The sequence below is a fragment of the Mauremys reevesii genome, linkage group 2 (genome assembly GCF_016161935.1).
Source record: "Mauremys reevesii isolate NIE-2019 linkage group 2, ASM1616193v1, whole genome shotgun sequence".
Lineage (NCBI taxonomy): Eukaryota > Metazoa > Chordata > Testudines > Geoemydidae > Mauremys > Mauremys reevesii.
The window spans coordinates 45986282-46230074 of NC_052624.1; the positions used below are offsets into that span (position 1 = coordinate 45986282).

Genomic DNA, 243793 nt, shown 5'->3' on the forward strand with positions numbered 1-243793 from the left:
CTCCAGCCCGTGTGCCCCCGGCCAGGCGCTTCCCCAGCGCAGCAGCAGACGGAGCTGGGGGGGCGGGAAGTTTCTTCGGGCCCCGTGGTTCAGGGAGCCAGGAAAGTAGGGGCCGGGGAGAAGGCAGCTGCATGCTCAGATGCCACCCACCACCGCTGTCCCCCGCAGATCGCCGGAGCCCAACGTTGGCTCCTGCCCTGGGAGCAGCAGCGGGAGGCGGTGCAGGACTAGGAGGGATGCTGCTGTGGACCGTGGCCACCAGGCAGAGTGGGGTTCCCAGGAAATGTTCCTGACCATCGCTGTCTGGCCGGCTTGGCAGGAAACCTTCGCGGCGCCGACCTGAACCTGTGAGTTGTAAATTGCAGCCCCTCGGGGTCCCCTTCCTCACATGTTGCATGGGCCAAGCCTCCACTGCTCAAAACCCCCCCTGGACTTTCTAGTTGTATTTCCCTATATGGATTAATCTGGGATTTCTATGAGAAAACAACCTATTTAAAAAGTTACAAGATTAAATACTTGATATTTGCATTAACCTAACTTTCAGAAATATGCCCCAACTTTTTTTATTTGCAGTGTTTAAATCAAGAAAACAATTCCAGTTGCAATGATGTATCCTGCTCTTTAAACTGTTCAGAAAACCACAGCATACAAAGAAATTAATGTACCTAACATTTTAAAAAGTAATTCAACTGATTATAAAACAGCCACAAAACTAGTAAAATCATGCCAAGACAGCTGGTTTCACACTTCCCAGATAAGGAAGTGATCAGTAAAGTAAGAAACACATATTATGCATAAGCGGAGTCAATGTCAAATAGAAAGAGAAGTTTCAGTAAATATTAGTTTAAACTTAAAGACAAACTACAATATGAAATCATATGGGAGGGGCCTATTTTATAAAGAACATTTCAAAAAAGCACTTTTCGTCAGTTGTTGGAAAGTTGTCAGGTCATTTTTAAGTAGAGATATCAAAGGTCTGCAAATCTGTTATTGAACTTATTACTATGAATGCTTGAAAAGGACCAGGGTGATGGGGTTTAGCTACAGGGACACATGATTTTTATACAATCCCTTGTGCTGTCACATTATTTAAAAGAGACAAAGTGGATGAGGTGATATCTTTTATTGGACCAACTTCTGTTAGTGAGAGGGGCAAGTTTTCGAGCTACACAGAGTTCTTCTTCAGGTCTGAAAAAGTACTAACAGTGTCACAGCTAAACACTAGATCTAACAGATAGTTTAGCACAAGTAGTTAACACACATTCAAGGGGACCATTCAAGGTAAAGTAGCTTAACTCCCTTGTAATCCCAGGACAAAAGGGGAGATTAGTGGGTTGCAAGTTGTTGTAATTAACCATAAATCCAGTATCTTTATGAAGATCATGATTTTTAATGTCTAGCAACGTTTTGAATTCAAGCTCCCAGGCTCATCTTTTGAAAAGTGTTTTGCAGGTTTCCTTTGAGGATGAGGACTGATAGGTCAGATATCGAGTGATTTTGTGGGGTCCCAACTCATGAGTTCTGAATGTTTGAGGTTGGCAATACTGAATATTACATCATGTCACCAAAGAAATTTAAGTCAAGGTTTCTCAAACTTTTTCACAGGCCGCACCTTAATACAGTTATTATTTCATAGGCCAAATCCTCCCTCTCTGTATTAATTCTAATGAACAATGCCACATTATGCAGTATTCACTTTTGAAAGTTTATAATAAGCGATGCCCCGGGGGGATAGGAGGGGGAGGGGGGCGCAAGGTGGAAGTTTCGCCTAGGGCGCAAAATATCCTTGCACCGGCCCTGCCTATGCAGGGGCGGCTCTAGGATTTGCGCCGCCCCAAGCAGGGCGGCACGCCGCGGGGGGCGCTATGGCAGTCGCGGGTCCGCGGCTCCCGTGGACCTCCTGCAGACGTGCCTGCGGCGGGTCCGCTGGTCCCGCGGCCCCGGGGGACCCCCCGCCGCCACGCCTGCGGATGCTCCACCGGAGCCGCGGGACCAGCGGACCCTCCGCAGGCACGTCTGCAGGAGGTCCAGCGGAGCCACGGGACCAGCGGACCCTCCGCAGGCATGCCTGCAGGAGGTCCACTGGAGCCGCCTGCTGCCCTCCCGCAGGACGCCGCCCCAAGTGCGCGCTTGGTGCGCTGGGGTCTGGAACTGGTCCTGTGCCTATGACACTCCTGTTAATACACCACAGAATATTAGCCTTTTCTGAAACTGCAGCACATTGTTGACTTGTATTCAATTTGTGATCCACTATAACCCACCCTGATCCTTTTCAGCAGTACCACTGCCTAGCCAGTTATGCACTAGTTTGTTAGTTGTGCATTTGATTTTGACAAGTGAAGCGCTTTCCACTTGTCTTTGTTTAATTTCATCATGCTGATTTCAGACTAGTTTGTCAAGATCCTTTTGAATTCTAATGCTGTTCTCCAAACTGCTTGCAACCCCTTACAATGCTGCAGCCTATTTAGCACCGTACAGGTGCTCACGGAACCCGCCCGGGGACCGGCCGGGAGAGGGGTATGTCTCTTGGATCCATAGTGGCCTCTTACTAATTTTCCCATCTTTCCTTTTCATTGGGATACTTTGCTGTTTTGCCTTTAATATTGTCTCCTTGAAAACTCCTGAACTCCTTTTCCCCTTAGATTTTCTTTCCCTGGACCTTACCTACCTGTACTGTGAGTTTGTTAAAAGTCTGCTGTGTCCTTATTCTGCTGTTCTTTCTCCTTCCTTTCCTTAGAATCATGAATCTATCATTTCAGGATCAGTTTAGCTCAAACTGCCTTCAAACATCAGATTTGTAACCAATTCCTCCCTGTTAGAATCAAGTCTGAAATAGCTGTCACACTGTTTATTTCCTTCACCTTCTGAAATAAAATGTTGCTCCCAATACATTTCAAGAAAGTAATTTGAATGTTATCACGTCACTAACCAGAATTCACCTTTGCAATACAAGTGCAGCTTATGCACACTTAAATATAATTATTTAAAAACTAATACTGTATGTTTTATTATTTGGAAAATACATAGTGAAAGAGATGTCTGAAGCTGGATGGTTTAAGTTTCGTTTTCCAGGCTTCCTGTAATGCTGCTCAGTTTCATTTTACTAACCAGCATTAGAGGAAATTGAGCTAAAAATAATGCTAGAGTGTGAGTAATTTCTTGTTGAAAGTAAAAATCTCCTGTTTTTGCAATAGCAAGTTTGCTACCTCATTACTGTAGCATAGTATCTTTCAGTTAGGAACTTCCACTGAATGATTTCATTATAATCACGTCTGCAGCTACTACTAATAGCTCTTTCAGCAGGAAAAAAGGTTTATTAGAATATCACCTTTTATCCCATTATAGATTCTGTCTAATATTTTGACAAAATAGTTTCACCAAAAAGGAGCAAATTCAAAATAAGCCATTAGCTGGTTTAGCGTTGCATAAAGTATATTTTAAGTTATATGCATGTTCTTTGCCCCTTAGAGCTAAAAACTGATAATGCACTTACCAAGATTGTCATTCAACTTCCTTCGTATAGTAGCTGGAGAAACGTGTTTATTCTGGTAGGAAAACTTGTGGAATAGCTAAATGATTGTTTCTTCTAATCAGCTACAAGATGAAATTATTTCAAATATAATATTTTCTTGTTGCAGTAAGGGTCTGGCACACAAGAAAGCTGGCAAGAAACTAAAACTTTATTTCCTGTTATCTACTTGCATCACCCAATCACATGACAGGAGCTTGCATTCACTCCTCTAGAGGCTATTGGTGCATGTTCCCTTAAAAAACAAAACAAAGCAAACAAGTAAATAACTACTGTCTCTGAACCTCAGTGACTTTCTGATCACAAAGCCAGATTTTGTCTCAAAATATTTCTTTCTGAGAGGGCATGAAACAGTCAGGACTCGTCTACAGAGTAGAGCCCTGGTGCTGCTAGACTGACACACCCCACAGTGCCTGCTGTCATGGGGGCAATTGGAGCTACATGCTTGCACTCCCTATGTAGTGCTGAAGGTCTGCTGAGACAGATTCACAAGAATTTGGGGAGAATGTGGACAATCACCCTAGTATAAGACAAAGTGATGATGCTTAAAAAACCCAAACACCTAAAAACACATATGATGTTCCCCTCTGGTGTAATCTGGACCAGTGACCTGCTAGGTTACTCCAATCCTGGACTCTGGGAGCCAGCCTTACCCTGCTCTGCTGTGAGAACCTCCACTCTTGGGCTGTTTACACACAGCCTCTGGCATGTAAGCTGCTCCCAGTTACTTGCAACTGAATGACACTAGCCAATATCTCTGGTCCCAGACACAACTCTAGGACCCTCTGTCTTGCAATGTCCAGTTATGCTTGCTGGACGCTGCAAGCTTATATGAGTTTGTTATCCTAAGGGGAGCCTCTGACACTCTTCAAACCAATCACACTGCTTCAGGTAGAATAAACAAACACAGTTATTAACTATTAAAAATAGATTTTAAGTGATTATAAGTCAAAGCATAACAAGTCAGCTTTGGTCAAATGGAATAAAACCAAAACACGTTCTAAGCTGCTTTTAACACTTTCAATGCCCTTACAAACTTAGATGCTTCTTATAACTGGCTGGCTGATTGCCCTTCAGCCAGGCTCTCCCCTTTGATCAGTGCTTCAGTCACTGGGTGGTGGTGTCTGTAGATGTAGGTGGAATAGAGAGGAAGAGCATGGCAAACATCTCTCTCTCTTATCATGTCCTTCTCTCTTGGCTTTGCTTCCCACCCTTCAAAGTCATAAGAACATAAGAATGGCCATACTGGGTCAGACCAAAAGTCCATCCAGTCCAGTATCCTGTCTGACAACAGTGGCCAATGCCAGGTGCCCCAGAGGGAGTGAACCTAACAGGTAATGATCAAGTGATCTCTCTCCTGCCATCCATCTCCACCCTCTGACAAACAGAGGCTAGGGACACCATTCCTTACCCATCCTGGCTAATAGCCATTAATGGACTTAACCTCCATGAATTTATCCAGTTCTCTTTTAAACCCTGTTATATTCCTAGCCTTCACAACCTACTCAGGTAAGGCGTTCCACAAGTTGACTGTGCGTTGTGTGAAGAAGACCTCCCTTTTATTTGTTTTAAACCTGCTGCCTATTAATTTCATTTGGTGACCCCTAGCTCTTGTATTATGGGAATAAGTAAATAACTTTTCCTTTTCTACTTTCTCCAAATCACTCGTGATTTTATATACCTCTATCATATCCCCCCTTGGTCTCCTCTTTTCCAAGCTGAAAAGTCCTAGCCTCTTTAATCTCTCCTCAAATGGGACCCGTTCCAAAGCCCTAATCATTTTAGTTCCTGTTCTCTGAAACTTTTCTAGTGCCAGTATATCTTTTTTGAGATGAGGAGACCACATCTGTATGCAGTATTCAAGATGTGAGCATACCATGGATTTATATAGGGGCAATAATATATTCTCAGTCTTATTCTCTATCCCCTTTTTAATGATTCCTAACATCCTCTTTGCTTTTTTGACCGCCTATGCACACTGCGTGGACATCTTCAGAGAACTATCCATGATGATGCCATGATCTTTTTCCTGATTAGTTGTAGCTAAATTAGCTCCCATCATATTGTATGTATAGTTGGGGTTATTTTTTCCAGTGTGCATTACTTTACATTTATCCACATTAAATTTCATTTGCCATTTTGTTGCCCAATCATTTAGTTTTGTGAGATCTTTTTGAAGTTCTTCACAGTCTGCTTTGGTCTTAACTATCTTGAGCAGTTTAGTATCATCTGCAAACTTTGCCACCTCACTCTTTACCCCTTTCTCCAGATCATTTATGAATAAGTTGAATAGGATTGGTCCTAGGTCTGACCCTTGGGGAACACCACTAGTTACCCCTCTCCATTCTGAAAATTTACCATTAATTCCTACCCTTTGTTCCCTGTCTTTTAACCAGTTCTCAGTCCATGAAAGGACCGTCCCTCTTATCTCATGACAACTTAATTTACATAAGAGCCTTTGGTGAGGGACCTTGTCAAAGGCTTTCTGGAAATCTAAGTACACTATGTCCACTGGATCCCCCTTGTCCACATGTTTGTTGACTCCTTCAAAGAACTCTAACTGATTAGTAAGTCACAATTTCCCTTTACAGAAACCATGTTGACTTTTGTCCAACAATTAATGTTCTTCTATGTGTCTGACAATTTTATTCTTTACTATTGTGTCAACTAATTTGCCCGGTACCGACATTAGACTTACCGGTCTGTAATTGCCGGGATCACCTCTAGAGCCCTTTTAAAATATTGGCATTACATTAGCTATCTTCCAGTCGTTGGGTACAGAGTCTGATTTTAAAGGACAGGTTACAAACCCAGTTAATAGTTCAGCAACTTCACATTTGAGTTCTTTCAGAACTCTTGGGTGAATGCCATCCGGTCCTGGTGACTTGTTAATGTTGAGTTTATCAATTAATTCCAAAACCTCCTCTAGTGACACTTCAATCTGTGACAGTTCCTCAGATTTGTCACCTACAAAAGCCAGCTCAGGTTTGGGAATCTCCCTAACATCCTCAGCTGTGAAGACTGAAGCAAAGAATCCATTTAGTTTCTCTACAATGGCTTTATTGTCTTTAAGCGCTCCATTTGTATTGCAATCATCAAGGGACCCCACTGGTTGTTTAGCAGGCTTCCTGCTTCTGATGTACTTAAAAAACATTTTGTTATTACCTTTTGAGTTTTTGGCTAGCCATTCTTCAAACTCCTCTTTGGCTTTTCTTATTACATTTTTACACTTAATTTGGCAGTGTTTATGCTCCTTTCTATTTATCTCACTAGGATTTGACTTCCACTTTTTAAAGGAAGTCTTTTTATCTCTCACTGCTTCTTTTACTTGCTTATTAAGCCATGGTGGCTCTTTTTTAGTTCTTTTACTGTGTTTCTTAATTTGGGGTATACATTTAAGTTGGGCCTCTATTATGGTGTCTTTAAAAAGTGCGAGCATTACCTCATCGTAGTCCCAAACTCAGGGGCGGCTCTATGTATTTTTCCACGCCCAAGCACGGCAGTCAGGTGGCTTTTGGCGGCGCACCTGCGGGAGGTCAGCTGGTAACGCGGATTCGGTGGCATTCCTGCAGGAGGTCCCGCGCCTTCGGTGTACCCACCGCCGAATTGCTGCCGAATTGCTGCCGAAACAGCAGGACCGGCGAACCTCCCACAGGCATGCCGCTGAAGGGAGCCTGACTGCTGCCCTCATGGCGACCGGCAGGCTGCCATCTCCCCCCCCCCCCACTTGCCGCCCCATGCGTGCGCTGGTGCCTGCGGCCATCCCTGCCCAAACTGACCAAAGGAAGGGGGGTGACTCACTCGAAAGTCCAACAGATTTTTGTTGTTGCCTAGGCCAGTGTCCTTTGTTCCTGTGAGGCTGGGCTGGGTTTGTCCCATACCTGCCCTGATGAGGTGTAAACTGCCTCTCTGATTTTGGAGTGTTTTTCCCTGGGCTTGCTTTAAGCCACAAGGATACATGTTCAGCCTCATAACTATACACATGAAATTATAACCTATATCATTACTATAACATTACTGTAACAACAGTTACTATAACATCACTATAACAACAATGCTCAGTGCATCATGAGCCTTCTGAAGACATCCAACATGATGAACTTTGCATTGGATACCACACAATCATTTTATAAGGATGAACATGGGGGTGCTGGGGGTGCCCCCGAGGTACAGAATGTCACAACACACCACTAAGGGAGGAGACAACTTCAAAAAAACATGGATCTGGATATATTATTAAAATGAGCTACAGAGAACCAGCAGCAGGCCACCCAAGAGCAGCAATAGCTGCTGCAACATTTATCTACCCAACAACAGCAGCAGATGGCACAACAGCTGTTACCAGAAGATTTGTATTCAATTTTACTATTCCAATGATGTTGCCTAAAACACTTATTTTAATTTAAAACCTTTCTTTTATAACCATCTAAACTGGTAACCAAGGTTGTGGCCCGCCCCAAAGGAATTGCCAGGGAAAGCCACAGTTAGCTTGCTTTCCCTTGGAAGGACATGGATACAGCCCTCTGATCTAGAATAGACAAGTAAGCAGCAAATCTTTGAAAACAAAATAATATTTATTTAGAAATGAGTGGTTACAGTAAAAAGAATATATATATTCATATATATATATGAATAAGCGACACAACAACATATATAGTAGAATAATAATAATGAAAGCAATACAGTAAAAGAATGAAGTGGTGCAGCAAATACTATATAACAATATACTTAACATAAGACAATTAAACATATAACATTTAATACTTAACTATTCACACTAACATCCAATAAGTGCAGATCAGGCAGTTATTGAATGGGTAGGGGAAGATCTCATTCAGACCACAAAAAGAGACGGAAGCCTGCTTGGCTGCTGCAGGACCCCCTTCTGGCTGGGTGGCAGAAGCAGCCGTTGCCGGGGGCCACCCTGGAATCCTTTGGCTGCTGCTGCTGCTCAAGCAGCTCTTTTTCAGGCAGCTCTTCTTTGCAGGGTTCTGCTAATGCTGCCGCCATTGCTTCTTAAGCATCTTCTTCTCAGGTGTCTTGTAGCTTCTTCTCTCTTCCCACCACAGGGTTTAGCCTACTGACTGTCACCCTAATATACTCAGCTGCCTGCCTTTTGCTGGCTTTGTGCCAAGCCACACCCAGTCATGTGTACCAACGAGTGACTAGTAGCTCCTCCTCCTCACTGGAAGTCCTATGTATTCCTATAGGTGACAATGTATTCCTATGGGGGTGGGGTTTCAGCTGACCTGTGGATGACCCTTAGCTACTTCCTGTTTGGAAGCCCCATGTATTCCTATGTATCATCCCTATGGGATTTTGCTGAGTCAGTCCCCACAGGACGTGGAATTTACCATTGCATCACAGGAAGTGAAATTATTACATTATTATTACATTATGTTCCTTAGAAATGGAATCTTCCACAGGAAATGGAACCTTCCATTATCTTACCTTATATCTGCCATTACTGGATTTCCTAATTTAAACTGCCATTAATATTTGTTTAATTAAAGCCTTATTCTTAAAACTAATTACTGTTCTAGGCATTCCAAAGGGTCCTGACACAACCACCACTCTTTAATTGTCCAGTTAAGAGAATTATAATTTTTCTGATTTTTAAACTCTTTCTCAAGATTTTTCTGCAAACCTCCAATTTAAGGTAATTCGAGCAACTGAGGCAAAATCTCCCGCTACAGTGAAGACAAGCCCATAGACTTGTGTTGTCTGGAAAAGACTATGCACTTGTCCTAGACTATTATTCTCACTTCTCTGAGATATCCTTACTAGAAGATACTACAGCTAAATAGGTGGTTGCTAGACACGGTATACCTGACATAGTGATGACTGGCATTGGGCCACAATTTAGTGGGCATGAGTTTAAGCAGTTTGCAGTGAAGTACAGCTTTAGACATGTAACCGCTAGTTCCCATCCCCGATCCAACGGGTTGGAGGAAAATGGTGTGAAAACAATAAAGCACCTGCTGAAAAATGCCATGGAGACAGGCTCCGATCCATATTAGCACTGTTAAATTACAGAATGGCACCAATAAAGCCTGGCTTGTCACCTGCTGACATTTTATTTAACAGAAAACTGAGAACAAGAATGCCTGCACTGTTTACAAAATGATGTCAAAGTCACTGGGGACTTGCCGATGTATAAGGAGACAGTTAAGACAAATGAAAAGATTCGGGGTCCTGAGAGCTGTCACCACTTCTTGAAAACGATGCCATGTATCTTTTTGACAGGAAACAATGGTCACAAACAACAGGAGTGTCGCAAGGGCTTGTGGTCATATGATATTATTACTGCAGATGGACACATGCTATAGAGGAATAGGTGACACATTCTCCAAATCCCAAAGGGAGAGAAATAAGGGGCACTGAGTTGTCCGAGAAGGTCTCAGACAGGCAATAATCACAGCAGGGTGAGATGGTTGAGTCCCTGGATATGGAACGACCAGAACAAGTGGACCTGCCACTTCCTGATGGCAGGAACCCTGCAGGTCTGAGCAACAGTGCAGGATACCTCAGATACTTAAATTAAATTTGGAAAAGACACAATTACCTATACGCTAGAGAGGCATGGGACCTTTAATAACCTCAGGTGATCAGGATCTATGTTTTACAATTCTGGGAGGCCAGGAAGGCTTTAAGTGGTCAATTTAAATTCCTTGGGAGAAGGGGTTTGCTATGCTGGGGTTGGCCAACAACTGCCTGAGTCAGATTACTGCAAGCAAGAAGGTATGGACCAGTGTGAGTGGGTTTGCATGAATTTGTGTGTGTGTTTTTTTCCCTCTTTTTATTGCTAGAAACTTTTTCATATTGGAATCTCTGAAGACAGAACTGCCTTTGGTATGTCTCATTTTGACTATCTTGGATTACTCGGTGTGGAGTAGAGTGGCACAATTACCTCCCTTGTCTTACATACAACACTCCTGAGAATATTCATCTTTTTTGCAACTGCATCACATTGTTGACTCATACGCAGTTTGTGATCCACTATAACACACGCAGTCTTTTCAGCAGTACTACCGCCTAATCAGTTATTCTCCACTTTGTAAATGTGCATTTGATTTTTCCTTCCTAAGTGAAGTACTTTGCATTTATATAAAAACCTGGAAACTTTGATTGTAAGCGGCTTTTTAAAAGTTGTTTTAAAATCCTTAAATATGTTAAGCATGTTTGTGTTAGGCAAGCTGTAGCTCTCTTATTTAAAAAATTAGACGGTTTAATGATTTTGTTTTATAGCCATTAATGTTTTTAAAACTTTTCACAAATGCTTTGTTTTCTTTTTCTTATTCTTTTGTTTACTTTGAAATTTGTAGTTTCTGTGATTGGCAATAAATTTGATGGTTTAGTGTAAAGGTTACGTTTTCATAGCAGACTTTAACTAAAATAACATCATGGGCTATCCCCTTGTTAACAAAATACCTGCTTAATTCTGGGCTGCTTCTCCATTAACTGTAAATCAAGTATCAAATCACCTGAACTAATTGTTGCAAAAAAGCTTTGTGGCTGTTTGATTGTGATTATTTTGTTTTTGCAATGTGTTTTTTGTTGTTTTGATAATGGGAAGTTGTTGCTGTTTTGTGCATGGGAGACGACACAGTGCGGGTATTGCAAGTTAGATCCCCTTGATGGGCTAAATTGCCACAGTGGCCATGTTGTGCTCACAAAATCTGGTGGTGAAGATGGTGGGCAAGTTCTGCCATGAACTAACAATGTCTGCCTTTTTTTTCTTTTACTGCCTTTGGGTGTTGCAAATGGCTTGTAAATGCAAGTATTCCAAAAATCACTGGTCTTTTTAAAAGAAAAGCAGTATGCTTGGTTAAAAAGGTTGCAAAGACTAATCATTTTCCAAGTAAGGAAGATGAATCACTTGTCCATAGAATTTTCATGGTTTGTGTAAATGCACAGATTTAAATGTGCAAGTGGCACAAAGAAGGGGAAGGGTTTTTTGTTTGTTTTTTGTCTCAACCTATTCTAGGCATGCAGCCAAAGTAAGTAATAAGGGCTGGTATGTTTCTAAACATCTTAAAAATGTAATGTTGACAACAAAGAGGGCTGGGCTTGACACCAGCTTGAGCTCCCACACAGAAACTAGGGAAACTATATACACCACCCTGGGCACCCCAGTGAGCAATTCTTCCTCACTCACCAGCACTGAGTGCAGGCATTACAATAAAGAGAACTTTTTTGAGGTGGGTGGGAGGGGGAAGACAATAAAATGAAAGTGGGAAAATCAGCACTTAATAAGTCAACCACTTCTCTGATGTAAGACTCCCGCCACCCAGAGTGCTTTAACAGTGGTTCCAACCTCAGTTCTCCTTTGGCTGTGGTAGGTGACAAATGTGCTCTGGCTGTTTTTCTCCTCCCCAGTTCCCCACTCACAGTTAGGTGTCCTGGGCTGGAGAAGTCCAAGGATTCTAGCAGGTCAGAGCTGCCTTTGCTGCCGTGGGGGTCTACTACCTAACCCAGCTGGAGTGCTTTCAGCTTTAGTTGCGGGGTAGGGAGACCTACACCAGAGGCCCTTGAGTAAACTTCTGCTCTCTCTGGTTTCCGCCCAAAGTACCTAGCTCTGTGCAACAACCCTCAAAGGTGCTACCACCACCCAAAATCATTTATCACCTCAGAGAAGCCACTGCTATGACCACTCACCATCGCCTTGGAGCTGCTGCCACTGCTGCTCTGCACCATCCATTGCCATCAAGCTGCTGTTACTGTTTTGAAACTTCTAGTACTCTGCACTGTCCACCATTCAGCAGTCTCTGGTGAATCCTTAGGGAGAGAGCAATGGTATCGAGGGCCCTCGCCAGAGTCCTCACCACCTATGAGGCACCCCCAGCAGCAGGCAGGAGACTTTTCCTTAACTCTTTCTCTCATCATCCTTCTGTTCTGTCCAGGCTCCCTTCTCTGACTGAGCCCAGGTACATCTGTTGTTGATGTCTTGGCCTTATAGTTCTCAACAAGGTCAACTGCATTTTATCGCTCCCAAATGCAACACTTAACTAAATTTTAACCAAAATGCTTCGAACTATCACATAAAACAAATGCAGATGAGGCCTGGCCCGTTCGGTCAACTCCTTGCTCCTCAATAGATGCTGGCAGACAGCTCCCTGACCAGTGGAGCCTCTGACCATCTGCATTTCTTAAGCAGCTCTGGGCCACTCTTCTTCCATTTCACCAGCAGGTGACAAAACTGAGCTCCCCTCTCTCTTGGGCTTTGATCACAGGGCTGACAAAGCCCTATAAACAGCAACACATGAAGTAAATTGTAAATTCTTACTAACATTTGTAACATCTAATTAAATGAAGTTTGAGAGGCCGGGGTAGCTAATGATCCAACCAGTGGACCAAATTCACTGATGAATCCTAGTCACATGCCATCGAAGGCACGTTGCGCATACGCTAAGAAGATTAATAATTAAATAAAACATTAGCATCTACAAATATCTGAGACAGTTAGGGCCCAGGGAGTCTCTTTACCCCCAGGCCACTAATACGCAAGCCAGGCAGGATATTTCCTGGCCCTCCTTTTGTTGCTATGCTGCTAAGGTGGAAAGTGGCTAACATGATGCCCAGTGGTCTATGGCCCTAAGGGGGCATGGTCTGCAAACCCAGTAATGTAAACAGGTACTGGACCATAGGCAGCAGATCCCAGGAGAAGCAGTAGGAAGCAGTAGGAAGGCGTGTTACAGATCATGTCCTCTCAGCCCCTCCTGAGTCATCCTGTCCTTCAAGCATTCAACTTTAGACCAAGCCCAATCCTATTTAGTCTGTGTGATCTGATGAGATTGCATCTTGAGGGAATATTTCAGGCACAAATTTATCATTACACAGCATTTGTGCTCATTTAAATAAATGAAAAGAAAATAAATAATGAAATATTATTATTGCAGACACGCCTCTGTTGGATTTAACTGTAATTGTGTGGGTGTTAGTTTTGTTTTCTCGAATTGCTATCTATTACCTGCTACAATATATGTTGAGTTTCTGTTCTCTGAAAAGTTAAGTGAAGGCTTTGCATTTTTAATTTGAGTTAATTATTCAAAACTACTGTGTGTCTGTTTGCACATTCAACAAATAGCATGTAGGTGCAACAGAACATCTCCAGGCTCCTGTGACCTCCACACACCACATATATTGAAATTAACATTCTAATTTCTTGTTGGCCTGCCTACTGAGCCTGCCAACTGGGGTTCCAGGTATGATGCTAACACTGTATATTAGGAACTGGACTGGGATTACGGATTTATTTCATATGGGTCTCTGAACAATTATTAGATAGCAACAATAATCCCTTTAAAAAAATCATCAACTTCTAAAGATTGTGCATTATTGTAACATATGGACACCTGACATCTTCCTAACATTGTAATGAGCTGCCTGGTATATACATAGCTGAAAAAACTAATCTGGAAATGGCTTTGATGGATCCTGGGTTCTTCTTCTTCGTCTTCTTCTTCTTCATCATCTTCTTCCATTTAGAGAATAGGGGAGGGACAGCTCAGTGGTTTGAGCATTGGCCTGCTAAACCAGGGTCATGAATTCAATCCTTGAGGGGGCCATTTAGGGATTTGGAGAAAAAAAATCAATGAAAAGGCTGATTTTATGGAGCTCCTTTTTCTAGCTTTCTACTAAGTAGGTGCAGTTGAAAATGACAATTGGAAGTCACTTCCTATTCAGCCAAACTATGTGTGCCTTCTTATACAAACCTGTGCTGTTATTGCTCTTACTATCATGGGGGGGATAATGATGATATTCAACAAATACATTGTGCATTTAAGTTTTTTGCTTTTTCCTGTTTCAGCATGGTACACGTTGCCCAGAGCACCATCAATGAGGTATTTTTCTGTCTTTCTAAAACCAAAACATAACAATGTAAGTTTTGCATAAATTAAGCTCAGAATTTAACCATCTGAACCTGTCTACTTTATTCAAATTTTTGTTTGATGGTTTAGGATATGCCAATACATATTGTTTAGATTTGGACAAAATATAGAACAAAAGTAGAAAACGTTGTCTGGTTGTCATACTGGTATGTGGTAATTACAGCTCTCTTTGGGTTATGTCTCAGGAAGAGATGTGCTAGAGATGGACCTTTTGTAGAATACCAGATCTGAATCACTGACCTTTGGGGATGCAAAGATTCATGGGAATTAAGGCTGGGGCCATGGGGCTTTGGGTGGGCAGTGCTTCTATGCCAGGCTGTCATAGCACATCCACACTCAATGCAGCATACATCCTGAGAGACCAGTCACTGCGAGAAGTGCCACCTATGGTAGAGGTGACTGACAACCCCTCTCATGATCTCCAGGGATTACCAGGGAGTTATCTGTACAACAAAGTACATACCTGACCTGCTGACATAGACTGTGCCTTGTTCCTGGTTTCTGCTACCTTGTTGCATTCTCAGGTCCTGCCTCCTCACCCTGCCCTCTGGTTTCTGGCTGCTGACTCTGGACCAGCCCTTAACTCTGGCCCCGGCTATTGACTCCAACTTGACCTTAGGCTCTGGTTCATGGCTGTTGACTTTGCTGTGACCCTAGGGTCTGGTCCATGGCTATTGACCTTGGTATGATTCTGGCTACTGACCCTGGCTTAACCCCTCAGGCCCAATCACCTATCACTCTAACCACTGGGCCTGACCGCTCATACCCTGGTTCCTGACAAAAGAATTTTGAATCTAGATCAAATTTAGCTCAGGCCCATCTGAAGTCTAGATTATAGTTAAAGCAAAATGAAAAAGCCAAGGAGGAAAATATGTGCCCATTTTCCCCCTTTTCCTCCAGAACAAATAAATCAGCCATGTGCAAAAGTTCTTACTTTTATATGAGGCAGAGTAGCTATACTGTATATCCCAGGGGTCGGCAACCTTTCAGAAGCGATGCGCCGGGTCTTCTTTTATTCACTCTAATTTAAGGTTTCGCGTGCCAGTAATACATATTACTGGTTTTAGATTGTCTCTTTCTATAAGTCTATAATATATGACTAAACTATTGTTGTATGTAAAGTAAATAAGGTTTTTAAAATGTTTAAGAAGCTTCATTTAAAATTAAATTGAAATGCAGAGACCCCCGGACCGGTGGCCAGGACCCAGGCAGTGTGAGTGCCACTGAAAATCAGCTCACGTGCATAGGTTGCCTACCCCTGGTGTATCCTAATACTTTGAGATCTACTGTTGAAATGCTCTATGTAAGTGATAGAAGTTGTTAATTGCATGCTTATTAAACTATGTAAAAGGTTAAGGAAATAAAAAACAAAATATATTTTATTTTAAATCTACCCTTTGGGTGGATGGATTTTCAGAAGCAAAATTAAAACTCAGTTTAGCCAAAATACCTGATATTGTTTAATCCCAATAGTTGTGCAAGTGTCCCAACCGCCATCATTATGGAATAGCCAGTTAAAAGAACTCTCCTATATATGAACATTTATTGGATATGCTCAGTTGAACTGGACAAGTACATCTGCCGGATATATCTGGTACATCTATGAAGCAATTAAATGCAGAGATGTAACTCGTAGTCATAGGTGCTGGAACTAGGGGTGCAGAGGGGGCTGCAGCACCTCCTGGTTTGAAGTGGTTTCCATCATATACAGGGTTTACAGTTTGGTTTAATGGCTCTCAGCACCCACGCTATACAAATTGTTCCAGCACCCCTGCTGGTAGTAATTAGGCTTTTTAGGTAACATCCTATTAACATGAATAGGAGATATCAGTACTTTTCTTGGTGTCATATTGCTTCAGTCTGCCTTATTTCAGTCTCAAAAGCACAATAGTGCACATATACATTTACATGTGAGATTTACTTAAGGGCCCTGTCCTGTACTCTTTACCGAGATAAAAGTCATACTCATGTCAACTGAAGTTTTCGCCTGAGGAAGAAGAGCAGGATCAGCTTATAAAGCTTCAGTCTAGAGTAGGAAAAAGTGTTTTTTTTTAAATGTGTTAGTAAACAAGTTTTAATTAAGTGGTGTTTAAAAACCTAGGTGAAATCCGGGCCCCATGGAAGCCAATGGCAAACTCCAATGGGGTAAATTTTTCAAAGAGCACCTAAGTGATTTAGGCTCCCAAATCCCATTTTCAAAAACAATTTAGGGCTTCTGTACATGGAATTTAAAGCTAAAGTGTGAATTTAAAGCACAATAGCTATTCTGTAATAAGAATGCCCGCAGGAGGACTTATTCCATAATAGCTATTCCGGTCAATTTCCCTATATAGACAAGCCCCAAGCCACTTAGGAGCCTAAATTCAGTTGGCCTTCTAAGTGGTGAAGTAAGTCACTTTTGAAAATGAGACTTAGGCTCCTAATCACTTAGGTGCTTGCAAATGTTTTACCCATTGCCTTTAAAGGGGCCATAATCCCTTGCCTTCTCCGCTGCCCCATGTAGAAAGGTTTTAACATGTTAAAAACCTGTTAGCTGGTCACATTCAGCCCTTGACTGCCCCTAGCGTTGTTTGAGACCTGCTGACACACTTAGTGGTGTTCCTATGTTTTTAAACAGCACTTAATTAAAAGATTGGCTGGCATGTTATAGAAATACTTTTTTCCTCCTAAAGGTAAGGCTTCATTCTTTGAAAATGAGAGTTTAAATTCTGGAGAACAGAGGAAAATGTAGAGGAAGACTCAAAATCCACAAACAAGTGAAGATATTCACAATATTAGTTGATCAAAGAAACAATCTGTTTAATTAACATCTAGTTTACGTCCCTATGTCCTTCTCAATACGGGGTCTGTGCTGATGGAACATTTGCATGTTGTTCTAGAATATTAATATTGCCTGGGCTGTGCTCTGTATCTGTAGCTGGTAATATGTGAATGTCTGAGAGTGAGAGAGAGTCATTTAAGGGCTTCCCTCTCTCTTTAGCCCAGTGGAGGAACGTGTTTTGTATATAGGAAAGCATGTAAAATCATACACAACAATGCCAATATATTTTCTCTCTTAGGTCAAGATCTATTATATTTTGACTCAGGACAAAAGAGAAGCATTAAAGATTCATTTATAAATGGTAATAAGGTCATCATAATACAGTGGCTATTTATTTAGAAGTGCAGATGTCACTAAAGGTTTATCTTGACAAATACAATTCTCAAATTTAGCACTAGGTGGCACTCTTGTAAATAATGTCACATTTATACTATTAGATTATGGCAAGCTGTAATTCTTAGTTGCTCTATTTATCTGTTTCTTTTCCTCGAATACTGCCCCATTAACTAGTTTAGATTACATTTGGGCCTTAATTGATCTGACTCACTGTGTTTTACTCTGGGAAATTTGAGCAAAGAGCCTGAAGAAAGTGGAGTGTATATTATCTTTTAAGGTGGGATAGGACTTCCCTGAGCGTTTTGGTGTTTACATTGTATGATGAAATGAATCCTTGTTTAACTTTGTATTTGTATTAAAGCCCATGGTATTTAACTCCTTACTTGCTCTCTGGACATTTGCTGCACACGTGGGATTTCTTTATATCTAAGTTCTTCCTATAGTTTTAAGTGAGGAAGTTATTCTTAACTTTCTTTCTAAAAAAGCTCTTACCGCTGGCACAGTTGCCTTTTTAGTAGTATAAGAAGTGATCCCTTCATAGACTGTTTATAAAGAGCTTTGAAATCCTTTTGCTGAATCTTTACTGCTGTCTGGACATGCACAACAAGCCCCACAGAAAGGAAAGCACAGTTGAAGCTGGGCTCCTCTTTCAGAGAAGCTGGACTCCTTTTACATGCTTTCTACTGAGGTACCGCACACAGTATTTTTATCAGGAATTGCATCCTGAACTGGGCAAAACCTTTTGTTGGAAGCATTTTTTGGCAAAAAATGCAGATTCAGCAATACAAAAACATTTAATGAATTCACATTGGATTTGCCAAATTGTTTCATTCAATTAAAAAACAAACAAAACCAGCAACAACCCTTAAACCCCCTGTGATGGGTTTGATCACAGAAACCCTCCTGGGATCTGCCACCTGAGGTGCCAAGACTACTTCTGCCCCTGCTTTCCTGCCCTGTCAGTTTAGAACTTCAGTGCCCTGCCTGGTTTGAGCCAGACCCACTAGCCTGCTGCAAACCCAGACCCAGGTCGGAATCACGTCCCCTCACAGCTGTAGGCTTGACTGAAAGCAGCTTACAGAAGTGTTCTTATCTTTAACACTCAGATGCCCAACTCGCAATGGGGTCTAAACCCAAATAAATCTGTTTTACCCTGTATAATGCTTATACAAGGTAAACTCATAAATTGTTCACCCTCTATAACACTGATAGAGATATATATATACACAGCTGTTCCCTCCCCAGGTATTAATACATACTCTGGGTTAATTAATAAGTAAAAAGTGATTTTATTAAGTACAGAAAATAGTATTTAAGTGATTCTAAGTAGTAACAGACAGAACAAAGTGCATTGCCAAGTAAAATAAAATAAAACATGAAAATCTAAGTCTAATACAGTAATACAACTGAGTACAGACAAAAACCTCAGCAGTAAACTTCCTTTTACAGACTAGTCTCCTTCTAGTCTGGGTCCAGCAATCACTCACACCCCCTGTGGTTATTGTCCTTTGTTCCAGTTCCTTTCAGATATCCTTGGGGTGGAGAGGCTCTCTCTTTAGCCAGCTGAAGACAAAATGGAGGGGTCTCCCATGGGCTTAAATAGACTTTCTCTTGTGGGTGGAGACCCCCTCCTCTCTCCTATGCAAAGTCTGGCTCCAAGATGGAGTTCTGGAGTCACCTGGGCAAGTCACATGTCCATGCGTGACTCAGTTTTTACAGGCACAAGCCATTGCCCACATGGCATCTTGTATGTCTCCAGGAAGACTTCTTATGTGGATTGGAGCATTCCAAGAAGCGTTGTTCCTTAAGTGCTTCTTGACTGGGCACTTAACTTTGCGAACCCCTTTCTAAAGAAGCTGATCAAATGCCTTACAAAGCTTACTTAGAAATCAAGCAAGTATACAGCCAATATTAATAACTTTGAATACAAAAATGATATATGTGTACAAAGAGGATGACTGGATTCAGTAGACCATAACCTTTACAGAGATATGTTACATGGCACATGTAGCATAAAACATATTCCAGTTATGTCATATTCCCATAAAGCATTATGGGATACATCGTCAACCTCCCCCACACCCCAAAATGTTTTGTTTCAACATTTTGGAGATGAAACATTTCAGTTTTTCGGTTTGATAGAACTTTTCTTTTCAAAGTGTCATTTGTTTTTAATAAAATTAATCAACATTTTAAAAAAATGCTTGAAATCAAACTGAAATATTTCATTTTGGATAGGACTGCAGACAACTGTTTTTTTTCAACTGTTCAATTTGCTGAAAATTTAAAAAACAAATTACTCCCCCTCATTTTTTGGTTAGACCTCAAACTTTTTTTTTCTTCCTTTCCAGAATTACAGAACAGAAAAATCCATTATTCACACATTGCTAATATTGCAAACATTTCTGTCCAGATTGTAATTTGGGGTTAAATTTTTAGGCAATGGCAAGGATTTGACATGCAACTTCCATTGATGTCATTAGGATCTGCACAGTTTAAAGTCCATGCACCATACTAACAATTTACCTCATTGTTAATAATATGTATCACTGTTCAACAAGACTGCACAATTTACCATTCAAAAACTATTCAAATACAACACTGCATAAAAACAATCTCCTTTGTATTACTGGAAAAATACTGCCAGAGACATTTTACTTCCCTGCAAAGCCACAGCAACAGCTCAGTAAACTCATGATAGGAGATAGTCAGGCCCATTATTTCCAGTTGCACAGCATATCACTCCAAATGTAAAACAGTTAGATGTTCTTTATTTGAGGCCTGATCAATCTCCATTGCTGTCAATGGGAGTTTGACTGTGCTCACAGCCACTGACTTTTGGTTTTGCCGGTGGATGCTCCTCTCCTCCCTCACACCACCATGTGAGCAGCAGGCGAGGCCTCGGTGGGGAGAGGCTGAGTGGCAGCGGGGCCTTGAGGCAGAGCATGGGAGGAGTGGGGGGTGAGGCCTGATCCAGGTGCCAGGGCCCACAAAAGATTCATTCATCCCTTTGGGTGTTGAGCACCCCCTATTTATTTTTGGTGGGTGCTTGAGCCCTGGAGCACCCAGATAATCCCCACAAGTGACCCGGGTGCAATGCTGTAGAGGAAAGCAAACTCCCTCCACCCCAATCTGACCTGGGGAAGATTTTCTTCCTGGCCCCGTATACAGCGATCAGTTAGACCCTGAGCATGTGAGCAATTTAATACAAATTAATCTCCATCCTATTGCAGCTTTGTGGTGTCGCTCAAATATAACTATAAATACATACAAGGAAACAGAAAAGCAAATGTTTTAAATTGTCTCATTTGAGAGGTAGTAAAAGGGAACCAAAAGGAGAACTTGGCTACTAAAAGAAGCTTTTTTTTTTTTTTTAGAGATTACAGAACAATAGCTTTCCTCTTCAAATTAACTATCAGATACCCTTGCAACACATACATAATTACAGAAGCACAATGCTGTGGTTACTTTTAACATTTGTTTGTTTGTTTGTTTGTTTGCAAGGAGTAGCCATGGTAGCTGGCCATATGTGTTCTGATTTTTCACAGGAGACAGAGTCAGTTTATTTTGAGCGGGAGTATTTATTCCTTTTACATAATTTCTAAGATACTAATTTTAATGGCTTAACCCTGACTGGTCAAGGCCTAACGTACATCATTCTACAGGTTTGGCAGACAAGCGTGGGTCAAAATTGTACAAAAGATAACAGGCTGCCTTGTATACCGCTACCCTCCCATCCGTGAGTCACGCCCAGCCCAGAAATCCAGAAGGGTGGGTCTAGGATCAAAATGCCCACCCACTTGGCTACAGGTTTGGTATTTTGGTCATTAGTACAAATTAAAACTGTAACAAGAGATTTAAGGGGAAGAGGAAAGTATTTTGCATGCTACCATTACACACTGCTAGGCACCCAAGAAACTATTCACTTCCTCACCCTCGTATTCTGCCCTGACACCAAGTGGTGGGACCTACTGCCACCTGAAAAGGCTGAGGAATGCTGGTGGGTCAGTCTGCACTTCACTCTGGTCCCAACACCTACTGGGGATATCAGCTGGTGGCTCCTTCACAGAGCCATAAGCATTGGCATCACAAATTCCACCAACACCTCTTCTTTCTGCAGTGAGAGGGAGACCCTGGCGCACATCTAGGTGAAGTGTGTCAGTTTGCAGCCCCTCTGGCTGCTCCACCAGAACCTCTTTCTGAGGTTCTGGCTGCACTTTTCCCTGCACCTCCTGCTCTATGCACACCCCATCCACAGCCCCACAAAATCATGGGACCTCCTCGTCAACCTCCTCCTGGTGCTGGCCAAGACAACCATCCATCATACCAGGAGGAGCAAGCTGGATGGCGGAGGGGAGGGGGGGCGTGATCTGCAAGTGTGGGGCCTACTTATGTTCCCTTGTACAGTCACGCCTCTGAGCAGAGTTCCTCTGGGCTGTGTCCACTGACTCTCTAGATGCCTTTGAGGAGCAGTGGACACTGTTAGGGGCTCTCTGCTTGGTGTTCCCTTTTGGTTGCTTGATTCTTGCCCTCTGACTTTCACTCCCATCTCTGTTTTCTCATTTGTTGTCCTCGTTAATTGCATATGGCCCAGCTTCACTGGGCCCCTCCCCGCAACTAAGTGGGAGGACCTTTATATATGGGGGAGCTTAGGCTCGCCATCTCCCAGACCTACAATAGGTACGCACTGCTAGGTGTGCAAAGGTAGCCAAGCTGGGTGGCCTGGAGACAAGAGAGAAAGAGTCAGGGGAACCCAAGTAGAAGGTAAGCAGTGTTTTCTGAGTAGCTGTTGAGCCAGGAAGTGCTGAGAAACATTGCAGCTCAGTATCTGAGAGAAAAGAGAAGGAGAAAGGAAGAGGAAGTTGGAGTCTTTGTTCGTGCCTCTTTGCCAGCCGCTGCTTCCTGTCGTGGAGAAGTCTGGAGGAAGGTGGAGACTCTGCTTCCTGTTCGAGGGGCCATTTGTTTGTTGAAGGAAGATAAGATGGAGATGAGGGGATAAGAGGTGGGATGGAATCAGAACTGCTCAGCTGTGTCATGTGCCTTCTATTCCTAACAACTAACAGAGATTATCCTTTTAAATCAGGATATTATGATAAATAGCTGCCCAGTGGGGGATTGTGATGGGGTGTGCTCCCCACACTAGCCCTGCAAGAGCTGAATAGGGCCACCTGGGCTCAATCAGCTAATTATGCTGCAAACAGGGCAGCTTTAGGCTGGAGGCAGCTAATTACAGAGAGGCTCCCCTGTGCAGGAACAGGCAGGGCCTATAAATCCAGGTAGCAGCCTAGAGACTAGGCTGCCGGGAAAGGCTGCAGGAAGGTAGGCAGCTGTTACTCCCTGCAAAGAGGTTTCTTGGAGCTGATACACCCAGCGAGTGAAGGGGAACTAAAATGGTTGGAAGTAGTTTAGGAAAGGAGCTGTGAGGACAGACAGAGAAAGCCCAGGGCTGCTAAGCTGAAGGTCCCTGGACTGGTACCCAGAAAAGAGAGTAGGCCTGGGTTTTCCTACAGCCACCAAGAGTGTGGCATGGAAATGAGGCAGTGAGTGGGAAGACTGCCTGTGATTGTTGATGGACTGGACCCTGGAAGGGAAATGCTGAGTGACCTAGACAGAGGGCTACATCACAAAGGAAACACTGAGAGTCCTGGAGTGAGAGGAGCTGCACACCAGAGTCAGAGTGAAGGTGTGTAAACCATGGACAGGGGCGTCAGCCTTGAGAGCTAATGCCCAGAGGAGGAGGCGCCAGCCCAGCGGTGTGTGGTGCACCCTGTGACAGGGATGCTGTAGTACGATATGTGTAGGAATTTTGGGAACTCTACTTTCAGGAAGCGCTTGATACGATAGAGTGGTATACGTGGAGGAAGGAATAAAGACTGAATGTTGCACTGTCTTGGCTCCCTCTGTTTTTATGCTCAGACACTGAACACAAGAGGGAGTGGCCCATGGATAGTTCTGAATGAAGCAGGTAATCTGTCAATTTTATACTAGAACACTAAAATCTGTTTTATATACTTATTTCTCTTGGACCAGATATTTATGCAGCCTTTGCATTCCTTTTTATTTTGCAGCTTCTGGAGCTCCAGGGCCTCCTAAATCATCTCTCACTATAAGCCAGCATGGAGCCCTTCTCGTGTCCTGCTTTCCCTTGCAGATTTTTGACGGGTCGCTTCTTGTTCCCCCTCCTCCTCCACAGCAAAGCACTGCTGAGTGGTGAGGATGCACCAATATTTTCTTCATTATGGTAGTGCAGATTCCACTGAACTGATAGGAGAAAGAAGGCGCTAGACTGCTTGGGATTCATGTTTAAGCATATCTGAGCAAACACAACATGAGACATATATGAGCTGTGAGGTATTTAAGCTGCATAACTGCTCCTTGGACTTCCTATTTTTCTACAGCACTCTTCAACTACTTTTGTGGCCGCATATTCCATTATTGCTAAGCTTTTATATGAATTGTAGGGGCACCACCTAATGGTAAATATTAAATGGTACAACTCAAAATTGTGCTAAATATTAAATGGTACAATTCCGAATTGTGCTAACTTATGTCCTAACACACGCTGTGCTGCAAACTAACCTTTGGGACCATCCCATCACAAATGAACACCCAGCTCTGGTTGACACTTCACTTGTGAATATTAATATTTGTACAGGGCATAGGTGAGCAAGGCACTTTGCATACAAGTACCAAATTACAGGGTCTTCCACTAGAAGTTTCCCTTGCAATGACATTGCTGATCAAGTCCCAGCCTCTCCAGATAAATGTGGACTTGAACTGTTAAAATGGATTATCTCTGGTGGCACTGTCACCCAGTAGAAAAGATCAAGTCATTTTTATGGGACAAATGGGGTAAAATATTCTTCCATTTAATGCCAGAGAAAAGCAGGTGGTTGAGACAATGAGGGGAAAGTGAAAAATGTGATTATTTTCAATCATGCCTGCCAGCAGGGATGGCTTCAGTTCAGTGATTCATTTTGTTATTGCCTGGGCTACTGTGGCCATATGTAAAATTTAGCAGAATATATTTATTTTGGTACTTATATGGCCCTTGCCATAGTTGTATCAAAAGCCTTGTAATCATTTAATGGATCTTATCCACACAGTATCTCTGTAGTATTATCCCCATTTTACAAGTGGGGAACTGAGGCACAGGGTGGATTATTGACTTGACTTATGCAAGGTAATTTGAAGTCTGTGGCTGGGCCAGGATGTGAGCTCAGATTTCTTGAAGCCAAGTCCAGGATTTTATCCACTAAACCATCTTTCTTCCCTTGAAAATTTTGGGTTGATGATCCTTATTAACGCTTATTTATATCCTATGAACTTTTCAGCCCAATCAGGAGATTTCCCTTCTCAGTGACCATCACCTTTGCCCTTCGCACAACAATGGTGGTGCCCATCTCTGAGGTCCCAGCAATAGTCTTAATTTGATTGCCGAAACAGCCGTGTGTGTGTCTATGGGTGGGGTTAATGTGTAATACCCATGAGGTTTAAGGGGTGGTGTAGCAGGATGGTTACCCCGCTCCAGTTAGAAAGGGGTTAAAAGCAGCCAAGGGAGACTGCTTGGGTAGTCAGCCACAGGTGTGGCTCACCTAATTAGGGCACAGCTGGCCCTGATAAAAGGGTAATAAAAGGTAATAATTGGAGATATACCAATCTCCTAGAACTGGAAGGGACCTCAAAAGGTCATCAAGTCCAGCCCCCTGCCTTCACTAGCAGGACCAATTTTTTGCCCCAGATCCCTAAGTGGCCCCCTCAAGAATTGAACTCACAATGCTGGGTTTAGCAAGCCACTGCTCAAACCACTGAGCTATCCCTCCCCCCAGGAGGGCAGATTGAGAGAGAGAGACTTTTGCTCTAGCTGAGGAGCAGAGAGGATTAGGCTGCCTGGGAGAGCAAGCAGGGTATCTGAGGCAGAGCAGGGCTGGGGAAGGGCAGGCAGAGTTGAGGAACTCTGGCCTGGTGAGTCCCCAGGCTGAGGCCTTGCTAAAGGCCAGGGGAGGTCCTAGGGCTGCAGGGAGGTAGCTGGGTCAAGAAAGGCAGCCCCCTTGCCAGTGATGAGTGGCCATTACAGACTGCAGTTTGCCCCTGAGAGAAGGGGCTAGATGATGACTGGCAGTAGTCACGGAGGCAAGGTGGATATAGGGGGTTGGGGTTCCCCTGGGAGGGGAGACCCAGAGTCTGGGGGCACTGTTGTTGGGCAGCACCCCAAGATAAGGGGCACCGGGGTCTGGGAGGGACACAGGGCCTAAAGTGCTACAAGTGGAGATCAGGAGAAAGCAGGTACTGGTAGGAAGACAGCAGCCAGCAGGAGGCATTCTGAGGCTGGAATCGAGCTAATTCCTGGATGACCAGCAGGATGCATTGCGCCTGTGAGTCAATGAACCGCTACAGATGGGAACATTCTCATAAGGTGCTCAAGGCCTGAGTTAAGCATTCCTGAACACACCACTTCATGCCTCACAGTGGTATACAATAACTCTTCTAAGAACAGACATAACACTTCACAATATCTTATTACAGAGACTTTGTTTCTGGGTTGCTCTGGTCAGTGATCATCATCATTATCTTTTGCCTTCAGCTGGAGTCCGTGGTGGCTCAACCTCTCTATCTGATCTTGAGGACACAATTATTTATTTCCCCACAGAAAATGGAATTGTTCACAGTGGACGGGAACATTTAAATGGCAAAGCTTAGATCTCTATATCTATCTCTTTATGAGAGAGAGAGAGAAACACTCTTTCTAATTTGGTTGTCTTTGCATATCAAAGGTTTGGATCAGGTATTACTTTCTCAGTAACCTCCTCCTCTCCTCACATCCTAAGAGCCTGGTCCAAAGCCCATTGAAGTCAGTGGAGTGACGGACTCTGCTAGGCCCTAAGAGCAACTAACACATGTACGTTCAGGAGTATCTGTTGCAGATGATAACACCTGCTGCAGAAAGGTTCAGAGCTTCCTTTATACGAAAAGAGCATTTTCTTCTCATCCATTAACAAGTCTTTATAATACTGCAGTGTGTCAGAGCTTGTTTCACACGTATAGCTGATTTTTTGCAGCAAAAGTAACTAAATCATTGTTTAAATTATCACAGAAGGGCAAAGAATAAACAGAGTTTGAATGGGATTTTAGATCAGTGTTGTGTGTTTTTTGTTTAATAGCCAGCAATAAACTGATACAGCAAAAGATAAATGAACAGAACAATATAATATAAGCAGAAGGTGGATTGCATATACAGTATTTGCTTGCTAATCCCATGGAAAAAACACACACTTTTGTTTGTATAGGTGATGTTATCTGCCATTTTGCTGGACATTTTCTTCTGCAGGGCAATGTCCAATTCCAAGCAGACATTTTTCCTCTTCCCACAGGAAAATTCAGTTTATTCTATTTCATTTTTTTTTGCATTTTGTTTAGTATGTGTAAATTGTGCTTATAAATGGGAAATGTGAACTTCTCAGTAATGTATTACAGATAATACCATGTGCCAGATTATGGATGGTAGTGTGCATAGGCACATGACAGAGAACCTACAGTGGAATAATGGGATGGAAGTTGGACAGTTCTGTTCTGTCCCTCCTGGAAAAAAGTCTTCTGCCAGTCCTGTGTAGCAGGAGCTGGAAAAGGATTGAGGCATAGGGGCTTCAGAGAGTAATCTAGGAGTCAGCAAATGGCTTACATATTTGTGTATACCATACACTACTTAACTGACAGTGGTCTCTAGGCACAGCCATTCATACAGACTATTCCTAATTGTAGGGCCACTGGGCCACAACAAGGATGATATCAGTGGTGCTTTAGCTGTGTGTGTATAATGTCACTATTTTGGGTTCTTTTATGCCTTTACTATGTGGCAGCCAGAATTTTGCTCCTTCTTTGGAAATGTAACATACTTTCTTTTGCATTACATCTAGATTTTTAGTTGACATTTATTAGCAAATAGTAATCTACATATTAAACACAGAAGCAAACCCTTTCTCTCTACAGCTAGCTGGAAGATCTGGCTAGGTAGCAAAATGAGTGTGGTTTTTCTGTGCAGGAGAGAGGCAGTAGAATAGGATGAACCTTTACATGGGAACATGCAACACTTGTGCTCACTAGAGCTGTGCTCCATTGTGCTCTATTATGGAAGAGTAATTTGGTTGGTGTGGAGGGCCAGGCATACAGCCAGTAAGACTGGGACTGCTGACCAAAGTGTCCCATAATGGACAGTGCAGCTGCTGAAGCCGGTAAGGATGCCCATAGGTTGTAGTAGAAGCAGCGGAGCAGCTACCACAGCTACACTGCAGCCTAGCTGGTGGTGGTGGTAATAATGGAGTCCCAACCCTAGATTCCTGAGAACTTCCCTGTGCACAGTCTATTCCCTCAGAATTCACTCCACAGTAAGTCATGTAAACTTTTTCCAAACTTCTTTCCAATAATGGTTCAAACTACATTATCAAAGGACATAAATACATACAGATATTTAGTGCCAGGTTTTCAAAAGAGCTCAGCACATGCAAATGGGGCAGATTTTCAAAAGACTTCAGCTCCCATTTAAGCACCAAGACAAAGGTCCGATTTTCAAATGTGCTGAGCTCACTTGAAAACACTAGCCCTGAATGAATAACTGATAATAACAAAAAAAGAAGATAGGACAATACTGCTGAGGAGGAAGCTACTATCATCGATGATATTGCCTGCCTTTAAAGTAGGGCCGGCCAACTTTTTCTGTCTAAACTGTGTGATTTATTTTTTTTTTTTTACAGAAAATTGGGTTTTTGATTGAACAAAAAACATTTACTTTCTGTGAAAAAATTTGACTTTTTGTCAAATGAACACATGAAAACCCAAACAATTTTGGTGCTTGGCTGAAAAATGTTTCATAAATGCCATCGTGGTGCCTCTCGGGATTTGTTGTTTGGATGCCTTGTGTCTCCATCTCCTCTTTACTGGGTTCTCCAGGCAGGGGCGGCTCTAGACATTTCGCCGCCAGGGGCGGCAGGGCGGGGGCTGGGGGGTCAGGAGCCGGGGCAGCAGGCCTCGTGGACTCACCGAGGCGTGCCTGCGGAGGGTCCGCTGGTCCCGCGGCTTTGGTGGACTTTCCGCAGGCACGCCTGTGGGAGGTCCACCGGAGCCACGGGACCAGCGGACCCTCCGCAGGCACGCCTGCGAGAGGTCCACCAGAACCGCCTGCCGCCCTCCCGGCGACTGGCAGAGCGCCCCCCGCCGCATGCCGCTCCAAGCATGCGCTTGGCGTGCTGGGGCCTGGAGCCGCCCCTGTCTCCAGCCAGACCTCAGCTCTCACAATGTGTGCAACTTTGTCTCCAGAGAGTTGAGTATGAGTTTTTGTATATTACAGATCAGACTACTGATAGATTCAAGAAATGATAGACAACAGTCTTGTCTTTTCAATCAAAGACACAGTGGCACAGCAATGGCTGGGAGAAGTAAGACAGGAACAAGAATTAGTGTATCATCCCCTTTATTTTCAGCATGATTACATTTTTTTCTTACCGCTAAAGGAAGAGAAGACATAGCTGGTATGAAATCAGAAAATGCACAGTTCTGCTCCTCCAAGACTCATGCTTTCACAATAGGAACAAATTATACACATGTGCTTATACTCCAAGTGTCCTACACATATTCATACCAGTAACAGGCATTTCCACAAAATGGTTGGCTACTGATTTTCTTTTAAATGGTTACGTGATCATGCGCCTATGCACATGCACGCGTGCACACACAGAGCTATTAAACATCACAGAATGCATAGTATATTTTAAATTATTTTATTAAAATATTTATACAGGTATATTACAAAGGCCTAAAATAGATCTAATTTAGACTTATTCACTTAAGACAGCAATATATGGCATAAGTTTACACAAGGTTATTTTATATGGAGAGAGAAAATCAAGAAAGCAAACACTGTGGGAACAGTTGTATCTTACCAGGCAAAAGTGTGCTTTAAATTGACTTAAAAGGTTGTTAATGATATTAAATGAATCTATGACTTTTAATTGAAGTTAGACAGCATGGCTAGGACAGAGGGGTGGGGGTCAGGAGACCTGGGTGCTTATTTGCAGCTCTGCTACTGACTTGCTGGCTTCAGTTAAGGTATTGCAGATTTACACTGCTGTAACTGAGAGCAGGGTTTGGCTCTAAGGGTTAAATCATATCCCTGAGCTTGTGACCATGGGGAGTTTCTTGGCAGTGGAGCCAGGGCTGGTCTGCTGCACGATGTGGGGCAGGATTCTGTGGGGCTGAGCAGCAGGAAACATAGAGATGAATATCCATTGTTACATGGATCCACCTCTTTCCCTGGCCCTCCCCACAGAACAGGGGCGGGCAAACTTTTTGGCCTGAGGGCCGTGTCGGGTTTTGTAAATTGTATGGAGGGCTGGTTAGGGGAGGGGATCATGGCCCAGACCCCACCTCCTATCTGCCCTCCCCCGGGACTCCTGCCCTATCCAACCCCCTGTCCCCTGACAGCCCCTCTGGGACCCCTGCCCCATCCACACACCCCTGCTGCCTGTCCCCTGACCACCCCTTTCCCCCCGCCGCCCCATCCAACCTCCTCTTATTCCTGACGGCCCCCCGGGACCCCTGCCCCATCCAACCAGCCCTTCTCCCTGTCCCCTCACTTCCCCCATCACCTCATCCAACGCCCCCTCTTCTGCCCCCATTCAATCCCTGCCCCCTGACCACCACCCTGAACTCCCCTGCCCTTTATCCAACTCCCCCTGCTCCCTGCCCCCTTATCGCACTGCCTGGAGCACCGGTGGCTGGTGGCACTACAGCTGCGCCACCCGGATGGAGCCAGGCCATGCTGCTGCTGCCACTGCCACCATGCAGCACAGAGCACCGGGTCAGGCCGGGCTCTGCAGCTGCGCTGCCCCAGGAGCTCACAGTCCCGCCGCCCAGAGCATTGTGCTGCCGGCTGAGCGAGCTGAGGCTGCGGGGGAGGGGAGACAGCGGGGGAGGGGCCGGGGGCTAGCCTCCCTGGCCAGGAGCTCAGGGGCCGGGCAGAACTGTCCCACAGGGTGGATGTGGCCCATGGGCTGTAGTTTGCCCACCTCTGCCATAGAAACTGCCCAGCACTAAGGCTTTCTCTTTCAATGGGAATTTGCCCTTGTTCTGCATTTGAGAAGAGTCAATTAAGAGGCAACAGCTAGAATTTAAGCTACAAATAGTCACTTGGGCGAAAGACAAAATAGCAGTATTTTAAAATCAGGGTGCTGCAGTGGTACTATAAACCAGTTTTTGTGTCACTGTACAAACACCTCCACTTTTGTCCTGGGATCAGGAAGAAGTCCTGGTGCCCCTGCAGCAATATTAAAGGGTGGCTAGATGCTGCGCTGATAAGTACTCTAGGAATCTCCACAACAGAGCGTTTTACAAGAAATTCAAATATCCTGCCCGCTCCAAAGGGGCAACTCAAAGACTTTGCTCATTTCAAAACCTCCCCAGCTTTTAAGACTGCCTAAGTGGATCTATATTTTGGATAAGGACAAAGTTCTAGGGGATTGGACCACATAGTTTCCCAGTGACTTCAGCACTCTTAAGAGTTCTGGATAGATATGGGAACTTTCAGCCTGACCTGACCCATCTTCACCAATTGGCTGGATCGAAAGGGACAAAAGGGTGATCTGTGGAATCAACAGTATCTTTGAGATCACCCCTCTACTTCCTTCAAAGCTGTGGAGCAGCAGCAATGAAATGCTAAATTCTCATTGCCTATAGTGCAGAAGATGGCACCCTGATTCCTTTTGCTCTTACCATGGTAGGTGGAAATATTTACAGGGAGGGGAGATCATTCTCCTTTAGAGAAGGAAACCGAGAGAAAGTTTAATAAGCTCCATATAGGAAATGTGTTTTTTATTGTTTCAAAAGCCTGCAACATTCCCACACTGCTCTTAGTAAAGTACATAAGTGCTGTGTATACTCCAATTACTGGTAATGGAAATAATAGCAACCAACCCTAAACCTCTGCCTAATCATCTCCCCCATACCAGGCTGTTACTAGGGTGGTTAGTTTGTTTTCCTTACAGAGACTCTATCCCAGAGTATAGTTCCATCTTCTACTTACGCTCAAATGCCTTTTATATCCTGGTTGGTTCTAACTGAATCCACCTGTTCAGGTGACTCAGTGGTACACCCGCATTTCCATGCAGTATGGCAACACCTGATAGCAGGATGCCTCAACAGAGAATATCTGCATTCCTATGTGTCTGCTACCATGATGGTTCTCGGTCCCATTAGAGCCTCCTGATGTTTAAATGTTGATCTATTCTAGCCACCCCTTCAGATCACAATAATTACTCATAGATTAACTGATATCTAATGAGTGGAAAACAGGCTCTCAAGGTGGGATCCACAAAGGTACTGAGGCACCTAACTCCCATTTTTGGGTGCTACTGTGATCCACAAAACTCCTGCTCCGCTGCTGCATAACCCAATCAGCTCCCAAACTGTCTCGGTGCCCAAGCTTTTGCAATAAAATTTCCCTAGGTGCTTATGTTTCACGTCTTCCTCACTCTGGGTGCCTGGACACCTATCTCCTGCCTAAGCCCCAGTGTGATTCACAAGCCAGAGGAAAAGCCACTAAATTGTGTGCAGGGCCCAATTCAGTAGGCGTGCTGAGAGGCTGCCTAACTTCATGCAGTAGCAACCATCCCTCATAGAACCATTATCCCAGTTGTTAGGGTACTCACCAGGGTGCAGGAGACCCCCAGTTCAAATCCCCCAGATTTGATGAGGAGAAGGGATTTGAACAGGAATCTGCCACCTCCCATGTGAATGCCCTCACCACTGGGCTATAGAGTCATTATAACTGTTTTGGGGACCAATTAATATTTAATTATTCAATTACTTAGGTAAAGGGGAACAGCTTCAATAGGAGAGATTGAGGAATCCCCACATCAGAATATCCCATAGCTTAGCGGGTAGAGCAGTCTCCTAAGAAGTAGATGACACCTATTCAAATCCCTTCTCCTCATCAGAAAGGTGGGGACATGATGCAGGAGTCACATCCCCAGCTTTTGGGTGAGTGCTGTAACCACTGGACTAAGGGTTATAAGGTATGTCCTCCTTTTCCTTCCTCCCCACCCCCAGCTGTTGAGTTAGACGGCTTCTGAGCATGCCTACTGGATCAGGCCCTGCATGTGACTAAGGCAGAGGAATGCCTATTTCCCCCTAGTTTGTGGATCACTAGCAGAGAAGGGTGCCTCCCTGCAGCCTATCTCTTTGAGAGGGGTGGGGCTTAGCACACACATCTCTCATCACCATCTCCCATTGGCTAGCTTAAGCAGAGAGCTGCCTAGTATCCTGGCCTGTGTGGATCACACTTTAAGGTGCTTAGTTCTCCTCATTCATTGTATAGGGAGCCTAGGTACTTAACTCAGGCTTTGTGGATTGCAGTGTTGTTCCTGGAATTGTCTAGGCACCTAAACGTTAGGTGTTGCAACTCTCCTGGATCACAAAGCCTAAGAACCTTTTGTGGATCTGGGCCGTAAGAGGATAAAAATGGGAAGACAGCTTACATGCAAAGGAAACACAAATTAATACAAACAAAACATTCTGAATAATATACATATATACATTTTTAACTATGACAAATTAATTTTTATAAATTGGTAAGTTACAGGTTAAAGTTACAAGAAAAATTTAGATACTGTCTCAAAAAAAAAAGGATTTATTTTTCAATCTGACACATTGTATTGTTTATTATTGCCAATGTGCCACAGCTTCTCTTTTAAAAGTCCACGTCAATGGAAAGTTTAATAAGTTCCTTTCCATGTTACAATATATCTAGCAAGGAAAGTCCTCTGGTCTGACTCCTAGGCAGCAATCCCAGACTTAATGATATAGAATTTATTATCTATATTTTCTTTTGGCTCTGTTTTCTTTTTGCAGTTCATAATGCAAAAAATTGTCAGCAATTAAAAAATCCCAGCTGCTTCAAGAAACCATTAGTTAAACAAAATCAATAACCAAATCCAGTATGTTAGGAGCAAGAAAGAAAAAAGAATGGCTAGATTAAGAAAGTATTATCATTTCAGAAGTGCTAGTTTAGTCCTTTTGTCATTTTGAGAGCTGCAGACATTTGCTTTCCATTTCCAGTAAAGACACAGAAGTTAACATTTGCATTAGGATGTCTTGATTTGCTGTGCTTGCATCTTCATGTACCTCTAAAAAAGAACAGAACATTGATATTTATGCAACTTACAAGTGTAAATTTTCAATATGATGAACTGAGGTTTAGCAGAATGATGCTCATTAATATTGGTGATGGTTGTATGACTAAGACACTGTGCACTCTGCTGAAGATTTACCCTGAGGAGTCAAAGTAGTTGTGGCTCAATGAAAATGGTACAGTACTTTCCAGAATGGTATTGTAGTAGCTGACGATACTGATAAGTTGACACCGATATTGTTCTCACAAATTCAGGAACTGACATTGCTTATACCTTTAGAATGTCTGTGGGTAAACTGTGGCATTAATTTAGAAGAGTAAAAGTTGTGATGGTATTGCGATCAACATTCCTTTGTGTGACAAAACATAACACTAATGCAGCTCGGCTTCTTAGTGATTGTCTTGGTGATGAAAGTGTAGTTTTGGTGCTATATTAAAATAGCCTTTCATTGTAAGAGACAGAAGAGTTCTTTCAGACATACAAATGTGCAGTTTATATGCTACATTCATATCATCACTATAAGCCACACAGACCCTGAGTACCCATGGGTTACTAGCATCTCAGCAAGGGGCACTGGCTACCAGCTCAAGGAAAGAGGCTACGGACAGAAAAAATACTCTTGGAGAGGGAGAACTTCTAGAGACATTTTTACTGGGTCCCCAGTCCATGATCATTTTCACAGAGACTCCGACACATTTACACTTTTTCAAGACAACTTTCTATCCTTGTATACTCGATACAGTTTTCACTGTGGTAGGATGCCAATGGTGTGGTGTAAATTATGAGGTTAGCTGTTTGCATTGTGTTTTCACAGAGAGGGACTGACTGAGGTACTGAACATGAGTAACAGAACAGTCAACCATTCCTGAGTCTCAGAGGTCTCGTTTCAACAGGGTATGTGCAGTGGTGAGACAGCCCTGGGCTGGGCAAAAATTATGCCACCCCAGTTAATATAACACATAATCATGGTGGTTCTCTGGTGAGATCTCTCTTTTAGATGCTGCGAATGTTTCAGCATGTTCATTCATTATCAGTAATAATGTACTCTACCAACTGTTAATGACTAGCAGGGACATGCTGAGTCAGTGCAGGCTCTCACAAGCCTAGTGTTGAAATGATTGGGAAATATACAGATCTCCACTGCTCTTTGGCAGTCAGCGCAGCAGAAATTTGTGGCATAATAATGCCTGATGTGTGTGTGAGAGAAAGTGTATATGAGAAACTGAGTTGGAATGAATGTGTGTTTTTGCTTCATTTCAGATGAAGATTGTATCAAAGTTATAACAGCTTTCTCCTCTTAGATGAGATACAAAGTGTGAACTTTGACCAGTTGAAAGCTTTGTAAACTTGAGCCTGTTATTGCCAGTTTCCCAGTTTCGTGTGCAGCAGAATGATGTAACAGTTTTTCATAGATATTCAAATTCAGTTGAAGAGATACTGAAGGTGCATGAGAAGTTTGGATGAAAGGTTGTGTTTTATTAGACAATTCTTTTTATGGACCCATTCAGGCCCTCCACTAGCCACGGATGTCAGATTGTGTTCTGTGGTTGTTTACCCAAGGGGGGTGGGTGAAAGCAACTTCCTCAAAATGGTTCTCATGTTTTTATTTTGATTCTTTTTGGGGTTCTGCAAAGTATGTGATATGCAATGCCTAATATCTTGAGGAAATGGCCACTTTTAGCTGGAATTTTCCAGACTATTGTTAACTTAAAGATTGCATCTTTTCAATTTGATTGGCCCAAATGGTTGGAGCCCCATTCGTTCTTCACACCTGGCTTTGCTTGAAGACATCATACGGAGGTGTAAGGTGAAGCAAATGATGACCACAACTATAAGAATGAAGGTCATGGCAGAAGGTGGTCAGTGTTCAAGCATGAAAAGAGAGAAAGCCAGGAATGCAACATTCAGGCTTTATTCCTTTCTTCATATATACTGTCCTCTCTCATCAAGCAGTTTTTGCAAGTCAAAGCCTTGTAGGGTATGTTTACGCTTGGAGCTGGGGGTGTGATTCCTGGCTTGAGGAGAAAATACTTGCACTAAGTCTCATGCACTAAAAGTAGAATGTAGTCATGGCAGCACAAGCTGCAGGACAGGCTAGTCACCCTGAGTGCCCACCTGAGATCCTCAATACGTACTTGAGTGGCTAGGTCATCCTGCTGTTCACCCTGCCATGGCTATCTTCTATTTTTAGTGCACTGGCTTGATGAGAGTTAGCACAGGTATGTCAGCTGAGAATCACACGCCCAGCTCCAAGTGTAGATGTATTCCAAGTTCCTAGACATTACCCTATACGTAAGTGTACTATCCTACCATAATGCCCCCTATTGGGAAGCTCTCTATCAGAATAAAAGGCCTTGTGTTTTTTCGGACCAGCAAAGACACCTGAAGAAGCTAACCCGCCTGCCTTCCCAGGCTGGTCACCTATAGAAGGAAGAGGGGAAGACTACTGCTATGGGCTACACCAGCCTGAAGTCTCACCATTTGTGAAACTTTGCTAGCATAAGAATGGCCATACTGGGTCAGAGAAATGGTCCATCTAGCCCAGTATCCTGTCTTCTGACAGTGGCCAATGCCAGATGCTTCAGAGGGAATGAACAGAACAGGGCAATTTCTAGTGATTCATCCCCTGTTGTCCAGTCCCAGTGCTGATCCATCTATCAGCCTTGTCCTGCAACTGCAAAAGCTTTGATGACAACGTGAGTCCAAAGACTGAGAGCTAATGAATCAGAATCCTTTAAAAAAAGTATTTTACCTGTTTCTTTTGCCTAAGAAGCTGGGAGAAATCCTAGACTTCTACTGTTTTAGAGCGTGGCTGTGTGCATGCATGTGTGAGCACCTGTAACGCCCCAAGGGAAAATGCTAGAAATAAACATTCCCCAGGTTAAAATCACACTAATTGCTATCTCTTGAATGCTACTTATAAAAAAGTGCTATGTTGGAATCCTGAGAAATTGTAAAACTCCTATATGCAAATTATTATTATTATTATTGTTAAACTTTTGCGGATCAGACAGTTTTGTCATAAGAACATAAGCACAGCCATGCTGTGTCAGACCAAAGGTCCATCTAACCCAGTATCCTGTCTTCTGACAGTGGTCAATGCCAGGTGCCCCAGAGGGAATGAACAGAACACGTAATCATCAAGTGATCCATCCGCTGTCACCCATTCCCAGCTTCTGGCAAACAGAGGCTAGGGACACCATCCTAGCTCATCCTGGCTCATAGCCATTGATGGACCTATCCTCCATGAACTTACCTAGTTCTTTTTTTAATATAATTTTCACTGAGATTTCTGCTGGGAGGGGTGAGATGAACAGCTTTAGTCACCACTGTATTATTATTATATATTAATATTATTATTTTATTATTAATTTGTATTGTCATAGTGCCAAGGAGCCCCAGTCATGGACCAGGATCCCTTTGTGCTAGGTGCTGTACAGACACACAACAAAAAGACAGTCCCTGCCCCAAAGAGCTCACAGTCTAAGTATAAAACCACAAACTACAGACTGATACAGACAGACCTACAGGAGAGTACAAGGAAACAATGAGACTATATTGGTCAGCATGATAGGCAGTGGTCTCAGCAGAACAGCAGCCTAAACACTGTTAAGTTTTTGTGTGCTTCATGGCAGAGGAGAGTTTTAGGGGACATTGAAAGAAGCTAATGATGTAGCTTGCAGATGTAGATGCAGATGTGTGTGAGGGGCAGCATGGGAGAAAGATGAAAGTGCCTGTTTGAAAATTTAACAAGTGGGAGATGGAGGCCGGGATAATGATATGATGAGAGGTAGGAGCTGACCTTCAGTGCTGCATGAGAGATGGGGATAGGCCATGAAGGGCCTTTGAAATGAAGACAAGTAGATTATGTTTGATGCGATAAAGAAGATGAAGCCCGTAGAGGGATGAAAAAAGAGGGGTGGCATGATCAAAGCAACGGGCTAGGAAAATCCCAGGAGGAAGCTTTGATTGGCTTTGAGATTGTAAATCAAACATAACCAAGTATTTGGGTCTCAGAATTATGTTAGTTAAAGATGTAAACCTGATTATACTACCAGGATTAAAAGTTCTTTAGTTGGGATATGCACAAATGGGCAGCCACCTTCTTGGATTCCTGTTTAGGATTTGAAATAATTGATTATGTGCTGTACTAATTGCAAGATCTAACTAATTTGATTTTTATATTAATTTAATACCTTTTTTGATTAATTGATTTGTTGATTTGATTTTAATTTGATTTCAGTTTGATAATTGCATTAATTAGTCCTTAGTTTAGTAAAGTTTGTAGTAGCTTAGTCCTAGTGATATGTTTTCTCAACTTTTTTGCTTGTTTATTAATTTTAATACATGTATATAAAGAATATTGAATCCCTTTTCTTTCAGTAAGCATCCTGGGCCAGAACCATTCAGAATCTGAGACTTTGTCTACACTACAGGTTACTTCAATATAACTTAGTTGAATAATCTTAGTTGAATAATCTCTCCACAACAAACACTACAGCAGTGCACCTGTAAGCATTGCAGTGAAGGTTTAGTCTGAGTAAAACAGCTTTTTTACTTAAGAGCCCATTTGGGTCTGTTTAATTTAACCTCTTTGGCTATTACATTGAAATTGGTTATTCCTGCACTAATTGGAATGGTTGGCACAGTTTCATGCCCACTACAAGCAAGTTCAGTGCCATTCCATCTGTCACTCCACAAGAACACAACTGACTGCAAAGGGCTGATCATCAGTACAGCGGAATTCAGTTTTGGCGATCACTGCTTATATTGATCATTTGAGCTATAGGAATCAGAAATTACTTTCCCAAAGCCCTTTTCTGTTCTGATGGTTTAGCCCCTTGCTTATACTGATCACTGAAGCATTTGGTTGTAAGGACAAGCATGGGACTCATTCCCCTGATTTATGCACTACTTTAAGGATCACTTGGCTGCAGATTAGGAATTTGAAAGCTTGCAACAGTGTAATTTCTAACACTAACCTGCCTGGACATGAGTTCTGCTAGGCATATTAATTCTGGCTTTGCAAAATGGAAATTTTCCATCTGTGCTGCTCTTATTTGAGAAGTTTTGTTTTCTAAATCTTGTAGTGATAAGATAGCGCAATCAAAATGTGGCTGTCCATATTTATCTTCATAACTAAAAGAAGGGTTTTAGCTGTGATGCTTGGATTCAAATCCAAACTTCCATGAAGTTCAGGCCATGTCTTCTTATAACAGATTCTCTTGCGCTCCCTCAGACTCTCACTAATTTATCAACATGTAATTTACATAATCTTACCCATCACTTCTGGATTTGTCTCTATATCTTTGGGTTACCATATTAGTGCATATAGGACTTACTCTTGATGGTCTTCCTGTTGTTCTGGAATATGCTGAATAACTTCATAAATTGTACTGTGTAAATCCTGCCCTTGGACAAAGTCAGAGCCAGAAACAGGTTGACTTGGAACCTAAAAGTAACAGGCAATATTTTTGCTATGAGTACAGATGGGAAAAGCGGGAGCAGGAACTAAATGTATAGAATAACCTTCCCTCCCCTCCCCGTCCTCCCTTTTTATTTTAGGACAGATGTTCTCCACTGATTTTGTTCACATTGCATAGCTCAATTTAATTTGTTTCAATTTGATTTTGAGGAAGGGAATTTTATCATACTTACGATATGGCATTTCACAGACTTAAATACAGTTAGAAACCCAGAAATTTTAGGATGCCCCTACTGCATGTAGGATAAAAAGTGCTTTACATTACTGTACCACAAATAATAAAGGGAGAAATAAGCTGGTGAATAAAAGCTGGGGACAAAGGACAAAAGTAGTCAGGGAAATGGTTCAGGATACATTTAAAAAAAAAGTCTAAGAAAATCAGGGAAGTGTGCAGTCTACATAAGTCCAAGGAGAGCTGCAGTGAGCTAGCATGAAGAATGTACTAAAATATTAAATTTGTTAATGTGTTACATATAACAATTTGTCCTTACCTCTTACATCTACATTCAACCCTCATCAATACAGAGTTCACTCAATCTGCATACTCCCAAACTCCAATTCTGAACTATTCATCTTCCACCTCTGTGTCCCTTTCCTACTGACCAATGTGACTGCAGTGGGTTAAATACTGATCTCAGCCACACTGGTGTAAAGCCAGAGTGACTGCACTGAAGGTAGTGGAGTTGCGCCAGTTCGGGAATCCATCCCACCGCCTCTAATTCTAAGTCTCCTTCTTTACTCTGTAAGGCCCTGACTCTGTAAGGTATTTAAACATGTGTCTGACTATGAGACATGACTAGTCCAAGTGAAATCAGTGGGTCTACTCGTGTGTTAAGAACCTTGCTCAAGTGGGTCTTAAACCCCTGACTCCCACCCTAGTCCTAATGTCCCTCCTACCTTCGTGAATACTCACAGATGCTCTTCCTCCTTCTTTAATGCTTTCACTTTTGGAATGGCTTATTGTTATCTAGACGCTTGATGTTAAAAATTGTTTTCCTTGTCTACACTACAGGTTACTTTTCGTATAATTTTCGTCACTCAGGGATGTGAATAATCCACATCCTGAGCGATATAAGTTTCATTGACCTAAGCACTGGTGTAGACAACACTATGCCTGCTGACAACTTCTGCCTCCGCAAGAGATGAGAGCTATATTAAGCTGATGGGAGAGCTCTCTCCCATTGGCTTAGTGCATCGCCACCACAAGCACTACAGCAGTGCAGTTGCATCAGTGCAGCTGTGCTGCTGTAGTGTAGATGTAGCCTAAATGTAGGATTGCTTAACAGAACTAACTTCTTTGCACCCCTTTGAAGCTGGGTATGTCCCTGCTGCTTAACACTGATGTAAATAAGCACAGTGAGTAACAGTACTGATGAATAAGCCATTGAAAGATCTCCAAAGAGGTATCCCCTGTGGCCCTTTTGAGCAAGCTGCATAGAGATTCTAGTGAAAATACTACATACATTTAGTGAATGAAATAGAGCCTTAATTGGTTGGCTACTGGTTTATTGGTAAAACGCATACCGTAGGAACACCAGTGGGGTCTGGAAAAGCAACAAATTCATATATTCCAAAGTCATCCATAGCATTTTCATGCCCTAAAATTAAAAAAAAAAATTAATAGGTAACATAAATGCAAACAAGAACACTTCATTAGGGATGGGCAAACTCATTCGGCCTACTTTTGAACCCCTTACTTTTGAGTTCGGAGACTGTGAAAGTTCTGCTGTCTTCTACTGTTCCACCCCTACTAGGGCAGGCTCATTTCTCAGAACGTAGAGCAGCCACACTGATGTTTAAACTATGCTTGGCTGCATCCAAGGGGCCATTTCAACATTGAAAATAACCGGAGAGCAGTAATACTCTGGCCATCCCCCTTCACTAAGCCACCTTTCACATTGTCCCTATGCTGGTCTATGAGGAGCAATTCCTTACGCTGGGGAATACCCATGTAGCTAGTGAAGCATCTTTGTTGCTGCTCCATGGTCTGTGGAAAGAAGATTCAATCTAATTTAGCTAATCTATTTTAGCATTTATATCATGCCCATCCCCAACGTATCTGACTACTGAAATGATCTAATACTCTTCCCCCATGGCACTATGAAGAGGCCCAGCCCTGTTCCTCTGGAACTGGAGTGTTTGAATTTGGCTTTATCCTCCCATTTCGTTCTTTAGAATTACCTGAGAATGTTTGTGCCTTTCTGTAATCTGCCCCAGGCCTAGAAAACATAAACATGATTTTCAGTTTGATCTCACAGGTGAAGAAAAGAAATATAGCCCGGAACGAAAAAAACTCTTTTGGGGAAAGACACAAAGCCATACAAATGATTTATTTTACTACCTGCTCTGCAGCTTCCGTTGTATAACTGAAAAGAAGAGAGAAAGGAAAATCAACCTTTTTGTTATAATGTCCAGAAAATACATCTGGAGTGTGTTTAAGTTTCACTTACCTTTATGTGGCCGATATCTTTTCCATAAGAATAGAAGGGACATAGATAGGATAAAAAATAATGAAATTCCTGTTATTACTGCTAGAGATGACAAAGATTTTCCTTTCTGGGCAAGCCTCTCCAGTCCTGTGCCAAAGAAGAACAGATTCATAGCCTTCATAGCTAGTCCTTCACTATATACAACATGTTATTTCATCTTAGCTGAAGAAGAGTCTCCAGACATGATTTGTGGCCAGCAAACCTTGCACACAATTACTGTAAACTATATAATACACACTTTCCAAAAACATACCTGAAAATGGTAACTTGGTACAATAATTATGTGCATTTCAGAAACCACTCCAAAACATGTATGGTACCAGGAACTAGGTGGAAGCCACTATGAACATAATGGCAAACAGCACCAAATGCAAAAAAAAGTGCATCTCAGAAGTATTTTTGAATTTAGCTCCACAAGGAAGTATGTAAATAGTCCTATCCTATGCACTGGGAGATGGAGCCCCAGAGGGAATAGATCATTTGATCAAGGTTACACAGGAAATCAATAGTGGAGTTGGGGCTAGAAACCAGATTTTCTTAGTTCAAATCCTGTGCATTAACTGCAAAACCCTTCTTCCTATGTAAATTGTTATTATAAAATATACACTTTTTATGTGCCCATCACCATAGTATCTAAGCACCATGTACAAGACTCAGATACATCAGCTCTGGAAGACAGCCAAATTCTCTTTCCCTCCCTGAGTTAGTACCACTTTCTAAACAGAGATACTTTAATTAAAATGAATTGTTTAGTTTTATCATTACCTTTATGGTAGTATACAGTAAACAAAATTATTAGACAATAACATACTATTGGACTATCGTGTCTGCAAATCAAGACCGGAATTTGACATCTACTAAAAAGTTCTCTCCTAAACATACAGGGGGATATCCTGTCCCCATTGAAGTCAATGGGAGTCTTTTCATTCCCATTCTGCAGGGTTTCTCTTTTTCTAAGATTTGTCCTTTATCAGCCATTTATTCAATAGTGATCGCAGAATCATTTCTTGAAGCAGGAAGTACAACTCTGAAATGCAGAGCCAGATTCTGGCTAAGGCCTGCATAGGTAAGAGGCCTTGCAAAGATCTCATCAGGAAGCATGGTCCCTGAACCTTACTAGCATTCCATTTGGCACTAGCTGTCTCCTACTCTTCTGCCCTGGCTAGCAGATTAGATGGGCATGGAGCAGTGAGCCCACTGCAATCTCTTAAAGGGTACCAGAGCTACCCTCTGGTGTGTGCTACCAGGGAAGCTCAGGAGGAACTTTGGCTGACTCAGGCGGTATGCACCTTGCAAGTTGGAGCCACAATGCTGTCTGTACAATACCCAGCAGTGCCCAGGGCAGAAGTTTGCCTTAGTCTGGGTAACATATGTAATAGGGAGTTTGACAAGCACTTTATAATCTACAATTCAGAAAAAATCAGTAGTTCAAGTGTTTTATATGCACCATGAAATAGGGAGAAAGTTATTTATAGTTGTCTCAGGTCAAGAGACTGAACGTCTGGTTTTATTATTTAACAGGTAAGTGGGGGTAAAGCTGATGGTAAAGACTTATTGTAGCTATCTGATCTAATTTCAAGAGGATAAAATGGTGTTTCTCCATGCAGTTTCATTCTCCCATGCGTAGCTGGAGGGTGGCCACATTCATTAGCTCTTGTTATAGACACTGTCTTCCGTTTTGTTTTGCAGCTATTTTATGTTTATGTATAGCATGAAATGTTGCCCGGAAAGACCTGGAGTTGAACTTTGCCATTCAGTCTCCAAACTGGAGAACTATGGACTTCCTCATTTCAGTCACAGCACTGAAATCAAAACCATCAGGGGAATTTTTGTTGGTAATTTAGTTTTTTGGCCTTGTGTGTGCCAGTGCACAGGCCCTGCCCCTTCCTCACCCACTTTGGGGCACTGATTTCCCCCATGGGGAAGAAAAAGGAGAGCAGTCTCTTTGCTCCCCGGAGCTCCAGGGCTGCAATTCTGCCTGGTCATGACTCATAGGATACTTTCTCATGTAACAATGTTCTCACCGGACATGTGATATGATTGTTTTTACAATGGAAACATTTCATTTTGTACTCCAGTTAAAGAATCAACAATACTATATTAACAGACCATTCTGACTGTCAGTAAGTGCTGTGTTAAAGCCATCTCAGCACTATGTTGGGCCTACGTGCTGGAGCCGCATACTGCATATACAGAGTGGCACATATACTGCAGTGCCTAGATATAGTGGGAGTCATAACTTAATTTCCTTGTCTTGGTTTCCATGACTGTGTTTCAAAAGGTTTGCGTGTTAAGGATATGTTTACACAGCAATTAAACACCCACGACTGGCCTGTGTCAGCTGACTTGAGCTTGTGGGCCTTGGGGTATGAGGTTGTTTAATTGAGGTGTAGATGTTCGGGTTCAGGGGAGGGTTCCAGAGCTGAGGCTCTAGCCCAAGCCCAAATGTCTACACTGGAATTAAACAGCCCTGTAGCCTGAGCCCCGCAAACCCCAGTCAGTTGACATAGGCCAGCCACAGGTGTTTAATTAAAGGTTAGATGTACCCAAAGACTCATCATCTTGGATTTAACTTTGAGGAAGCCAATACATGCTCCTGTTTGCAGCAAACTGCATGTAAACAAAATCTGTTGTGTTCTCAGAGATGGAATATTCCACTCCCATTATATTTAAATAGAAAAGATTTGCATCCAGTTTTTAGATAATCCTTGTTCTTCCCCTCCCTGTAGCTCATTAGGTCTCCTTTTTGGAGCAGACCTCTGAAAAGAACTGCAACTCCCTGGCAGTACTTGTGCTGGGTATATTTTCCAGTTCACGCATGAAAGCTAACTTGCCAGGTACCAGTGCAAATGTTATTTGTCTCTCAAAGTCTGTTCTTAGTTAAATAAATAAAATGAAATATCTCACCAAGTGCAAATATAAAAGAGATATGAGGTATCCATGGCATCACACAGCGGCAAACGTGTTTGATTATGCACAGTAACATTATAACCATATGCCATAGCTTGTAAAGTGCAGTGGTTCCATTTTGGCATTGCTAATAGGGTCAAGAATTATAATGACAGTAATTAGCAGACTGTTTCCAGTCTGAAGGGTGCCAGTCAGAAATAAAGAATGACTGTGGGAGAAGTGAAACCAATGTGGATTAGGAACAGATGCAGCATTGCTCCCAGTAGTCATGCCAAATATTAAAAAAAGTGATTAATGGATATATATTTTGGGGTCATATTATATATGATTGTAATAATGCAGCATATCAGTCATCATTAGGGACTGAACCAAGATCTCCAGAGCTGAGGGTATATGTTGCTACAGATTGAGATAAAGTACTAAGTTTCCTAGCTGGCCACTATGACACACTCAACACTGAACAATGGTTACATATCCAAAAGTATTCTGTTGACTGATGGTTTATTAGTGGAAATGTTCACAAAACTCTAGTTTTATAAACTGTAGCACTATCCGATGTGATATTTGCTATTCTTCAGTGTTAAAAAAGCTCCAAGCTTGCAGTCAGGAATTTGAAACAACATTATATGATTTAAGTGACTAATCACATATGACAAATAACAAATATCAAACAGTTGAAGTCAATAGTTTGCAAATGAGACAAGGAAAAAATTGTTAGCATGAACCATTCTGAGTCCATGTTAATCATGAATATATGTGTAATTTTAGGATGGGTCTGCAAACTATTCAGGAACAGAAATATATATATTCAAATTTGTTGAATAATATAGTCACAATTCATAATTTGATCAATTCTAGCTTTCAGGGCTTTGTACATGTATCAGGGCTGCCGTCTCCTTTCTGCTAGTACAGATGTGGGAATTCTTTAGCTTATTATATGCTGAAGGTACAGCAGATTGGTCCTTGGGCTGGAAGTGAAGAGATATGTTTAATTCCCAACTCTGCCACTATGTAGCCATATGTATGTCACTTTATCTCTCTGTGCTTCATTTTTGGGATTTATAGATCATTGATAGGTTTGTTAATCAGATTCTCACACAAACTGCTAAATTATAGAGCTCCCTAGCAGTAGTACTGCTGATCTTTGCTTCCTTTGCTCATATCTTTTTCTGAGTCACACTAAAGCAAACTTTTTCCAGTGAGGCTTATCTGCACATCATGACCAGATAGAGTGTGTGTGTGTGTGTGTGTGTGTGTGTGTGTGTGTGTGTGTGTGTGTGTGTGTGAAACAAAAATTATGTTAAAAGAACCAAATTTAGGTTTCAAAGTTAAGCACTTGAAAGTTGGGAACTGCCTGATTTATGGTTGTGCTACCACCTTGTTTCTTTCCCCGTGTGCCCTACATGTGGCACGGGTCATGTAGAAAAAGTAGCATGTGCTCATGTAATTAAAGACAATACCATAATGCATAAACACAAAGTGGCACTACAAGCTGGTCACTACCAGTTTCCCCTATAATGGAAACTTTAAATTTTTAATATTTATTTGCATGTGTTTCTACATGAACTTTTCATACTGCTTAGGGGTGAAATTCATCCATTTCTATGTAGATGGGCAACACAGGATCTATGGACCATGTAAATCCACTTCAAGTGTTACATTGGCCTGGGGCTGGTCTTCTGTACAGGACAGCATGTCACCCTTGGTCAGTTACAACGTTAAATATATGAGCATTAATCCAAATGTGCAACAAACCTTCACAATTCCAGCCAGAAAAAGTTCCACCCCATCAATTCCCTCTTTCCCAATCAAAGGTCTCCCTTACCCGGAAGCCTGGGGAAACAGATGAATCTTTAAAGGATCCTTTAAAAGAGTAACTTCATTTTTATAGCCAAATAAAATTCATTCCTACAAGGCATCACTAAAATCTATATAAAAAACAACTGTGTGGTTAACATAAATTTAACATTATTCCTTCTTGTTTCAGTCCTACAAAATAGTCTTGCAATTAGTGCTTAGCACCTTGCAGAATCATGTCCATAATTAGATAGATGCCTTTATTTTAAAATCCAACTCTCTAACACTTCTTGGCTAAAGCAGAACACTTTAGTTGACTGGATGAACTGTTTATAACTGTTCTCTTTGTAGTTTTAGTTGGACATATGTGTACAAAACTCTATAGGTGAATTTCAGCCCTAAGTGCAGAGAATCTGCTGAAGATCTTCTGAAACATCTAAATTCTTTATAAATGCCTTAACTACTGAGGTTTAAGTGTTGTGTAAAACTTTGTGGTCTGTCAGCAGGCAGGATCAAAAGAGGGACTTCTGGAGCTTAGTGCATGAGACTCTACCACATGAGCTAAAAGCCACTGACTGTTAGCTAAAACTATAGAGCAGATTCATTTTATCTCTCTTTAAGTGGTCTCAGTGCCACTAGATGTGACAGAACACCACACCTAGTAGGTGTGCAGGTTACATTTGCACCGGCTCTCTATCTTGGGTAGTGGGGGAGTGGAGACACAGAAAATCTTCCTTGCAGAGTAATCATTAATCAGGTAAAATTACCATTAAAGACTTCAGAGTTTGGTCCCCAGGGAGAAATTCACTGGGTGTGCATATCTTTGAGGCCACACTCAGGCAGAATTCCCACTGAAGTTAAAGGGAATTTTACCTGAATTAAGGAGTGCAGCCTGGGATCCAGGGTTTAGTATTACTGGAATAAATCTTCAGAAACAGGAAGAATGGTATAAAATGGAAAAAGCTGATTATCTCCAAACTGGTTTAAAATCCCATGAGATAATTTAACAAAGGAGATCTGCATTTTTTTAAGTACAACTAAATAAAGAATATGCACCATGTGGACTTTGCTTTTTATCAGGCTTCAAAAACAAATCTCAAAATTGTTGCTCATGATTGTGAGTGTTTATTTATACACACAGATACTGCAGAAGTCCTGGTTACGTTCACTTTCAGGAAAATGCCATTTGTATTCCTAATGGAACACCACAGCTCTGTTTGCATTTCCCCCCTTCTAGTCACCACATTGTTTTATTTTAAACTGTATTATTTCCACTGAAAAATTGTAACCTGTTTTTTGCCAGGGTGTTTGAAAGCATGGAGCTTTCATTTGTGAAGATTACATTAAATCCATCTGAACACTAGACACCTGCTGTCCTTGTTTATCTTAATAATAAATGTATGAGCTCTTTGTCTGGTACCAGCAAAACAGGTTTGTGAAACTTTCTAAAAGGCAACAGTCTGACATCTTGCTGTACATTAGTAATATGGCCACATTATCTGAAAAAAAAATCTATTGTTCCTTAGTAATTAAATTATTAACCACCCAGAAAATATGTTTTCTAATTAGTAATGAAAGGCAGTAGATAAGGAGATTTCAGACTTCAGCAGCATCGTACCATTTACAGTTACCGGTACTTTTCATTGGGATTCTCTGACAACAAATTGCTTTGCAGTCATTTAATTTTGGCATAGTGTTATATAGGACCTAAATCTATCACATATTGAAAGTAAAGGAGAAACTCCATACGTCAGTACTTAGCAATAAATCTACATAAGAACACACGGGGCTAAAAATAACTTCCATATGTATCTTGTAATGAAACCTTTGATTCACCAACACCTTTGTGTTTCTGCAAAGATAGCTTGTATTAGCATCACACACTAGACTAAGATGTCTGTTCTACCAAGTCCCAGAGACCCTTTTGATGCCCATGTTTGTTGGTCCCTAATTGGCCATTCCAGCCATTGTTGAATGACTAGAGGCATCACTTCTCCATACCATGTGCTGGTCATACTGCCTGCAGAGCACTCACAGCCCTTGCTAAGAGAGGGAGTGGGAAAGTGGGCTTTGGAATAGAATCCAGGTACCCTACGTGGCAGTGCAAAGCTAGCAGTCCAGCCTTAGAGCTCACTGTATTTTTGTGCCACTTTCTCCCAGTATAGCTTCCTTTCTTATACTGAACACACTCAAGCAGATATGGTAAAAAATGTGTATTAATTCTGCTTCATGAATTGGTTATTATGGTAGAGAGCAGTGGCATTTCTACTCAAAGGACCAAGTCCATTACAAGACGCAGCTGTGGTGAAATCCTGGCCTTATTGAAGTGAGTGGCAAAACTCCCTTTGACTTTACTATTACTATTGCTAAGATTTCATCCCTGGTCTCTACCCTTTTGCTGAGGACAGGGAAGTTCAGAATATCAAGACAGTGTACTGGTTCATCACCTGGCTTGCACTCCAGTTGCTTGGTTCTCCTTAGATTGGTACAGTGTTTATGTGTTATACTAGATCAGCATGTTGTTATGTTATACATTTTATGTTCTTACCTACAGAAGTAATGATCACTGTGAAATGAGTTTCGTCCCGTTTTCCAGTCACATTGTTGTACGCACAGCACATATAATCTACTGTTGTCTGGGCCACTTTTTCAGATAGAACTTCCAGATGGGGTCCATATTTGATAACGTGTGTAGTATTGTCAGCCCTTCGGATCCAGGAGTAAGTATTTGGTGGATTTGAGTCTGCTGAGCAATCAAATAGGATAGCTTCTCCTATGTCAACAGTAAACACCTCCCCTACTTTCAGCCCTTTATCTGAATTAACTGTAAGTCCATAAGGTCCATCTGCATTAATATGAACAACAAAAATGATCATAATGGAGAAAATTAAAATAAAAAAAAAACTCTTAAAAATTCCAAGGATAAGTATAGACTTAACCTTTCAAATGGCTGCCGTTACGTTCAATTATTCTGATTAAAAGGCTTCCAATTAATTTAATCTGTCCTTATGTAGATAGATTTGTAACAGTCTTATCACAGAAAACACCCACGTAATATTGATCTGTTTGGGTGAAATTCACCCAGATACTTAGCACAAGGCCTATGCAATGTTTAAAGCCTTCAAAAAAATTTTAGTGGGACTGAAGCAGCATAGGTAACGTAGTGTAATGAAGCAGTAGGCCCTCTTCTGGTTGTCTGTACAAGGGTGAATTGGACCCTTTATACTTAAATGCCAAGGTTACTGGCATAACTTATCTCTGTTTACACATAATGATCAGTAAAATTGCACTGAAATATACCTATGTAAACATGTATATTGGTACTTACCACACAATACTTGCTTACGGAACTATCCCCCCCTTAGTAAGACATAGCATGGTGTGTCTTACATAACTTCAGACAATTGTTTTTCATAAATGATCCTTAAAGCACACGTTAACTTTCCTCTCATCCCCCTGACTTTTGCTGTGTTCACTTTTTAGTTCCTGGGTTTCCATTCTTAGTGAGCTTTCCCCTGGGCAAGGGGAGTTTTCCAGGAAACCAGCATAGGCACCTTTTCAGGGATCAGAAAACCATGGAGGTTTTTTTGTTATTGGGTCAGGCTCAAAGACAACTTCTTTTTTAAATGCAAAGCAAAACATTCAAAATCTACTAATTTTAAGAATTAACCTGCTTTTTTGCTTTTTTGAAACCATTCAGTAGTTCTCACCCAACCCATTACTTTCACTGTCTTGTGCTTTAAATTCTCCCAAACATAGTTTCCATGTAAAGGCCCTTGTCCCCCTTGCTCCATTTGGAGATTGTCAGAAGCAGAGGAATCAGAAACTTCTGGCTAGGTCTAAATTTGTTCTATTAGTTCCTCACAAGACCAGAAGAAGGAAATCTCAATGTATAGAGGCCTGCGCAAATACAAAATTTGTATCCACATCCGATCCGCAGACATGGTCTGTGGAGATTTTTGGACATAAAGCGAATATCTGAAAATTTGCAGGACTCTACCAATTTATCTCCTGAACTCAGATCTCCCACATAGTACAGCAGCTTCTGCTGCAGCAGCCACACCATCAGACCAATAAATTCTCTCCCAGTCTTGTATTGATTTATTTCTGAATGAAGCTATTTAACTGCAAAGTGCTTTGTGATATATTATTATTACAATTAATAGACAAATCAAATAATGCTAATGAATAGGGATGAACAAAATAAAGAACCTTTTTGATTCTGAGTGCAACAGCAGAATAATTCCTTCCTGGGATCGTATATTCTCCACTTCTCTTTTCCAGTATCGTTCTCAGCAGAAATGAGTCTCATGTTTCAGCGAAGCCTGTTTACTACATGACTTGTAAAATAATAAATCACCTGTTCTTAGTAACAATTTACTACTCTGTGGGAACACTTCCAATTGCTCATATCACCATGAGACTGTTATCCATCTAGTTTCTGAGCAGATGGCAGGTATTTACTGTGAGTGACCTTTTTTATCACACAGTAACTCCCCCGCAGCAATGGCATATGGTACATATAGACCAGAGATCGGCAACCTTTGGCACACAGCCTGTCAGGGAAATCTGCTGGTGGGCCGGGATGGTTTGTTTACCTGCAGCGTCCACAGGTTCAGCTGATCGCAGCTCCCACTGGCCATGGTTCGCCGTTCCAGGCCAATGGGGGCTGTGGGAAGCGGCGGCCAGCACATCCCTCGGCCCGTGCCACTTCCCACAGCCCTCATTGACCGGGAACGGCAAACCATGCCCAGTGGAAGCTGCGATTGTCTGAACCTGCAGACGCTGCAGGTAAACAAACCATCCCAGCCCACCAGCAGATTTCCCAGATGGGCAATGTGGCAAAGGTTGCCAATCCTATGCCTTTAAAGTCAGTGGAGTTACATCAGTGTAAAAATAATGTAAGTTAAATCAGAATCAAGTCTGTTGATTTTTTTACGTATGCTTGTGAAGCACCATGCACACCAATAATGCTATAGGCGTAGTAAAAGGTAATGATAACTGTTAGAGATGGTCTTGAACCAAAACCTGAGATCCAAACACTCATGAACTTTGCGGGAGCTAGAAATCTGAACTTGGATCTATGTCTAAATGTCTGATTATAATGGGCTGAACAAAAACCATAAATTTGAAGAACTCTATACTTTGAAATCCCGACCTAAATTCTGCAGTTCAAGCTGATCTTTAACAACTACATAAAGTTTAGCAAGTTCTACATTATATTATCATGGAGAAGGTATAGATGGACTGTTAAAGACCAATCTACCATGAATGAAAGCCAAAATATAAACTTGAATCAACTGCTTTGTGCCCATTCCATTGTCAGAGGTTCTCTCTCTGGGAAGCTCATTTAGACAAAAGTATGCATGAATATTTTATATACTTACAAAATATAGTTGGTGCAATTATCTCACTTTCCATGGCACTCACAGGATTGGTTGCCAAACAGCTGTAATTCCCCATGTCTTCTTTCATGACGGGGACAATTAAAAGTGTGTCATTGTTTGAGGAAAAGGTGTAACTAGAACTGGCGTGAATAGGTTTCCCATTTTTCATCCACTGGTAACCTATCCTTGTACCTTTTCCAACAGTACAGGTTAATGTCATGTTCCCCACATACTCCACTACTCCCGAAGAAGGTTCAATTTGTACTGCTGGCTTTGTGACAGGAACTGTAAGTTAAATGGATATAAACAAGATTTGCCATTTATATTAGGAGCATGTCATTTACTGCCCAGATGATATAAATGGCATTCATCACCCTTTTAAGAAAGTACTTAGATTTCAAATTTTATGCTGCTAAAAATGAAAAACAAAGGGTCTTATCCTTAGCTGGTCCAAAATGGGCATACTTCCAGTAACTTCACTAGAGCTAGGATGACTTACACTAGCTGAGGTTATGACACAATGGCTAGAAACAAATATTCCATTTTAATTAGGTAGAAGAATTAATCAAGTTCATGCTGCATGCATTTTTCCATTCCCTGCTCTTCTTTCTCTGTGCATGTATAACTCCCACTCACATGAATGAAGATACATATGTAGGAGAAGAACAGATCCATATTCACACCTACCTATTGATCTAGAGAAAATGAACCACTTGATGAAAGTGAACCATGTGAGCCTCTATTTAGGGTCAAACTTTCCCCCCAAACCTTATTATCTTCTCTGTTGGGTCTGGGGCCACCTGCCTACCACCCTCCAGCATCTAGATAGCATGAAATCCTGAGCAGGCAGCTGCCTCCAGAATTTCCTCAAAGTCAGATTTCCAGGTACAGAAAAAAGCTCATGCAAAAGTGAATGCAGCCTCAAGGTGAGTAAGGGTGGCAGAACTGGGCGTTATGAAAACAGATTATTTCCTGAGATCACTATAGTCCATTTAATTTCATAGTAGTTCTATGATGCCTACAAACCCAGTTTAATATACTCCCAGGATTAATAAGGCACCAATCAATAAACAAATTTTGTTGAATAATTAACCATTGCAGTTTTGAAAATAAGCATAAAATTACTTCAGTGAGTTGATTTATTCATACACAGCCAGACTGAATCACACAGAACTGTAGCTGGATTCCAGGTGATTAGAAACTTCACAAAAGTTGTAATTTTATTTGCAGCACTAAAATACAGTATTTTATTGACTTACCATCAACAGTGACTTGAATCTTTTGATTGGCTGATATTGTCCCATTTCCATGGACATTGACTTTTACAATGTAATTGCCTTCATCAGTAACATGTAATGGATTGATCATCAAAGATGCATTAGGTGGTATGAGGGTAAACTTGTGTTTATATTCCAGGTCGGGTACTACTGACTGATTCACAGAGCCGAGTAAATATTTGGGGATACTCTGAGGTTTCTCAAATAGCCATATTATCTGAATTTCAGAAGCTGTAGTGTTGAAATTGTAGTCAACTGTAAGATGGAGTGGTTGTCCTTCAATGCCATGTATAGTATGTGATGGTACCGTCAGCCTTAGCGCAGAACAAATACCTGCATAAAAACGGAATGAAAAAAAAACTAGGAATACTGGAAATTCTAAATGGAAACTCTTATGGAGCTGTGGTCGTCGTGTTCTCAAAATGGTCCTGATCCAACTCCCACTGATGCAAATAGAAAGATTGGTATTGACTTCATCTGGAGTTGGATCAGATTTTATAGCTTGATTTTCAAACCATTTCTCCTATCTTACACAAAATAAAACTGATTTGCTTTAAATTAGATGTCACTTCTCATCTAACAGGCTAGAATTTTTTTTAAAATTTGACAACACTTAGAAATGGAATTCTAAGGTTATGGTGTTTGTAATAATTTCCTTTGTTGAAAACATTCCAAATATTTGTGAAACAAAGTGGGTGAGACAATATCTTTTATTGGACCAAGTTCTTTTGGTGAGAGAGACAAGCTTTTGAGTTTACGCAGTGCTCTTCTTTGTCTGGGAAACTAAGGGCAGGTCTACACTTAAAACACTGCGTCGGTGCTTAAGTGAAGATGCTCTTACGCAGAAGGGAGAGAGCTCTCCTGGGTGTAGTTAATTCACCTCTGCGAGAGGTGGTAGCTATGTTGACGGGAGAAGCTCTGCTGTCGACGTAGCATTGTCTACATGGGGGGTTAAGGTTGGTATAATTATATCGCTCAGGGGTGTGGATTTTTCACATCCCTGAGTGACATAATTATACCAATATAGGTCTGTAGTGTAGACCTGGCCCAACTCAAAGTGTCACTGCTAAATACAAGATTTGAACAGATTGTTTCGTATGAGTAGTTAACATATATTTCAAGGGATGATTCAAGGTCAAGTGGTTTCCTCCAGTCATAGGGAGGAAAGGAAATGGGGTGGGGAGGGAGCAGCTGGGAGGAGCTGTTAGCAGGTTTAGATTGTTGTAATAAACCATAAATCCAGTGTCTCGATTCAGTCCATGACTTTTAGTCTCTAGCAAAGTTAAGGATATAAGTTCCCAAGCTCGTCTTTTCAAAGTGTTTTGCAGGTTTCCTTTGACGATGAGGATGATAGGTCAGATAGAGAGTGATTGTTTTTTGAACAATGATGTGGTATTTTTGTCTTTTATCATTTTCCTGTTTGAGTTCATTTGAGAGTTTAGTGATTGTCTGGCTTCACCCAGATAGTTGCTATTGGGGCATTTAGTGCACTGGATGAGGGACATCACATGTTGTGATAGGCATGTGTAGGACCCATGGATCTTGAAAGATGTGTTGGGAGAGGGTGTTGATCATTGTAGCAGTGAAGATATGTCTGCAGGTTTTGCATCTGTTGTTCTGACAGCATCTGGTGCCACTTTGAGTTGGTGTGCCCTGATCTATAGGGAGTGTGCCTCTGATGATGGGCTTGGAGAGGTTGGTTGAAGGCCAGAAGCAGGGGTTCAGGAAAGATTTCATTTAGGATGAGATCCCCATCAAGTATGGGTTGTAGTTGTTTGGTGATAACCCATATGGGTTCCATGGTGGGGTGTTAGGTGACAACTAGGGGTGTGTGGTCAGAGGGGATTTTATATCTGTATTGAAGCAGGTTCTCTCAGGGTATTTGGGTGGCCTTCACCAAACAAGGACACTCCATGGGACACTCATGTAGTAATCAGCAGGGTTGGAACGTTTAGATCCACCATAGAGCTATGCATCCACCTCTGCCACTTGAACTAAAGGAGTAACTGATAGCAGTAGTAGGTTGTTATCCTCTCTGTGGATCAGCACTAGAGGTGATGAGACGCTTTGCCAGTGAGTTTCACAGAAATTGGCTAACTGCAGAGGAATGGTGGAACTCAGGAATCTTGGGTTCCATTCCTCGTTCTGGAGGGGAGTGTGCTCTAGGGGAAACAGACTCTACTGCCCATTTCCCTCAAGCGTGATCCCTTCTGCCCCTTTCCTTCCAACTGGTTGCTGCCCCAGTCCTGTTTCTTTCTCACCCTGGCTCCTTGTCCCCATTCCATTTCCCTCACCTAGCCAATCTCCATCTCCACTCCTCAGACTCCTCATCCCCACAACTGGGTGGGAGGTGTGTGTTTACCCTGAGAAGTGGAAGATTACGCCAAAGGCCATCCCCACAACTGGATTACAAAGACTTTTTATGTAGAACAAAGGAAAATAAGAGACTTCTGACTGAAAAATCCTATTAGTATTGGAGTACAACAAGAAGCAGGAACAGAGATAACAGGTGATCTTTAACTTGTCCACAGTTAATTCATGGAGAAAAGTGGTTCCTTACATCAGCTTGTCAGAACACTGAGCCACAGTTGAGGAATACCAGTTAGCAAAGCAGAGAGGAGATTCAGGGCTTGGCTACATTTGCGAGTTACAGTCCAATAAAGGAGCCCCTGGCGCACTAGCTCATTACCCGTCCACACTGGCAAGGCACGTAGAGCGCTCTGACTTTGCAGCTACAGCGCTGCTAGTTCTCCACCTCGGTAAGTGGAATAACATTTGCTGCGCCTTGGCTACAACGCACGGGCATTAGTGTGAACGAGGTGTTGGGTTACTGCGCTCTGATTGGCCTCCGGAAACGTCCCATAATCCCCTTAAGTCAAGTGGCCACTCTTGTCATAGTTTTGAACTCCTGTAGGAATGCGGAAATGCCCTTTCAAAGCTCCGTTTCTGACAGCCGGCATGCAAGCCATTAGCGTGGAATGCTGTGTGTGAGAGAGAGAGGCGGTGGGGAGGGGGGTCTGCTGCTGTCTGAACTTATAAGACAGCATGCTGACATGCTCTCAGCCCCCCAAAACCCCACACTCTCTCCCCCACACATATACACAACACACTCCCTGTCACACTCCACCCCACTCCCTCCCATTTTGAAAGCACGTTGCAGTCACTTGTATGCCGGGATAGCTGCCCATAATGCACCACTCCCAATGCTGCTGCAAGTGCCACAAATGTGGCCACGCCAGTACTCTTGAAGCTGTCAGTGTGGACAGATTGCAGCACTTTCCCTACTGCGCTCTATAAAGGCTGGTTTAACTCAAAGCGCTCTGCATCTGCAAATGTAGACATGCCTTAAGGAAATAACATTTGTTTTCACTTTCAAGACAATGAGCTGCAGGGAGATAGTCTGCTAGGGTGGGGCTCTCACAGGCTAACTGCAAACTTTACTGTTTTCTCAAAATATGCTCTGATGATTTGATCAGGTGTTATCAGTGTGTGGGAACTTGTGTATAATCATAGGGAAGTGAGGACTGAAGAAGTTATCAGGCAAGTTGTTTTGCAAAGATTAATGTTTTATGGGAGCAATGCTGGGTGACTCTTGGCTCTGGAAAAATACACTTCATCAGAGTACAGTCTGAAATATTAGAGCCATTTCAAACATTTATACTTCTAATTAAATTAAAACAACAGAATCTTATTATGGTCAAACTTTACATTGATGTTACCCTGTCATATTCAAAGAGCTACTAAATATTATGTTGAATTGAAGTCAATGGACCAAATCTTTATTCATTTTTATTGATGTTCCCATCAGGCAAAAGTTCCATTAAGTCTGCAGTTAACATGTTCCCAAGGGTTCAAGTGACATTTTGTTTGACCTTTTGTTGAAGATAGGCAAAACTTCCAAAAATGCCTAAGTAATTTAGGAACCTAAATTCCATTAAAAGCCAAGGGGAATTCAGTTCCTAAGTCACTTTGATGCTTACTCATCACTTATATTAGGTGAATCCCAGGAATAATATACTATTGTTCACAATAATGATGGTATGTTTGATCGGTGAAATACCTCCAGTGTAGAAAAGTGGTTCTCCAGGGACTTGGAGTTACAATACTAAATATGGAAGTTGGCCAAGATTTAAAAAAATTGCTTAAGTTCAGGCGTCTAAATCCCTTAAGTTAATAAGTGGTGCCTAAATAGATGGCCTGAGTTTCAAAAGTGTTGAAGCTCTGAATAGCTCCTATTAAAGTCAATTGGATTGCTGGATACTTGGCATTTTAAAAAATCAGTCAACTTATTTTATAGGATACATCTATACAGCAGCTGGGTGGTGTAATTCCCAGCATGGGTACACACACACGCTATCTTTGCTCGAGTGAGCACTTATAAACAACAGTATGACCATGGCAGCACAGATGATGGCTCAGGCTAACCACCCATGTACATACCTTGAGGGGGTCAGACAGGATTGTATTTAGGTGGCTAGCCCAAATCACTGCTTGTGCTGCCATGACAATACAGCTATTTTTAGGTGCTAGCTTGAGCAGAGCTAGCCCATGTATGTCTACCTTAGCTGGGAATTACATGTCCCAGTTACTGCATAGATATACCTATGTAGATATACTGACTTAAAAGCCTGATTTTAAGTAATCATTTTTGAAAATCTTGGTTGTCTGTTTAATCAGTCACTAGCATGCACAAGTTTTAATTTTGCTCCTGCCCATGATATGGAAGATATCTTTATGAAACTCCTTGACTGCATCATAAAATTTAGGCATAAAAGGCAATATTTTTAAAATGTCCGTGTTCTACAGAGCCACAAAATTTTACCTCATGCAGTAATCAAGAATATTCCAAGCTTAAACATGTTGCTATGTATAGCTTGCCAAATAATGCATGCATTTTTCCAGCAACACAGACCTCTTAAAACCAGTTTTTCTGTATTGACTATAAACACGTTCGGTTTTACCAAAGTGACCTCCAGCTGGAACTCAAAGCAATCTATGTTTTGCTTCCATATCACTCTTCAAAGTATTAGCAAGCACAACAGAATCATTGTTGACAGAAAACAAAGTATGCAGCTTTAGTTTAAATAAAAACCACGACTTCATATTCTGAGTTGACTGCATAAACTGAAACCTACCTAGTGAGGTTTCATTGTTCTCTGGATTCTAAAGCACTCATCACTTTATCATCATAAAAAAAGCTAGGTCTGTTTCTCAACTGCTTTCCATTCTGTGTAGTCATTTATCCCTGTGCAAAGTGTGAGTAAAAGGCTACCAATTCTCAATTGATCATTTTTACACCCATTCTGCAAAGATGTAAATGCATTTACATGGTGCAAAGCAGTGGAGTGTCAGACCCCTAGTATTTATGGTGCCAGGAGTTCACATACTTTCATAAATCCATAGATTCTGAGACCAGAAGAGACCATTATGATCATCTAGTACAGGGATCGGTAACCTTTGGCGCATGCTTGTCAGGTAAATCTGCTGGCGGGCCGGGATGGTTTGTTTACCTGCAGCATCTGCAGGTTCAGCTGATCACAGCTCCCACTGGCCGCAGTTCGCTGAACCTGCAGACGCTTCAGGTAAACAAACCATCCCAGCCAGCGGATTTCCCTAATGGGCCATGTGCCAAAGGTTGCCGATCCCTAATCTAGTATGACCTTGTGTACAGCAGAAGCCATAGAACTTCCCCAAAATAATTTTGGGCACATATATTTTAGAAAAACATCCAAACGCTTGGTCATTTGGGTCAGAGAGCGAGAGCACATTGTTTACACATTCTGTGTATAGGGCCAAATTCTGCAGTCCTTAACTGAGCAAAATGTCTGTTGACTTCCATGGGAGTTTGGCTTGACTAGTATTTAAGCCGAAGCCTACTAAAGTAATTGGAAGGCTGACATGGTATTCAGTGGGCTTCAGATCATGGCCTCCAGGACAGGAAAATTTGACCCTTGTACTGATAAAAAAGGCAATTAACAAATGAGGAAGCTTATAAAGGTCTGTATCTGAGAATGTATGGTATGCCTTCTTGATGTATGTGTCTACTGCAAAGTATTATATTTAAATGCTAATATAAAAGTAAAGTTTGATCTTCTGTAGGGTTTAGTCAAGTGGTCTAACAAAGATTAATACAGATAGAACAGCAAATAAGAAATATCAGCTTTTTCTATTCACTTAAAATATGGGTGTTATTTAAAAAAACTCAAACCAATAATCTTAATTTTGGTGGCGCCATGGTACTGGGAGAGCACAACATTGTGGGTACAAACCTACAGACCAACACAAATTCTCCTTCACTCCAAATGCTGACTGATGAAATCTAGCAAAATAGTCTACAATATATTGAGTTCACAAAGATATAGGAAAGCAATGTAAAGCAAATATCCCTTACATTTAGATTACATGAAGACACAATACTCTTGTAATGTTACACATTCCTTCTGTTGGAATTACATAAACATCTAAATAAAGCAGAAGTTAATTCTAAAAAGCTGTAGAAGAATTGTTGGAGAGATTAAAGTAGAATTTTATCTAATATCTAATCACAACAGACTCTTATGGAAGTACATTGGACATCCAATTTTATCCAAAATGCATAGTTAACAAATATCTGCTTATAAAAGTAACACCCAAGATACTGAACAGAAAGTATTATTAACGGTAATTCATTCTCCAGTTCACCAAGTGACAAAGTTAGAGCTTTTGGTAGTGGTTGTTACAAACCTCTTCAGCTTTAATAGCAAAAATATTTTATTTTCCTTTTATGCCAAAACTAAAATCATACTTATGCCAAATGGTGAATTAGAAAAAAAATCCTATTCTTTAGGGTGTAAAAACTAAGAGTGCAAAAAAAAGTCAAACTACAATTACAATTTTCTGTGAAATCTTTCCCTCAGATTACCAGGGGAGGAATTTGGGTTTTTTTTGGTCAGGAACTTCCCATATCAAAATATCATGCCAAAATATGTTTAAATCATGCAGTCTCAATTTAAAATATTTACAATCAAGTATTACATGGATGGATTTAAAAAATAATGCCTTCACTGTCAAGCAAAATCAAGCTACTTTCCAAACATATTTTTGAACGGATAATAGCAACAACTTCCATGCTAAACCTTGACCTCACCCTGCTAACCTTTACTCATGGTAAGTCCTTACTCAAATTAGTAAAGGTTTGCAAGATTGGTCCTGGTGAGAATTAATTATTTTCATCTTTGTGGTGCAGACATGAAAAAGAAAGTATAATGTACTGTAAAGTACTTAGTAAACATTAGAAAATGTCTCACACAGTCAATGTCCATGTTTTACTTACAAATTATGTACAATATTAGTGTATGATAGTTTACAGACTTTCTGCTTTTCTTACTAAAACAAGATCTACTATTGGGTTACAAACTTGTAGGCTGATTTTTAAAAAATCTGACAATTTAACATAGAAAATCCATTAATTTTTTTAAGTATAAAAATGAACCATATATCCAGAGTGAAAAACAACAACCATAATAATACATACTGTATCTTACCTAAAAGCAGAAAATATATATTGCACTGTAAGTCACAAAATGTGTTGCTAAAGGGCTCCATGAAAGCATCCTGTCCCATGCAAATATCACCTTCTTCTCAGTGCTAAGTCAGTGCTTGGTCCAGCAGCTGCTGGTTTATTTGCCAGGGAAATCAGCAATGAGTTAACAGACCCTATCCTGTCTACTGCCTTGTGTGATTTGAATATGTGTATACAAAGGACACAGGGAGTGGAACACCTGTTAGCTTAGTACGCAACATCTTCATTGCCTGTGACTCTATCATAATATTGCCCTGGTATATTCACAGCAAATATGGAGTGTGATAAATGGGGTATAGAGTATGACTCGCTCTGCTGTCATAAAAATTAATGTGAGTAAAATGTATATAGGTATTTATGCCATATATAGTTACAGTAAAAAAACACTGACCTGCTAGATACATATGCTAACTTCAGATAAGAATCTAGTAGTCAGATATGCAAAGACCTGTTAGATCGTCCCACCGAGCCCTTTGCAATGGTAGGATCTCTGCTGTCCACTGTCATATGAGATATTAAACATCTTTTACAATGGATCTTAGCCAAAAAGGCAAACAAAAAATTCATACAAAAGAGTTAAGATTGTAGTTAGATCTATTGTAAAATGCGCGCTTCTGAACAATAGTTGCTCTGCAGTTATCTTTGTATTTCCCTTAAAATATTACAGAATAATGCTTATTTTGGGATGGCCTGATTCCCTGAGATTTTTTTTTTATCCTTTTCTGAGCCACGGGTGTGTGAAGTCTTGGTAGGGTGTCTACGAGTATTCTAACAAAGAATCTACTGTCCAACGTGTGAATCTTACTCAGACTGCCAAGCTAGCTGACAGTCAATATGTGTTCTGCATTAATTTACTACATCTTAAATTAATGCTCATATACAATCTGGATTTTATCCAAGGCTCACTGTGCAAGCCTAATCAGCCGCAAACCAAGGCAACCCCACTTCTGCCCTCCTTCCATGTGCAATAATTTCCGACAGCAAATATTTGCACCTATACAAGTGGTTATAAAAATATTAAGTTTTCATTAGATAGCACTTAGGCAGACACAAATAAATCTCTCAAATATTGGGCTAGGTGCCTTGCCTTGTGTGGGAGGGAATGGTTGCAAGGAGCCCTTCTGCACCTCACTTAAGGCCCTGTGCTGAGGTGAGGGACAATCCCTGTCTTTGTGTTCAGAGGGCTCAGTTGTGCAAGGTGCTGAGCTACTCATGGTGCTAAGCATTCTCAACTCTCCCTGAAGTTAATGGGAGCTGAAGGCACTCAGCACCTTCGGGGTGGTTCAGCACCTTGTAGGATCAGGCTCCGGGAGGACAAGGACTGCTCCAGGATAATGTCAGTGTCCCCAGAGGGGATGGAAGGAGGTACGCCTGGGCCATGGTGCCATCACCCACTGGCCAGCAGAGGAAGAGCATATGATGCCCCCTCACAAAGCATGTAATAATGCCTGTACTACTCTATTGTGGGCTGTGATTTGTAGCCTCAGATTAATCCTCTTAATAGGCTAGGTGTCCTTAATTTGAGAACTTTTTAGAATCTGGTTCAGAAATGAAGAAATGTTGGTCAGAAGGGCCTGATTCATTTCTGACTGAAGTGAATGGGAGTTTTGACACTGAAATAATAACAAATGGATGTGGGATAAACTCCATTTTGGTGTTTTAAAACAACATGTTGAGAGCAAAGGAAGTTCGGAGGAGTAGAAAAGATTGGAATAGTCATTTTACATTGTACAAACAAGAGCAAGCCTGTAAAAGACCAAGGTGTAAGCAGTCTGGCTTAGTGGTTACTGCTGGGCTCATGTCGCAGAGTCCAGAGGTGGCTATGAGGTGGTAGTAGGTGAGCAGGGATCAGAGTAGTTGTGAGGGCCAAAATCAGCAGGCAAGAATAAGGGTTAGAGTCAGGCTGGGGTCGGAGACTGAAGGTCAGAGAGCAAAGCAGCGCTGAGAGAGTCCAGGTCTGGAGCCACAGCGAGCCAGAAGTCTGTATGGTTGCCCAGCCAACTTCCTGGGTGATGCTCCTGGGTTAAATAGTAAATATGGGCCAAACACAGCCAGAGGCTGCAGTCGCTTTTGCTCCTTTGGGTGGTACTTTCTGAGGTGCCTAATCTCCATGGTGCTCCTTGGATGTGGCTCTACCTGGCCTCCTGCTGGTGATATGAGACCATCAGTTACCCCAGGCTCTGCAGAACTAGTTCTAGTCCCAAAGATCTTTACATTACCTCCATCTTTCAGGGGTGCCCTTTCTTCAGGTTGGGGCTAGGTCCTAATGAAACCTTTTTACCAAGTCATGGGCATGGACATGGGCAGCAGATTCCCAGGTGTGCTCTTCAGGACCATAGCCCTCCCAATCTAAGGGGCAGTACAATCTCCCCCTCTGTATTCTAGAGTCAAAGACAGCATGGAGTATATATTCCTCATGCCCTTGGACCTGGATGGGGGCAGCTGTTGGGACCAGTTGGGAAAGGGATCCTTCATGTCAGGCTTCAAGAGGGATACATGGAAAACAAGGTGTATCTTGAGAGACTGGGTGAGCTGCAATTTAAAGGTGATGGGGTTGATTTGTTGACAAATCTGGAATGGTCCAAGGAACTGGTGGTCTAGTTTGTGGGTTGGCATGTTCATATTTTGCCATGCTCCAGACTCTTCGGCCCCCTGCAAGAGCTAGGCCTTCCTGGTGTGAATCGTCTGCACACCGCTGGTAGTCCTTTTCTGCATTTTCAAGGTAATCCTTAAGCTCATCCTGGATATAATGAATCCCACTGGATTAAGTCAGTAGATGCTGGGTTCAGGGAGGTCCAGAAGCAGTGGTGGAACCCGTAATTTGTAAATAAGGGACTCTACCCTCCAGAGGTATGGTCGGCCCTGTTGAATGAGAACTCAGTGTAAGGCAGGAGGGAGGACCAGTTGTTAAGAGAATCACAAATTCTAAAGCCAGAAGGAACCACTGTGATAATCTAATCTGACCTCCTATATAGCACAGGCCATAAAACCTCCCCCAAATAATTCATAGGGCATATATTTTAGAAGGATATCCAGTCTTGATTTAAAAATTGTCAGTGATGGAGAATTGACCATGACCCTCAGTAAATTGTTCCAATGATTAATTACTCTCACGGTTAAAAATGTATGCCTTAATAAATAAAAGGAGTTCTTCTTCACACAGCGCACAGTCAACTTGTGGAACTCCTTACCTGAGGAGGTTGTGAAGGCTAGGACTATAATAGCGTTTAAAAGAGAACTGGATAAATTCATGGGTTAAGTCCATTAATGGCTATTAGTCAGGATGCGTAAGGAATGGTGTCCCTAGACTCTGTTTGTCAGAGGGTGGAGGTGGATGGCAGGAGAGAGATCACTGATCATTACCTGTTAGGTTCATTCCCTCTGGGGCAGGATACTGGGCTAGATGGACCTTTGGTCTGACCCAGTACGGTCATTCTTATGTTCTTATAAAGTCCTCCTTAGTTCTTCTTGGACGCTAATTCTTCGCAATTGTTCTGCCGCCAATAAGGGAGGCTGGCCTCCCAAAGTCACCTCTGTGAAGTTTAAATGCAACATTTTACAGAAGCAGTATTGTTTGCAACACAGACAACACTGTCTCAGTGCTTTAAAACACAGCCAGTACTCACACACCCGATGCTAACTGGCTGACCCCAGGCAACCACACACAAGCCACAAGACCCCCAAAATGGTGAGTAGCTGCAGGTGCAGGGTAAATCACTGTTCCCAGACCCTGCTGGACACTGGGCACGTGGCTCTTGGGCACTTGGGGAGAGCCAGCACTGTAGCGGGGGCCTGATAATTATTCCTGTCCCCAGAATTTCCACAGGAGGTGATCATTATGGAAGATATCTTGCAAGTGATGATGAGCAGGGAATCAAGGGAGGGTCTTCTCCAAGCATGCAGGTTCTGCCTGGCCTCTATGCAGCTAGCCTGTGTGCAGCTATGGTCCCCCCATGACGGCACAATGGTGTGGGAAAGTTACCATTAATAGGACAAAAAACAAAGCAGCTCTACCGAAGAACCTGTGGGAGTGGATTGCCCAGTATCTCCACGAGAGTTTCCTGGAGATCTCTGAAGAAGATTCACGTGAAGTGAGGGAGTGTATCAACAGCCTGTTCCACCACTCAAACTAGGCAGGAGGTGGGAGACAAGACTGCTTTCTGCAACCCTCCTCCCCCCAGCAACTTGCTTAAGCAATTCTCAAAATCAGATCCACTTACCAGGGGCCTCCTCTCCTGTTTGTGCTTCACCGAGATACAACTGCTATGACTGGTTAGGATCCTCCGGGGTAGAAAAGAGCTCCTGACGGCATGCATCTCTGGCCTCTGAGTCATCCTCTGTCTCTGGTTCCCCCTCCCCTTCTTCATCCAAGATTGCCTCCTCCTGGCTCCGTCCACTCTTGACTGGCAATGAAGCCAACGAAGTATCCACAGGGGACTTTGCAGTGGAGGTGGGGGTCACCACCAAGTATCACATTCAGTTCTTTGTAGACCCAGCAGCTTGTGGGCGCAGCATCGGAGCGGTGGTTTGCCTCCCGTGCCTTGTGGTAGGCGTTCCGCAGCTCCTTCACTTTGACCCTGCGCTGCAGTATGTCCCGGTCATGGCCCTTTTCTATCATGCATCTATCATGCTCCAAGCAGCGGATTGCCTGGTGCATGAAGCAGGCATGGCCACCTGGAAAGATGTGCTGAGACCACTGCACACATCACAGAGCAAACAGGAAGGGGACTTTCAAATCTGCAAAGGAATGTATGGGGGTGGGGCTGACGGTTGGTCACCTGAGGGCAGGGCAGTAGAGTTCAAACCAAGGGCCAGAGAGGTGAGACCAGGCATTGTGGGACACCTCCCGGAGGCCAATTGCAGTGCTGTAATCACCATGGTGTCTACACTGACACCGCAGTGCTGTAGCCATGGTGCAGGAAGCTCTATGCCTCTCGTCGAAGTGTTTTTTTTAGAGTGCTGTTTCTGCGCACTAAGTGGCATGGCAGCGTGTACACCTCGGGAGTTACAGCGCTCAAAGCTGCTTTACTGAGCACAAACGTGCCAGTGTAGACGGGGCCTTAGACTAGTTTGGCTGTAAAGAAGAATTCTATGTACACTGGGGACAACGCTGATACCTATCAGGCTGCAGAATCAGGCTGACATCAGAATCCAACCATCCTCTAGTCAGTCCAAGCAAAAGCATTCCTTTAACGATTTGGATGTGATGCAGTATGAATGTCATGGATAATTCAGACCAATGGGGAGAAACAGAATCAAAAACAGTGTTTGAACATCTTCTGTCCTGTCATCGTCCTTGCCCCACGGCTCCCCTCTTGAGGACTCCTGATTAATTTAACAGCACAATACATATGCTAACGCTTTAAGTTTGTTAGCATATGCATTGAGCTGTTAAATCCATATAAAAAATGAATGCCCTCCCTAGTCCTGTTCTGCTCCTTAAAGGAGTAGAGCACAGCCCCTGCACCCCCAGTGGTGGGGGGCTAGCCCCAAGTCTTTCAGGTACGCCGTACCCGCTAAAAATCTCTTGCCGGTACTGGACAGTACCACCCTATTTGCATTACTCTTTGTACCTCCCTCTCCCAAAAAAGAAAGAGGGAGAAAAAAGGCTTAGTTCTTGTACTTCTCTACTGATCCAGTGCAGCCTTTGGGCACCATCCGCATTCACAGAGCCTCTTCCCTCCAAAACAAAAAGACTGGACAGATTCGACTGCATGTTCCTCCTTCCCCAGCCCCACCGTGCGTCTCTAAGGCTCAGGAAAACTGACCCCTGCAGACTCCCCGAGCGGGCAGGCGCGTGCTAGGGCCCGTTGGTTGGGGGGCGGGGGGACCCAGTGTTCACACCAAGGGGAGCCTCCCGCAGGGCACATCCCCCCTTGCAAACCAGGGGCCGCCTCTGATGCCATCGGCAGCGGCTGCCCTCTATGGGCCCTGATGTGTCCCTGTCCCTGGACTGACAGTGAGCAATGACCCCATTGGCTTGGCCTGGGAACACGTTGGCCTGCCCTGGGCCAGCCATGCCCACAGCGCAACTGGCTGAGTGAATGCCTCAGCTCGGCCAGCAGGGGGCAGTGAGTCCTCCCAGTAAGGGGCTCTCTATTCAACGAGTCCCTTCCTCTCTATGATTACTGTGTTATACCGAGGCTACAGCCGCGGCCGTGTGGGGCGGGCAGGACGGGCGGGTCTGAGTGAGCCGACGGGGATTGTAGTTTCCTGAGGCTGCACCTCCCCGGCACTGTGAAAGGTGATGGCGCCTACGGAGGACTACAAATCCCAGAATGCACCAGGCAGCAGGAAGGCATGTCACGTGATGAGCAAAATGGCTTCCTAGTGTCTGATGGGGCTTAAGCCTGTGGGTGGCAGGGGCTTGTGAGCGCAGCCGGCCTGCGGGCCTGAGCTGCGCGAAGCGGCGCGGAGATGCAGAAAATCAAGTCACTGATGACTCGCCAGGTATGGGGTCACGGGGGGGGGGCGTGAGGGGCACAGGGGCGGGGGATGGAGGGAGGTGTGTGAGACCCAGCTCCGGTGTGTGTGTGTGTGTGTGTGTGTGTGTGTGTGTGTGTGTGGCGGGGGGGATGAAGGAAGGGCACAGTTGGGGGCTGTGAGTCTGTGGAGGGGGCTGCTGAGCTGGGGGTGGGGCGTGGTCAGAGGTCGCTCCCCAGGGGACTGTATGGGAGTGTTGCAAACAGGGATTGCGGCCCTTCTACGGGGTAGCGGAGTTGGATGGTGAGATGAGGCTTTAGGGTGACTGTGTGTGTGTGTGGCTGAGGAAGTTGTGGCCTCCGTCTCTGCATGGGGATTGCAACACGTGTGTATCCGAGGGTATAGAGGCCCAGGGTGTCTGAACAAGGAATGCCAATGTGTGTTATATTGGGGCTAAAGTGGGGTGCTGGAAAAACCATGCGTTTCAGTGGCACTTGGGAAGAGAGAAGGTTTAATGTGCCTCAGAGGTAGGCATATGTACCCAATTTTTGCTTTTATTAGCACTTTGAACTCCAAATAAATTTCAAAATATGAGAGGTTCATTAAATGGTTTATTCTGTCTTGTTATTGTTCCTTTTGTATGGTAAAGATCACAAGTTTCCTTCGAGTTCCCTTGCTCTAGGGCAGTTTTACCTTAAAACTTTTTCTTCTTCTAATGTGGTTTTGTTTCCTAGTGAACGTAAGTGTTTAAAAAAAAAAAAGGATGGGGGGTGGGAAGCGGGTTATGGCAGGATTTTGAAGTAGCATTGGAAGCATTTATATTGGAGCACATTTAAACAACTGTTGATAAGCACTTGAAAACCTTGTTCCAATATTTTGAGCCTTTGTTACCCCTCTTTACTTTCTATTGATTATCTTTATAGTTCAGACAGTCTAGTGCACATTATAGTCTGTTTGTTCAAAGGTCTGTTTTTTTAAATAGATATTTAAGTCAGGTATCCTCCCATAGATCTCTGGAAATTAGGCCACTTTTACCTGTGTGCCAAACTTTAGCTCTTTGCCTAATACATTTGAAAAATATATGGTCTGTCACAAGAATCAAAGGGTTCTAGATAACTGTCAAAAAATCCATGAACTGTAGAAGATTATATGGGGGAAGGGCAGTATTATATTCAGGCTTGTAGTTCAGGTTTCTCAAAGCTGTACTGGAGACAGCTTTCAATAAGAATCTGGGACATTTTTCAAGCCCCAGAAGTAATGATCTCGTGAGAAACCCAGCTCCCCTCACACACCTAGACATTGGGAATGGGGTGGATGCTGGTTCTACTGGAGTCATTATTGCTTCTTGAGGACTCCATATTAGATCACTCTGCTAGTAAGCATCTGATCAATTTCAAGTCTCATTCCTGCTGAGAGTTTCCTGTCCATAATCCCACATGCAATCCAGGTCACTGCTGCAAATGAGGTGGTGGAGACCTCTCTTATTCTGTTCCAGTGCCAGGCTTTAGGGGAGGCTCTCCCTTCTGCATTCCTTCTCCCAGCTCCATTTTCCCCCAGTCCTTTTCTATGACTAGCTCCTTTGCCTTTAATCTAGTCCTAGATTTTGGTAGTAGCAGAGTGAAACTGACATACATGACATCAATGAATTAACTTTCAGAGCATGAATCATCTTCTAAATATATAAGCAAGGAACTCCCCATAAAGTTTAAATTCTCTAGAAATTAATGGCTTGGGCTCCTCCTATGCCACTCATGTGGAAAGTTTTTTTTCTTTCCCTGGTGAGTGGATTTTTCAAACTGGATCCAGAGTTGTTCAGTAACTAAATTAAAGCAAGAAGACATGTAGAAAATGGTTTGATGTCAAAAGCGATGCAAGGGAACCTTCTTAAAACATGCACATTAAGAATGGTGAGAATATGAAGTAATTCTACAAAAAATATTCAGTGCATTGGAGTGGGTGGAATCTTAGTTCAGTGTGGGAAAGTTTAGTTTCAGAATTACTTTAAAATTCTTAGTCCTGGGGCCAGGAATGATGTGATCCAGTGGCGCCCAATCTTATTACACATGAGGGCCATATAAACCTAAGCACAACCTTGTGTGGGCCAACCAGCTGTTACATATTTTAATAAGATTTTAAAGTCACCTGTATTGATTTTATAAGGTTGTTTCCATGTACAGTATTGTCTGTTTACAATGTGTAAACTGAAATGATGTAAACATGACAAAATGCTAATGAATCGGCCGTTGGTATATTGTGTTGAAGTAGGCTGTGGGCCTTATGAAATGCTCTGTGTATGGCCTGCAGGCCATAGGTTGGGCACCTCGCATGTAATCAATACCACTTTTCAATCTTTGGGAAAGTTCGGGGTTCATTTAACATTCAATAAGAACTTCCTCATGGTGTCATACGCCAGGGATTCTCAACCTTTTTCTTTTTGAGCCCCCCCAACATGCTATAAAAACTCCATGGCCCACCTGTGCCACAACAACTGTTTTTCTGCATATAAAAGCCATGGCTGGCGTTAGGCGATAGCAATCGGGGCAGTTGCTGGGGGTCCCATGGCACAGGGGGCCCTGCAAAGTGTAGTTGCTCAGGCTTTGGTATCAGCCCCGGATAGCAGGGCTTGGGGCCAAGGCTTCAGTCCCATACGGTCAGGCTTCATCTTTCTGCCCTGGACCCCAGCAAGTCTAATGCCGGCCCTGCTTGGTGGACCCCTGAAACCAGCTCCCCCCTCCCCCTGACCCCTGGTTGAGAACCACTGTTATACACTGTAAGTGCTGCTAAAAATAATGATGGGGTAAAGTGAATATCTGAATTTCTTATTTTTCAGCTACCATTTTGGGTTGAGGGCAATTGAGGTGGAGGATGTGTTTGGATTTCCAAAGTTCATAATAAAATCAGACAAGTAAACCTGTAAAAAGTGATGGTTTTTTTAACCTGGAAGGTGAAACATTTTAAAAATATAGTGAGTAGAAAAATAATGCCCTTAGCAAAAATCATCTGTTTACTCCCTGCCAGAGACTTCATCAGTGTCAAATTTATCTTCTTTAAATGAAAATGAGATTTTTCTCATTGTAAACTCATACTTCAGCATTATTAGAAATTACATAATATTAACTAGCATTTATACAATGCTTTTCATTTGAGAGTCTCAAAGAACTTCACAAAGACCTGTTTAACAGATGGAAAAACTGAAGCACAGACATTAAATGCCTGACTTTCAGAGAGTTTCAGGACTCATATCTCTAGTACAAGTCAATGGGAGTTTTAGGAGATAAGTATGTCTGAAACTCAGCTCTACGTGACTTGGCTGAGGCCTCAGAGGCTGCTGGTGTCAGAGCCATGTTTAAAACTTGGGAGTTCCTTGCTCTCAGTCTTGTACATACACCGTTAGAATTTATTCATGCAGAATGCTATTTGCTTCTCTGCCTCCATGTTGTCTCTGTGTTTCTGATAGTAGCAAAAGATATTTTTTTGTCAGAAAGTTAACCAGGCCTGATTCAGAAGACACGTTGGGAGCTGATACGTGCCATCAGTGTGCCTTTTAGATTGTCACATTTTAAAATTAACATGCATAACATTCAATAAACTTTTATGTATTAGTTGGCTGGATGATACAGCCTGTATCCTATATCAAATCTCGGCATCATAAAAACATCTCTTTCCATGATTAAAATTATTTGAAAGAAACAATTACATAATTGCTAAAATTTGGAGTGTACGGTTTTTCCCTGCTAATAAATATAAGGGGAAAAGTAACTGTTTTATGTGGTAAATAGTTAAGTGTACCATTATACAGAAATGACAATTATGCAGAGGAGGTAGCATCAAAAAGCTTTAATTCAAATTAAGTGCCATTAACTCATCAAACTCGCAGGATAGGGTACATTATGTTTTGAGTTGCATTTGCCTTTTAAACACTGAATAACAGATGTGGGAGTTGACAGGATGGTACAATAGAAAGTAAGTATTAATTGTAAAGAAATGCTAATCTCTTTCCTGTTCATGAATTTGACTGATGTGGTGCAGGCTCTGGTCCCAAACCTGCAAATACTTTGAATAAATTACCCATGTTATTAGTCCCACTGAAATATTTGACATGATGCAGGTTATGGCTCCAATCCTGTAATCATGTTTGTTAAAGCTATTGTATTTACATTTTTTCCTACAAATAAGGTCTTAACATGGTTTAATTGCAAGATATACAGAATTGACTAGCTTAACTAACTGTTATATTTCTTTTTTTTAAGGGTCTCAAAAGTCCACAGGAGAATGTTCATGACCTCAGTCCTGTTGAGAATTTTCGGATTCCTAGCAAGGTGTGACCCACAGATATTCTTTTGGTTCTTGTTTGTTTTAATGTTTCTGGGTTTTTTTACATAGTAGGCAACTCTTTTCTTTTTCCCATCTGTTTGGGAAATGTTTGTGTTGGAGAAGTTTTTTCTTTTCCACAAGCTGAATGAGTGAGTTCTGCAAAAGGTCTAGTATCCAGGAGTGAGAATGTGCACTCAGTCAAAATTTAGATGAGCCTTCATGAAACTCAACAATTTTCATATTGTTTATTGCTCTTAATCTCGGTCTTCCTATGAGACTAAAATTTACTAAAGCCATACTCTCTCCCTCATTGGAAGGTACAGCATGCACCTCTGCCCTCTGTGTTCAGCCTCTTTATCGTTTATTACCATAAGTATATTCCTCAGAGTTGGACATTTTTAATCATAATAGTTTGCAGTTATGTTAACAGATAAGTGACTTTCTACCTTATGCTTCACAATTATTAGAGGTATATAATGATCCCAGAAAAGCAAATTGCTCTGTCTCACTGCTCAGGTAATGTCAATTGCTGATAAATATAGAAAACATGCTGCTGTCTTGACAATCATGCGAAAAGGTGGGCTTAATTATCAGTACATCTTCCAGGTGTTGGTTCCAAGATTTGCTGTGTCCATTGTCTCATTGATTTTACTAACATGCTTGAACCTGGCATGATCTGTGGTAAATGATGTCATAGCTCAGTCATTTTGGCATTAACCTATGAGTTATAAAAATTACTGTCTACAGCTTCTGAACATACGCAAAAGTATCTTTTATAATGCACTGCTTGTGTTGAGAGAAATGAGAAAATCTATCATAAAATAAAATATTCCCAAAGGTAATAAAATGTAATTACCCCCATATCTTTAGTGTCTTTCATGACATCTGAACTGATGCATAACATATGTTCTAGTGGTATGCATGCATTAATTCCACAGAGTATGTACATTAAATGACCTTAAGAATACTGTGTCACCTCCATGGTCCAATTTTTAATTATACAAATTCCTTCTACCCACTAAGTTACAGTTTTGAGGTGTCAATTTTAAAATAGTCTTTTTTGCCAAGTCAGTATTTTCAGCTAAGGATTACCCCAGGGCTACTTTTATCTTGTGGTTTTTGTTACACACAATATCAAGCTATTATACTTCAGTACGATAGTTATGTCTTGAAACATTCACAATGGCAAAACAAGCTATTTTTAATTATCTAGTGTTTTAGCTCAGGCATTTATAATGAAATAAGAAACGAGACAATCATTCACTATCATACCTGTTGGGGCCTGATTCTGCAATTCTTCCATGAGCAGAATCCCATCAAAGTGAACAGGAATTCTGCACTGAAATTTACTAACAGACTTTATTTGCATTATTGTTAAAATGTGAGACTTGATTTTTTTCAGAGATGCTAAGTATCTGCAACTTTCCTAGAAAGCATAGTGCTCAGCATCTCTGAAAATAAAGCTGTTGGTCTTTCCTGTGTTACTAGTGTAATGCAGAGGATGTCGAGAACATGAACGAGCTGGATGAGGACAAATCCCTGGGGCCGGATGCGCTGCATCTGAGGGTGCTGAAGGAGTTGGCGGATGTGATTGCAGAGCCATTGGCCATTATCTTTGAAAACTCATGGTTATTGGGGGAAATCCCGGATGACTGGAAAAAAGCTAATGTAGTGCCCATCTTTAAAAAAGGGAAGGAAGAGGATCTGGGGAACTACAGGCCAGTCAGCCTCCCCTCAAACCCTAGAAAAATCATGGAGCAGGTCCTCAAGGAATCAATTCTGAAGCACTTAGAGGAGAGGAAAGTGATCGGGAACAGTCAGCATGGATTCATCAAGGGCAAGTCATGCCTGACTAACCTAATTGTCTTCTATGACGAGAACTGGCTCTGTGGATGAGGGGAAAGCAGTGGATGTGTTATTCCTTGACTTTAGCAAAGCTTTTGATATGGTCTCCCACAGTATTCTTGCCAGCAAGTTAAAGAAGTATGGGCTGGATGAATGGACTATAAGGTGGATAGAAAGCTGGCTAGATCGTTGGTCTCAACGGGTAGGGATCAATGGCTCCATGTCTAGTTGGCAGCTGGTATCAAGCGGACTGCCCCCAGGGTCGGTCCTGGGGCTGGTTTTGTTCAATATCTTCATTAATGATCTGGAGGATGGTGTGGACTGCACCCTCAGCAAGTTTGCAGACAACACTACATCGGGAGGAGTGGTAGATATGCTGGAGGATAGGGATAAGCTACAGAGGGACCTAGACAAATTAGAGGACTGGGCCAAAATAAATCTGTTGGGGTTCAACAAGATCAAGTGCAGAGTCCTGCACCTAGGATGGAAGAATTCCATGCACTGCTACAGACTAGGGACCGAATGGCTAGGCAGCAGTTCTGCAGAAAAAGACCTAGGGGTTACAGTGGATGAGATGCTGGATATGAGTCAACAGCATGCCTTTGTTGCCAAGAAGGCTAACAGCATTTTGGGCTGTATATGTAGGGGCATTGCCGGCAGATTGAGGGACGTGATCATTCCCCTCTATTTGACATTGGTGAGGCCTCATCTGGAGTACTGTGTCCAGTTTTGGGCCCCACACTACAAGAAGGATGTATAAAAATTGAAGAGAGTCCAGCGGAGGACAACAAAAATGATTACGGGGCTGGAACGCATGAGTTCTGAGGAGAGGCTGAGGGAACTGGGATTGTTTAGTTTGCAGAAGAGAAGAATGAAGGGGGGATTTGATAGCTGCTTTCAACTACCTGAAAGGGGGTTCCAAAGAGGATGGATCTAGACTGTTCTCAGTGGTACCAGATGACAGAACAAGGAGTAATGGCCTCAAGTTGCAGAGGGGGAGGTTTAGGTTGGATATTAGGAGAAACTTTTTCACTAGTAGGGTGGTGAAGCACTGGAATGGGTTACCTAGGGAGGTGGTGGAATCTCCTTCCTTAGAGGTTTTTAAGGTCAGGCTTGACCAAGCCCTGGCTGGGATGATTTAGTTGGGGATTGGTCCTGTTTTGAGCAGGGGGTTGGACTAGATGACCTCCTGAGGTCCCTTCCAACCCTGATATCCTATGAAGAGGAGGAATACGTTGAACTTAGATTGTGCCTTGCAGAAAAGTTCTTTGGTCTTGGTTTTTGGAAACTGTTGGTCTGCGGACCGCTTTGGTTTCCAGTTACTCAAATAACTCCTCCCATGCCAATCCTTTTTTTTTTTTTTTTTAAACAGACAAACAAAAACAAACAGAAGATAATGTTCTGTTAAAGGTATCTTATGAAACACACACAACTGTTATATTTCAATCAGCATTATATTATATTAATCATACTAACAGACTCTGCAACTCAGAAAATTTCCATCCATTTCCAGCATACAAAGACACACAATACACATGCTAACCTCCTCTAACTCATGCTGTAATGCTGAACAATAATGCCATCTTCAGTCAAATATAGAAGCATGGGCACAGGTTAGGTATGTGGTTTGGTACATAAGAATGGCCATATTGGGTCAGACCAAAGATTCATCTAGCTCAGTGTCTTGTCTTCCAACAGTGGCCAATGCCAGGTGCCCCAGAGGAAATTAACAGAACAGCAATCCCTATCTCTAGCTTGCTTCTTGCTTGCATATATATACCTGCCCCTGGAAATTTCCACTACTTGCATCCGACAAAGTGAGTATTCACCCACGAAAGCTCATGCTGCAAAACGTCTGTTAGTCTATAAGGTGCCACAGGATTCTTTGCCCCTTTTTCTAGATCATTTATGAATATGTTGAATAGGACTGGTCCCAATACAGACCCCTGTGGGACACCACTATTTACCTCTCTCCATTCTGAAAATTGACCATTTATTCCTACCCTTTGTTTCTTATCTTTTAATCAGTTACTGATCCCTGAGAGGACCTTCCCTTTTATCCCATAAAGCTTACTTTGCTTAAGAGCCTTTGGCGAGGGACTTTGTCAAAGAGTTTCTGAAAATCTAAGTACACTATATCCACTGGATCCCCCTTGTCCACATTCTTGTTGACCCCCCTCAAAGAATTTTAGTAGATTGGTGAGGCATGATTTCCCGTTACAAAAGCCATGTTGACTCTTCAACAAATTATGTTAATCTATGTGTTTTACAATTCTGTTCTTTACTATAGTTTCAACTAATTTGCCTGGTACTGAACTCAGGCTTACTGGTCTGTAATTGCCAGGATCGCCTCTGGAGCCCTTTTTAAAAATTAGCGTCACATTAGCTATCCTCCAGTCATTTGATACAGAAGCTGATTTAAACGATAGGTTACAAACCACAGTTAGTAGTTCTGCAATTTCACATTTGATTTCCTTCAGAACTCTTGGGTGAATACTGTCTGGTCCTGATGACTTATTACTGTTTAATTTATCAATTTGTTCCAAAACCTCCTCTAATGACACCTCAATCTGGGACAGTTCCTCAGATTTGTCACCTAAAAAGAATGGCTCAGGTTTGGGAATCTCCTTCACATCCTCAGCCGAGAAGACTAATTCTTTGCATTAATTTAGTTTCTCCACAATGGTCTTATTATCCTTGGGTGCTCCTTTAGCATCTCAGTCATCCAGTGGCGCCCCCACTGGTTGTTTGGCAGGTTTCCTGCTTCTTTTGATGTACTTAAAAATATTTTTGCTATTACTTTTTGAGTCTTTGGCTAGCTGTTCTTCAAATTCTATTTTTTTTCCTTCCTAATGGTCTACATCACAGCCAGATCAACTACATCATGGTGCAAAACTGATTTTGTGCTGGGATTAACAGAGCTAAAACAAGGAGCTTCCCCAGTGCTGATATTGGAAGTGATCATGATCTTGTGATGCTAAATTTTTGGCTGTGGCTAAGGAAAATTATCAGGCCAAAATTCACCAGAACCAAGTTTGACTTAGAAAGACTCGGAGACCCAAAACATTGCGGAGTCATCCCAAGCAATGATCGGTGGAAAATTTTGCCCGCTGCTTGTTCTAGAGGAAGAGGTAGAAACAATGACCGACAATTTCAATCTTGTAATGAATGAGGCAGCAGTGGGCATCCTTGGGAAACATTGTAAGAAGATAAAACTATGGGTCACAAATGAAATACTACAAATGTGTGACATTAGAAGAAAACTTGAGACAAGAACAGCACTGAGGGAGTTGATCAATACAGAGAAATTGGCAGAAAGATCAAGAAAGGAATGAAGGTGGCCAAGGAAATATGGATTGAAAAAAATGCTCTAAAATTGAAGAGTGTATCAATAATAAAAATAGCAAATGAGCCTTCCAGGCTGTAAAAGATTTGACAAAGGAAAGATGGACCAAAGGTAATGCAATTCAAGACAAACATGGGAACAGTCTTAGGGCAAGCGGGCCAGCCATCCTTTGACTATGCACTGTGCCGAACTCCGGGAAATCATTTCAAACCCGCCTAATGAAAATCCACAAGGCCTGGCCAGGTCGGGGACCTCCGCGCCTGCACTGTGCACGTTCGATGACGCGAGCCCGCACCTGCTAGCGGGTTACAGCGCTCCGCGCGGCGCACCACTCGCACATGGAGCTCGCTCGCTGCGCTCCACTTATGCGTTGTCAACCACTCGCGACGTTATCGCTCACCAGTCAGATGGTGAGATGGAACCGAACCGCGCAGGCACGCCTGAGCCGGGAGCGAGAGTGGGGCAGAGGGCCTCAGGGCAGCAGACCGGCAGGGAGAGGTGGGGCACTCAGTGGGGGTCTGTCAAACGGTGAGAGTGCCCGGGCACTTCTGGGAAAGGTGGCTGGAAACTGGTGGGTAGGGTGTGGATGACACAGGCTGCCTGTGGCCCATAGAACTGCAGCGGGCAGGCCGTGACAGCACACAGGCAAAGGAAGGATGCCCCTGCCCCTGCCCGTGGAGCCAGAGGAGCTGAGACACTGGGGAACCAAGCAGGAACTGTGCAGGTCTCTGGAAACTTGCCACTTTGGCACACCAGCCCAGCCAAGGTCATTGCTTTAGTAGGCCGCCTTCTACCAATGGCACCAGTCTGCGCTGTGCCCACTGTAAGTGCAGAGCTGCGGCTGCAGTTGCTGGTCTGCACGCCGACAAACGATCTGTCCAGGTCATCGCGTCAGGATGGATGGCATGTGTGAATGATTCCCAAGGGCTCCTTACCAGGCCAGTCGGCAGCATGGTCCTAAAAGCACACCTTTTCAATTGGTGCTGCAAGCTGTGGTCCAGGTCATACTAAAGCTGTGGTGTGCTCAAGGGACGCGGCCGGGCAAGGTTTTACCAACGGCGCGTCCTCCTGGGGCGGCTGGGGTTCATGACAGGGGTGCACAACAACCGTTAGACGCTACAGGACAAGGTCGGGTTTAGACGCGGTGCAACCACCTTGGGGATGCAGATGCCTACAGTGATCCTCGGGACCCTGGCTCACCGCAAAGGCCTGGCTCATGAAGGCTCCTGAACAGGCGCCTTTTCGCCTTGAAAGGTGAAAGTGCAGGTGGGTGGTGGAGCCTTCAGGAGATTGTGAGGACAGGGTGTTCCTTCCGCTCTCGAGGCGGATCATGGACGAACTGACTGGGTCGACAAAAGAATATCCCCCGCCCTGTGAGGAACAATTGAGCTGCTGAGGTGGCTGCTTGTCAGAGTGGACCAAGGGCTGAGGAGATTGGCCGCCTGGGAGTGCTGAGAGAATATGCTGGCTGCTGCTTATGAGTAGCAGAGCGGCTGTGTGCAAGCGAGACCCAGCCATCCAGAGCATATAACCTGGCCTTGAGTGTTTGGAAGTAGTCGCTGGCAAGAGTTCCTGTCCAAGTCACTTTAAGAGAGCCTGATCAGATCCAACTAATTCGCAGAAAGTTTTCCCCTTTTAATTTTATTTAAAATTTCTTGTTATTATTAACTGTCCTCTTTTCATTTGCATTTCAGCCTGATCATTGAAACAGGGAAGCATTCTGTGCTGCTAGGTTTAAAAACTAAGGGTTTGCAGGGGTAATGGGAGGTTGGGGGGGTGTGGGGTGCCAGGAGGTGAGGTTGGGATGGGCTGTGGTCTGGGGTGGGGGGCGGGGGTGGGGTGGTATCTGCCCCTGGAAGTGCCTTGGGGCTCGGGCTTGCATCGGAAGGTACGGTTTAGGTCCATGTCGGGGGAGGGAAGGCACCAGGGTACAGGGCAGGGGGAACCAGCACCAGATTTGGGCACCAAGACCCGGACCACTGCACACTACACCACAGATGTGGTCCCTGCAGGGTCACTGTGCCTGCAGTCTGTGTGCCCAGCACCTGTGTCTGCCCACAAGTCTGTACCTGGGTGGGCCCTGTACACTGTAATTAAAAATCCCCTGTAAGAGTGAACGCAGACGGGAAAACCCAAAAGACACCCTGCCGGAAACAAAAGATATACAATAATGGGGTTGGGGGTTGTATTTGGGACTGGGTGATCCTGTAAGGAAAGAAAGGAAGACAAATTTACAAAGCGAGAGGAGGTGTCTACAATAGCGTGCTGGGGTTGCAGACATCAGTTCTCACGGTCCCACCGCTCCTAACTTCTCTACTTGGGAGGGGGGGTGAGGGGAGTCTCTTTGTTGCGCTTGTTGCAGCTGCGCAGGTGCTCTTCACTCCTGCCTGTGCCCTTCCTGTCTCAGAACATCTACAGGCGAGACGGAGCGTGTCCGCTCCCTTCATTAGAGGCAGCAGCACGCCTGCTGGTTGCCCCTGCCGCTCCTCCCCTCCCTGCCAAGGCTCCTGGCGTGCTGATGCTGCGATGCCTGCGACACTCTCTGCTCTCGACTCTCTCGCTGCGCTGCTGCCGCTCTGCCGTCCTCCATGGCCTGCCTGTGTCTTTTTTTTGCTGCTTTTCACCTGAGCCAGCCTCTCGTTCGGGGGCTCTGGGGGCCGCCGGGCAGAGTGAAGAAGTGTTGTGTGTTTGCGAAAAGCAAGGTAGAAAGAAGCCGAACATGTTTGCCAACAGTAAACACAGACAGGTCATTTTCAGTTAAGAAGACCAAACAGTGACCCAATAGTTCAGGAGATCTCGAACTAGTCAAATTCTTTCGAATACCTCATTTATAGCGCGATTGCACTGGAGAGCTCAGCGCAGCTGAGAGACAGCTGCATCCTCTCTTGCCAGGGGCGGCTCAGGGGCCAGCAGCGGCCTCCAGGCCGGGCGGCATCCTGGGAGGGCGGGGGGGCTGCAGGTGAGCTCCGGGGCATCATGCCTGCGGGTAGGTCTGTCTCCGCGGTCGGGGCGCGCGGAGCTGCCCGGTCATGCCTCGGCGGCGCCCCCCGCGGCCCCCTGCTGAGCTCCCGAGCGGCAGCGGCTGCCAGGTCCCGGTGTCCCGGCCCCGTGCCCGACCTGCGCGGCGCATGCCGGACGGAGCCCAACTGAGCACGCCCGCACCGCAGGCATGCGGGGCCAGCGGGGGGCCGGCCGGGGACCGGGGCGGGCGCGCCGCGGCGCGCGGCGCCGCGCGGGCAGGGCAGCAGCCTTTTTTAGAGCCGCCTGCCTCTGAGCACCCAAAGCCTAAGCCTTACAGTACAGACTGCTGCTCATCTGTGCTAGCCTGCTGCTCTGCTGGCAATGGCAAAAGCAAAAAGAGAAAAGATTATGCGGCGGCATCTCCGCCAGTGACCAGAAGAAGACCCCCTGTTTTTTTTCCCTCTGAGGCTGCAACACGTGGCTGTTAAGGGCAAGGTCATTTTATGCAAAAGTAAAACTCTGTAGCGAGAGGTCATTCTATGCAAAGTAAAAAGTCTACCATGCACAAGTAACACAGTACACTATAATCAAGTTAAGATGCAGCACTTCCACAACGACATCACTGAGGAGGCTGTCAGGCGCACACAGAGAGAGCGATGTTACTAGAAGCCCCAGCACAGACCACACCCCACGCTGCCATGCTTGTGGAGGCCGGATGGTCCTCTCTACCTGGGATGGCATGGAAGAGAAAGAGTGTGCTTCAAAAGCACAACCTCCCAAGCCTCCCTCTCTCTCAACCTCTGAGGCTGGCCTCTTTCCAGCTTTTCTCTGAGAGCTTTTTGAAATATGGCTCTATTTGCTGTTTTGCTTTGCCTGTTTGTGTAGTTTTGCTGTTTGTTTTTTTTGTTATTTAAAATGTTTATATAGTATTTCTATTTTTAAATAAAAAAAAATAAATAAAAAAAAAAATTTGTCTTCTTTGTAGCACCTTCGCCTCGATCCTTCCTGGATCTGAGTCTCGGTTAACGGGCGGGACGTGGGGTGGTAGGGTGATGAGGAGATGTCAGAGTCCTGGCTGGGTCGGGGGGAAAGAGGTGCGCGCGCGTCGCCTGCGCCCCCCTTCCTCCTCTTCATCTCCCTCTCCCAGGGGGGAACTGAGGGAACTGTCCCGCACTGCCTCGAGAGTCCATCCACACTGGGCCACTGTGGCGGGGCCACCCAGGAATGGCGCACCTAGAATGGCATGCAGGCATGTCGAAGGTTGTCTGGGGTTCCGTTGCCGCGCCGGCTTGACTTTTGATACCTTGTTTTTTGTCTTACTTTTCACCTTTCACGCATCGCATCCCGCTGTATCCTTATCGGCTTCTTTTTTGTCTTTAGACTTCTGCTGTCTTTTCTCGTCGCTTTTCGCTTTTCGAGAGCGAGCCCGAGCAGAGAGCCCAGCCCCCACACAGATCGGATCCTTCACACTTCCCTCCCTGGGACTGGGCTGGGACCTGATTGTCTCGGATGGCCTGTTCCTCTCTGGGAGAGCTGCTGTGCTGCGAGGTGCCGCGGAAACCAGCGATGTGCAACCAGAAAACCGAACGCAGGAAAATGAACAGAAAAATCAAATGGGTCATTTCCTTTTTTGTGTGCCCTGTGTTCCAGAGAAGGAATGCTGTGAATGCTGTCCAGAGCGCCAAGTGAGTGGTGAGGGTGAACTAGCCCCGGAGCTGCGCCACTGCTAAGCATCCACAGCATCCACACAAAGCAAGTGCGACTACTTAGCGTTACTCCACCTGGGGGTGGATCAACCAAGAAAACCAAATCAACCTAGTCAAATAAAAATGCTTCCTAAATGGGACGGTTGAGTGTTAGTTCAATTAAACGCTGATAAATTCGAATTAAAGTCCTAGTGTAGACCAGGCCTTACAGAAGAACGAGACATCACCAATAGGTGAACAAACTACTATACAACCAGCAGACAAATGCAGATTCTAGTGTGTTAGACATCCCAGATTCAACAGAGGAGGATGACTTTCCATCCTGTGTGAAGAAGTGGACACTGCTGTGAAATCACTCAAGAATGGAAAGGCTACAGGTATTGATAACATCCCAGCCGAATTGATGAAATTCGGAGGAGAAATAGTAATAGATGTACTCACCAAGATCTGGCAGAATGGCCCTCCATGTGGACCCAGTCACTAATCATCATTCTTCCAAAGAGAGGCAGCCTGCAATTGCGTCAAAATTACCGTACTATAAGCTTAATTAGCCATCCCAGCAAAGTGATGTTGAAAGTCGTATTGAACAGATTGAAGCCACAAGCGGACAACATCATAGCTGAAGCACAGGCTGGCTTTCGTGTTGGAAGAAGTACCACAGAACAGATTTTCATCCTTTGTATTCTATGTGAGAAGTACTAACACCACCAACAGGACATCTACCAAGTCTTAGTTGATTTCAAGAAGGCGTTTGGCAGAGTATGGCATGAAGCTCTCTGGGGAACCATGAAGCAGTACAATGTTGGTCGTAAGCTTATTCTTACAATTAAACAACTGTATGCCAAGGCCAGCAGTGCTGTTCTCGTCAATGGCACAATAGGAGAGTAGTTTCTCACCACTGTTGGAGTCCAGCAAGGCTGCCTTCTTTCGCCCACACTGTTCTAGATATACTTGGAGCGCATAATAAGTGATGTCCTGGAAGATCACACATGCACAGTCAGCACTGGGGGGTGAACAGTCTCAATCTTCGGTTCACTGATGATATTGATGGCCTGGCAGGCAGCGAAGATGAACTTGCCAACCGTGTGAAACGATTGGATGAAACCTCCACAAAATATGGCAGGGAAATCAGTGTGGAGAAAACCAAGCTGATAGACAATTGTGATGAGATCAGCTCACATATCACTGTCAGTGGACAAGAGCTGGAGACAGTGAAACAATTGAAGTATTTGGGGGCAATCATCACTAATGAAGGCTACAAGGCAGAAATTCAGGCAAGAACTGCGCAAACAGCAGCAGTGGCAAAGCTAAAGCCAATTTGGAGGAATAAGAACATCTCCCTGGAATGCAAACTGAAACTGCTGCACACATTGGTCATCTCCATTTTTCTGTATGCGTACGAGACATGGACCCTTACAGCAGAACTTGAATGGAAAATACAGGTAATAGAGATGAGATGCTTCCATAAAATCCTGGGCATATCCTACTTCGACCACGTCACTAATGAAGAGTCCGCAACATCATCATCCAATGCGCGGGGTCATATGAAGACCTCCTGACGACCGTGAAAAAGCACAAGGTGAAGTGGTATGCCCATGTAACAAGATCATCTGGCCTATCCAAGATCATCCTCCAAGGGACAGTACAGGGGAAGAAAAGAGATAGACAGAAGAAGTGGTGGATTGACAACGTAAGAGTGGACAGGAATGGACTTTGTGGAGACTCAAGCACTGACACAATCGTCGGGGTGGAGACAATTGGTTGATTGCTCATCAATGATGGCGCCCCAACGACCAATGCAGTTATGGGAGTGATGATGATGAATTATATTTTTACACTTCACTTGCCAGAGTTTATTCTCCCTTCTATTTTCCTCCCTAGGATTTAACTTCCACTTGAAAAGGATGCCTTTTTGCCTCTCACTGCTGCTTTTACTTTGTCGTTTAGCCCCGGTGGCACTTTTTTGGTTCTCTTACTATGAAGAGTGGAGCTGTTAACCATGGTTCTCAACCTGGTTAACAGCTTTAGGTGATTTTTTTTTTGGTAACCTCCATTTCTGATAAAATTAGTCTGGCTGGAAGATTATACATGGATTCCTTCTGTCACCATTGCTGTTACATACAGTGTTCTCAGGATTCAGCCCTTACATCTTTGTTGTCAGCAGAGAGAAATATCAAGTACCTGCAACTCCCTAGTATTCTGAATTTGGCTACTGTTACAATGGAAGGCAAATGGACTGTTGCTGATTTTGGACCAAACTTAACTGGGAACTCTGTTTTCCTTCCTGAAGAAATAATAATAATAAAAAATAATAATAATAATAAAAGGCTATTCTGATCAGTGACTTGTACAAATATCTTCAGGTTGGAAGCTTTCTGCTGGCCCAGATAGATGTTCAGGAGGAACCACCTGTTCCAATTTCTCTATACAGGCACTCCTCAAATACATCTTCATCATTTCTATTCTAGGGAATCATGCATGATCAAGGCAGAACAGGCTGAAAGATGGTGGGAGTGAGAACGGCAGCAGATTCATATGGCTATGATGTAACTGTAGTGGCACATAGAATGGACTTCCATCTTGAATGGTCCCTTGCAAGTCTTTGTCTTTGGGCAAGAGTCAATGTGGGAAGGTTTAGGCTTCTGAAATCCCTCCAAATTAATTTCTTCCAACCTTATTTGTGGCCAGCCTTATGCTCTGCTTCCTTTGATCTCAGCTCAATAAACCTTCTGTAAAAGTGTACCATCTCCTGCACGTTGGACATGACCTCACCATTGCAGTCATCTTGTTTTCAACTGGTGCAAGACTGCAACTTGCCAGGGTAGTCTAAGTATCTCCTCATTTGTGACATTTCAAACCAACAGATATTAAGAATGTGGTTAACTTTTGACGCTGAAACTGTTTGTTTCTTCTCCTGACTTTTAGCAGCCATGTTTTTGCTCCATATAATGGAGTTGTCATCACTACTGTGATCACTGTGTCACTCGTATCTTAGGGAATGTCTTCACTACTGGGGTAAGTCGACCTAAGTTATGCTACTCAAGATACATGAATAATGTAGCTGGAGTCAATGTAACTTAGGTTGATTTACCCAGGTGTCTTCACTGCGCTGCATCGACGGGAGATGCTCTCTGGTTGACTTACCTTACTCTTCTTGGGGAGCTGGAGTACCGGGGAGTGCTCTGCCTTTATTTAGCGGGTTTTCACTAGACCGTTAAATTGACACCCGCTGCATTGATTGCAGCAGCGTCGATCTCCCCGGTAGTGAAGACAAGCCCATCCTGCTGCCCAAACAGAGGTCTTTGAAGATGCTGAAATGATATTGATGCAAGGCAGATGCGATTTCTTCAGATATAGAACCTCCTGCTGTCAACTGACTACCCAGATAGATAAAGCTGTTCATCCCTTCACTGTTCTTGCAATTTACATGCAGTATCTACTGGTCATTCATTTATGCTTTATAGGAGGCATGCTTAAGTTTGGTTTTATCACCATTGATCTTAAGTCCCATAGATTCTGCACTTCTTCACATCTCTTCTAGCATTAGCTATAGTTGGCCAGTAGTCTCTCCAAGTAAGACAAAATTATCTGCTTATTTGAGATCCTCTAAAGATTAATCTTTAAATTTCACATCTACTTTGGCATTAGACAGCTCTGTTGTCAGGTAATCTATTAGAATATTAAATAACATTAGTGAGAGAACACATTCTCCGTGAACTCCTGATTGTACAAAAAATGTGTAATACAACTATTTACCTTCACACTGCTAATTGTATCATGATACATTTTCTCCACAATGCACGCTAACTCCTCAGGCAGTCCATGCTGGCATAGCAGTATCGACTGTGCTGATTGCAGCTGTTTTTTTTCAGGGTTCATTTTTTGGAGTAAGTTGTAGTCTGTTTTGGTGGGATCTGCTCATTAATTCACAAAAATGCTCATTCTAGTGCTTAAGTTAATATCCTGGCAGTATTCTCCATTTCTGTTCTTAAACTGGTGAAAACACCAATAATGGACGTACAGTTAGGAGCTTCAGTGTCTCAAATACACATTTATGGTCATGTCTTCAGATCAGTACACTGCTTCATATCATTCCACCATTGATTATGATAATTCTGACAAGCTCTCTTAACTGCTCGTTCATGACACTTCTTTTCCTTGTCCATTTCCTCCTCCTCTTCACTGACTTGATCTGACCTTCCAGTGCATCCATTCTGCACTGCACCTCTTTTTCTCTCTCCCATAATTTGATGCTATGATCTGTGATCCAGTGTTGCTTTTTTCATTCTCCTTAGTCCCAGTTGTTCTCCCACAGTCTCTGATAGAATCCCAAAATACAGTCCACTCTTCCTCATGGTAGACATCTGGTCATCCAATATAAAATATTTATTAGAAATCGCATATCTGTTAGTGATCACTTCATCTTGCTGCTTATCAACATTAAAGTGTTTCAGTGCAATAGATATCCTTCTCAGGAACTTTGTTAAACAGAACATCTTTGTTAGGATTCAATGATTGCTGATCTTGCTCCAGAATACATTCTTAAATACACGTACATTCTATATGGATTGGATATTGAGATTTATACTTCTGGCAATTTGTGTGCTGAAACCATATAGCCATTAAAAATAGTCCATTTGTGGAAGCATATTCTAGTAGATGTGAATCATCTGATCTCCCTTCCTGTAAGCTGTGTGATTCCAGTACCAGTTCAAATCCACCTCTTTCCTGGCCAATGAAGAACATAAGAATGGATCATCGATCTGACCCATTATGACCATCTAGCCTAGTATGCTGTCTTCTGGCAGTAGCCAGTGCCAGTTGCTGTAAGGGAATGAGCAGAGCAGGGCAATTATTAAGCGATCCATACCCTGTCATCCAGTCCCAGCTGCTGGTAGTCATAGGTTTAGGGACACCTAGAGCACGGTATTGCATCCATGATAATCTTGGCTAATAGCCATTGATGGATCTGTCCTCTGTCAGTTTCTGTGTTTTGTACCCAGTTATACTTTTTGGCCTTCACAACATCCATTGGCATTGAGTTCCACAGGATGACTGTGTTGTGTGAAGAAGTACTTCTTTTTACTTGTTTTAAACCTGCTGCCTATTAATTTAATTGTGACACCCTGGTTTTTTGTGTTCTGTTAGGGAGTAAATACCACTTCTCTCTCTTCACTTTCTCCACACCACTTATGTGTGGCGTTATGATATTTATCCCTTTTCTAATGGTTCCTAACATTGTTAGCTTCCTTTGACTGCAGCTGTACATTTGAGTAAATGTTTTCAGAGAACTATCCGTGGTGACTCCCAAGATCTTTCTTGAGTAATGACAGCTAATTTAGACCCCATCATTTTGTGTATATATAGTTGGGATTATATTTTCCAGTGTGCTTTACACATATCAATGTTACTTTGCACTTATCAACTTAGAATTTCATTGTGTTGCTCAATAATCCAGTTTTGTGAGATCCCTTTGTAACTCTTCACAGTCAGTTTTGGACTTAACTATCTTGAGTAATTTAGTATTGCCTGCAAACTTTGCCACTTCACTGTTTCCCCTTTTTACATTTATGAATAAGTTGAACAGCACAGGTGCCAATACAGATCCTTGGGGGATATAGCCTCATGTTTATATCTCCTAAGATGATGATGATGATATGGAGTTGGAGTGATGTACTAGATACAATGTCTTCTAACATGGCATAACAAGCATCTTTGTTAGCATCAGGTCTTGCATCGTGTGGTGTATATGCACTAACAACTACTGCACGTCCTACCTTCAAATTGAAAATGGCAAATATCGGGCATGGAGAATAAACTTGCAAAGTCAGTAGTGCAGATTGCACCTTCAGGGACAATACCAGAGCAACACCAGTGTGCTCGTTAGGTGTAACAGGCATGCAACTATCTAAAGGTCTTGCTTTTTCATCCCTGCCCATCCTGACTAATAGCTATACATGGACCTGTCTTCCATGAACTTATCTAGTTCTTTTTTTAATAGTTTGGCCTTCACAACATCCTCTGGCAAGGAGTTACGCAGGGAGGGACAGCTCAGTGGTGTGAGCATTGGCCTGCTAAACCCAGGGTTGAGAGTTCAGTCCTTGAAGGGGCCATTTAGGGATCTGGGGTAAAAATCTGTCTGGGGATTGGTCCTGCTTTGAGCAGGGGGTTGGACTAGATGATCTCCTGAGGTCCCTCCCAACCCTGATATTCTTTGATTCTGTGATTGTGCATTGTATGAAGTAGTTCCTTTTGTTTGTTTAAACCTGCTGCATATTAATTTCATTTGACAACCCCTCATAAACACAAAAACTAGAAGTAGTAAATAAGACTTCCTTCTTTACTTTCTCCACACCAGTCATGATTTTATAGACCTCCATCATATCCCCCCTTAGTCATCTCTTTTCCAAGCTGAAGAGTCCCAGTCTTATTAATCTCTCCTCATATGGAAGCTTTTCCATAGTACTAATAATTTTTATTGCCCTTTTCTGTAATAAGGTCCAACCATTTTTGAGTGAGGCACTCTAGTAAATAGCTGGGTGAGCCACCTGAAACCACCCCTTATCCCTGCAGAATCTTCTGAAATGCAGTTGAACTGGTGATTCCACATTTATAGCCTGCTATTTCCATAAGTCAAAACAAAACACATGACTCAGAAGGGCAAGGGATACAGGAAGTGTGTGTCTATTTAAAAATACACATCTTCAGGACCAGTAATAGTTCACCAAAGTATTTTCCACTGGCCTCTCTCTCTCTCCATTGCTGGGTGTGTTTTGGTGACCTTATACAGTAAAGGGACCCCTCTGATCAGCAGTGTTATCCTGCAAGGATGCATGCAGTATTAAAACTGGCAGGATAAAGTGTCCCTACCATGAACATGTGATCAGTTTTGCACACCATTTGGTAAGAGAAATGGTATATTGGCAGCATAAGTAATGTGAGCCTATTTTATAGGAGATGGGCTGTCCTGGTGCGAAAACTTCCAAAAATATACCAGTCCATAAACAGACATCTTAATAACATCACACACTGCCTGCTGAATTCCTCACGGTAAAGAATGCATAGGTGACTCACTTCATCCTGGGAGAAATGGATGCATTTGGACACATACACTTTAATAACATGCTAATTTATTTTTTCTGTTCCTTGGTGTATCTATTATTCTCTGTGTGACTGCAATATGACTCACTCTGTCCCCAATTTCCTTATGGCAGTCTGTTCTGAATAAATGTTGGGATTGATGAATTTACATGAGATCTTATATTAAAAGACTTGCATTATTGATTTTTCTTTTAAAAATGTCTGCGCTGGAGGAGAAGAAAGTTTTATAATGTAAAAATGCCTGAATGCTAGTCCCTCCGCCAGTGTGTGTTAACCATAGAAATATTAGGGGTACACCTCTACCCCCATTTAACACAACCTGATATAACACGAATTCAGATATAAAGCGGTAAAGCAGTGCTCCGGGAAGGGGGCTGCGCACTCCGGTGGATCAAAGCAAGTTCGATATAACGTGGTTTGACCTATAACACAGTAAGATTTTTTTTGGCTCCCGAGGGCAGTGTTATATCGAGGTAGAGGTGTATTAAGTTGGGTAGGGCTGGCGCACTAGTTGGATGTCTCAGAGAGAGACTGAGCTTTTTTCAGATCTTAACTGAAGGGATGGGGGATATTGAACCTTTAAGAAACAAATTGTAAAGTTTTGTGCACAGGGTGGGTTGGAACATCCTCTCCTCCCAGTGAGGGGTTGGGTTAGCCTTTGGTGGCTTTAGTTACCTAAGAACCAGTCCAGTTGAGAATGGGCAGGCTAGGAGCTGTAGTTTATGATAGCGTGTTTGTAGTCCCAGTGTATGGTGAGGTCTATTTGTACATTTTTGTGTGTGTGTGTGTGTGTGTGTATGAACAGCATTTTTGGCACAGACCATGGAAAGAGAACGAAGCCATCTAGCTTTTCTTCAAGAAAAGAATGTGTAGGACAGCCCAAGATTTTTTCTTAATGTTGGGTGGAACAACCTCTGAGACTGTCGTCCTTCTGGGGAAGGTTCATATAGAATTGCTTTCCTTTTCTGAGTCACTTTGTTAGCTGTGTCATCACAACTTTACCACTTTTTAGTTTTGTTCAGAATCATCTTCTCCCAGATAGTGCATAACTGCTAATTCTATAAAGAAGTCTAGATCCAGGATATTAAATATCCGTGCTGATTTCTGTATAAATGTTCAGAGAGGTCCAGAATTTTAACACTTCTTCCATAGCACAGTTTGCTGTGTCAGTAGTTTGGGAAAATGTTAGAAATTCAAGTGTTTTAAAATACTCGTCTTCCCCCCCCCCCCCCACCATGTGATTGCAAAGCTCAGGGGAAAAAAAGAAACCAACAAAACTTGGAGTCAAACATTCAGATGACAAGTTAGGTCATTTCACTTGCAGTGACCCAGAGTACAGATTAATCTGTCCCAGTTCCCAGCCTTTGAATATTTTTTTTTTGTTTTTTAAATCAGCCACCTGTTCCTTATGGCTGATATTTTACAGTACATTGAGTTTTAAACTAGCTTGTAACAGGAGTCTCTGTGTACTGACACAAAGCTATGATTTATCAAGGAGACTGCTAGGAAATGATTTTCTAAAGGACATTAAAGCATCAGGTTAGAGTAGACTCCTTTAAAATAAAATACAGTGTGTTGTGAGGGCAACAAACCATGTGCCTCTAAATGTGTTCGGTTCCTCGCTACACCTGACTAGGGCACGTGTGTCTTCGGGCGATGAAAACCTCCTTGGTGAGCTCAGAATTTGGGACTGATCAAAATGGTTTATTTTTGAATAACCTTTTAAATCCAGAGCATCCCCCTCCTCCTCTCTTTTGTGTATAGCAGCTACATGCAGATAATCTCCCCTTAACATGCAAATCCATTCCACAACCAGTCAATAAGATCAGTACAAGCGACCCCAATCAGCTTTCTTCTCTAAAGTTGGGGAACTTCATGTTTTGTATTTTTGTGTGTGTTAGTTTAGTGCTGTCCTTCAATTATCCCCAGGACCAGTACTGTATGTCCATATCAAAGTGCCTTAAACCTGACCTGGGGGGACCATTTTCTATGGGTGAGAGAGTACCTAATTGTTGTGCTCATTCAGTTCTTGCCACTTTGCTGAGAGAGCAAAAAAAGATGCCAAATTTGGTGGTGGTAGTGTGATTTTTATGCATACACGTTCACTGGGAACAGGATTGAGACCAAAAGTCATTTCATATAAGCCATTAAAAAGCTGTAAAATGTTGTACAGCGCTCTTCAGACATAAATTTTATATCTTGTTTTTTATGGGCTGGATTCAAGCTAATGACCTAGACGTAATAGGCTTGATATCCAATTACCAATCCATATACCATCTAGTCGGTTAAACATTTTTCTTACTGCTCAACTGCCCAGTGTATGTATATACATGCATATTAAGATTGCTATCCACTGATGACCATGGCTTATATCTGACCACCAAAATGTTTGTTCTTTAGTCGCTGTGATCTTGGGTAGATTCCTCAGCCTCCTCATGCATCCATAACACCCACTAGAAATCTGGGTGAAGAGTAGGGCTTTGTGAAAATTGCCCCTGCACTAAGCTTTCTTAGGTAAACATATATTTTGAACTACAGTTTCACGGGTTTTCCACCAGATGGCACCTAAACATAGTCAATCACGACAGCTGGGGTTGAAAGAAGTAACAGAACATTTTTAAAGAGACTCTCCATTTACTTCTGGAAATAAGATGATGAAAAAATTACTGCATGCAGTGATATAACCTATTTCATGTAATCGTGTCCTTCTATTTTATTACTTTAACTCTTGAGCAGCACATCTCACCAGAAGCACTATTAAGTCTCTTTAATCAAGAAGCTTGAAATTCCATTTCTTTTCAAAATATCAGAGCAATTAATTACTGTTAGTTTATTTTTCTTCCATTGTGAAAAATGTTAGTACAGATGGGTCACTGACTTCATGCTGTTATGCTACCCCCTTTGCTCTTTCTACTCTTCCAGAAAAGCAGTTGGCCACTGTTGGAAGACAGGATACTGGGCTAGATGGACCATTGGTCTGACCCAGTGTGGCCATTCTTGTGTTCAGTGCGTTGCTTTTTTGGGTCTCTTGTTTTGATGTAAAGTACACATTCATATTATTTTGAATAATGTGGGGAGCTAAGGACTATTTAGGCAGCCTATTAAAGTCAAAACTGATTGCATATAAAGACTTTTTTTCTTCCCATGCTCTCTGTTATATTTATTTATCATTAGGATTCTCTTTGTAGAGGTTTTGTTTGTATTTTGCAGTGACTTTTAAGGGTTTATGGGGATTTAAATATTTGAAATCATGGCCACTGGTAGATTTAAAAATCCTGGGTCAGATTTACTGCCTAAAATCTCACGTCTCTGCCCAAATGAGACAAATGAGGTTTTTCATCTGCAGAGTAGAAATATTGCAGGTGGAAGTATTTGGTAGATTTGGGCTGCCATACTGTCATCCATCTGAGGCAAAACAAGAGTATTGTTCCCTTAAGTCTTTTCTAACTTTTAAAGGAAGGATGGACTGGATTGAGGCTCTGGAGGGAACCAGTGCCAGGTTGTCTAAAATATAATTTTAGTCCTATTCACTTGCTGAGGCACTACATGCAGTTTGGTGTTCCATCCAGCACAACTGCATAGCATACGTGTGTGTCTGTGCACTCTTTTTTTAAGCAAGGAGCAGTGGTATTGAAGATTTACACTTCCTTAAGGGATGGCAAAATACCATTTTACCTCAAAAATGTTCATTTGGACTTTGCTTACTATATCATCACTTGAGGCTGATCTTTCTATCCCTCTCCCTGCCTAACCTACCTTGTTTGGGTACAGTTGTTGAAGGTGGCAGCACAATTAAAAATTTCTGGAGTCCTCTGATTTTTCTTGTCTGTCAGTTAGGTGTCTGATGTAGTAGCTGTCTAATTGCCTGAGGGTTATGGGCAATTCGTCTTTGCGATAGAAGTTGGATGTCTCTCTCTCTCTCTCTCTCTCTCTCTCTCTCTCTTTTTTAAAAAAGATCTGTCAGAATCTTAGTTGTCATTAAGATATTGCCTGACATTAGCAGGGGCCAGTGGGATTGGTGTTGTGTGGCATGATTCTTTGCTATCTAATAGATATGTTGCTGATTTGGCTGACTGTACTGGAGTTAGGTCACCAATTTGTCCTCATCTTTCTGGTTTTAATCTGTGTTCGTGTTCTACCTTGATTGAAGCTCACTAACATAGGTCTGGGCATTTTTCCCTCCTAAGAAATTAATACACTAACTTCTAAGAAATGGTCAACATGAATATTTTATGCAAATATTCCCTCAGCTTACTTAAACTAGAAAAACTAAGGATATGTTTACTCTACAAGAGTAGTTCGATTCAACTTAAGTCGAATTTGTGGAATCGACCGTACAAAGTTGAATTTGTGTCCACACTAAGGACACTAATTCGACTTAGTGTGGACTCACAAACGGGGCAAGCGTCAACTTTGGAAGCGGTGCACTGTGGGCAGCTATCCCACAGTTCCCGCAGTCCCCGCTGCCCATTGGAATGCTGGGTAGAGCCCCCCCAATGCCTGCTGGGGGAAAAAATGTGTCGGGTGCTTTTGGGTAACTGTCATCATTGAACCGTCACTCCCGCCGGCGGGAAATCAGTTCGCGCACTTTTCCTGTTAGTGACAGCGCGGACGCCACAGCACTCCACTGCGATCATGGAGCCCGCTGCTATCATCGCTGCACTTATGGCCGTTGTCAACTCCTCGCACCTTATTGTACACCTCTTCAACAGTCAGATGCTGAGAAATCGGTCGTGGAGGCTCCGGCAGTGCGGTGAGGACATGAAGTCACAGAGTGGCACAGAGTGGCACAGACCTCTCAGGAAGCACGGTACGCCGCGCCGTGGAGATCATGGTGGCAATGGGTCATGTTCATGCTATGGAACGGCAATTCTGGGCCCGGGAAACCACGGACTGGTGGGACCAAATAGTGCTGCAGGTCTGGGATGAATCACAGTGGCTGCGAAACTTTAGGATGCGTAAGGGAACTTTTCTTGAACTGTGTGACTTGCTGTCCCCTGCCCTGAAGCGCAAGGACACCTGGATGTGAGCAGCCCTGAGTGTGCAGAAGCGAGTGGCCATAGCCCTCTGGAAACTTGCCACGCCAGACAGCTACCGGTCAGTAGCAAACCACTTTGGCGTGGGCAAATCTACCGTGGGGGTTGCTGTGATGCAAGTAACCCACGCAATCGTTGAGCTCCTGCTCTCAAAGGTAGTGGCCCTGGGAAACGTCCAGGTCGTCATAGATGGCTTCGCCGCGATGGGATTCCCAAACTGCGGTGGGGCTATAGATGGGACTCACATCCCTATCCTGGGACCGGCCCACCAGGCCAGCCAGTATATTAACAGAAAGGGCTACTTTTCAATGGTGCTGCAAGCACTGATGGACCATAGGGGACGCTTTACCAACATCAACGTCGGGTGGCCGGGCAAGGTTCATGACGCGTGTGTGTTCAGGAACTCTGGTCTGTTTAGACGCCTGCAGGAAGGTAGTTTCTTCCCGGACCACAAAATAACTGTTGGGGATGTGCAGATGCCTACAGTGATCCTCGGGGACCCAGCCTACCCGCTAATGCCCTGGCTCATGAAGCCCTATACAGGCGCCTTGGACAGTGACAAGGAGCTCTTCAACTACCGGCTGAGCAAGTGCAGAATGGTGGTGGAGTGTGCTTTCGGACGTCTCAAGGGGAGATGGAGGAGCTTACTGACTCGCTCGGATCTCAGCGAAACCAATATCCCCATTGTTATTGCAGCTTGCTGTGTGCTCCACAATCTCTGTGAGAGCAAGGGGGAGACCTTTATGGCGGGATGGGAGGTTGAGGCAAATCGCCTGGCTGCTGATTACGCTCAGCCAGACACCCGTGCAATTAGAAGAGCCCAGCGGGAAGCGCTGCGCATCTAAGAGGCTTTGAAAGATAGATTCCTCAGGTTGCAGGGTAACCTGTGACTGTTCAGTTTCTTTACAGAGAAGCTGAACATGCCCCTGTTTCAGTTACTGTTGACTTTCTTTTGCGGTTACATACCCCGTTCACCACGTATCCCACCTTCCAACACACATTTAAAAATAAAGCTAATGGAATATTGTTAATTAACAACGTTTTCTTTACTAATGAATTCGCGCTAAAGGGTTGAAACAGGGACGCAGACTGTGGTGGGTCGGGTGTGCAGTGATGTACAGACTGCTTCTACACTCGAGGAATGACAGGCTCCTGCTCCTAGAGCGGTCTGCAGTGCCAGACTGGTTGTTTCAACGGATCCTGCCATCCCTCCTTTTCAGGACTCTGTGTGCAGGGGCTCTGTGGCCTTGTGGCGGGGGAGGACTGGGGGGAGGACGGTTACAGGTGGGTGTGCAGGAAGGGGTGAGGGGTGCAGGCTCTGGGCTGGGGGTGGGGGCGTAGGAAGGGGTGAGGGGTGTGTGGGAAGGGGGAGGAGGTGTAGGGGGATGAGGGCTCTTGCTGGGGCTGAGGGTTTGGGGCATTGGAGAGGCTCAGGGCTATGGTGGAAGGGCAGGGTAAGGGCAGCCTGCCTTGCCATTTGTGGATGGCAGGCGCTAGGACCCTGGGGCAGCAGACAGCATTTCTGCGGGGAGCCGCTCTACTGTCAGGCAGGGACGCAGCGCGGCGGGGCGGGGGGAGACCCGTGGGGGCCAGGGCCCGATCCAGGCAGGGCCGCGGGAGAGACCCAGCTCCAAATATAGCTGGAGCAGGGCACCTGCCGCCTATGCACAGAACATGAAAAACATTTCCCAGACTGACCAGGGTGCCTAGTGACTGCACTGCGTGTGTGACCTGCTGTAGATCCTGCCCCCGTGTCTGTACCCTGGTAATGGTGACTGTCCTATGCAATTACCAAACCCCTCCCCCCCCTTCACACACAGTCTTCTGTAAAGAAAAATGACGGAAACAGTAATGAACAGCAAACTATTTTTAATAATCAACTACACAGTTAGTGGATGAAACTGGGATTTGGCCTTGGGTGACCCAGAAAGGGAAGGACTTCTCAAAATTTAGCGAATGAGAGCTTTCTGGTACTTGAGCACTCTGCTGGGGTGGAATGACAGTGTTCACGGCCCTTGGAGCACCTCCTTCTTGTTATTTTGGGTGAGGGGGGTATTGGACTTTGTGGCGGGGGAGGGCGGTTGCAGATACAGTGCAGGGGGGCTCTGTCCTCCTGCCTGCGGTCCTGCAGAACATCCACAAGGCGCCTGAGCGTGTCCGTTTGCTCCCTCATTAGCCCAAGCAGCGTTTGAGTCGCCTGCTGGTCCTCCAGACGCCATCTGTCCTCCCGTTCGCTGTGTGAGCGCTGCTGCTGAGAGAGGTTCTCCCTCCACTGGCTCTGCTGGGCCACCTCGGCTCAGGAGCAGCCCATAAGTTCTGCAAACATCTCGTCCCATGTCTTTTTCTTGCGCTGCCTAATCTGCGCCAGCCTCTGTGAGGGGCATGCTGGAGCAGGTCGGGATACAGTTGCAGCTGTGTGATTGGGGAAAAGGGAGTGAATTCCTTTACAAAGATACATTTTTGCAAAGAAGAAACAGTCTAGTCAGTCTCTGTGAACAAAACCATGCACAGCACCTATCTCATGCGCAGTCACTCTGGGAAAGTTTGAATTTTCGGTATTCGCTTTCATTGCCTGGGGGATTGCACCGCAGATCAGACAAGCGGGGCAGGACAGCAGAATCCGTGGAGCAGCCAGGCATGGTAAGCCAAAGACTTTTGGCTGCTTAAAAGTGAATGTATACCACTGTCCTCTTGCTGCAGGCAATCCTGAAAGCATAAACTCTGCCCCTGTTCCACCCCCTCGCGTCTGTTCCCTGGGAAAGATCCCTGTATGCTGCCACTCTGCAGCCTCCACCACATGGCTGTAAAGTGACGCTTCTTGTTATGCAAAGGAACAGTGAAGCACTCCCAATACTAATAGTAAACAAATTACTCTAATTAAATGCAGGAGTCTCCGAGCAAGATCACCCTGAGGAGGGTCACAGAAAGAGATAGAGCGCGCATGCTGCGTGAAAGCGAGCACAAACCAGGGGCCTTTGCTGCCATGCTCGTTGAGGCAATGGGCCCGGAGTACCAGATGAAAGCCTGGCGCGGAAAAGTGTGCTACTTCGGAGCACCCAGTAAGGCAGCTCTCTCCAGGAACCTCATGCAGAGGCTTTTCGATTACCTCCAGGAGAGCTTCTCGGAGATCTCCCAAGAGGATTTCAGTTCTATCCCCATATATATTGACCTTCTTTTCAACTAGTAACTATTCCTGCTCCATTAAAAATAAATGTTAACATGTTTAAAGCACTTACAGACTGATCCTTCCCCTGATTCAGGGTCCGGGGTAACGGCTGGGGAGGGTTGGTAGGGGATCTCAGTGAGGGTGATGAGATCCTGGCTGTCTGGAAAATCAGCGTTGTAAGCGCTGTCGACTGCCCCCCCCCATCTCCTTCCTCATTTTCCCCGTCTGCGAACGTCACCGAGGAACTGGCCGTCGACACTATCCCATCCTCAGAGTCCACGGACACTGGTGGGGCAGTGGTGGCAGACCCACCGAGAATGGCATGCAGTGCCTCGTAGAAGCGGCATGTCTGGGGCTGGGCTCCGGAGCGTCCGTTTGCCGCTTTGATTTTTTGGTAGCCTTGTCTCAGCTCCTTGACTTTTACGCGGCACTGCGTTGTATCCCGGCTGTATCCTCTGAGTGCCATGGCTTTGGAGACCTTCTCGTAGGGTCTTGGCATTCTGTTTGTTGGAGCGCATCTCCGAAAGCACAGACTCATCGCCCCACACAGCAATGAGATCCAAGACTTCCTGGTCAGTCCATGCTGGGGCCCTCTTCTACTCTGAGATTCCCTGGACTCCTCTGCTGGAGAGCTCTGCATCGTTGCCAGTGCTGCTGAGCTCGCCACGACGTCCACACAGGAAATGAGATTCGAACTGGCCAGACAGGAAAAGGAATTCAAATTTTCCCGGGTCATTTCCTGTGTGGCTGGTCAGAGCATCCAAGCTTGGACTGCTGTCCAGAGCGTCAACAGAGTGGTGCACTGTGGGATAGCTCCTGGAGCTACTAAGGTCGATTTGCATCCACACCTAGCCTAATTCGACATAGCCATGTCGAATTTAGCGCTACTCCCCTCGTCGGGGAGGAGTACAGAAGTCGAACTAAAGAGCCCTCTATGTCGAATTAAATAGCTTCGTGGTGTGGACGGGTGCACGGTTAATTCGAATTAACGCTGCTAAATTCGAATTAAAGTCCTAGTGTAGACCAGGCCTAACTTTGAGGGCAATGCTCTCTATTTAGTTTTCAAATATATTTAATTCACTTTAAAATATTCTGAAACAATTTAGCTAATGGAAATAGACTGCTTGTACTGTACCTTGTCTGATTCTTTCAGGAACATAACAAATCACAATATTTTAACAGAGAATGTCTATCATTTATTTAGGAAAGACTCTGCTTGTTAACTTTGCCTTTAAACCCAACCCCTTTGACGTGATGTAAGTACTCGGCACTACTTCAAATGGTTCCTTGTGACTTCAGTTGAAGTGGTGAGTGCTTCAGCACTTCTGAAAGATAGCCCCGATCTATTTTGCTTTTATTTTGAGCGTTCCTTAAGTGTTGTGAACACCCAGGGTAAGACATGACTCCCATAGACATTTGTACCATATTTCATGAACAAAATGTATATTGGTACAGCGATAACTAGGCAATTCACAGCAGTATAGCATGAGTTCTGCTATTTGTATAGTCTCCTACTTCCAATATTTGGAACAGACTGAACAATACAGCTGTTTCTGTTTTGTACCCAGGGCTCTCTCACTTGTATAATGGCTTTGGAAAGCAGGTTGTCTTGAGAGTGCAATGGTCCTTCTATGTAGTAACATTTACTAAAATCAAGATTTTTGTTAAGGAGGAGCTGAGAGAACTCCGGGAACAACCAACCGATCCGCAAGCCCAGCAAGAAATAATTAACAGCATTGAAGAAGTGTATTTTTCCAATGATTCCTTTGATATTGTGAATTATGAGTTGGAGGTAAGAAGTCTTTCTCTCCCCACCCCTCCAAAAAAAGTCAGTTTTCTAAAAAACATTAATCAATGACATTTGCTGACTTCTCTTTTGCCTTAACCCAGAATTAAGATTTTTCTGTGGTTGTGTAGGGACTGATCCAAAGCCCATTGATATCAATGGGAATCTTCCCATTGGATTCAGTGTGTTTAGGATCAAGGCCCATTGTGCTTCCAAACAATTCAGAGATCAAATTGCTTATGAAATGGCCAAAATAATCAAAACTGGGAAATTTATTTGATTTGGCAGAAAAACTTTATTTTTGGCTTTATTTTGTTAGCATACTGTAGTTTTGGTTACTATGTGTTGATTCTGTGGTCGGGGTGGGTGTCCACATAATCTGTTGAATGCAAAAAAAAAAAGCTCTCTGAGATTTTGATTATCCATTACTGGATACTCACCATAATGTAACTCTGACTTTTCATTGTTTATCATTGCCTTACTTTAAATGCAGATTAGATTGTGAAAGCATAACATTGTTTCCTAAATGCATTTAATTATTATATGTACACTTCCTCTACATTCATTTTTCGTTGGTTTTAATTTTGTCTTCTACATACAGAAGCTTCCTCCAGTTCTTAGTCTTCAAGAAATGGAAGAATACAGAGACAAATTAAAGCAACAACAAGCTGCTGTAAGTAAAACTGTTTTCTCCTGTGTTGTGTGTGTAGAACTTGATGCCACTGAAGTGTTGTGAGCTCCAGTAGTTCTTACTATATTTATTAAGATGATTGTGGTGTGCGGCTGAAAATAATCTTGAATCCCTAAAGGTATGAACCCAGTTAAGTTAGCACATAAAGAACCTCTTCATCTCCATTTCTCCTCAGCCAACAAGATGGATGAGCTGGTTGACTGCTTCAGCCAGTTTCTCCTCTGATTCCCATCTCTGGGAGGGTTAGAGAGAAGTGCTTAAGAACAACATAAATCATTCCCTCATTTCAGGTGCTGGAAGAAAACTGTTTTGAACATGATTTTCTATATAAATTACTGATGGCTTATTTGGTATTTTTTCCTTGTTCAACCTTTATGTGTATGTACACTGAAAAGATGCTTATTTTTTAAATTCAGTACAGGGTGTAATTCTCAGAATAGAATAGCCCTTCATTTACGATTTAATTCAGAGCAGTGCAAAACATAATTTAAAATGCTTATGTCTTGCACACCAAAGGAAAACTTAAGTTGATTTTGCCATGCACAGGATGATTATAAACTAGCATAAATTATATATAATATGGTATCTGTATGAAAGGAAAGTTTCCTTTGTAGTTTGTTTAATCTCCAGTCTAGGTGGTTAATTTGTAATTGCATACTAATAACATGGAAAACAGAATATATCAGGCTCCAGTGCTCCATATCTTTTCTATATTTACTCAAGTGTGCTCTTTAGCTGGTAAAGGGCTAAAAGGTTAATTTGAAAACATCTACTAATTCCCAAATGGAGCTGTAAACATACATCTGTTTTTACTTGTGGGAGAAGTGTGGTCATTGTCTTAGAATGTTTACTTCTTTCTTGGCATATGTATTAATCAATGTATGATTAAGAATTACAGGAAATCTTCAGAGTTCTTAATGCAGATCTTTCAGCATAGAGACTGGATACTTTCAAGATACATCACATGTAATATTTTCCCCTTCAAGGTATCTAAAAAGGTTGCAGACTTGATTCTTGAAAAGCAGCCTGCATATGTTAAGGTAAGATAATGAACTGATATATATTATTGTAAATGCCTTCTGTGAATTATTAAATCACACCAGCTAATGTTTCTGTAATTCAACTTGATCTGTTTTTCAGGCACAATTGGGGATCATTCATGTAATCAGTGGGAGAGTAGTCTTAAATTCTTATATTCTGTGGCTATTTTACTTAAGTCATGTTGGTACCCACCATCAGTGCACCTAGATGCTTAAATCAATATAGTAATCCATTCCAAATCAACCCTATTTTAAAAAAAGGCAAAATCAGTTAAAAGCCCTGCCAAAGAATACTGCTACTACTAATTACCAGAGGAATGAATGAACGTAATGAAAGGGCATTCCATTAACTCAAACAAGCCTCTGAAGATGAGGCAAACTACTTGTTTAGTGGTTTTAAGAGCTTTCTATAGATTCCCACAAATCTAGCATTGACTCTCCAGCTGACAATCCAAAAGTAGTTGTGTGGTGTTTCCATTGCCAGTAGGAACTAAATTCTTACACTAAACTCATGTCTAAAACCAGACTGATAGGAATCGAGAACATGAGATTGAGATGTCATGGGAGCTGTTCAAACATCATCATCATAAGAGGCCCCAGAAATGGGAGGCTATAGATGAAGTAGCAGCCAGAAGGGGGCTTGAGCAGGAGCCTCACTGCTGTTTATGTTGAAGGATGGCTTGCACCTTGCTTCTGTGAAGAAGGCATTAACAATCCTCATCAGTAACAAATTCCAAACTTCCCACTGGTCTCTATACCAAGTCATGAGAAGTGTGTCCAACAGACAAGTAAGTTGGATGTGGCATTTCCAAGAGACTTCAATGATAGCTTTAATACCCTCTTATTCTGGTAGTGCTCTCATGAGATTGGTCAGGTCAGCCAGGATCTGGTTCATCTTTTACACAAATCAAAGTGAGGATTCCTCAAAGAAACAAATTAGAGTCAAGGAAACTTGGATTCATCATTTTGCCAATCTAATGTAGATTCTAATGAGGCCTCCATCACAGTAGAATTGAAATGGCCACAGTTCTGAAGAGTTGCACTGGATGAGGTTTTGCTGAAGCTGAGGGAGAGGACAACCAACCTTCTGTTCCCCAGTGTAAGAATAACCCAGTCTCTGTGGCAGCAGTCTTTGAGTTAGTATAATGCCTTTGCCACTGACACTTCAGCTTTCTTCCCTGTTGCTTCATCATTTGCAAAGCATCTGTAAACTGTGGTGATTCATTCGTAAGGCATAAAGTGAGTGGGTGTCGAGATTCTAGCCTGTCAATACTTCTTGATAAGACATTGTCATAGTATTCCACTGAAGCATTGGTAGAATGTTCAAAGGCTGAGAGCCATAGTCTGTTGGAAGTGTCAGATGAGGTAGGTCCATTAGTATCCTAGAGTGAAACATTAAAACAGTTTCTCCATCCCCACAGGAGTATGTTCCTAGCCTGATTTTTCTCTGGAAGAGGAGGAGATCTGACAGTGACAAGTATTGTCTTTTCATCCCAAAGTTAAAATCCAGAGAGTGAAACTATAATTACACCTGTGAAGGAAAACTACTATTAATTTATCCCCATCTGACATCCTATAGGAAACAGAAGCATTTTCATTTAATAAAAAAATGATATTTTTTTAAGAGGCTGTTTATGGACAATTGAGGCAGACTCTGACAGAGTTTCTGTTTTGGATCTTGTTTTTTTTCTGTATACAACAGCTTCACTATTACAAACCCTTCCCCACTCAGCATTCCATAATCTTCTTCTGATATCTTACTGGTTAATTTTAAGATGCCTGCATTACCAAATGGACTATTGTGCACATACAGATCATTACAAGTAGGCATTAATTTCATATTAAAGAGCCTTTTAGTGTGGCTTGAAACAGTACTATGTATGGATTTATACAAGAGCGCGTGCTGCTTCAGTGGTTCCAAAGGGATGGTTAAAAATCTGTCAGGCCAATAAGAGGCACTTTAAAAGCCTCTTAGTTGTGTGTTTGAGTCAATAATCCTGTTTAAAAAATCTGAGCATGTTAACTGCATAGCTAAGGCTCCTCAGGAGCTATTTGTGTCTCTGGATTCAATATCATGACTTTTCAAACTTTAAAATAGGGTGTCCTATCCTGCAAGTGTCTAAGAGAATCCTATCTGAGGGGCTGAGTGCATGCGTTCTGACTGACTCACTGGGATGTATTTAATAATGTGTTCCGTGCTTTATGATGATAGCTTATATTTAGCAGCAAATCCTATCCTTGCTTCCTCACCCTGCACAGGATCCCCTGGAAGTGAGTGCATTTCCACTGCATGGTTGAAGGAGGTCACAGAGGTGATATGCATCCCCGGTATAAAGTAGGGTCCTCTCCTGTGAGGACTTCCTGGGAGGACTAATGGGGAATAGACTGGGCCAGTGGATTTTTCCATTCTGCAGATTCTCTGGTGTCTTCTCCCTGGAAGAGGAGCATTTTTTTTTTTTTTGGAGGACTGTTGCAGCTGCTGGGTTGATGTGGCACTGAAGAGCCACTCTGTATCTGGCTGAGGGAAAGGAGTATGTCTGCCCAGCTTCTCAGTCTGGGTATTGGACTGAGGGTTTTGTCCCTAGGAACCTAATAGCTGCACTCCATCCCAGTCTCTAATCTGTGCAATCTGAGCGTGTCCAAAGGACAAGTTTTACTGAATTCATACAGCCAGAAATATTTCAGTTGGATGCCATCTATTAGATTAGATTTATTATTAAATGCACTTCATGAAAAAGGAAGTCATGACCCCTGCAAAAGCCTTAGCTATTCAAAGCTTTTTTAAAGCAGAGATTGCTTTATACTGTACCTAACAATCTTTGAATAGAATTTAAGCCATTGCTCAAACCAGGATCTAGTTTCTGACTTTTCTAAACCAAAGACCTTAGTAAGGAAAGGGAAAACTGTTCTTGTGAATGCAATGATATCTTACTTCCATAGTATATCTTTGATTATTTCTAACAGAAGATGGTGTTAGAATGACCTAGGATTTAATGACGTAGTTAGATCAGATCAGATTTTTAAATGTAAATCAAATTTTGTATTGTAGAATTTTAAAGTAGAGGCCATGCCCTTCTCTGTGTTTAGAAAGCACCTGTCACATTTTGAAATAGAGTGCTGTCATGGTGTGTGCACACCCTGTTTCCTTTTGGGGTAAATCATGGGTGTGGTGTCACCGTGGTTACAGTCTACCAGACTGTCCTTGGATTTAAGACTGTGTGGCTCAATGGCCGCAGTCAGTAGGGCTGCCCTTGGATTCAGGGCTCTGCAGCCTAATGGCCACAGTCAGGGGCTGCCACCGGGGATGGGGAAGGGGATGATGATGGCCAAGGTAGGGGGACCTGGGCCTTCCCTGCTCCACTGCATCAGGATTTGCAATCTGGCTCGTAGGGATTGCCAGCCCCGTGGCGCGGTGGGGCTAAGGCAGGCTCCCTGCCTGCCCGGACCCCACACCGCTCCCAGAAGCAGCTAGCATCATGTCCCTGCGGCCCCTCAGGGAGGAGGAGCAGAGGGCTCCGTGCGCTGCCCTTGCCTGCAGGCGCTGCCCCCCGCAGCTCCTATTGGCCGGGAATGGAGAACCGTGGCCAATGGGAGCTTTGGGGGTGGTACCTGCAGGCGAGGGCAGCACGTGGCAGAGCCGCCTGTCCCACCCCTCCCCCAGGAGCCACTGCTGGACATGCTGGCCACTTCTGGGAGCAGCGCGGGGAGCCTGCCTTAGCCCTGCTGTGTGCTGCTGCCACCCTGGAGCCATTCCAGGTAAACGGGGCTGGGCTGGAGCCCATACCCCGAACCCCTCCTGCACCCCGCACTCCAACCCCCTGCCCTGAGCCCCCTTCCATATTTCGCATCCCCTGCCCTGAGTCCCTAATCCCCTGCCCTGAGTCCCCACCTGAACACCGCACCACAACCCCCTGCCCCAGCCCTACATTCATGGCCCTGCGTACAATTTCCCCACCCAGATGCCCCTGGCCTAGACTGAGCTAGTCTGCTCCCTTTTATACTGGAACAGCAGTTGGAGCATGCCCAGCATGGTCTGGTTGGGGTGGGACTTCCTCTGCCCATAATGTGGAGTTAATCCTTTCTTGTCTAGTGAAGGGTATGCACACCCTGTCACAAGTGCAATATACATTTTTTTTTAAAAATGTTCAGTTTTTCTTTTACATAGGGGGTGTGTAAACCTTTCTATAATGTATTGCCAAATAAAGATAAACTAATAGCTGTTTAAAATTCCTGGTGATTATTTTTAATAGCCCCAAAATATAGTAAGAGTTTCACAAAAAAACTTAAAGCTGCGTTCCTTGCCTTGAAGTGGTCACAGCCTAAATTCAACAGGTCACAGTTAAGGGTCATTGCAAAGTGATATGTACTGAATTGCTGATGAATATCTAAATATTGTGAAACAAAATGTTGTGTATAGCATATTTGCCTGCTTTGCCAATATTTGGTTTATTAATGCAAATTAAACTTTGTGCATGTGCCTGAAGCTTTGATCATTCCATTAGACTGAACTTCATTAATGGCAATAATAATATTCTTGTGAAAATGTTGCAATATATAAATACAGCAAAAGTATTTTATGTTTTCAACTTCAGTAAAAATGGATTCCAAATAATTCTCTTTTGTAGATGCTTGTTTTTTTTGTGGGCGACTGTGAAAATGTTTTTGCAGAACTTCTAAATTGTCTTATTTCCCTTTATGGAAACTCTAACATCACATTATGCTATCAGTGCTTTGGCCTTTACTGATTAGGCAATTGAAATATATTTTAGGTTGAGAAATGTGGGACTAGATTATAGGCTTATGTAAATTACTTGGAGATTGGTGAGAGCATCTGATTTTGTTTTACACAAAAATGCATAATTCTTGGAAGAGTAAATTGAAATATTGCTTCTCTGTAGGAACTTGAACGAGTTACATCTTTACAAACTGGTCTTCAGTTAGCTGCAGTCATTTGCACAAATGGAAGGAGGTATGGTACATACTTAGTGACACACTTGTCTGCTGTTCAGAGATTGAAAGGGAATAAAATGGTTTAAAAACAAACTTACTCTCCCTCCCAGAAAGAAACCCCTTCATTTACTTTAATATGAACTAATGATTACTTTTATTAGAACTATTTCCTATTTTTGATGTAGGTACTAACACAAAATTACTAGTAAATTCCTGTACTTAAGTCCAAAGTATGAACTGAAAGTTCTGCCTCCTATTGGAATGGACCATTGACCCAAAAACAAACTCCAAATAAAGGATAAATGCATCTTTCTAATTTCCCTCTGGTGTCACTGTAATTGCTGAATTTCACTAGCAGTGATGGTCATTCAGAGTTTCTAATGTGCATTGAGACCTACTTGTTAGACTATTTGATATAAAATTCTTTATTTTGCATATTAGCTAAGACTGTTCTGTGTATTGTTAACTTCTACAGGCACCTGAATATTGCAAAGGAAGGCTTTACTCAAGCTAGTTTGGGACTTCTTGCAAATCAAAGAAAACGACAGTTGCTGATTGGACTGCTAAAGTCTCTGAGAACAATAAAGACACTGGTATGTGCAGATTTTTTTTAATGGTAAAATATATTTTTCTTAATTATGTAGTTTTCTTATGGCTCTTTTTTTTTTTTTATAGCAAAGAACTGATGTACGTTTAAGTGAAATGTTGGAGGTAAGTTTACTTCAAACTATTTTATGGTTATTGTAGATGGGTATACGTTTGTTTCCATCCTTTTTATTTCTTTCACTCTTATTTCCTAACACAGGGGATACTTAAAAAAAAGAAAAGAAAATGATTTACCAGAAATTTTGCCTTTTAATGTCAGAAATATTGTGTGTATGGCACCAACTGCTAATCTACTGGAAGATGCCTGCGATTCTGGTCAAGGCTCCATTTCTGCCACTGGATGTGTGTGGGCAGAGCCTTGTAGACATGTAGATCTGAGGGTCTAGGCTCTAATTAGTACAATAAGGGTTCTGTTAGGTCTTCCTTATTTATGTGTGTCTGTCCTTTCTGATTACCAGTGTTTTAAAGCAGGATGTGCTTTTACTGGGAGGACAAAAAGAGGGTGAGGTTTATCTGGTTGCATGTTAGCAGATATTTCTAGTACAGGTGAAGGAAAACACTCATATCACCATGTAACTGCCAAAGATTATGTACTGTACAGGCTCGCTACAGAACCATCTGTCAGCACACAGTGGATAGGAATAGACTGACTGTGTGACATTCAGCTGTGTTTTTTACTCTCTCCTCCGCCCCTTCTTCCCCCCCCCCCCCAGTGGGTGGGGCAGACAGCAGAGAGTGAGGAAGCTCAAGCGGTTTCAAGGTTCCAGGATGTATGCACGTTTTGAGAATTCCGTTAAATTTTTTTTTTATATTTAACTTGCTACTTGTAGGCAACATGGAGAAATTGGGCTTTCAGGAGGGATTTGAATGAGGAGAGGTTCTGGCTTGGTGAACAGAGATGGTGAGGGCCTTCCATTAAGAGCATGGAGGAGTGAGCAGATGAGTGGAAAATGAAGAGGGTGTCATTGGTAGAATGGAGTGGGTAAGAGGATTGCAATAGGAGACAGTTGCAGAGAGGCAAATACTGCAGTGCAGGGCCAACGGCACCTTTGTCCCATCAGGTTTTTCTGAGTACACCTGGTAAGGTGACAGGCCCTGCACCTTCACCTGATGAAGTGGGCTGTGGCCCACAAAAGCTTATGCTCAAATAAATTTGTTAGTCTCTAAGGTGTCACAAGTACTCCTGTTCTGTCTCAGAGTGGAATTCTACAGTTCTCTGACTCTCATGAGTAGAGCACTCTGTGTAACAACTGTGATTGCTCAGCATCTCTGGCTGGATTTGGCACCTGCAAGTCCTTGCTTTTGGAGATGTGACTGGTGGTGAATACAGTGACCCAACAGAGCCTTCCTAAATCAAAATATCATTTAATCTCAATAGTGTGAATAAAGCAGATGCACCAGCCTCTGGGGACTGGGGTTTAGTTTGCCTTCAGTCTTTGCCTTCACTCCCTTCTCCTTCAGGGTCCATTTGTTTTATCCACCCCAAAGTTTTTTAAATTTTTCCCACCTGGATTCTTCCTCCAGTTTTTACAAGCTGTTTAACTCAATATGGGTGGAGGTAAAACTTCAGAGCTAATTACCAATACTTAAAGGTAAATTGTCAACTGGGGTATCTGAAGTCATTGTCCGCTTTTCCATGTACCTACATTGGCTCCTGCTTGAATTAACCCCTTATTTTCATTCAGTAAACCTTCACAGTAGGCGTGGAATGTAAAGAATCAACCATCTGATGCATGGGCCTGCTGAAAAGTCACTGAGCACTTTTTAAATCCTCTTATTCCAAGAAAGGAATTTCTGTCCCCAACAAATGTCAGTAAATATTAGTACAGACACTGAAGCCTTGAAAGGAATTCATTCATCAAAATACGAAGTCTTGCACTCATTACCCTGGCATACCGTGAGAACGAATTACTTTACTCTGGATGAAAGGATATGTGCCCAGCAAGTCTTAACTGTGATGGAATCAGGTTACCATCTCTGGTGCTCAAGGAGAGTGTTCTGAGCAGAAGATATTTCATAAGCATTACTAAAAGAGGTCAGCCTTGTGAAAGACTTATGCTATATTGCTCCCAAACTTGGAGATTGTTGCCTTGTGGCATTGCAAAAACTGATTATATAACTTAGATTTGTCTAACATACGGTATGATCTAACGTGCACATATGACTTGGCAGAATTATTTTATTTGTGAGTTGGAACGTTTAATTGCTTTTGACAATTCTGTTCTTTTCCCCAGGGGTTGTCCCCTTTTCATCGTATCATTGTCTTTGAACTGTATATTTTGTGGTTTTTCTTGTTTTGCACCTCCTGATGCATGTTTTCATGTACGGTGTTTAATGTATAACTTTTGAAAAAACAAATAAGTAAAGTGGGTGTCTACTGAATTTTCATGTTTATATTTTGAAAAAAGAGTTTGCAGCTTCTGAATTTTGTGGGTTTAAAAAAAATCTGAGGGCACTGTGAAGGAAACATGAAAATACTTTACTCAGACACGTTATATTCAGACAGGTTATAAGCTTTGGAATTGTGCCTACATGGCGAGTTCTGAATCTGACCCATAAGTCCAAATTCATGAGTAAAATGGCATAACTTAAACACAAGTGGGCCATATTCACACCTGGTCAATGGTCCATTTAAGTCAATGAATTTACAACATTTAAGTATCTGGCTCAAGTAAGTGGGAGTAAGGGAGTCTAAATTGTTGTAAAAGTAAATACTCCTCACATCTATTACTTGTTTGTGACCTACTTTTACTTGCTTTTGTTGCTGCATCCTTCTATTCTGGCAATTTTGCATCTGAATTGCATGATTTTAGGGTTCCATCAGGCTTAGTGGGCCAAATTTAGCGGTGACATATAGAGCACTGTAAATTGGTCTAAGGTGATCAAGGACTAGAAAGAGTAATAGATTGAATAAACTTCTTCTAGACTCACCTCTGAATTTATTCCATAGTGTTTTAAGGGTTCCAGTCAAAGTAGTGCTTATATATATTTTTACTCTATGGCACTGAATAGCTTACTTCATCTGAGTATAGCAGTTTTTAAAAGATGATTGAGATACTGATCTTAAGTGTCCTGTTCTTCTGTTATAATGGTTATGAATAGTCAAATGTACATTTTTGTAGCTAAATTTGAGCCTGCAGAAGAATGTAGCTACGAATCGGTATTCTGAAATGATGTTTCTGTTATAGTAGCTGATAACAAATGGTTTAAAACTTGTCCTTTTGCATTTTTCATTTGTAATCAATGGCTTTACATTTAGCTTCTGTGAAGCTCGTGATATAGAATGGGTGTAATCGTTAGAGGGGAAAAAAGCAGACTCTGGTGTAATATATTAAGAAAACGTTCCTCTCCTCACAGGTAGCATGCTTACCCCAGATCTCTTTAGCATTGTTTTTTCCCATACATTTAATTTTAGTCTAAAAATGTATGTTGCAATATTTGCTTCAAAAGTTACATTAGCTATCTATTGCATTTTTTTCCTAAGGAGGAGGACTATCCAGGAGCTATTCAGTTGTGCTTGGAATGCCAGAAAGCAGCCAGTACTTTCAAACACTACAGTTGTATAAGGTAAAGTTACACTTTGTTCCTAAGGAGGTTCTAGCTTTTAGGTTGTATGCAGTGTTTTGGGGAATATAAAATGTCATCAAAATGATGCGGCCATGAAAAAGCAAAGGTGATCCTAGGATATAGCAGGTGAGAATTTCCAGTAGAAATAGGGATGTATTAATGCCATTGTACAAGGCACTGTCAAGACCTCATCTGGAATACTAAGTGCAATTTTGGTCATCCATGTTCAAAAAAGATGAATTCAAATTAGAACAGGTATGGAGAAGGGCTACAAGGATAATCAGGAGAATGGAAGGCCTGTCTTACAAGAAGAGACTAAAAGAGCTGGGCTAGTTTAGCCTAGCAAAATGAAAGCTGATGTGGGAATATGATTACGCTCTCTAAATACATCAAGGGGGTGAACACCAGGGAGGGAGAAGAGCTATTTCTGTTGTAAGAGTGTGTTGGTACAAGAACAAATGGGGATAAACTGGCCATTAATATATTTAGGCTGGATATTAGTAGAAGAATGAGGTCTGAAACAGCCTGCCAATAGGCGTATTGGGAGCAAACAACCGAACTAGATTTACCACAGAATGAGCACAGCGTCACACTTTCATTGGGAAAGTTGATATTCGTGAACAGTTGCCAGGACTGCTTCAGTATTCAAACATCTTGAAAAATGTGTTCAGCACCTATCCTGCAAAAAATGTAGCACCTCAACCATGTAATACTTTGCTTGATATTGATCTTCCATTAGTTGAGAGGCCTACTTTCTCCCTGTACCCCGTGTCCTGCATGGTAGTGATTGTTATTCACCAAACTGTCTATATCTTTTGTTGTTTCAAAAGGGAGTGTGGCAAATAATATAGAAAACAAACAGTAATCTGATTTGTTTTGCAAACCACTTAATCTTTCTTTAAGTGGGGGAAAAATATTTACAAAGACAGTTTGATTTATTAAACTGTTAAAATATTTGTTCATTTGACATGCTTCCTTTGTTAATATTGTGAGATTAAGGTTAATTAGACAGTATTTTCTTGTTTAAAATTCACTTGGCATATACATGATTTGAAAGTTGCTGGTGAGGAACCATTTAGCACTGAATCACTTTTTTCCCTTTCTTTTCTATTTTCTAGAAGCTTTTGTCATAAACTTTGCAGCTATCTTAAGTATGTAAAGCAAAAGTGCTGTAATTTAAATTGATATTAACTGTCACTTTATAGATAATAGGTGACAAAGTTCAACTGCAGAAGTCATATTATAAATCTAATACCATACTGAGAAGATTATGCTGTTATCACTCTTAAAAGGGTCTCCTTATATGTTCTAAGGATAAAGTTTCTTTAGAGAGAATTTTTGTGTTGGATTAGCTTGGTAACAAAGGTTTAATTGTGGAAAAGATTAATGTACAGTTCGTATCTGGTAAAACTATGCTTTTGAATTTTGGCCTGCACAGATTGAATAATCTTCCTTCTATTTTTAGAACATATTTACTTCTAAACTGTGTTGTTGTTTTTTTAAGAAATTTCACTTTGTGTGTGTGTGTACACATTTGAATCTTTTTGGTTTTTAAAATACTTCATTGTCTCTGTTAGTACAGTGTGCCTTTTTTGCAACACACATAAAATTATACTAAATGTTAAAAAGTGTGCATGGAGGGCTCTGGGCATCTTTGCCTACTAACCTTCCCTAAAGCAAGGAGAAGTCAAAAAACATTCCAGCCACTGATCCCAAGCCCTAGTGCACAAATCTCAATACTCAGCACACCCCTCAAGCTCCAAAAATCTGGGAATATATGCATATTATATTGCAGCCCCACCCTTACTGTCAGTTGAGCTAAGTGAACTAATGGGACTCTGGGATTTTTCTATTGCTTTGGATCCTCATGAAGTTATGCAACACCCTGGGTGGGTGGTCAGCAGTGGGGATTGAATTTGGGATCTCTGAATCTTAATGAATGAGCATGTGCTGCCTGAGTTAAAAGATCCAGGTCTCTTAGCTAAAGCCGTAGCAGGCTCATCAATCTCTAGTTGGCCTAGTCACCACTAGAGGGGGACACAGTGCCACACCAATAGGTATAGCTTACTGTTCTCTCAGGGCTCACATTTAAAGAAAAAACAACTCAAAGATCCCCATGCGGTTTTCCATGTCACAATCCATGTTATTAGGAGCCCAGTACTTCTGTGTTTTTACTGTGAAGCCTTTGTAACCTGGACAGTGATGAACTCATGTTCAGGAAAAAGCCCACACGAGATACATTGTGTCTTCGCACTTAGGAGATTTTCCCCAGAATTTTCATGTTGGATGTCTGTGGGGATCAGGGGTGGCTCCCATTGAAGTGGCGGGGGAATTCGACCCTGCTCCTTAAATTTTTGGATCTTCCTAGTTCTATGGAAGTCTAATCTTGAAAGAGGTGTTCTTCAGCTTCCCTGTGAAATGAATCCTCCAGGGTTCAGAATAGATTGGTCCATGCCCTGCAAGATAACAGACTTGATCACCATTATTTTGCACTGGGATGTCTTGCTCGTATGGCGGTAGAGAAGGGGAACAATGCTGAAGAGAGCAGCTGGCCCTGGGCCTACTTTCCTCTTTCTCCCAGGGGTTTCTTGTATTTCCCATTGTTTAATCGATCTGTGCAGTGAAGACCTAGACCTGAAGCTTGTATGAATTGTGAGGAAGTTGAGCAGCAGTTTTAAATAAAAATGAATTTAAGTATTACCACATGAAGAAAATAATGAACACAGAACTAAAGCAGCACTTTGTTTCTAAACAATAGAAAGTCTATACCATATAAGACTTCTCAAGTGTAGGATTTCAAACAACCCTTAGTACTATATTACTACGGAAGAAATCTACAGGAATAGACTCCCTTAAAAAGCTCTTGTGAAACTTTAATGTCACACATTAAAACGGCTTCAGCTATTGCAGTTGGGCCCAAATGTTACCTCTGTCCTATTATAGTGGATGCACCTTGTAAAATACATTCTGTAATGGGGTCAGCACTCACCTCTTGCAAGTGGCCCCTTCTGGTTGGGTGTGTCTGCGTTCTTTCAGTTTTGGTGACCCCTTTCGTTGGTTGTCAGGTGGTTTTTTTTTTTTTCTTTTTTTCAGTGACTCAGCCCTCCAGCCAAGTCTCACACACTGTCTGCATGTGAATTAGAACATGGGTATACCGTTCACCAGGGCTTATCTCAGTACCCCTCTGGTAGTGTCTCTCTAGCCCTCCCTTGGCTCAGTCTTTAAGAAGTCCCAGCCTTGGTATGGGGCCATATCCCCAGGGCTTCCTCCCTAGAGACACTGGCTTCCTGCAGCCCTCTGGCTGGGCTCAGTCCTTACTCAGTCCCAGCAGCCAGCCAGGAGCTCCTTCATTGCTCCCCCAGTCCCTGCTAGCAAACTGTCTTTGGTTCAGTCCTATCAGCCAGCCAACCAGGAGCCTCTTGCTCCTCCAGTCTCTGCCTTTCTTCTCCAGCTCCAAGTAGCAACTAACTGGTGCTCTGTTCTGCACCTCCTTTTAGATGGTTCTCCTGACCCCGACTGAACATTCCAGCAGCGCCTCTGCTTCCTCACAATCACTCTAGGCCTCTTGGAGGACCTCTTCACTGCTCCTTTCCTGGGATGGGTGTGGCAGAACCCTGAGGCCTCCAGCAGGGGGCCTTTGGGTCTAGTCCACCCTATCACACACACATTAAGATTTAGATAGCTGTTGATTGAAGAACCCCTTATTATTTATTATTTATATGGATGTTGATTAAAACTCCTTATAACATGTTTTGAGTAATTGCCTGAATAAAATGAATGTCATGAATTAATGTTTCTAAATTATGGTTAATAGCTCTTATAAAATTCATCCAGTGTCATAGACTCATAAACTTGAAGGTCAGAAGGGGCCATTATGATCATCTAGCCTGACCTCCTGCACATTGCGGGCCACAGAATCTCACCCACTCACTCCTGTAATAAACTCCTAACCTCTGGCTGAGTTACTGAAATACTCAAATAGTGTTTTAAAGACTTCAAGTTACAGAGAATCCACCATTTACACTAGTTTAAACCTACATTCTGACTAGTAGAATTATAAAATTATTTCCAACGTTTGGTTTAGAAAGTACATTGAGTTTTAAATGTATGCTATGTTTCTACAAATTCTCTAAAATTTTTGATCAAAGCACCTTTTGCAATAACTCTTATTTTCTTGGTCTGTCATGTAGTGTACCAAAAGAAACATTACAGTACTTGCCTATTAATAGCTACCAAATGGAACAAACATGTTCTATTAATCTCAGATTTTTGGATACATTTATATGAAAAATGGATTAAACAATATTCAGATGTAATTCTACTGGTATATGTGGAAAGAGATGAAGGAAAGAAGTAGAAAGAGAAACCCGGAGGTTGTTAGATGTGTGTTTTCTAATGTTGTAGCAAAACTTTCAGTTGTAACTCTCCCTTACTCTAAATCTGCCATGTTTGTATGTGTGGAATTTGTTGTTGTTCTTGTTTAACTTCAGGATGGAAAACTTAAAAAAACAAAACAAACAACAAAACTCCAGTTTATATTATTTTTTATTTGGTTTAGTTTAATCCCGTATACATAAAACTTCTTGTTCTATTCTAAGAGCTATAACACAGAAAAGAAGTATCTGTTGAATGTAAAACAACAACAAAATAATCTGGGTCCTGATCCTGCCAGCATTTACATTAATTATTTTATTCCAGTGAATAAAATTCATACATGCCTGTTTTCAGGATCAAGGCACAAGCTTCTGTTGCATCTTAAAACAGTGGTGGTAAAAGAAGGGCCATGGAATGAATACTAGGGCTGGCCAGAAAATAATTTCATTTTGTGAAAAATGTGCAGATTTAAAGACTTGTTTTTGTTCTGATGCAGAATGAAAATGAGACCTTTTTAAACTTAATTTCCAGAAAGCCTGGGAGGTAGGAGACCATGTTTGAGTCCCTGCTCTTCCTGATTCAGTGCAGGGATTTGAACATGGTTCTCCCACATTGCCAGTGAGTGCCCTAACAGCATGGGTTTCTTTCTCACATTCATTTTGATGAGAAATTCCATCCTGGACCTGAGAGAACCTTCCAGACTAAATTTTCATGGTAACTGATACATTTCCGTTCAGTACTTTGGTTTAGACAAAAATGATGTTTTTGGTCAGAAAAAAATGTGTTGAAATATTTTCGGCCAGCACTGCTGAATACATCCCACTGAAATCAACCGTACAGCATCTCACTCTTATGTTAAAAGTATTGCCTCTGAGGGGTTGAGACCCCTCCCTTCCCATGTCAGAGTCCAACTTTAATTTCAGATCTGTACTTTCTGCTGGCCACACACTGTATTAATAATATGAAAGGCTGTAGTCTGTTGTTTTTAAGCAAATTAGTTGTATTCTATGGACAAGCTGACAGTTTAACTTTCAGTTGTGAAAAGTTTCAACAATCCCTGCCTTAACTTTCCTGTTCCACCCTATATTGCTATCAAGGTAAACATTTAAGCTAATTTTCCCCAAAGTTGTCTCATGCATTTCTGGCAAAATAAATAATAATAAATGGTTGAGTCAGAAATGGCATTGTAAAATATGCATACAATATTTTTTAATAAATGGATGTAATTCATAAATCTAATGTCAAGTTGATAATGGTTTGCTTTCTTCAGGGAAAACAAATGATTTTTTCAATGGAGTTTTCAGTATTGTGGTTTCATGCTTTTTATATAATATACACATTTTGTTTTCCATTTGTGATGTTGCTGCGAAAGAGAGGAAAAAAAAATTGTCAGATCCCCTTAATACTTAAACTAATACAGAGCTACTTCCTTTTTGCTGACGCATCATAAATGTAAATAGTTTTTTCCTCTTTTCACTTGACTCATTTTTTATATAATGTATGGAAATAAGAGACTAGATCCCTATTGAAAATTCATTTCCGTGGTTTTCTCCTCAGTCAGTTAAGAGATCTTAACCGTATCTGTACACACATACGAGCATTGTTAAGAAATGAAGTGCATGAAAGTCAGGAAATGCAATTGAGACATAGCAACTATAATTCTGTCCTATTGGAGCTTTGTTTCAAAAGAGCAGCCTTTAATATCAGGAGCAAAATTTTCAAAGATGGGTGGAATGGGGTTGCTGACAACAGGGCACTTATGATAGAATTTCCTGTAATAACTGTACATGTTTAAGGAAGGGCGTGTGTGTGTGTGCGCTCGTGCACAGCAGAGGTGTGTGCAGGCTTTCTGGTGGCTCAGCTCTCTTGAGACTTCTTGGAAACTGCGTTTCAGATGTTAATGGTGGAAAACAATGTTTATCTAATTTAAAAACAAAAGCAACAAAACCCCAGATTTGTCAGATACATCTTAACAGTGCATTAATTTAATCTGAAAGCTGTCGTGAAGTCATAGAATCTGCCTACTGTGTGGTGTTCTGTTAATGTGTAAATAACTGATATTAACACAATTACTTACCTTGTTGTGATTGCTCCATGTGTGCACAGACTGCATATGAATCGGAGTCCTTTTTTTGTTTTTTGAATGTTAATAGCTTTGCTGTTTTTAAGCCAAATTTCTTCCAACATGTGAAAACTCTTTATATGCTATTGGTAAGTGCTATTCTATGCCTCTAAGAGCTTTAAGCCACTTTGTGCCCTCCTCATGCTGGTCTTATTTTGGATCTGGAGAGGCCCCCAAAGGAAATTATACTGCTTTAGGGCTGCCTGTCTAAGTTAAGGCCGTTTCCCTAACATGGCCCTCTGGCTTGCAAGGGGGTCCTTGGATGGCATCTTTATTTTCTCTGATTTGTCTGCACTGGGGGAATCCTTCCTCAGTAGTATGCGGGTTTAGGAGTGCCTCTTTACTTGCTCTGTCCTTTTTGTTGGGCATAAAGATGCCAGAGTGGAATGAGATTATCACCCTAAGTATGTAAACGTTCCCTCTCCCTTCCCCCCCACCCCCTCAGAATGAACAAATCATTCTCTTATGTGAAGTGTTGTCACTTATGTCACACCTGGACAAACAGAGTAGAATAGCAGAGTAGAAGGCTGCTAAGCCTTCCCTCTTTGGGGGTGTGTTATGTTTAGAGGGAGGATTGGTAACGGATGAGAAATTGGAATTAGCCAAAAAAAGAGAGACTTGATGTATAAGACAGTTCAGTAGATGCTCCTTCTGTGGTAAGACAGTCCAGTCCAAACTTTCCTTTTCTGGCTAGAATGCCATGCTTTTCAGCTGTCATTTTGATGTGGTCTCTGAAGTTGTAAACCCCAGCCTGTCCACATTCCTGGATTCAGGTAGTGAGGAATGTGTTGCTGCACTCCAGGTGACCCAAGCAGGCCACAGCAACCTGCTTGCATTCTTTCCTTTTATCCCTCTGCTCTGTGCCCTGTTTGTTCAGATGGTTACCTCCCTTGTGTCCTTTTCCCATGCTATCTTCAGGCAGTTCTCAATTGCTAAATCCCTTTCCTGATATTAACCTCCATGCCTTCTGCCTTTTCTAAGCCTCTTTTCTAAATCAGTACTTTAAATTAACTACATCCTCTTAAACATTTAAAATAAAATATAAGGAAAAATAATTTGATACTCTTAAGACTTCAGTCTCTCAAGTAACCATATTATCTTATTGTGCTTTCCCTCATCTTTCTCCATCTCTTGTTTTTTGTCTTAACCTAGGTTGTGAGCTCTTTGGAGAAGGTACTTCATCTGTAGTGCCAAGAACAATACATAGCTATTGTACAGGAGAAGTGCTAAACATTAAATATGTTCTCTTATCGCTGGCCAGTGCCTTAAGTCCAAAAGACCGGCTGTTCTGAAATAAAAAAGGCTGTTAAAGGCTTAGTTTGGTCAAATCAGTTAGGCATGAAACCTCCATCATGTCCCTAAATTTTGAAAGAAAACAAGCAGGCTTATTCTGCATGTCTTTATTCGGAAAACAAACAAAACACCTGTGCGGCCATTTTTTCTGATTTACCCTCAGTCCATGTTTCACAATATTACTTACTTCCCGTGGACAAGAAACAGCTATGTATAGCTGTACCCAAGGAAGATTCACCTGGATGGATGGAGAGCTGTTCTTGTTAATCTCCCCTCCCTACTGAGGCTTCTCCCATGCATATCATAGAGAAGGAAACTTGACAGATTCTTAAGAGGTCTTTTGAGGTTTTTTACTCCTTTTTGGCTTTCTGTACATTTACTGTACTATGCTAGATCATTTATTAAATATCATTTACAACTGCTTTCTGCATCTGGCTGCTGAAAGTGCCTTGGCAAATTATCACTTGGTAGGTTCAAAGCATTTACACTTCTGATCACATTTCTCTAGAAGTTGTAGGATCAGCATTTGAGGATTTTGCCCTCAGAGGTTTTTGAGTTCTGGATAAAAGTAACTATACCAGTTTACAAAGACCATGCAACCTTAGTACTTTGGTCTTATGCAGATACATTATGAAATGCTGAAAGATTTTCTACCCTGTTTCTCTTGTACTTACAAGACAGTCAAAGTACCCGATGCTGCTAAGATGTCCCTCTGTTCGATTGGCTATACTGATTGCAGCTTGCTGAGCTTTCTGGATGGAATATTGCATTGGAGGTGACTTGCCTAAAGAAATAAAATTTTCTGATAGTTACCTTTAGGGGAAACCCCATTAAGCAAGCTTTTACCAACTTGGCTGAAATATAGCTATTATACATTGGCCACTCATGAGATGAGAATAGATGTTTGTTCATTGTCCACAGTCAGGAGGAGATTGCTCACCAGCTCAACTAAAACTGTTTCCAGGGCACACTGTATTCAAATGAAACACTTCTTATTGCTGTACAAATCCCCTCAAGTTAGAGAACAGCATTGTTCATGTGGAGAACAATTTTTTTTCTTGTAAAAAGATATTCCTCTGCATATGTCACTTTCTAAGATGCCGTATCCTTAATTGAGTCTTTCAACATTATCTTGTTTTCTATTGGAACTATTTTACCTCTGTAGTATTTTTAAATCAGAAATAATTTGTACTCTGTTAGCTTTAAATTTTTCATGCTTAGTCTTTGCCAAAGATGAATTTTGTTAAATATTGTTAGTGCTTTTAAATAGTTAGCAATTTGCATGTTATAAATGTTAGGTGTAGGGAATAGATAGGAATAGTTGACTTATACTTTCTCAACCTACAATAGAAGTTCTATGCGTATCGAAAGTGTGCATGTCCAAATGCATCTGTCTTCCCACTAACCTTTATATATCAGCATCTTCAGGCCCTGATCCTGTGCAATTTGATCTGTGCTCGGGAATTTCTATGCCCGTTAATTTCATTGGGACTCTGTGTAGGTGCAGGGGTTCACTTTTGCAGATCAGATTGCAGGATTCAGCACTGTTAGCTCATAAGCTCCTGAAAGCAGAGGTGGTGGTGTGGGTGTCCTCTGTATCTGGCACAATGGAGTCCTGATCCTGATTGGATTCTGTATACTATTGCAATATAAATTAGCTACAATAGCACTATTTTTTTTTTTCATTGCAAGTGCAAATACTAACGGATGCCAACTGGATAAGCCAGTGGAGTGTCTCTTCCATCATAACTCTGGTGTTACTAGTGTAACTGCACTAAACTTTGCACTCTAATGGCAGTTGAATGGTTTTAGAAGGATAGCATGGATTATAATAGTGGCATGATGTTACACAGACATACACTTTTTAGAACAGCGATCTTGCTGTGAAACGTTGTGTTTAAAACCAAACTAATAACTCTCTCAGCAATGTAATACCAGGATTTTATTTTCTTGCTAGTGAATTGAATTCAAAACTGCAAGACACTTTGGAACAAATAGAGGTAAGAATTAGTGTTTGGATTTTTATAATATGTGAATATTTTTACATTTTAATGTTTATTGTGACTTCCTAATTCAAATATTTTGGCGTTAGCAGTTATTGTACATAAGAATTACTTTAAAATGTTGTCTCTCTGTAATGCTTTAGACACTGCAATTCATATGGAATTGTGTGCACAGAGTTAAACTCACAGTGGTATGATAGCTATACTTATGGGCTCTATATTGAATTAAAGTTTATGCCTGCATTTAATTTTAAAGCAGTCAGAAAGGAATTAAGTTTATCTGGGATATAGCATTCTGTAGAAAGTCAGGTTAGTGTGTAGATTAGAAGTATATGTAGTGTATTTTTAAAAAGTTTTTCCTCATGGTCCCTTTTATTTTTCATTTCTATCTAATTAAAACCTCTAAACAACTTTCCTTTTATTTTCTTCTAGTGATAGGTTTCTTCTGCATGGTCTCATTCTGTGTGGGAATGATTAAAAAAACTATTTGGATTAGAGTTGCTTTTATTTTTCCTTTTTAACACAGGCTAGGCATATTTTGTTGGTTTTTACTCAGATTTCACATTCCCACTTCTCATTCACTGTTTGATTCCTACCTGACAAGATTCTTATTAGCAATTAACTTTTCATTTTGTGTTAATCCGACTGAACAAATTTTGAATTAATTTGCTGAAAGGGCTGCATTCACCTCTACATCCTCCCTCACTGCTTTGTAAAGTACATCCTGTCTTGTATTAAATTTTGCTGAAGCAGCAGCGATTCACAGGTAGTTCATGATTGATCAGGATACACAGGTGAATGAAAGACAGACACTGGAATGGATTTTGACTGGTGGACTGCAACTTTATTAGCTTAACAGTGGGTAGGGATGGTATGTGCTCACCCATCTCTCATTCCAGGCATTTAACTGAGTCCGGTTTGGGTTTACTAAGCTCTTATCAAATCACCAGTAACTTGAGGTGGACCTCTTTGCTTACCCCCGTCCCCCCTCCCCCCCCCAGGACTCAGGTGGATAGAGACGAGTACCGAGAGGGGCCTTTGTCTGCAAAGATTTCAGGCTTCTCTTCCTCCTTACCGGTGCAGGGTCTACCAGTGAAATCTCAGGTCTCATTTATCTGTGGGAGCTGGCCATTTTAGCCTTTATCCACATTGGACAGTGGCCACAAGTTGCAACAAACTGCAAATTTCTATATTCTCTTAATATTAGATTTCCAAATCCTAGCTGTCTTTACCCCACCAGTGCTTCCACAGTGCTGGGAGGAAGGTGAAAAACCCAATATTTTGTATGTGCTCTGGTTCTTTCTGCTTTGAGGTCAGACTAGATGATTGAATAGTACTCCCTTCTGGTCTTCTTTAAAAAAAAAAAAAAAAAAAAAAAATCTGCGAATCATGTCCCCCATGCTCTGTTATTGTCCCAATCTATTTGCCTAGTCCAGGGGTCGGCAACCTTTCAGAAGTGGTGTGCCGAATCTTCATTTATTCACTCTCATTTAAGGTTTTATGTGCCAGTAATACATTTTAATGTTTTTAGAAGGTCTCTTTCTATAAGTCTATAATAAAACTAAACTATTATTGTATGTAAAGTAAATAAGGCTTTTTAAATGTTTAAGAAGCTTCATTTAAAATTAAATTAAAATGCAGTCTCCCCCAGGCTGGTGGCCAGGACCCAGGCAGTGTGAGTGCCACTGAAAATCAGCTCGCGTGCCGCCTTCGGCACCTTTGCCATAGGTTGCCTACCCCTGGCCTAGTCCATTCCACTCTCCCCTTCTGCTCCCTGTCTCAGTATTCCTCCATCCCATCACTCAGTCCCAGTTTCCTTCCCCCTTCACCAGCCTGAAAATCTCCATTCCAAGTTGTATATTCCTAGGCCTTTTGTTCCAGTTTACTCCCATCCGAACCTGGCATCCAGCTCTTGTTCCTTGCACATTTGAATCAGGCAACTTCCTTCAGAAGGCTCTCTGGGAATCAGCAGTGGGGAGTACTGAGACCACAGGAAAGACACACTTTAATTTCTGGTTCCTGGCTGCAATTGCAGAGGAAGTCCTGCTTGGTCCCAAGTTAGAGCATGCTCAGTGTGGATGGAACCTTTGGAGTTTTCTTCTGCGAAGCTGTAACAAGTCTCTATGGAGCATGTGCAAATTGTGATTTATTTATTTATTTATTTGCTTATTTTTAAGGCTTATAACTTGGCCAAATTTGGGTAGATTTTCATGGGTATGGCAAAAGGCACATGCCTGACATGAAGATCTCTGCCTGCCCCTGCCAAATTACAAGTCTCTGCTCCACAATATTGGACAATAGAGCTTTTCAAAGAAGTCTCCAGAATCTTTTTAACATGAGCAAAACATATTTTTCACTAGCCTCAATCTTAGACATGGCTAAGTCATTTTGGCTGAAATACTGCCAAATAATTCAGCCTGAGGCAGTCATTTGGCCTGGAAGATTTGTGTCTAGCTTATTAAAGTTTATCAGAGTTAAAAGAATTGAAAACCTGGACTTACAATGGGAAGTGTCGGGCTACCTTAATAGATGATGCTACCAGCCCCTGTAATACAATATGGATTAGAACCTCATATTGTAATAAAATAACTCCTTGAATTCCTTTTATTGACTGTTTAACATTTACTTCTTTAATTACATTAGGAACAGTTAGATGTAGCCCTCTCCAAAATATGCAAGAACTTTGATATCAATCATTATACCAAGGTGCAGCAGGCTTACAGACTACTTGGAAAGACACAGGTTAGTACTTTATTTTCTTAATAAAATATGAAGAGTAATGCTGCCACAATATAAAGTTGGCAAGGACTTCCTTAGAAACTTATTTATTGACAACCCTCTGTCTTGTTGCATGTGTGCTTATAAAGACTTTAGCAATGCTCATATTTGTTGTGATAGGTTGCATGGTAATGCAAAATGTCGCTTATGGTCAATATGGAGCTGTTGTAGACATTCCATACTAGAGGTTGCAGCTGCGTTTAAACCCCATTTATGTAACTGTCTTGCTGATCTAAGACCTTGGATAGGATTGCAGTACTCTTTTGGTTAAGTCAAGTTTAATTAAGATATATGGTAGTTACTGGAGAATCATGATAATGGGGATCCAGTTAACTCCAACCTGGATAGTAGAGGTTGGAGTGATTTTTATTTGATTTTTTTTATTATTAATTTTATTTTATTTTATTTATTTGTTAGAGCTTGAGGAAAGTAGGAGCTAGGACTGAGGATGTTCTGGAGAGAAATCTTAGTAATAGACAAGCTTGAGGAGGAAAGTTAGGTTGAGGTTTGTATTGTGGTCTTGGTGTCTCTGGGTTATCAATAAAACAGACCTCCACGGAAGGGATAGTTTGGACACTAACTCAGGATCTTTGTGTTCTGTTGAGGATGAGGTAAGGACTTAGCCCATTTCTTCCTGGTCATAAATTTGTTGATTTATCTGGCAATGTGTAAGGCCTGGTTGACCTTAGAATGCTAATTTTTTAAACAGTGCCTTCATCCGTGTGGATTAGCTCATTTCAGTGTTTTGTTATGGCAGCAACATAATTTTTCTAGTGTATGTAAATTGTTTTTTAGTGCTTTGGTTTTGGTCCTATTTCGTTTGTTACTTTTGAAAAATGCTTTAAGTTATTAAAATACTCCAACATAAGCAGTTGTGTCAGGAAAAAGATTAATTTAGCTTTCCTGTGCTGGTGGTGGTCTATAAATTTTTTAAACGTATTTGGAAGAATTAACTCATTTATTAAATGTGAGGCTCAAAAGTAAATATAACCCATCTGTGGTTCCAAAGTGTAATGTCTGATATGTTGGGAAATGTCAATAAGCAAATTAATCAAACATACCTAAATAATTAAACATGTTTTAATGAATGTGGGTAACTTGTGAGAGTTTTCTGATCAACTGAATGAAACAGCAAATGGTATTTTAGAACTTACATATATTATAAAGCAGGAACTTTTTTTTCTTAACTGACATTACTGATACTGCAGTATTGGCTATATTTTTATTTTAAAGATGTCTGTTCTCGACTTGTCCTGAAAAACACTTCAGTATATGCAGAGCACAAAATGAAGTCTCCCTATTTTAATTGCTGTTTATTTTGGATAACGTTAATACCAAACCTTTTTAAGGTCTTCATTTTTCATTCTATTTAGATTATCTGATTCAAGCTAGATTTAGCGAAAATGATCCAATTATTTGCTTTTCTGTTCTGTATCTGGAAAGAAGCAGAATGACGTTCATATCTTACTCTCTTCCATCAGTAACTGGGGAGGAAGATACAAGACAACTATTAAAGTTAAACACTTTTAACTTTGCAGGACCAGATAACTTTCACTCAAGAGTATTAAAAGAATGGCTAAGGAGCTCTATGAACCATTAATATTTTGTGGTGTGTGTGTGTTTTAACAAATCTTAGAAAACTTTGGAAGTTCCTGAGGGCTGGAAAAACTGTTTTATCAATATTTAAAAAGGGTAATGGGAAGACCCAGGAAACTATAGGGAAGTTAGCCTGATCTAGATCCCAGGCAAAATCATGGAAAATCTGATAGGGGATGAAATTAGTAAAATATTAAAGGTGTTAACATATTTAATGCCACTCAGCATGATTGCATGGAAAATAGATTAAAAATAGGTTAGCTGATAAATCTTAAAAAAATTGTAAATGGGAAATAGTAATCAAATTGGTTTCCCTCCCCCGCCCTCCCAAGAGATCTGTACTCACTCCAGTGCTATTCACTATCTTTAGTAATGATCTGAAAGAAAATACAAAATTGTTGGTTAAAAACTAGATGACACAAATTGAAATGGTAAATAATTGTAGGGACTGATGGAAATTATAAGACCCGCCGAGACTGCATGGTAATTTGAACAAAACATGTTTTAACAAAGTCAAATGTTAGGTTATACATCTAGGAACAAAGAATGTAGGTCACATTTACAAGGTAGGTGAAAGTGTCCTGTAAAGCAGTGACTCTGAAAAGGACATAAAGGTCTAGTAGATAACCAGATGAAGTCAACCAATCAATGTAATGCTCTTCTGCTTTTCCTTCCTTTTCAGACAGCGATGGACCAACTACATATGCACTTCACTCAAGCCATTCACAACACAGTGTTTCAAGTAGTTCTTGGGTATGTAGAGCTGTGCGCAGGAAACTCGGACACCAAATTTCAGAAGCTACAGTACAAGGACCTCTGCACAGTACGTGGTAACATAGTTGTCTTACATAGTATTTGCATATAACTTTTTTTCATTGCATATAACCTTTAACATGTCTCATTTTAAGATTGTGTGTGGATATTATGGTTATTAAAATGATCTTAATTTTGGCTGTTATTACAATCACTTAATAAAATTTGCATGGAGTTACTGAGAGACTAGTCTATCAAAATCCTGTGTGGGTTTGGATTAAGACGATACTTGGTACTTTGAGATTCAAAAGTGTGATCATACACTCAAACTTAAGTTTTAAAAAAGAGACAGAAATTGCAGACTACAAATAGGAGATAAGCACTTCATACTGCTGCATTCAGGGCTTGATGTTGTACCCATTGAAATTAATAGTGATATTGCCATTGACTTCAGGATCAGTCTCTCAGTTGGAATAATGCTGTAACATAGTGCATTTCACTGACGGCTTGATCCAAAGCTGATAGAAGTAAATGGGAATCTTTTCTCCTAATTTTGAGTCAGGTCTATAATTCCAACAAATTAAAGACAGATCCATCTATGGCTGTAATATTGAGATTCAAAAAGCCTGATTAAAGGAGGTTTAACACAATGTGGTTACAGTACGTTTTCCTTTAATCAGCATGCTTCTTACATGTGCACATGCAGTGTATTTGTGCTATGTATCTGTGCATATCTCGCTTTGGAAAAAATTAATGTCTTGAACATATGATGTAGAATTTTATTCTATTTAAAAAACAGAAAACCAATTACAAGATTTTTCTTTCCTCAGAATATTAAATGACTATATAAATAGCATCTATTACTGGGTATTTTCTCAAATATTTTATTAGAAAAAATGATTGTTTTAAATACTACTTTCAATACACTTTTTAGCTTGCTTCATTTGTGATCATACTATTAAACTGAGGGATTTCATTACAGACACTCCCCAACTTACGCAAGCGTTCTGTTCCGGAATGCCTTGTGTAACTCGAATTTTGTATAAGTCGGAAACGTATACCCTACAATTAGGCCATTCCCCCCCCCCACACACACACACAAAAATAATAACACAAACCCCGCTTATTTCTAGCTTTTGGAACTTTTTCCGTAAGTGTGGATTTGTGTAAGTTGGGTTTGCTTAACCTGGGGGCTATCTGTACTCTTTGAAAAAATAGTGGAAAATTAGTGAGCTCAGAGGTGCTTCAGTACAGCCGGATGTTGCCATGAAATTGTGTTTCTAGATTGAAGGTTCTGAAATAAATTTGTGTATCACAGATTGAGCCCTCAAATATTCTTACACTTGACCAAACCTTGACTAACTCAAACTTCTGACCAACTCCTTCAATCATTCTATTAAATCAAAGTATAGTAGCAAAAAGATTAAAATTCCTTTGCTGATTATTATGCTGCTCTTTCATTTCTTAGAAATGTTCTGGAGTTGCTTAGCTTCAACCAGTAAACACTTGCGCATTTAAGACTTTTTTTTTTTTTTTAGTTTAATAGGATAATCATTGATTTCAGGCCAAAAATATATTTTGTAAAGAGGTGTACTGACCCTAAGATCTGTGGTGCTGGGAAGCTGCTTTTCAAAGCAACTTCAGAGGAGAGAGAGGGCTTATCCAATAAAGCTCACTGCCTCCACCATCATCCAGAAGGATGGAGTAGAGAAGTGGAAGGGACCAACGGTGGATGGCATTTCCATTATACAGATAAACTGAGGCACAATATGGTAAAAAGAATGAAGATACCACATCCCTTGCTCTGTTCACTAGACCAGCGGTTCCATGGGTCGGGACCCCAAAGTGGGTCAGGACCCCGTTTTTAATTGGGTCGCCAAGGCTGGCATTAGACTTGCTGGGCCCCAGGGCCAAAGCCTAAGCCCCACTGCCTGGGATGCTGGGGCTCAAGCCAAAAGCCCAAGGGCTTCAGCCTGGGATGCTGGGGCTCAAGTTACAGGCCCCCTGCCTGGGGCTGAAGGTCTTGGACTTCTGCTTTGTTTCCCCTGCTCAGGGCAATGGGACTCAGGCTTTGCGCTCCCCCCAATCCTCCCACCCAGGGCAGTGGAGCTTAGGGGGCGCTCAGGCTTCGGTCCTCCATCCTGGGGTCGTGTAGTAATTTTTGTTGTCAGAGGGGGTTGTGGTGCAATGAAGTTTGAGACCCCCTGCAGTAGACTACACTCTTTCAAGTCCACTGCTTTTTCATGTTTCATTCTCTTAAACTTCTGATTTAAAAAAAAAAAAGAACTTTTTGAAAGCTCGTTAGCATTGCTTTTGAATTCTTCTGTTTCCTCTCCCTTCTAAGACTTTCTAAGGCCCTCTGTAGTGATTCCCTTTCGTCACTAATATTTGCAACACTGCCTAATTTAATTGTTTGCAGGCTGCAGTAATGTGCTGGTCCAATTTCTTTCAGACTCTCAGTTAACTGTGAATTGTTGGTAGCCTCCACTCATGTTTACTATGTAGAAAGATTTGCATGTTACTGGAAATTCTCAATTCCATGTTTTCTTAAAACAGCTTACCTTCTCTGAGTTACGACATGGTTTCATGTGTCATTAGCTTAAATTAATTTATTTTCTTTCTTTGTGAACAAAACAAATAGCTGATATTTTCAAGTTATGTGGCACTTCAGAGGTTAGTGTCTGATCTCTCCTATAAAGAGATTTGATGCACTGCAAAAGATGTCCCTATATTTAAGGCACAATGAATATGGCAATAGTTCTCTTAAAATGTGGTGTGATGTTGATTTAAAATTCTTGAAACACAATCTTTCTTGGTAAATTCTGTGTATCTCAAGGACCTAGTGCAAAGTGACAATTAAGGCTAGTATTAGTATGTATCTCAAATGATTCTGTAAAATGTTGTCTGCACAATTAGTTGGTTCATTTTTTGATATTCTAATGAAAAATTGAAATTTATTTTTCAATGAGACTCATTCTCAGGTTGAGAGCCAAAAGGAAACCCTTCCCCCCCACCTCCATTTCCACATCTGAACATGGACTTTTGCACAAATCGTGAAAAGAATGACTTTGTGCGGCAATGATTGCAGAAACTTACTGAGACCAAAATGCTTAGTGCAAAATTGCTTTAATTCATGCCAAAAGTCAACAAGATGATACAAATCCAACAAACAGATGTCTCTCAAAATTGGGCTTCCCTTGTTCCTCCACAGGACTGACAATTCCTGAGTTACTTTCTGGATTTCAAATCTGCCCCTCTTGAGTCTGCTTCAATTGCTTCTTTCCCAGGTACTTCAATTACTTCTCTCCCTGGACTCAAGGTTTGGAGCTCCCAACTGAGAGTTAACTTTTTCTTTTAAGATTAAAAAAACCAAACCCTCTTGCTGTTGAACCCCCCTACCCCCAGTAGGCTTTTATGGTGTCTTTCTATTGCAGGATGGGGTCAGTGTCTGTCTGCCCATTGGTGGAACCAGTTCTTTGACTAGGCCCAGTTAGGTTTAAATGTATACCTCCGCCTCGATATAATGCCACCCAATATAACGTGGTAAAGCAGTGCTCCGGGGGGTGGGGCTGCGCATTCTGGTGGATCAAAGCAAGTTCAATATAACACTGTTTCACCTATAACGTGGTAAGATTATATCGAGGTAGAGGTGTAATTGCCTGTTGCAATACCTTCCTAGGAGAAGTAAGACTGAATAAAACTTTCAGGCTGGAACATTACAGCAATTCTATTTCATTTTCACTTCCTCATAAAAAGGAACCCACCACATTCAGCACTTGTATCAAGGTTGCCAGGTAGCAAGTAGGCTGAGACTAAAAAAAATCAGCTTTATTTGTCTGTATCTAATAGAGCTAGGACCCTGTACATTCATCACAATGTAAAAACAAGAAACTTTTCACATAAAAGTAACTAATCAGCCACAGGCTGCTTAGTCATATTAAACATTTTCAGTCATATTAAATTTTAAATCTTCCTTTTGAGTAGATTTACTGTTGTGATTTTCTGGAAATCTTTGTGATGAACCCATTTGACTCTATTTGTGTGTTCTGGAATGAAATTCAGAACGTCTCCAGAGACATTTGCTTGTGTAACAAAAATTTATGCCGAATCGATAGTTTTAGGATGCTGTGATGGCACTTGCAGATTCCTTAAAAGTATTCTTTTGTCATTCTTGAATAGTGACGGTTGGAGTCCCAGATGTGAATATCCATACTTGAGAAACTTTGTTTTCAAAATTTCCTGAATTCATGTTCTATGATGTAATGGTTTTTTTACCACTAAAAAATCCTGCCTATAAAACTTCAGTGAAGCCCGTATATGGAATGCTAAAGTGTTTGTCTGTATTTTGCACTGAATCTACTATAATGTATACTGTCTATTTATTTTATATGTATACTTGACTGTGTTTTGTTCAGAAGTCAGGTTTTGATTGCATGCTAATGTAAAAAAGCATTATTTTCTTTTCTCTGGTTCTTGGCCATGTATAGCATATTGCAAGCCAGTGTCCTTTTAACTGTCATTCAATTAACTTCCTTGCTGAGCTTGTTTGTTCTGCGGGCAAGTTCTGTCCGAACTGCTACCCATCCTTCTTTCCTGTTGATTAGCTCTGCAGCAGAGAGGCTTTGAGAGACGTTCTCTATATATTTATTTTTGTTTCCCTGAGCCTAGTTCAAAGAAATTCAGCTGTTCATTTTACTTATCTGCCTTGTGAAAATGGATTTATTTTGGGACCTAATCAGTACTGTTGTCTTCTGTCTAAGCTTGCTGGCTATCTTGAAGTTGAAACATCTCCATGTAGAGATCTGAAAGATTTAAGTTTTTGTTCTTAGTTCACCGTCTCTCAGTATGTTTTTATATTGGTTCTTGCCAACTATGCTAGAAGCACTATGGTTACTGGTCAGTGAATGGACCAGCATGGGTCCCCACATGCTAAGTGCTATTTATATGGATTTATTCAATCAAAGTGGATTATGTTTCTTATAATGCATGACCACCTTGAGAATTCATTATGTCAGGAGCACATTAAACTGTCTAAAGCACTAATATATTAATACTGTTTGAAATAACATTATAGTTTTGAAAGATTATTTACATTCATATGACACAAATCAATCCAAATTATTCTGTATCCCCTCACAAATGAAATGCAGCCAGTTTTGATGTGAAATATAGCTATTTTTAGCAGTGCAGACCAACTTACATAATGATTTAGGGGAGGTAATGGAGACTGACACAGCCAATTGAAATGGCAGGGTAGCTTGCTGAGTTAGACAAATCGTAAAATGACAGAATTGTAGGGCTGGAAGGTCAGCTAGTCCACCCCATGTGCTGAGGCAGGATCAAGTATACCTAGACCATCCCTGACAGGTGTTTGTGTAACCTGTTCTTAAAAAAATTTCCAATGAGGGGGATTCCACAACATCCCTTGAAAGCCTGTTTTAGAACTTAACAATCCCTTGTAGTTACAGTTTTTCCTGCTATCTAACCTAAATTTCCCTTGCTGCATTGTAAGCTAATTACTTCTTACTCTACCGTCAGCGCACCTGGAGAACAATTTATTGCAGTCCTCTTTATAAGAGCCATATTTGAAGACTTTAATCATGTCCCCTACCCCAGTTGTTTTGCCCAGTTTTTTAACCTTTAATAGGTCAGGTTTTCTAAACCTTTTATCATTTTTGTAGCTCTCTTCTGGACTCTCTCCAGTTTGTCCACATCTTTCTTAAAGTGTGGTGCCCAGAACTGAACACAGTTCTCCAGCTGGGGCCTCACCAGTGCCAAGTAGATGGGACCATTACCTCCTGTCTTATATATGACACTCCTGTTAATACACCCCACAATATTAGCCTTTTTTTGCAACTGAATCACATTGTGATCCACTATAATCCCCAGATCCTTTTCAACCATACTACCACTAGCCAGTTTTTCCCCATTTTGTAGCTGTGCATTTGATTTTTTTCTTAAGTGTAGTATATTGAACTTGTCTTTATTTAATTTCATCTTGTTGAATTCAGACCAATTCTCCAATTTGTCAAGATCATTTTGAATTTTAATCCTGTCACCTAAAGTGTCAGTAACCCCTCCCAGCTGGTGTCACCTGCAGATTTCATAAGCATACTCCCAACTCTGTTATCCAGGTCATTAATGAAAATATTGATAGTACCGGACTCAGGACAAACCTCTACGTGACCCTGCTTGATAAGTCTCACCAGTTTAACAATGAATCCTTGATAACTGCTCTTTGAGTATGTCCTTATAGTAATTTCACCTAGAGCACTTTTTTTTTAGTTTGCTTATGAGAGTGTAATGTGAAACTATGTGAAAAGCCTTACTGAAATCAGGATATATCGCATCTACAGCTTCCCCTTATCCAGTAGGCTAGTAACTCCTGTTAAAGAAGGAAACTAGGTTGGTTTAGCATTATTCTTGCCAAATTCATGTTGGATATTACTTAACACATATCCTATAGGTGGTTACATATTGATGATAATTTGTTTCAATATCTCTCCAAGTATCAAAGTCAGACCTTCTGATCTACAGAGCCCTGGGTCGTCTTTGTTCCCGTTTTCAAAGATATAGGTACTATGTTTCTTCTTCTCCAGTCTTCCAGGACATCAACTGTCCTCCAGGAGTTCTCAAAGATAATCACTAACGGTTCCAAGATGGCTTCAGCTAGTCCCTTATGTACCCTGGGATGAATTTGATCAGAGCCTGCCAACTTGATTACGGCTAACTCATTTAAATATTTTTAACCTGTTCTTTCTGTGTATTCCTTCCCCATCATTGTTAATATTGTGTTAAGCATCTGGTAGCAATTTAATATAAATAAAATATAATACTACAAAATTTTGCTCGTAGTTTTGGCAATGTATATAGTGTCTATGATGTGTTAGTGAGTAATATCAGCAGGAGTCTTTTTCTGCTATCTTAAATACAGTGGCATCTTTTCTTCATGTTTTAAAGAGGACTGGTGCTAAAAGTTAGTATTTTATGGCAGTATGGTTGTTGAAGATTGTAATCACAGATGCCCAACTTATTTACACTGTGCAATTCTGTTGACTTGATATGAAATCTTCCCAGAATTAAAATTAGTAATAAAAAAGCTGAAAAAGACTTAATGATTAATGTGAGGTCTCAAGATACTTTCACCAGGGACATATATTAACTCTAAAGAATGAGCCTCATGAGTATTTAATCACTGGCAGAGTGTAAGTGAATATGAATGGCCTGAGCAGTGTTACAACCGGGAATATTACTCAAGTGAGAGAGACAAGTGAACATGACTGAACAGAAAATAAGTGTGCTTCCATTTCAGATTATAATTTTTTTCTGATAAAGTTGAGAAAAGGAAAAGGCTTAAGTAACCTCCACATATTTGTATAGCCCTCCAGTTCAGTATTTGCTATCAAACCACACTTAATTTTCAAACGATTACCCACTTTTTCTTCAAACTTCTTTTGACCACTAAGGATTCTCAGTGTTAAGAAACCACAAATAATCAGTAGATAATCAAAAGATGCGAATCCCTTGGAGTGAAACTGGTGTTAAGTTTTAGCCCTATGTATGTAGTATTTGGTCGTTTGGATAGGATTCCATTATTTTGTGTGTTTTAAAACAGAATGGCCAAGGCCTTGACATATTGATTTTTACATGAGTGGGTACCTCATATGTTCGAAGCCTTGTACAGGCATTGAACAAATTTAACTGAGAATTAAAAGTTAATTCGTAGGTCTTGTGGGAGGCTAATAAAGGAATATAGTGGCAACATAGGCTTTGCAAAGTAATTCTAGTGTTAGACTTCTGCAAGGTCAACTTTGGGTAAAGAAATAGCAGAAATGTATGAACTACTCACCACAACTCGATTCACCTAATTTAAGTGTTAATTTCAGGCCTAGCTGGGAACATTAAAACATGAACGTCATAAAGCAACAGTACTCTAAAATGCAGACTCAATCGGACACATTCTTTAAGATTTTCATTAGCTCTAAGGCTTTGGCTCTTGACAGCAAATGAATCAGTAAATGATGAGTTTAGCATATATATATTGCACGATCTCTGTGCTCTCGTTACTTGCCCTTACCAAATAGGTGCTGAATTTGAGGAGACGAATGTATTTGGTTTCTTGCTGCATTACCCCAGTTTAGAAATAGGTATTGTGTTCAATTAAAGCCTTTTTATGAGGTTGATAGTCTGCTCTCTAATGAAATCTTAAAACACAAATGGCAGTCTTCAAGGGGGTTTTGCTTAGCCTTCAATCTGGACAGTTTGGGCCCAAATCAAGTTGGCCTCTAGGTGCTACTGCACATATTTGAAATAATTTAATTACTGAGGTGTCCAGAGCCTTTAACTGAGATAGGGGCCCCATTGTGCATTGTTGCACTGTGCAAACGCAGAGAGACACAACCTGCTTTGAGGAGCTTACACTTTAAATAGACAAGGCAGGAAAAAGGTGAGAGAGGAAACAGGCACAGAGAGAAAGTAATCTGTCCAGTAAAGTCACCCAGTGGACCAATGGCAGAGCCAGGGGTAGAGTCTAGATCTCCAAACTTTGTCCTGTACCCTGTCCAATAGACCACACTGCCTCCCTTTTTATTCTGACTGTGCTAGAGATACAATTAGGATAAATACATGTGAAATAAATGTTTGACCTTGGTCCAGTTTCTAGTGAACAGTGGTCCAAATATCAAAACGAGCATCTCAACAAATTAGTCCTTGTAGAGAGCCAATCATTGAGTGGACATTCACAGATTGATGTATTCCCCTCCAAAACGGGGATGACTGTGTAAACTTTTAATGATGCAGTTTGTATTGTATCTGTTCCGCAACCAATATAAGACCTAAAGCAACTCTGTCAAACACTTTTATTTGAAACTAAAACTCGTAAATATTAAGCACTTCACAATCCCATGCTGGGTAACAAATGGAAGAACAGTTTCTTATTTTGTTTGTTCGGAAAACTGAGCCAAACTGTTAGTTTTCTCACAGGCCTAACTTTTCTTTTCTGTAGCATATTACATCAGACAGCTACATTCCATGTCTTGCTGACCTCTGCAAAGCACTCTGGGAAGTCATGCTTAGTTATTATCGAACGATGGAATGGCATGAGAAACATGACCGAGATGAGGGAACGGTTTCATCTTCTGGTAAGAGAGGACTTTTGAACTAATTCTCTTTTTGTATTTCGTTGTTTGAAAACAAACTTTAAATGTTGAAGTTATTAGTTTCTACCCAGGTACTTCTGTGGCCCTGACCTGCTAGTATCTTAAATGTTGTTTGTTTTGCTTATCTCAGGTATGTGGTTACTATTGTTTACATATGTGTAACGAGACAGACAGACACACACACGAAGAGAAACAGTAAATTGGAGAGTATAAGTAATCAGATTCTTTATTAAACTATTCTTTCAAAATATCCAGACTTCAACTAGAGTGGATCACTTCTTAACTTCAGTCTTTTCCTTTAACATTGTCTACTTGCATTTGGAATCATTATTAATCCATACTTCCTTGAGTATAGAAGGAAGTATAGAAAAAACAAATACTGCTGAATACTTGAGTGTTAAGCCATTTAAAGTTTTTATTGGAAAATTATTCGAAGCAGCAATAAGGGCAGCAACTGTACCTTAGGTGAGAAACAGGCAAGGTATCAATTTCATGTTTCAGATTTCTTGGAACTATGTCAAAATGTGTACAACAAATTTTAAGTTTAGTGAATTGGGCTACTGAGATGTTTATTGGGGGGAGTAGCTTTAAAATTGAGGAATATGATTCTCTGTTAATTAAATTATTTTTTTGGAATGTTTTGGAAGTGGTTCTCTTTACTACAGCCTTTGTCATCTTTGCTTAGTCTGATCTTTGCACTTCTATGCCAACTTACACACCTGGAACTGCTACCCTAAGGCCTGCAATACTCCTTCACTTTACTTCCAGGAAATCCAAAACCTCTGCCTTAAAACCCACCTGTTCCATGGCACATTATGACTACAGTATCATCTAGTCTTGAGTAGTTTGTGTTTGTGTGTGTTTGTCCTAGTACATTCCTTTAGCATTCCAAGCACTTGAACCTGTGTTTGTCTGGCACAGCCCTCTTATACACACATTTGGCAGTACATAACTTGAATTGATGAGACTATCTAAAGACAAACATTCCTCTAAGCCAAGATACTTGGATATGGCAGTAGACATAAAGTGAAATCCTGGCGCTATTGAAGTCAATGGCAAAAGTTCCATTGACTTTAACTGGAGAGGATTTCACCCCTAGTCATTATATCTGCAGACCAGTGAAACAACAGTTTCTCTCTCTGACGGGCATTTCTGGCAATGCTATTGCAGATATTTCTCCTTCTCTGATATAAAAAGCATGATTTGTGTAAAACAGGTAAAATATATTGTCATCCTTTAGATTGAACTGTGAAGAAATAATAAAAATGGAGGAATGAGAAACAGGAGAAAATGGACTAATCTTACCACTCTCTCTCTCTCATTTGAAATCCACTCCTGCTTATAAACATATAGTTTAAAGTCAGACTTACCCAGGGGATTAGGTATTAAAATTAATTACATTTGCAATCGTTGAGGTTGCCTCCCTACTTCAAAGTTTTAAAGCATAATACAAGTATTTTTTCGTCTAAGGGCCTTTAATATATTGCATAGAGTATTTTTAAAATTAACGTGGGCTAATTTATTAAAAGTATTATTGCAAATTAGTGTGTTCTCAGTATGACTAAATTAAAATTCAGATGTTTCTTTTGATGTGCACCTTAGGGGGAAAGAGTCTTTATTAATCCCCTTTTCTGTTCCATTTTACATTATCAGTAATACTTTTAAATATTTAAAACTTCTTCAACATATTCAGCTTTTAAGTTAGGTTTTGGAGGTGGATCCTATTGTGAACATTTTGCTGTCTTTTCTGCATATATAATAATTCAGATATCATAAAATAAGTGTATGCCACAGCACTGTTGTAATAGACCGTTTCTTTATAATCCTTATATCATTTGTATAGTACACCATTCCCATTAGTATGGGTATTTTTGGTGCTGCTTAAAACTTTGAATTAAGCAGTGTCAAAACCCATTTTAAAAGAACCGTTAGGGGTTCTCAGGACAATTTTTTTTGGTGGCCTCACAGTTCGGCCACCAACTCTTGTTGGTGGCCGCTCTCAGACTGTTTCCTAAAATACTTAATTAGCTTTAGGAAAAACAAATAAATATACACATCCAAATAATTGTAATTTATTTATTGCTAGCTAGTATGTCTGTTGTGAAAAGTGATATTTACAAACATACAAACACCACATTTTACAGCAGACTTACTCAGCCTGGGGATAAATTAAGCCCAGGATGGAGGGTCGGGGGAGGCAGTGGGGAGCTGGAACCTGAAGCCCCATTGCCTGAGCCCGAAGCCCTGCAGTTAGGGCCCAAGAACAGAGTATTTGTGCAGTGGCAGGCCCCAGCAATCCCTGGAGCCCACACCAGGAGCCCAAAGCCCCATGGTCGGAGCCTGCTGCCCTGCCACCCTAGGGCTGAAGCCCAAAGCCTGAGCCCCACCACCCCTGGGAAAGTGGGGAACTCATTGGCTGCTTGCTCCTCCAGCGTTGTGCCCCAGGTGTCTCCAGAGGATGGAAGGGCCCAACCCCTGCTGGCCACCCCAGCAACCAACAGCAAGCCTCTGGTGGCCGCATTTGAGAAACACTGCGTCAGACTACATAAAGAGTTATTCTATTCGGTCACATGTCATTTTAAATTTACTGTTTGAGTGTTTCTATATTTATGGCACTAGTACTACTCTAGTTCTTATGTTGCACAAATAGTAAGTTGCTGGTGACCTTGGCACTTAGTCTAGCTATTCTGTACAGTGTGGCATAAGAATTAAAAGTGAACCATGTTTAAATAAGAATAGTGAATCAAGTTTAAAAAAAAATTCACGTAGCAAGAGAATTTATAAGTCTAGCATTATTTGAAAGAAAATAAATTTCATGGTAATGGAACAGTGGGTATTAATTCTGCATCAGACAGCCTGGTTCCCTAGTTTTATTTAATGGCTATATTTAATGGCTATGATACATTCTTTACCTAAAGTATAAAGGTCAAGAACTAGGATTCTCAGACTGGGGGTCAGGACCCCTCAGGGGGTCACGAGGTTATTACATGGGGAGTCACGAGCTGTCAGCCTCCACCCCAGACCCTGCTTTGTATTCAGCATTTATAATGGTGTTAGATATATTAAAAAGTGTTTTTAATTTATAAGGCGGGTCGCACTCAGAGGCTAGGTAGCTATGTGAAAGAGGTCACCAGTACAAAAGTTTGAGAATCACTGGTCAAGAACATACAGTGTGTAGAGCAGGAGGACACAGCAGAGGGAGCTGTAGGATAGTTTACTATAGTATGTAAATTATAGTATTCCAAATAGTGAAACCCAATAGACTGAAGCTGTTGAATGAGCATTATAACTTTGTGTAGCTGGATCTCATCAGTTTGAGGCATGAACCTAAGGCTGTCTCTAGATTCTTTCCTTATTGTGCTTTTTTTACTTACAGTAGTGTTCACAAAGTACTTCCAATAGATCCAGTGTCTCTTGCTCATGGTACACAACTCCAAGAGTACGAGTGAGAAGCAGTGGATTCAGAAGACATTAATTGCATAGTTCTTTCCATTTCAGTAGACTGCAGCTTGTCCAAAGGATTCTTACATGGATAGTAGACATAATGTACTTCATCATGGCTCATGTATACTTAGGCTTGTAATTATTTTAATGCCTGTAATGGGCATTACAAATGAATTGTGCTTACATAACCTTTTAAAATATAAATGTGAATAATCATTTTTTCTATTTGTGAAGAATTAAAGGTATCTGAATAATCAGTCAATTTCCTATGTGTTTTCACTGTGTAAATTAGTCCATTTTTGAGGTACTGTAGTAAGAGTTAACAAATATTTTTACTCCAGGGCATGTGTGTTTGGTTTTTTTTTTTTCACCTTTATATAAACTGGGTCTTTTGAAAGTTTAATGCTTTTTTTTTTAAAAAGGCTACTATTTATTCTTATTGCCTATTTTCCCTTAATACTTTACCTGGGGATCTTGTTGTAAGGTGGTAGTTGCTGGGAATAACATTTTTAGAAACACTGTGGACATCTCAGTTATTAGTAAAAACAATGGGGAGTCCTTGTGGCACCTTAGAGATTAACAAATTTACTCCTCGTTGTTTTTGCTGATACAGACTAACGCGGCTACCACTCTGAAATCAGTTACTAGTGTTTGTACAACTATAAAAAATGTATTAGCTAAAGTCATTAATATCAAGGCAGCAGTGATTCTGTTTAGCTTCCTCTGTCCCCCACAAGAACTCACTCTTGGAAGCAAGTGAAACCCCCACTTGCTTTTGTGATTAATATGTGGAATTCTACTGTGATCATGTAGCTGGAAGGAGAGAAGTCCTTATCCAGGTAACCCCATTGAGCTCAGTGGAATTGCAAGTAAAAATAACTGAGTGTAGGTTGCAAGATCAGCTCCTAAGGCAAGAAAATAATTTTTTTCTGGTTCACAGTGTTAGTTTGCCTTTAGAGATTTTTTTTTAGGACCAGTTTAAAAAAAAAAACCCTTAAAAATAGGATTAAATAATGAAGATAGACAGATGGCTAACGCTAGATACAAACACATACATCCTAAAACATATTTTTATGGTATGTTAATATTTTAGTATTTCACATAAAATGGGAAATAAAGCAATCAGATTTCATTGTTGAATACTGTCATATAACCGAGCAGTAAATATAATGAAAATTTTCTATTTTATTACAATAGAACTATTATTCCTGAGTGATCACATCTGATAAATTGGCGAAATGTAATATTTGAAAGCTCATACATGATTAACATTATATATATAGTTTGTTAAATCTAAGTCAAAATAAATTTAGTGAATTAAATTTATAACCACTGCAGCCTACAATGGCATTCTGAGGCACTCTGATCATTGCTACTTTTTCTATAATTTCACTTTTGCTTATAAATTCATGTTAAATCATAAATTTGACAAACTTAGGTATTTTTATCCCAGAAAAGTGACGCTTGATCATCATGTAAAAATATGCTTTTACACTGCTGTGCACTCCACATTTAATTGGCCTGATCGATTTTGTCTGATATTTAATAGTCCATACTATTTTCAAAAACACATTTAAAGTCGACTCACAAATATGCAAGGGAGGGGGAATAGGATTGTGTGCTTTTTTAGCTTCTTCATGATTTACAAAGATAACCTGAAAGTAATCCTGTGTGATTACTTTTCTAAGGTTTTGTTGGAGGATTCTTTAGAGGTCTTGGATGTTTACTGTGAATTTTCCCAGCATGTAATTGAAAGAGTAGGGATTGTGGAATCTTAACTAAGAAATTTTTTCTTTCTATTGTTTATAGGTCACTTCAGTTAAATAGGTGTTAACAAAACCCAGGTTTTAGATGGCATGTTTTAGATTGCAGTCCCTCCAGGGCAGAGATTCTCTGTTTGTACAGTGTCCAACACAATTTATTGCTATTATTTCTATCATGGTAGTACATAAAGGTCTCAGTCAGGGATCTGGGCCCCATTTGTGCTAGCCGTTATACAAATATATAAAGTCCCAATCCTGGATTGGCTTTTCAGCATTATCATCAGATAAATACGTACATTATACAATAATTTTAAAATGACACAAAACTCTTTAACCCAAAACAATCAGAACTTTTTGTATGGTATGTGAGGCTGGCTATACAAGACAGAGCTTGCAATGCCAAATGCCTAGTAAACATTTGGTGAACTGCTATAAAGTTGCTTTCAAATTTAGGAGCTGAATTAGATGTTGACTACAAATAGTTTCGTTCCTTCTGAGGTAATCTCTTAAAACTTCCACAGACACAAAAGCGATTAAGAAAGGAAGGCTCCAATCCTGAAAATGTTTGCACATCCGTTTCACGTTATGTACTGTTATGAGACGTTAATCACATTAATAGGCCTTTACAGCATCTGGACCTATGCATCACATCTGTAAAGAGAAAAGAACTAACAAAATTACAGGAGAGGAAAGAGTTTAAAAGACAACTTCCAAAATTCATTCTCGAACTTTGGTTATTAGAAAAAAGCTTTTGTTATCTAGCAAAGGTGGAGGAAGTTTCAGAGAATGAATCTAGGTGAAAATGGTTTGAGGCATGCCTGTCTAGCAAGGAAGCAACAAAAAAAAACCCTTTTTTATTCCCATGATTGAAGCAAAACTTTACTAAGTTACTAAGTTTACCAAGTAGAAATTTTTGTGGGAAACTGGAGATCTTGTATACCTAAATCAGATATCTAGAAGAATAGATCTCCAGGTGCCTGTGATTTTTACCTTCACCTGAAATCATGCACAATTACATATTTTGCCATCTATTCCAAATTCCATAAAAACAAAATGCCTTTGTATTCCTTTTAGAAGTTTTTTATTTAACACTTAGCACAAAAGGAAGTGATTTCAAATTCATATAGCTGCATGTGAGAAATAGCTCCCCATAATATTGGGTAAAAGACCAAAACCCATCCAGCCTGATGGGGCTCAAAATAAGAGCCTCAGAAACTTATTAATAAAAGTGTATAGCTGTGGCCCTCTGTGTGTACTAGACATCTGTTCGCTATCAGTCCACCCACCCATCCGTTCCCCTCATGTTTGGCAACAGAGATGACCAACATTTTAGCCTAAGCCAGGCATTGTTGGCCTAGTGTTGTAAGTCAAAGACAAGTTGACCTGTAACTCAGGCTTGATTTGTCTCTTCAGAATTATGCCACAGCAGAGTAAGTCACAGTAACTTCTAAAGAACATGTAGTGACTGCAATATTTATTTACATTACACTGATGATCCAGAGAAAAAGATACATCTGTTTGGTGTGTAGTTAGCCGGGTGGTTCATTCTTCATATTTATACCTTGGCTGAATCTTGCATGGTAAATCACTTAGTTCAAGCAGGTACATTTGTCACTCAGAATTGCTGCCTTCATGAGAACAATATGAATCTTTTGGACATGGGTATTAAACTTTAGTTTAGATATCTACAGAGTAAGGAGATTGTTTTATCATGACATTTCATAGGACATTTCTTTCCATTAAGAGAAAATTGCAGAATGGTTATTGGGGGGGGGGGGAGGGGAAGGGTAAAATTAATGTATTTTGGCGTAAATGTCTTTCTTATTTTAATACAAATAACTAGGGGCCATATCCTGAGTGCCTTCCTTGCACAAATAATGCCATTAATTTAAGCAGACAAATTTGAATGTTGGTGCTAAGATATAGTAGCATTTTCAACTGATGTGATCTATCCTTGTTGGCTGGCCAGTAAACTGTGTTCCCTCCTGGCAGATTAGATCTAGCCTCAGAGATACTTCTCCCGCCCCCTCCCCCTTCGCCCTCCCCACTTCTGGCTGGACTACAGTAGTTTGTATCTACCTGCTCACGAAACAGTGAACTTTCAGCAAAGTCCAAGTAGTATGAAATGCATCAGCCCATCTCCTGAGGAAAACAGGCTCGCTTGAATACATTAGACCTGTCCTATTGGCTCTCCATAGATACCATATCCAAGGCCCTAGGCCTTATCTTCAAATCACTCAATGGCTTGGGCCCATGATACCCAAAAGATTGCCTTAAAGTTCCTGGAGAAGGATTGTGGTAAAATGGGTCTGGTAATGAGTGCTGTACAAGAATCTGAATTAAATAGATGGGATTTGAATGAGAAAAATGTCTTGGTCTTGATGCACTGGGATTACAAGATTGTTTCATGTGTAGATGTACTGTGGAAAAATGCATGGAGAGAAGAATGGGAGAAAGAAGCCAAGCATACAGTACTGCTGGCATTGCTCAGTGGAGCAAGGATTGCACGGTCTTTCTCCAGACATTCAGCCAGTGTATACTGCTGGACACACATTGGAAACTTTATTTCTACAATTTTTCAACTAATGGTGGTTCTTTACAAAGCTAGACTACATTAGGGAATATTTCCTAGTAGAGAGTGGCTGATATTTAGATTAGACAATCTATATCCCCCCTCCATTTGAAACATGAATGTCAGTTACCTTTTTATCTTAGTTGGTTTTATGGAATGGGATATTGTGTTTTCTTAGCCAGACATAACTTTATCTGTCTTTTTTTTTAAAGGTTTTATTGCTGTCCCTTTAAAAGTTCAGATTTTTCAACTACAGAGAAACAAAGTTAGCCATTATCTATTCTCAACCCTGTAGGCAACTTAGAGGCCGTAGGTTCATTAAGTCTAAAAGTTAGGTTTCAAGATAGTATGGGTATTTCCAATAATCTTCCAATTTCAGTTTCAGATGGCAACAATGTGATTGGAGCTGAGGAGACCAATTTTGACCGTAGCTATGTACAAAAGAAATTAGAACATGGACTTTCACGAATATGGCAGGTTTGTTTTGGATTGTCTAAACATACTCTTTTCCAAATACAAAGTATAAATCTTATATGGTGATCTTTGTTAGAAATCAAACTACTGTAGATAAGTAGAAATTAAAATAATGTAAGAAATTATAAGGTGAAAAGGATGGCTTGGTCTCTGGACACAGCCAGTTCTTGGGTTAGAATGCTAACAGGAGCACCAATAGTGGTGCTAATTTTTGTGGTAGGGAGACTATTATGAAATAGCCAAGACCAACTCATTTTTTGTCTGCAGTCTCGCATCCATAGCTCTGGCCAGATGAAAGGAAGGAAATATGCGCACACATGAACAACTCACATAACATAAATGAGTTTTGATAGTTTGTTTTAAAGTAACAACAGACAGGACATCCAAACTGGACTAAAAGACCACGTTGGGCATCAGCAGAACAAGTTCAAGTATTTCAGCAAATATTGCCAAGTCTCATGAGGGTTTAAATCAGGGGATTGTTTTCTACCGGCTGTGCTGAAGTCTGGTGGTATGAATTCAGGATAATATATATATGTTTTAACTCTGAAGTTTTGCATTTAATTTAAACCAAGACTTTTGACATTTAAGCACATACTGTGTGTGTGTGTGCGTGTGTGTGTGTGGCGCTATATACAGTTTTGGAAGCATGTATTTGAACAGATTAATAGAACTTTTTCACGAGTCCCCATCATTACATTGAAAACACGTATCATAAAATGGTATGACTTGTGTTAAGAGTAATAATCTTTAGAGCATCAATAACAAGGTGAGAGATACTTTTTTTTAAGGTACTTAAAGCTGTTCATATACAGCTGAGTGTAGTACATTTGCAGCTCTTCCCTTCCTGGTATCAGCTGGAAGAGGAACTACTGAAATACAGGGCTGTGTCATTCTGTCAGTAAGGTTTAGGGAAAACCAGAAATCTTGTGAGCCTGTCTGTTTTCATGATAGTTATAACCTGATTACTAGCCCAAAGATTTTTAATAAACACCCAAAATTTTGTATGCCAAAGCTCTGAACCTTGTGTGATTTGCACAGAGTGGCAATAATCCAAAGCATTCTTTAAACCACTATCAACAACAATCTTGGCATCTCATGTTTTGGATTAACAGTGCATTACTGAAAGTTGCAAGAAACTATTTTTGACTAGTGAACTAATGATATGATGGGAAAGCCAAAGAAAGATCACATATGTACTAATGCAAATGGTCAGTTCAACAAACCTTGTTTCTCTAGAGGACTGCCCTAAGCTGCTGTTCAGAGTGGTCAGACATCTGAACAAATCAACAAAACGTGCTAGTGAACCATGCATTCAACTCACTGCCATTCATTTTGAACTTCAGAGTAGTCATTGCTACTATATAAAAACTCGTAATATGCACACAAATTTAGTAAGGATTCAATACTAACTTTGAAATGTTTGTGTTTTATAGGATGTGCAGCTGAAAGTGAAAACGTATCTGTTGGGGACAGACATGTCTAACTTCAAATATGATGACTTTATCTTCGTACTAGATATCATTAGCAGGTATATTGATGGGGCAAATAATGCCATTTGCTCCATCTGCATGATGGGCCTGAATTAGCATAAGATAACATGATAAATTAACATAATAGGGACTACATCCTGGCCCCAATTTCCATCCACTTCACACTGTTCTGGTGATGCAAAGAGTAGGAGTGATTCCTTAATATGGCACTAAGGGACTCCCTGCATGCAAGGTAATTCATGACAAGGGTCAAGTTGTTCTAAGCCAGCTGCTCTTCCGGGCCACCCTGCAGACATAGTGGGTGTTGGAAAGGGAGCTGTAGTACTCTGATGATCCTTGGCCAAAAGAGTCCTTGAGATCCATTTCGGTACTTGGCCAGCTTTGAGATTGGGGTGGGGTGTAAAAAAATGGCTGATTCATCTTTCTGTCCCTACGCCCCCTTAGGTTCTGTGGGAGTGCTGCTGGGCTGGGCCTAGGAATCTGCCTGGCTGTTCATAGCAATTTTCTGTCGCCCTAACATTACAGTTGTAATGGCTACTTAGTGGCTAAAAGGCTACTTAGTGGCTCCCCAAACCTGGAGCCAAAAGTGTCGGAAGCTGGGCATAGCTCCCTTTTATTCTTGCTTCTATATTTGGGGTTGTGGTGCTGGTGGTCAAGGTGCTTCCGCCCCCCCCCCTTTTTTTTTTTCTCCCTGTATGGAGAAATGGGTTCAGGTAATGGGCTATAGAGCTTGCATTGGACCATAGGATCCCAAGCAGACACTTGAATTGCTTGTGGCTGTCTGGCCCTGAGTGTTTATAAAATACCATAATATGCAATAGAAGAAACTAGACCATATGTAGGCCTGGTGTTGTGTGGTGGTGATCTTTGTTTGTTAGATGTTCAAATACTATGGTGATGGATGAGCATGCTATGTGTGCTTATAGGTGAGATAGGGAATTCCAGCTGAAACAATAGCATTCAAGTAATAGTTGTTTCCTCCAGTATTGTTAAAACTAATTGAATGGATAATCACTTCTAAAATGTCTTTTGTTACAATAGGCTGATGCAAGTTGGGGAAGAATTTTGTGGCAGTAAGTCAGAAGTTTTGCAAGAATCCATTAGAAAACAAAGTGTTAACTATTTCAAGAATTATCACAGGTAAGGCTACTAAATGTGCGGCGGATTGGTCAGATTACTTTTATTTGCCATTTTTTCATTTTAAACTGGGTTTCCAGTGGCCTGGTTGCACTGAGGTGGACAGCTTGGGCATATTTCTGTCTAGTGTGTGGGGGTGAGGGGCCTGAACACTCGGCTATTGCTGCAGGTATAATCTCTCACTCATGCTAAAGTCACTGAGGAGATTTCTGCAACGAGCAGGTTGGGGAATGGTAGGGAACCTGTGGTACGTAGACTTTCTTAGTAGCCCCTCTGTCTTCCTCTAAAAGCTACTCCTTAAAACTCCTCCTTTTGACCCTTTCTGTAGTGGAGCTGCAGGCCCTTTATTCCTGGTTTCCCTGGCAAAAGTATTTATTTAATTTTTTTTATTTCTATATCATTCCATAAATAGAGAGCCCATCCACCCATGTCTCTGGACATCTCTGGCAATTTCTTTAAAATGTATAATTATGCAATTTATTTCTGTCAGGAATTTCATAATTTTATGGATTTGTACTTCTGGATCCCATTCTCAGCCTTCCCTTTGTTGACCATCTGTAACTACATTTCATTCCAGTCTCCCTTGGCTCCATTACATGCAGACCTGACCTAATTTTATGGCAGCATATGTGTCAGCTTCAACACTTGCTGGCTTTTCATTTCAAAGTTAAACTGCCATAATTTTGCTTTGATTTCCCCAGTGTTCAGGTTTGGAAGGTAGATGCTTCTTTCATTCCAGTGGTCTGGCACTTGTCTTTCATTGCTTAGGTAGCCAGGAAGATATGGGGGTGGGAAATGCCACAATGATTCTTGCCAGAAGCCCTGGGTTCCCAAGACTTCTTCACATGGCATCAAGCCCCTGTTGTTCGGGGCATTTTTTTACACATGCCCCACCCCACCCAGTAATTCTGAAGCTTTCTGTCTGGAGGCTGAATAGATGACTCTATCTTCATATGGATGGTCTGAGAATTAATTGATATTTTACTAAAATCCATAAAACCTTAACATTTCTACAGGAATGCATGGGAAAGTGTCTTAATTCTGGTGCCAAGAATGTGGTTTGGATCCTCTTCAGGCTCCTGAAAGTCAGCTCTAGAATATCTTCTCAGCAATTTTAATAAAGATACCACTTCCAGTTGTCTGATAGGGTGAAGTCTCAGCCTTGAGTGCATTCGATCTTTCCAGGATACCAGGTTCTATAACTATGTAGTCACCATAGCTCCCATTTCTCCAAAGTAATACCCAGCCTTAAGTCTCAACCTGAATCTCCTCTTCTGCCTTGGAACCTCACTTTGGAGCTTCAAATCCTCATGAAACCTCCATTTGAAGCTCTGCTGAAATGTCCTTCTCCACTTGGCCATTTTAAGATGCCTTTCTGAAGGCTCTGTCTACCCAAAAAGTCCAACCAATCTAATTAAATCTGTTTGTTTAGTTAAATATTCCTCCTCCCCCTTATGGGGGGTGATTCCTCACTGATTTAAGTTAAATAGACATAAAACACTCCTAAATGAAGTTTGGCCATAGAATATATTGCATCTCTGCAAGGGACAGGTTTAACAGTGGTTTGTGAAATCACAAATTTTGAACCCTCTCAACTCTGTTTGAATAAAATATGGGCGGGGTGGGGGAAGAGCAAGAGTATATGCTGAGAACTTGTCCTTTGCTTATTCTGTTGCTTTAGCAAATCATGAACTATTTTCTACTGATTTGGAAAGTAGGGATATGTGAGATTCTTGTTCAAGGCTATGTGATAATTATGTATTCCTAGCACTGATTTTTTTTTGTTTTGTTTTTTTAAATCTCACTGAGGAAAGGATGATCTTAAATAATGGTTACCTACCTGTTTTGTTTTGTTAAGAATAATTAGACAATGTTTCTAAAGCTCTTTGAAGGTGAATACCACTGTATCAGGCTAAATTATGTGCTCAGAATTTATTTATTTAAAGCTTTAAGTGTTTTGGATGTTCAAACCAAGCAAGAACGGCTTTTGCTTCCCTTGTGTATTTAATTGAAAAAAGCTAGACCTTTTAAAGATGCATTAGTATGTAAAACTTCACTGACTGGAACTGCTCAAGGAGCATGATTCATCAGCCCATTAATTGTGCAGTTTGACGTATGTAGCGTATTGGTATGTTAGATATAGGTAGGTTTGGAAGAATTAGTTTTTTATTGGTAAATGTCGATAAACATTGATTTCACCATACACACCAACTGATGAAAAAATATTTCCATTGATAATGATCTAAATCTACATGTAGGCAAAGTCAGAAAAACGCTGCTTGTGAAATTATTAGTTTGATTTAAGGCTATTTCCTTGGTAGTTTTTTTGATATATAGATGGTTTAGAGAACTGGAAAGTCAGCGGAATTGACCATGTAACTCAAGATCATATTGAGTATGCAAAGCATTTTGTTGGGAAACGTTTTCTTCTTTATAAAAAGCAAGAATGGGCTTTTAATGGTGAAAGACACCAAACAAGGGAACTGCTTAAGATTCATTCATTTTTTGAAGGTGTTTTTGGAAAGGCTCATTTGGGCAGGAATGGCAGAAATTTTCAAAGAACAAAGATAGATTTGATTGAAACCCTCTTTTTGAGCCAGATTCTGAACTTGTGCATGGTGGTGAAAGTCGAGAGTAACTACTGAAGTTCATTAAGTCATTGAGAGCCAGGGAGAGGACCCCCTTCCTCGGGCCGGCCCAGGCCTGCTGGAGCTACCAGGGAGAGGAGCTCTTCCCTCGGCCCAGGCCCTCCGGGGAGAGGAGTCCCTCCCTTGGCCCCGAGCTGTTGCGGCAAGAGAGGGCTGGGGTGAGTCCTCTCCCCACCACAGTCCCGGGGCAGCACCACCCCAAACCTGTCATCCCCAGCCCTGAGCCCCTCCTGCACCCTGAGCCCCTCATTCCTGGCCCCACCCCAGAGTCTTCACCCCTAGCTTGAGCCCTCACCCCCTGCACCCAGCCCTCTACCCCAGCCCTGAGCACCCTCTTACATTCCAACCCCCTCGGCCCTACCTCCACCACACATCACCTCCATATTGGTGCAGATAACAAAATTCATTCCGCACATGGACCTAAAATATTAGAGGGAACACTGAGTGAGAGCTGTGGGTACTCACTGCCTTGGAAAATTCGGCCCCAAATCTATTTCTGGTTGAACAGAATGTGTGTAAGAAGACACAGCTAACTGCAATAATAGTTAAGCACATGTTGGTCATCTTACTGAGCCAAAATCATTCATTATATCAGTAATTAGTTTGTTAATGAATGATGTGATGAATGTTTTACAGCCTAATTTGGAACCCAGCGCATAATTTACCAAGTGCTACATTCTGAACAAGACAGCATAATGTATCTTTTAAAGAAAAAAATATTGATGTGCCCTCAATGATTAAAAAAAATTAAAATGGCAGCAGTGAAGTAAAGTTCCCGGCTATCTAGCCGAGAGAGAATGCTAAAGGTGCTTCTGCTTGTAGCTAAATGAAAGACTGTAGTGCTGATGAAAACTTAACAAAGGAAGTACAGTGAACTAATGTTTTTGATTACATTGTCATAATAGCGCCCTTCATTAATGAACTTGCCTCCCTACTCAAAACAAAATTTAAACACGTGAAAAAATGGAACTTTGGTGATTAATGGCCTTTTTAATATTTTGTCTGAAATACATATAATTCTGTAGAGTGCTGCTTTTCAGTTTTTCCACATTGTCTGTTTTTTTCCCCGGTGCTGCTTACATGGAATTCTTGACAAGTTCAGATGTAGGTTCATATTACCCTTTATTGGATAAATGTTGCTACACTTTGTATTGACATTGTTAAAGGTATCTGATCATGTCATCTGCAGAGAGTAAAATCCATTATGCTACTGTAAAAGCATGTATGTTTTTATATATTAATTGTAGAGGCTTTTAAAAATTGTTTCACAAATTTTGTGATAGTGCATTCTTAATGTACTTTTCTCCAGGATGTCATAAAATGTATAATTTCGTGGTTATTTATAAGCTGAGAGAATGAGTGCAATATCTCGCAAAATAAATCCTCACACTTGCAAAATGTGTTAAATACATCACACTTTCCTTCTGCACCAACCATGAAGATCTCTGTGACTCACTGAACTATATCAGAAGAACACCTGTGGCACAAACTGGATCAACCTCATGCATCTGTAGCGTTTTTTTTTAAAGATTGAATGTAGTAATTTAGTATAAACTACGATGGGTTCAGCAGACTGAATGGACACAGTGAAAGTCACCTCTGGTGCTTTTCTCAAATTTGGAGACTCCAGGAACAAATGAACTCTGAGGATAGTGATCACAGACACAATCACAAGTACAAAGTCTTAACTATACTACAAGTTTTATTAAAGCAATAAGTAAAGTTACAATTATCCATGCATATATATAAATCCTACAAAAACCCATGCAATTACTAAGACTGTAGTCATACTCACATCCTCAAAGATATTCTAAGATCAGATGGATATTTCATTAGGTGATAATAGGAAAAAAAATGGTTCCTGCTGGGATTTCCCATGGGGTCTTATGACTTTTACACAACTAGGAAACCTCTTTTGTGTTGTTTTTCTGACCACATCAAACACCTTATGCAGATGCAGGAGGGTTTCAACCCTCTTTTCCTTTTCTGTACTGCCATACCCATGAATATTGGGGTGCCCCATTTTTCATAAGTTTCTTAATTCTTCTTAGCATGTATGCACAATATGTATCCTGCGGTCAGGACAGGACATTCCATGATGTTGCAGTAAGGTGTCTTGTGATCTTGGATAATGCAATGTGGTTTATTGCAGTCTAGTTTTCTGTAACATTACCTATTGCCACATCTTTTACAGTAATTTTGTGACCTTACCGGCCTAGGGTTATTCCGAGGTCACCCACTCATGTCAAGCATTCTTAAGCTTATGGCCTAGTCCGGCTAAGCTAAAATCTTACAGGCCTCAGCCTGTAGGCCTTGCATTGCAGCCATGCTTTACTTGTATACCTAATATATACTAATCATTCCTAAATATTTGTTAGTCTTATACCTCTGTAATCCTACATTGATTTTATATGAAATAGCATATGAATTGACCATAACACAACATAACACAATGATAAATGGATGATAAAAATGAACTAATTGGCTACACATCAGTGTAAAATTTCTGCAGAACTCCTCTGCCACAGTAATTTCTATTTTGCTACCATCACAGTTGCTAAATCACAACAGGCAGAGCTATTCTTCGTAGTGAACCAGCTCATCCTGGCCAGAGCACTGATTGCTGGAAGGAAGCCTTCTACCTACTTATCAGAAAAGATAACCCAAATATTGCAGGAATTCACCAAGCCAGAAAAATCTATGCCGAAAATGTTATTAGTCACCCTGATTGAATTGTACCTCATATTTGATGAAGTTCAGAGAGGTCTTTGGAAATATTTGAACCAACACTTGCAAAACTGGTCTGCCCCTGCCTGGCTGGTGGTAAACCAGCAAAGAACAGTTGTGTACACTGCTAACTGATCTCAACAATGGCTCCTTCAAAGACATGGACCAGCCAGCCAGCCTTCCGGTGAAAAATGCAACAGCCCATTCTTTTCACAGAAAACCTCACCAACAAAATAGTGGATAAAGGGACATGATATAATTAGTTGGACTTTCCTAAAGCCTACAATAAAGTCCCTCACAGGCGACCAATCAAGGAGATAGTGTGAGAACTAAAAGTTCTGTCATGGACTAGAAATGATATTTTTTTCTTAGACTCCAAATCTTGGCCTCTTGCTATTAGTTCCTTTTCTATTAGTTAACCTGAGATAATGTGAACTTGCAGGGGAAATTTCCCTGGGGCTCATTTTGGAGGGAACCACAGGTTTTTGGGGAGGTAGTGATCTGAACTTCTCTACTAAGGAAATTAATAGCAAAGCCTAAATAAGGATGACTTTGTATTTTAAAGTATAACTTAAAGATTTTTTTGTTCAATTGAAGGCACTTTTTCATTCTAATGTTAAAACAGTTCAGCTGTGACTTTTTTTTTCTGACAATCTAGAGTTGTATTTCAGAACTCGTCTTGAAGAATTAAGAATGTTCTTGGAAAATGAGACCTGGGAGCTTTGTCCTGTTAAGTCAAGCTTTAGTATTTTACAGCTTCATGTAAGTACTGTCACTCAATATTCAAAAGTTCTTTCTGAAATAAGTTTGTTTTATATATGTAGACCATCTAGCTGCGATGTGATAGGACATGCAAACTGCTGTTGGTTTGGGGGTTATTTTAACGGTACAGTAAAATTAGAGTGATTCTTATGCAGGGATTTTTGTATGCTATTCTAAACCTCAGATTTAAATGCATCTAAAATGGTAACATGCCTGATTCAAGAAAACATTCAGGAAAGTACTAAAGCATGCAGTAAAATTCCACTGAAAGCAAGTGAAGCGTGTGCTTTAGTGCTGTCTTGAATCAGGACCTCTGGCTAAGCTGAGGTTGGTAAATAGTAACATTTCTGTTTTATTTGCTTTTTTAATATCTACCTATTTGGGACTGCCTGATGGTCACATGACTAGAGTTGTTGCTACAAATAACATCTAGTTTGCTAAGGATGAACATGGTTGTGGGGGATGGAAGACTATTTTCTAGTTTGACTGTACAAGGAAGCTGACTATATACATTCATGCCGCAAGCGAGAAAAAGAGAGATCTTTCATAGAACACAAAGGGAAAGAAAAGCTTTTTTAATAGAAAAATGTGATTGTTAAACCACATGCATTGGCAGGGAAACTCAAAAGAGCAGCTGCAGATCCCAGAAACCTTTCATCTAAATTTTGTAGAAATTACTAAATTTCAAGTCCCATTAGCCCAGTACATTTTGATCTATATCTTTAAATTTTGATTGTGTACATTTACTATTCAAAGATTAACAACTAAAAATAAATTATGATGTTTTCAACAAAAAAAATTAGGCCAAGATTTTCAGAAATTAACATCTAGAAATAGGACTTTAAGTGGTCTGATTTTTCAAAAGTGCTGAGCGTCCTCCCAGTCTCTTGCAATCCCATATTATTGTGCAGTGTAATAGTCCAAAATTTTTGAAATGTACTTGATTTAAGGATATTTTTAAAATTTGTTTCATATTAATAAGCTAAAATGTTTGTAACAATTTTTTTTAAAGAGAATTATCTTTAAAATATTTTTTGAGTCTGATAGTGTCACTTGAATTTTGGAAATATGTTCTTTACATTTTGATGCTGTATTTGTGTAGTTTGAGATTTAGGTGCTGTTCTATCTCTTGTGAAAATGCTCTTTTAATCTCTGGTAAAAGCTTTTCTATTTATTTCTAGAAAATGAACACTTACATAATACAAGAGGTATATTGCATGGTGCAGCAAGACTCACTTGCTAAAATTAGAAAGACAAACCATGTGAGACTGATTGAAGTTAACCTTAAAGTTTGCAGTCTAAAAGCTGTATTTAAATAAGAAGTAGACTCTTGTTGCAGAGCGGTAATTGACAGTAAGCTATGAATCAATATTTAAACTACATTACTAGGCATAAAAATTATTCTGTATTTTTATTAATAGGAGTTTAAATTCATGGAGCAGTCGCGTTCCCCGTCTGTGTCGCCTAGTAAGCAGCCTGCTTCAGCAATCTCAACAACCATAACTTTGTTTGAGCAATATTGTAATGAAGGAAATCCATTTGAAATTCAGGTCAACAGCAAAGATGATGAGACAGAAGATGTACTTGCTTCTAATGGGGTATGGAGCATTTCATAAATACAAGAACCATTCTAGCTCTCATTATCATTAAATGAACATGGCATACAGTATATTGGAAGGCTCAATTATCTTGTGAATCAGTGATTGACAACTACATTTGTCTTTAATATTTTGCATTCTATATTGCACCAAAAGAAGCCATTTTATTACTTAAAATAGGTCACTCTGCTTTCTGGCATTGGCAGTTAAAAGCAGGGCTTCCTGTGGAAAGCCAGATATGTTTGTTTTGCAGTGGATCAATATTTTTCCATCCAAGTCAATTGTTCCTGGAGACTAGCAAGCCATGTTCTACTTAGAACAGAAACAGAAAAGTGCTAATTTATCACAGGACAATTAGATGCAATTTACTTATCTTTCCTGGTTGTGTTAAATTTGGCCTTGTTTTAATATTAGAAGGATTAGCTCCCTCTGGCTTGTTAGAGAATAATCTCCACAGATAATTCATAGATTGTTCTTTCTATATTGTTTACATAAATTCACCATGGTTTCCAAAGGAGAATGTAATTCGTTGAATAGTTTATTTTCTGAATGTTATGGGGATGCTAGTTTGAGATCTACTGGTATAATAGTCAACATTAACTTAAAAGTATTGATCTTTTTGTTGATTTGTATCATAATCATACAATCAAATGTTTATTTAAAAGAAAACATTTTATATAGTGTTATGCATGCCGAAACTTTATACCTACATTTCTCATTAAAACCTTTGTCCTGACTTCCTCTTCGGTAAAATATTATTTTCCCCTCTTTTATTATGTCATGAGCCAGGCCATCTGGCAGTCTTACTGCACTCACTCTCAGTGCCGTAACAAACCTGGCACATGCTGTAAGATTTAACCAAGTTATCAGGTCGCCAGTCTTCAAGTGGAACTTTGTTCATATTCTCTCTTGAATCATATGTTGGTGGCCATCTGTTCTGTCCATGATTTGTTGAGCTTCTTACCTCTTCCTTCTATGGGAATTAGAATATAACAAGGGGTTCAAATCCCCCAGTGCCCCTCTCCTTACTGAGCTACATGGGCAAGAAGGAGGGAAAGGAGGAATTCCCAGTGGTAGAGCTAGCCCTCAGGATGAAAGACACCCTGCAGGAGCTGGGAATAGGAGCATCAGAACAAGGAGAGGCCCAATGTGGCCCTAGTTCTCTCTCTCCCTTTTCTCCCCCCCCGGGTAAATTCACAGCTCCTGAACACCAGTGAAGTCAGCTGAGTCTGTTCCAAAACGTGGACTCTGGACATTCTTTCCTGACTTCTAACTGGTTGTAGCTCCCACACCATTCTATAATTGTTTTAAAGCAAGTCACATAGTAGACCTAGATTATTTTTAATTTTCTTGTAGTTTATAAAATAGATTTATATTTTGTTTTCAGTCTTGAAAGACTATTAATTGTCTGTTTACCTAAAAGACCAGAGTGGCTGCTGCATAATAATTCTGTTTTATCCAGAATGTAAAACAATCTTTTTAAGGTGTTTGAGACCAAATTTTTTGCTTTATCTGTTGGTTAAATAAGTGTTTATTTTAAAATGGCATATTTTTCCAAATGCACTGTATAAACACATTAGTAAATACGTCCGCTTTGCAGTGAGGGTGCAGGCAAAAATTCCTCAAGTGCTGAAAGTTCTCCAATGCCTGTCCCACTATTTCCCTGAAAGCAGGCGAGTTATCTGCAATTGACACAATTGACTGGGAAAGAATCCTAGAGCATCTTCATGGACAAAACCATAGGATATGCCCCAGACACACATGGGCAGGTGCAGAAACAGTGAGGACATATTAACATGGGCTAGCTTTGCTGTGGCAGCACTTGCATCCGGGCCAAGCTAATGTGGGTGCTCAGATCTGGGTGCTAGTGACCATGGCCCTACCCAATTCATGGTCCATTTTCATAAATTTCACAGTCATAGCATTTTAAAAATTTTGAGTTTCATGGTTTCAGATATTTAAATCTTAAATTTCACAATATCGTAACAAAGCATGAATATGTATTTTAAAACAGTAAAATATAAACATATAAAGCCCTTCAGTTAGCGTTTCTCAAACTGGGGGCCCTGACCCAAAAGGGGGTCGCAAGGCTTGTGTGTGTGTGTGGGGGGGGGGGGATTCGTGGTATTGTCACCCTTACTTTTGTGCTGACTTCAGAGCTGGGCAGTTGGAAATTGGCAGCTGCTGGCCAGGTGCCCAGTTCTTAAGGCAGCACAGAAGTAAGGGTGGGAATACCATGCTCCCCCCCCCACACACACAATAGTATTGAAATCCCCTTTTGGGTTGGGACCCCCTGTTTGAGAAACACTGCCTACAGTATAGGGTAAAGGTACACAAACTACCACATTTTATGGGGCAGACCAGATTTCATGCTCTGTGACACGTTTTTTTTCATGGCTGTGAATTTGGTAGGATCCTCCTACCAATGACCCAGGTTAACTGTGCATTGAAGACATACCCCAAAAGGGTTAGAAGTAGAATTGTTTAAAAAAGCAGGCTGGAGAATCATTTACATTTTCTGAGTGAATAATTCCTACTATAAGAATGAGCTAATTTGACTAAATAAAAAAAAAAGTAATCATACAACATGCTTCTGTGTTCAGTAAAATACAGAAATTGATCTTCCTACAACATTTCTTCTCAGATCTCTGGCAAGCTGTCTAGGAATTGCCATAATAAATCAGACCCCTGGTCCATCCTGTCTCTCTGACAGTAGCCGACACCACATGCTTTATAGAAAAGTTCAGGAAACCTCAAAGTAGGTGTGAGATACTCTTTCTGCCCCCTCCCCCGCCCCCCAAATCTCTTCATACCTTTTTATATAGTTAGAGATTGGCTTAAGCCGTGAAGCATGAGGTTTTCATATCCCTCCAAAACATTTTAATTATTTTAGCATTAGCTATAACTCTGAAATATATTGTTAAACATATAATCATCTATTCCCTCTGAATTTTGCTAATTGGCCTCAGTGACATGACGCGGCAATGAGTTCGACAGACGAATTGCTGTGTAGAAGTATTTTTGTTTTATCATTTTTTAATTTGCCACTTGTCAATTAGGTTTTTAGAGGTCGCTGCATTCCATCCTATTAAAATTACCTATTTTTGCTTCTAGCATGCAGTATTATGATATGATATTCAGTTCCATCCAAAGCTGATGCTGAATGAAGAATAAACATGTCCTCACCATTAAATAAATACCTCACCCTTTAGATGTGTGACATACCTTAGCCAGAATTAGTTACAGACTCCATGGTCTTCACTGGGGATTGATCTCCAGGAATTTAAGCATCAAAAAGCACATGCCTCTACCTGTTGAGCTAAAGGAGTTCTTCATCCGTTCAGCTGTAGTTGGCTGTATTTTTTCTGGAATCAGTCACTGGAGGGCGTCTTGATCATATGTATTAGCAGCAGGCTAATATGTTACATATGCAGCAAAGACAGCCTTTCTGTAGCCCATGTTGTGGTTTCCATATTCTACTTTTGAATTATGTTCTGTTTTGTAGAGTGACACACTACTGTGAGCTTACAAGGCTGGCTGTGTTGTCCTATTTTTAATATTTGTGTGCCAGCATAAAGTGTTTTGCATTACAGTGAAACCTAAATATGTCATGAAATGATAAAACTGAATCTGTGTCTGCTGAAGAGCTGTAATTGATTTTGGCTTTCTTTGACACTAGCAGGACAGAATGTTCAGTGGGGGAAGAATGGAATACATTGGACATGATTTATGTGTTTTTGTTCTTGTGATAAACATAGGCCATTCTTATTGTAAACAGTTGCATTAACCTTAAATGTGTATTAATTATTATGGAAACTTCAGATTAGTTTGGAGAATTAGTGTTTTTCAAATTAATATAATTTATCCTTGGTGTCTATGCAAACCAAAGTTTACAGTCACTTATGCAGAGAGATTTTATTTTCTTAGCTTTGCAGAAGGATCTTTGGTAGTGGCTTCCTATATTTGTACCCAACACAGAATACTGTTACATTTCCATAGAATGTACTGCTTATTGCATACAGCACTGAAACTTAGCACCTTGGAAATTAGATAGCTGTTTGCTTCTGTGTTGAAAGGAAATTCTGTGAGGAACTGTGCTGAACAAGTAGATCAATATGTTCAATTACTCTGTGTATTACACCTATTTATCTGTCTGGGCACTTATATGGCCTTTATCACTGTAGTATCTAAGTGCCTCATAATTGTTAATGGAGTTTATCTTTGAAACACCCCTGTGAGGTAGGGAAGTCCTGTCCCCATTTTTTACAGGTGGGAACCTGGGGCACAGGGTAGATCAAGTGATTTTCCCAGAGTAATATAGGAAATCTGTAACAAAGTTAGAAATGGAACCCAGCTTCTTCAAGTGATTGCATGTGTGCATTCCACTGCAGGGGTGTGTGCACTCAGCATCCAGAGTTGGAGATTTTTCCCTTAGCGATATCCATCGGTGTGGTGTGCGCCCTCAGCCACCTTGTGCTTCTGAATGATAGTATAAAGGGTGGAGCTGCCTCCCCCCACTTTCATACCACCCATAATCGGTAGTCGAGTGCATTGGCTTGCTACTGCAGGTTTCTCCCTTTGCAGGGAAGTTATCTTCCTTTCTATAAATAATTAAATTAGTGGTATTTGTTAGTGGTGATAGATTATTGTAGTGAAGTGTTGTTTCTTGCAGAGTTGGTGCCCTCTTATTCACAGGATGCTGACACCCAGTACCAGGGTATGCCTTGGTCTCTGAGTTTTAAGTGTTGTACTGGCTGCAAGAAATTTGTGCTGGTAAGTGACTGTCTTGTCGGGAATAGAATACCAGTTTGTGATGTAACATTTCTCTCTGGCCTGTTGTTTCCCAACATGTTATCCCATTTCCTATGTGCTTGGTCCCATATTATTACAGCTCAGTGGGTCCTAAGTACTGAGGACAAGTAGTTTATTTGAACCCTGCAGTTTATTTCCTCCATTCTCCGACCCTTCAGTTCCGTTCCCTGTCATTCCTCAGGATCCATTCTCACAAGGATTCTCATCTCCAAGAATTGCAGTCTCGTCTTGATTTTTGGGAGCTATAGAAGAGGTTCCCCCTCTCCATTGAAGGGGAAGGGTTTCTATTCATGATACTTCCTCATTCTAAAGGTGAAAGGAGGTCCCAGAACTATCCTAGACCTGTGAAATTTGAATAAATATGAAAAGACTGTATCATTCCCTTCCATGGAGACTGGTACACTGCCTTCCTCTTGAAGGATGCATATTTCTATATGGCTATCCATTGAAGCTGCACGAGATTCCTAAGATTTCTGGTCAACACCACCAATTATAAGTTTAGGCCTTTGTCTTGTCTCCTGTCCTGTGAGTACTTACAAAACGCATGGTTGGTGGTAGCTGTATTTTTAAAGAAAGCAGGGATGCAAGTGTACCCTAACTTAGACGACTGGCTGGTACAAGGTTGATCCAAACACTAAGTAGAAGTCAGTCTATCCAGGATCCAATCCCTCTTCAGTATTCTGGGTCTCTTGACCAACGAGGACAAGTCAATCTTCTCTGCTCATCAGAGAATTTAATTTATAAGGCCAATTCTGGGTTCTACAGTAGCCAGGGCATTCCTACCTCAAGCCAAATTCCAGACAATGTTATGTTTACATAGACTTCAAATCCACTTAGAATGGTAAGAAACTGCCTCAGACTACTAGGGCACATGACCTCTTTGTTGTGTGTGATTTGGCATGCCAGGCTTTGAGTCCGAGAGTTGCAAAGCTGGGTAAAGTCAGTGGATTCCCCGTGGATTTCAGTGGATTGTCAGCCATTGGACATGCTGATTTGAATGCCTGTAGGAGTACTAGCCTCTCTGGTCTGGTGAATGGATCCAGCCAATGTGTATGGGAGTTTCCTTCACACCTCCCTTGTGCACACTGACTCCTAGTTATGGCCATTTTTTTAAATTGGGGCGCTCGCCTAGGAAACCTACAAACTGAAGATCTGTGTTTTTACCAAGATTTGACTCTCCACATAAATGTGCTGGAATTGTTGGCTATTCATCTGGTCTTTTGAGCTTTTCTCCCTCATATCAAGGGCAACACTCTACAAGTCTTCACAGACAACACTGTGGTGGTCTACATGAACAGAGAATAATGGGCCAAATCAGTCTTTGTCAAGAGGCGATACATCCTTTGGTGATACAAAACTCCCATCTCAGTCTTTTCCTTGCTGGTGTTCAGAAGTTGGATCATGAGAACATGATCCTTACAGCTCTGGCTTTGTCTTCTAGCATTGGTTGGACAGTCTGCTGAGCTTCTCTACCAGGACTTTTTTGATCTCCCAGGACCCCCAATCATATGCTATATCCTGACCCAGGCATTCTCCATTTTACAGCCTGGATAGTCCATGGTTAACACCTCCAAGAGGTGGAGTGTTCGGGGAATGTGCAAAACACTCCACCTGTTGAAGTGGAAGTGATTCTCCTTGTGGTCAAAACAGTTTTGCCAATCCTGATTTCTATTCAACGTTTCTATTTTCTCCGTTCCAACTGAAATAAAAAGCCCTATAGATTGGTTCCATCAGAGTTCTCATAAGGGTGAGAAGAGGCTCCATGCTTAGGATGTTAGAAGGGTGTTGGATTTTTTAATTGGACAGGACTAGTGTTTTAGATTGTCTTCCTAGCTGCTTCTGTCAGTTGCAGACAGGCCTTCCAGTCTACATGCAGAGGATTTCATCCTGGATTTTGTCCTGCACACATCTCTGCTATGACATTGCCAATGTACTCACACTACAGGATCTCAAACAGTTTCTGCAGCTCTTTTGGCTTAAAGTAACTATAGCAGACATTTGTAGAGCTGTAGCTTGGTCATCAGTACATTCCTTTACTACTCATTATACTGTATCTTAAGATTCCAGAAATGATGCCAAGTTTGGACAAGTATTTTTTCAGTTTTTCAAGTAGACTCTGAAACCCACTTCTGGACTTATGCTCATCTAACACTAATGAATACCACTAAATGAACTATTCACAGAGAGGAAGATAATTGCCCTGCAAAGGGAGAAACTTGCAATAGCGAGCCAATGCACTCAGACTACCAATCACAGGAGGTAAGAAGGAACTCGGGCGAGGGAGGGAGGTCTGGGGAGGCTCTGCCCTTTATACCATTGTGCAGCAATATGAGGTGACTGAGGGTGCACACGCTACCCCAATGGTTACCACCAAAGGAAAAATCTCCAACTCTGGAGCACTGGCTATGCACTACTTGAAGTGGAATGGACATGTGCAATCACTTAAAGAACAACAGGAACTGAACAGCTTAGTGTAAAAAAAAAAAAAAAAATATTCCCCTAAGGCCCAGTCCAGTACCTTATCCACTTGACTAGCCTTCCTCCATTCCCCACAAAGTATTACAAAGAGCTGACATAGCTGATATTTTAAAAAGATCAGGATTTATATTGTATAATACAGCTCTAAAGAAAAAACATTGGTTCAGGCAAAAGGGAAAATATCTTTCTGTGGGGCAGGGAGAGCCATACAGTCTTGTTATATTGCAGTTTCTGCATTGATCTTTTTTAAGGAACACTTTTAGCACTTAAGTTTGTAATTATTTCAGGCAGTTTTTGCACTTTCATTTCACAATTTTGTTTGCTGTTTTCTAAAATGTAAAAGCAGTCTGTGGGGAGTATAACAAGTATAACAAGTCAAGATTTATGTCAAATGATCTGTAATGCAGTAACAGTCTGCTGAATTTTTTAATAAGATTTCTGTTTAACTACACAGTAGTCAGTGTGGCCAACATTTTCAAATTTGGGTACCTGAAATTAGGCATCTACATCCATGGTTATCACCTTAATATGTGTCATCCATAGCTTCCTTTGAAATTAGTATGTCCTGTGAGTGCTCTGAACCTTTCTAAAAAGCAACTCATGTGTTATAGGTGCCTAGGTGTGGATTTTAGGTTACTAACAACCACTCAAGTTTAAAAAAAAAAAAAAAGTAAGAAATTGCAAATTAATATTAAGAACATAAGAAAGGCCGTACCAGGTCAGACCAAAGGTCCATCTAGCCCAGTATCTGTCTACCGACAGTGGCCAATGCCAGGTGCCCCAGAGGGAGTGAACCTAACAGGCAATGATCAAGTGATCTCTCTCCTGCCATCCATCTCCATCCTCTGACGAACAGAGGCTAGGGACACCATTCTTACCCATCCTGGCTAATAGCCATTTATGGACTTAGCCACCATGAATTTATCCAGTCCCCTTTTAAACATTGTTATAGTCCTAGCCTTCACAACCTCCTCAGGTAAGGAGTTCCACAAGTTGACTGTGCGCTGCGTGAAGAAGAACTTCCTTTTATTTGTTTTAAACCTGGTCACCAAATGAAATTAATAGGCAGCAGGTTTAAAACAAATAAAAGGAAGTTCTTCTTCACGCAGCGCACAGTCAACTTGTGGAACTCCTTACCTGAGGAGGTTGTGAAGGCTAGGACTATAACAATGTTTAAAAGGGGACTGGATAAATTCATGGTGGCTATTAGCCAGGATGGGTAAGAATGGTGTCCCTAGCCTCTGTTCGTCAGAGGATGGAGATGGATGGCAGGAGAGAGATCACTTGATCATTGCCTGTTAGGTTCACTCCCTCAGGGGCACCTGGCATTGGCCACTGTCGGTAGACAGATACTGGGCTAGATGGACCTTTGGTCTGACCCGGTACGGCCTTTCTTATGTTCTTATGCCTATTAATTTCATTTGATGACCCCTAGTTCTTGTATTATGGGAATAAGTAAATAACTTTTCCTTATCCACTTTCTCAACATCACTCATGATTTTATATACCTCTATCATGTCCCACCTTTTTTTTCTCTTTTCCAAGCTGAAGAGTCCTAGCCTCTTTAATCTTTCCTCGTATGGGACCCTCTCTGAACCCCTAATCATTTTAGTTGCCCTTTTCTGAACCTTTTCTAGTGCTAGAATATCTTTTTTGAGGTGAGGAGACCACATCTGTACACAGTATTCGAGATGTGGGCGTACCATGGATTTATATAAGGGCAATGACAAAAGTGAGTGGCTTTTGATATCCAAAGGAACTCCACAACCTCTAACAAAGTTCATTTTAATACAATGGAGGAGATACCTTTTTGTGTATTTACCAAGATGTGGTTCGGCAGGACTGCGTATTAATCTAGTGAAAAATGAACTATAGTCTTTACCATCCAGAAGAGGTAAAACTGGTAGTCTGTTCAGATGAAAGGTAACTTTAATTGGTAATTAACCTATCTTAACATAGTTGTTAGAGACTATTACCTGGAGACTTGTGAAATTGTAATTACTACTAGCCACCAGGATACCAGAACTCCCTCCAACCCTCATGTTCTTTAGATTATTTGTTATGAGCAGCAGATTATACCTTCGTTGGAAATTACTTTAAGAAGAACTCTTCAGGGAAGTTGCGATTCTATGGTTTATCAGTTATGATTTATTATTTACTTTAAGAAACAAGCTTGTTTTCCCTTTAAATTGCAACCATAAACAACTGTTACTGCTTAACAGTATCATTGTTCAACTTTCCTAATGAAGAGTAATATGATTTTACTCTGCAAAAATCATTTTTAAAATGCCCTTATTTTATTAAAGAAATGGAAATTAACACTCCTCTTTTTTTTCCTTCCGGATTAATACATTTAACACACAAGAATCCTCTTAAATGTATACCAGAACTTTTAACATTTACAGTCAATAAATGATCTCCTAGTTACTGGGTTTTAATTGAGCCAAGGCAGATTATTTCTGAATAGGTGACTAATTCTTCATATTAATGATTCTTCTATATTAATTAATTAATTCAAAACCTCTTATCTCCTAATAATCACACCTTGGCTTAGTTTCTTCCTGAAATAATCTGCATTGATTAATCGTGGTTTCCATTATCTGAAAATGTGGTATGGCAAGGTTCTCTTTTAGAAATAATAATCAGGACAGCTATTTGTTCACTGTCTGTCATATCTTCATTCTCTCTTCTATGCTACTCCCTCCACTTCTAATTCCACTCCTGATGTCCAAGGCCTCCCCTGCTTTAAAATTTCTTGCTTCCACAAAAGCCCTCAGTGATAACCCACGTATGTAAGAAATACTGGCACATATTATAAGAATATTAGCAAAACCTGGTTGTGCTGGTGGTTCCATCCTCTGAATCACCCAGGGCATTGAGTGTCTGAATTGTTTTCCCTTTCCAGAGTGTTTGATCCACAGGGACGAATTCTTCAGAAACTCCTATCAGCTGTTAGAATCCTTATCCTCAGTGGAATCAGCATGGCTCCATTAAGAGCTGTCTTTGTGACCCTTTGCAAAGAGCAGTGTGGGTTGGGGCAAAGCTGAGGCAGAAGTCTTGGCGTAGCCAACCCTGAGGTAGGAGGATTCATGTAAGGGGACATGCAGGAAGCAAGTCGTGTATTGGAATCTTGAGATTGCAGGAGCACCGTTGTAGTAGCTCTGCAGGGAACCAGGTTTTGCTCTAGAACTTGGGCTGTTTTTCTCTTCTGTGTTAACAAATAGTAGACTAGTGAGAAACCTCATTTTCTTACATAAGAAGTAGCTTAATGCACCTCTGTTTGGAACAACTGACAGTAATTTACTAAACATATTAGGATTAAAAATTACTTTGATTCTGAAAATATCTCCATTTAGAAAGGTTTTTTTTCCTCTACAAACTCTACTTGAGGCAACTAATTTAACTTCAGACAAATGTTAGTGGTTAATTAATCTCTGATTTAGTTGCTAATTTCTTAATTTAGCAATGTTCAAAATAGCAAATAGCAAAATAGCTAGAAAAATAGCAAAACTTTAGTAAATTTGCACAAATGAAATACTTTGTTTTTGTTCCCCCTTAATTGATTATGCCTCAGCTTGTAGTATGCAGTTACCAGTTAAGTAATTCAATTGCTAATCTAATAGTCTGGAAAGTTAAAATAGCTTTTCTAATTTATAAACATTTGTTATAGTGTTTTATTGTCTGCATGGTCTCAAGCACATGTTATTTCATGAGCTCACATGTTGAGCTGTTTGAATACATTATAGCTGGTGTTCTAGGGACCGTTATAGTTAAGGCTGCTGGAATATTCCCTTTGTAATTGTCTGTTCTAAATTACTCATAATTTTTTTCCAAATCTTTCAGTTTACCAGGCTGAAATTTTCTGGGTCTGAGGAAAACAAAATTATCCTTCAGGCCATAAAGTGTCAGTATTTCATTTGCCTGTTAGCAGAGGAAGAGGTTTTCTGCAAAATAGTAAAATATGACTTATAAAAACAAATGACAGGATGCTTTAGAAGAGCTTTAGTGCCTACAATTACTTTTTACTTAGTTTTTAAAAATCTGATTATAGTTCACATTAATAATGTCCCTTTAATCATGACTACATGATATTCTGAGCCATATGTGCTTGGCTAATTTAGCTGTATACTGAAATTTACAGTGGGTTTATTCTGACGGCGAGGGTTACAGAGTCCATATTGAATTAGGCAGGCAGGTGTCCGCATGAGGCTTTCCCTCAATGTAAACGTGGGACAAGGTGCTGCATTGGTTTCTAGCTAAACATTCCAGATAAGGGATGTATTTTTTCTTTAAAAAGTAAGTATGGAAATTTTACATTAAAATACATTAGGATATTGTTCAGGTTGCATAATTAAGCATGCAAAAGTCAGGAAACTCTAAAATTAAGGTTGCAATCCTTAGCTACGTTCACTTGTGCATTTGTTATGATTTTGTTTCTAATTACATAATTGAAGAATATTTCATAGATTCTAGGGCTGGAAGGGACCTCGAGAGGTCATCGAGTCCAGTCCTCTGCCCTCATGGCAGGACCAAATACTGTCTAGACCATCCCTGATAGACATTTATCTAACCTGCTCTTAAATATCTCCAGAGATGGAGATTCCACAACCTCCCTAGGCAGGTTTGAGAGCACAATATAGTATACACTCTTTTTCTGGGGCTATCTAAGGTGTATCTGTTAAAATAAGTTATAGGATCACTGTCCTTGTATACTGTGTGCCATGTATGTTAATTACTTTCATGGATTTGATGTACACAGATTTGAAGAAGCTGCTTCACATGCATTTAAAGTTTTAGAAGAAAAAATGCATGATATTGTATTGTAATCCTGAGAAATATTCAGATAAATGTCAGTGTTCCTGCAATAATCAAGTTTTTGTAATAATTGTGCAAAGTCAAAGTGGCTCTGTGTAGCATCACTATGTACCAGTCCAACAAACTGAAAAATACTGCAGTGGAAGTGTCCTGTTGAATGTACTAGAACTGATTTTAAAAACAATTAAATATTTTGTTAATATTTTCAAAATGTCTATGAAACATATGCACACCATGGAAAAGATTACTTTTTAAACGGGGATACACAAAATAAGCAAAAGTTTTCATAATCGCCTACTGTTTTGGTACTTTCTTACTCAGTCTAGTAGTTTTACACTGCATTTTCTATTGCCAATATGTTGACCAATTTAGATTTTATATAAACTATGCAGCATATTATTGACTAAAAAGCAATAATAAATTATGTCAAATATCTGAATAACATAGGTAATATTGAGGCAAGGAGGAAAACCGTGATTAAGAGAAAAAGTGATTTAAAATATTTACTGTTACAGGACATCTGGAATTAGAAGCAGGTTTTAAAATCTAGTTAAAGATTTTGTTTTTTTGTCCATTGTCAATCTGTTATATTTGTAAGTTCTCTGTATTATTAATGAGCCAGGTAGACAATTTTTAATTATACACTGGGTACAGAAAACTCAGTCAAGGTACAGATAACACTGTTGCATTGTTGCAGAGCTAAAAGCAAAGAAGTCACAAAGCACTACTCATTTTTTTTTTTAAATGGATGTTCAGGGATATTCTTTTTTTAAAAACCAAGTGAAAGCTGTTGTTTTGTTTCTTTAATAGTATGAATCTGATGAACAGGAGAAGAGTGCCTATCAAGAGTATGACAGTGACAGTGATGTTCCTGAGGAGCTGAAAAGAGATTATGTGGATGAGCAGACAGGAGATGCCCCTGTAAAAAGGTAAACATACAATTATTTGCCCTTTTGTATCTCTTGCGCTATGCTTTTTAACCTTTCCTTTCTATTAAGATTTTCATAGAACCGAATACTTAGCTGTCAATTAATCTCTAATACTGCAGGCACAATTCGAATGGTATGGGACATAGCACTCCAAAATAAAGAGAAGTTGTAAGCCGTGCAGCATTATCTGACATATTGTTGTAGCCAGGGCCGCTCTGGCTTTTTTCCTGCCCCAAGCAAAAAAAAAAAAAATCAACAACCTGCAGCACGGCCAGAGTGGCAAAGCAGGGGTGGGGGGAACCTGCAGTGCAGCCGGAGCAGCAAAGCGGGGGAGTGGGGGAAATGGGAGCCAGGGCGCTGGTGGACTCCCTGCGCTGCATACGTGCCCCGGCTAGCGGAGGGGAGGGGGAGTGAGCGGGGGGAGAGAGAGAAGGGGGACGGTCAGGGCTTCAGCAGGGCGCTCACCACGCAGCCCCAGCCGCCGCGCTGCCTGCCGGGTGGGCTCCGCGCCGCTCCGGTCAGCGAGGAGAGAAGGGCACGGGCTGCCGGCTTGCTGCAGACCTGGCACTGGCTAGGGCACACGGAGCGGCCAGCCCACTCCCAACAGGGCACTCCTCTCCTCCACGCCGCCGCCCTTATAGGGTGGCCAGAGCGGCGAACCAAAAAAAAAAAAAAAAAAACCATGCTGCCCTAGGATTGGGCAGAATGCTGCCCTGTAGAATCTGCCGCCCTAAGCACGAGCTTGCTTCGCTGGTGCCTGGAGCCAGCCCTTGTTGTAGCCGTGTTGGATGCAGGATAGTAGAGAGACAAGGTGGGTGAGGTAATATCTTTTATTGGATCAACCTCTGTTGGTGAGAGAGACAAGATTTTGAGCCACACGGAGCTCTTCCTCAGGTCTGGGAAAGGTACTCAGAGTGTCACAGCTAAATGTAAGGTTGAACAGCTAGTTTAGCATAAGTAGTTAGCACTTATTAAGGGACTATTCAAGGTAAAGTGGCCTGTTATAACCCTGTAGTCATAGGATAAAAAGGGGGGAATTAGTGGGTTACAGGTTGTTGTAATAAGCCATAAATCCAGTGTCTTTATTAAGATTGAGTTTTAGTGTCTAGAAAAGTTATGAATTAAGTTCCCAGGCTTGTCTTTTGAAAGTCTTGTGCAGGGTTCCTTTGAGAATGAGTGTTCGATATAGAGTGATCGCTTTGTGAAAAGTGTTCACCCATAGGTGATAGTGTTTTTGTCTTGTATCACTTTCCTATGTCTTCATTTGAGAGCACAGTGATTGTCTGGTTTCACCCACATTAGGCATGTAGTGCACTGAATGAGGTAGACCATATGTTATGACAGGCATGGGTAGGACTCGGATCTTGAAAGGTGTATTGTGGAGGGTTTTGATCATTGTAGCAATGGAGATATGTCTGCAGGTTTTGTATCTGTTCTGGCAGGCTCTGGTGCCTCTCTGAGTTGGTGTGCCTCGGTCTGTGGGGAGCTTACTTCTGATGATGACATCGGAAAGGATGAAAGGTTGTTTGAAGGCCAGAAGAAGGGATTCTGGAAATATTTCTTTTGGGATGGGGTCACTAATGAGTATGAGTTGTAGTTGTTGTTTGATACCCCATATGGGTTCCATTGTGGGATGGTAGGTGACAACTAGGGTTGTGCAGTCAAAGGGGGTTTTATTTAATAGAGTCCCACCACCATCTATCCATTAAACTCTCTCTGGAACACTCCCACAGCAGCATCAACTTCCTGGACACCACAGTCAGCTTCAGCATTGGAACCCTACAGACAACCATATACAAGAAACCCATGGATCATCACACCTACCTTCATATATGCACTAACCACCCAAAATATATAAAGAAATCTGTTATCTACAGCCAGACACTCAGATACCACAGAATATGCTCAGAGGAGAAAGTCCAGGATATACACCTTAGCACACTCAAAACAGTCTTCACAAAACAAGGACACTTCACCAAAGAAGTAGATTGCATTGTACAATGGGCCACCTAACATCCCAAGAGAACCTACTTCAATACAGAAATAAAATGCTGTGATCTATAACCCACTAATTCTCCTTTTTGTCTTGTATCAGAGGGGTAGCCGTGTTAGTCTGGTTCTGTAGAAGCAGCAAAGAATCCTGTGGCACCTTATAGACTAACAGACGTTTTGCAGCATGAGCTTTCGTGGGTGAATACCCACTTCTTCGGATGCAAGCAACTGCAGGGGTGTTAATGGGCCACTTCAACTTGAATGGTCCTTTATACTATGTGCTAATTACTTATGCTAACCTATCTGTTTGTCTGTGTATTTAGCTGTGACACTCTGAGTATGTTTTCCCAGACCTGAAGAAGAGTCCTGTGTAGTGCGAAAGCTTGGTGCGAAAGCTTGTCTCTCTCACCAATGGAAATTGGTCTAGTAAAATACATTGCCTCTCTCACCTTGTCTCTCAGCATTATCTGAGAAAGAAACAGTGAATGGATAGGTTTAGAAAGAAGATAAAGATTCTCATAAAGAAAGAAGAGAAGTATTGATTAATAGAGCATTATACATTAACTGAGGGCTTGATCCTACAGTTTTCCATGGAGATAACTCCTGTTCAAGTCAGTGGTAATTGTGCAAAGACAGATGGCTGCAACGTTGGATGCTCAGTTTCAATTTTGGACCAAACCAGTCAACTTTTAAGTGCTGTAGAATTCCTGTGTATGTATTCAGTGAAATGCTTCCATAGATCAAATGTATTCATTTATCATTTCAAACACTTAAGTATTGCTTACTGTTTTTATTGTGCCAACTCTGTATCATCAAAAAGAAAACAAATTACTAATTTGTCCCTTCCCCTTGCACTGTACCAAGATAGAAATTAATTCATACTCGCTAAAACAAAAAGGTGGTATTTTTCGATAGGCTTGTAGGGAAAGTAGAATACTGTCATTCAGGTAAAATTTAAAATGTTTAGTGCAGTTTTACAAAAAAAAAATATTCTTGTATCATCCTTGAAACTAAGCATGTGTACAAAACAAAGGCAACAGGCTACTTAGGGGGAATAAAACTAAGTACCTGCATCTACACCTCTACCCCAATATAACGCGACCCGATATAACACGAATTCAGATATAATGTGGTAAAGCAGCACTCCAGGGGGACGGGCTGCGCACTCCAGCGGATCAAAGCAAGTTCGATATAACGCAGTTTCACCTATAACGTGATAAGATTTTTTGGCTCCCGAGGACAGTGTTATATTGGGGTAGAGGTGTACATCTAAATGCATATTAGTTGTGAAATTCTTAATGCATTTTCCAGGAGTGACATATTATTTTGAGGTGTGGCAGATAGGGGGCTGTTTGAATTTGAGTGCTTTCATCATCTTCACTTGATTCTTCCCAGTTACTTATAGTGCTTTTCATCTTGAACGGTTTAATTCTCATCTTCATTTTACAAGTGATGCGAGAATCAGCTAGCGCTAGAAATCAAGAGTTCCTGTCTCTAGTCCTGCGTTCAGAAAACTAGACTAGGTCTCTTTCTAAACATGTCTATATGCCCTAATCCAGTTATATATTGGCATAAATAAAGTACATGGCTAGACCTGAAATGCATGTTGTACAAGGTCATACTTTTTTCCAGTTACATTTGTACACGGTTAGACATACATGGGTAATTTACTTTTTTTTAATTAAGTGTTTCTCGAGAAACCCTGAGGAGCAGGAAGCGATCAGATTATAATCTCAACAAGGTGAATGCACCCATCCTAACAAACACTACACTGAACGTAATAAGACTCGTTGGTAAGTAGAATGGTTTCATGGCTGTTCTATATATACCTGAATATCATTGAAAATATGTTGGTTGGATTTCAAAACATTTAAAAAATCCTTATATAGAAACCCTTACTCATTTTATCTTCCTTAGTTATTCTGAAAATAATTCTTAAACTGACTTTTGGTCATAAAACAAATATGAATCTTGTGGGATAGTATATTAATTTTGAATAAGATTAATCATACTCCTTTGCAAATGTTTGTATTGCCTATGTAATGGATTAATTATACAAAGTGTTGAGTGCATAAGGTCAATAAACATAAAAAGGGCACAGTAGAAATCTCTTTGTTACACAGGTGTTCTGTTGGATTAATTTTTTTTATTTAAAAGCAACCTGGTTGCAAAAGTGGAGCTTGATTCATTTTTTTTCTCCCTCTAATGCACACACACGATGTATATTTACCTCATGATCTACCACTAAGAGTGATGTGAACTGTTGCTTGAAAGGCTAATTCTGACCATATAGGATCATAGAATATAGGGCTGGAGGAGACCTTGAAGTCATCAAGTCCAGCCCCCTGCACTGTGACAGGACCAGGTAAACCTAGACCACCCATGACAGGTGTTTGTCCAACCTGTTTTTAAAACTTCTAGTGATAGAGATTCCACAACTTCCATTGGAAGTGTATTCTAGAGCTTATCTACCAGGTTAGAAAGTTTTTCCTAATATGTAATTTAAATCACCCTTACTACAGATTAAGCCCATTACTACTTGTCCTAACTTCTGTGGACATGGAGAACAATTGATCAATCTTCTCTTTATAACAGCCCTTAGCATATTTTGAAGACTGTTACCAAGTCTCCCTTCAGTCGTCTTTTCTCAAGACTAAATATGCCCAGTTTTTTTAACCTTTCTTCATAGGTTAGGTTTTCTAAACCCTTTATCATTTTTATTGGTCTCCTCTGGACGCTCTCCAATTTGTCCACGTCTTTCTTAAAGTGTATCACCCAGAACTGGACACAGTTCCCCACCTGAGTCCTCACCAGTGCCAAATACAGTGGGACAATTACATACGACACTCCTGTTAATACACCCCACAATATTAGCCTTTCTTGCAACTGCATCTCATTGTTGATCCATGTTCAATTTGTGATCTACTGTAACCTCCAGATCCTCTTCAGCAGTGCTACCACTTAGCCATTTTTCCCCCATTTTGTAGCTGTGATTTTTTTTTCTTAAGTGTAATATGTTGCACTTGTCTTTATTTTATTTCATCTTGTTGAATTCAGACCCATTCTCCAATTTGTCAAGGTCATTTTGAATTCTAATCCAGTCCTCAAAAGCAGGGCCATCCTTACTCATATGCAAAGTACACAGCTGCGTAGGGCATCAGGAAATTTCCTGGTGCCCTGCGCAGCTGAGTGCTGCTCCAGCCCCTGCTCCACCTCTTCCCCATGGCCCCCGTCCTGCCTCTTCCCGCCCCACGAAAGCTTATGCTCCAATACATCTGTTAGTCTTTAAGGTGCCACAGGACTCATTGTTGCTCTTTGAGCAAGGTCTTCCAACCATTTGTGCACTTACCTTTGTAGTATTCCATCTAGAGCACATTTCCTGAGTTTGCTTCTGAGAATGGCATGTGGGACTTCATCAAAAGCCTTTACTAGAATCAAGATATATCGCATCTAGTGCTTCCACAACAGTCTACTATGGCCAGTAACCATGCTGGTTATTCCTTATGACCCTATTATCCTCTAGGTGCTTACAAATTGATTGTTTAATAATTTGTTCCTGTATCTTTTTTTAGATGTTGATGTTAGGGCTGACTGGCCTCTGATTCTTTGGGTCCTCTTTGTTCACCTTTTTAAAGATAGGTACTATGTTTGCCCTTCTCCTTTGTACTGAGATCTCACCCATACTCCAGGAGTTCTCAAAGAAAATTGCTAATGGTTCCGAGACTGCTTCAGCTAGTTCCTTAAGTACTCTAGGATGAATGTCATTAAACCCTGCTGACCTGATTACATCTAACTTATCTAAATATTCTTGAACCTTTTCTTTCTCTATTTTGGCTTGCATTCCTTCCCCCTTGTTAATCTTAATTGTGGTGAGTAAGTGGTCACCATTAGCTTTGTTAGTGAAGACTGAAGCAAAATAGGCATTAAACCCCTCAGCTTTCTTGATGTCATCATTTATTAGCTCCTCTTTCCCGATAAGCAGAGGACCTATGCTTTCCTTTGCTCCTAATCTATTTTAAAACCCTCCTTTTTATTGCCTTTAATATTTCTTGCTAGGTTTAGCCTTTCTGATTTTGTTCCTACATGCTTATGTTGTTCTTTTGTACTGCTCAGCAATTTGTCCATGTTTCTGTTTTATAGGATTGCTTTTTGATTTTTCAGGTCATTAAAGAGCGCCTGATGGAACGATGCTGGTTGAGCCCTACCAAATTCACAGTCCATTTTGACCAATTTCATGGCCAGAGGGTTTTTAAATTGGTCACTCCCAAAGCAGAGGGAGATCAGATTTCATGGGGAAGGGCTAATTTCATGGTTCGTGACACGTTTTTGCCCTACATTTTGGCCTCACTATTCTTCCTGTCTTTCCTTAGTATTGAGACAGTTTGCAGTTGTGCCTTTAATATTGTCTCCTTGAGAAACTGCCCGCTGTCCTGAACTCCTTTTTCCTTTAGATTTTTCTTCCCCTGAGTCCTTACTTATCAGTTCTCTGTATTTGTTAAAGTCTGCTCTTTTGAAGTCCTTTGTCCTTATTTTGCTGCTCTCACTCCTTCCTTTGAATCATGAAATCTCTCATTTCATGATCTTTCACCCAAATTGCCTTCCACCTTCGAAGTCACTACCAATTCCTCCTGGTTTGTTACAATCCAGTCTAAAATGGCTGTCCCTCTGGTCCTTCCCTTTCTGGAACAAAAACTTTGTCCCCAGTACATTCCAAGAACTTACTGAAAATTTTGTGTTTTGCCATATTACTTTTCCAACAGATGTCTGGGTTGAAGTCTTCTGTTTGGGATATTTTTGTTTGTTCTAGAAATGCCTCATCCACCTCCTTTTCCTGATTTGGTGCTCTGTATTAGACCCCTACCAAGATATCGGCCCTGGTTTTTTTTACCCTTTTATCTTTATGCAGAGACTCTCAGCTGGTCTGCCTCCCACCTCCTTCTGGACCTCAGAACAAGTGTTTATATTCTTGATGTATAATGCAATGCCTCCTCCCTTTTTACCCTGCCTGTCTTTCCTGAACAAACTATGTCCCGCTCTACCAGTATTCCAGTCATGAGACTTATCCCACCAAGGTCATAAAACTTTTATTAATAGAAAAGTGTGTTTTTTTTCTCTGTGCATACACAAAACCATCCAATTAATTATTATTCAAACTATTTCATCTTGGGCAAATCCTAGAAAATCTTAGCCCTGAAGGTGTAAGAAGAACAGATGAAAATATAGATGTAAATTGAAATATGTATTCAGCCTTAATTTTACAGTATTAGTTCCCCCTATAACAGTAGTAAATGTAGCATAGTATTCCTTTAAAAAGTAATGAAGTATTAATATAATGAGATAGCAACTCACTGTAGTGCTACCTAACCTTAACTGTGAAGTATGGGGAAATTTGGGTGTATGTGCATATTATGTGGAATAGCAAAATGTGTACTACTGATGTATTACAGTAAGACTGTTTTATGAAGATGTTTTTGGTACTTTGTTACAAATATTTTTTTGAGGGAAAGCTTTCCATAATATGAAAAATTGCTTTTGCTTTGCTAGAGGAATGCAGTTGAATTATTTTGTGTAGAAATTCATTTTAAATATGAATGCTTGCCAGTTTTCTCTCTCAAAATGTCATTAGGATTTTTACCATATAGACTTGGAAAATATGCTTGACAGTTTGATTTATATTATGCAGTGTTATGACTCATCTTCTAGGGAACTGATGAACAAACTAAGCACCTGTGAATATGTATTGATCCAGTGGATGAGCCACTGGACAATGAACATTATCTGTGAACAAATTGCTAGTCGCTTCAGGTGTCTGTTTTACTTTAAGAAAATTCAGAGTTAGGCCAACAAATCTGGCCTTAATTTACTGCACTTTAAGCCCCTCTCTCTTTTTTTCTTGTGCCAAATGTGAGTGTTTGGAGGTGTTGTTTGGATTTGCTCTTGTGGATTCCAGCCAAAGTCTTAAAGTTACATCAACTTTATTTTCATCGTTCTTTGTTTTTTCCCCTTCTAGAATTGTATTTAATTTGAATGGTTAAAACCATTAAGCAATGTTTTATACAAGTTCTGTAGCAGCTACTAATGGCTGAACCTGTTTGACTGTATTAGTTGTTCCTTATATTTGTGACTATTTACTAAGATAAGAGAAGATCACTTGGCCAACAGCCTTGACCCTTTAGTTTTCTTCACTTTTTTTTGTTTTTGTTTTCTGGAACCATCTCTCCAAAGATAAGGTGACCAGATATCCTGTTTTTAAAGGGACAGTCCCATATTTAAGTCCTCCTGCAGGTATCCTGACTTTTTCTTAAACCGGCAAATTGTCACATTTATTGTACCCTCCCCAACCCCCCATCAGTATTGGCGGATCCTGCTACTGGCCAGATCCCTGCTTGCCAGCTGCCCATCCACCAGCAGTGAGTGGGAGGGGTCCAGTAGCAAGCAATGGGGGTTGGTGTGCAAGGCTGGTGGCAGGGCAAAGATGCAGTATGCTGGGCTGGCGGCTCCCCCTGCTGGTCTGTCAGCACAGCCCCTGCTGCGTGCCAGCTCTCGGCCATCAGGGCCCTCCCCCGCCGTCCTGTTTCCAGCTGGCACTGGCTGTGAGCTTTAGTGGCTGGTGTGTGCGGGCAGGCGCCAGGCAGCAACTGATTACACTGGTCTACAATTTTTGAGAAGTCGTCTGCTTCAGAGATAAAATGTGCTATTTATTATGTATTTTGATGTGCTGAATTCAAATATGACAATTAAAACAACTGGCTACTGTTTCTAAGATATTTAAGTTTTTACATTTTATGTCTGTATATTGTGTAGATAGTAGAGTTTTAATCATAAATTGTAAACCTAGGTCTTTTCATGTGTTTATGGTTGCTTTACATGATGATAATATTTCACCTGTCCTGTTTATGTAACACTTTAAAAATCAGCAAAAGGGTTATCTAACTAAAATTTATTATGAAACAAAAGGCAAAAAACTATTATGTACATAGTTTAGTCCTATTCAGTGTCTACTCGGCGCTTCTTGGCTTGTCTCTTGTATTCATTAAATGGAGCATCTCTTGTCACTGTCCAGCAATAGTCTGCAAGCATTGATGGGCTCCATTTGCCCTGATAGCGTTTCTCCATTGTTGCAATGTCCTGGTGAAATCTCTCGTCGTGCTCATCGCTCACTGCTCTGCAGTTCGGTGGAAAAAAATCTTGATGAGAGTGCAAAAAATGTGTCTTTAGTGACATGTTGCAACCAAGGCTTTTGTATGCCTTGAGGAGGTTTTCCACCAACAACCTGTAGTTGTCTGCCTTGTTGTTTCCGAGAAAATTTATTGCCACTAACTGGAAGGCTTTCCATGCCGTCTTTTCCTTGCCACGGAGTGCATGGTCAAATGCATCATCTCGAAGAAGTTCACGAATCTGAGGACCAACAAAGACACCTTCCTTTATCTTAGCTTCACTTAACCTTGGAAATTTTCCACGGAGGTACTTGAAAGGTGCTTGTGTTTTGTCAATGGCCTTGACAAAGTTCTTCATCAGACCCAGCTTGATGTGTAAGGGTGGTAACAATCTTCCTTGATTCAACAAGTGGTGGATGCTGAACACTTTTCCTCCCAGGCTCCAATGGCTGTCGGAGTGGCCAATCTTTCTTGATGTAGTTGGAATCTCTTGCACGACTATCCCATTTGCAGAGAAAACAGCAGTACTTTGTGTATCCAGTCGGCAGACCAAGCAAGAGAGCAACAACCTTCAAATCGCCACAAAGCTGCCACTGATGTTGGTCATAGTTTATGCATCTCAAAAGTTGTTTCATGTTGTCATAGGTTTCCTTCATATGGACTGCATGACCAACTGGAATTGATGGTAAAACATTGCCATTATGCAGTAAAACAGCTTTAAGACTCGTCTTCGATGAATCAATGAACAGTCTCCACTCATCTGGATTGTGAACGATGTTGAGGGCTGCCATCACACCATCGATGTTGTTGCAGGCTACAAGATCACCTTCCATGAAGAAGAATGGGACAAGATCCTTTTGACGGTCACGGAACATGGAAACCCTAACATCACCTGCCAAGAGATTCCACTGCTGTAGTCTGGAGCCCAACAGCTCTGCCTTACTCTTGGGTAGTTTCAAATCCCTGACAAGGTCATTCAGTTCACCTTGTGTTATGAGGTGTGGTTCAGAGGAGGAGGATGGGAGAAAATGTGGGTCCTGTGACATTGATGGTTCAGGACCAGAAGTTTCATCCTCTTCCTCTTCCTCGTCTGACTCAAGTGAGAGTGATTCTGGTGCATTAGAAACCGGCAGTCCTTCTCCGTGGGGTACTGGGCGTATAGCTGATGGAATGTTTGGATAATACACAGTCCACTTTTTCTTCTTTGACACACCTTTCCCAACTGGAGTCACCATGCAGAAGTAACAATTGCTGGTATGATCTGTTGGCTCTCTCCAAATCATTGGCACTGCAAAAGGCATAGATTTCCTTTTCCTGTTCAACCACTGGCGAAGATTTGTTGCACAAGTGTTGCAGCATATGTGTGGGGCCCACCTCTTGTCCTGATCTCCAATTTTGCAGCCAAAATAAAGGTGATAGGCTTTCTTAACCATAGTGGTTATACTGCGCTTTTGTGATGCAAAAGTCACTTCACCACAAACATAGCAGAAGTTATCTGCACTGTTCACACAAGTACGAGGCATCTCTGCTCACTTTGGCTAAACAGAAATGTGTCCCTTTGCAAAATCAAACACTGACAAATAAGAGAGCACGACACTGTATGATTTCTAGAGCTGATATAGGGCAATTTGTTCAGCAGCGTGATGTAAGCTTCATTATGATTGCATCATCCATCACTTCTAGGAATAACATGATGCAATTCATATCATGTATGACGCAATACCAGCTTCAGATTGCATCATTCATTGTTTTGCCTAAAAAGCAAGTACTGTCCAAACCCAGTCATAGATTTATTCATAGATCCAGTCAAAGATGCATTTTAGTCATTTCTGGTTTAAATTGAGATCCCTTCCCTTTATAACTCACTTATCCTCTGCTATTCCCAAGTCAAGGGTCGTATATACTGACCCAATAGCATATCTTGAAAACTAGAGCCAATCAACAATTTTAAGCATCATTTTCGTTCTCAGTGACCCAGAATTAGTAAAGTTGGACTACATTTATTTCAGAAGCATTTTGGCTGTAGAGCAGTGTTACGTGTCGTCTCTACTGCACACCCATCGGCCCTTGGCGTGCTTCTCCTCTCCCTGCTTTGCCCCTTTGCCTCTCCTCCAGCCCCACTGCTCCTCCATATCCCCCACAGTGGGGCGTGTCCCGCTCCCAGTGCTGTGTGGAGAACCAGAGTGCTCAGCTCACCAACAGCCTGGCAGGCAGGCTCCTTCCTTCCCCCACAGCCTCTGGCTGGGCCGGCGCCCCGGGAAAGCCCAAGACCCTCCAGCCCAGGTTGCTGGCCAGGAGGAGTCGAGCCCTGCACAGCACTGGCATGGGGAAGCCTCTCCACCACTCAGCTAAGCTCCCAGGTGTTGGGGGAGAAAACCATTTCCAGCCCCAAACTGTTCACACCCAAACCTTCAGGCTCCACAGCAGCCCCTGGGGCAGGGGCTTAGCACCCTCTTCACCAGCCCTCTCCGCCCTCCCCCAGCCCTGGGTCCTGGGAGGAGGAGGGAAGAGATGAGCTCTGCAAATACATCGACCAGGTCATCCCTTCCCTTCCCTCCCTCCCTCCTCCCCTGCAACTGGAAGCAGCCCCCATCCCTTCCCTCCTGCACAGTGCCAAAAGGCTGCTGCTGGCCACATGCTGGTGTGAACGCTGGCAGAAATCAGGGGTGCTGGTGGTGACCGTGCATGCCCCCCCCTTCCTCCCCCTTCCCCGCCCATGTGTTGCCTCAGGAAGACTCAGTGCCAGGTACCAAGAGAGGTGGGTCCATCCCCGGGGACCCAGCCAGGCATGGAGAGCGGAGAGTGCCAGGGAGGGTGAGTTGATCACCCCCTCTTGTGTGAGAGAGAGGTGTACGGGAGAGTGTGTGTGCGCGCGCGCCACCCCTCTCCGTGTGTGTGTGGGGGGGGGGTAGGGAACCCTAGAGCCTTACAGATAAGAAGGTAAATAAAAAGAATCCAACTATGCAACATTTCTTTTGAACAGGGGTTCAGTCAACTTGATGTTAATTTGAATGTTTGTATGTTTGCTGTTGAGCTCACTTGAGTAAGAGTAATTTTACCAGGTGTCCCGTATTCAGCATAGGGAAATCTGGTCACCCTATCCAAAGATGTAAAAGTAAGGTGTATTGCTAGCTTGGCAGTTCTGTGGCAGTGTACAGCACTATTGTGCAAGCGATCCAGATTTAATTCCAGAGAACTGAACTCTTGATTCCTAGCCAAGAATCTGGGAAAGAAAATGGTCTCATCTTTTAACAGCAGCCTCTCCAGGTAATTAGGGATGTGGTTTTGTTTTGTTCCAAAGGGAGTCTTAATCAGAATACGGTTCGAAGTATAGTGGCCATAATGTGAAGCCTGAAAAAGTGAAGGTAGATGTAACAAAGCAATGTTTTGGTGACATCCTGTGGGCTCTGGATGCATGGGACCAACTACGGAATGAAGGCATTTGGATTAATGAGGAGTTTTGCAGAATTCACAAACCAAAATGGTTCATATTAATAAGGATTTCATAAACCAGGTGATTTCATTTAACTAGGCTATGAAGAGAATCAAATTCATGCAGAACTTTTCTTCCAAAAGAATAGCAAATATATGGCCATTTAAAACCACTGAAACAAACGGTGTCTTTTCTAGCAAACACCAGAGGTAAGAGGAATCCAGGGATAAACATGAGCTAGGAATCAGGAAGTGAATTTCCCAAATGGACTGAGACAGTTGGGCAGCCAGCTTTTTGGAGGAGCCTTACAGAGCTAGAAATACTTGTTGGATGTGAGTGAATGTTGGTAACTCATTTCATTTCATGTTTATCTTTTTGTGTACAATATATTGTGGTGGAGGCTGAATGTATAAAACATAAACAAGGTATATTGTGCACAGAAACAATCTGAATTAAAGTAGGTTCTGGTATAACAATCCATTCATTTTGGATTTCAAACCAATTCTTCAAATCACATGGTTTTCCCTCAGATTAGTCAATTTGCTTTTCATAGAGAAAGTAAAAAGCAATCGTAAAACTTGACATTCACAGATTAAATTAATCTTTGGCGCACTCATGAACAGCATATGGTTTTCATTATTCAAAAGAATGTGAATCCTGGAAAATACAGTAATCCCAGATATTTGCGCATGCGCACATGCACGCGCGCACACACAAATACAGCTAAGATTAGCATTTGGAATGTTGACATACATTAAAAATACAGGAAATTCCTTACTAACCTATAGGCAATAATTGGTTCTTTTCTGAAGATGTATTGTGACCTTGACTGTGTGTCTCAAAGAGACTAACTTAGAGACTAGTATATAGTATTAGTTGTAGGAATCGTTATTTTTGTTGATTCCATGCTTATTACTATCCAATTTGGACTTTGGAAAAATCAACACAAAACTGTTTCTTCCTCTGGGCTTCCTAGTGCCTCCTGTCTTTCAAACTGAAAGCTTTTTTGGGAAGGAATGCCTTTATTTTATCTCATTTAGAAAACAGCCCTAACTAAGGAATCATTACCAGGTGTCCCTATAATAGAGTAGTGGCAAATAACAGCATTGTTGGAAGTAACAGGAATGGCGCCACATGATCTGTTGGAAGGATGGTGCAGAAAATTTGTAGTTGGAGAAATCAGATGATTGTATAGTTAAGTTTTTTCTGTGTTTCCCTCTCTCCTTCATATTGTCATGTTGGTGTCTAGTGTTTCTCAAAGTCTGAGAGGAAGTGAGATGTTTGGAATTCTTGGGCACTAAGGAAATGGTTTGCTGATAACTGTAGCTATATGAAAACTCAAATACATTAGATGTTGGAAAAAGTATTTACCCTTTTATTTTTTGTGATTTGAACATTTTGATATAAATTGGTACAATAAACACTGTCTTGTTTAAATTATAGTTGAGGGAAGCAAAGCAAATTTTGTACTAGCTGTACTAACAAATCATCAAATGCTAGGGTTCATCAATCCAAATTAGATTCTGCAGCAATGGCCATTATTAGAAACCCTCAGATAGACCACACTTAGGGTAGCTTTCACCTCCAAATATTTCAGAAATACAGGGAGATTATACTGCTTGTACTGTTAATAAACGTCCCAGTAAACTTTTTTTAAAACACCAGATATCTAACTTCTTCTTCGAGTGCTTGCTCATATCGATTCCAATTAGGTGTGTGCGCGCCACGTGCACGTTCGTCGGAAGATTTTTACCCTAGCAACACTCAGTGGGTCGGCTGGGTTGCCCCCTGGAGTGGTGCCGTTATGGCACTGGATATATACCCCTGCCGACCCAACAGCCCTTCAGTTCCTTCTTACCGCCCGTGAGGGTTGTTGGAGCTGTGGAGCGCGGCTTTGCTGATCTCCATGTCCCTAGCTACTCATAGTTCTTTGCTGTTTATTGTGTGTATAGTTCGAGTTCTTATAGTTATAGTTAGTATTAGTTGTTATATTTATAGTTAGTGTATGTAGTTTAAGGGAGGATCGGGGATTAGCCCCTTTCCTCCACCCCGGTCCGGGCCCATGCCCAAGGCACCAGGATTTAAACTGTGCTCGGCGTGCCAATAGGGGATCCCCACAACTCCTGCCTCAAGTGCCTAGGGGAATCCCACCTTACCAATAAGTGCCGCATCTGCAAGTCGTTTAAACCAAGGACAAAGAAGGAGCGGGACTTTCGATTGAAACAGCTCCTCATGGAGTCGGCACTTAGTCCTGCAGCGTCGGTACCGAGTGCCCAACAGACTGCTTCTGTAAGGAGCGCCCCTTCGGCCCCGGACCGCTCCGGTACCGAAAAGGAGCCCCGGCACCGACCCTTACCGGCACAGACATCTGCTTGGCACTGCTCCGTCCCTGAGACCCAGGAAGCAACATAGCGCTCCAGCTGCTTCAGCTCCACAGAAGGAGCGCTCTTCGAAGACGGTTCGTCTGGCACGGTCATCTGCCCTGGCACCGTCGACTGTGGCACCGCCAATTGCGGCTCCACTGAGCGCGGCACCGTCAATTCTGGTCCCACAAGGGCCGTTGAGTCCGGTGCCTGACAGCTCCCTGGCTCATGCTGTGGTTGAGCTTGCCCTCCCTTCTACACCGGAGACCTTCTCCACGGCAAGGGAGCTTATTGCCATGACGGAGTCGACACGGCTTCAACCACCGGTGCGGGTCATACAATCCATCAGGAAACCAGCCCTAGTAAGGCCACCTTCCGTTGGTCCAACAGAGAGATGTCATTCAAGATCATGGTCTCACAGACACTCTCGATCATGCCGTTCCTGCTCCCGGCGCCGCTCGCAGTCCCGGCACCGCTCTCCATCGCGATACCGGTTGCACTCTCGGCACCGTTCAACATCTCATTAACCGGCCAGATACTCCCGGTACCGATCTGACTCACGGCACCGCTCTCGGCACCGTGTATCCCGCAGTCGCTCCAGACGAAGGGACTCGAGATCCCAGTCGACCTCCCGGCACCGCTACGGTAGAAGGTCCTGGTCTCGCTCGTGGTACCGTTATAGCTCCCGGTACCACTCCCCGGTACCGCCCCGGGATTGAGCATCCAGAACAGTGGCACCCTCCCAGGGTCTATCGGCACCGCCGTGGCCATCAAGACACACATCGGTGTCATTGCAGGCTGGTAGCGCATCCTATCCTCAGGAGCGTGACTCTGACGTCCCCAGCCATATATTTCCAGAGAGCCAGAGCCACAAGCAAGGGCCTCATCACTGGTCCTTCTGGACACCGTGGGCATACCACCAAGCCCAAGGTGCTCCATCAGTGGCTCCACGGTCGGCCTTGTCAGAACACCGGGTACCAGAGGCGACAGTAAGCTGCCCCCCCCCCACCCCACGGGCACGGATGAGGCTCCGATACCATCTGCAGACACCCAGGTTCCACCTGATGCAGATGACGCTCCTCAACTACAGGAGCCCCCACAGGACCCCCGGTCCTGGGCCTCTCCTCCTCCTCCTCGCCTGACGAGGCGATGGCGGGAACATCCTCCTCAGGCCCTCCACCAATTGATCTCAGGGCCCATCAAGACCTTTTGAGACGAGTGGCTCAGAATATGAACTTACAGGTGGAGGAGGTCCCTGAAATAGAGGACCCTGTCATGGACATCCTATCGGCTGATGCACCTACTAGAGTGGCTCTTTCGTTTATCCGCACCATACAGGCTAATGCGGACACCATTTGGCAATCCCCAGCCTCGATTCCACCTACAGCAAGGGGAGTAGAGAGAAAATATATGGTCCCTTCAAAGGGGTATGAATATCTCTACATTCACCCACCTCCTTGCTCTTTAGTGGTGAAATCAGTGAACGAAAGGGAGTGTCATGGCCAGCAAGCCCCGGCTCCTAAGTCAAAGTTGGCTAGGCGCATGGACCTCCTAGGCCGCAAAATATACTCGGCCGGGGGCCTCCAACTTAGGGTGGCAAACCACAAGCCCTCCTAAGTAGATATAACTTTAACACGTGGGTGTCCTTGGGGAAGCTTACGGAGCTTCTTCCCCAGGAGTCCCGTCAAGAATTTACGGCCCTACTTGAGGAGGGTAAAAAGGTAGCAAGAACCTCCCTCCAAGCCTCTCTGGATGCAGCGGACTCTGCAGCCAGAACTCTGGCGTCAGGAGTGATGATGAGGCGTATCTCCTGGCTCCAGTTATCAGGCCTTCCCCCTGAATTACAACAAACTATTCAGGATTTGCCCTTGGAAGGCCAGGGCTTGTTCTCAGATAAGACTGACCCAAGATTGCAAAGTCTGAAGGACAGTCATGTTATAATGTGCTCGCTGAGTATGCACACGCCAGTGACCCAGCGCAGGACCTTCTGGCCCCAGCCACACTGCCCTTACGCCCCGCCTAGGCCACGTCAGGACTTTAGCAGAAGGCATGGTAGAGGGAATCGTCAGAGGCAATCTGGCCCTCAAGGAGGTCAAAATCAGGCACCCCCTAAACCACCAGCGGGGCCCAAGCAGAACTTTTGATGGGACGCCGAAGGGCGGCCCACCAGTTGCTCTACCGGATCCTTCTCCTCCCTTTTTCAACCGCTTCTCTCAATTCCTCCCTGCCTGGTTCCAGCTAACTTCAGATCGTTGGGTCCTGCGCACGGTGGAAGTGGGATACTACCTCTAGTTTGTTTCAACCCCACCTTCCCACCCTCCCTCCCCGTCCCTCTTCAGGGACCCCTCTCATGAGCAATTCCTCTTACAAGAGGTCCAGTCGCTCCTAGCCATGGGAGCCATAGAGGAAGTGCCAAAAGACATGAGGGGCAAGGGGTTTTATTCTTGCTACTTCCTAATCCCCAAATCAAAGGAAGGTCTACGACCGATCCTAGACCTGCGAGAACTCAACAAATTCATGATAAAGCTGAAGTTCCGCATGGTAACCCTGGGGACCATTATCCCGTCCCTGGATCCGGGAGACTGGTCTACTGCCCTCGATATGAAGGACGCATATTTCCACATCACAATTTACCCACCACACAGACGGTACCTCCGTTTTGTGGTCAACCATCAACACTTTCAGTTCACTGTACTTCCGTTTGGCTTTTCTACGGCTCCGCGTGTGTTCACAAAATGCATGGCTGTAGTCGCCGCCTCCCTCTGGCATCATCGGGTACACGTCTACCCGTATCTTGACGATTGGCTCATTCGAGGGACTTCTCAGTTACAAGTGTTGCAGCACGTGCACATTGTCAAAGACCTCTTCGGGAGCCTAGGCCTGATGATCAACACAGAGAAGTCTACTCTGACACCCACGCAGAGAATAGACTTCATCGGAGTGGTTCTGGACTCCAATCTGGCCAGAGCCTGCCTCCCGCAGTCGCGTTTTCAAGCAATGGCTTCAATTATTCGAGGTCTTCAAACCTTCCCGACAACGTCGGTGTGCACCTACCTCAGCCTGGTAGGTCACATGACCTCCTGCACCTTCGTGACCAAGCACGCGAGGCTACGCCTCTGTCCCTTTCACACCTGGCTTGCTTCAATATACCAACCACGCAGAGAGAGCCTGGACTCGGTGCTCACTATTCCCCGGAAGGTTCTGGGCTCCCTAACCTGGTGGCTAAACCCCACTCTAGTCTGTGCAGGGATGTCATTCCACCCACCGCAACTCTCGATGGCCCTAACCACGGACGCGTCATCTCTGGGTTGGGGTGCCCACCTCGAGGGCCTTCGCACTCAAGACCTCTGGTCGCCTCAAGAGCTGGCCTTACACATCAATGTGCGGGAGCTGAGAGCGGTCCGTCTAGCATGCCAGGTGTTTTGAGACCATCTCCAAGGCCGTTGTGTGTCAGTGTTCACGGACAACACAACGGCCATGTTTTACATAAACAAGTAGGGTGGAGCACGCTCCTCCCTCCTTTGTCAAGAAGCCTTCTACCTCTGGGACTTTTGCATAGCCCACTCGATCGATTTGGTGGCGTCTTTTCTCCCAGGAGTCCAGAACACTCTGGCAGATCACCTCAGCAGATCCTTCCTGTCTCATGAGTGGTCAATTCATCCGGACGTCATCCATTCTGTTTTCCGGAAGTGGGGGTTTCCCCACATAGACCTCTTTACCTCCCGAGAGAACAGGAAATACCAGGTGTTCTGCTCCTTCCAGGGATGCTCCCCGGGCTCCCTCTCAGACGCATTCCTGATCCCGTGGAAGAGGCACCTACTCTATGCCTTCCCACCGTTTCCGCTCGTCCACAGAGTCCTACTCAAGCTCCGCAGGGACAGCACCCACCTGATCCTGATTGCTCCAGCGTGGCCGAGGCAGCACTGGTACACCATGCTGTTCGACCTCAGTGACAGACCCGATTCCCCTGCCACTCTGGCCGGATCTCATAACACAGGACTTCGGCAGGCTTCACCATCCGGACCTGCAGTCTCTTCATCTCACAGCATGGTTGCTGCGTGGTTGAGCCAGTCTGAGTTGCGTTGCTCTGCCTCGGTCCAACAGGTGCTCTTGGGCAGTAGGAAGCCTTCCACTAGGATGACACATCTGGCCAAGTGGAAGCGTTTCTCCTGCTGGTGCGCTCAGTGTAACTCAGTCCCCAGGCAGATGTCCGTTCCTACTGTCCTGGACTACCTATGGTCCCTGAAAGAACAGGGTCTAGCGGTCTCTTCCATAAAGGTGCATCTGGCAGCCATATCCGCCTTCCACCCAGGGGAAAATGGCCGATCAATCTTCTCTCACCCCATAGTTTCAAGGTTCCTCAAAGGATTGGAACGTTTGTACCTTCAAGTCAGATGCCCGACCCCTACCTGGGATCTCAACCTGGTGCTAGCCAAGCTTATGGGTGCTCCTTTCGAACCTACTCGCTGCTGTACCTTTCCTGGAAGACAGCCTTCCTCGTCGCTATTACTTCAGCAAGACGAGTATCTGAGCTTCGGGCCTTGACAGCGGACCCCCCGTATACGGTTTCCATAAGGACAAGATACAGCTGCGACCACACCCCTCCTTCCTCCCTAAGGTGGTGTCCGCCTTTCATGTCAATCAAGACATCTTCCTCGCAGTCTTTTTCCCAAAGCCGCACCTATCGCGTCGGGAACAACAGCTGCACACCCTAGACGTTCACAGGGCTCTTGCCTTTTATATCGAGAGAACAAAACCCTTCCAAAGGTCACCTCAGCTCTTTGTAGCTGTGGCAGACCGGATGAAAGGCCTACCGGTCTCATCCCAACGAATTTCATCTTGAGTAACATCCTGCATCCGTACATGCTATGATTTGGCTCACGCTCTGGCTAGCCACCTCACTGCCCATTCTACTCGGGCTCAAACTTCATCTGCCGCCTTACTGGCCCATGTTCCCATCCAGGAAATATGTCAAGCAGCTACCTGGTCATCGATTCACACCTTTGCCTCACATTACGCATTGGTTCAACAGTCCAGAGATGATGCAGGATTTGGCTCAGCAGTTTTGCATTCTGCAACATCTCACTCCGACCCCACCACCTAGGTAAGGCTTGGAAATCACCTAATTGGAATCGATATGAGCAAGCACTGGAAGAAGAAAAGACGGTTACTCACCTTTGTAACTGTTGTTCTTGGAGATGTGTTGCTCATATCCATTCCAAACCCACCCTCCTTCCTCTCTGTCGGAGTAGCTGGCAAGAAGGAACTGAAGGGCCGTTGAGTCGGCAGGGGTATATATCCGGCGCCATAATGGTGCCACTCCAGGGGGCGACCCAGCCAACCCACCGAGTGTTGCTAGGGTAAAAATCTTCCGACGAACATGCACACAGTGCGTGCACACCTAATTGGAATGGATATGAGCAACACATCTCGAAGAACAACAGTTACAAAGATGAGTAACTGTCGTTTCACTTTAGTGCATGTAGGTAATGGTATTTCTATAGAAAAGATTTGCAAACTTGGCATCATTTTAGGGAAAGGAACGAGAAGGAAATGTTCTTGGAACATTTTGTAGTGTCAAGATGGCTGAGTGGTGATGTGATAAAGAAATGTTCTTGGCATCTAAAGATTTTAGAGGGACAAGACTTAGGGGGAAAGTGCAATGTATAGTCCATAGTCTCCTAGTTAGTCCTATACTTTTGCTGCCTTGTATATTTGTGCCAAGTATAGTGAAATTTTGACAATTAAACCTTTCCAGAAAAGACGCATCTTTATATCATGTGCAGGCTACATATTTGTTTTGAAACATGTTTTAGCACAATGGATGAGTGGAGAAATTCAGCCTTTAGAAATACAGAGTATTCAGACTTCACTTCAGATGACCTATGAGGACGATCCATTGCTTTGATTAGGTGTCATCCCTTTGCATGTGGGCATAAGAAGTATAAAACACACATGGAAACTTATTTAAATTTCTAGGTCATACAATGTTTTGTGGTTTGCTGTTTTCATTGATTCAGATATAATTAAACTACTTGTCATTCTAGGCCAAAAAAGTCAGTGTTAAATGAAAGTAATCAAATATTAAATAACTGAGTTCTAAATAATAAATATTAGGACATGTTCAGCATTTTCAAAGAAAGTGTATTCATGCTGGACAAAAGCTCATAAATGTCTGATTCACAAATGTGCCTCAGTTTCTTTATATTTATATACTAGTTTATTCCGATTACTACATTGCTCCAATTTCTTGCCAGTAGACTAATAAACTAGAGTAACACAGTAGTGAACAGGTCCAAGCGGCATAATAGTCAGCAATAGAAATTGAGCTGTTTAGATTAAAAGATATAATACAGTGATAGTTCTCTAAAATACCTATCAGATATGTTTGGCTCTCACTGAATTGGACTAATAATTATGTTATCAGAAAAAATAAGCTAGTTATTGTGGCTCTACTGGTTTATTTTTCTCTCCACGAAGCAATCCTCTCTTTATCACACAATACATTGCTTGATGTTTTTTCTGTATTACATTGTTAACTTTCTTGGTCTACCCTGCACACTTCTTCCAGTGGTGTGCAGAGTACATACTTGGCTAGCCCCCCAGCCTGGGTATAAATAGCAATGTAGACAGTGAGACATTGCTTAGGTGAGTAAAGACTTACCTGATGCCTATGGGTATGCACCCAGGTATAAACCTTACATGGCTCCCCCATCACAGTGTAGTGTCCTGCTGCCTCCCCGCGCCTGTCGCTGACACATGTGGCTTGCACGCAGCTTGCTTTCAACTGTGGCTTGTAGCTAGACATACCATATCCACCACAGATACTTGTGTGCAGTGTAGACGTAGCCTGTGTAATGCTGCTAACTTTAAGAAAATTATATCAACAACTCCGTAATGTAAACATTTGTAGCCTAAGTATTTTCTAACATGCCACTATTTTAACAGATGTATATAGTTTTAATATATTATACTGAAATCTGACTTTCTTTGTCATTTAGTATAGAGAAGCTTTTCTGTTACAGTAATCAGTGTGTGCTTTCTGGACTCATCCTTTATACTAGACACACTCTAATGAGAACATCAGCAAAAACTCTCCTTCACCTTCAGCTAACCAGCATCCTTCCTCCCCTGCTGTCAGACATGAACATGGCCACAGTGATCCACACATCTGTGAGCACCATAGTCTTTTGTTGTGAGCACACAGTATTTCGGAGTGAATCCACAGATAACAAGAGATCTCCCACTTGTGAAAAGGCTGTCTTCTAATAAATGCACGTCAACAGGAGCTCATTGCTCCCTACATGGTTCAATGCACTGGCTTCCCACTGAACATCAAATCAAGTTTAAAGTCCTCAGACACTATTGAGTTCTTGGCAGGGCACAAGGAAAAAAAGGCCTATGATTTTGTCCTTCACAGATTAAGGGAGAGAAAAATAAGAATAGAAAGTTAGTAAGCTCTCTCCTGAGTAGAGGAATTGCATAGTTCTTCAACTTTCTCTAACAGAGAACACTGATTTACATAATTTTGTAAAGATATCATCACAAAGGGTGTGACATGGATAGAACAGTTTCGCAACATCTAGGAATAAAAAATAGGTTTGAGTAGCATGTAAGCCATTTGAAGCAAGGCTTCCATATATTAACTCTTCCTTTATGTCACAGTTACAGATAATAGGTATGATTCTGTGCTAGCACAAAACTCCCAGTCCAAGAGAAGCAGAGGGGCTAGGATGGCTTTAAGCCATTTTTGAGCTTTTCTGATCTTGGGCTGCTCCAGAGACTGGAGAGGCTCCTGGCACAACTTGGAACGCATTGAGATTGCCCTATGCGCAGCAGTGCAGTGCAGTCCAGAATCTCCACAGTGCTGCAGCATTGCCCCTGATATGCCCCTCACACCTTCTGGCACACATGTTATGCTCGGGCTTACAAGGGGATCCTTGGAATGCAGTCCAGGAAGGCCTTATAGTTGTTTCCCATAATGCCTGTGCCAGTGGTACCCTCCCTTGGCAGGAGATTTTAGTCTCTTTGCACTGCTCTGTCACATAATGACTACAAGAACAGTGGCTGATATGCTGCATACTACTGTGTTAATTTTTGGCATATAACCCATGTTACCATAGTTTTATAATTTGAAAAGTCTCCTTCCAGTAAAAATGTTCCATTTTTAGCAGTATATTAAGCATCATTGCCAACACTGGAACATTTTCTAGCAATAATTCTGAAAATAAATCTGAGATTCTGGAGTTAGCTTAGAGGTCTGTAGGTATTCTGGTGACTTGTAGAGTATTTTTAATATAAATATCCTGATGAAGGGATCTGGGTCCAGGATTTGGTTAAACATCCAGAAGTAAAGGGGGGTGTGTGATCATTTGAATCCATGAAGATACTTCTACAAGGTCCCAGAGCCCTTCGTTCTCCCCTAACACCTGCTTACTTTAGTCCTTACAAGCTTTCCCTACCTGCAATAGTTATCTAGTTGGGGAAGAAACTTAGTGGCTTGCTATTAACTGTGGTGTGGTTAGTGGGAGCACGGCAGGCCTGGTGTCTTCAAGGGACATCTTTTTATGGTCTATCATCAGACATTTCTCACCGCTGTCTCCATTTTCTTTCCCCCATTTCTCTACTCCCCTCCCCTCCAAATTAAGAGTTTTAGTTCTCTTCCTCATCCTTAGACTCTCTGTCCCCTGAATATAATGGTATCCTTCCCCCAAGTCCTGGGGGGCAGGGATAGGCTATCTGTTGATGTAGCACATGTTCTGGGGTTGAGCTCAGATTGCTCTGCTGCCATGTCTTGGGGCGTGGACTGATGTGAGAGATAGAGAAGGGCAGAATGAGTGTTGATTTTTGTTTTATGTATTCTATGCATTGGTCGATATGATTTCTGTAGCATTTTTAAAAAAATGTATATCTCATACTTGGAGACTGTGACTTGGAGTGATTTTCAGAAATTAAAAAATAAGTTTGCCTGATATTGTTTGGTCAAATGTATATAATGTAAACTGCTAGCATACTGTGCAAAAAACCTGAAACTCCTAGACGTCTAGTTTTCAGAAAATTCCGTGGCAGTTTATATCAGTTGTCATATCTAGCCTTTTTTTAAACTTCCGTATCCCTGAAATCTCACTAGATTGATGTCTAAAATTCAAGGTTAAATAATATGTAGATTTGCAAAAGCTAATTTTGAATTAACCAAGCATTCTAGTGTCTGCATAACACTTCTGTTAGGAAAACTGAACTTTTGCATTTTATCTTCAAGGGAAATACATGCAGATGATGAACATTCTGAAACCAATTGCATTTGATGTGATTCACTTCATGTCCCAGCTGTTTGATTACTATCTGTATGCAGTGTATACGTTTTTTGGCCGAAATGACACGGTAGGTAGAAATTATTATTCCTTTCAGAGCACGTTAGTGTATGTGGTAAAAGACTTCTGCATCAAGAAGACAGCTGAGTGTATGATTTCACAGAAGAGGCAGCGGCAATAGACTGGGGTTGGATGCATGAATGAGAACAGGCCAGTAAGAACAACTAGAAAGAGAAATGGCCTTAAAACTATTATCATCACAAGGAGTGTTGATCATTTTATATTTCTCTGTTGGAGGAGGAGAGGGAGGATGCTGGGTGCACAAGAAGGCTGAGACTGTTCTAGATAGAGAAGTTTGCACAGAAAAAGGCACGTGGTCATGAATGGCAAAAGGAAACAACTTGAACATTAAAGATTAAAGGGGAGTGGGAACAACATGGTATGCATGGAGTGGGTGCGGGGGGAGAGGCAAGCTGTGAAAATGACTAACTCAGAGCTATATGTTGGTTTTCAGATCTTGTGCTCCTCTATCTAACGTAGTCTAATAATGAAATCCATTTCTGTTCACATTTGATATATAATTTAAGAGTCTTTTAGTTTAAGAAGCAAATACACATCCACAATGTCTGTAAATAACTACATCAACTCTTCGCAGATTGTCATAGAACAGCATATATGAAACTTGTATTTTTTTAAAAATGAAAACAATAATTCCATGAACAATAACGGCTCAAAATCATTATATGCTGGCAAATAGTTGATGGAGTCACAAATTCCCAACAGCTTGTTCTAAATAGTTTTGAGCTGTTCTCTTTGGTAGGAGAAGTATATTTGGGATTTGTTTATGTATGGAGGATGGGTGGTAAATATTTTTTTAAAGTTAATTGATTTTCTTTGGCTTAATCAACTGTTTTGATATTCTTTTATTGTGTTACATGTACTTTTTTTGCACTTCCTGTTTTGTGTTTTAAAGCCTGTACAGAGTTCTTCACTTTCCACATCTAGCAGGGAACAGTACAATGCTAGGCAGGTAAACATTATAACAGATGGGTAACATTTTGTTGTTACGGTAATGTGCCTAATTGTTGTTTGATAAACTGTTTTTCCTTGGAAACATACTGCTTACAAAGGGCCTATAAATTTAAAAAACGCTTTTGTAATGCTGCCATAATGTCCTAACCCTCATGTAGTTTTTTTTACAATTCTTTAAGGAGTAGAGATGGGTAGTGGTATGTGATTTAGACTAGTGACAGTCATTCTTGTTAAAATACATGCCAGTGTGGTTTTTATTAGAAGTATGCTGATATGACCTCTTCGAGTGGCCTAAATTCATTGTGAATCTTGTGTCTATACTTCATGTTTCAGTTAGAGCACATATCTGAATGACTAGGAAGGCAAAGTGCACATGCAGTAAATTTAGTCAGAGAAACTGGTGTTTAAACTCTCAACAGTGAGCTGACTCTAGCTACATTATCTCCAGTCATTTGTGATTTTCATAACACAGTTTTTCTTTGATTATTAAATATATATATTATGGGAAAGTCCTCTTATGTGCTGAGCATCTTGCAGAATACCATTTCAAATACCATTTTTCACACTTTTCTCTTTCTTTCCATGCACATTAAATCTGTTTTTCCTTACCTTTGTGTAAAATCATGGCAGAACCTGATGCACTAGAACCTCAGTAATGACTTGTGAATTAATGAATTTTACTGAGTAACGATTAAGTGAACACACACAGGCATACATCCCAAAATAAACTGCTAATGCATTTTGCTAGTTATAGATTAGTTTTAATTGATAGTAATGTAGATAGTATAACAGCAGTAAACTATAGCAGTAAATGTAGTGTGTATTTTGTAAAATTTATGTGCCTGGGTCTTACTCAAGCCTGTTGACTTCAGTGAGTGACTTCAGCATTTGTTCTAGTGAAAACTTAGTCAGAGCCTTAGTAAACATCTGCTGTTAAATTATTACTGAGGGTTGGGGAGAAACCAATCATTTTTGTGCTGACAAATAGGCTTAGGGAAGTGCTGATTAGCAAAGTTTGACTTTAATTCCCTTGTTACTCTGCTTTTTTCCATCGCTTGTGAATTACTATATCCACTTTCTGGCATACATGGTTTGTAAAAATTCCCATGAAGCCGCAGGCCATGTGCAAAACAATTGAATACTGATATAATATGCTCTACTTGATGAATTCACCATGGTCCTATCCTTGATGACTGCTCATCTCATGTTCCCTATAGAAGTACATATATACACTCTACAGATCTCTGGATATTTTTTTCCCTTTGATTTACAACTGGTCAGCCCTTGCATAGACATCCAATAGTCTTTTGAAGAGAAAAAAGGCAGAGATTTTAATACATCGTAAAATTTTTGTTTATAGAGATTTATTTAAAGTTGCACCCATCTTTCTTTGTCTGAATTTGTTGATGTACCTACTATTTCAACTGATAAGTTATCAGTCTTTTCAAAAACATCCAAAATCAATAAGTTCTTAATTTGTCAAGAAGCTTACGGTATAATTTGGAAGAAAAGAGATAAGCAAAATACTAAGTATGTACTAGGGAAATTCTGCTGCTGGACAAAGTTTTTAAAAGTGAACAAAGGAAAACATGTTTGCCTCCTTTTCTTTGTGGTAGCAGAATTTTATTTTTTTTAAAGAAAAAACAAACTGTTTTCTCTTTCTGCTTGCTTGTTTTTTACTTTAAATATGTGAATAATGTCAAGTCTTGACTGCTCTGTTCTTGTTTGGGGACCCTGGAACTGGAACCAGAGTTTTCTCAGTCCTCTCTTAGAGGAGAACTGTGGCGATTCTCTCAAAGAAGTCTTATCTCTCAATTGGCAGTTAAGGAGATGTTTAACAAAAACAAAGGAAGAATATTAGTCTTCGATTTATCTTATTTCTCATGTTCTTCCATCTTCCAGCAACATCAAGAAAGCTAAGATTTGATATTTCTAAAGTAAAAATCAAGCAGAAAAATATTGTATTTATTTTTTAAATGGAGGCTGCCGCTATTCACCACGAAGAAGCAATAAAGGATGAGAACACCCTTACTATATAGTTCTCATTTAAAATTCAGTGTAGGTGGTAAATGAGTAAAATTTGTGTTAAAAATTATTTTGATTTTTGGAAACCACTTGAACATTGCTGATCATTTCTCACCCAGATGCAGTCTGGGAAAAGTTTTATAGTACTGAATCCAACACAGTGGACAGCAGTGTCTAAACATTGTTCAGAATTTTTTTTTCTGGTGTGAAACACATACCAGTACCATATCTTGGTACTTCTAGATCATGTGGACCCTGGATATAAATGTATGTTTTGTAGTTTTTCCATCTCCATTGTAGTTTCATCTGATTGAACTGTTCTGTTTGGTAATGTGTTTCTTCTGGAGTGAAAATTAGAAAATAAGTAGCTGTTAATCTAAACATGTTGGGCCAGATCCTCAGCTGGAGCAAATATTGTAGTTACATTCAAGTTAGTGAAACTATACTGACTTAAACCAACAGAGGATCTGATCCATAGAACTTTGGGCCCTGTTCAGAGCATGAAGATGACACATTTTCTAGCTTGATCATAATAAATGTTCAGTAATAAAAATGACTTTCATAAAGATTGATGGGAAATAATTATACAGCTCAAAGTTGATATTAAACAAATGATTATGGAAGATAGTGTAGTTTGTGAAAAGTTAATAAACATGATCATTCTACATTGTGACATATTAATTTCTCAGCCAGCTTAGTATGATGTGCCATTGTATGAAGTCTCTCTCTTGCTGGTCTGTAGGAACAAAAAGTAATTGTTTTCTGTGCCTGCAGAGTCATTTTATAGCATATAGTCATTTTAAAACAATCCAAGAGAATATTCTGGCAAGTATCCCCCTGACAAAGTGGATAATGATCATTTGTCAGTATGAATTTTATATGGTCATCTTTGTGAACTGAGCACAGTTCATTCTTTACATCAGTGTAACGTTGGGTGCAGTGATCTTTTGCATGTTTCTTCTTTTCATTTTGGTTTTGTTGCAATTATATGCTGAAACTATATGCAAGTATATTGTATCGAACAAACTGAACTTTTTTTTGGTTATGTTAGTCACCAAACTAAAACACAAAATTTGTCCTTTCCTATGTTTTTTAGAATTTTTTTTTCTTTTTTTTTCCAGTTTGAATCAACAGGACTGGGTCTTAGTAGTAGCAGGCTACGCACTACACTAAACAGGATACAGGAGAGCCTGATTGATCTGGTAAGAAACTGGAATTTGTTAATGTTGAAATAAAGAAGGCATATTGTAAAAAGTATGGCAATTAGTATATAATATGGTTCATTAATTTTACCTTTTCCCCACACTGTTTATGATGAGAATATAGTAATAGATTTCCTGCAGTTGTAGGTGGTTCAAAATCACTTTGCATATATCTACAAAACTAGTATGAAACTTCCAGATTCTTCCCTAATTTAATTATGCTTCAGTAATATCTTTCAATATTTGTTACCATTAATACTTGTGTTTTAAAGCTCAAGTTCTTCTTGTTTAAGTCTAATGAAATTGGAGAAACAACGAGGAGTCCTTGTGGCACCTTAAAGACTAACAAATTTATTTGGGCATAAGCTTTCGTGGGCTAGAACCCACTTCATCAGATGCATGGAGTGGAAAGCAGGTATAAATACACAGCACATGAAAAGATGGGAGTTGTCATACCAAGTGGAAGGTCAGTCTAACGAGACAATTCAATTAACAGTAGGATACCAAGGGAATGAAAAGTCACTTTTGTAGTGGTAATAAGAGTAGGCTATTTCAAACAGTTGACACTTCATGCATCTGCTGAAGTGGGTTCTAGCCCATGAAAGCTTATTCCCAAATACATTTGTTAGTCTCTAAGGTGCCACAAGGACTCCTCGTTGTTTTTGCTGATACAGACTAACACGGCTACCACTCTGAAACCTGAAATTGGAGAATGGAGGCTATGATGTTTTTAAACTGATACCCAGCATCCTACTTACAAAGTTCATGCTAAAAGTCTTGTAGAAGAATTGCAAGATCATGGTTTGTTGTAGAATTTAACCTACTACAAAAGGAGACTGAGAGATGGTAATGACATGGTAAGTACTTTATTAAATCACTCAAATGGTAATTCATCCTGTCTAAATTTTAGACTTTAAACTGATTGTTTGCTTTAATCCCCATCACCATTTCTAATGCACTTACTGTTCTAAGAGGCCTTTACATAAATTAATGGCAAGCTTTCTAAATTTTCACATTTAAATCCCTGAGAAATATGTATATCTGTGATAGCAGTTTAACATATTTTTTTCAGTGGTATAACTTTTAAATGACAGCTTAGTCTTGAGGGGGAAAAAAGGATGATATATAATTCATTTCTCACAACTTACATACAGTCACTTTTCCTGTGGTACATGTTACAACATAGACACCATGAATCATTTTAACAGTTGTTTTTCATGAAAAAGGGTAAATAAATACCATATTTGCATTAGACTGGCAGTAGCTCACACTTTGCTACTCCCTCAGAGTACTACAAATATGAGAACTTTTGCCTTTAGGTAGGTGATTAAATGTTAGTGTTGTGCAATGCAACTGGAGAGCAAAAAATCATATAGAAGTGTAGCAAAGGAGTGAAGAATCATGCTTTTAGTATTTCTTTCCTTCTGCTTACTTTGAAATGTAAACACTTGAGGCATGACACGGAAATAATTTCCTACAACCTCGGTCTTAAATGGTTTGTATGGTAACATACCCAAAAATTCAGTTTTACTATTTTGTAAAGCCACAGTTTTCCAGAGAGACACATGACCTCACTGCATATTTAGCAGTGTGGTCCATTGTCTGGCTAATTGGAAAAGGTGTGTGCCCCTTTAAGAGCTAGAGACCCAGGCAGTGACTTTCTGTGGCAGTGCCAGACCAGGTAAGTGTGAGGATGCTGATCTATCCCCCTGCAGGTGACTGGAAGAGAGTGGGAACTACATAGGTCCATGCCAGTGCAGGGAAAGCCTTTTTTTTTTTTTAACCTGGGCCAAGCAGAGCAGCTGTCACCCTCCCACCCATGGAAGCAGTGAAATACTGGGTTTGGTCAGGATCCGCTGTAGGCACTGCGCCAGTTGCTTCTTTCTTCGGGTGTTGAGAAGGAATTTTTCCCTCACTGCCAGATAGGCCGAGGTTAAGTGGGGTGGGTCACCTTTCCTGGAGCAGGTTCAGGGGGTTTTGTTGGGCAAACATGAAACGGGAGTTAAGCTGTGATGTCCCAACTCATTGTGTAAACATGGAACAGATGCCCAGTGCAGGTACTCCATAGGAAGGGATACAGTGATTAGATAAAGTGGATTGGTAAAGGATTTAAAGGAGGTATTATTTAAGAGTGGAAGGGGGCTGTATTTGGGGGCTTCTGTGACTGGTTCAGCAGAGAGCCATCCCATCCCTTCTTTAACACCCCTCTCATTCAAGGGGGGAGGATGGTGAGGTCCTGCAGGTTCTCTGGGGACCAGAATGGATAAGAGGGAAGGCTGACAGAAGTATATATTGAAATGATTATGGAATTACCTGCACAGCTTCCTGTGAAGGCTGGGCTCTTTTGTCTGGATGTCAGGAGCCTTGAGCTATTTAGACAGGTCTAAGCCTTTTGGAAAGTCATATAGGCTGAATATGGCCTTTGTTTCCCCCCTTGGACTTCCCCAATCTTTGCTCCAAGGCTCAAGTAAGGCCTGTTTACTAACTACTTATGACCAGGCTGAGGAGTGAACATCTGGAAGATTTAGGGCCCCTTCCCTAAAGTAAGAGTTGCCTCAATAGCTTTCCTCTGGACCACATCAGCTTCTGAAATTCATAAGCTGCCTGTTTGGAGTTCAGTTAACACTTTCATGAAGCATTACCTCCTTGACTGGCAGTCTAGGTCAGATGCTTGTGCAGAGTAATAGTACTTCAGTCTTTATTCAGTTGTGTCCTCCTGCAGCGGTGTACTACTTGCAAATCTTCTTCAATGGGGATCTGCAGTGGTAATTTCATGACGGAGGCAGGAAGGTTACCTACAAATAATTGGAGTTCTCCATGTGCATGTGTGGATTCATGCTCAGCCTCCCTACTTTCCCATTTCTTCAGGCATTCTAAGCTACCAGGTGCGTCCCTCGAGTGGCGTTTGAGGGAACCCTATACTTATTATGAGCTACTCCAAATATATTGAATGAAGAGCCATGGACCTGTGATTGAGATGTGAACTATCTGCCCACTTAAAAAAAGTCACAGTTATGGAAAAAAACCCTGATAAGAGTCTGTCTCAGCCTCACAGAATCATTACGTCAACTTCTAATGAGTCCAAATGGAAGTATGAAGGGTCTTAACCAAATCCATGAGGAAGTTCATCACCTGAAACAAGATCCTAACAGCTAAAGCTAAAACTAGAATTGGATGCTGGAACTATGTATCTCACTGGGAAACTGAATGAAGTAATTTGAGAAATGACTCAGTTCAATATTAGCATTCTTGAAGTGAGCTAAATGATATGGACAATTCTATTCATATAATATCAGAGTTCTCTATTCAGGAAGGCAAGATGATACTCCATATAGAGGGAGTTGGAGTACTCCTCAGCAAAAAGGCAACACAAGATCTACAGGAATGGAAACCAGTTGACTCACAAATTATGCTAATATAACTATTATCTAGTGTTATGAACCTACCAATGGCCGTGATGAACAAGTAAAGGATGCGTTCTCCTGCAAGTTACAAGATGTACTTGTGATGCTGGTAAACCATGTGCCAGCTGTTGCCAAGTCTTTAGGTGTCTGCTTAGCACTGACAGATTCATTGGTGGAAACCAGACCAGTTCACCTGTATGTTAATATTATTCAAGATGTGTTTAGTGTTTAGACTCTATAAAATGCTTGTAAGTTGCCGCATGCATTAATCTTACTTGCAATGTCTATATCCCATGCTATAAGGTAATATGTAGGTTTTGCTTAATAATTGTAAAAATGCCCGATCTGAACTTGTGAACCTAAACAGCAAGAGTGGTAATCAAAAAGGACTATCAAAACTGAATGGGCTACTGTAGGACAAAAACTCAGTTGATTGCCCTATCCGCCTATGAAGAACTTGTATTCAGGAACTCTTGTCCCCTCAGTTTGAACTCTGGGGGAAGAGCATGTAAAGATGCTCACAAGGAGAAATAGTTCTCTTTGCTTTTTGGACTTTTGCAAGGGCTGGAGCTGAGAAACAAAAACAGATCCCCAGGGTCAACCTGGATTTTCCCTAAAAGACATTTAGGGGACAGATTACTACATCTGTCAGCGTTTGGAACCATACACTGTAACACATTTGTGCTTATATGTTGCCTGTTTTAACCCGTAAAAGACTCCCATTTCTTTTTCCTAATTAATAAATCCTTAGTTTACTATAAGATTGGCAACCAGTGATGTCTTTGGTGTGAGATTTAAGGTGCAGATTTACCTCGGGTAAGTGACTGGTCTCTTGGGACTGAAAGCAACCTGAATATTTTGTGATTTTGTTTTTGGTGTAAGTGACCATTTATCACTAAGTCTAGTTTGCCTGGGTGCCCAAGGGGACTGTCTGTAACTCCACGGTAAGAGTGTTACAGTGATCCGGGGGTTCACATTTGTTACTGGGTTGATGAAATGTAATTATAGAACATACTATCAGTTTGGGATGTCTGCCCTGTTTTTAGACAGTGTGTCCTAAAGTTGGCAGTCACTGTCCTAAACCACTGCACACAGCATGACAGTACTAAATCAGGTGCATGCTTATGATGTCATTCTGTTTATGGATGATGTGAATGCACAAGTTCATAATGACAACCTTGGCTACGAGCATTTCATGGTAAACGCGGAATTGGGGGGTGAGCAGATTTACTAAATTGTGTAGTATGTATAACCTATGCATGCTGGGGGTAAAACACTTTTTTCCCTTCTTGGAAGAAAAAAACTAACATGGCAATCAAATGAAGGAAATTACTGAGACAATTGAGTCACATTTCCACCATCTGCTGATGACAAAGATCAGTGCTGGTTACACAGTTTGCTACAATTGCTGATACAGAAAGTGACCACTATCATGTCAGAACAGTTAGGATAAAGCTTTTTAAAAAAAAAAAAAGCTATAAGAAAAGAGAGATGGTATTTGATGTGAAGAAACTGTCTGACCTCGGAATGAGTGAGGATCTTAAAATCCAGCTCTCAAGTGGATTCCAAGAACTACAAGTAATGACTGATTATATAGAATAACAAAGGGCTCGCTTCAGATAGTCTACTGGGAAGCTGCCAAAAATTCACATGGACCACGAAGATCAAGGACAGAAGAGAGAATACATACAGCCAAGCATGTGGAAGTTTATTCAAGAAAGAAAAGGCTTAAAAATGAGGCAGGCATAGTTCAATAATGCTGCAACGGGGACATGTAGAAAAAAAATAAAGAAGTTGTTTCAGAAAGATCAGAAAGAATGGCTTGACAAAGTGAGAAGATGAAAAAACATCAGTCAGAGGCAATTCCCGGATGTGTAAGCAATTATCATCATGGTTCCAGAGTCACAATGGTATTGTAAAAGCAAAAGATGGAAGATTGTTAGCAATGGAAGCAGAACAGAAGGAACAGTGGTGAGAAGATTTTAATGAAGTACTCAACCAACCAGAGCCAACAATTCCAATTGATAGGTACAAAGAAGGTGAAGAATTAAAGATCTCACTGATAGAAATGTCAGAAGCAGAAATAGAAGAAACAATTAATCAACTAAAAAAACAGCCGAGTACCTGGTCAAGATAAGATCACTGCTGAAATGTTTAAAACGGAAAGAGGTTGTACATGAAATACATACTCTCATATACTTTGTAATATAGTTTGCAAGAAAGAATTCTAACCAGAGACGCGGAAGAAAGCTGTGATCTGTAAATTACCACACAAAAAAAACCCACCCCACTGGTGTGCAACCATTGGTGAGGTATAACACTACTTTCCATACCCAGAAAAGTGTTCTGTAGTGTACTATTGAATGAAATCAAGCTGGTCGTAGAAGAAAAACTGTGTACTGAGCAAGCAGGCTTTAGACCGAAAAGATCATGTATAAATCACATCTTTACCCTCTTTCAATCCAAGATGATTAATCCTGAATTATAGATTTCACCAAACCTATTGATGGTATTTATAGTCGCTGTGAAAGATGTGTTAAAGGCTAGGATGCTGTGTGAAAGCTCAAGATGCTGTGTTAGGACAAAGTGGAGAGACTGGTTTGATACCATTACTGGAGTGCAGCAGTGCTGCATCTGATCAACTCTCCTCTTCTGCGTTGTGATAGATCATGTGATGGTAAAAGCAGCATTAAAGGAAGATACAGGAATTATGTGGACTAGAAGAAAACTTCAAGATCTCGACTTTGCCGATGACTTTTTGTTGGACACAGATGATGCTATGGGAAAAGACCACTACCAATGTCAAATGTGAGGCTGCCAAAGTAGGATTAAGAATCAGCCAAAAGAAAATGAAAGTCATGATCATTTTAAAGAGATGTCAGCAATGATGAGGCATATATGATTGATAGTGAAGAATACACATGGCTAATGAGTTTGTATATCTTGGAAGCACAAAAAGTGCTGATTGCCAACACCATGAGGAGGTGAAAGCAGGAAATGAGGAGGCAAATAGTCTTGAGACTGGCAAATTTTTGGAGAAATAAGAAGATGCACACAAGAGTTAAGACCAAGTTATATAATACTGTTGTTAAATCCACATTGATATATGCTTCTGAAACTTGGCAAATGCTAGAAACTTAACAGTACACTTAATGCATTCCACCTGAGATGCTTGCAAAAGATACTGGTGGGATAAAGTAACCAACGTAGATGTGTTACAAGGGCTGGCCAGCTGATTGTAGAAACAATGATTTGAGAGAGAAAGTTGGAGTGTGAGCATGTGTCGTCCAAATGTTAAAAAACAAACAAACAAACAAAAAACCTATTCCTAGACAACCCCTTGATTGGATATTGCCTGGCCGAAGGCTTGAAAAGAGGAGGACAGCAGATATAAGAGAACATTTGAGAAAGATTTTCATTCTCATGGAAGCAAACTATAAAGGAGCAAGAAATATGACATTAGATGGAGGTAGAAAAGTTGGATTGGCTCATGTATCACAACACACAAGAACATCTAATAAACAAACCACAACTTCTTTGAGGTGTGTTCAATAATTGATGTGGAGAGAAACTTAAGAGCAGTTAGGAAGTAGTCAGTTCCAAATAGATCTTGTAAGACAGTCTATTTAAGGTGTGTATATATATGGCTCCTATTACTGTTGTATCTGAGCATTCAGTCTTTTAATATATTTATTTTCACATCATTCCTGTGAGATGTAAAGTACTGTTACCATTTCTCAGCTGGAGAACTCTTGTGACCGAGCGGGGAATTGAACTTGGAATGTTATATCTTTGGTCCATATATGCCTATTCACTGGTAAATCATATGGCTTTGGAGCAGTTTGTGGGGCCAGCCAGCCAAGTCAGCCAATTTCCATGGTGTAGATCTGCAGAGGCAATTATTTAGACACTCTAGTTACTAGTAAGTAACTTCTCTATGTTGCTTGTTGAAGGAAGGTAGTTTCTTTTTGTTTACTTGGATTTTTCTAGGATATTGAAAATAGCTGCTCCTCTAATCAGTACCCTGAGCATTTACCTCATTTTCTAGATCAAAGTGACAAACTGTTTCATTCCCCAAAAAAAACCTGGGGACACTTTGTTCTAGAAAACAAAATGTTTCATCATGAAATAATGTAAAAGTAATAAAATAGTAAAATAACAAAGTTTCCATTTGAAAGTTTTATCAATGTCAAAATTTCATTTGGAAATTTTTTTCACTGGAAATTGTCAGAATCAATACGATTTTGTGAAAAATTTCAGTGTAGTTGAAACAGCATTTTCTGATTTGAAAACTTAAGCACAGACAGAGATTCTCAAAAGCGCCTCAGGGATTTAGGAGCACAATCCCCAATGATTTCAGGCACTTTTGAAACTCCTCTTATTGTCATACTTTGTTGTCTAATATCAATTTGATAAGATTTATTTCTTGTAATACTTGCTTTGAATGTATCTTTATTTTTTCCTTATTTGTACTGTATAGGGCCCAGGCTCAAGAGATGCTGTGTGAGTCCTGTCAGAGAACTTCACTTGGTATTGAGGGCACTTAGCAATTTAAAGGATTATGCTTACATGCTCTTTTGGTGCTGCATTTTCCCTGTTTGATTTAACTAAAGGAGGTATTTTGAATTGTATTATAAATGTACCCAGTGTAGTTGTAGCCATGTCAGTCCCAGGATATTATAGAGACAAAGTGGGTGAAGTAATAAGACATTATTGATAGTTTTTTGTTTTTCCCCAAAAGAGCTACATCTTTCTAATGGCAGCACTAGAAATATTAGTACAGCATGATCTGAAATGAAAAAGTTATTTTGATATTTAAATGATATAAATAGGTTTGGTAAAACTCCAACACAATCTACAGCTTAGCAACCCTATTTGTACATACTTCACTTGCAGAAGCTAATGTGAAAGAGGTTGCCAGGAGCTCAGATAGTGATTGGGTAATAAATTGTCTTACCTACTTGCCATCTTTGTCTTAAGAAAATATTTGCAGACAGACAGATGCAGTCAATTGAAGTATATGTTTTTAAGTGGCTGAGAGTGCAATTACATTCTGAAGAATAAAATAACTTTACTTTCTCAGTATTTTGGTTGACTGGCTTGGTGTCTGTCTCTGGGATCTTCGGACTCTCTCATATTTAACATGTCCTGCTAAATCTTGGACAGTGTATACAAAGCTTCTGTAGCTCCACCCTAAAAGATAACGTTAGTGCATATCTCTATTATGCAGTGTGGCGGAGAGCAATCATAGTCCTTTACATTTATGAATTACAGGGAGTCCTTGGACTTATGACACACAACGCAATTCTGAGGAACGAATTAAGTCGAAATGGCTTTTTCCATAGGAATCAATGGTATAAGGGGGGGGGATTGGTTTCTGAACCAAGGCTTGATACACTGTTTTCACCACAATAACCCAGTTTTTTGTACTAAATGAATTATAGATTCCTAATGTAGCAACATCAATATATTTATTTGATAAACAGCATGCAAATAAACATATAAAATCACATATGCTTTGACTCTCTTAATGACGTCCATTTTTGTTTCAATAGTAGGTGTTCTGTGTTTCTTAGAAAAAGAAACATCACCTACACTGGTTTTTACGCTTTTCTGCCATTTAAATCTTTTTTTTTAATAGAATTTTTAGAACCGCAAAGAACAGCAACTGAGCATCTTAAGTCAGGCTGGGCAGAGAGGCAGATGGCTGCTCAGAATGCCGGCAACATACTATGCACAATTGGGCTTGCTTTTTACAGAGTTGCTTGTAAATAACTTTATGGTCACGTTATAATGGAAGGGGGTCCCTTGCAGTCCCTTGTCTGATTGACTTCCATGGCCAGGGTAGCTAGTTGCCGGGTAGCCTTGCTGCTTGTTTTTGATTGGCTCCTGGCCCTGGGTTCAGCCAATCAAAGCTTGAACAGTGAAATCAGTGATTGGCTGAGGCTCAGCATGTGATGTGTGCTGTTCTCCCTGCCAGCTTTCATCATAAGGGCGAAATAAGCGTTGTACCGGCGAAACAGGCAGTCAATTGAAAAGCATCGTAAGTAGTGGGTCGAATGTAAGTCCAGTGACTCCCTGTACATGCTTACTTAAGAACACTGGATTTTAATTTATATCTGTTATGAGAAACACTTCATCAGATGCTCAACTTTCCATGCTTCAGATGTGCGTGACACAGGCTCAAATTACCACACATAGTAAAAATGATAGAGGAAGAGGCTTAAGATGTAGCATTCATTTTTTTGTATGTGTTGAAGTTTTCCATAACTTCATTTTCAAGAGTCACTATTTCTGATCTCATTACTTAGAGTAAACCAGTGAAATAAAACTAGGCTTGTTATGGGATCATTATAAAACTGAGTCTAAAATAATTGAAGTCTTATAATGAAGTGCAGTCAAGAAGCATGTATTATAGCATTTGGTACAGGGTTAAATGTGGCACTGTCAAAAGCACCATGTCAAGTTTTTTATTTCAGATGTCAGTTGAATCAAATGTTATAAGGTAATGGTCTCTTGCTGCCTACAATGAGTATGTTAAAAAGTAATCTACTACTGCACCCCTTAGGAAAACATTTAGAATGTTTACCACAGTCTTGTATTTCTGCTGTTGTGACAATTAGCTGCCTTTTGCTGATTATACCATTTTCAGGCACCAAGTAGCAGATCTTCTGGACTGCCAGACTTCCAAACCAAGAACTCTGTATGTTACTGCTAAACCCTGTTCAAGATATAATCATACATCAAACCTTTCACCAGTGTTAAAGGCTTGGAATTGGATTAGTATTCTGTTTTATATTTTAAATTAATTTGTTCCAATTTTTAGTTAGTCACTTTATTTCTCACTAATCTTGCCTTCCTGAGGAGAATGAGGGCACTTAGAACGTGGGAATGCTATACACAACTCAGTACACACAAATAAAACTCTGATGCAAGGAGAATCAGTAATTAGCTTATTATAGTAGAATCTTACTGCAGATTAGTTTGACTTTATAAGTATCCATCAAGACTGTAGGAGTACATGATCAGCAATTTTTCCTGAACCTTGGAACTGAAGAACCATGACAATCAAGATAACACTTGAGTATGCTGATACTTTTTTTCCTACAAATTTCTTTCGGACAAATTATGTATCTTATGTACCTCCTTGTCTTCATATCTAATTAACCTTTGAAAATATGTAGACCAGTGGTGGGCAACCTATGGGAATGGCGAACCATGGCCACCGGGAGCTGCGGGGGGCCGTTCCTCCAGATGGTCAACGTCTGCAAAATGTCTCCCGGCCCGCAATCAGATTGCCTTGATGGGCTGCAGGATGCCCACCACTGGTGTAGATTAATAAAATTAATACATTTAACCCTTTAGAAGTAGCTTTGTATGAATTGCATTTCTTCATATTTGTCAGCAGAAAAGGCTGGTACAGCAGTGGTGCTAAAGGGAGCACTGAAGGAAATGGAAAAAATCCTGAGTTTTAAAGCAATTTAATGGTTTCTCGAAGGCGCTGGCTTGACAAATGTCCACAAAACCAACTTCCCAGTCATTGACTGGGTGAGAACTTCATCCCATCCCATCATCTATTGGTTCCCAAATCCTTAGGTGGAGAAGACTTGGGGAATGAGTGTATAGCTTAGTCTTCATATACATTCAGTCCTCAGGCCATGCAGCCCACAACAAGGGTGTAATTTTGTAGTAGTAGAGATAAGAATATCAGTCCAGGGATGCCATCAAGTCATCTCATGTAAGTACCCAACATCCTGTCAGTTGTGACTTATGGTTACTGATGATCTAGAGAGGAAACTTCCAGTTCCCTACCTCATCCAATACCCAAACAGCTTCTTTATGATCCGCACAGTTTAATCAACCAGTTTAATCAACAGTGGCTTCGTTGTTGCCTAAATATTGTTGTTGATAGTATTGTGCTTGCAAATGACTTTTAAGATTGAGCTGTTTGAGGAAACTATATATAACAAAATACTTATATTTAATTACAGACCTATTCATGTACATCAGATATTTTAAGAATTAATATTGTTTGATCTGTATTTTCTGTAAATCAGAACAGTCCGCAGTACCCATTAGAAAGAAGGATCTAACACATTTGAATACAGTTTGTAGAATGGCAGACTGAAGAGTAATCTTGGGAAATCATTGTTGGATGGAAATGTAATTTTAACACGTTCTTCTTTTGCTGTGGATATTTTCTCACAACAATATAGATCTTTTAGCAATAATAGTAGGTCAGAATCTATGAAGTACCATAAGTCGTCTCAATTATATTATAGTACATGCAACAAAAACAACTTATTTTTGTTACCTCATTCTCCCACCTACCCTCGTCCTGTTTGGCCTGCCTGTAGTATATTGTCTGACACATTGATGGTTAAGTCTCGGGGCAGTGACTTTCTTCTTTGTTACTTGTCTGTACAGTGCCCACCACAGAATGGCCCTGATCATTGTTTGGGCTTCTTAGTTGCCGCTGTAATAAAAATAATAGTAATACTGAGAGCCGCTCCATACAGTTGTGTGATCTGATTACCTGCAGGTAGTTACAAGGCTGAGGAGACTTGATCATGATTTACAGAAGGTGTTGTAACCTAAACTGGACAGCGATTTGCTCCCTTCTGAATTTTTTTCTTTATTTTATGCACAGTCAAGACTTCCATTTTAACAGTTTAATTTTAATTTGTAGCGCTAAGCCCCTCAGAATGGTGGCTGCTAGCCATGTTGTACAGATGTTTTTATCTTCTAAAAGGTAATCTTTGCAAGCTTCACAATTCCTACAAGATAGTATTATGCTTCATCAGAAAAGAACCTTTCTTTATTTTAGATGTTATACGGTTTTCTCTGAAAAACTAAAGAGCATAGAAACTACTGGCATTTAATGTATGGAATGAATGGCTTGTAGAGGAAGTGAACCTTGTATAGGGTTACCATGTTTCAGGTTCCCCAAAAGAGAAAAATGCCGGGGAGGGGGAGCTGGAAGGAGAGGTATAGTGGGGAGGTGCTGTAGGGGTGAGTGTGTATTGGGAGGTATTTGAGAGTGCTGGAGGTGGTACCTGGGGGTGCTTGAGGGATGTGTATATTGAGGGGTATTTGGGGTGGTGCTGCAGGGATATATGTTTTGGGAGTGAGTATTTGGAGGGTACTGGAGGGGTGTATGTACTGGAAGGGGTTTTGCGGGAGTTCACAGGAGGGGGTACCTGGGGCCTCACTCTTGATATGGGGGGGCAGTGTTGATCCATGTTATGGTGGCGGGTGGCTGGCACAGACCTGGGACGCAGCAACAGTCATCAGTCACCTGCCTCCCTGTGGGGCTGTCTACCTCCCCAGGGCTAGGAGCCTGAGTGGGTGGGATCTGTCAGCTGTGAGGGACCAATCAGATGCAGATGTAGGGGAGGGACCATCAGGAAGTGAACCAATCAGGGCTCTTTCTGAGCTGCAACGTCTGCTCCTCAAAAAAATCCGGACATTGCCTCTTATTTGAAAAATCTGTCCGGGCAGAGGGTCAAAATAGAGGCAATGTCTCGGAAAGCCCAGACATTTGGTAACCCTAACCCCGTATACAAAAGGAAGGTTTAGCATTAGCTTTGTATATGTGATAAGTCTCATAACTATACTGCTTCTTCAGTTTGTTCATTTAGATCTAACACAAAATATTTTCTTTGAATGACTAGATGGCCTAGGGAATTGGAATAGGATACTGAGTCTTTCCATTCTAACTTGTTAATTTGAATAAATTCATTGGTCATCAGCTGATTGTCTCAATTTGGGCTCTAAATGATCAAAAACTGAAACACCTGATTTTTAGACTCTGGTTACCATGCACAAAAATTCTAAGCTGGGTGCTCATATTAGAGTGCAGATGTCTGTGCTCACAAAGTTTCACATGAACAAGTGGAAACCAGATAGTGGCCCCACTGAATATCAGTCTCTTGGTGCTAAAACTGCAGCAGCAAAATATGCATGAATAAAGCACAGGTTTGCAAAGCAGAATGGTTAATTATGTTTGCAAAGTGTTTGCATTCCCAAGTACTTTATAATTTTGTGTGTGCAATATGTATCTGCTTATTTTCAGAAAGACTTTAGGTGCATAATTTTTTTAATATGTATCCCCTCATTTGCTGAGATATTTATGAACACTACAGAGATCTTTCACTTTATGCCAAGTGAGTTAATGTATAAAATTGCTAGTAACAAAAGTTTCTAAAGAGTATGTGTGTGTATCTAGATATCTTTCTCTCAAAATAAAAATTGATACTCTGGATATAATTTGATTTAGGTTTTGACAGAATTTCACAGATATTTACTAGGACATTTAATCTGATAAACAATATAATAAATACCAAGAGCCCAATTCTGCTTCCAGACACAGGGGTCAGTTCCTGCCAAAGTCAATGGGAGTGACCCATCTATATAAACACAGTTATGCTTCAGAGTATTATCAATGATAAATAAGTTGTAGAGGTGTTAATATCATGCTCTCTGGGAGGAAAAAAATGATCTGCAATAATGCTGTTTAAAGTATGAATTGAAGTATCTGCTGTTTAAATGTAGGCTAGTGGTGGTGGTTTAAATTGGTAAATTTTAAGCTATTTTGTTAGAAGCATGCTTCAGGGGTTCTCACAACAAATTTTTGGGTGGCCTCAGAGTGTGGCCACCAAGTCTTACTGGTGGGTCCTCTGATTTTTTCCTAGTTTGGTATATGCCCCTGGTTGATAGTTTGCCATATATTTAGGAAGGATACAGAGAATAGCTAAAAATTTGTTGTCCTGCCAGTGAAAGTCTTTCACTATTCAGAATGGGAAATGTGCCTTTATTATTGTTCCCATTTAATATTTAACTTCATTAGGTGATGAAAAATTCATAGCTGGCCTGCTGCCAATCAACATTGCCATGTCCTCATTGGGTTGAATGTCAACAGGCTGCCTGAGCATACACAGTGGAATCAGCCACTGTCTAAAGTTGGCAGTTTCGTACCTATGGGATTTGGCGGTCCAGTTCCCATTAATTTTAATGGGAATCTCGTGCCCAAATCCCTAGGGAGTTTTCAAAATCTCATCTCTGGGATTATTTTTATATTGCAACTCTGCTTTAATTTAGTAACATTCAACTGTCCTTTTTATCTTTCATCTTGCTTTGAAGCATGGAGATTTATGAATGAACCTGTGTACTTCAGAGGGAAATGATGCTTTGAAATCAAAATTTCAACAGAATTAATGGTGTATAAGTGCATGTAGGATATTTAAACAAGATAAATACCCATTGACATTTAGGGAGCCTGGATAAGATGTATTTGAGAGCATGACAAAGTCGCATCTCATTAAAAAGATAAAATAAAACACAGTACTTGAAATGTTTTTGCAAAAACATTAAATAGAAAAACAAAGTGTTTTAATCATTTTATGTAACTACTGTGTCAAAGCGTACATCGACATTACAAAGCTCTCAGCTAAAGATTGTTAAATTAAGGACACCGTAAGGTACAGTACGTGCCTAATGTCAATTTCTGAACATTTTGCCATGTTTTTAAAAAGAGCAGAGGAGAAGAGACTCAAAATCGGATTCCTAATTTTCATTGGTGTAAGTAAGAAGAGACTGTGGCTTTTTGTATTTTTCTCTAGGTACTTTCTGGCACTTGCTGTTATAACCTGCTAATAGTTATGGCCCCAGTCCTGTAAACACTTCTTCGTATGCTTAACTTTAAGCATATGAATCACTCCATTGACTTCAATGGGACAGTTCGCATACCAAAATTAAAAGTGCATACATGCTTGCAGGATCAGGAAGTAAGATGTATATGTGCATCTCCTGGTATGTTAGGTGATCTCCTTGATTTGCTGGCATTCTAGCAATTCCCCCTGTGTATGGTGCAGATCTAGGGCTGGGGAGAGATTGAAGTAGATTTCATTTATAGGAAAGAGTGACAAGGGAGTGGTTAGAAAGGAACAGATCATAACGTTTGATGTGTACATTAATCCTGTAATGTGGGATGTTTCTTGGCAGAGCAGTTTAGATTATTTCCCTTAAAAACTGTCTGAAATTATTAATTTGTATTCCCATAGTGCCTAGAAGCCCTAGTAATTGACCAGGGCCTCATTGTAGGCACTGCACAACACAGAACTAGAATACCTTCCCTCTGCAGAGTTTACAATGCTAAGTATTACACTTGTTAGGGCAGGCATCATGTAATTTTTATCTGCATTGTGAAGCAGCTAGCAAGCTTTTAAATAGTGTAGAATAATAACACAACTACATGTGAACGACTCTTAACCTAGTGAAAAATTCAAATGACGCATTTGACACAGGAAAAGATAACATTTGGTATAATCCTAATTTTAAAATCAGCATAAAAATAGTTAATTAGGAAAAGTCTTATGTTGGCTGTTCAGATAATATATTCCTAATTTATCCCTGTGGCACTTGTTTCAGATTAAACAGTAGCCACATTTGATTTTCATGTTACTGGAATAAAATTTAATTCTATCCCTACAGCTTCATTTGCTTGAGTTACTAATTTTCTCAGTTTAAATGAATAAAGTGGCTTCTTGTTTATATGCTTCGATTAGCAAACATGATATAAACAGATATGCATTTGGGATCATCAAAGGAACTAATCATTTTTCTGTGCAAGAAAGTAGGAAGATAACATTGTTTAGACTGGTGGTCTGGAAATTGGAATCTGACAAGATTAGCATGACTTTTATTTGTCTGTAACTCATATTTGTATAAACTATTAGTTGAAATTATAACATACATAGTAGAATCTCAGAGTTATGAATACCAGAGTCATCTGGCCAGTCAGCCACACACCTCGTTTGGAACCAGAAGTACACAATCAGGCAGCAGCAGAGACACCCCACCACCACCCTCAAAGAAGGCAAATACAGTACAGTAATGTGTTAAACATAAACAACTAAAAAATAAAGGGAAAACAGCATTATTTCTGCATAGTAAAGTTTCAAAGCTGTGTATTAAGTCAATGCTCAGTTGTAAACTTTTGAAAGAACTGTAATGTTTTGTTCAGAGTTACGAACAACCTCTGTTCCTGAAGTGTTTGTAACTCTGAGGTTACAGTAGAACCTCTGTACTGTAATTCTACTGTCTTGGCAAGGGCCTGAGTTAATGTTCAATATGGAAGGTGATAGGCAGTGGGAGCATATTGCTAGTATTTAAAAATAAGCTAAAATACTGTTAGATCAAGTGTGTTGTTCATGAGTCTGGCATAGAAAATTGAATCCAGGAAGGCTTCAAAGGTACTCGAGGCGAATAGCATCTGTTCTATACTAAACCATGCTGATCATCATGTGCAATACTGCACATAAACCAGAGTTTGACTGTGGAACCCAAATTTGACTTTGTCGGGTCCAAATATATGATGCATCATTTTGAGGGGCTGCTCCCTTAGGAGTGGCACCTGTACCACTTACCATCGTCTATGCACTTACATTCACACACTCTAACTCATGGAAAAAGGAGGAGAGAATAGAGTTATTTTAAATAGACTCTGATACTCCATGCTACTTTATTTTGTATAGCACTTGCATGCCAAGGTACAGACACCCTGGAATTACCTAAGATGTAACGCTCAATCTTTATTACATTTCTCCTCACATTTTATGAGCTCGGATATTTGAAAGGAGCAAAAATAGTCAGTGCATACTTATAGGTTTTCTCTGTTCTTTCAGTCATCTTTGTGTAAATATTTGATGGTATGATGAAGCTCATCATGTTGGGCAATTTTCCAGAGAAATAGAGTTTCTTTAAATTTTCAGATGATTTTTTAGTTGGTCATTGATGTTACTTCTGAGGGTAGTGTAACGGTTTGGATCACAGATACCCCCTTGGGGCTGCCAATTGATGTGCCAAGACTGCATCTGCCTCTGCTTTCCCTGCCAGCTTGGGACTCCAGAACCCTCAGAGGTGTTCCAGAAAGCTTCCTTTTACAGACTAGTCTCCTTCTAGTCTGGGTCCAGCAATCACTCACGCCCCCTGTAGTTACTGTCCTTTGTTCCAGTTTCTTTCAGGTATCCTTGAGGGTGGAGAGGCTCGTGAGCCAGCTGAAGACAAAATGGAGGAGTCTCCCAGGGGTTTAAATAGACTTTATCTTGTGAGTGGAGACCTCTCTCCTATGCAAAGTCCAGCTCCAAGATGATGTTTTGGAGTCACATGAGCAAGTCACATGTCCATGCATGACTCGGTTTTTACAGGCAGCAGCCATTGTTACATGCTACCCTGAACATCCTCAGGTAGACTTCTTATGTGGATTGGAGCCTTCCAGAATTCATTGTCTTTTAAGTGTTTCTTGATTGGGCACTTAATTTGCTCATTCTTTTCTCAAGAAGCTGACCAAATGCTTTACTAGGGCTACTTAGAAATCAAGCAAGTACACAGACAATATTCATAACTTTGAATACAACAGCACATGCATACAAATAGGATGAATAGATTCAGTAGATCATAACCTTTACAGAGATATGTTACATGGCATATGTAGCATAAAACATATTCCAGTTATGTCATATATATTTTACACACACACACACTCATAAGCATATTTCCATAAAGCCTTATGGGGTGCACCGTCACAGGTAGAACAGATATTTTTGTCAGGAAACATTGCAAGGAACCTGTATGTATGTATTTAAGCATTCTCTGAAAGATGGTGTGAATTGGGAAGGCAGAGAGGGATTTGAAATTGATGTTTCGCTGTAGTTAAATGTTAACATTGGGTGAAAGTGTATTTTTAAAGAATTGGATTGTTTGTGCCTAGAGGATTGAATAGGCATGTTTTGTACATTAATTTGTACTGAAGATATGGTAGGGATCTCTTGGCACAGATAATCAAGATCCCTCCCTCAAAGTTTACAACAGTAGTGCCAAAATTCCTCGCCAGGTGTGGTATTTATCTAACCTACATGACAAATGTATATTCCATAGAATGCAAGCATTGTTTATTTTTGTTTTGTTTTACTTTCTAACCCTTATAGTTGCAAAGTGTTTGCATTCAGAAAGTTAAGAGTGTAATTCAAAGAAATAGCTACATTTTCAAATAATGTGCCGTTGCAGTTAATTTTTGTTAGCCATTCTCACCCTTCCTGAAAGACTGGCTACTACTATTGACCATGCTCCTTCCTTTAAAAATCTTATGTTCCCTCAGCTTTCATGATTTTGTCTTTTACTAGTTCTCCTGACTAGCTGTATCTTCAGTTTTTTGCTTGGTGCATGGTCTTCATCTCATCTCTAACTTTCAGCAGGGATCCCACCTGGCTCCATCTTTTGTCCCTTCTTTTCTCCCTCTACATCCTATCATCAGGTGATCTGTTATCTTTACACTTATTATTTATAGGCCTATTTCTTCACTCTAGATGTGGCTCCTTCTGTCACAATCTGCGACTCTGCTTGTGTTTCTGACATCATCTGGGTATCCTGGCATCAACTTAAATTAAGCCTGGCCAAAACGAAGCTCTTAATCTCTCTCCTACCCTTCAATCACCTTGGACAACACCACCATCCTCCCAGTCATTCAGGCACGTAATCTTGGGCATAGTCTACACTAGGAAATTAGGTCAGTATAACTGCATCACGCAGGGGTGTGAAAAATCTATGCCCCCGAGAGAGACAATTAAACGGACTTACCCCCTGAGTACTATGTTCAGTCACAAATTTAATTAATGCATTTTTTTTAATGAGCATCGTTAGCATAGAAGCATGTCCTTTGGAATGATGGCCGAAGCATGAAGGGACATACAAATTTTTAGCATATCTGCATGTAAATATTTTGCAATGCCAGCTACAAAAGTGCCATGCAAATGCTTGTTTTCACTTTCTGGTGACATTGTAAATAAGAAGAGGGCAGCATTATCTCCTGTAAATGTAAAACTTGTTTGTGTGACATTCTATACCTTGGGGGAGTGTCCTGGAACCCCTATAGTCCTCATTTTTATATATTCGTGATCATGCATATAAAGCATGCCTTGTAAGGTATCAGGGGAAAGGTTATGATGTGCTGAAAGTCATTTCTCTATCCATATATGTATATCATTAACGCATATGAAGTTATGAGAATTGTGTTGTATGGCTGTCGCTAAAACATGCTGTAAGTTGGGGAATCACCAGATAGTAGCTCCTCAGAGGCAACAGCAAGGAAAGTAACCAACACCTGGGCAGGTTTTCAAACAACCCATCAATAACCATTGCCCAGCAAGGGAGCTACAATTCAATAACTTACCTGCGTGAGGCCACACCAGGGGAATTGCTCAACCTTGCCTAGACTCACTAATGCCCACCAGATATGCCTGGACTTGTTTGTTCCCCAAGCATGTGGGACCGAGGGTATAAAACAGAACAGAGCAGGCCCATGCTTTGCCTTTTCTCCTACCCCCACCTACACTGCAAGCAAATAAGACCCTGAGAAGAAAACAAGACTCCAACAGAGGAGATTGGCCCAAGTTTAATGAACAAACCTGTATATTAAGGACTACAATATTCTTTGGGGTAAGAAAAACTGGTTAAACTAGATGTCGCTCAGTCTAATGGGGTTGAGAGTTTAGACTGCATGCTTATATTTCATTTGTTTTGGTAACTAACTCTGACCTTTTGCTTATCACTAAAAATTTCTTTTATAGTCAATAAATTTGTTTAATTGTTTATCTTTATCAGTGAGTTTGTATGAAGTGTGGGGCAAATGTGCTCAGGTTTGGCAAAGGCTGTGTATGTCAACTTTCAATTGATGAAGTGGTGAACCAGTTAATAAATGTGTACTGCCCATCTTCAGCGGTGCAAGACTGTATATTCCTGAGGTACAGTGCTGGGGGGATTTCACTCTGGTCCCTTTCTGTTTGATTCATGAATGGCGTTGGGAGCATTCATGCAATCTAGCTGGGTGTGTGGGTTCCACATGCTGTTGTGATCACAGAGGGGCTTGCCGCTGGTTATTAACAAGGCATTGAGAGACAGCCCAGGCTGGAGAGAGTTAAGGGGGCACAGTGGTCCCACAGTCCCAGGCTACACCCCGGGGGGAATCCTGTCACAGTTTCTTAGCGATTGGCTGAACCAGAAGTAGGACTGAGTAGACTTGTAGGCTCTGAAGTTTTACATTGTTTTGTTTTTGAGTACAGTTATGTAACAAAAAAAAACTACGTTTGTAAATTGCACTTTCATGACAACGGGATTGCATTACAGTACTTGTATGAGGTGAATTTAAAATATGTCTTGTTCATTTTTACAGTGCAAATATTTGTAATAAAAATATACACTTTGATTTCAATTATAACACAATACAGTATATACGAAAAATTTAGAAAAAACATTCAAAATATTTAATAAATTTCAATTGGTATTCTATTGTTTAACAGTGCGATTAAAACTGCAATTAATCACAATTAATTTTTTGAGTTAATCATATGAGTTAACTCTGACTAATCAACAGCCCTACTTTATATATGTGAAAAGCTCCCAGAAAAAAATGTATACAGCCAGTACCTTATCCTCTTTCAGATCCCTCTTCTAGAGTCAGTCTGCCTGATGCCTACAGAATCATTCCTTTTCTTTACACATTTACTCTTGTAGCTCCCCAGTCCTTGCTATTCCTCTTCACTTTTTCTAACCCCAGTAAAAAGAAAATAACAAAACTGTGGCAACTATCTGTGTTTGCTTGTGTCACAATTTCCGAGGTAATTGCACCTCTGACTCCTTCATGGTTTCTTGGAGGGCACCCTGCTTAGGTATCAAGCCTCTAGCTGTCACCTTTCTCGTGGTGCAGCCCCATCACACTGTGCCTCTAGACCAGGTATTTAGGCGGAGATCACCTTAGCAGGTCTGATTTTAGGTCAGCACCTGTAATTCTGCTCTCCCGAGGGCTATGACGGTTAGCTAGTGATGAGCCAGCCTTCATGAAGCAAAGTATTATTTATTGAGGACAAAAGCTTTACAAAGAAAATCTATTTTAAGTAAAATAAAGCGCTTACATGGAGGTTTTAGCTTACCAGTCAGTTGCCCATCTTCCACATGAAAAGCCTTAAAAGAGCAAAGTACTGCAGGGCCTCTCTCTCTTGGTCACAGTGACAAGCAGTTCTTGGATAAAGAGAGAGTGATCTCTCTCTCTCTCTCTCTCTCTCTGCTTCAGGATTCGCGATTCTTTGTTAGCTCTCTTTAACCAGTTTATCAAATTAGTACACTTCTACCTCGATATAAAGTGACCCGATATAACATGAATTTGGATATAACACGGTAAAGCAGTGCTCCAGGGGGGCAGGGCTGTGCACTTTGGTTTCACCTATAACGCAGTAAGATTTTTGGGCTCCTGAGGACAGCGTTATATCGAGGCAGAGGTGTATATGTAATTTCCCCGGTGGAGGTGAGGCTTCTTCAATCTTATCTGCTTACAGATTTCTATTAATTACCCTGGAGTGACTTTAATTCCCACTGGAAACTCTACTATGGAGCTAAAATACAAACCCCATACAGATACATATAACACGGGGGATCTCAGACTTTTGTACCGGGGACCTCTCACACAGCAAGCTTCTGAGCGCAATCCCTCACCCCCCCTTAAACATTAAGGACACTTTTTAATATATTTAACACCATTATAAATGCTGGAGGGAAAGCGGGGTTTGGGGTGGAGGCTGACAGCTCACGACCCCCCATGTAATAACCTCGTGACCCCCTGAGGGGTCCCGACCTCCAGTTTGAGAACCCCTGATATAACATTTTATAAAATTGATATAATAGCCTCAAAGATATTCTATGTATCTGCAATATGTCACAACTTGTGTGTTGTATCCCTATCCCTAACCCTTTGTCTCTGCTGGTGTCTTTTAGACTGTAAAACTTTTGGGTGGGGACACCTTGTAGCTTTTGGGTGCTACCAAAATAAAAATGTTTAATAATCAGGGTTGTCACATTGGCATTGGTTACTTATGTAACTGAAAAAATAAGGTACAGCTGCCTGAACTGTGACACAAATATTGGTGGGCCTGATCTTGCTTTTGAAGACAAGCTTTTAACCAGTGCATTTTCATAGTGCTCTTGCTGTGAACTGCTGCTTTGGAACTTGTATTATTTGTTCTAATTTGTAAGGTGTAATATAGCTCCCCCCCCCACCCAAAAAAAAAAAGGCATGCCAGCACCATGGGAGGAGAAATACTATCCTTAGGACTATACCTGCAACTATACTTTGAAGAATCTTCATCTTGAATCCAAATTTATTTCCACCCCACACAAACATGTTGTTGATACTTTTTATTGTAGTAATTGACCACAGAAATCATAGCTCAGGTAATAGGAAACTTTTATTAAAGGAATAAATCCCACACCGTTTCAAGCTCCTTTATTTTTTTGTTCATTTCTATCTCATTTTGGAGCATTGTCACATTTTTAAAGACCTGTGTTAAGCATTAGCAGGGTGAGAATTATAGGTGTGAGGTTTGCCAATCACTTGAGAGGAGTTTCAGTTATGAACAGTGGTTCATTTTTAAACAATTTAAATAGCTGCTTGACTTAACACTTGCATAGTATTTATCAAGACAGATTCAGCAGAGCATAGTATACAGGAAACTATTAGCTTCAACTGCACTGTAGCACAGAAAGAAGTCCTGGCACAGATTGCCCTTGCTGATTTTTATGGTAGCTGCACTTTTGCTCATGCCCTGTAGGCTGGCTGATGCGTCTTTTACATTTGTGCAATCCCTATTTGGGGGAGGGGAAGAATTTGCTTTTCGGAACAATGGGTGCCATCTGTATGTTCACGTGCATTGTATTTCATGCCTCATGAACACAGTAGTTACTATAGGGTTACTTTACCGTTTTCTCTATGGCACTGAAGTCTGGATGGAAATTGGATTAGCTGTTCCTTGTTCTGGCTACAATAAATGTATGTATAAGTTAATTAGTTAGCATTGTATGTCTGGTTTGAGTTCAGCCAGAGTCATGTTCAGGTTTCCACATGTTATAGTACGTTATGGGAGTACGTAACTTTTGTAGGGTATATGTAAGTTTTGTGGGGTAACTTTTATTTATTCAGCAATTTGCACCAGGATGAAAGGGAGGGAATCTCAAAGAACTGTGGAATACAGTGGATAACTGTGACCAAGAGACTTACTTGAAGAGACTCTCTCAAGTCTCCCTGGTGGTTCTAACCCCCTCATTAGAGGGTGAAGTCCAAGCTGCATGTCGCAGCCTGAGTGGGCTGAGAGAGATCTCTGTTTGGGTAGCCATCTTGACTTTGGGGTCTGTCAATCAGCATAAAGTGTGGCTCGTGGTTGGGCCAGTTAGCCACAGATTCCCCGTGCTACAAAGACTATATTCATCTCCTTTCTTTCTTTCTTTGCATTTTTTGTGTTTGATAAAATTGCAGCTTCTTGAGACATGATCTTTTGGGGATCCTCTAGCCAACGGATTAGGTTGAGGATGGTGCTCAGGTTTGAAGAATAGCAGGAATCCGGTTTAGATTTGATGGTGTTGAAATCTCATAAAACTTTGTATCCAAACGGCAGAAATCTTGCAAGATTGGGAAAACATGGAAATCTTATGAGATCAGCTAGTTCTGATGTGATTTTGCTCATCTTGGTTAATATCAGAACTGAATCTGTCTGCTTTGGATGCTTTTATTTGCACACCTAAAATTTTCCATTGTTTTCTAAAGGCTTGTCTACTCAGGAACACTCAGGAAAATTAATCTGAATTAAGTTTCAAAGTAGATTAGTTAAACCACATTAAACCCCTATGTGGGGACACTGATTCAGAATTAAAGTGGTCTTCATTCAATCTAGTTTAATTCGCTGTGTGAATTAAGATAAAATGAATTAAGGCTACAAATCGACTTTGAAACTTAATTTGGATTAATTTTCTTGCGTGTCCCAGTGTGGACGTACCCTGAGTTTTGCATTTAGATATCCGTGTAACTTGTTTGTCATGACCAGTTCCTTTCCTTGGCCTTATGCATTTTTTTTCTGTCTTGAGTCATGTACCAGCTGAGCATTCTACTATGTAATGAGAAATTTGGTGAATACTACTTCCACTCTTTTATATGAGCAAATTATTTTCCTCTGCTTTTCCACTTAAGTAATATGAAAGTGAGATTTCTGCGGGATGGGAATTCCTACAGAATAAAATCAGAGTTATTTTTACAATCAAATGAAAATTGTATTTTTAATTTTGTGACAGGTGAAAATCACAACCTAGAAGAGTGAAGTTTTTTATTAGCCACCAAACAGGGACAGCACAGGCAGCAGCAGTGTCAACTTCCTTACACTCTTCCTGCTCATGTGTCTAAAGTCAGATCCTCTGTAGTGGTGAGAAGCTGGTTCACTGTCTATGCAGTTAGGTCAGTGTGTATGGATAAACTGCCACATTTGGTGCAAACTGCATTAGTTTCTATGGCCTGCATATCAGTCCCCTAGGAACTGGACTGAGACAAGTCATTTCATCTGGGATACTAAATGTTCTGACGAAGTAGGTATTCACCCATGAAAGCTTATGCTCCAATACGTCTGTTAGTCTATAAGGTGCCACGGGACTCTTTGTTGCTTTTTACAGATAGAGACTAACACGGCTACCCCTCTGATACTTAAATGTTCTAATGGTAACAACTTTCTTTAGTCACCATTGATCTGGACTGGATTTCACTTGCAACCTTGAATGGAGAGGCTTTATATTACCCATTCCCTGAGACAATCAGTTGCCAAATTTGATTCAACTCTAGTTTGATGCTGAAATTCCATATTTTACAATTGATTAGTTTTTTCAGTCTTTTAAATTTTTGTTTTAGGAGGTCTCTAATGATACCACTGGCACCCTCACAGCTGCTGAAGAGAGAAAGGAGAAAGTGCCAAGCCCACACCTCAGTCATCTGGTAGTTTTAACATCTGGCAATACTCTGTATGGTTTGGCAGAGAGAGTGGTAGCCACGGAATCCTTGTAAGTTATTTACTGTAAATCACCTTTTTTAAATCCATGAGGTGTTTAAATAATTATGGTCACTGTCTGTCTTTTTGAGAGGTCCATCTTAAAGTCATAAAACACAATAAATCGATTGCTCTTTTCAAATAAATTAGAAGTAAATCATCAATTGATGGATGTCAATATCTGAAAGAATCTAATATGATCTAAATCTTTCCATTGACTTCAGCTGGCCTTGGATTAGGCCCTTTATGTATGATCTACCATGATCCACATGGGAATGGAAAGAAGCAAAAGTATAAAATACTGAGTTAGGAGTTCCTGGCAGACTATTGACATAAAAATAGAAACAAAGTTTTAAAGCTTTCAAAGGCGCTTTTATGTCTAGACTGCTCCCAAGACCGTTTGCTGCAAAGAAATGAAAAGTAGATGCCCATTAAATATTGTACTCGGATCACAATGAATTTTATGTGCTTTCTTAGGGTGTTTTTGGCTGAGCAGTTTGAGTTCCTTCAGTCGCATCTTGATGCTGTGATGCCTGCAGCCAAGAAGCCCTTTCTCCAGCAATTCTACTCTCAGGTCAGGATTTTGCCATTCACTGTTCATAATTTGTGCTATATTATGAGGGTGTTTGCATGGTATTGTCATGCATTACTTTTTGTTAGCAAGAAGTTCTGTTACACCAAATTCTATTAACTTCTCTTTCAGACTGTGTCAACTGCCAGTGAACTACGCAAACCAATTTATTGGATTGTAGCTGCTAAAGCTATTGATTATGAACAGATGCTGCTCCTCATGGCTAATGTGAAGTGGGATGTGAAAGAGATCATGTCACAACATAATATCTATGTTGATGCTCTTTTAAAGGTGAATATTTTCCTGGAAACACCTAGTGTATTAGATATAACCCTACAAAAAGATACAATTATTACTGTAATTCCTATGGTAAAGCTGTAGTAGAGAGAAGATTAGAGGAATACAATGTGGTGTTTTATTCTTGTTCGTTAGGATGGGGTGTACTTTCCGAATTCCTTTTTTGTCTTGCTACTGGCAAAATACAGTAAACTTCAGGGTACATTTAATACTCCATTGTTGTGCATAGATTCAATGTGTTAAGTTTGTTAAAACTTGTTACCCATTAGCACTCTTTGAGTGAAAGAGATCATAGCTGAATAACTCTGCAGTTTTCATTGAAGCTAAAACTCTGAATGGCAGGTGGAAGGCTAGGAGAAAGTAGTTGCATTGTTAAACACATCAGACATGGCCAGTGGATTCTTTTGAGGGGTTGTATCATCTGACATTTACCATAGATCCCATAGGGCAAACCAGTCCTGCAAGTTACCCTAAAAACATTATAAGCCCTTCTTGGGCCCTAGAGACAGGGCAAGAAAATGTACATATCAAATACTAATATAAAGATACAGGCTGGATTTTTAAAAAGAACCTGAGACAGTTAGGCATCCAACTCCCACTGAAAGCTGATGAGAAATGGGCATCTTAATTGCCTAAGGCTCTTCATTACATATAAGCTAGTGCTCAGGAGGAATTCCTCCCACATACAGCACAGCATAATTTATACTTTGCTTTAAATATATAGTCACACCAACGATTTTTTAAATTTTATGAAGGTCTTTAGAAAATAATTACAATGTTATTGGCAGAAACATTTCTCAGCTCGTTAAAGAGAGGTTGGAAGGCTTCCTCTTTATGTAGTGAATTGTGAAATCTAGTATATATTTTATAAAAATGTAGTCTCTACACATTGTAACAGACACCTCTACACTTTTGTCCATTATATCCAGTCTCCACTTCTAAGGAAAAATATTGGAAAGAAGTGAGAATCTGCAAGTGAGAATGTATTATAGCAATGGAAGATGGTTGTAAATCTTTGCAGTTTGCCTTTGTTATGCTGTTTATTTTTTAACTGGGCCCTTTGAAGCAATTTTTCTACTTACGGTTCAGTAATGGAGTGGCTTCCGTGAAACACAGAACAGCGGATATATTTGAGCCTCAGGACAAGAACAAAGGCAATTTTATTCCGTTGTGGTCTCTAGGCTATGTAACTAAAAATAGTTTACGTACAGTAGTTTCTGGGTGACTGTTTAGTTGGGAAGAGAGAACTCTTTGCTACCTATACTGGTTGTCATCTTGAGAGCACTGACATTGAGTGTCTGACATAAACAAAGTGTTGCATGTAATAGCCAATAGATTTTGCAGAAGTCTCCACCCAGTTATTCATGTTCTTCTAAGGGAAGTTGATAAATAAGTTGGTTTCTTCCCTTGTGTTTCACCAATATGGAGTAATAGGCATCTCCACCTTCATGATAGTAGATTCTTTGTCTTAAATGGCAAACTAGTTTTGGTGCCTCAGTTTTTCTTGAGGAAATGCATTTAGCACTGTTGCCCTAGCCAAATACCAGTTTTGGGTATTTCAATCTCTCTACTGAAATTCCCTCTCTGTAGTTGTTTTTTGTTCTTAATTTGTTTGTGTTTATAAAAAAGTGCTAATTAACAGCCCCAGAACAAAGTCCTTTATTTAACTACAGAATAGTATGAGCAGCTGCAATGCAAGCTTTTCCCTGCCCTACCACATCGGATTGCTTCAAGGCTGATCTAGAAAGACTAACTCTGGGATGGGGGGATAGTTCACGGACGATGCTCATTTAACGTAAACAAAGTTGTCACTTGATACAAATGTTAGCAGCCTTTTTTTTAATGATGGAGACACTACCATGAGAGCTACATGCTCATTTCACAAAAGTCGCCAAATAGCTATAGTTGCACATTAGTAACTACTATCAGTCACAGCTGAAATTGGCTGGACTGAATGAATTACCGGGAGCAGCAATTCGTTGTATTTTCAGTTGGGTACAACGTTCTATACTTACCAACTTAACCTGTTACGTAGTGTTGCCATGTACTGTTATAGTTAGCATGGTCCCAGAGTTGGTTTCATTTCCGTGGTGGATGATGATAGTCCTGGATTGGTGTAAATTTTAAAGTAATTTGGAATTATCTGGCATCAAAGGTTCCCTATGAATGGAAAACTATTAAATTTCCTTGATACTCTTGCAGAATTAGATAACACAGGTAGTTGACTGGGAATAAATGGATCATCACTGGATTTTTTTTCCACTGGTTTTAGGTTCGATTTCATAATTTAGGGCCAAAATTTTTACATTTCAATGTCTAAGATGAGGCAACTAAATCCACATTTAGATATCTAAAAAATAATACTGTAAATGATTCTTCAGTAGATAAGAAATTGGTATGCTCTCAATCTTACTTACTATTATGTTTATCACTGTAACCTGTTTACATTAAGCGCCTCCTGTTTTGCTCACTCATACACCTTTCTGGTTCATCTCTCTGCATCTTTTTCTCCTGGCTAGGTAAGTGTACAGTGTAATCATTCTTTTATGCCTATGGAATAATGTATTATTTTTATTTCACCAGGAATTTGAACAGTTTAACGGAAGGTTGAATGAGGTGTCTAAAAGAGTCCGTATTCCATTGCCAGTGTCAAATATTCTTTGGGAGCACTGTATACGACTAGCCAATAGAACTATTGTGGAAGGGTAAGTGGTCTACGAACACCTCTGTAAATTAGTCTTCAGTAAATATTTCTTTAATGGCAGGGTTTGTAAGGTGAGGGCCTTAGATTCCATAAAGCCGTGAACTCCACTTTGGTGGACTCTTGCACCTGATGTCAGCGAGGCTCTTTGCAGGCACAGGAGCCTGCCTACATGGAGTTCATTAAGGGATTGGTCCCTAAAATATGCTAACAGGTGTGGGGGTGTGCAGATACATGGCTATTACTGATAATTGACACTGTATACTGCCCAAAAGTGTGGACATAAAATAAGACACATCCTTTTCTTAGATAGCTTGCAGTCTTTAGTGGACCATATGTCAACAAAGTAGTGAGGAGAAGAGATCAACACAGAATAGTATCTAATACAAATATATGATATGATGGTAGCCAGATTACCGTGCGTCTGTTTCATGATGCCCTTGCCAGGAAGGGCATGGAGACTTGCTAACATGGAGTTCCATCCTGAAAACCAGCCTAGCAATACCACTAAGATGCGAGGGAGCAGGAAGCTTCCTACCCATGCATCCACTATTGTTTGTGGTAGGGAGAGAGAGAGGGAAACAAGTGAGGGGCTCAGCCATACTCCTCCCCCAACCCCCCAACAGGGACTGTATATGGAGGGCTCTGCCAATACTGGGAGCAGCCAGTTTGTACTCAGCACTGGGGACAGCAGCACGTCTTTTGACATTTTGTTGTTTGTGTTCTTGTCCACTCGCCCATGGCTCTCACCACACCTCTCTTCTGCATCATGAGATTTGCCATACTCCTACTTCCTCCTTCCTTCCGTCCTTCTTTCCTGCTGACTCTATCTTCCCTTTCTCATTACCCTCACCTGTTTACAGTTCCAACCACCTCTGCCCACTCCTTTATCCCTTTGCAACTTGATCTTCCCTCTCCTGCCAGCATAAGCCTAGGTCCCCCATCTGCATCCTCCTCCTCTTCACCTCTGGTGACATCTACCCAAACCCTTCCCATACCTCTCTACCCAGCCTCTCCACTTCCTACCCATAGCCACCACCACAACAGCTCTCCTCATGCCAACTTGTCCTATCCTAACACCCATCCTCCTCGGTCCTCTCCTTCTCTTGCTATCTCTGGAACATCCACTCTAGCTCTAAAAAGATCACAGCCATCCATAACCCCTTTGTATCCTGCTCCCTCCATTTCTTGTCTCTTACAGAGACCTGGATCCCTACATTTGACATTGCTTCTTCAGGTGCCATCTCTTACAGAGGGCCTTCCTTCTCTCTCACTCCTTACCTTGAATGAGACTGTGATGGGAATATTGGCCTTCACCATTCCCATTCCTGCTGCTTCCAATCCCTCCCTTCCTCCTCCCCCCATCTTTCTTCTCTTTTGAACACCACTGCATCCACCCTTGTCTCTCCTCGACCCCAGCATGTTGCTGCCAGGCCTACGCTAGTGCCCATCCAACTTCTCCCCATCAGTCGTCCCTTCTGATTTCAGCTCCTGATGCTCTCTTCTTCTCCTCTCAGTCTTCTCTACTGATCCTCTGTGACTTCAGCTTCCATGTTAATGACCCATCTGACCCCTTGGCTGCACATCTCCTCACCCTCACCTCCTTATTTGGCCTGCAGCCCTGGTTTAACTCTTCCATTCACCAAAAAGCCACTCACTTGACTTGGTTATCCCCTCTTTGACTATCACGTGGCCTCTTTCAGCATCGCCCATCAGCCTCACCCTCATGCCCTCTCATTCAGTCTTTCCATGACTCCAGTCCATCAGCACTGATGTCTCATCTGTTCTCCACCCTCTCCTTCCCTTTTCTATCAATATGACTTGATTCTCTCCATGCTTTCCTGTCCTCCACCTGTAACTCTTCTGTCCTCCTCTCCCATCACAAGGTCTTCGTTGCCAACCCCCAGTCCTGGATCATCCCCAGTATTCCTCCCTTCCTGCTCTCATACTGCTGAGCCTCTCTTGCAGAAATCCTGTGAAAGGCTGACTTCTTCTACTGCAAATTCATTCTCTCATCCTTCAGTTCTGCCATCTTCCTTGCTAAACAACTTTATTTCTCCAAATTAATTGAATCCCACACCTACAATCCCAGCTGCATTTTTACCACCTTTGATTCACTCCTCAAATTGTCCCTTCCTTCTGCCTCCACTTCTCTTTCTGCACAGGATCCCACTGATTTTTTCCAAGAGAAAATTGACAGAGTATGACATGACCTTCCCTTTCCTTCCTTTGCCTCTTCTGCTCCTACGATGCTCTCCTGCATACGTGACAGGGGAAAAGTAGAAGCTTCTTGTCTGTTCACATCCTCTAATACCCTCTACTTGCCCCAGTGACGCCATCCTCAACCCATCCCCTAATCTCCTTTACAGCCACTCTCATCCCGTCCCTTAGTCTTCTCCTTAACCTCTTAGTCTCCCCTGTCTCTTCCCCTCAGATTACAAACACACTGTAGTCTCACCCATCTTGAATCCATTCATATTGATGCTGCAAAGACCATTTTCCTAGCCTGTCACTTTGACCATGTCATCTTCTCTTTGAATCCCTCCGCTAGTTGCCTCTTCCCTTCTCTATTGCATCAAACGTAAGCTGTTCATTTTCACTTTCAAGGCCTTTCATGACCTATCCCTACCCTATCTCTCATTCAATATAACAATGTTGACTCCTGCCTCTCATTGACCCACAGTGCCAGCCTCCATCACCCACTTGTCAAATTTTCAGACAAGCACTTTCGTGGTTTATCCCATGCTGCCCTTCAAGCTTGGGAGGCGCTCTCTGTAAATGTCTCTGACGCTCCCACATTATCCTCCTCCAAATTTCTCCTTAAAACTTTTTTTGCCATGATGCCTTTTAAAAAACCAACCAGACCAAAAAAACCCTTTAAAAACAGTTAGGCTCTTCATGTGCTGTGGCCACTGCCTGTCTTGCTGACCAGTGCTCTTTCATTGTTTCCTGGGACTCCCCTTTTTCTGTCTTTACCCACCTGTTGTCTCTTGTCTTACATTTAGACTGTAAATTCTTTGCGGCAGGGACTGTCTTTTTGTTCTATTTGTACAGCACAGTGGTCCAGGTGTGGGGACTCCTAGGTGCAATGGTAATACAAATAATAAACAGTGAAAATAATTTTGCATCTGGAAGAGTGAGGGAGTGAACTCTTAGCCCTCAAGTCAGAACCATAATTATATGCATCCTTATGGTTTTAAGGCCTAAGATACAAATGAATCCCACTTATCCCACAGATGTTGTTCATTTCCTTTTAGTCATTTCTCTTCACTTGTTACCCATTTTAGTTATGCCAATGTCAAGAAGTGTAGCAATGAAGGGCGTGCCCTGATGCAATTGGACTTCCAGCAGTTTTTAATGAAACTAGAAAAGCTAACAGACATTAGGCCTATTCCGGATAAGGAATTTGTGGAGACCTACATTAAAGCTTACTATCTGACTGAAAATGACATGGAGCGCTGGATCAAGGAGCACAGGGTAAGAGTTGAATTTTGGTACTTTTTTTTATCAAGACGATTTTTTTCATGGTGATGGTATCACATTAATAACAATACAGTCAGTGCTTTAGTGTGTGTGTAATATGTACATGGCTACTGATTTTCCATTGCACACATGGATCACCAAACATGCTTCAATCATTTTTGTACCTAAGATGCCATAATTTTCCATTATAAGCCTTTAATACATATAAATGCATATTCACAGATAGAAAGCGTGGAAGATCAATCCATGTCTCATAATGGTGTGTACCAAATAAATATCTAGCTTATTAAGTGACGAGTTACTGTTAATCTTTTATACATGGCACCAGAGTACCTGAGGGAGGGGAAAAACCCATCAGTCTACTTTATCATCTTCCAAATCCTTCCTTATAACTAATTTGTACTGGGATGTCTACAGAATCCTGCCATTGCACTGGTAACAGTCTGGCAGGTGGTGAGCTTCATTGTGCACACTGCTAGTCTATACAAATATGTGCTCACTCATTGTTAATTCATCCTCTGTCCTTCCTTCCCCTTCGATAGTTTCATCTCCCTCTTGCATCTTCTCATTATTTTAAGTAGGGCTGTCAAGCGATTAAAAAAAATTAATCGTGATTAGTCGCATTGTTAAACAATAATAGAATACCACTCATTTGAATATTTTCGATGCATTCTACATTTTCAAATATATTGATTTCAATTACAACACAAAATATGAAGTGTACAGAGCTCACTTTGTATTTTTGATTACGAGTGTTTGCACTGTAAAAAACCAAAATAAATAGTATTTTTCAATTCACCTAATACAAGTACTGTAGTACAATCTCTTTATCATGAAAGTTGAACTACCAAAGGTAGAATTAGCAGAAAAACCACTGCATTCAAAAATAAAACAATGTCAAATTTTAGAGTCTGCAAGTCCACTCAGTCCTACTTCTTGTTCAGCCAATCGCTCAGACAAACAAGTTTGTTTACATTTTCAGGAGATAATGCTGCCCGCTTTTTGTTTACAATGTCACCTGAAAGTGAGAACGGGCATTCTCATGGCACTTTTGTAGCCGGCAGCATCGCAAGATATTTACATGCCAGATACGCTAAAGATTCATATGTTCCTTCATGCTCCAACCACCATTCAAGGGTACGTGTGTCTATGCTGATGACGGGTTCTGGTCCATGACAGTCCAAAGCAGTGCAGACCGATGCATGTTCATTTTCATTATCTGAGTCAGATGCCACCAGCAGAAGGTTGACTTTCTTTTTTGGTGGTTCGGGTTCTGTAGTTTCTGCATCGGAGTTTTGCTCTTTTAAGATTTCTGAAAGCATGCTCCACACCTCGTCCCTCTGACATTTTGGAAGGCTCTTCAAATTCTTAAACTTTGGGTCGAGTGCTATAGCTGTCTTTAGAAATCTCACATTGGTGCCTTCTTTGCATTTTGTCAGATCTGCAGTGAAAGTGTTCTTAAAATGAACATGTGGTGGGTCATCATCCGAATCTGCTATAACATCAAATATATGGCAGAATGTGGGTGAAACAGGGAAGGGGACATACAATTCTCCCCCAAGGAGTTCAGTCGCAAATTTAATTAACGCATTATTTTTTTGAGTGTCATGAGCATGGAAGCATGTCCTCTGGAATGATGGCCGAAGCATGAAGGAGCATACAAATATTTAGTATATGTGGCACATAAATACCTTGCAGTGCCAGCTACAAAAGTGCCATGCAAATGCCTGTTTTTATTTTCTGTTGGCATTGTAAATAAGAGGGCAGCATTATCTCCTGTAAATGTAACTAAACTGGTTTGTCTTGGCAATTGGCTGAACAAGAAGTAGGACTTAGTGGACTTGTAGGCTCTGAAGTTTTTCATTCTTTTGTTTTTGAGTGCAGTTATGTAACAACAAAATCTGCATTTGTAAGTTGCATTTTCAGGACAAAGAGATTGCACTACAGTACTCATATGAGGTGAATTGAAAAATACTATTTTTTATCATTTTTATAGTGCAAATATTTGTAATCATAAATGTACACTCTGATTTCAGTTACAACACAGAATACAATATATGAAAATGTAGGAAACATCCAAAATATTTAATAAATTTCAATTGGTCTTCTATTGTTTAACAGTGCAATTAAAACAGCAATTAATCACGATTAATTTTTTTAAATGCAATTAATTTTTTGAGTTACTCACATGAGTTAACTGCGATTAATCGACAGCCCTAATTTTAAGCTCTTTAGATCACGGACTGTCTAGTTAATACATGTTAGGCTTACACAGTAGGCCCCAATCAGGATCCCACTGTGCACAAATATAAGCAAAACTAACAACCAACAGCTCACCCTTATTCAAGACCTGATGCTGGCAAGATTTGGTAAGCTGAGTCCAATAACATAGAGAAGTAGAACAGAATGTCACCTGCAAGTTACACACCCCAGCAGCATTGCATACATGTTACTTTAGATTTAGCATACAAAAACAAGTGTCTCTGCCACCCTCTCATTGCTCTTGCCTAAGATATTTATTGTGAAAATTACAGCAATAGATTGCTTATGCCACCCTAACAGTAAATACGCACATTTACTGATCAGGTGTAAGAATGAAAGCCCTCCACAGAAAGCATAATAATAATGAAATCCCTTCTTGCCCTCAATCCTCTGCTCTCCAAATGCTTTGGCGAACCTATGGATCCTGCAGGTGTTAGCCAAAAGATTGAGGTCTAGATTGTAGCAGACCAAAAAGTGGGGAGTAGAAAGGCAAGAGCCACTCAAGCAACACAGTCCACAGGTGCATAAAAAAACTCCTTCTAATCAATGGTGTCCCAAGTGGCAGTTAAGTTCAAGAGTGTGTGTGTGTAAACATTTTCTCTGTATCCATTGTTAGACAGAGGCCAGATAATACTACCAGTGTGGTTCCTACCCCACACCCAGATCTAAAACCTAATGAACCAGTATCTAGAACATCTGAGGATGCCACAAACTGCTTGAGTTGTCTCACCACCATCTGCTACATAACCTTACGAAAAGTAGGGGTTAGAAATAGGTTGGTCAGTAGTTAGCAAACCTGTCAACATTAAGGGTTGGATTCTTGAACAAAGGTCTCACAGCAGCCTTTTTAAGAATAATAGTTCCCTGTCAACCTTCAGGAGACATTGACAGTCTCCACCACACTGGACCTAGTGGTGGCCTTCACCAACTGAAAGGATATGGGATCATCTTGACGGTTGTAGTTTGAAGCACCCATAACTAACTACAACAAACAACAAAATAAAACCCTTTGGTACTCCCACACAAGAAGACTGTAGGGAAGATAGGTGGTCTCCCTATACAGTACTCTGTGTTCTCTTGACAGGGATGCAACAGCCAGTCAAGAACAACTCTTTCCTTTCCCTTTGAGTCTACTACTTCGATAGCGGTGGTCCAGTCCAGTTGTAACAAAGACAGTTAATGGATCAAGAAGGCTGGAGGGGCTTCTTAGAAAGTATTGCAATAATGAAATATGGTTGGTGGGCTAAATAGTGACAGCATAAGTCTAAAATACTTCAAGGGTCAGAACAGGAAGGAAGGAGAGGAAATGCTTAGAGAGGTATAAGGGTATATATGTAGAAGTAAGGATACAATTAAGAAAGGGAAAACTTAGGCTGAATATCAGGATAATCTCCCCGAAAAATCTACAAGTTGTATAATACTTCCATGGGAAGGACTGAGAACTCCTCCTTCATTTGGAGCGTTTATAACCAGACCGGACAATACACTAATAGAAGTATGCTAGAGGACAAGCCAGCACTGGCAGGGGGGATGGACTGTATGATCTACTAGACTTTTCAGTCGCTAATTCTTGACACACTATGAGAGTCCAACATTTCTTCAGAATTCCTCTGTCTGATACTGTAAGTAGTGACTTTTGAGTCTACATAGTTTTTTCTCACGCCAGTTATATAACTGTACACACCTTTAAGCTTGTTGGAGCTCTTTCCAAAATACTGTACAACCGCCATGCCCTCAGAGAGCCACTCTTATGTCCAAGTGGGTTAACAAGTTGAGATTGGCTCATCAGTGAGTGAGCAGAATCTTTTCCAAGCATAATCATCAGCATGATTGTTGGGGGTGTTTCAGTCAAACAATGCCTGCCCAGTTCAGCCTCGTTAGTACAGACAGCAATGTATTCTGAGAAGGTGAAGCTGGTACAGTATTATGATCCAAGTACAAGAAAATTGCCATATGTTGACTAAAAAACTGGAAAAATCTTCCACAATCGTGGCTAATGAGAATTTGACAAATTGGGACTTTGAGTTAGTTCCCATGGTTCACACACCAGAATTTAAATAGCTGTGAGCTGGAGGAGCATAATGGGTAATGACATGCAAAGAAGTCCATTATATGCTGCTGTTGGAACTCTGGGAAACAAATGGAAGGAAATCGGCCAGTTTTGTGGAAAGCTTTTTCTCACTATTAACCTCCATCCCTTAATAAAGTTAAAAATATCTGAAGTTGAATGGAACATGAAGTGCACTGATTAATCATCCAAAATTAATATTTATAATTAAGCTATAAATTTTAAGTTTCTCCGCCTTTGCAAATGGATTTTTAAAGCAAAGTAATAAAGCAAAAAAAAGCAAAAGAAGCCTAATTTTTTTCCTTCATCCAAAATGTTGAGCCAGAATCCAACTTACTATCTTAGCTATTTCTCCATCTTTGTTTGCATTGTATCTAGCGCTATTGCAGTCTAAACAATCAATAACTGTACTGTTTGGGGCCACACACTGTTAGGATGAAAAGTCTTTTGAAATGATGCATTGAATCTGTTTCAGGATTGCTTTAAATCCAGCTAGAAGTTTGCTTTACTTGGGTGAAAGCAATGCATTTGCCTCATTATATCTTGAACTATGAGAAATAGTAAGCAGTCATTTGTTGACCTACATTGAATAATTCTCATTTGTATTTGCTGGTAGAGTTTACATTTGGAGTCTCCTTTTCAGTAAAATAAAGGTGAATTCTCGCAAATCTGATGTTTTTACAAGTGTTAAGAATTCTATTAACATTTGTACAATATTTTTAAAATTTGTTCTTTATCATACAGTAAAACTAATGTTGAAAATCCTATTTGGTAAAAATATTAAGTAAAAGCCAAGTGGAAGTGAGAAGTCAAAAGAAACAGGTCATTAATTTGTTAGTCACTGTTTCTTTAGCAAATTGTTGCAATTGTATTAAAGGTTTATCCAATTAGCATGTTTTTTTCTAAGGAATGGAAAATACATTTTAAGTGGCTTAAGATGTTTAAGTAGTCACAGAATTACTTGCTGTCCAACACACTTTTAAACTGTAAGCATTTTCCATTATAATCTGCCATGTAGCAAAACACTAACTGTTTTGTTTACAACCACATGGATATTATCCAGACCTGGCTAAGCCAGCAGCTTTAAATATATATTTTTTTGTGTACCAAGAGTATATAGAAGAGTATATAGAATATACACTGAAAAATTGATCTTTTTTTTATTTATTTAACTGCATATTTTTGTCTGGTTGTTTGATATAAAATGATCTGCTTTATTTGGCCAGGAATATTCTACCAAGCAGTTGACCAATCTGGTGAATGTTTGTCTGGGATCACACATCAACAAAAAAGCAAGACAGAAACTGCTAGCAGCAATTGATGATATAGACAGACCTAAAAGATAATTGTGGAAAGTTCCTTTTCTTGTGATTTGAACCTTCTTCTGTTAATATGCTGCATGCAAACCAATCTCTCGTGGACTACTGAGGACATTCTGTTAACAAAAATATTGTGCATGGCCTTTCTTATTTGTGTTGGAAACGCTTTGAATCAGTCTGGTATTCTCAAATATAACTTTTATAACCTCTAGTCTTTTCTGTTTTTGTTATTTTCCTGTGCTAAAAGGACACTATTATTGTGCCGGTTGTTCAGCTGTATATTTTGCAAAAGTGTATACTGTAAGTAAATCAAAATTACAAGGAAACACATTGGCTTAATATATAGATGGTACATTTTTGGTCAAAGAACCACTTAAAATATGATACTTCATCTTACACCCTTCCACCTTTGGAACTTGTGTTTTATTATGAACACATGTAAAGTGAAGGAAAATGTACAGTCTTTTCTAATGATGAACCTTGTATGTGGATTAAGAGGGCAAATCAGCAAATTAATATTGTAATATCAAGGCCATAGTCTTCATATAGATTTTAAATGCAAGTTTATTTCAAAATTGTCATATCAAAATAATTGACCAGAAATTATGGGAAGGTAATAAATACTGTACACTAATATGAATTGATTTGTGAGAATTCCTTTGCTAGTTTTTACAACATACAATGTAGTTTACAAGAACAATTAGTACAGTTCCCTCATAACCCCTTTCCCCCTCTTCCTCGTTCCCACACAATAATGCTAGGAAGTAGAAGGAATAACTTGCTGGCTAGAATACAGGTCTAGGACTTGGGTCAGCTGTGTTCTACTCCCTGCTTTGCCACAGACTTCCTGGGTGATGATGGGCAACTCAAAGTCCGTCCCTCTGGAGCAGATCCTCAACTACTGTAAGTTGTCCCAGCACCATGGACATCAATGAAGTTGTGACGGTTTATACCAGCTGAGGGTCTGCCCTTCTGTGCCCCTGTTTCCATATCTGTAAAATGAGAGTCCTTCCCTGTCTCACAGGTGTTGTCTGACTAAATCATTACATACTCAGAAGGTGCTCAGGTAGGGACGGACCCATACAAGAATCAAGATAGAGACTAAGTTGACTAGAATAAAAACTTGGTCAATGAATAGTGAGACTTAATAAACTCTGTCCCAAATCAGTAAATATTTTACTCCATGTATTAACTTTAGACTTGGCTGAATTCTATTTTACTACACATTAATTCATGTGATGCTGCCTCAACTTTGTACTTCATGTTAAACCCTTAATTCTACACAAAAGTGTCAGTAGATATGGAAGCACAGTAGTAGTTAGACACCTTTGTCAGAAAATGTGTATGAGCTAATTGTTACTTTTATTGTTAACCTTGCTTTGGAAAGAAAAAAGTGAGCATCTGTCTAGGAATTCAGAAGAAGAATGAATTTTATAGTCTAAATAGAATTTTGGAACTTTAAAATTTCACACAGACTGAATAACTCTTGACTCCTCTCCCTTTTCCATACCACAAAAGAAATAGGATTTACACCCGAAGCTGAGCCCATACAGTATTCATCATCCTGTCATCCAAAATTCCATTCGCAACTTCTTGAGCGGAGTGCTAACGGGGAAACTTTCACTTAGATTAAACCATTTTTTACCCTCATCAAAAAACAATTGCAATTCAGTTCATTTTGAAAGCGTGGTCTCTTGTGTCAATGAATCAGCCATAAAGCAAGATCTTGAACAAGGAGTTCTTGGAATAAATAGAACTGGTTCAGAAAGGATCATTGTAAAATTTCATCCCCATGGTTAAAATAAGGAGCTTGAATATTTTTACTGTGGTCTATTGCATACAAACATTTAATGTCTTTTGGCTTAATTGAATTTGCTGCTGTTAACTTGGTGGCTACCAGCCAAAGATATAAAAGACAATAGGGGCAGGAGGGCTGGGGGGGGGACAGCATCATCAGCCAAGCTAATGGGCTTAATTTTTATAGTAAATCTGTGCATCAACTAATTATATACAACACACACAAACCATGTTAAGAACATTAAAGTTGCAAAGTCACACCTGTGCAACCTCAATTTGACCCTGTTGCTGCTGCTGTTCTACTGCTTGGTTGCTATGGCTGGGGAATTGAGGAGAGCGGCAGGGCATCTTCCCTCCACCTCATCTGTTCCCCCACCTCTCCTAGTGTCTGCCTGCCCGTCCTGGGGCTGCAGCAGCATTACTGTTGTATTCCTTCTTTGAAAGCACATGTGGATGTCCATGCTCCCCCTTGGACCCCCTTTCCACCTCAGCTTGCTTCAGGCTGCTGGGCCTCCTTTCCTTTCCTCCGCCTGCCCTCCTCTCTTGCAGTTTGCTGCCTTGTCCCCAGTTTCCCCTTGTGATTCATTCATTTCCCACCCCCATAGCATGTTCCCTTCCCTTTGTGACCTGCTTCCTCATGCCCCCCCTCGTGGTTTGCTGGCACCTCCTCCCCGCCCATCAGCTGTTGTCTCCTTCTGGTGTGCTCCCTTCCTCTCCCTCTCTCATATGCCCCTTCTCTGTCTGATTGTTGCCTGCCTCCCCCAGACCCGCTTGCCCTGTGCCCCCACATATACCTCCACCCCATTTCCCTCTGTTTTTGTTTAATTCCCCCACTCGCTGCACTCCCCCACTTACATGCCCTCTCACTCCCAGTCCAGCCAGAGGAGCCAATTCCCCCCGTTACTGCAATCCCCCTTCTCCCCTTCATTTATGTGATTAATGCCCCAATTCATATTTGCGCTCCCCCTGCCCAGCCTTGTGTGAGCAGTTACCCTCCATTCCTCCCCTGGCCACATGCTTTTATCATTCCCCCTCCCCCCATGCCCCGCTGGTTGTTCCTGTCACTTGCCCTTCAGACCGGACCCCCACACATGACCCTTTTAAAAACAAAACAAAACAAAAACAAAAAAAAAAAAAAGCTGGGAGAGTGAGAGAGCATTTGGGCTAAGTGCTGGCTGAAAAGGGACTTGGAACAGTGAGCAAAGGAACTGGCTTCTGCTGTGTTTAGGGAGTCAGGTCTTTGTATGTTCTTTTAAATAAACAGGATTGCATCCAAGAAATATCTGATTCCAGCATCATCAGTTTTTCCTCCTAACCAAAGCAACCTGCTAGACCCCAAATTTTGGCTAAGTACTCAGGTCAAAAAGGGTATAACAATACCTAGCTACTTTTTTAATGGCTTTTTTTCCCCAAAAGAAAAATATACTCCAGAAAATGCCTGGAGTATAACAGTTGAAACCATTTGTGCAGAGGACTCTTCACAGTCAGTCCGTTAAAGTTTTCAAATGACTTATACTAAACTTTCCAATCAAAATAGGCCAATGAGAATCATTCGCCGTTTTGTCTCCTGGAATGGATCCAAAACAAAAATGAATTGTACCTGCTAAGCACCCTAAAGCTACTTACGTTGTCAGCTTGTCACAATGTGCAAACCAAAGCCAAGAATAATTGTACTCCTTTCCCAAACTATTGCAGAAGATGACTAAATTTGCAACTACTTCCCTTTAAGCATAAAGGGTCAAATGTATTCCTGGTGGAACTCCATTGCAGTCAGTGAAGTTACAGCAGGAATGAATTGAGCCCAGTAATTTAAAATATTTTCAGTCATTTATGCAATGTTTGAGTCCTGTATATCGTGGAGAGTGTCTGTTAAGTATAACACTATTCAGGAGGGATTATCCTTATTTTCATACGGTGAAATTCACCCCCTGAGAGAGCATGCTTAAGGCCTTCCACAACGTGGCAGCCTAGCAGTTGTACTGCACAGTTGGAGTAGCTGCACTGGGGCGTATCATTGCGCACCATGGACGAAGGCTCCATATTGGCCAGCAAGTTACCCCACACATCTGCCATCGAGGGAGAAGTTGACCAGGATTTGGGCTATCTGTGGGTGATAAGGGGAGAGAGAAAAACATCATCCCATTGGTTCTGAGAGAATCTTCACCCATTTTGGTTCATTGACTCCCAGAGCCAAGTTTATGACTGACTCGAAAGTAAGTGAAAAATGCTTTGAATGTTTCCCATTGCATTTTAAATTGCACAGAGGTGCTGGAACAATTTGTACAGTGGGGGTGCTGAGAGCCATTGAACCAAACAGTAAATCCTGTATATGATGGCAACCACTTCAAGCCAAGTGAGGCAGCAGCACCCCCAGCACCCCTAGTTCCCGCACCTATGTGCACAAACCTGAAAGATGGTCTGCGAGTTCTTTGGAACCAGGCATCCGGAACAATCTGATGTAATGCGTTAGTATATGCTGTGGAAGGAAATTCAGCCCCTAACTTGCCCTTCTGCTTTAGAATTGCACAATACCATAAGCAAGCCAATTCTTTTTCAGCTTGTGTTAAACTTTGGGTCTTTGCCACGGTAAATGACTCTGAGGCAATCCTAGTTATTAATATCTATGAAGTCCTTATGTTGCAAAGCTGTGCTTTCCTAACTCACCTCCTGAATAAGTCAGTGTTGCAAGATAGCTGACAAAACTGGTTAATTTTGCAGTTTTTCCCCCAAAAAATCTCCCAAGGGCTGAATGTCTGCAGACACCTGTTTATATTACAAGTCATTCAAACAGGCTCAGCCAGCAAAACTTAATTTACTCTGTGTGGGTGACGAGATCTATTTTATTTATAGCCAGTTTGAAAACTAAACATTGCAGCAGCCACAAACTCAGAAGTGGTTATGATAATGGTGCAAGCACAGAAATAACATCATGTCTAAAGAGCAGTGTTTCTATACATATTGACTATATAAGGATATGTCCATGTATACTGTCCTTGTAGTGCCCAAACCATTTATTTCCATGTCCTATGGCTCACCCCTTACAGACATACAAGGAGAGCATTCAACTTCCAAAAGACCCCAAATACAATGAGTAACGTTTTTGGATCCAGTTAAGACTATTTACAATGCTGATTTCATTATATGGTTAAAAAAAGTGAACATGCTATATGGTAAGATATGCATAGGAGAGAATGTATAAAAAATGTAAAGTAAACCTCTTCTTTTTATTGCCACATAGTGGGTGGATATGTAACAGTTGTTATGTATGTATTTTGCACCATGTTTAACCCAGCCACTAAAGGGTTATGTATATGTATGCAGATGAGCTAAACTCAGAAAATGTATGGATGAGCCGAACAAGCATCTGTGTGAATTGTTGTCTTCCTGTTGGCTTAAAGTGGACAGGACTAGTGAAAGGTGGCAACTTGTGCTACTCCATAGCTACCTGTGGCTGGGCTGAATCTGTTTTGGTCTGGAGACAGCTGTGTGAAAGCTACTAGAAAGAGCAGCTTTCTAGCGCTGAACACAGATTGCTCTGGTGATCTCTGTCCCTCCATGTTTATTTAAAGTTAAGCAATTGTTAAGGAAATTCAAGTGGAGACTTCATCATTCGTCCTTAAACAATTCTCCAGAGCCTCAAAGTAGTAAAGCAGTTGCTTTTTTTTTTCTCTTTATGGGGCAGGGTTTATATCATCTTTAAAGTACCATTAGTTGTTGAAATGATTCTAGAGTTGCTAATAATATGTCAAATATCTATTCAGAAACGGAGAGTTTCTTCTTTTGTTTATTGGGACTATATCATGGGTAGGGCCCTGCCAAATTCACGGCCATGCAAAACACTTCACGGACTATGAAATCTGATCTCCCCCCATGAAATCTGGTCTTTTGTGTGCTTTTACCGTATACTATAGTGATTTCATGGGGGAAACCAGCATTTCTCTAATTGGGGGTCTTGTCCCAAAAAGGAATTGCAGGGGAGTTGCAAGTTTATTTTAGAAGTGGCACAGCATTGCCACCCTTACTTCTGTGTTGCCTTCAGAGCTGGGTGGCTGGAGAGCAGTGGCTGCTGACCAAGGGCCCAGCTCTGAAGGCAGCTGTGCAGAAGTAAGGGTGGCAATACCATACCATGCCATCCTTACTTCTGTGCTGCTGCTGCTCTCCTACCACCCAGCTCTGACAGCGACGCTGCTGCCAGCAGCAGTGCAGAAGTAAGGGTAGTAGTATTGTAACCCCCTTTACAATAATCTTGTGACCCCTCCCCCCGCGGGTCCCATTTGGGTCAGGACCTCTAGAATTACAATTTAAATTCAATTTAAAATCTGAAATCATGAAATGTACAATTTTCAAAATCCCATGACCATGAAATTAACCAAAATGGACAGTGAATTTGGTAGGGCCCTACTCATGGATATATTTGGTAAGTGAATAGTCTGGAGTTGGGCAAAGCAGAAACTGCCTCTAACAAATTGAACAAAAATACAGTCTGTGTGTACATATAAATACATGGTTGCAAATACTAGATTGTGTGTGTGTGTATATATAATCCATTAAATAGTACATTAGTATTATATAATGTACATGCATGGATTTCAATATGCAGAATTTTGCAACCAGATGTCTAACTTCCATGTATTAATATTTACAAAATAAGTTGTGATCATGCTGCTGACTCTGCATATCCAATGGAAAATTTTGAGTTAAGTGGTCAGAGAGGCTTCATTAAGTACATGTTAAATTGCTGATTAGTTGTAACAGATGATATAGCATCACTGTTAGACGGTAGATCCGAAATGAATACTATCTGATGTAACCCTCAACTTCCTCAACATTAGACTTAATGTTTAATAGTGGTCACTGTGAATAAAGAAAAAAGTTATCAAAATGTAGTATGTGTGTTGAATACCACCTCATTTGAAGGCCAAATCCAACACTGGATCTTTGTTTAAGAATATTAGACAGAAGCAGGATTACCCTGTTTGATTTTTTTAGAAAGCTTCAATAGTCTGGAATAGAATTTATATATACTCTAAATTCTACATATTGAAATCATGCCTGTACATTACACAGACACATTACTTATGTACTATGTATTACAATACTGCTGCAGCATTTAACAATGATTAATTATTGATTTGTCTGAAATTGATTGCAAAGTTAACTGACATTTAAGATCCATTTATTGCTTCAATGGGGCTTGTGACTATGCAGCCCCACCTGGGGTATCCCAGTGGTAGGCCATGGCATGACCCTTGTGCCTGCCTCAGTCTCCCCTTTCTTCCATAGACCCTAGTAATTCCACACAGGCTTTGAGTATAAATAGCCCTTTGTGGGGTTAATTCATTACAATCATAAACCAGCAAAGAGTCCTGTGGCACCTTATAGACTAACAGACGTATTGGAGCATGAGCTTTTGTGGGTGAATACCCACATCGTCGGATGCATCTGACGAAGTGGGTATTCACCCATGAAAGCTCATGCTCCAATACTTCTGTTAGTCTATAAGGTGCCACAGGACTCTTTGCTGCTTTTACAGATCCAGACTAACACAGCTACCCCTCTGATACTTGAAATCATAAACCAGAATTCCCCAGCACAATGCAAACAATACATTCACTCTTTCAAATCCCAGTAGTCCATCAACGCCAAGTTCAGCTCCAGCATCTCTCAGCAACCTCACCCCAGCTCTCAGGTACGGCATCTCTCACTGTGCCTCTCACCATATCTCGCCCCAGCTCCTCTAGCTGAGGTGCTTCTCTACCCTGCTTCATTCTAAGGTCTGGCTCTAGTTCTTGCTTGGAGATGTCATTCCTCCGTTGTTCCCCAGCCTTCAGCCATCTCTGGCTTCAGCTCAGAGATCTAGCAGGCATTGCCCTCTGCTGCTCTGAGCCTTCAGCTCTCTCTGGCCTTGGACTCCCAAACTGCCTTCCTGCCTTTTCTGATCTGGCTCCACTGCTCAACCAGGGAACTCACCCACTCCCTTCTTCAGAGGCATTCCCTCCCTGAAGCTTTCAACCTAGCTCTGTTCTCCTGAGCTCCCCCTGTAGACAGTATTGCCTTTTGCTGTCTCTCATTTATAATTCCATGGGGCAGCCCCACCCCCCTCATTACACCAAACTAGGGGACAAGTGGACTGGGAAAAGAACGGGGCTCAATTTCATTTAAACAGCCATCTATCCTGTTACAGGGGTACTCTTCTGAGTAATTGCTCACCCTTGTGAGGGGGCATAATCTTGCCCTTAGAAAGCACATGCATTTGATATTAAATAATAAGGATCTATCTTTGTGCACCGTGTACAGGTGTGGTATGGCTCTGTATGTATAAGTGTTGTGTGTTAGTCCACAGGAATTCCATTGTTGCACAGTACATTGTAAAGGTTCAGTTATTACAAAGTGCTGGTGATGAAGCATAATACAGTCGCACACTCAAAGGACTAGCTAATGCGTATACACAAACCCATACTCCTTGCTGCTTGGAAAAATGTCTCCTCTGAAATACCAGGGTCAGAGGAAAGGCAGAACAAAACTGCAAGTGTACTGTAAGTCAGTATCATCAACTGATCACACACTGAACAAATTGATATCTAGATCAGTTCTGAGCCCCAAAGGAGGTGAACCCTCTCTCACTGGTAGAATTGTCTACTTGAGTTAAAAAGTCTACTTGAGTGTTTACACTTGTTGATTTCTTTAAGCAAAGACAAATACAATTGTGTGAATGAGTTCGACCATGAGCTGCTTCATGCCTCCAAGCTGCTAACTTCTGTCTCCTTATGAGCTGTTAGAATGGTTAAGCAGCCAAATGATCCAACTAGCTGAGTGTTCTTGGGTGTTTTATATTTTAAACTACACAAAACTGTGACCATGAATTGTAATATCTCTTAGCTCCACTGCCTTTTTAAAAGAGGACATCTCCTTGGTGTTTCTGTATTGTCTAATAGGGTGTTTGTTTCAATTTATTTACAGAACTTTTATTCTGGGAAATAGAAATGATCTTGTTATGTTTTAGTGAGATTGTTACTGCTGCTGTTGCTATTCACTGATGGAAATATCCTGAGCAGATATGCTAAACTAAGTGAAATGTATATATTTTGCCTACTAGCTACTAAGAGAATTTATACTGATAACGGCTGTGTCTGGCTTTAGAGGAACAAGCCTATAGCTGAGTGACATTCATTAATACTTACAGAAGCAGCATATCACATTGGCGAGGGCACTGGCCAGTCATGAGTTTCCAGCACTAACTTGCAGTGTGATGTTGGGAAATTCACCTTATTTCTCTGGGTTTTAGTTTGTCCATCTCTAAACCAAGTAGTGATATTTGCCATCTTCTATAAAGTGCACTGGAATCTTCAGTTGTTGTTCCAGGACATATTTTTCAAACAGCGGCAGGGATATTAATGCTCCCCTTTCTAATGGTCATCAGCAACTCATGCTCCAGACAAGGCTTTCATAATCATAGAAATGTGGGACTGGAAGGGACCTCGAGTGGCCATCAAGTCCAGTCCCCTGCACTGAAGCAGGACCAAGTATACCTACACCATCCCTGACAGGTGTTTGTCCAACTTGTTTTTAAAAACTGGCAATAATGGGGATTCCACAACCTCCCCTGGAAGCCTATTCCAGAGCTTAACTACTCTTATACTTAGAAATGTATTCCTAATACCTAACCTAAATCTCCTTTGCTGCAGATTAAGCCCCTTACTTCTTGTCCTACCTTCAGCGGGCATGGAGAATTGAGCCCCGTCCTCCCTGTAACAGCCCTTAATGTATTTGAAGATCGTTATCAGGTCCCCCCTTAGTCTTCTTTCCTCAAGGCTAAAGATGCCCAGTTTTTTTAAATCGTTCCTCATAGATCAAGTGTTCTAAATCTTTTATCATTTTTGTTGCTGTCATCTGGACTCTTTTCAATTTGTCCATCTTTCCTAACGTGGGGCACCAAGAACTGGAAGCAGTACTCCAGCTGAGGCCTCACCATTGCCAAGAAGAGTAGGACAATTACCTTCCAGGTCTTATGTATGACATTCCAGTAAATGCACCCCAGAATATTAGCTGTTTTTGCAACTGTAACATGTTGTTGACCCATATTCAATTTGTGATCCACTTTGACTCCCAGATCCTTTTTCAGCAACACTATTGCCTAGCCAGTTATTCCCTATGTTGTATTTGTGCATTTGATTTATCCTTCCTAAGCGTAGTACTTAGCACTTGTCTTTATTGAATTTCATCTTGTTGATTTCAGACCAAATCTCCAATTTGTCAAGGTTATTTTTTATTCTAGTCCTGTCCTCCCAAGGCCGAGCAACCTCTCCCTGCTTGGTGTCACCTGAAATTTTATAAGCACACTCTCTGCTCCATTATCCAAGTCATTAATGAAAATATTGAATAGTACCCAAACCCAGGACTGACCCCTGCAGGACCCCATTACATAAACACCCAGCCCTGCCCCCCCAGTTTGACAGCAACCATTGATAAATTCTCTTTATAGTAATGTCATTCTAGAGCACATTTCCCTAGTTTGCTTCTGAGACTGTCATGTGGGACTGCCTTACTAAAATCAAGATATAGCACATCTACTGCGTCTCCCCTATCATATAAGCCAGTAACCCTGTCAAAGAAGGAAATTAGTTGGTTTGGCATAATTTGCTTTGACAAATTCATCCTGACTGTTCCTTATGATCCTATTACCTTCTAGGTGCTTACAAATTGAGGGTGTAATAGTTTGATACCTGGAAAGATACTGGAACAAAGTGCCCAAAATGTAAGGGCACATTACTTGTCAGAGCAAAATGTACGTGAAGAAGAAAGTGCCTTTCCTTTGTCTCCTGAATTTTGTAGATGAAGATTCCTGTGTATTAAGACTATACAAAATAGCCTTCTGCATGCTTTCTAGTGAACCTATGCTAAAACCAGAGATGCATCAGACAGTGTAGCTCTCCCTGAACAGCCAGGAACACAATCAGGTAGCTGCAAGCATTGCTAAAACTATGGTTGATATTATTCCTAGAAGTATCAGTACAACACATTAAACTGCTACTTCCAGGAATAATAACACCGCATCCGTGAATGTAAGATAAGCAAATAAGAATGTGAATGATTCTCAAGTGATTTATCTTTTTTTAATTAAAGAACCCAGGGATATTAAAATACACAGCACACATATATGTTTATGGCTGCGACTTCTTGTAGTATGTCAATAATATATCCATGCGCTGTTGGTGAATCATGGAATTGCTTAGATACCAAGGTGATAGGTGCCTTAGGAACACCATGTAGACACAGACAGACAGATGGTCAGTTCGGTGGCAGAATGATAGAGCTTCTCAAAGAAACATAGGGACTTAACGAGGCAGGAAATTTACACAAAAGGACTCGCATTTATTTTGATTTTTATTATTTTCATGATTACTAAATGGAAATGAATTTTAGAGAGTAGGTAGGAGAATAAATGAAAATGTATGGCCACTGCCTTGGCAACATTTTTGATGTCACCATAGTTAGTTGAGTTGTCATACTAGTTAAGAACATAGGAATGACCAGACTGGATTAGACCAATGGTCCTTCTAGTCCAGTATCCTGTCACTAAGGATGGCCAGTACCAGATGCTTTAGAGGAATACAAGGAACCTAATAATGGGCAGTCATGGGTTATCTATCAAGAGGGAAAATGAAATCCTAACCTAGCAATTTGTGACTGGAGTATGCACTTAGTAAATTATTTGATTTGAGTCAATGAGCTTCATAGGCACTCAAATACTAAGCTGCTGGGTACCATTTAAGAGCACTCATTTCATGTTGCCGAAATTGAGGCTAATTTTTCTCTTAGATGCGTTTTAAAGAAGTGACTTTAATTAATTATTAAAAGCCATCTCCCAAGCATTAATGAATAGCTGGTCTGGCTGGGATTTGAATGAGGCTTTCAAAGCTGAGTGCTGTGCATGTTGGAAATTACTGAGTCTGCTGATCTGTTGTAAGAATGAGAAAAAACTAGAACTTAAATGAACAAAAAATTGCTGAAGGTCAATACATTGCTATATCACATACTTGAAAGACATTAGTGAGTTCTGCCTTGGGTGTATATATTATATGTTATGGACTTTTCAGTGGTAATTACTTTCACCAGGTTATTGACTGATTATCAGGATGAATTCTTTTCTCTGAGTAGACTATATTGTAGGTTTATAAAGGCTCCTGGAAATTGGGTTTATTAGCTTTGCAAGCCTTTATTTTTGAGCTAACAAACTAAAACAAATGGCTGGAGTACTGAGAGATGCATGTCAATAATTTGTAACTATTTTCAGCATGTATTACAGCATGCGATTCCATGTCAATGGAAAAGGAAATTTCATGAGAGACCAAAAACTCAACTCCCAGAGCATCACCTGTGTGAAGCTATTGTAGTGAGTTTATTTTCTGTGCCCTTTCTCTTTCTCTGCTAACCCACAATGTGTCACACAAGAAGCACATTACTAATAAGTCAAAGTCAACTTTATAGTGTGAATCCCAATTGTTATTTTACTGTTGTGTCCAGTAGTGCTTAGGAGCCACA

General features: G+C 41.2%; 3 protein-coding genes and 1 long non-coding RNA gene across 7 annotated transcripts in view; 2 read left to right on the plus strand and 2 right to left on the minus strand.

Moving 5' to 3' along the window:
* Positions 1-3656, minus strand: part of SAMD9L (sterile alpha motif domain containing 9 like) — an 18044-nt gene extending 14388 nt beyond the window's left edge. Inside the window, exon 1 of the mRNA XM_039527522.1 lies at positions 3494-3656. The gene's annotated coding sequence lies outside the window, so the exon portion shown is untranslated. The remainder of the gene's footprint in view (positions 1-3493) is intronic.
* Positions 3657-22719: 19063 nt separating this feature from the next.
* LOC120398807 lies at positions 22720-24103 on the plus strand. 2 transcript variants are annotated; one of them, XR_005594720.1, is made up of 3 exons: positions 22720-23261; positions 23404-23543; positions 23647-24103. It is a non-coding gene; the product is annotated as an uncharacterized LOC120398807 (long non-coding RNA). The 2 variants fall into 2 exon arrangements; XR_005594719.1 differs by having other exon boundaries at positions 22729-23543.
* A 9357-nt stretch (positions 24104-33460) lies between these two features.
* Positions 33461-60744, minus strand: HEPACAM2 (HEPACAM family member 2). Of its 2 annotated transcripts, XM_039526369.1 has the most exons (10): positions 60625-60744; positions 53084-53434; positions 51825-52109; positions 48986-49282; positions 41692-41817; positions 41583-41607; positions 41423-41460; positions 40766-40839; positions 39099-39208; positions 33461-33750 (listed from the first exon to the last, which is right to left on the minus strand). In XM_039526369.1, the coding sequence occupies exons 1-10, from the start codon at positions 60701-60703 to the stop codon at positions 33741-33743; spliced, it is 1395 nt and encodes a 464-aa protein (XP_039382303.1). In that variant the 5' UTR covers positions 60704-60744; the 3' UTR covers positions 33461-33740. The 2 variants fall into 2 exon arrangements, with proteins under 2 accessions (XP_039382303.1, XP_039382304.1); XM_039526370.1 differs by lacking the exon at positions 33461-33750 and having other exon boundaries at positions 39095-39208.
* Positions 60745-66952: 6208 nt separating this feature from the next.
* Positions 66953-232094, plus strand: VPS50 (VPS50 subunit of EARP/GARPII complex). Of its 2 annotated transcripts, XM_039524419.1 has the most exons (29): positions 66953-67112; positions 71336-71404; positions 98230-98352; positions 98948-99019; positions 100024-100077; positions 104976-105046; positions 105503-105620; positions 105703-105738; positions 109118-109200; positions 118947-118989; positions 121636-121734; positions 124049-124189; positions 133124-133259; positions 141436-141533; positions 142967-143061; positions 144065-144163; positions 150207-150297; positions 151719-151895; positions 164811-164929; positions 168608-168714; positions 189134-189255; positions 190159-190215; positions 193364-193444; positions 218618-218766; positions 219231-219327; positions 219457-219615; positions 222205-222326; positions 225610-225799; positions 231362-232094. In XM_039524419.1, exons 1-29 carry the CDS (start codon positions 67080-67082, stop codon positions 231479-231481), a joined length of 2961 nt encoding a protein of 986 aa, XP_039380353.1. In that variant the 5' UTR covers positions 66953-67079; the 3' UTR covers positions 231482-232094. The 2 variants fall into 2 exon arrangements, with proteins under 2 accessions (XP_039380353.1, XP_039380354.1); XM_039524420.1 differs by lacking the exon at positions 190159-190215 and having other exon boundaries at positions 66954-67112.
* Positions 232095-243793: the final 11699 nt, after the last annotated feature.

What these genes read in the sequence shown, in the direction of transcription:
- HEPACAM2 (XM_039526369.1), bottom strand. Translation starts at nt 60,703, where the DNA reads ATGGGACAGGATGCTTTCATGGAGCCCTTTAGCAACACATTTTGTGAC. An exon ending in AAGATATCGGCCACATAAAG is followed by an intron (nt 41,608 to 41,691) that starts GTAAGTGAAACT and finishes TCTTCTTTTCAG; the next exon opens with TTATACAACGGAAGCTGCAG. An exon ending in AAAGGCACAAACATTCTCAG is followed by an intron (nt 40,840 to 41,422) that starts GTAATTCTAAAG and finishes TTTTAATTTTAG; the next exon opens with GGCATGAAAATGCTATGGAT.
- VPS50 (XM_039524419.1), top strand. Translation starts at nt 67,080, where the DNA reads ATGCAGAAAATCAAGTCACTGATGACTCGCCAG. An exon ending in TTGTGAATTATGAGTTGGAG is followed by an intron (nt 98,353 to 98,947) that starts GTAAGAAGTCTT and finishes TTCTACATACAG; the next exon opens with AAGCTTCCTCCAGTTCTTAG. An exon ending in AGGAGAGCCTGATTGATCTG is followed by an intron (nt 193,445 to 218,617) that starts GTAAGAAACTGG and finishes TTTTTGTTTTAG; the next exon opens with GAGGTCTCTAATGATACCAC.